Below are 269,401 nucleotides of genomic sequence, written 5' to 3'. Positions count from 1 at the left end.
CATCCCACCTTGCTATTAGATAGGGAAAGGCACCATCCACTGGAGTCAGTCCTGATTTTAGTCATGTCTGGCTTGCACTGGGGAGCCCAGAGCAGGACACAGCAGAAGGGAAGGACCACCTCCCTCCACCTGCTGCCAGGGCTTTCCCTACTGCAGCCCGGGATGCAGTTAAACTTCTTTGCCCTAAGGGCACTTTGTTGGCTCCAAATTGGTTACCTTGTGGTCCACCATGACTACAAGTTTCTGCACAGCTGCTTTCCAGCTGGGTGTCCCCCAGCATAGGAGGGCTCCTATCAAGCCCCTGAAAGCCCCCTCAATGGCTTGATCCTCCCCAGGTGCAGGACTTTGCTCTTCCCCTTGTTGACCTGCAGAAGTTCCTTTCAGCCACTTCTCCAGCCTGTTAAGGTCCCTCTGGTTGGCAGCACAATCCTCCATCGCATGAGCCTCTCCTCCCAGCTTTGTGCCATCTGCTAGCTGTCTGAGGATACACTCTGCTGCATCATCCAGATCACTGAATGTGAACAGGACCCACAGAGTGCAGCACAGGGGGTGCAGATGTGCACTTTGATATGACATAACTTGTGACAGAAGTTTCAGAAATTTAGGGAGAAAATCCATGTTATTTTTTTGCATTATATATACAGAACTTCCCCTTTTTACTCCTGCAAGCTATTAAAAGCTGTTCATACTTTCTTACTTTTCCTTTGAACATCACTTTTCTTCATAGTGCTTATGTCATGTGTAACTTCGCATCAGGTTGTACTCTCGCATAGATCATTAGATAGTACATAGCCTAGGTTATTAGATAGTAGATAGCAGATTATGTGCATTAATTGTGCTAACACCAGTGACAGGAGTTTGCATCTAGCTCTTGAGTCAACAGATAAAAACCAAAGGTGTTTATTGAACTTAGCGTACTATTGATCAGCAGCTTGAATTCACCATGTTCAAAAAAAGGTACCGGAGAAATGCATATTCTGTCTTGACTGCTACAATGCATGTTTTAGGAACTAGAAGATAAATCATCCATGCCCCTCCCCTTATCCCCTTCCTTAAAAAAAACAAAAAACAAACCACAAACACTAAAGAAAAACAATTCAACTTCTAGACCAATCGGGCTTTTAATAGCCAAGTCAATTTCTTTATATCATTCCCATTCAATGAGCAACTTTGTCTAACATTCTGCCTCTACTCGGGACCAACCTAAGACTCTTCCAGGAAAAATTAAGCAAAGAAAAACACTTGCACAGCCAGTTACCTGTGCTGTGGTACAGAAGATGTAGAATTCCTCTCTGATCCAGAACTTTCCACCTACAACCAAAACTATGGTGAAGTTTTCCTCCATCTTGACCACTCACTGGTGCCTCTTCCCCAGGGAAAGACTTTCTTCTGTCACGCTGTGGGCATAGCTCGGCACAGGTAATTAAAGCCCCAGGCCTCAGCCACTGTCTGAGGCCACCATCCTCCTTTAGCCATAAGCAAGATCTCAAACTCCTTTTCAGCTATAGGAGAAGGGTTGTTAATAGACATGGATGCACATGGCACAGTCTATTCCAGAAGAGCCACAGTTGCTAAAAGCTTTCTGTGTCCTGGATTGGTGGTTTCAGGACCAGCTCCTCGGTCCACTTGCACTGAGGCTAGCAATAACTGTATTTCAGGTAATTCAGGTTTCATCCTTTGTCCCATAACCATCCCCACAAGGCATTTGATCCTTTCAACATCCTGGAAAGTATCCAAAGGTCCCAATAACACCAGGGACTGTATTGCCTAATACAACCTACTCCAGCACTGCAAACTGAAATGCACAACCAGGATTTGCAGAACTTTGACATGAGTTTGGCATGTACCAGCCTGTGATGCCACCAGAACCTGGGATCAGGCTGATACTCTTGTCTTGTCTTGTTCAACTTCAGTTAAACAGGGAGGAAAGCAAACACTGCAGCACTGGTACAGTGACACATGTCAGACATCCCTCCAGAGACATGAATTTCCAAACCTGTGACACCCCTTGTCTTCAGTTCCTGAAGAAAAGCCATGAGAAATGGGGGGTGCAGCAGCATCCCTGCACAGTTAGGCAAGAGATGGCAGGCAGGCAGGGTAGGCAGGAGCTATGCCAATGGATCCACGGATATGCTTCTGAATACAGGTTGCCCAGCAGAAGTGGCCCAAATTTGGCTAAGTCCTGAGCCAGCTGATTTTTTCAGGAGCCCTTTGACCTTCTGGGCTTTGGTCCTTTAAAACAAGAAGGAGTAGCAATCACCACCAGTCCTGAGAGTCCAGGCTTCTTGCCCATCTACTGCAGTTTGCAAAAAAAAAACCTGCAAGAGGCAGGCAATACCCATGAGGTTAAATTTGGGCCAAGACTAGGTGCAGGAGTTACTGCCACTTCCCAGCCTAGCACAGGTACCGGGCACAAGGCTGCCTGTCCATTCAGTGATGCTTGGGGCAGGGGCGGGCCCTGGATGCTGAGGCAGGATGAGACAAGTGTAATGAGATGCTCCTGGTGGCAAAACTGCAGAGATGCAGAAACTCAGAGCAATTGTTCCCAAGCTCTCTTGGCTTACAGCTTGCTGCTGCTGCTCTAGGCCTGGGAAAGGCCAAACATGCATCCAACAGCTTGTCTGTCTCATCCCTATCAGCAGTCTACCAAAAGTTACTACATGACCTTCTGCCATGCCATCAAGGTGTTGTTGTGGCCACATACCACCTTTGAAACAAATAACACCAGTCAGCCTGCAATTCCCGCATACGCTTTCCAGGCAAAACTGGGCAGGGGCAGCTGTCTTCTCCCAGAGTTCCTCACGTGTGTCACTAACAAGCTATTTGGGTGCTCCTTCAGTATATACCTCTTTGCAAAAATTTTTGATGACTAAACTCCAGCCAGGTGCTGTTCTTTATAAGCACGAAGTCTCTCATGGTAATTGTTTCTTCTCCAGGAGCCCACCAGACTTGAGGTTCCCCAAGATTTAGGTCTTCTGTTCCATCCCAGCTCAAGTCCAGCAATGCAGCAAAGGCTAGTGGCTAGAAGAGACTTCCCAGCTGTGTGGATTGCCTGGGAGAGCTGCTCAGGCTGGCTCAGTGGAACCAAAGATGCTGAACACATTAGGGTGTGGGTGGAAGCCTCTTGCACACTGGTTTGCAGGTAGTCTGCGACACCTCCTAGGGCAAGGCTGCTCTTCTTGGGTTTGCATTGAAACCCATGCATGGGGCAAGCTGGCTGAACAGTGAATGGGGCAGGTCAGTGGCTTCTTTTCTAACCACACTTTTTAGATCCAAACCTTTGAGTCAGTGCAACAGCTAAAGCAGGTTCCCAGCTTTTCCTGGAAATGGGGCAGCCTTTGCAGTACTCTGACCCTATCTGCACCCAGTCGGTTGAGAAATGTGGAAACTCAGCCCTTCCAGAGGACTTCCACTGACAATTTGCTTAGAGAGATATCAAATCTACATAACCATATGAATACCAATTTACCTTTATTGCTCTGTTCATGTCTATTGATGAAAGAGGCTATGGAACAATACCAGGTAATGAACATATTGAACTAAGCAGTAGATATATTGGGAATGTATAACTAGATTCTGCTTTGACTGTTCCATTTTTCTGCACGAGTGTGGGAGTGTGGTATGCATTTACCATGTATAATAGAACTAATACCAAGAACTGTCTGCAACATTTGTTACCTCTGGAGAATTTAAAAATTGAGTGAAGGGAAATGTACCGTTGTTTGTAGAGTGTCATCTGAGTCCTTATGAATTTTGAAAGCTCAAACACAGGCAGGACCTGAAACATCAGCATCTCCTGCCTCCTTCTATACCTTGTTCCTTTCTTCAGAATACAGTTTCTTCTTTCTTCTTTTGTGGCTGTTGATTTCTTCCACTGTTGCTGATGTGAGTTGCATCAGCAAGAAAGCTTTGAATGCACCAGCATGGAGCTCGGATAGCCAAACTCAGACCATGACACCTGTAGGATATAAGCGCCTGGCAAGAAATACTTTGCTCCGTGCAAGTGTGCATCAACCATGATACCTTGTTTTCTTTGGTTTTGAGAGGTTACTTTTTTTAAATACAAGTTTCTTCACAATTTATTTTCTTTTGGACAAAAACAAATAATGTACTTTGGTTGTGAAAACAGAGTATTTCCTGAGCAGCTCCACTTAGCTGGAAAGCCATTTGCCACTGAGCAGTATTTAGATGGTCATATGTCCTACTCAGCCAGACAGCCCATGGCCTGGGTTTTTCCTGCTGTTCTTGGGTTACATGAGCCACTCAAGCACAGCAATACAGAAAGGGATCCATTTACTGCTACCTCTCATTGACCCCAGGAAGGAGGACAAACAGGGTCCACTTGCTCTGCCTTCCCTCCTGTGAGACCGAGGTGGGGAGAAGCATATTTGGGGAGGAGGACAAAGTAGTACTTCCCACCCTCCAGCCTGAGGAAGAGGAGGCTTTGTGGGCCATACTCACAGGAAGACAGATGGAAAAAAGGAGCGGAGATGAGTAGGACCAAGGGCACAGCCTGCACCCTGACCTTGGGACAAGCACCTCAGTGCCTTTAAAGACTCCAGAGAGCCTCAGTGAGTCTTGTATCAGTTTCACACTCTGGCCACCAACACAAAATGCAGTTGCCTCGATTTGGATGAGGCACTAACACATATCAGGCCATGCTGAGCGTGGCCAAAGCAAGCTCAGGCCTGCTGATAAAACCCCTGCATAGCAACCACTGCACTCTGGTTCAGCTCCCTTGCTTGCCTTTTGTGGCTCACCTTCATACTGTCAACCTCAAACCCAAAGATGGGTGCGCTGATGCACACCCACCTGTGAGAAACACATGCCAATCTAACAGAAATAAGAAACATCACTTTGCCTATGGGTTTGGATCTGGTCATTTAGGAATCCCAAGTTATCACTATTTAGGAAAAATAAACAAACAAATAAGGAAGCTCAAAACCAGCTATATAATAGTGGGGATCTGGGAATTTTGAGTAAACCATCTAGTATCAGACACATGGAGAGCTGTCTCCAGCCATCAGCTCTGTGGCAAAAACTGCAGGTACCTTCTGAGCACCCTTACATCCTGGATGCTGCAAATCCAAAGCTAAAACAGCCCACGCTTGCAGAGGACTTTGAAATGCTCATTTTTTATTTCCATGCACTTGTGCTAAGTGGTTTTACTCTTTAAGATAATGGCTATTCATCTGAATACTGTTTTGTAAAAATCCAGTCATAGGAAGCAATCTCCTTGTCTCCTAGGATACACAGGTTTTGTTTGAGTATAGTAAGACTACAGAGAAATTAATTTATTCTCTTGAAAAAGCCTCTTTTTCTGTGTATATATGTACATATATATGTATGTATTTCTAGCTAATGAAACCAAAAAATACAAAGTTAGTTTAAAAATCAGCTAAGAGTATTATACGGTTTTATGCAGAAAGAGAGCATTTCAGCTTTATTAGCTCCTGCTAATTAGCATATCTCTGACTCTGATGGAGCAGTGAAAACCTAGCCGAAAAAGTGGCATTTAATTTTCTAACTTAATTTCAAGCTACAAATGGGACTCTCTTGTTAGGTTATTTAATTTTATTATAAAATTATAAAGGAGTATTAAGGAGTTATGTTTTCCAAAATTCGTGGCTGCAAAAGTTCCTGAGATGAGGAGGTTTGGTTTTACCTTGATTCCTTCATGGTTTGAGTCTTAAAGGAAAAAAGGCAGACACAGGGAAATGAAGTTATTGAGGATAAAGCCTGAAGTGAAGATAAACAAGCAGCAAATGTCAAAGAAAATAAGCAGAGTATGGTAAAGGAACTGTCAAAGTTGCCTTCTATGGAACCTTTAAATTAAAAAAAAAAAAGAGGAGTTTTTGCATCCTTACCTATGTGGTGTTCCATTATTACCCATGGGTCCAAAATTTATACTTCTCAACAGCCTGCCAAAATAACTTATTTCCCTAACTTCGACCTGCTTTCTCCAAACCTTGGAGCTGCCAAGTAACTCTGTTCTATTAGATAAATCTTCAAAGTTTAGATACATGAAATCATACAGTTCACCATGATTTTGTTGCAAAACTTCAAACTGCATGAAAACCTGCAAAACCCTCTGTTAACTTCGACCAGAAGAGGGCGGTGTGGCCAGAAGCGCCCACGAAGATCTGAGTGCTTGGTGCTGTGTGTGTTTAGCAAAGACCGTATCTTCCTCTAAACAGACAGGAAAAGCATAGTAGTAATGAATCCAAGGATTTAATACCCCAGCATTGTAGACAGGGCTTGAAGGCACCAGCTGCAGGTACACTTTTCAGAAATACGAAGTTTGAAACTGAAGCCTCCTTCCCAACAGGAGGCTGATTCAAACAACACCCGATGACACCTCTGTTCCTGCAGTGAAGAGCAACCAGCTCTCTGATTGCTGTGGGGACTTACAGGTGCAGCTCCCTTCCCAGCAGTATTTTTAGCGCTTCATAAGCACGTTAGAGTCATAAGAAGTCCTTCAAAAGCCTACCTGGATAAGGTGCCCAGCTGGGCTGCAAACATTTTGCAGGCACTTCCAGAAGTGTGTAGTAGCCTCCTTTGACACTTAGACACCCCCAGGCTTTAGTGAGTCTCAGAAGCCTGGGAACTAGAGACTCCAAAGTCACTCAGACTTTCTTGTTTCTCAATATTGCTGCCAAGAAAACAAGCCAAACTGCGGTTGTATTGGTGAAACCATGCTTTTCTGATGCCAAGAGACACTGCAAATTAGCTAAGCCTCATTCAGAGGAAATTCATACCAATTTTACATCTCCAATGAGACCTGTGTGAGCAGTTCCAGCTACATGAAAAGGATGTTTGGCTGATAAATATTGTGAGAAGACAATGGCCAAATGGAGCTAGCTTGGGCACCAGGTGAGGTGGTGGGAATAACTTTGGTAACACATGCTAGCTGGAGTCCTGCCAAGCTTTCACCCTAGTTGTTACAGCTGCCATACATGAACACAGCAAGGAGCAGACCCTGTGTCAGAGTCACTAAAGCAGACAAAACATTTAAGAAAGAAGACGTTACCCACTGTGCTTTGGCAGCAGTGTAAAGAGCTGTGGCAGATAGAGGGGGAGGAGAGGGAGGTTCTCAAGCAAGGACAGTCTCCAGATTTGATCACACATGGTGGTAGATACAGTACAAATACTAAAGACATCTATATATCTGTATAGATGTGGACATCAACACAAAACACAGCTTGGCTGCTGCAGGCCTGTGGGCTAAGAGGAAAAGCTGTGTCCCCTGTGGTGGTGACCTGGCTCTGATGTACTTGGCCATCAAGGCTGGCTGAAGACAGGCATGAACCATTTGACAACATAGATGACCAGTGATTTGGAAAGAGTTGTAAAAAACAAGGTCAGTCGCGGAATTTTAATTCACCTGAAGCTCTATTACCTAAATTAGTCTTGGAGAAGGTGCCTAAAGTTGCAGTTACAGTATCCAAAAGATGAATGAACAGGGCTTCTGAGGTTGAAGTCAGGTGGTTTTGGAGGTGTTACCCACAAACATCAGTCTGTTCCTCTCCCTCCAGCTCTGCTCTTCCCATGGGGCAGATTTCTGCTGGGTGAGAGATCACAAGCCCTCCATGAGGCCAGAGAAAAAAGCTGGATGTAGATGGGTACATGACAGGGTTAACAGGGAGCCACTGCTGACCTGTGATTTTCAGTAATATCCACAAACAAGAATGAAAATGGGTTTTAAAGCCCTGGGCTGAGGTAGTGGCTTCAAACCACGGCAGTGCAGCTCCCGCAGGGGAGCACAGCTGGTCAAACACCTTGTGTCTCGGGGGCAGCTGACCCAGTTTCAGCTCTTCTTGGTGGCATGTTTTCCTCTCATGTGTCCTCTATTTTTGGCAGCTGCTGCCCAAATTATGGCATACAGGTCACTAAAACTGAGCTCAGCATCATCATTATACACTGCCTGACAGTAATTTAGGCCATATTCCTAAGTGGTGGAGAGCAATCCATCATAGTCAGGTTATGCCTCACTCTGCAGACAGGGTGTCCTCCACAGTCAAGTGCCTTTCCTCTCTTCCAGACTCTCCCTACACCCTGTGGGAAGCTTTGCTGCTTCTCAGCTCCTTGTGACATCTCCTGTTTGCTGAACAGATCAAACTGGGGAGGACTCTACGCTGACCTCCGTCACACCACATCCTGCTGCCTCTGACTGATGTAGGATAAGCCACACAGCACTCTCACCTGTGAGAAGAGGCAGCTGTGGGGCACAAACTCCTCTCATCCCTCCAAGCAGCATGGCTGAGGCCACTCACTGTATGAGACAGACCCTCTCCATCTAACATATTTCCACCTCTGTAAGTTGGATGGACCTCTTAGAAGGGGACTCCTCAGCATTCAGGTCCGACTCAGGCTACGTTATCAAGCTACATGTGATGTTGAATAGCAAAAGTGTTTGACTCCAGCGTGAACACCAGCCCCAGTCTCCAGCACTCTAATGTTTAATGTTGCCATCTAACGCATCCTTTACTGTGAGCTCTTCTCCTTCCCTAAGCTGTATATCTGGAAATTTTGGCAGTCCACTGGCAATGAGAAAGGGTTGTAACACAGAAGACCAGTCCAGTAAATAAGATGGGCAAAAACTGACCTCCATATGGCAAAAAGACCTGCACAGAGTATAAAGTTCATCCATGGGAGACAGACATCCTTGGTCAGTCTCTTCAGTGTATTTCCACCTCCTCCACAGCATCTTTTCCCCTCCCCTGCTTGAAAGATGGACATACCTATCCACCCTGCAGCCATTATACCTGGTCACTGGAGGCTGCAGGCAGTGACAACAAGGAGGGTGACAAGCTGCTCCACTGAAGCAGCTGTGCCTAGCATCAGTATCTGAGCTGCTGGATTCTAGCACATCAGCTTTCTTCATCTTTTTAAACACTGCCAGTACAATGAGGAAGGCAACCTCTCTGCTCAGCCCTGGGAGGTGTTATCCCAACACTGGCTTTCTGTGTAGCTTGGGGAGTAATCCAAAAGAAGAACATCACAAGTGGACAAAATAGCACTTTGGAATAGGTCAGGTTAACAAGAGATTTCCAGGGAAAGCTGGGGAAAAAGACACGGTCACAGGTGAAGTTAAAGAAGTCTACACAGTAACAGAGGCGTATGTAGACTCACCAAGCCTCCCTATACTGCTTATCAAAACTGTCTTGCATCAGACAAGTGGGCAGTCTGCATTGATCAAGGTATTACTTTTGAACACACTGTGATCTTCCCTGTGCTGTCTTATCATCCAGCAGGCAGGCAGGGAGCAGATTACCTGTGAGGCATTACAAAAGGTAATCTTTATTGACAGCTCTTAGAAGAAGGTATCTGTAAGGATGGCTTCCCACTGTCATTGCTAATGTGTTGGGCTTGGCTTTATTCTTAGCAGGTAACAAAGGAAAAGATGGCAAGAAGCTGTACTTAATGCCTTGGTTCCCATCAAAGTGAGCACCTTCATCTGAGTTTTTCTGGTTCACCCACTCAAGGAGACTAAGGACACCTATAAACTGAAGAGTAGTCGCATGAGTTGTCTATACTGCAGTACCCACCCATTACCCCCAGCCCAAAGGCCCTGGGTGCTCTGTGCTATAAACACACATCTCTGAACTTGCACTTCCCACAAAACAACTGGTTTCACTTTGGTTCCTTTCCATTTTTGGTGAGCATGAAGCATGACAACATGTCAGATCATGATTCCCGGGACTAGCTAAGCCAGTATGCTGACACGCCTGTTTGTCTTTTTGAGTGTCAGTTTGTAGGTTATGTGACAAAATGTTGCCTCCAGCTCACAGGAGAAGAGTGGTTGGTAAGGAACACTGAATTATACCCTGCTCCAGTTCCTCCCAGGGCTGTCACAGAGAGCGATCAGGTTCATGGGCCAGGAGGCAACCACCTCTGGCAGTCATAAAGGGGTTACTGCCTAGGGGATGCAGAGAAAGAGCATTACCTGCTCTGCCAACTGCCTCCTAGTGCCTTGGTGGGAGGTGTCCTGTGGGATGCTGGAAGGATGCTGTCCTTCAGGACCCATCACCTTTCCTAAGCTCCTTTGCCCTTCAAACCACCTCCCATGGGATCCCTTGCTCCCCTGCTCTGAGGCACAGCTGGGAGGCTGGTTTCTGAGAAATTACTACTTCTGTCTGCCCAGAGCAGCACAGCCCACCCAACAGTCTTGGAGGGTAATAACAACTTGCCAATGTTGCAAAAAGACAAGCAGAGTGAAAGGGATGTGTAACATCAATCCAGGACAATGTTGTAAAAATCCCCATACAGGACACATTCTCTTAAGAATTAAAGGAGGGAATACAAGACAAACCAACCTGTTTTTGTGGAATATAGGGCTTGTCAAACAAACCTGATTTTGCTCTGTGATGAGATTACAAATTTAGTTGATAAAGGGAACTGTCCAGATGTAATAGGCTTAGATCTTCGGAGGGCTTTTGACTTAGTATCAAATAGCAATTGTTTTTAAAAAATTTGTACTACATAGCATCAATAAAGCATGAACTAAACAGATTAAGAACTGCCTACCTGACAGATATCAAGCAGCAACCAGTCAGGGGAAACCAGCATTAAACAGGAGTGGCTCTAGTGAGGTGGCACAAGGAGCAGGACTATGACCAGAATGGTTTGCTCCTTTCAGCTGTGCTCTGGGAGTTGATGCAGATAAAATTTCCAAGTGACATAAATGCCAGCAGCTCAGCAGAGAATGATGAGGATGAGGCTGCCATACCAAGACACCTGGGTTACTGAGGGAGTAGGGACCGCTCACACAGATACAGCTTGAATATGCAAAAAGTCATGTGTCTAGCAAGGAGAAACAGAGAAAACAGGGACTGTACCCCGAAATGGGAGTTGCAACGGCCACAGGACTGAATGTGACCTCCCAGCATGAGGATTTGGAAAAGAGACATAATCCTTGTCTACCAAAAGACCACATGTGACTTTTCAGGCCGTGACAAGTAGATCAGTCCTGGCACATTTCTGGCTTCTGGAGATCAAGAAAGCATGGAAAGGTGAAAGACAATGAGGGAAAACCACTACCTAAACTATCTAGGGGCTGGGAGTTGGGGAGAAGAGTGCATTAGCAGAGAGGCTCAGGCAGCTGGAGCTGCTGAGAGTTTTGTGGCAGGCCCTCCCCCTCCCCCTACGCATTCTCGTTTCTTCTGAGCATTGTCCTTCAGCTTCAAGGACTCCTCTTTCTTCCTGATGGACAGCCAAGATGGTGAGCAAAGGCCATGTCCACCCATAGCCCAGCAGCTCTGGGCTGACACAGTCCTGTGACCATATGGAGTCTGCAGACCAGACCCAGCCTCTCACACACAGCTCCTCACTGCAGGTAGGGGAGATTGCTCAGAGTGTCTCGGTGATATTCAAGCCTCAGCAGTGCACTGTTTCACACAAGCAGGACTGGGAATAATGGGCTGTGCTACCTCTCTATAATTTGCAGCATCATAACCATTCTAATTTGCAATTTTCCCCAAATGAGACACTTGCATGTCAACTGTCTGCTACCAATTACAAGACGGGCAGTATATGCCTTGAAAAAGTAGCATCAGCCTCTATTGGGATCATTAAAAGATAGTGTTGTAATCTCAACCAGGCATTTTAGGTGCTTAACAAACCAAAAAAGGGCAGACTTTCCTTAAGAAAAGCAGCAAGAAGCTGCCAAATATGTCTTTTAACCGAGTGGAGCTTACCAAGGTGAGTTTAGCTTTGCTATCTTGAGACTACCAGACTAAGTCACTCTGAAGATTTTGTTGTTTATTTGCTTCTGTTGCTTTTTTAAGGAAAAGAAAGAAGACTAAAATAAAAGAAGAAATACAGTAAGGAAAGAGAAGGAAAATAGCAACCTATAGCCGTTCACTAAGAGAGCTGCAGCTCCTTCCTAAAAATGCAAGCAGGAAGCTTTCTCAAGGACACACAACGGTATCACAAGATTAAGCCCTGCAAATTGTTAAATGTCCCTTATCCCACTCCATCCTGCCATCCAGCTTCTTGGCTTCACTTCTCCAACACACACTTCATATCTATGTGCCCTTCAGGAAGTGTTTTCCCTGCCTCAAGGCCATGAGGAGAGTGGAAAAAGGACCTTCTTGCTGCAGGTAGCAGAACGGGCTGCGGAGCAGGCAGGATGGTGTGTGCTTGGGTCATCTTCCGACACAGAGCCTGCCTGCTTTGGTTGTTTGGGATGTTGTTGCCCCTTTCTGCTAGATGAAAACCCAGCTGTGAGGAAACATCCATCTTCCCACATGGATGGCCCTACTTGAGGAGCAGCCTTCTCTCCTTTTTCAACTGCCACAGAGAACAAGCCTTTAGGGTTCCCATGTGTGAGGTGGATCTTCCACTCCACTGGGCAGACCTCATGGATGCACTACACCACTCCTGGACCCTTGCCCTGCCAGAGGAGACAACATAAGGGAAATTATGACTTCTGTGCTCCTCTTTACAGAAGTGGGACACTTTATGGATAGAGAAGTTGGTTATCAGTGCACCTAAAAGGACAGGATGATTTTTCAGAGCATTACCATGCATGGTTGGAGCTCATCTCACCAAAGTCCTGGTCTGTGTGTCATTCCTGCTGGGCCAGCTGCTCCCCCAAGAACCTGCAAGGCAGCATGGCAATAACAGTACAGTTCTCCTTTTGGGCTCAACAGATGCAACACATATGCAGCAAAGAAAGCTGAACAAGCTCTCCAGCAGCTTGCACTTGCAATTACTGCTGCAAACTGGCCCCAAAAACCAAAATGACTTGGAGCAGCCCAAATGAGGTTGAAATAAAACCAGTGCAAATGAAAGAAAAAACAGGCACTACATAGCCAAGTGGCTTCTTCTTCAAATGTCTGAGAATTAACCTCCTTGTCATAGAGTTGCCAACGAAAAAGGTGAAAGAGCAGAGGAACTTTACCACCAAGACGACCGTGCCCATGTTACGGCAGCTCTTTTAATAGCAAGAAGACCAAGGTTCTTCAGGAAGTTTTCTTGTTTGGCCCTTCCTCATCAGCTGTATGTTTGGTACCAAACTGGTACCCATCCATATCTTTGTTGCGTTTCCCCCTCCAGCACCCACACTGCAGTGTGCTTTACTTATGCAGGCTGTGTTTTCCAGCAGACACCAACAACAGTTACTGTCTCAGCTAAATTGCAGTGGGATGTGTGGAAACAAACATGGTCACTGCCCCACAGTAAGTATCAGGCATCACATCTTCGTTATAATCAGGCCTTCATTGTTGGTGAACAATGAACTCATCACACTGGGGCATGTGTAGAAAATCTCTCTTCGTTATGTGGGAGATCAAGTAAGAGGCTTTATTAAAAAACATTAGAAAGATAAGAGTTGCCTTATGCCTGTCCACATGTCTCTCAGACTGGGATGCAACTGAGTCTTTCATCTGGCCAAGGCAAGTGAAGTTTGCCCCAGCATGCAAGGGCTGGAAGATTCAGGATGGAATTTCGTCAGGACTGGGAAGGTAACAGGGCTGTCTGTCAGGAGGTGACTGGTTGGGAGCTGCCAGAAATTAATCCTAAATCACATGGTGTGGAAAAGTTGTCTGTGGAGAGGGCCAGGATGTTTTTCCTGCATATGGGTCAGCAGGGTTGAAATGGCAGCTGTGTGCTGCAATGTGGCATGCTAGGCCTGCATGCTTGTAACCTGAAGCATCGCTTGGATTAAATCTTTCTTTTTTTTCCATACTCTCATGAGAACGAACAGCTGCACTATAGCCAACCCATGCACTTCTAAAACACATGGCAGAGATCTTTCCCCAGAAACCTAAAATGTACTGCTCACAACACTGAAACTAGATGTTGTCCCCTACTTTCAAAATTCTGATTATCACAACGTGAAAACTTTGAACATAACTATCACTGTAACCCAGGTCTCTTATTTTACTCATTTCTCCCTCAGTTTTAAATCTAGACAACAATATTCACGTTAGAAAAGCCCTTTAGAGCCATATTGGAAGTAAACATATTACATTTTAATAGGGGAAAAACAAGAGGAAATTGTTTTTTCTTTACTTCTTTCAGCCACCAATACCTGTGAAATCTATCATTCCTGAAAGCCTTAAATGACAGTATGGTTTAGTATACTTAACAGGCAGCAACAGTAGACTCTCCTGCAGGCTGGGATGTTTTTTTCAACATCTCAAAGAAAAAGAACCTGAAAACATGACAAATGCCTCTGAATTCCAATAGCCTTTTAATGTATGCTTCTCTTGCAAGTAGATTGCATTTTTTAAACATGAATAAATGAACATATCAAAAAACCTGCATACTTCAGTTATTGAGATTGAGCATGAGTACTTGTGAAAAGACCCCACAATTCTTCCTTGGATGTTTGTTGGTCAATTGGCCTGAGAAATAGCCCAAATTTCCAATTTGAAAGTGATTTATAGGATGCTCATAGAAGCTAAAGAAAGCAGAGTGCTAATTAAGTGTCTTTAACTGTCTGAACATCAGGTACAACTCAAAGTGACTGCACTGCAGACTTTTTCCCTGCAATGGCCCACTAACACCTCCTGAAGGCTCCAGATTCAGCCAAGCTGAAAAATATATTTCTGCCTTTTGTGCTGTTCTTAGCCGGCTGAGGTCGCAGGGGCTGTGCAAAACTGTGGCATGTATAAAACTGACTGATGCTCACCTACAAGCACAAAGGGCTACAATGGCTCCTGAGCCACTGCAGATAGATTTCCCCTGCCAGAAACAAATAGGATCTCTATAGGTCTGAATTGTTATTAATAATGCAGAGAAGTCTCATTGTACCCCATAAGGGCTCATTTGATCCTGATAAAGACAGTGATGAAAGGAAGCACAGAGGCTTCTGAGCTCAGTGTAAATGCTGCACTTTAAATCACTAGAACAAATTCAATTCTAAGAGAAAAATGCTATAAGGCACTTGGCCAGGGTGCCTGAGCTGGAGGGTTATTTACACAGTTTATTTCTTTCAACAAGTAAGTTTTCTGAGTGAAGTTAAGGCAAATATTCCCTGGAGAAACTAATTTGTAGTAGATCTTGAGCACTAAAAAAAAGAGATGCAGAGGCGATCAAACCTGCCAGAAATAGATAGCTTCATCCACGCGTAAATTATTGAACCACTTTCTCCTGAATAAGCTCTCAAGAAAAATGCACAGAAGTTCAAACCAGGAAATCCAGACAGGGAGGATGCATGCCCTTCATGCTGTACTCTATCCACAACCAACATGCTGCATTAGTGTATAGGAACTGAGGATTACATCCTGAATTGACCAAAATGGGTATAGATCTGTTAAAGTTAAGGGTAAGTCCAAATAAGCTTGAATTTGACCATCAAAGCAAAACTGAAACAAAATGCTTTTCAAAATGGAATAAATTACCCCCCACAAACAGGACTGCCATCTCATGACCAAATCTGTATTTGCTGGGTTGTTTGTTTTTTTTTAAATCCCATGTCCACTAAGTCCAAGATAATATTTTTCTGTTATTCTAGGTAAGAACCTAACTGCCATGGTGAACAAGCAACTTGAAAGATTGACCTGACAGACTCAAAAAAAGAAGAAATATTAGAAATTTAAACCTCAAGGTATGGGAACTGTTTAAGCTGACTGCTGTTCTTGAAGCTCAAGAGCTGTCCATCCCGACAACCAGAAAGTCAGGCAAAAATGCTAGGAGATCGGCACGGACAATCATGGAACTCCTGACCTCAAACATGAAAAGGAAGTATACCAAAAGTTGGAAGCAGGGACTGGTAATGTGGGAGGAATATAGGGACACTGTCCAAACACAGAATCATTAAGGTTGGAAAAGACCTCTAGGGTCATTAAGTCCAACCATCAAACCAACACTACCATGCTTCCTAAACCATGCCCTGAAGTGCTGTGTCTACACACCTTTTAAGTACCTCCAGGAATGGTGACTCCACCACTTCTCTGGGCAGCCTGTTCCAATGCCTGACCACTCTTGCAGTGAATATATTTTTCCTAATATGCACATGCAGAGATATGTTTAGGAAAGCCAAATACCACCTGGAATTGAACATGGCAAGGGGATGTTAGAGGCAACAAGAAGGACTTCTGTAAGTGTGTACATAGCAAAAGGAAGATGAGGGGAAATGTGGGCTTGTTGCTGAATGGGGCAGGGGATCTGGTGACACGACATAGAAAAGGGTGAGGTACTGAATGCCGCCTTCGCTTCAGCCTTTACTAGTTAAGATCAGCTTCAGAAATGCAGACCCTGGAGACCAAGGGGAAAGTCTGGAGCAAGGAAGACACGCCCTTGGTGGAAAAGGATCTGGTCAGGGAATACTTAATCAAACTGGATATACATAAGACCATGGGCCCTGATGGCATGCACCCATGAGTGCCAAGGGGGCTGGCTGATGTCATTTTGTGGTCAATCTCAATAATCTTTGAACAATCATGGTGATCAGAAGAGGTTCCTGAGGACTGGAAGAAAGCAAGTGTCACTCTTATCTTCAAGAAAGTCAAGAAGAATCCAGGGAACTAAAGGCTGGTCAGCCTCACCTCCAGAGTGCTCCAGGCACCAGAATGGATATTCCACTGTAGCCTGTGGAGAGGAAGAGGACTTTGGTGGAGTAGGTATTCCCTGCACCCTATGAAGAGGACCACGCTGGAGCAGATATCCACATTGCAGCCCATGGAGGACCCCATATTAGAGCAGGTAGATATCCCCTGAAGGAACTGCAGCATGTGGAGACCCCATGCTGGAGAAGGTTCTCCTGACAGGAACTGTGGCCCATGGAGAAGCCCACACTGGAGCAGATTTTTCCTGAAGAATTGCAACCCATGACCCATACAGGAGCAGCGTGAGGAGGAATGAGTGGCACAGAAGAGCTGTTATGACAACCCTCCCGATTCCCCATCCCCACTGCACTGCTCTGGGGAGGGTGGGGAAGAGGGGGAGGTAGAAAAGTCAGAAGTGGCAACAAATTAATTTTCACAAATTTGAGACTATTTTGCCAACAACTATAACTGGTAAGCAATCTCCCTGGTTTTATCTTGACCCATGAGCTTTCTTGTTCCCAGTTTGGGTTTTTTCTCCTATTGTCTCCCTCATCCTGCTGGGACTGGTGGGCAGTGAGCAGCTGGGTGGGAGTTAGGCTGGTAGACAAGGCTAACGCACCATTGCTTAGCTGATCTGAAAGAACAAAACTACCATTCCCTTCCTCACTTAAGAAAGAAGAGAATTAGCATACAAACACAATCTAAAACAGGACTGATTGCAGGCTGCCTCTGAGGAACAAAAAGGCAGGGGCAAACAAACAGCTTCCAACACACTCTTCTCAGGAGAAGCAATAAAAAAGACCAAGGGCTGGAGCCTGAACCGGTACACCCGCATAAAGCAGAGTGGCTCTGGATTTGAATGATCCAGGTCGAAAAGAAGGGAGGCCAACCTAGATCTCAAAGGTTCCTTCTGTTCCAGTGTTTGAGACAGTATTGGTTCAGGTCAAGCAGCACTGAGCACCTTGGTCTTTTTATCAGTTGGCATCGGGCAGGGCTCCACTCTGTAATTTATCTGTTTGTTTTTTAAATTGATCTTTATTGGTTTGCTAAGGCACTTGAACAAAATAAGTTGAAACTATTAAAAATGTCAGGCCAGTTGCTTAAGTGAATCTAGCAAATACAACTGCCAGAATAAAAACATACAAATGTGTTAAAATAACAAAACAGCCTCAAATGACTCATATTCATTGAATTTTAGAACAATTTCGGTTGGAAGGGACCTCTAGAGGTCTGCTAGCCCATCCATCTGCTCAAAACATGTCTAATCAGATCAAGGGATGCTTGTCAACTCCTCATGCATATGCATTAGAGTCTATGCTTTCTAAAGCCTTTTCCACCCTCTAATTTCTAAGTTCATTACCAAAGAGAAGACAGATACTATCCCTAATATTTACAAGAGGAAACTGAGGAAATTTGAAAGAAACACAGTGTGATCAGAGCTGTAAACTAAACATAGGATCTCCCCATGGTTTCATGGATCATCTTGATAGCAGGCTCTTCTGGATCAGCCTTCCAAGATGACTGGTGAACATAAGATGGAGCTCAACATGGAGTGGATACAATCACACTGGAGATACCTTCCAGTTCTACACCTTCTATGGCGCTATCATCAGGCCACAACATGACATCCAATACAAAGCCAAACACTCCTAGTGACCAGAGAAGATAAGGGAGAAGAAAAACCAGATGTAAGACCTATTTGATCAGACCACCTCTCTTAGTTACTGTTAACCACTAAATGGGGTCCCAGAGCACAAAGGAATGAGACAGGAACAACTAGTGCTGTGATCACATGCAGCAATTCAATCTCCATCTGCTCCAGAAGAACCCAAGGTCATTAGTTAGTGTTGTCAAGGTTGTTAATGAGCTATTTACTTTGGTTGGTAATATGCCAGCTCACCTCAAAGACAGACGGCAAAGTTAATGGATCAAGACAAGGAAAACAATCACCCAGATATTTCACTTTTCTAATAGATAGTGTCTTGCAAGCCATGACAGAAACAGAAACGCGATAGAGGACAACAAAGAGCTCACCAAAATATTTGTCTTCACAGAATTACAGTTTTCAGCAAAAACTTTGGCCGCCCTCAGATGAATTTCTGACTATAGAAGAGAAGAAATAAATCCAAAATTAAAGAAAAAGAAATCCTGCTACAAAAACTTCAGGCAAAATATTTCTTGTCCAGACATAGGGAATACCAAATATGAATAAAGCAGTGCTTTTAGATTGTAGCATATCCTGTATCTATGTTTCCAGATGGACGTTAAAGAAGAAAGAATAGTTCAAAAAAAGAGCAAAAAAAGCCCAGCAGAATTCTGGAAAAGATGTCTTATAAAGAAAAAAAGAAAAATATATTCCAAACCTCTTGCCTGTATTAAATTATTTCAATGTCGATTATAAAAGTTACTGAGAAGTATGAATTCTTCCATCTACAAAAAAAGCAAAATACAGTTCAACACTGAAAGCTGAACATATCTAACAATGAGGTAAATTAATCACTTGGCAAATTTCCTCAGGACACGGTAGAGCCACCATCACCTAAGGTCTACAGCCAGCTGGCTAACTAAATCAGGAGCTATGGGATACATATAGAAATTGCTGGGTAAAGTTTCAAGCCTTGAATTATTATACAAGGGCAAGATACAGATTTGTAATAACCCCATACAGCCTTAAGATCTATGAATACTGCAGTTACTTCTGCTTTCATTGTGGCAGCAGACATTGTCTTGGATGCAAGGCCCCAGAACTCCACTGCGTACAGTGGATCTCAGCTAAGTGAGGATACCAGCAGAGGATACAGCTTACAGGATGGAAATTTACAGAAATGAAACAAATTAACAGCTTCTCAAGCTCAGCAGTATTCATTTGACTCTTCTGCTCTGAGTGTGCTGAGAACATTTGCACTTTTATGGCTGTAATTATGCAGCCTTGTTCATTGCTTCACTGCCTAGCCCAAGGTTTATAGAGCAACACGAAATTTTTGGTTGTTAATCCTGGCTGTTAGTTACTGCTTTCATTTCATCTTATCACAATCACAACTGATGTTTATATTTACTACATGCTTTATGAGGGTTTCACAGTACTTTTTAGGCACAGTTTCAATCTCGCAGCATTGCAAGCAAACCTTCGGCCTTCCCACATGGTAGGATCCTTCATCTTGAAGACAGGTTTGGAATTGTGACTTGGGGAGATCAGCTCAGATTCCCCATTCCTCACGCCAGCCTTGCTGGGCAAGCAAAGGCAGTTCACCTTCTTTCACATTTTCCAGTGTCTCTGACACTTCCTTTGGATCTCACCGAGGGACCTTTTCCTTTCACCTAGCAGTTTTACAAGGTGATCTTCAAGGCACCCAGAACTGCTTCATCATTGCTTTGTAAATGGACACTTATCTTTTAATATCATATGGTGATTGTATTGCAAACATGCATTACTCTTACATTATCAGCGGCCTCTGATTTATTGCCACATTTATTGCAGATCCATAATGAACTCAGATTTATGCTTTCATTTATTTTTATGTCTTAAAGAGACCAGTGCAGGTTTCATTTTGCTCCTTTCCTGCTCTTCAGCTGAAAGGCACTTCTTTGCTGCCTTCTAACCAGAGTTCACTTCCAAACAATCAAAATCTCCCTTGCTACACAGGGAGAAACACATCAACTAACACTCTCAAACAAAATTTTGACTTTAATACCTACAGTATATGCCACAGATAATGATACTTTTCTACACTGAGCAAATACTTTTGCCAAGAGACAAAAAAAGGGAAAAAGGAAAAGAGAACTATTCAAAAAAGTAGAACTCCCAGTCGTCACCACTGTACAGGCCAACGTGCCTAAGATCACATTTAGGAGCCTTCACAATTAACCAGACTCTTAATAGTATTGATACCTCTAAATCAGCAGCTGTTTTTTCACACAGAAATCCCTACACCTTTAAATGTGACAAAAGAAGCCCAGCATTGAGCCAGGTAAGGGTTTCATAGCACATCATCTTTCATCGTCTCACATATCTCCTAGGCATGGATTGCACTGGGAACCTCTGCTTGTTCCGATATCCCCACAGTCACACCCAAAACATGATTTCAGCTAGGAATGCAAAAGAAAGCATAAAGCAACAGAGATGCAAGCCCTTTCCTGGATGAAGCAGAGCACTGCCAGGAAAGGAATATCTTAGTGCTGCATCTAAAAACACCATGCAATATCAGTTCAGGGAGAGACTGCAAAGTTATCCATCTCACACTTCTATAGCACAACTGACTGCCCTTGTTAAGCACAGGCTATGGTTAATAGACTCCTCTTTATTAAAGTATTGGAAATTTGTCTTCATTGCACTTCAAAATGGAGAATCCCTTGGTTTGAGTTTCTCCTCTAGCTTTAAACACTTCAGCATCTATTTTCAAGCACAGTTTGCTCCTTCTTTCCCTACTTATTTCTCACTTGAGAAACACTAAATGCCTCCCCATTCTGCTCCCTCCATCAGCTGAATCTTTTTTATATGAGCATCCATCATTTCTCCCATTTGCTAGATGGGTTCAAAGTCAAAAAGCTCACTGCCTGCTAGAGAATGGAACACGTTTGGTTTTTTGAGAAGCACCAGGGCAGCAGCACTAGGGCCCTGATTCAGCCCAGAATCCTGCTTGTCCAAGGTGCTGTACACGCTGTCCACTTGCACTGTTGGACAGTGACTCTGAACGCCACCACTGAGCTCCCCACATACGTGCAGATTTGTGTGCACCCATGGCTGCTAAACACAGAGAGAAGACAGCGATGTGTTTGGCCCATTCCTGGGCACCGGAAGAAAGGCAGCAGCAAAAGATGTCCTGATTTATGCTGGGCAATGCCAGATCACAAACACTGCTTTTAGCATAGAAAGCATCTCCAAATTCAATACTGTTTTGCATGGCTGTGCTCTAGGACCTATGAGCATTGCAATAAAATCAAGTATACCCTTGCACAACAGGCCTCACCTCCGCTGCAGGCTCAGTGGTAATACCCAGCTCTGAAAGCTAGTTTGGAAAATGTGTTTACATAGGCTCCCAGATTGGCCACAAGCCTCACCTCTGTGACAGGCTGTGCCCTGCTCTGGCAAAACTGACACATTTTGAACATTAAAAAAACCCCTTGCCACCGCAAGGGACTTCCAGACCATTGACACATCTACCATGTCCCACTTGGTTCATACCATTCACTACCACTCAAACTGGTACAATTAACCCCAGCTGGACACTGTGGGCCACAGCAAACATGACAACCCTTCTGACTGAGCTGGCAGTGGCCCAGGCCACACACAACATCACGGCCACAGGTCTTCTGCCTGTTCCCTGTTAATTAGCAGCTGGCCTGCTTTCCTGGAGCATGGGGTATTTGTAAGTCTGAGAAGGGAAGACTTCAGTGGCCTATCATTTTACACATCTGGGGCTCTGTAAAATTCTAGGCTGAAGGCTGATTGCCTCCAATCACCCTAGATGCCTATTATTGGTCCATAAAAACACACAGTGCACCGCCCCGGAGTTGCTAATAGCAGCTCAATTACGAAGGAATTTGCACTGGAAGCAGAGAATCAATCTCATTCTTATATGTGTCTCCACCCCAAAATTAAAGCACTTACTCGTGGATCCCAGAATACATTTTCTGAGGCAGTCTATTTATTGGCATCTTACGGAAAGATTGAGAAGTGGCCTCTTTTGGGTCTTTCACTTAACAAAGCATTCCCTTGCCCTTGCTTAAATGAAGCTGGGATATGGGGAGCAGTCACTTGAATTAGGATAGGGTTTAAGTACAACAGATGATGTAGGGCATTTTGTCCACCTACTGAGCTGTACAGTCCCAGCTGTAATGCACCGGGTGGAGGAAGCACATAACCAAGACGATAAGCTCTGCAGCTGCTGTGAAAGGCCGCCCTGAGACACAGCCAACTGCACCCAGTTTGGTTTCTGCTCTTCAACACCATTGCTGGGACTGGTGACAGAAAGAAGTGTGGGAAGAGGGCAGGGGGCAACCACAGGGCACAGGAAAGAAAAACTAGATAGAAATACCAGTGTGGCAAGGAAGAAGAAAACAGTGGCAATAAAGAGCAGGACAAAGAAGTTTCTCCTGGGGGCACAGCAAGGCAATACACTTTTTGAGTGGCCATCCATAAGGCACATTGACCAGCTCCCTCTCTGTAGTCCCTCTCCTCTGAAGCAACTAGAGCCAGGTAGGAAATTATTTTCATACTCTTCCCTCCATCAAAAAAAAAAAAAAAGTTTATACAACCCAACAGTATTCTTAGGGAAAGTGGCAGTTCTGAAAACACAACTGCCATGTGCCATTCCCACTCCTCCCCCTCCATCTTCTGCTTTCTGATTTGGGATTGTTTTGAAGTCAAAATGGATTAAGTCCCTTTTTTAATTAAGGGGGGAAAGATCAATAGCCAATTCCATAGCTAATTTATTTGGGGCGATTCAGACAACAGCTGCAAAAAAATCCTCCACATTTCACATTTTCATCAGCATACAGATTCTTCACATATTTTCACAAAACTTTTTCTCACCTTGTTTTATTTCCTACTTCTAAACAGAACTTGGATTACTTAAAATCAATAGCACAGAATTAATATTAAACGCTATCACCTTTCATCAGCTGGACTGAGCAATCCCTTGCCCTATTTCAAGGTGATGGGAAGTCCCCAGATAGCCCAGAGGGAGAGTGATGAGCACTTCATCTTCTGAAGTGCTCATGCATATACCTAACACTGTGCATAATAAACTGTTGGATTTTATAAACATTTGCATGGCATACTGCAGCAGACACACATAAGCTGTGCTTTAACAGGTAAGGATGTTGAAGCGTGCAATATTCCTTCAACTATCTTTTTATGTTCCCTGCTGCACAAAGCACAGAGCAGAGTCATGGCACCCATGCAGGGCTCATTACCTTCACTCAAAGCAGCTCTAGTATCAGTCCACTGGTCTCTCTTGCAGTGTCAGTTTATGGTGTAATGACAGTCTCTGTGCAGTATCCTGCCCTACAGCCTAGGAAATTTAACCTGTCTCTCAATGCTCCTGCATCTTCACTCCTCCCTGGCTCTCAAAAATGTGCACCTTCACATCTCTTTGCCTATACAAGCTGCCACCTCTCTCCTCCATCATCTGCTTGAGAAACCATTAGCACAGTTCTTCCTTATTTCTGTTTTGGGGTTGGGGGAGGAGATTTTTGCTACTTAACACCCACCGCACCCTTTTTTTTTTCTGTGTTTTGGTATTTGTTTGTTTGTCGCAATGTGTTTTGCACGTTGCTTGTGCAAGCCCAGATAAGCATTGTGACAAGACATGGCAGAGCTGGAAAATAATTGCCCATTGCACAGGAACGCTCTCACGAGCATGTATTTTACAGTGATTGCTATTTTTGATGAGTACAATTACGTCCTGGTAAAGCATAAGGCTTCCCTGGTTTCATAAGAAATTTGGAGGTGCTGAGTTTACTAACACAGGCTAATAGGAAGCTGGATTTTGATGAGACAACATCCTTCCCTGAAACAAAAACAGGGGATGATACAATACAACCCTGTTTACAGAAACCAGACTTCTATGAGGAAGGGAGCCTGCTTCTCAAAATGCCTTAGAGACAGCAAGGAACAATACTAATAGGGAGAAGGAAGGTCCAAATCCTCCTTGACCAGCAACAGATCCAAAGCACTGCAGGATGATTAGTGAAATGCGGCAGTCAGGAAAGGGTAGGAGAGCCCACCAGGCAAACGGGAAACGCTGCTGGGTTGTGCAGAGGGCTGGAAGTGTACCTGCCCCCATCTACTGGGACCCACTGCTGGAGGAGGATGAAGGGCTTCCATCTTCTGCTTCTTCTCCTCCCTTCCCTACATGCAAAATCTTGCCCCAGGTAATGGCTGATTAAACACTGCACACTGCATTATTTAAGACACTGTTGCTGTGATACAAAGCTAACTTCTTTCAGAGGCAATACCTGACAAAAACAACCATACAGAGGTAATTAGAGCTCATGGAGGAGGAATTTAAATTGGTCAGGAAGAGCCTCTGAAGAACAGAAATCAATGACAAAGTCCATTTTGAAAAGCAACTCCATGAAGACCTATGTTTTTCCTCACATGATGCTCTCCATTGGCCTAAAACACACTCAAATATGTATTTTATTGTTGTCAAGAAAAGCTAACTCAACAAAGCCCCTTTGTTTATAACCTTCTGGGTTTTCTGTAACTATCTAGAAATGAGGGAGGATACCCAAAAAAGGGACATATACCACTTTTTGTTTACTATGTCCACTTCATAATGACAGTACTTTGGAAAAAAATAACATAATAATCTTCTATGTATTAGATACTTCAAGGTGAACCAACTAAATAGGCTGCAAGGATTGCTGCAGAATTTATGATCCAAAATCCTTGAGGTAGTTGCCAGGTCTGAAGGATGAATTCTTCCCTGATGAATTAGGACAGGTCTATTTGCCTCTGTGTGACCCACAGCCAAAAGGCAAATGAAAATTTAGAAGGGACAGGCTCTGCTCAGGACAGGGTGAAGACAGGAAGCCTATATGGAGAAAAGGAGGGTAAGAGGGAAGATGGTATCCCATTTTTGTTGTGGGTATATTCTGCAAATCAAGATGTCTAAAGGTTTACTACCCACCATAGACAGCATGAGTAGCTGCAGCAAATTTCAGTTCTACCTTCTTGCAATCTCCCATCACTAGCAGGCTAGCAGTCCTGCTGGAGGAGTAATCACAGGAGACCAGCTTCTCAGGAATAGAGAATCTCAGCTGCACCTTTCCTCACCACAAGTTAGGAAAATACACTAGACTATTTAAATCATAAGCTTTCCTTGGGTAATGACTGTCCTATCCTGAGTACGCATAGCACTTATCACCCAGCTGCTAATTGCGAGTTTTGATTTGGATCCAATAGAAACAGTTTGGGGGGGAAAAAAGTATTGAGGAGAGAGTCACAGTAGATCAGTTAGGTCAGCCTCTGAGAAGGGGCTGTAGCTCTCTCTGCATGGGTAATCTTCCCTCCCTGAGCCCTCCCCCCCTCTCTCTTCTCCCTTTAACAGTTTTATTTTGTGGAGCTACAAGACTTTTTTTATCCTGCTGAGTGCTGGATTAACAAATGCAGGAGGCATATATTAACAGTATTCTTTGGAGACCACCTACATCAGTGGGATGAACAATGGGCCTCGAACCATTACTAATTTATAGCCCAGAAATATGGTGTATTAATATTTTTAAATGTAAAACCATTAGTCACACTTAATAGTTTATTTGAACTAAAACCATGCTATTATTCCCTCATTATTTTACCTGGTATATTTTAGACCACTTATCTCAGGGGTTGCCATAGGTACCTGCTGAGTGCCTTTGACTGGAGTGTTTGCAGTAATCAAAGTTAAAGACTACTTATAAAAAGAAGTATGCTCCGACTAAAGAGGAACCTGGGCAAAATTGCCCATAATTGTATTCTTCCACTCAGTGCTGCAGCTGTTGGGTGAGTGGTAGCTTGGTCCCCCTCATTGGTCCCTGAGGAAGTACCCTTAAGGTACAGTGCTTAGGCTCCACCATAAAATCACAGGAAAACGAAGGTTTGGAAGGGCCTCTGGAGGTCTCTAGTCCAACCTCCAGTTCAGAGTGGGTCCAGACAGGATCATGGCCTTGCCAGACAGGTGCTGGAGATCTCCAAGGACAGAGAGGGTATAAAGAAGCCGGAGCCCGGCTATTCTCAGTGGTGTCCAATGACAGGACAAGGGACAATGGGCACAAAATGAAATAACAGGAGGTTACATTTGAACATCAGGAAACACTTTTTCACTGTGAGGGTGGCCAAGCCCTGGCACAGGTTGCCCTGAGAGGTTGTTGAGTCTCCATCCTTGGGGGTATTCAAAAGTCACCGGGACAAGGTCCTATGGAACCAGCTCTAGGCGACCCTACTTGAACAAGAGGGCTGGATGGCTCCAGAGGACCCTTCAACCTCAACCATTACGAAATTCTGTGAGACTTTTCAGAAGCCAACAAGCCTATGTGAAGTTCTGCTCTGCCTTCTGAACTGAGACAAAAAAAACCACAGACATCTGATTCCCAGAAACACCTGCAGAGCAGTCTACACTCTCCAAACACATTCAGCCTCTCCCCACACCACCACATACACGAGGACACAGTGCAGGGCAATTCCCAGCAAGACTCTTTCCAAGCATCATATTCCTGTCCTGTAGTGCTAGAGCTGAATGTCTGGGAACCTTTGTCTTCCTCCAGGGAGACTTTGTGAAAGGAGCTTCATCACCATCAGGTTAGCACTTCAATATGCTGCACCGCCTGCTCAGGCCAATCCCTCTGAGCACCAGGACAGCCCAACCACTGTGGCTGACCCTGAGATGTGAAGGCACAGGTTGTTTCACGTGATAAGGAAAGGTGCACAGATCAAAGCACTGGGAACCAGGACTCCTAGGTTCTCTCTTTGCTGCTAGAGGATTTGTCTTGGTGGCTAAAGCAGGAGTAAGGAAGGCTGGGTCTCTTCCAAACCCGCCTCAGTGTCAGGGCACAGCAAGGGTGGCTGCTCCATGAGTAAACAGGAGCAGGAGTTGAGCAAGATCACTACTGAATTATCTCTGAACAGAGGCACCAGCCTCACCAACAAGGGTGCTGTCCCACATACACGAGTACGGCAGGTAGGACAGACCCAGTGAGACCTACAGATGAAAAACCAAATGCAGTCAAAGGCAGGAAGAGTCCCCACTGACCTTCTTAGCAGCACCTCCTCCAAAAGCTTTCTTAAAAGCTGAATGTCTACACCATACCTAAGTTGACTCTGAACCAGGCAACTAAACCCTCAGAAAGAGGGGGATGCACTTAAGCTCTGCCACTGCACCTCTGGGTGATACAAGGTAGGTCACAGCCCTTCTCTGTTCCTCTATTTCCCCATCTGGGTAGCAGAGTGGACACACCTCTGGTCACACAGCAAGCACTTGCGGGCACAGCGAGCAATCGCTCTTTGTGGCAAGGACTCCTGCTGGTGTCCTGCCAACTGCCAGCTGGAACCAGCACCCTTCTTCAGGTTTGGAGCAGAGGGTCAGAAGTTCCCAGCAACCCGCATCTCTTCTTGTCTTCCCCTGTCCCTTGGAGTGCTGGCTCTGGGAGAGCCCAGCCCAGGGGATGCGTACCACTCACTTTGCTAAAGTGCCGTCCCCTCTTTCTGCTCCCTTTGCTTCTGCCACTCCTGCCCTGACTGTCCCCTGTGCAACATGAGCAGATCACTTTCTCCTAGATAACTCCCTCTACACAGCGTGTTACCCATGCTGCGAAGTGCTGAAGCCCAGTATCACAAGTCAGGGGCCTGCAGATAGCAAACAATTGACCCCAAGTCCCCTAGGGCAGTAAGAAGTGAAGTACGTCAGCTCTTCAATCCATCCATTCCAGAGCAATGTTTTAGGATACCTCAGCAAGCATCTAAATATTTATAGTACTTATGCACAGAAGTGAGAGGAAGAAACTTAATACATTTGGAAAGAAACCAGTTTTAATGAGAGCTAGCAGGCACTACTGGAATCACCTAAATGAACTGCAAGCAATTAGACAATTAAAGTGAAGGTCACTAGAAGTACACACTAAGCAGCCATCCTGACAGAGTATTTAAGTACAGAAGAGCTAGATACTGCAATTAAAACAGTTTGCACAAACACAGCTCTGTTGGATTAGGGACTTACTTCTCTAAACCCTACAGGAACAAATCAACAAGGCAACAGGATTCACACTGGTCGTACTCAGAAGAAAGACTCCTTCCCCACTGAGGATAACAACAGGTCTAGGATTGGGTGGATTTGGGTGCCACCCGCTTCCTCCCCCCCGCCCCCATACCACACTCACAGCCCTAGTTCCTGCACAGCTGGAACATCATTTGCTATCTGAGAAACCTGCCGGAGCAAAAGGGATTTGTCCCTTCATAGTTAACCTGCCCTATTCTACCACATGGAAGAGCAGGGTGGCCTTTCAAAACAATGGAAGATTTGGGGTGTGGGGTGCAAATGTTTAATAGATGTTATATCTCACATTTCACAGCAGACACCACTTCCCCTGTTTGACCAGTGCACTTTTTCCCTTTTGGCATCAGGAGTTGGTAAGCCTCCAGAGTAACATGTAGAAAGACATGCAGAACGAAAAGTGTAAAATGACAGTCACTGTCTTCTGGACTGCCCTAATGTGGGACTGCTGACCCCTGGACCCAGGCATCCAAGTAGCAAAAACAGACTACCATCTTCTACAGATTCTCTTTATCCTGGCCTGCAAAGTCCTGACTAAACACCCTCCTTCACCCAATCACAGTGACAAAGGGCAGTCAAAGGACACTCCAGCTCCTGGTTTTGCTCAGCCACCCTGCTTGGAGCTGTGATATACCCCACAGAGACTCCATAGCTCCCAAAGACAGGCAGGCTTGCCAAAGAAGAAATAATGTCAACACTTCTATCATTTGCTTTTGCAAAACAGTTACTTTACACTATAAAGGTCCTGTTTTCACCATCACAGGTTATCAGAGGAAGCATTTGTCAGGAACCAGGATCTTACCACATGCAGGCCTCACAAAACAAGACACACAACTTGCCAGGATCCCCCTTGGACAAACACAACTGATATTCACACAAAGATTTCCATAGACTGCCTGGATCCATTCACCCAGCAAGATGTGGGGCTAGATTCTCCCCTTTCCCATCCAAACCAGCTTGCACAGACGTGCTCACAAAGCATGTCTGACATTCTCCTGCAGAAGCTGCAGAGCACTGCTGTTTCCGCCATCTAAACCACACCACCCCATCTCAACTTGAAATCTCTCTGCACATACTCACTCGCATCAAGGGAGCCAAAAGCACCTCCCCAGCTGGCAGATTCTCATTGCAAGAAAACAAAAAAAATCTTCATTGCTGGCTGTCTCCTTTCCATTCCCTGGTGAGAGGATTTTGAACAATCAGTGACCCAGGGTTCAAATTGGGTATATAGGTGAGGCCATGCTGCTAGATGTGCCTATGGCACTGTTTGGGCAGCTGGTGTCCCAGCACGGGGAAGGGAATGCAATCTGCATTTCCTCCCAGGAACTGCAAGATACATTTTGGATGGAGACCAAGTAAGAACCCAGAGGTCTCAGCTGGCCCATCCAGAGGAGCATGTCTGCCAGTGGTCAGGACATCCAGTCCCAGTTAACTTTGTATGTCTAGAAACTCTGTTAATCTCAGAGGCTGAAGAGTACAGGTAAGGATCTGCTCATCAGTGTGACTCACTCAGGGAACCTCTCCTTGTTGCTAGAAGTCCTGCTTGTCCATACATGCTAGGTGGCCTATTGATTTTAGCACATCTGAATGTAACTCCTGGAGAAGTGCAAGAACCTTTTGTACCCCCACATACCAGGCAGCACCTCAAAGGGAAGCCTGCATGGAGAGATAATGTTGATAAGTGTCCCTGCACAGGGGTCACCTTAGGGAGCCCTGGCCACTACAGAGGAGAAAGCAGGCTCCAGAAACATACCCTTATCCAGAGCAGGAGATATTAAAAGTTTCCTTTATTTTAGCAGGTAAAAAGCGTTATGCAAGCCATGACAAAGCAGCCAGCTAGCAACATGGGCAAGCAGGAAACAGTGACTCTCTTAGGGGAGAGCACTCCTGGCATGAAATACTCAACAGGTCCCTTGGCAGAGAACTGGACCCAGGACTACACAGCACTGCCTCTCTCTGCCTCTTTCTGGAAGGTCTACAGGAAGGGGTCATTTGTTCTTTATTTCCATTCAGCCTTTTGGAAATTTAAAAAAAAAACAAAAACACAACACCTCTGCAGATTGTGTAGTTATGGGGCCTGACACATTAATAAGGCAGAAAAACATTTTCTGCTCTAAAAGTCCAGAGCATATTTGTCTCCCACCCATATAACTTAACCAATGTACCAGAAACAAACCAACTCCTGAAAGTCATCCCCTCTGTGCCGGGGTTAGCACCCCCAGCCACCCTCCAGGACTGCAATCCCCTGCCATCCTGGTCTCTAGACTGCCTGAAACTCCACTTTCCTCAGCCCCCTTAGATTACTTGCTTTAAAATTAATCTGAAGAGCACTACAGTGAATTACTCCTTGAAATGAGCTTTTTTTGAAGCTAAATGTCAGCCTTTCCCAGTGCCAACTTCAGCACAGACTTTAGAAAGAGTTATTGTCTCCCCGTAGCAACGTAAAAAGCTAATAAACCTCATTAGTTTAACCCCTGCCATGTTGCCAGAGAGCCTGTTCAAGGGATTGTCCCAGTGAGGAAATCCTGGGACATTACCCAAGTCTTGTAGAGACCTATGTCCAAGGTACCTTTTTGTCCTAACAGCTGGACACATGCTCTCACCCTGGCTGCCATACAAGTCCAAGCCACACATGCAGCCCACGACAGAAGCTCCACTGCCATCCCATGCCTCTTGATCTGGGTGACCAAGGCACAAGCAGCCAAAGGCCCAGTGCTGCACACTTACAGGTTTACTAAAAGGACCCACTGACCTGTTTCTTTATTTTGCAGCCTATTTGCAAAAAGCTTGAATACCCCTTGCAGTCAGGGTAGAAGTAATCATTCACAGGTCTTTCCACTCCCTATTTGCCCAAAGAGCCCAGGGCCAGGCACTCATTAATTTGTCCTCTGCAGGGTCATGTCTAGACTTACACACCTGCTGTGTTTCACCTGTGACACACCAAGTCAACAGAGCCCAGCTTGCTGGAAAGGTCAACTCATGCCCTTCAGGACAAAGGAACTTGCATTTCTACCCTCTGACAGATCCCATCGAATAGGTGACAGATAGAAACTCCTGCTGAGCCTCCCAATGTGCACCACTGTGCTGTTAGAAACCACCCTGCTCTGTACCACAACAGTAACACCATGCTTAGCAAAGAAAACTGGGGTGTAGCCTGCTACAGGGCATTTCAACAACAAAAGCAAGGCACAGGAACCACAGCCAGCTTCTCCTTGTCTGGGATCTCTGAGCACCCCAGACTCATTTCTGCATGCCTGTGCCAGCTAAGGTGTAGGCAGACTCTAGCAGATGGGCTACTTAGCTTTGCTTGTGGTATCTCATATCTCACAGCCTCTGTTCTTTCCATCATCCCTTCCTACATCAAATCTTCCCCTTCTGCTCCAGACCCAGAAAGGTGTCAGCTGACAAATTCAGCACTGGCAGCCTGTTCTCCAGCACCCCTATGCTGCCCTGCACCACTCTGTAAAAGGCCTTTTTTACTGTACAACTGAAGTATGAAAAAAGGAGCTCTCCCAGCAGTGCAACGAGAATCTTTTCATTCAAGCTTTCTTCGTGAAACACCAAGCATAGCTCATGCTACTGTGTCTGGGTATGACAACAGAATCAGGTTAGGTTTTAAGCCTTTTCACCGAAGCAGTTTTTCCAGCATATACTCTATCATGAGCATTAGTATAAAAGCATGTCTGTTAAAAAGCTATCTTTAAAATCTGGGTGTCAAAAAAAATCCCCTGTATTTTTTCCTCCTTCCTCACCCCATGTTGCATTTCAGGCACCTTCCAAATTTTCTTTTTTGTTGTGTAGTCTTCTTTGCAGGTATGTAGTAACTGGAAGAGATGACAGTGTAAGGGGATTTCTGGGTAATTACAGCTTTGACAACACACTATGCAACCAAATACTGAGCTGCAGAAGAGAATAACAGACTAAAAATTAATGCATTCACTGAACCTCATGTAAAACTCAGTCGTTCAGTGGTCCGTGCACATGACAAGAGTACTTCATAAAAATAAATTAAACAAGAGTCAGTGGGAAAAACTACAGATTTGTTGCTCTCTCAAAAATATATACCTTGGATTCACAAATAAAAGTTCTCTTCACAGTTGAGAAATCACCCAGGCTAGCCTCAGGCACTGCGAGCACCAATCAAATTTTCTCCACTTCCAGGGCTTACACTCTTGAAATAGTTGGATCTAATGGCTAATCCTTAAAGCAACCTTATACATTTCTCTTAGGACACGTCATCACAAGTACTGAAAAAATGACTTTGGAGTGAAACAGAGAGCAACTAAAATAAGCAAAATCTGACTTTGGTAAACTGCCAAGTGGCATTACCATTACACTGATCTAGAGAACACTGGTTTCCAGCAGTACCACCAATGTAACCTCATCTTCATGTGTTTGGTTTGTTCCACTTGTCTTTCAAGGACAGCCACACATCAAAGTAACTCACAGACATGATGATGAAGGAAGAAATATTGAGCTACAAATAAGTGGTAGACAAGTATGTTTTTCTGGGATGCTTTCCCAGGAGCTAACACTGTTCAGCCCAATGGGCTTGGGATCTGACCCCAGTAAGCCTATGATCTGCAGTCCACATACTATACAGATGAGTTTCACAGCCTTGCTCATTCATTCCCACACTTCCAAAATTGCCCCTTGCACTACACTGGCTCCCAGTCTCTCCTTAGCCTTTTTACCTTACACACAACTGTGGGTTAGGCACTATGGAAATGGGCCCCTTCTTACCCTCAACGCAGCAAGGCAGCCACCCCCTGGGCTACGTGGAGGACCATGGCTTCAAACACACACCTACCCTGAGCTCCAGCTTTGAGGCTCCTGAAAAAGTCTTTTACCCTTGACTTCTAGAGGACACTGGGCACGAATCGTCCCTGCAGGAATCACCAAGGAGCACTTGCCGATGGAGAAGGATGAGTCCAGGATATGGCGTACATTTGTGCCTTTGCTTTCATGCTTACACAAGGTAGAGATAATGAAGTTGGTCTCCAACTCTGGAGAAGATCAGAGGAGAGGAATAATGTGATCATATATTCACAGAAGCATTGGTGCGAAGGACCTTTGCAGGTGTCTAGTCCATCATCTCTCTCAAAGCAGCACTAGCACCGAAACTAGACTGTATCTGTTACAGCTTTGTGCAGCAGAATCTTGAAAACCTCCAAGGAAGGAGACTCCACCCCCTCGCACCCAGCAACCTGCCCCAGGGGTACTTCTGAAACCAACTCAACCTCCCACACCTCAGCTTGTGGACATTGCATGTTTTTATGTTGCCTCGTGCTGCCTGAACATTTCAGCCCCATCATCCATGCCACTGCTATTCAAGTAGTTGGTGGGGGAAATAAGACAGCAGTCAGAAACTGATGTATATTAATAATCCTTATCACCATGAATAAACTATTCTTCACCTGTAACAGGTGAAAGTAGGACAGGGGTTCAGGAAAAAAAAATTAGTCTTTAGTGAGCAACAATTTAAAGTAGCTAAACATTGTGACAGGCAATCTGCATACACACAAAGCATTTTGTACGTATTCAAGCATCAGCTGTTGCAAAACAGCAAAGTTTTATTTTCTACACAGAAGAAAAGATAAACCTGTGTAGTCTGTTAAACACCTCCATTATAGCATGAAAACAGCACAGCAAGAGAGATTGCTTATTTAAAACAGCTTAACACCCAAATCTTTCTACTGATAATGGAAATGGTTTGGGCATGAATATCCATTTTAAACATGTTTATGTCACGCTTCACAGAAAGGTCAAAATTAACGTTATACCAAAATCATTTTTCAAAGTACAATTATCTTGACTCTTGGAGCAAAGAACATTCCTCTTACGTTTACCACCTGGGGCTTAAATTTCACATTTTTTGATACATCTTTTTTTTAAACTAGGTACCTCACAGATTATATTGGGAGCTCCATTAAAGAGATCCTATAGCTACTAGCTATAATGCCCAGTAGCTGCTCTTCCCCCACTAACCCACCAACCCTAATTCTCTGAGGGTTCACAAGTGATGTCTCCAAAGACTATGTGGAAGTTATTCTTTTGTCTGATTAGCTTGCTAGACTCATTGCCATATTTCTCTCAGTTTAATTCAAGGGCTCATGTCTCTCCTCCTGCAGGCACTTCCCCAGAGACACTGAGAACGGAGCAGATTAAAAAAACAGACTAACCAATCTCATGAACGCAACAATCACACAGAAAAATCATTTTCCTACACCCTGGAGCTATCTATTTCCCTCCTCATTTTCACAAGCTTCTCAAGCCTATTTGTTGACATTCTTACAGCAATCCAATGTGTCTCTGAGCAGATGCCATCAAGCTCGGAAATCTTACACATGCCATGTTACATTAAGCCCTGGCTGACTCAAAGCTATTCCCAGCTTGATATTATTGACTTTCTTGGAGTAAGCAGTAAACCCATCTTCGGAGTTTTTCAGGTTGTTGTATTAGCAAGAGCAAGCAAATGCATAAGCCAGATTTTCCTGGATGCTGATCTGTTTACAGAGTGTATCTCAACACCTTATCTCTTCAAAGTGTGCTTCAGAGAAAAAATGGATTACCTGCTAATTCCAAGCCTACTTTTCCATTCAGTCCTCTGCACAAAGAGTATGGTCGACATTCTCCTCTAGTTATTCCCAGAAGGATTCTTCCTTCCCTGTCCTCCACCTCTCTCCCCAGCCAAGTTTTCTCTTCTCTCCTTCCTCACCACAACACACACAGAGATCATCGTGACCTACTCAGTCCTCAGCTCGTACACATTCATCCAGCCTAGTGTTTGGGTAGTAGCCTTCACTCATCCAGCCATCACTGTGCACATTAGTATCAGCAAGGTCTATGTTTGCACATGAAGAAAGCTGTTCTAATTGGGACCCACCACAACAGAGATACCTGTAAAACAGGCTCAACAAGTAGCTAAGTTATTTTAGCACACCCTAGCCAGGAATGAGCCCATATATAGCAGGGAAACCCCTCCCTCTTTCTTCATCACAGCTCTGGATGGGAATGTTTCTTTCCTCATCAAACATCAGCTCAGATTTTGCACTTGCCTACATTTTTGCACAGGAGTCATCAAACGTGATGCTTTTAGGAGCCAGGCATGCTGGAAGAAGAAAACTACTCCAGTTCTCTGCCTTACTGCAGTTAGTGCCTTGCCACTGAAGCAGGTTATAACCATACTATGTTTGGCCTAATGAGCCCTGGCCAAGGTTTTATATGCCAGATAAGCGTCTAGGCCTGGGCTTTTATATAGAGGTATCCATATAGAGGTATCTGTGCAGACAGGAGGAAGTTGGGGAGAATGAACCTGTGCTTTGCAGGTGTGTCCTTTGAGTCTTCCTCCTGATCCATAATTTTCATGCTCCTGAACTTGGGAATAAGAAAGGCTTTTCATCTGCACCACTTGGAGTTTGCAGTGTGTCACACAGCACAAAAAAATCAGCCTGTGCTGCTGTAATAGAAGGTGCAAAGAGATGCACCAGTTTACACAGAAGAGCACACAGAAGGGAGCCAGAAATTCAGCTGATGGCAGTGTAGGTGTGCTCAGCATTGGTGGTGATGCACCACAGGGCACAGACCAACACTAACAGCAGCAACTAATCCTGGAACATCAGAAGCCTCAGCACAGACTGAGCTCCCAAGAAAGGATCACAGAATCACAGAATCATAGAATTATCAAGGTTGCAAAAGACCTCTAAGATCATCAAGTCCAAACACCAACCCAACACCCCCAGGCCTCCTAAACCATGGCCTGAAGTGCCGTGTCTACCCTTTTTTTTGACACCTCCAGGGATGGTGACTCCACCACCTGTCTGGGCAGCCTGTTCTAATGCCTGACCACTTTCAGTAAAGACATTTTTCCTAGTATCCAAGCTAAACCTCCCCTGATGCAGCTTGAGGCCATTTCCTCTCATTTTATTGCTAGTAACTTGGGAGAAGAGACCAACACCCGCCTCACTGCAATCTGCTTTCAGGTAGTTGTAGAGAGCAATAAGGTCTCCCCTCAGCCTCCTCTTCTCCAGGCTAAACAACCCCAGTTCCCTCAGCTGCTCCTCATAAGTCCTACTCTCCAGACCCTTCACCAGCTTTGTTGCCCTTTTCCTGCTCCAGCACCTCAACGTCCTTCTTGTACTGAGGGGCCCAAAACTGAACTCAGTACTGCAGGTGTAGCCTCACCAGTGCACCATCACTTCCCTGCTCTTGGTGGCCACAAGCAAGGATGCAAGCCAGCATGCTGTTGGCCTTCTTGGCCACCTGGGCACACTGCTGGCGCATGTTCGGGCGGCTGTCAACCAGCACCCCCAGGTCCTTCTCTGCCACGCAGCTTTCCAGCCGCTCTTCCCCAAGCCTGTAGTGTTGCATGGGGTTGTTGTGACCCAAGTGCAGGACCCAGCACCTGGCCTTGTTAAACCTCATACAAGTGACCTCAGCCCATCAATCTAGCCTGTCCAGGTCCCTCTGCAGAGCCTTCCTACCCTCGAGCAGATCAATGCTCCTACCCAATTTGCTGTTGTCTGCAAACTTACTGAGGGTGCATTCAGTCCCCTCATCCGGATCATTGATAAAGATGTTAAACAAGACTGGCCCCAACACTGAGCCCTGGGGAACACCCCTTGTTCCGCTTGGGGAACACAGCTGCCAACTGGATTTAGCTCCATTCACTCAGCAAAGAGTACACCTGTTCAAGCCATGAGCTGCCAGCTTCTCCAGGAAGGTGCTATGGGAGACAGTGTCAAAGGCTTTACTAAAGTCCACATAGACAACATCCACAGCCTGTCCATCATCCACTAGGCAGGTCACCTGGTCATAGAGGGAGATCAGGTTGGTGAAGCAGGACCTGCCTTTCATGAACCCATGTTGGATGGGCCTGATCCCCTGGTTGTCCTGCACATGCCTGATAAGCGCACTCAAGATAAAATGCTCCATAATCTTCCCCAGCACTGAGGTCAGGCTGACTGGCCTGTAGTTCCCCAGATCCTCCTTCTGGCCCTTCTTGTAGATGGGTGTCATATTGCCCCAGTCATCTGGGACCTCCCCTGTTAACCAGGACTGCTGATAAATGATGGCAAGCTCCTCTGCCAGCTCCCTCAGTACTTTTGGGTGGATCCCATCTAGCTCCATAGACTTGTGAGTGTCCAGGTGGCTCCTCAATGAAGCTGGGGCAGGGGAAATGGACTTCTTGCCTGCAGAAAGTGAGCGCTTGTTGATGAGCTGCAGGAGGAGTTGGAAAGTCTGCACAGCATTAGAGATTATGAAAAAGAGGACAGGATCTTCTCCAAGACCCTACAAGAGCCTGAACACCCAACTACACAGACGGAGGAACATTCAGAGTCTGTACTCATTAGGTTGGGAAAAGGAGAATCCCATGATAGAAAAGACTGAAAGCTGGTGACTTCTGGCACCAAGAGGAAGGCTGCTACTCCACCTGCAGATCAGCAACTACAGAAGAGATTTAGTGCTATGGTATCAGATGCGGGGCTAGGAGCTCTGTTCAGAGCAGCATTGGAGACAACTGCGCGTAAACCACATGGTAGCAGCAGGAGAAAATTATGAGTAACAGCAATAGGAGACTCCCTCCTGGGTGGAATAGAGGTGTCCATCTGCCAGCCTGACACTGCCTAGGGAGATTTGGTAGGATCCAGGACACTGATGATAGTCTGAAGGCCAGAAAAGCCTCAGAAGTCTATTATCCCCCTCTGCTCATCTATGTGGGCACCAACAAAATTGCCTTTGGAGACCTGGAAAGTATAAAGCAATACTACACAGATCTGGAGATGATGGCCAAGAACATGGGTGCTGAAGTGGCATTCTCCTCAGTCTTGCCTCTAAAAGGGAATGGGAAGGGGAAAAAAAGCTTGAGGAAGAGTGGATTGATCCTGTACATCCTCCGCTTCTTGCAAAGCTGGAGATGACAATCATGGACCCTCTCTGAGGATCAAGGGTTGCTTCAAGAGGTCCTAAGTGGAACCTAAGCATCCACCTAAGTGGAACAAAAGCATCTGTGCCAACAGGTTGGTAAGCTGGTGAGGAGAGCTTTAAACTAGGAAGGATTGGGGGAGCAGGAAGTGACAACCTGCAGCTAAGTGAGGAAGTGGTCTAGTAGGTTGACAGCAAAGCCTGCAGGGTTATATGGAGAAGAAAGACCTCATAATCAACAGTGCAGGGCTGAAGAGGGCTCAGCTCCAGAGTATGCACACAGTTAAGGAAGTTCCTACAGGACAGCACCATGGAAAAAGCTCTCACACATTCTTCTTTGAAATCAGCATGACTGGATGCTTCTCTGAAGTTCTTGAACACTAATCCATGCAGCATGGGGAACAAATAGGAGGAATTAGAAGTCCGTGTGCAATTACAGTGCTATGAGCTCATTTGGATCATGGAGATGTGGTGCCTCACATGGTGCCTCCAGGCTCAAAGGCCTGGAGGGCTGTGATGGTTGGTTACAGCTGTTTAGGCAGAACTGACCACAACAGCAAGGATGGGGAGTTGCCTTTTATATGAGAGAGAAGCAGGAATGTATGAAGCTTTGCTTGGGATGGATGATGAGTCAGCTAGGAGCTAATGGGTCAGGCCCTGAGCAACCTGCCCTAGCTGACACTGTTTTGGGACTTGGACTAGATAGTCTTCAGAGATGCCTTCTGTCACTCTGATCCATCAGCACTAATTCATGCATATTTGTCTAGGAGAAAGGCTGTACACATAAAACAAAACTTAGCTTCCCTCCAAATACAGCATATGTGAACCTTAACCTCCTTTCCTCCCCTTGTTCGTAGCCTTTTTCTTCTCTTTGACTCCTTTCCTCTAGGAAAGGAAGAAAATTAAAGAACATGCCCTATCTGCTGAGAGAGAGAACTCCAGGGGACTCAATAACCATCCAAACCTCAGCATATCATACAGAGTTCTGCAAATGATGAAGGACAGGATGTGTTCAATTAATTTGATCAGAATCTCAGAGAGTGTTCCTACAGGATCCAAAGGTAAGGCTGAACACGTCATTCTTAATGACCATGCCATGTGCAAACAATGCTGTCTATTAGTTACACAAATCACACACGCCAACAATTTTACAGAGAGTTTTCAGAAGTCATTTTTTTGTGGGGTTTTCTGAGAGATCTCTGTAAGTGTATCCTTTACGCAACAGGTGTTATTGTCTGGCTAATGGACTGTAAGAGTTATTTAAAGGTTGTTCTTTGTTACTTTGGCTTTTATGTGTACAGTATGTACCTAATTCCTATTGTGCATGAAGCATGTTACAGTAAAACTAACTCTTCTTGTCAATAACGAAGCAGAGGAGTCAGCTAACAAATCCTTCTCCAGAGGCATTCAACTAAATTTCTTTCACCTAATGACTTTTGGACAAAATAGACCAAAAAGAACAAAACCACCAACCCCCAGTTCAGATCCAGGAGCTTAACACAGGTGGATATTTTAAGGAAAGCTTTTAAGATTTGGGGTTCAGTGAAAAACAATGATGCAATATTTGCTGTTTAGACTGAACTGCTAGCCCAACACACAAACACACACACAAAATGGCAGTAATTCCACCTCACGTACATTGGCAGGGAATCTGCCCCTGAAAAAATGAACCAAGATGGACAGATGACCTTTGAATTCATGAGAGAGGCAGCGAAGGGGAATTACTCAGACTTTTTTAGCACACAAAGGTCTACAGTACTCACTATACTGGGAGAAGATAGGCTCATGAATGCCTCCCTGGTACAGCTGTACCTTCAGCCTCAACAGGTCCTACCCTAACTGCCAGAAGCTGAGAAGGACCTTCAAAGAGAAACAACTGTTTGTGCACCTCATTTCTTCTAGCCATTGTCAGGAAGACAAGACCTGGTCCACAAGAGCTCCCTTTCCTCAATATCCTTTTTTAACAACGAGGAGAGTCCCACAATACCTGAATGAAGAGAGCAGAGCAGGCCCAGTGAGAGCAACCATGGACACCAGTAATCACTAGACACATCTGTAGTGATAAGAGACGTTCAAGGTCAAGCAGGGAAGTGAAGTCAACACAATGAAGTCAGGATCAGCAAGGTACAGTACCAGCCATAGGCATACCTACAGCGCAGCTCAAGGAAAGGCCAAGGCAAACAACCTGAGCTTTAATATAACTGCTAGACCAAGGATGTTGTCCCAACAGCATGATCCCAGGTTGAAGCTGCACCATATTGGAGTTGCTCTTGAGAACAGGCAGTCACACTCCCAGGAGGGAGTGAAGAGTTTGCAGAGCCCATTTATGTTTGCTCAGCTCCTGACAGCACTAGAAGCAGAAGAAAGTAATGATACACATGTCGTTATGCAGTGACCAGGTAGGAGTCATTCTGCAGAGGTGAGAGTGAACCTATATCTCCTGAGTCCTGATCTTGTGCCTTGACCAGAGCCTCTGTCACAGTGCTATCTTAGCCAACTTTTACAGCTTAGAGACAAAAAATAATGGTTCTTAAGAGAAGGAAGTCTGGGAAAAAATTCACCTCACTTGTCCCACCTCTTCCCAAAGGGGTGAAGTTATCCTGCTTTGAATAGGGCAAATGATACTTTGAGGGTGTTTTGAGGTTCCTTTTATTTTTAATGTATCAAAAAGGAAGTGTGAGAACTTCAAAGAGAGAAAACTGCAGGGCTGAAGGGACTAATTAGAGACAGATGGTCAGACATAGGCTCTTAAATGCATGAAGATCAGCTAACAACATGTCACTTATCTGAAAATAGCCTTAAATACTGAAGGAGGGAAATCACATCTTGCACTGTTAGTTCCTTGAATCCAGCTGCAGTATCCAGTTGTAAAACCCAGCGCAGCCCAGTAAATATGAATTTGGTCATAACTAGGACAGGACCACAGACTTTGCTGACCTGCCAGTACAGGGTCTCAGCAAGAAACCCATGAAAGATTCAGCTGCTGATATTATTCCCTGCTTCACCCCACCACTGCCATTTTTGCCTGTATGCTCATAATACCCACCACCTAAGACTTCTTTCACTTTTCTTTCACAGTTAGCTTTTTGTCCTGATCTGTTCAAAATTACTTTAAAATGAACAAAAGCTGTCACCTTTCACCTCCTCTGAGCCAACTTACAGGGTGAGGGGAGCAGAGGATGGGGGGAGTCACCTGAAAAAGCAGCCAGCCATGAAGTAAGCCCCAGATGCCTTTCTCAGTGCACGGCAGCAAGGCTGCCTGCAGCATGGCTGCCTGCAGCATGACTCACAACACCCTTTGCACCGAATTTGGGTCTCCTCCAACCTGAAGTTAACTTAAGGGAACTTCTTCAGGCCTCACATTTTTCATTTGCTGTCACATGAGCTCACTCTCTCCCAGGGATCCCAAAAAATCTCCCACTTAAATAAAGGCAGACACAGCCTAAGGACATTGCACGGCTTTCTGGGTCTTGGAAATCACTTAAACACAACTCTCAATGCTGGCTTTTCATTTAGCTATAAATTCTCCGTGCACATAACCTTTCTTACTCTGCAATCCAGTGTGGCAGGTGCAACCCACCCTTCTAGAGACCAGGGCTTCCCAAAGCAGAGCAGCCACTGCTGCTTTTCGCAACCTTACTTTCACACCCTTGCCGCCTTGCCATGACTGCTGTCATGTGCACAGCTGCTGACAGACAGAGCCTGCAGGTAATAGGAAACGGCTGTGACATATATGACCACAGGTCAGATTCAACCAGGGTATAAACCGAGCCCTGCCAGGGGGGCCTACTGAGTCAGTCCTCCTTGGAGGAGCAGGTCTGCAGATGGGGACTCTCCCCTCTGGTCAGGACACCACCTAAGGTAACTCCTTGAGGTTGAGAGCCCTCATCTTCTTAGATGAGTGATTGCACATTTTGGATCCTCATCTAAAAACCTTAAGAATTCTTAAGTCAGCTGTGCAGTGATAGTTCCCACCTGGCATCCTGAACCTGTGATTAACTGATGTTCATTGGGGTGCTGAACCGAAATAAATTCTGTTGAAGTACAATATCTGACTAGTTCACATTGATAAACCTTCGCAACACCCAGTTAGTAAAAATACTTCAAGAGCATTTGGCATGAGCCCAAAAGCCTCATGTGAGATGTCCATGTGAAGTATTCAGCCACTGGTACTGCGGTGCTGAGCCTTTCAATCCTTGATGCTCTGTGCTTTCCCAGAGAGACCAACTCTGCAGCAGGTCACAGTTTTCTCTCTCTGTCTATACCTACTCCTCAGCAAAGATGCACCCTGATCTCCCCATCGCTACCACCCCTACTGCCTGATTCAAAGGGTCTGCACGACCTTTACCCATCTGCTCATTGGAGAAGGGGTGGCATGAGGCCAGTGTTGACTTACCATCCACTAGCCAAGGGAAGCACTTCCCAGATGGGTTAAGACCCAGCCTCATGGGCAACAGAGTGTGTGTGGAGGTTGTGATAGCACCCATTAGTGACCCCCGTAACCTTCCTGCCTGTTGATTAACTCTATCCCAGCTAAAAGCATGACACTGTGCCAGTCACCCTTCTGGTCCCAACCACAAGCAGTAGGGTAGTGCTGCATTGAGACAACTGCACAGTCTGGGACAAATGATATGGACTCATTCGTCCAGAGGAAGGTCTGGTCTGCCCTCTCCACTCAGCCTTGCTGCTGCTGCTCCATGCAGACAACACCCCTACAGAACTGGGATTGCACAGCTGCCTGCAAAGGAACCCAAAATGAATGATCCTCAATTGCAGTCAGTCACTGAGCCAGTGAGGAAGAGGGCTGCAAGTTTCCCAGCAGGCAGAAGAGGACATGTGTGGTTGCCCATGTCCCCAGCAGGATGCCCAGCTACAGAAGAGCAGGCTCTCTACCAGCACTGCCACGCAGGCATCTGCCTGACACCCCCACCTCAGCAGTAACCCCAGAGAGGGTAGACAATCACTGCTGCAAATGGCACTGATCTTTCATCCTGTGAATGGGTTAATGCGGCTGTTAAAGTAGCAGCCGTAACTCTGATGGAGCAGCACAGCTTGCATCCTGAAAGACTCACAGTGAGAATGTAGTTTCCCAGCTGCCACATTTAGGGGAACGAGCCCAGAGGACCCAGACAACTAGGCTATTATAGAAATCCTAAAACACAGCAGATAAGCTTTACCCTAGTATTCCTGCCCAATGTCCTGTTTTTTCCTCCACCTTATATTTCCTTGGCCTGTTCTGTACATATGCCCCATCCTTTCTTCTCCTGTGTTTATTACAAGGGGCTTGTAATCCATCCCAGAATTTCAGAAGCAGTATCTGTTAAGTTTGTAAGTCAGATCCATCCTGGTGGCAATCTAGCTCTGTGTGGCACATAAGACACACTGGAAAATCCTGTGCATTAAATGACTCTGGTTATTCCATAACTTAGGGAAGTGATGCTGACCCTTTGGAGCCAGGAGGGTGAAGACCCAAATATAAGAAACATCACTATCAGGCACAACACAGGCAGGGGATAAAGTCAAAGCAAAGGACATTTGGACACAGATACATCTGCTCTTTCTTGGTAGGGACACTGTGCCTGCCTGTTTGATGCTCATCTCTCTGCCATCCAACATTTCGCTCCCCTCTCTCTCCTTCTTCAAATTTTCCTTTTGTTTGAGACTTCCTGCCATCAGACTTCCAATAGCATGTATTTCTTCCTGAACACTGCTTGTCATGCTTCTTTTTGAAGCTCTGTTAAGAATGTGACACAGCTCTGAACTTCTTTTTTTCTTTTTGGGGTGGGGTTTAGTCATCAGATTTCAGATCTGTGCTATTAAAATTCATCAGACAACAAATGAATCTAGGTAATGAGAGAAGGCTGTCACTTTGTAGGAAATCATTGTCATGGTGTTTTAGAAGCAAAATCCATTTACAATTACATTACAAGAAAGAATGTATGTGGGCCACTTATTTCAGTGTTGGTAATGCAAAACATTGCCTTCCTGAGACACGCACCATCAAACACCAGGTATACAGCATGCGCAGAAGATGAATATGAGCACAAATTTTAGGTTTGGAAGATATTGTGCTAGACTGCAGTTCCCAAGATTTTTGGATGAAGTCTTCCTAATTTTTGTAGGTTACCAGTCACATTCAAAGTTTTAATTGGAAATGGTTGTCATGGTTTAACCCCAGCTGGCAACTAAGCACCACACAGCCGCTCACTCAGTCCCCTCCCCCCATGGGATGGGAGAAGAGAATCAGAAGAGTAAAAGTGAGAAAACTTGTGAGTTGAGATAAGAACAGTTTAATAATTGAAATAGAATAAAGGAAAGTAGTAGTAGTAGTAGTAATAGTAGTAATAAAATACAAAGCAAGTGATGCACGATACAGTTGCTCACCACCCGCCAACCTATGCCCAGCCCATCCCGAGCAGCGATTGCTGCCCCCCCAGCCAACTCCCCTCAGCTTATACACTGATCATGACATCATATGGTATGGAATACCCCTTTGGGCAGTCTGGGTCAGCTATCCCGGCTACACTCCCTCTCAGCTTGTTGTGCACCTGGCAGAGCACGGGAAGTTGAAAAGTCCTTGACTAGTGTAAGCACTACTTAGCAACAACTAAAACATCAGTGTGTTATCAACATTATTCTCATACTAAATCCAAAACACAGCACTATAACTCCAGCTACTAAGAGGAAAATTAACTTTATTCCAGCCAAAACCAGGACAATGGTCCATGTTTAGTCTGGTTCCCCAGGTCAGCTGTACTTGTTACCTTGTCCCATAACTACAGCAAGTTGCTGACTCCACCTTGGAAATGGCTGTTCTGCAGAAATGTGCAGTTCTTGCAACATATCCTCCATGAAAGCCATTATGGTATCAGGGTGAAATACATTCCCCTAGTGGGAACAGTATTTTCCAGAGCTGATTCTAAAAAGCATTGTGTTAGGAGAAGCTGAATCCGGTGGTTGTGAAGGTCCAAGGAGTTTCTCCTCACCAGTCTGTTTGCCACTTTTCCAATTTGTGGCTGTCTCCACACTGCAAAGCATATGTCCCAGAGATGCAGATGCACACAAACTGCAAGCAACTGGCCACACAGACCAACACGGACAAAGAACAGTGCCTTTACTGGCCCTCACAAAAACATCAGCAGTACTCTCATGAACACGAACAACATAAGCAGCCCCACTTGTTCCCCCTTCCCCTCCAGCTGATCAGGACTGAAGGTCACTGGTAGACACACAGAGAGCCTCACTCTCCTCATCCACAGGCACACATCCATCAGCGGAAACCTCCAACCTCAGCATTTACTCCACCCAGACTCCGTACCAAGATCATGAGTCACACTTACCCTGTGTCCAGCCTTGGGCTTTCACATTCTGGTCTTCTACTCACCAACCAGTTCAGCTTGAAGTTTTCCAGTGAAACATAAACATATTCACATGCACTAAGACAGAGAGAAAGAAATAAAAAGGCTATGAATCAGGTTTAATATGAGGCCAGGCTAAGCTGAAGTGCAGGCACAGGACCCAGAGAGAAAAGCACACTCATCAGCAGCCTGCTTACATGCAGCTGGACCCTTTTATCCGCTCTCCTACCCATTCTCCCATACTTGTTCCTCACCAGTTTGCTTTGATCCCTCCTTTCCCTGCCTCTGGCCCTTCCCTTAAACATCCCATGATGTTTTGGATGTTCTTACAATCCCCTTTAAACATCTGATAATACACTTTACACAATCCCACAAGTGTCCTGAAATGTCCCATCACAGGTTTGCTCCTTCCATGAGACCCATGATAATCTTCTTCCCCCTTTTTTTCAGTCACCAGGCTCATGACTGAGGATTAAGCACTAGGCTGGCCTTGGTCAAAGACCATATTCGGAATGTTAAAAATGTAATAGTAACAGTGATGGGGGAGTGCCTGGAAGCATTACCTTGTACCATTTCATTTATTACTCTGCCTATGTGGTCTCTGTGCCTACAGCAGTCTGGGAGTTTCTTCTCTCAGTCAAGCTGGGAGACAGCAGGTGTGGATGGCCACCAGAGAACTTCCCAGCACCACCAAGGGCAGCAGGTGTGTTCCTGTGTCACCATAAATCAGTGTAGCCCCACTGAAACCATGGAGCAGGCTCTGGAGCAAACTGGTGTGCCTTCAATAACCTTGACAGCATCTGGGCATCAAGCCCTCAGCTGCTCTGTGGCCCAGCTTGCCTTCCTGCCAAAGTTGCAGGGCAGAGGTACCCTGGGCAGTGATGGACACCCACATCCACCCACCTCACCTGCTCCTGCAGAAGGCCAAGGCATATTTTCCTGTGCCATCACCCACAAGGAGCAGAGTTCACAATCCCACAGTCAGTGAATGGTACAGCTCATTATTCCTAGGACACTCCACTTTTTCCCTGCAGCACAATCTTTCTGACCAGTATCACAATTTTGGCTGGAGTCCCCCATTGCAGATGCTGGTGCAAGACACTGTGCAATCTGGGATTCAAGAGGTGGTTGCAGACAGGCTGAGCAAAGGCAAAAGTGGTGGCTTTCAACTTGCTGGGCATCATCTGTCTCTGTCACCCAAACAGACACAGTGTGCCAAGCAGAAGAAGCATTTCTCTCCCTCCTGCCCTCATTCCCAAAAGTGACAACCATCTCAGGACATCCCTAGCTTCATGGCCCATGGGTGTCCATGGGTCGGCAAGCACAGCCCTCCAGAAAAGCTGCCTTGACCTCAGTAGAGACCATGGATAACATGAACCCCAAAGACACGCTTGGGGTGGGCAAAAGTCCCAAATGCTGTCCTGACAATAAACTGCAGTTCATCCACCAATCCAGCAGCTCGTCTTCCTTTTCCAACCTCACAGTACAGCCTGCTGTTTCCCGCATCCATCAGATTTAACTGCTTGAAATTCAGCCACAGTTGACAGGAGGACATGCTGTGCACATGGATCCCAGGCTTCCAGTTAATGGCATAAATTGTTGCCACCTCTGCCTCTTGCTGAGCAATCACAGTCAGAGAGCTATGAAAGGGATATAACCCTCAGCAGGCATACCCTTTGCAGAGCCTGGCATTTGGGTTGTCCTGTCACCTCCTAGCAATAGCAAAATAGTAGTAGATGGCTTAGATCCATGCCATATTATTTCCCCACTGTTTGCTTAGCTCCCTACCACCCATTTGCAGTCTACCTTGGTAGCATGGAGTTCATTCTTGTTTTGCTACAGAAGCAACCACAAAGAACCTTTGCAAGTCCAGAACAGGGGTCAGGGGCTTTTCTTCTTTTGGATTTTTTGTTGCTGCTGTTGTTGTTTTTCTTGGTTGTTGGTTTGGTTTGGGTTTTTTTTTCCCGAGGCAGCTATTCCCTAAGAGATGTTCTCAGTATCTTTTGTGGCAGCATGTGATTTTTGCAAGCCACCTTTAAAGTCATGTCTACTCTCCACCTGCCTTCAAACCTATAGCCAGGCTCACCAGATGGCCTGTGAAACGGGCTGCAAAGAAGTGCAAAAGCTTTGTTGGTTATTAGCCATGCTATTATGGGAGTCTAACAGCCTGGGTCAGGAACCGTTTGCCACTTCAGAGAGCAAACACAACATTATCACAACAGGGAGTAACTGCAGCAGCACTGAGCATGGAGCTGCCTGTTCCCTGCATGACTGCTGATGATGAGGGAAGCTGCAACTTGAGGCACTGATGCAGACAAAATCCCAGCAAATGGCAGGGTGCAGGGAAGCACCTCGTCTTTTCCTCAGCCTGATCTAGCATATGCTGCTGGGCTGAAGTCAGCAGGAAAGGATTGCTATTTCACAGCAGGGAAACTGAGGAAAGAAGAGGTGAGTCGGCCTCTCCCCCTCAAGGTATGCACGTGACTTTATCTTAGGACATATTCACCAAGCACCCAGTGTGTTCTCCCCAGCTGAGGTGACAGTGCATGGTGGGTGCAGGGCATCTGGGACCATCTGGGGTCTCTCCTGGATGAGAGTGGCCCTGCATGTTTGATATTTAAAACCAACTTCTTCCTGACAGTCCCAGTTACCTGGAGCCTCCTATTAAAGAGGCTTTGCTTTCAGCAGCTTTTGGAAAAGACCCTGTTGATTTGTTGTCTGTAAGCTACAGCCATCAGCTTCTTTAGCCAAAGACTGTATACTGTGTAACATGCAGAAGGACTATAAGTCAGTTCTTTCTTGTGCCACAATAGACTGATTGATTTAGTGTAAGCACTAAAAAATATAGCTACTTCTCAGCAGTGACATTTCGGACCCACGCTTTGGCTTAATCTCTTTGGAGAATGCACAGAATCCTTGAAAAAAACAGACACAAACCCCATGGCCAGTGCAAAGAGTTCAGTATCATTGATGTAGGACAAGCTCAAGGAAACTCTTTCCCTGATGAGACCTTCTGAGTGTCCTCTGCCCAGGCACAGACAGTATGTAAAGCCACATCATCAAAGTAGGTACGTGCATTAGAATAAAACTCAGGACAGAGTCCCAATCCTGTAAGTTGCCTCATATAGGTAGGCTGCTGTCCCTGTCCAGAGCCCATTGCAGGACCGGGACCCTCCTTGCACAGCAAGATGAACCAGTTCAGGGAGAAGACCCAGATTGGTTGTCACCATTCACATCACTGTTTGAGGACCCCAGAGGCAGTACGTTCTCCCTGTTCCAGCAAATTGCTCTCAACACCTACAGCCCATGTCCAGCACACTCCGTGTACCTTCTCAACCCCAAATGATGCTGTTTATTTTTCTAGCATTCATGGCCCTCACACTTCCTTTGCCCGGGGCTTTGCACTGCAGCTGAATTTAGATCAGCTGCCTGCCACAATCAATGAGCCAAACAAACCACCATTGTCCCCCTGGACTTCCCTGCTGTCAGCCTGCTGGCTGCAAGGGAGTCTCTTTGGGCCAGATGCTGATGTTTTTATTCACGGCCATTTCCTCTCCACACAGCTTGCTGCAGGCACAGTCTGATACCCACTTCTGCTTCTGCACCTCCAATAACATTTGACTTGCTTACAGCCCAAATGAAACCTTGGGGTCTGCTCATGCAGGAAAGTCCCCAAAAGCTGAGTAAAGCCCCAAACAGGCTCATGCATGCAAGCTACCGTCTTTCCAGAAGGTAACTTGTAAAGATAACAGGATTTGCGCCTCTCTGTGAAACAACCTCTGATCCCAGTGCTGAATCTACCTGTATTTAACTTCCCAGAACTGTGTCAGCATGCCCTCCATCATCAGAAGCAGTGCATTTGTCATCTGCAGATGCAGAACCATTAAGTTGCTAATGGAAGCAATTTCTGATTCCCTGATGCTGATGTTCATCCAGCCACGTGCAGCCTAAGGCTCTGACAAAGCAGTGCTCCTTCACGACTGCCCCAACGGAGCAGCACCCATGTGCACTGAAACACCCCCAGAAGTTTCCCAGCTAAATTTAATTAGTGCAGAGCAATGACCCAGAATTGCTTGCTGAGCTGAAGGTCTGCAGGGTCAGAGACCCATCCCCGTCTAAACAGACTACTGTGTTTGCAGCAGTGTCTCCATACTCAGCTCCAATCTGAACATTTCCTGTCCATCCTCTTTCACACCCCTCTGGGGTGTTGCCTGCGTGCATCCTAGCACTTGGTTTACCCCAGGAATGTCTAAATGAATAGCTCTGTGTCACCCATACCGTACCAATGAGACTTCCAAATGCAATGTGAAAGCTGGAGATGCTCAAGATGTGAGTCAGGAAGCTGGTTTACTTTTCCATGCTCTCTCCAGGGACAGAAAGGCAGGTACCTTTCAAGAAAAAGCCACAGGAAAAGCATGAGTCTGGAGGCACACACCCCCTCTCCCCTAGCGATAGCAGGATGCTCAGGGCAAGGCTTCACAAATAAGCACTGGAACAGGCATCAGCCACATCACTGGGGCTGTGGTCCCCTTCTGTTCCAAGAACTGTGTTTTTAGACCCACCATCCTAATGAGACAGAGTTGGCTAAGGGCAATCATTAGAAAAGCCAAGGGTGACAAAAGCTTAGATAAGGAGGTCGATAGTATATAGAGATGAATTGGTGCTTGGTATCATGATGTGTCCCCATTCCTGCCAAAAGACAATTATCACCCGTCTTTACCAAGGTGAACAGGCCACTTATACTTAACCCTGAAAAGGAACACTTTGTTCGATAACAAGCCAGTTTCTCAGCCAGTGGAAACAACAGCAATTCTCTATGTGCCCCACTTTACCCTTGCTAAAGGGCTCCTTTATGGCCCAGGTGAGTTGGAAGAGACTTCATATTCTCCTCCCCTTGATTAAGTACTCCTCCTGAAAAGCAGGGTTAAGTGTTTATGAGCAGCATAGGACTTAAACTATTTCTCACATTCTACTACACTTTATGGCTTCCTGGACAGAGCCAGAGGCAGCAATAAAAGCAAGGACCCTACAGGACGCATTCCTGCCAGCATCAGAGACCATACATAGAATATTGTGCACGGACTGACACACAAACACTCACGCAGAGTCCCACTGGTAAATTGCTAGTGCTGTTCCCATGCTTTGGCATGGGACAAGTGACAGACCCAGACAACCCATGGGGCTCACAGGACCCTGGGTGTCCCTCTGCAGAAACCACTGCCAGGGAACAGAGAGACAGAGGGAGGGGGGATGTGATTTGCAAAAAAACCCACCTCTGTGAATTTCAGTGACCCCAATATGTACCTAACCACTGACATTTTACGAGGCACGATATAACTAGTGAGTAAAAATAACTTTTTTTAGGTCTATTACCATGAAAAATGTGAAGGGACTTTGTTGATCGGTAATTAAAATCTTATCCCTTTTGGTAGCATATGGCAACCAAGGAACAGACATTTTTGTTAAGGGTATAGAAGCCAAACTGCACTAGCAATAACTGTGTTTTATCTTCCTGGGAATGGACAATAAAAGATTCAGATCTTATAGCTGAACTTTGCAAAAGGCACCAGTAATCAAAATTCAGCATGGAATCTTATCAAACATTAATTTTAAAGCTGCTAATATTTAAAGACCTGCTTTTGTGTCTGTCATTTTTATTCTGAGATGTTTTACTTGTCTCGTTTTAATGATCTGATGGTGAAATGGAGATGAAAATTACCCAGAGTTTCTCTTGAAGTTTGCTCAATGTGACTATCAAAAGATGCTCTGTGCTGCATGTGCATGTGGGTCAGAGTGGGTTTTGGGGATTTACTGTTCTCAGTGTGGATAGATCAAAAAGATGAGAAAGAAAACTGTGAAAGGGATGGAAAAATTACAATAATAACTAGTGTTCCCAGTGCCATGCCTAGTCTGAATCAGGAAACTGTAAATCACTAAGAGCCCACCCCAAAGGCCATCAGTAGGTATGCAAAGGCTCCCCCAGCATTGGAAGAGAAGGGGAAGGTCACAAATTGGGTTGGAGCCACTGCGTGTTCACAATGCTGAAACAGCCATGATGCTTAGCCTTTTGGGACCTGAGTCTGATTCTAGCTGTGCTTTTTAAGGAGTCATTCAGCTGACGAGATGTCCTAAAGCTTCACAGACAGAAGGGCTTCATCCTGCTCTTCATCCCGCCCTCCATCCCCTACATCCCCTCATGGCCTTGTTGGGGAATGAATTCTGCCATGTTCGGCGAAAAAGAGAGTTTTCTGCAGTTGTCTAATTTAAACCTTCCCAAATGCTTTTTTACTTTTATTAAGCAAGCCTTCCCTAAGACGCTGCCAGAAGAGTCTAGATCTTGCATTCATAAAGCTAAGATATTGCTACCAATAAAAATAAATACATGGCAATTACTAAGGAATTACATTTAGACCAAAACTGACTGAATTTATTATCCTCTGAATGTGTGCAGCATAAAATGCAGCAATACAGAAGTTTAAGGAGAAGAGGTGGGCAAAGAAACTACTCTTTCTTTTTAACGATGTAGCCAGGAAAAAGCCAAGTTCAAATAATAATTGAAATCTGAAGCCATAAGTGAAGAGTGCCTCTAAGTACAGAGCTCATGTACAGATAACAAACCAGTTCAGCAAGCAGTACAATGCAAATAGATCAGAGATGACTACGCATTAAATGAGGACACCCGGCTGGGAAAGATCCCGTTGGAGAGCTGCCTTCTGTTAAACTTTATGGTCTACAGCCAACAGGCTTTATCAAAAATCTACTGATGCTCTTTCCGCTGACGTACCCAGGCTTTGGCTACGAAGCCTTGTCACAGGTCAAAGCACTTTGCTTTGCCTGTTGAGCATAATTCATGTGGGACATCCTTGAAGGGTGGACAAGATTACCAAGCCCAGAAGTACTTCCAGGGGCATATGGGTCCCTCCACTTCAGGAGGCAAAATCAACTGTCCTACTGTAAAACCTCTCTTACACCTCTACTGCTGCTCCCACAATGTACAGCCCAGACCATTTCCAGATTAATAACACCAGCTTCTGAGACCACATGTGTTCTTTTAATACAACATTGCTAAAATACTGTAGAAATTTTTTAAAAAGCATCTAAAAGCTGGAAAAATTTAAATGTCAGTTCCCACAAGTTATCTCTGAATTTGAAAACCTCATCTGACTACTATGGAAATATGAGGTAAATATTTCTCTAAAATGAGAATTGTTTCCTGGTTAGCAGTGGCAGTGCAATAGTTTACAAAAAACACTCTGAAAGAGCTTCCACTATGAAGATGTTCTTGAAAAATGAAGAACTGTCCAAAAACAAAGATTGCACAGATTATCTTACATCTGCCCCTTTGACTGACCTTGTGTCTACCCACCCTATTCAATGGCTACATAATGGTCAATGGCCACATAATGGTCAATGGCCAAATGGCTATTTGATAGATAATGGTGACTTTCAATGAATCTAGCAAACTCTGGCTCAGGCCCCCAGCTGGAAGTAGGAAATTACTTTATCTCCACTGCTCAGCAGGTTCAGGAAAAGTTTCCATTTTGTCCAGAACGAGATCTATTTTCCTGAAATGTGGAGTTCAGGTGAGGAACTGGACAACCCGTTAGTCACACTGCTCTGCTAACTCTGCTGACAGCCTCCTCTGCCCTTGCTCCCACCCAGCACATCCAGGGATGTGGCCCTGGGGGAGCCTGGTGTGCAAGTCTTCGGTTGATTTGTTAAATGTCTGCTTTTCAGCTTCCTCACTTTCTTGGTCCTGCTGGTCCTTTCTCTTCCAGATATACCCAACCCAAGATGGGGTCTGTCCTAGGAGCACCCCTGAAAGGATGCAGCGCTCCCCATACATCCACACAGATTGCTTGGTCCCCTTATATAAAATGCCCTTGCATGAAGTCCCAAAATTGTCCTGCCATGGTGCCTGCTAGTTGTTAAAAACATGTCCACTTAATTTGAAGATTCACAGTGATGAAGAACCTAGTCCCTTGGCAATCTCTCTCAATGGCCGATTACTCTCATTCTTAAAAATCTACATTGTATTTCCAGGTTGATCTTTGCTGACTTCAGTTTCCAGACACTGGGTATGACATCTTTTCCTATCAAGAAACCCTCTAAAACCTCCTCTCCCTGACCAGTCATTTAATCAGACTTCTTTTTGACATAGTATATAGGCTTGCTGTCTTATTCATGCATCACAACACAGTGGGGGTCCAGTCCCGGCCCTGCTCCTCCTGCTCCTGTAGTTCTCCTTTAGCTCCAGGAAAATATCTAGCTCCCATTTGGCAAGGACTAGGGCAAAAAAGGCCATATGGAATACAAATTAACCACAAGAATATGCTTTGTAATCAGCCTGTTATTTCTCTAAAAGTGCCTATTCTTTATTGTGAGTTGTATAGGAATCATCCATAAGGGAACATCTTCCATGGTTGCAATGGGAACACAGTGGGATGGCCTGAAAGTCCCCTACTGGCCTTCTCAGAGAGTTTTGTGGGTTTGGGTTGGGTTGGGTTTTTTAAGAGGGAGAGACTTACATGTGTTTTGAACACGAGTCTGTTCAGCTGATACAGAAGGCATGTGAGAACCATGGTTTCCATGAAGGCAGCCTGTATTTCCATATGGATGCAGCTGAAGGTGACGCAACGGTGCTTGGGTATTTTCCCTCCAATCCCCCGGGCAGAACTGTGCATCTTGTCCTCCCACAGGCAGGACGTGACGTGTCCATCTGGGGGAACATTCATGCTCCTCCAACTACAACAGCACTAAGGTCCTGCACTGGGGGGCTTTGTTCTGACGTCTTGTACACAGCCAGAGCCTTGAAGAAACGCTTTCTTCAAGGACTGTGGGGCTCTGGAACTGGAAAGGTATGACAACTTTTTCACGTACCTAATGAGAAGTATATATTTGACTTAGGCAACCTACACACCAGCTTAACCTGCTTTCCCCAAAAGTGCTTCAAGCCACCTTCCTACCCTGACATCTCTATAAACCCAGCTATCTCTAGCTCTTCCTGGACTGGACAGCTTCAGACCCTGTTTAGAGTACTCCCCATCATACTGTGCTGAAGTGGGGTTTGAGGCCAGGGTCTGCAGCAGCGTGATCAGGATGTTCTTACAGGCAAGGACCAACACATGCGGCAAGTGAAAAATGCTTGCTAGGAACACCATGCCACGTTGATTCAACCTGCAGTGGTATTGCAGGCTCCAGATTTCCTTCCCTATGGGCTTATCTGCACAAACTGTATCCACATTCAGCCTCTCTGACTTTCCAAAGACTGTCAGAAAGACCTGTTGACCACATCCTGCAGGCCCAGGAGGATGGAAAGCACTATTAGAGACTTGCTTGCATGGGCTTTTATGGTGTCCCCACAGCCTGTGTCAGGGAGCAGCAAGAGTGGGACTGTTCCCTGAGGGAAGGGGATCTTGGACCCCAGAGTGACAGCAAGACAGGGCACTGTTCTCACCAACCAGGGTGCAGTCCCACAGTGCCTGAACACAGAGAGTAGAGCAGGTCCAGTGACATTACCCAAGGTAATGGCACAGTCTAGTGATTCCCAATCAGGTCCGTGATGAAGAGGCAGACTGATGGTCAAGCTGTGAAGCCACATCAGCAAAACAACACAAAGATCAGCAAGGTACAGGGCCAGGCACAGGCATAACTACAGCACAGGTCAGGCAAGGACTGGAGTCAAGGACCTGACTTTACGCAGGTCCACAGCCAAGGAGAAGAGATGCCAACAAGGCTCCTCACTGTTCTTTCTCACATGGCTCTTTCTTACATCCTACTTGTTTTTCCAGTCTGACCTCAGGTTGCAGCAGCACCAGACCACACCTGACCTTAAGCACGGCAGCCAGACCCCTTGGAGGGGCAGGAGATGAGGCTGCAGAGCCATGGCAAGGCCAAATGGCCAAATCCTGCTGAGACAGACAACACGCAGCTCCACTGCTCCCCCTTCAATAGACAAGTTTGCACACGAAACCTTTCAGGCCCTTTTTGCAGGAGTGCCAGACATACACACTTACCGGACACAGCATTTCTGTAACCTTTCCCTCGCTGCTCTCCAGTCATCCAGCAAGGCATTTTTAGGAGAGCTGGCCTCCTCCCAAGAACACCAAGCTCAGAAGGCCCCCAGATATGCTCCAGTTCTTCCTCCAGCAGTGACATCCTCTCTGCCCTGTGGATCCAACCTCCAATTTCTTCTCTAAACCATCATGCTCCCCCATTCCTACTCAGAGCTTCATGCAGATTTTCTCAAGGTTATTTTGCAGCTGGGCTTCGTGCAATCTGATCCTCTGCATGCAAAACTCCTTGCATACAAAACCATCCCTGCTTCCCCTGCTCTGCTGCAGTGGAACAGCTCACACCTCCACTCTCTGAAGAATCAGAGACTTGGAAAGAGGGGAAGCTGGGGAGAGCCCCTGGCTCTGAATTTCCTAGGGGAGAAAGAGCAGGCAGGAGACATGGGCATGGAAGACATTCATCCTGTTTGCTCAGAGCACTGGTGCAGGCATTGCTTTCAGACACAATTAGTCCTGGTTTGGTTTCCCAGCTGAGTGTGGAGAACTGCCTTTCCTCCTGCTTTTTTCTAGCAGTCAGACCACGTGGGCAGCACTTGCTGCCTGTCAGGGCATGCCCCGCCTCACTCCAGGGTCAGGCTGGCCCTAGTGCCACCTTTCCGGGGAAATCCGACACCCACCAGGTTTATAATTACTCCTAACTGGAGCCAGTGTTTGCCCAGCCTCTGTATTTCTCTAGGTCCCTTTTTTTCTTGCTTAGCCCTTGCTGGTGACAGTAACCTGTAGCTCTGCCCTCCCTGACTCAGGAGGACAGGCTCACTGTCAGTCTTCCCAACCTAAGTGGCTTGTCTTCCCCCCTTCTGAGTCAGGGATAGGGTTTACTGCCATCCCCCAGCACACATTTATGCCAGCCCAAGAGATATCCCTGACACACTGTCACATAGACATTTATATACTGCTTGGATATTGATTGGGAGAAGGTTTTCAAGCCTAATCTGGTGTCAGGGCAATCAGCAGTTGTTGATGTGTTAGCACTGCCTGCAACTGCTAATAACTGAGCTAGGGCCTCTGGACAGGGTTTTGTGTGTGATAGGACTGACACATAAAGCATCCCACTAGTTGGACAGCTGGCTGCTCAATTCTCAAAAGCTCCTCGTTAATAGCTGGCTTTCTGCATAAGAAAATGGAACAAATCAAAAACAAAGCAAAAAGACTTTCTATTCACACACGAGCTCTTCATGAACTCGCTTTCAGTAGTCAGTTGCCTCTCCCATTTAAACTGATCTACAGAAGACAGACAATAAAACAGAATTAAATAGGTGCTGACTTATAGGTCACAGGCCCTGTAAATGAAGAGAAAGCCCTCCTAGTTACTGACTCAGGCTTTCTTGCAGGTCTGCAGAGTTTAGCAGTGTGATCCCAGAGCTGAGGTCAGGCAGACACACCAAGCTATTGGAGATGATCTACCATTTGATGCTAATTAGATCTAAAGGAACCTCTGAGATTGAAACTGCATTTGTGTCAACAGGAGGTTCACATATGGCTCAGTACTGAGTACTTTTGTTAATGATGCAGTTTCCTTTCCATGCCTGGGAGTCTAGAGGGAGAGAAATTAACTCCTTTGCTTCTGGCTGAATCCCAAAAGGATCTAGCCTTCTGTGCCAAGCTCTGCCTGCACCAAGGTCATCACATGTCACCTTTTATCAGCTCCAAGAGGGACCCCTGTCCACAGCGTCCTGAACCCTCAACCCAGCAGGAGTGCAATTTTCTGACCCCGAGTTCAGCTCTGCTCCACCTTTTACTTCTTACACTGCTGTTTTACAAGGAAAAATGAATTCACACAGGGGAAAAAAGATAAATGTTCCCTGCTCTTCAGTGACACAACTGCTTCCCTTAGTTTTCATGCAAATGTCTTGGTTCCTTGGCTTTCTGAATGATGTATTCCTAAAAGTATGCAGCCCTTGACAAGAGAGCATGTGTTCGAGTTAACTGACGAGGGCTCTCATTAGGCAAAGCCATCCCTGCAGGATAAGGGTACGTATGCAAAAGACCTTTATATTTCTACAGGCTAAAGCTACTCTTGCCTAAGCCTCCTTAAAGCTTGTAAATCTACCCTGTAAATCTCCAAGTGTGCTTGTTTTCTCCAAGGTATTTCTGGACATATTGGTAGCTGCACCTTGCTGCCCTGCTAGGGGCAGATCCCTTATCATCTCTGCCGTCCCTCACCTTCACAGGGCATTCATGATGAAGTCGTCCCTTCCTCAGGATCTTCAGCTCAGGGCCCTTTCATCTAAGGGGTTGCTGATTGCATCATGAGACAACGTGAGTTCAGTGCCTCAAACCTGGCTGACACTCCCCTCACCGCTTATCTTCAGTGCCAGCAGCCAAAGACATGATGTTACCCTGACCCTGAGTTCCCTCTGGGCAGTGTAAGTCCCACTTGCTGCCCACCCACCCCTTCTGTCAGCTAAGCACTGCTGGCACAAGCATGGTGAGAAAGAGATGGGGGCCAAACCACTGGCATAACACCAAGAGAAACTGCTGACTGGTGGAATCATCCCATGGCTGTTGTCCCCACCTCTTCCTTTACACCCTGGGGTGGAGATGCTGGGCTGCCCAGCAGCAGGAAGGAGAACAGCAACCTCCCTGAGTATCCAGGGGATTTTTCTCTCACCTCAGCATTCACTTGAAATTCTCCAGCTCTTTCCATCTCGCACAGAAACTCTGCAGGGTCTCCACCTCATTTTGCCTCATTGCATTACTCATCCTGGCAATAGGTCTTCTCAGGCAGGTTGTGACAAAGTAATTATGTTCTGCGGGGAAAAGCTGGTTTTGACAAAGCCGCTCACTGATGTCTGCTGAAACTCTCTAAGCCTGACATCCCACTGTCTCAGAAAGGTCAGCAGTCAGAAGAAAGAAAAAGGTACGGGAAGACCTGATCACCACAGCTGCTTAGGAGGTTGGAGAGCATGAGCTTCAAGGAGGTGTGTTCCCCTCCTGCAGCTTTGCTCCCATTGCCAGAGATGGCTCCTCACTTTTTAGCACCTTTCACCCTCAGACACAGCCCAGAAAAGCCAGTTTGAAGGACCATAGGGAAACATAACCCACCACTGACACACAGATTCCCACCACATTGGTCTTGTACAGAAAAGACATCCTTGAGCCAGAGCAGGGGCTCTGGCCATGGGCCTGGGAGGAAGCAATGGAGCTTGGCTGCACCCAGGCACACACTGCAAAATGAGGTACCACTAGGTGAGCAGGGAAACTGGGACAGCCCCAGAGGGAGATCAAAGTTAATACGCAGCTTTACCCCTTCCCACCTGGGCTGCTTTTTCTCTGCTAGCCTGCACACAGCATATCTTATCACAGCTCCCTTGATGCACTGCAGCAGCCCCATTTAATGGCAGCACAATCAAAAGCACTCTGGTTTTCTCTAATTTTATATTTCTAGTAGAAAACAGAAAAAAGATGTTTAAGGTACCTGAAAGAGCTTATTTCACAGGAACATATTTTGCCATTGCAAAATAACACTTTCCACAGAAAATTCCCAACCAGTGTCTCCAGCATGGCTAAATTCATTCTGCCAGTCTACAATAGCAAGCAGCACTTGCTTCTTCCAGGATAAGTGCAGAAATCCCATAGGACCCAGATATGGGGTAACTAAGCATCACATTGTTTGCTGACCACTACTGCTCAGCTCACACGGTGCCCTGAAGCATGGAGGCCAGTGCAATTTCTGGATTCTTTTATGAAACTTAAACACAGCTATCCCAACATTGTTACTTACCTGGTTTGCTTCACAGGCACTAACGAAGCAAGTGCCATTCGTAACTGGCTTCCCAGGTGGAGATGTTTTTAAGAACACCCTGTTTTCTGCAGACAAGGGCCTTGAAGCTTTAGCTTAGTGCCAATGATCAAAAACTTCCTCAAACTCTTCTCTACCTCCTGCTTCTATAGACAGTGGAGAGCAGAGGCTGTATCAGGAGCCCCACAATGCTCTTTCCCAGGGAAAGATGTTAATGTTAATTCACACACGCCCCCCAGGCTCTCCTAACACCAACAGTTTCGCTATGTAAGTGAGCCACGCTTTCTTCTTTTTTTTTCCCCTCTCAAGGCAGACTTCCCTCCACTACAGCTCTGTTGTGTTGTAAGGACAAGCTTTTCTCTGTTAAGCTGATTATCTGCTATTCAAGGGAAAGAAGCTGAATGCAGGAAAATGCATTTGGGGTAGTGGAAGGGCAGGGATGCGAATTGCTGTAAAATTGCAAAAAAAAATTGCTCTTGTTGCATTCAGGAAAGATAATTAAGCCCTGATTGATTCTTCACTTTTGTTGCTATAGAACTGGCTTAATCACATTTTTCAGTGATGGATTTTTAGTAGATAACACTTGCTTTACGGGCCTTGGGTGGCAGTGTGGCTTTTTTTGCCACTGCCCAAACTGCAGGGAGATGCAGAGCTGCTAGGAAGGGAAAGGGACTTCATTTGCTGCCCTGAGCCTGGGCACCCACACTGTACCTCTCAAGGGAGAGGGACAGTGCAAAGCTATCCCTCTGCCTAGGGTATTGAGGTAACGGACTATACTCTGCTTGGTTTAGATTATATTCAGGACACACCAATTTTCTGTTCTCTGTGGGACAGCATCTCCGACACCATCCTTCTAGACCAGGAGCATTTTGCACATGGTGGTGTTGCTACCTGCATGTGAAATCATAGCTCAGCCCCACCTCAAATCAGCTTATGGTTGCTCCTCACGGATCTGAAGCACCGGGTAAGAGCTAGTGGTGGTGGTGAAAGGGAACACAGAACAGCAGAGGCAGACTGTCAGATCCAAGTCTTAGCAGTGCTGAGTACCTGAGTACCTGTCAGACAGAGAAGCTCCATGGAGTTGTGGATGGGATTTTTAAACACAGCTAGAGAGCAGAGATTTGTCTTCTTTCATACTGGGAAACCTGCAGCACATGCTGCATTGCAGACACAGGCTTACATTGCAGTACCAATACGCCTCGCTCTGTCTTGGACTTGCTTTTTCATGGCTTGCTCCAAGGCTGAACATGAATATAGAAAACAGCGTTTGTCTGAAAAGCAGTACTTGACAGCTGGCAGCCTGAGACAGCCTCTCACTGTGACCCCTACTTTGGCCACTGAATGGCTTTTTAGCAGCTCTGACCCCCTGCAGCTTCCTCCCTGTCTCCGTCCTTTCCCACAGGACACCATGGCAAATATTTTCAGTGTATCCAGAATCATGAAGTCAGTCAATTTTCCCCACAAAAGAGAAGTGATCATCTTATTTAAAAAGGTGTAGAGTGATTGCAGCACATCCTGGCTTTGGTGAACCCCTCTGCTCTAAGAGCAATTGTTCTTGCCAAGCATGTTTCTGAGTGGGGCAGACGACAGAGCACAGGGACCCTGTGTTTCAACATCACTTCCAGACACACTGTTATTAAACCAGAGCACGCTGTTCTCTTGTCAATAGTATCTGCCCTGTCTAGAGAAAACTGTTAAATATGAGGTGGGCAGTAAGGGTGCCAGCAGATGGAAAGTGAGTGCAAACAGAGCAGGGAACTCAGCAAAGGCCTGGACAAAGGACCAACAGGTCCTGAGTCCCCAAAACATGCTGCATCATTTCCTCAGGTCCAGTGCAGGCTGGGTGAACATAGGATGGATTCATTTGCAAGATATCTGGGAAGAAGAGAAATACCAAATCATCTGAAGCCACCCTTGCACCGTACCCCTAGAGGACAAGAAGGGGCTTTCAGAACCTCCCTCAGCCACTGCCTTAGCATAGGTTTAGGGGCAAGACACATTGAATCTGCATTTGTGCTTGTGTGCATTCCCACGCAGATGCACCTGGATGCAAAAACCAAGCAGACCATGTTTCCCCTTTTTTTCCAGCGTTACCAACCCCTGTAGAGCTCATCTGTCATCACACAACCTCCCCACTCCGCTGCTGAGACAGAGGAACAATGGCCCGCTTCCTCCAGGGTGACGCAAGGGGAGGAAAAGCAGCTGTCACAGCTGTCACCAGCAGCTGTGAGCGTTCACACCAGCGAACTAGAGACTTGCTAACTACTTTTAATTACCCACTGTGGTAGCTGGTGTCTAACAGGAATTCACAGGTTCATTTAGTGGGTGTTTTCCGTGGGCCACTTGCGCAATAGACCCTACTCCACAGCAGGGACCTCCAGCACTACTGAAACACAAGCAATTAGCAAGATTAAGTGTCTGCCTAAGGCTATGGCTCTGCCCAGGCACTTTCCAATGTGGTAAGAAAAAGATCTGTTTAACTAGATGGGTCTCCTTCAAACAGGCCCCCAGCTGGCCCTGCCCCCAGCTGGCCCTCGCTTCTCCCATCACCTCTCAATTCTTAATTCATTTGCTAACAGGTTTGCAGGGGCGTGCACAGTTGGCTGACTACACTCTGTTACCCCCTGGCATGGTGCTGAGTGGAGAGAGAAGGCACGGCACATGGACAGTCATTTCAGAAAGTAGGGTTCCACAGTGGCAAGAGCTAAACTGCTAGTGCTTCAGCATTACTCCTTTTATGTTATGATCTTGCCAAGTGGCTCTATCACAAAGTAGGATCTAGCTGGTGACAGGTGCTGTACACAGTCCTGACCAGAGAAGACCATTAGCAAAACATGCAAAATATAGAAAAGGTCAGTGGGGAAACTGAGGCAGGGGACATCTGCACGGTCACCAACATCTCCTGATCAGTAGTTCCCAGTGAAAACGTGGTCCCCAAATGGGATTGAGAACAAGCTGATTAACTGTATTTGAAATACTTTCAGGGTAGCTTAGGACACCATACTCCCTCCTCCAGGCTGTGTTCCAGGAGAAGGTTCAGGGCTAAAGGGACCTTTGCTCTGGGCATCTGTATATCATGTTCCTGTTAGAAATGGAGGATTTGTTCTTACTGAAGTAATCATGCTCTAGATGATTTTAAATTCAAGTAGCAAACCTTGGATGCTGCAGTGGGAACAGCACCAGGATCTTAGTGAAATGTGTGTCTCCTTTCTCATTGCAGTGGTTGTAGAGAGGAACAGGCTTGCCCTGGAAGTGACCTACTTCAAATCTTCAGATGGAGAGGGAGGGGATAGGAGGTTTGCTCATCTCAAAATGAATAGAACAACCCCAAGGTAAAATATGGAGGGAGTCTTTACGTACACTCATCCCTTATAAATACCCCATAGTGCAATCTGTAGGCATTCTCTGCGTACCAGCTGACAGTGCTGCTGGCAGATAGACTAGATAATGCCACAGTTGTTCTCTCCCTCACCTCAGCCCAGCCATTCATTTGGGTCTCCTCTCCTCTCCTCTCCTCTAGAAATGTATGGTAAACAGATTATCCTCAAGCCTTCCAGCCCACTTTCATATTTGATTGAAATTCATCAGTTCAAAAGTTGTTGCCAGTAGAAAAACAGATGCAACTGCATGAGCCTTGATCCCTTTGAAAAATCTGAGCAACTTCTGCAGTGGAGGCCCAGGTGGGATGTTGGTGAGCTACAGAGCACCTGGCAGAAGAGACAAGGGAGCATAAGGAGACAACCTACCATTGTCAAACCCCAATTTCTCATCTACATCCTATTGCTGCCAAGTGCACAGACACATAATCCTTATTATAGCCATCACTGCTGCTTTAATCCTACATAGGGTTATGTGCTCTGAGCCGTTCTCCTCCATCCCTTGTGCCTGACCAAACTTTCTCAGCCACATGTATGCTTATCAGTACCCTGTGGCTTGCCCAGATGACCCTGTACTTTAAAGCTGCTGCTATATGAGCTGTGTGGTTTTTCACTTACGAAAGACAGGCTGGTGGCGTGTTCCTGCTATAGGACAGCAAAGGAGCAGCTGAGTCCTCACCTGAATTATTCACCCTGGTCCTTCATTGGGCTGTCCTTTCTCTGCACTTCGACATATTTCAGCATCTGCAAAGTGCAGGTCTCCAGTGTGGAAGAAGTTCATCCTGTGAGTCCTGGGGGAGTTCCATGAGAATCATCATGTCCACCTCTTTCACTTTTAAGGCTTAAAGTCTGCCAAAGTAACACACATTTTCCCACATACTAGTCTACCAAAAGCTGAATTGTGGTGATTCCCCTCTTCCAGCTAAGAGACAAAAAAGCATCCTCTTGCTCAGATCCTTCATTAAAGCAAAGCCAACTAAAGTAGCTGCTCTGGGGATCAGATGAAGGCCTGGAAAATGTAAAAAAGATTAAAGGAAAAAAAACAACTGTTGACACTGGTAAATGTGTCTTAATTAAAACTTTTGAAAGCACAATTCAAACACACTCCAGCCATCCTCCAAGCCCCTGCAAAAGTTAATAATGAGATTAATTTTTCTTACAGTCCCCCATTGGTCTGTGAAGGGCAAATGAAATATTGTGGGTGCAAGGCTAGACGGTGATTGCATTTACAGGAGTGTAATTCCAACATGACCCCTTGCAGACCCCACTGGCATTATTCCAGGAAGCCATGGTGGCAACTACTGGGTTGTGCTCTGTGGCCAAAGCTGTGCCTTGAATTACAAAAGTAAAAAGCGATGCTGTAAAAGTCAGCCTCATGCACCAAATGTCATGAAAATTGAAATTCAGGTACTGTGGTTTTGCTTCTTCAGTGGAAAAGAAGGAGATGATTACATCTTTGATTTATGGATAATAGAAGTTGGGGGTTTCTTATTTTAATCAAAAAAATCCCCCACACACAGTTGCAGGCTATTTCCAAGCCTCTAATAACCCAGCACAACAGTGGGAGAATGAATGGACTCTGCAAACTTCCTTGCAGAAAAGAAAGTGCACTTGGTCTCCCAAAATTTGCAGTGAACATCCCCTACTTGCACAAAAACAAACACAAGGGTTCTTCAGGCATGCAAGTCTTTTAAGATCTATTTAACCCAGCTTAATGTAGACAGATCACAGGCTTCACGTAGAGTGGGCCAGGGCTAGCTGTTTGCTTAAAGCAAATGCTCTGTTTACCCTGGGATAACCAGCAAGCCTTTCCTTGCCCTCTTACTGTCATCTTCTCCCTGCTCAGGATTTCTGCTCACACAGGAACAGCCACAGAGTGGGAAATTTAGGGAGTAGAAACCACGCCGTGGAGTGTCCTACCATGCCCTGTGCTGAGCTGGAGGAGGTGGACTACATGTGCGTTCCAGGGAAAGTGGGCAAAATTCCCATCAGTGACCTTGAGGGAGCTTCAATGAGAAGAGGATCTGCCTCCTTTTCCTGGGTTGGATGTCAGATGAGACATCCACACTGTTCCACTCCTGCAGACACTGGGATTTGGGGCACAGAGCAGTGGCCCAGGACATGGCACCTGCTTGGAACGAAACATGGCAAAAGAACAACTGACCCAGTCTCCAGTCACAAGTTCCTTCAGGGCACAAAAATTCCCAGAGAAAAATCACAAGTATTTGCATATTGTGGGCTTGGAGTTAGCTGTTGTTTTTCAGTTATTGGGAGGGGGAGGTTTTTGGTGGGTTTGGGTTTGGTTTGGGGTTTTTTTGGGGGGGGTTGGTTTTTTTTTTCACATAATAATACCTAGCCCTTTTAATACTACTGCTTACTAGTGGGTACTCTGTTACTTCCTAAGAGAAAAGAACTGGAGAAACTTCCTCAGCAGAGTCATAAAAGGGTCATTAGGAAAAGGAAAAGTTGATCTGGAAGAGCTATAAATAAGCAATTTTATGGAAAGAAGGGGAGAGGGAAGAAGGCAGGAAAAATGTGCCCTCTGCAGACACAGGCTGCTTTCTTTAAGTCACTGTTTGGCATTATAAACCCTGTTAACAGTAAAACAGTGCTCTTCAGGAAAGAGCAGGTTTTAGAGCATGTCCTGAGCTCCCCAGGACAAAGTCTGTGGCAGCACAGATGTTACCACAGCAGATCAAGCCACATTTGCATCAGATCACGAGCAAGGGTGCCCTGACAGCCAGAGCACACTCTTCTCTGCTCTGGGCCACCAACCATCAGACACCCAAGAGGTGATCTGTCAAAGCCACAGGCAACCTTCCAGGCAAGGAGAGAGCCCAGGGCATTGCTAGTTTTGGAGGAGGCTGAAACAGGGCCACTGCCCCTGGGGTCTGTCCCTACTCCACTGGGGACAACTCTGCTCTGTGTGAGGTTTGCACTTGCCTTTGGTTTCTGTGCAGAGGAAGGAGCTCCACACAAGGGCACCCCAATCTCCTCAGCACTCAGGTCAGATCTAATGCAGCAGTGGCTGCTCGAGATGCCCTATGGGTGCCTGGACCAGGCAAGCTTGGGCTCCAGCACAGCGAATTACCTTCTGGTGCCCTCTAGTGCAAAGAGGAAAGCAAGGTGGCCTTGCACAGAACCGGCTGGGAGAAGGGCTGTGGGTGCTGGACTTGCATCTCAGCACTCTCTCTGTCTTTGTTAGTCATCGTCCCCACCCACACCAAATCTTGTCAAAGGGCTACTAGTGGTGTCCCATACCACTTGTTTTAAGCAAGGAAAAAACCTATGCTCTAGAAAGATCCCCTCAAATCCCTGAGCAGACCCTCACACTGAGCCCCTTTCGACTCAAAAGACTCTGAGCTCACCAGGAAGCAAAGAAAGCAGAGATGCAGGTCCTGCAGGAAGCCTGAACACCTCTCTGGTGCACAGTGTGGCAGGGTGACAAACAGGCTCTTGCAATACACAGGAGATGCGTTGGGATCCAGTGACGAAGGTCCCAACCACCCGACCACCCCCCTTGTTGCATGTTGCGGGTAGAACTATAGAGCACAGTTCTTGATGAGAAAGGGCGGGCTGAAGATACTAATTCAGCCATGCAGAGGAGTGAGGGCCACAGATGAGGGACAGGTCACTGTGTGAAGAAAACCAGGAGAGCCCCTCTCATGCTCTCTCAACATTTTCCACAGGCTTTGGGGTGATTCAGAAGCTCTATGCAAGTAGGACTGCCGATAAATGTGACTCACCATGCTTGCCCCATTCCTTCTTCATGGGATGTTTCAACAGAGGATTTACTTAATCCCTTCCTACAAGAAAACACTAAGATTATTTTCCTCCAGCTTCTTATGTACCACCTACACTGGCCTACATTAGGACTTTCCTTTGGGCAATAAGATGTCTTTGCTCAGAAAGGAGCACAGTTCATTGCTGGGGCAAGTTAAAGGCAACCACTATTTTCCTGCTCACCTGAAAAAACGCACACATGCGGTCCACCACACCCAGCCCTTCAGTTCATCTCCCAGTCTCCTGAATCTGACAGCTGGTGGTCCCAGGCGCATCACATCTGGCAACCAGCTCATTTTCCCAGACTTGTAAGCTGCTCAGCATGGACCAACGCTGCCAGGAGATGACCTCTCTGGAAACCAAGCACTGACCCTGGGGAATCCAAACCCAAACATGCCACAGAGAACCAAGCTACCCCTCTGCTCATGTTTATTTTGCTCTCTGGAGAGCACCTAGTGAAAAACCTCACCTCCTCTGAGCCTAATGCAGCCCTTTCCTGTTGCCAAAACACCTTTTGTAAATATGGGGCAAAGTGTTCTCTGCCACCAAAACCAAAAGCCTCTTCCTACTGGCTCTGCTTGACACAGCCCCTCAGGGACGTACCCCTAAAACTTGTCTCCCTCACTCAAACCCCACATCTCCACGTCAGGGGAAGCAAGACTCTAGGCCCATCTTCTCTGTCAGGCTTCTCCCCACGCAGACACCCATACATAAGTCAAGCACTACATTGCCAGGGCTTGCTGCCCATTTCTTAGGGATTAAATTTCCACATGAATCTTGAGCGTAACAGTCATGCGCTTTCTCACCCCCACACCACTTCCAAGTGTTACATCACACATGTCTGCCCATGCTTTTGCACAGGATCTGTAAGGATCTGTGAGGATCACGTAGCAAAAGTCCCTGTCTGATTGCAGGACTGGTGCTGCTATCACCAAGCCAGAGTTTTGTGGTGATGCTTTGAGATGTGCGGTCATCAGCAGGAGGCAAAGCCTGCATCAGAGCTGTGATGATTCAGGGGGTTTTAGGGTGATTTTTTTTCTTTCCTCCCAGCCAATAAGAGCACTCAAAGAGGTACATCTTCGCCTGCAGGAAGCAGGGTCACCACTCCTCTCACTGGCGGGCTTTTCTTCTGAACTGTTGGAGAATGGCAGTGAACTTCACCTGCAGCTTTGCCGCACTTTGCTGGTTAGCATTCTGGGGCTTCATCAGGACCTCAGATGGTAAGAGTGGAAAATAATTTCTGTTTTGCTTGTGCTTTAGGCCCTGTGAGTGCTGCTTTCTACTGCACTGATAAATAACAGCCCTTCTCCAACTGCTGCCCATGCTGGCTCAGCACTGCAGGGTTCAGACTGCAGCTGAAAATCCAACGGCTTAAAAGACTTTCTCCCCTTGTAGTGAACCATGTTATCCAGGGACATCATCTAAGGATTTTAAAGTCAACTTTTGGTTTTAGCTTATTTGTCAGTGTTTAAACTCTGCATGACCTTGATTATTAAATCTAAAGACTGTGGGTAACAATTTGAATGCTAACTACAGATGGGCACTTGAGTGCCGATTAGCTGACTTTAATGAAACATTACTCTGTATCATTTCTTTCTTTGCTGAGCAAGGAAACTCTCTTGATTGCAGCTGGCCTTAAATCTTTAGAACGGGAGCTGCAGACAGGAGTGTTTTCTCTCTGAAGGTTTTAGCTCTGCTTCAGTTTTACTTTGACTCCCATACACAGAAAGTACTAATGCACTCAGGGATGGTGTTTGGTTAGCCAGTAGCTTTTTGTTTCAGCTGTGGTTTCCTTTGGGGGTTGCAGAAGCATGCAGGAACTTTGCTGCATCTTAAATGTAAAGATAAAGCCTAAGCCTTGCTTAGTAATGGGGAGGAGGTTTTGAAAGCACCCCATTTAAAACAAACAAACAAACAAAAAAAACCCAACCTGTTGCAATCTGCCTGTTTGCTTCACTGCAGGCTGGGAGAGAATATCCAGAGGATTGTGCTCTCATACTGCAGAAACAGGGCCCCCAAATTATTCCACCATGAGGAAAGCACAAGAGACGGCCTCTTAATACAACATTCAACTCACCTCTGCAAGAACAGCACTTGCTTGCTTAATAACGGGCAGTTGCCTGTTAACTCAGAGCGAGAAAAGAGTCTGCCCGACTGCCATCCAACAGAAGGAAGAGGAGGGCAGCCACATTTTGCTCCTTCTCAATTCACATTTCCAAACCCAGAAGCAAGGGTGGGGTTTAAAATACAAATGCTCTGGCCCTAAGCATCTCCCTGTAGAGCGGTAAGAGCTGTTTTCCCAGGTTGTGAGATCACTTCCTCAGGGCCTCTGAGTATTGTAGGTGCCCTGCCAGGTCATGCAATGCCTCTGCTCCCACCCAGGACTGGACAAGTGTTTCACCAGTACTAGTGTGCCTAGAGCCCTGCACTGTTATCTGACCCTCTGAGCCATTCTGCTTTGCTCTTGGAGTCAGGCCATCACCTTATACATATTCAACTTTTTAAGGTAATGGCCCTCAAGGGCCAAGCTAGGGAAGAAGCTGTTAGGAAAGGTTGCAGTGGAGAAATTCAGAACTACAGGTGCCTCACACCACAGAATATCTGGGTGTTGGAAATACAGTGGTGGGAACTATTCCAAACAGCAAAAGTGATTTCCAACTAGTGTGTGTGCCATACAGTGACCACCTTGAATGAGAATCAAAGCACATCAAGAAAAACAAAATCCTAACCTTAAGGAATCTGGGTCGTCAGAGGAAAACAGGGGGGTAAAGTTCTCCCACAAGGGCTCAGTAGGTTTTATATTCACTTTGCTCTGGTATGAGTCATTCTCAACCCCAAAATGCAATGGGTGAAGGAGGTAAAATGCCCAGTACGCCTTGGTGAAAGCTGCGGCAAAAATGTACTTGCCTACCATCTGTCTACAACACATGGTATATTACCAGCCTGCTACCCGTCTACAACATATGGTCCAGCTTGCTAGACTGTGAGCCTACCTGTCCAGATGTCGCATTTCAGAGGCCTTGCCATGTGTGACACTACTGGACCTACCAGGCACCGGAGTCAGGAACAAGGGAACTTCAAACTCTGCCTCTTGCTTTGAGGCACACATTTCATCGTTTTCTTCCCAGACACACAGTGTGACTTCAGCCAGCCTCATTCAGCCTGCCACCCCATGCCTAAAAGACGTCATCATGACTCAAGAAGTGTTGAGGGCTATCAAGCCACAGGGGAACTTTGTACTAAAATTGAAAAAGCCTGCGGTTATCTCCTACTACAAAGGACAGTATCTGCTGTCAATGTCCCCACCACTGCCACATCTGACTTTCCAACAGGCATAACAGCATAGATTCAAGCAAGGTACTGAAAAGCAGCCAGATGAGCCCAAGCCAGTGACCTGCTCTCAGCCTGGCACCCTGTCTCAGTTGCTAGGTGAGCCCAGGAAAAAGCTTGTGCCTATAAGCTATTGAGTTGATATTGATGGTACAGGAGAAGGCATGGCATCCCTGAGGAAGATGACAGGTGGCCTTATGGGCAAGGCCCAAAACAAGGTGCTGCTCTGCCCCAAACTTCCTATCTGACTTCAGGCAGATCCTGCAACAGCCCTTTTGAATCACCTGCGGATCCAACCACCTTTACTCCCTGGCAAAGTCCCTGTTCAGCACAAGAGGACAAACAGATGCTTTGGAAAGTGTTGCCTATGAGCTGACCACTGGATAAGAAATGCTGCCTGAGAAATACCTTCAGTCCTAGGCTGCATGGTCATGAGTCTCTGTGGCTCTTGAATCCCACCCTTGCTGCAGTAGGAAAATATCATCTCATAGAGAATAGTCTCAGGACCTACAAGTGGATTCTGAGCTGTTATGTGAAAAAACCTGCCAGGTTGCTCAGCACTGGCTGCACACCCAGTCCCAACATACATCAGAGACCATGGGACAGGAAAGCTTGTCACCTCCACACCAGACACAAAGCCACTTGCAGAACCTCCACTCCTCTCAGACACATGGCCTGGGTCTCTCAGCTCCCACCTGCAAGAAAACATGGGGGTCATTAAGGTAGCTGGTGTATCAGCCAGGAAAAGACATGAATTTGGACATCCTTGGGTTGAGGAGGGGTGTGGAACTGAGTTTGTCCTTTGCACGTCAACACTCTAATCCCCAAGCAGTGTTACAAGTGGGTACAGCCATTACCACCTGCGGGGGAGGATGTACTAGTGTAACTAGGACATATGTAAGCAACATGAAAGCTGAATTTTTGCAGCCTCCTGTGCCAATGATGGCATGTAATGCTGGTTGGTTTTTTTTTTAAATAGACTCTGGGTCACCTGGTTATCCTTCTCTCTTCTACTCTTGAGTTTCTTAGTAGAAACTGGCTTACACAGTCTATTCTCTGTGCTTGGCTGTTAATGAAAAAAAGCTAGAGGTGATAAAAAGTTTGACTTTCACAGCAAATTTAGTACAAGCTCTGTATGCACATTTGTGGGCACATGCACACGCAGGCTGACTGCCTACACACACACACACATACACACAGAGCGTGAAGTCCAAGGGCCACCTCCTGCACTGGCAGGTCTTGGCATCAGCAGTGGCTGCACAGCAGCTTGTGCAGGTTGATCATTTCTTCCTCTTGTTTGTATTTCAGAACAGGGAAAATGGAGGGGAAGACAGGTGTAAAGGGGAGGAAATACTGATATTAAAGCCAAGCAGGGTACAAGGAAATTTGCTACACAACCAAGTAAGAATATATGGTAATAAGGGCTGTGTGAAGTGATCAAACTTGAAAGCTTGTGAGGGTGCCACTGCCCCCCCCCCCCCCCCCCATTTCCTACACACCTTGCTCCTCCACTTCTCAGCTCTGATAATAAGATGGTCCTTGGCATTTGAGTCAGGGTAACAGCACTTCAGTATCCAAAGCATCCCATTCTCCAGGACAGTGAGCAGCTAGCCCAAGTTCTGCCCTAGACCCTTCCCTGCTGAGCTGGAGAACAGGGATACCCCCTCCCTTGTCAGCATGTAGAAGGAGGGTATCTTCCCCCCACATTTATCACCACCTAAATCCCCCTAAAATAAAAACCTCAAGATGCCACCAAATGATTAATGGAGGGTGGAAAAGACGTATGTCTGCAAGTTAAACTTGTCATGCCAACTAAGTGCAGCAGGGTCTGCCAGACAACGATAAGTTATCAAAATTATACTGCACTCTGAGCAACATGATCTAGCTTTATAACTAGATTCAAAACTGGGCCTTCTATGAGCTGGCAGTTGTACCAGAGATGTTCTAAATAATATTAATGATACCCAGGCTTCTTCCAAGTTAGTTTGAGCTCTGCCACCATTTCTATCAGCATCTTTTTCTGACACTTCATTCCTCAGGATTGTTTCACTATTTCAAATATATAAAGGAAAATTACTTTGTAATGGATATGAGCAGAGTCCTTCTGAAGCATAAGTGCATGGGACAAGTAAGAAGGTTTAGCGTTGTTTCAGGGGGCTGAAGCTCCCACTATTTCAGGCACCTGATGTGTTTTGCACTCATGTTTTGTGTTGTTTCAGATACATATGTACCACCACCTAATTCAACCATGAAACCTGGCTTTCCTGTCCCAATGAACACCGACAATCCTGGTGTTCGCAAGGCGGCTCGCTTTGGGGTTTACAGATACAACAACAGTTCCAATGACCTCTTTCTGTTTAAGGAATCACAAATAAACAAAGCCATGGTACAGGTAAGAAAAGCCCAGACTTCTTGTGGTCCTCCAAACCATTTACTAATTGACCCTCCTACAGAGCACCATGGGAGCCCTGATGCTCCTCAGGACTGCTACGCATGCCTCAAGATAAACAGCATGTCCTTCTACTGCTCCATAGGGGGGGTTCTTGCTCCATGCCCACCACCACCCCCAGTAGTTCAACATAGCACGCTTCTATCCACACCGCATTTGAAGAATTTGATTCCTAGCTAAAATTTTGGCATCCCTTTCCCCTGCCCTTACTTCAAAGAAGGAAACTCCTTCCCCTAGATTGTCAGAGGACTGAAGTACATGCTCCACGTGGAAATTGGACGCACCGTGTGTGAGAAGAAGGAGCACTCCAGCCTGGACAACTGTCACTTCCAGAGGGAAAAAAAACTGCAACAGGTGTGTGTCCAGTTCCTTTGGAGTACCCAGTAACTGCAGAGAATTCTTTGCCATCTCTAGCTGTGTAGCCACCTTCAGACCAGCTCTGCCATGTCCCCACAGATATACAAGCCTTTGCAGAGCCCACTGGGGTGAGGCAGGGTTATCAGTATAAGCAACATAGTACCTCTCACGCGTCCAGGACCAGCTCCTGTCTGCAAGGAGTTGAACCAGATGCAGCCATTTAGCCCACATTCCCGGATAAATGAGTGAAATTTTGCAGAAATAGAGTGTGAGCTAAACAGAGATTTCCTGGGTGGGGGAAATCCTTACAGGGGCTTTCCCACTAAGATGTGATTACTTAGCAACCAGTACTTTTCCCAGGATAAAAGGGGCAGACAAGACGATGCTGTTCTCTCCTACCCCATCATGGCCCACAATGCTGAGAACAACCAGCAGCCACCTGAACTTCGTCACCAATTTGCTTTTTATTTGCAGATGCTGAAATGCTATTTTGAGGTCTGGATAACACCTTGGTTACATAAAGCATATGTCCCCACTGCTGCCTGTCACTGACTCACCTTTCTCCATGAGAGCCTGACTAACAGTGGATCTACCACCATGAGCTTTTCCTTGCCTGTTGAGTCCAAAACTGGAGTAGGAAACAGCTGTACAGAATCGCTACAGAGCTCTTCTCTCAAAGCACATGGTTGTTTTTCTCCCTTAGAAAGATGCTCAAAAATCTGAGTGACAAAGACCTGCCTCGACTGAATTTATTGCTATCCAGTTGTGTATCTGTTTTTCCAAAACTAAACTGCAGATGACACCATGTTGCCATTCATTCAGTAGAGAGCCAACCACCCTCTGGCTGAATTTCCAAGCAGTGTGAACACACCCAGGAAGCTCTGTTGGACTTGCTTTATTCTGTGATGAATCTTCATGCAGCTATGACGTAAACAAGGCTAAACCACAGCACATGTGATCGCTAAGGAAAGCTTTACAACAATGGGATATTTTGCCTGGGGACACATACACACACACACACAGACACACACACACAAAGTCTTATGAGTTTCCAGTGCTAGAGAAAAGATTAGACATATCTGTCAGGAATGTATGAGGTAGTGTTGTTTTTTCAAGATGAGAGTATGGATAAGGCTGTCTTGAAACACACCCACAGCCCTGAAATTATACAGTCTAACAAGTGCTTCTACTTTGATCAAAACCTAATCTATACTATGAAAGGCAATGATTGCAAATGCCAAGATGAATAAACCCAATCATATTCCCAAAGCATATTTTTGCTAAGGTTAAACAATGTACTTTCATTCAGTTTAATATAAAACATTCACTCTGTGGTTGACGACAGCTTATACTCAAGTTTAGTAGAATGATGGACTTCTCGAGGTGGGCACCTACCATTCCTTCAGCTTTCACTCTTCATGCATGGGCAGATTGTTGCTTATGCTGGACTAAGGCCCTCATTTGGAAGGATTTGGGTAACTGCTCCCTTAATACAGCAATAAAGTCTGGGCCCATGTTCAGTCATACACAGATCAGCAGTTATATATGGATAGGGCCCTGACCTAAGCTATGAAGAACACTTTCTTTCCACAAACACCCCTTCTCTTCTGATAGTTGTTGCCTTTCTGCAGCAATATTGCAGCTCCTATTAGCAGTGACACCTGCACTTTCAGCCTTTTAACAACCATTCATTCAGAAAGGCCAGCAAAGGGCTCCAGGCCAAGGTCCAGGGATCTTAAGGCAGATGGATCTATAAACAGCACAGCTGAGGTCTCTGCACCAAGTAATCCCTAAGCAAACCTTTGCAGGCTGAGCAAGTCTCAAGTTCTGCTTCAGAAACATCACTTGTGATGAGCAGGTGGCCCAGCAGCAGTTCAAATTCAGCATCCACTGCCAGAGAGACAGCTGTGCTGCATCTTATCTTTGGGGGTGGCGGTCTCTTAGCTGAAAAAGAAGAACTCAAAAGAAACCTTCAGAAGGACCATAGATGGACATAACATGGTGCTACATTTATCCATCACACAAACCACCATTGACAGCCTGATGCCAAAGACAAGGAAAAACAAAGCCAACTATGGTGGCTCAAGTTGTCCACAAAGCAGGAAAGCCAAGCCACAGCTAAGTTTGTAAGAGGGCAAGAGGAGCCAGGAGGACCTGCTCTCCAAACCTCAAAGGGATTAGCAATGGCCTCAATCCCTCTTCAACTTCATCTGGGTGATTCACACAATACCAAGGGCTTCCAACCAGGCCATCAGCTCCAGATAGCTTGGGCCCAGAACGGGCCAGACAGATCCTCATTTCTTCCTTCAGCCAGCAGGGCAGCCTGTTGCTCAGTAACAGATGTCATCAGCCTTTCCACGTGCCACAGTGGGGGCAAGAAGGCAGCATGCAATCAGCTTAGGTCCATGCAGAGACTCCTGCGGGTAGTAAGCACACCACAGAGCAGTCTCCTATATGTGACCCTTCAAGCCCCCTGCATAAAGAGCTTCATCTCAGTCTCCTCACAGAGTCAGTTCCCCATTTGTCAGAGAAATAAAAGTTAAAGCCAGGTGAACCTGGCGTCACGCAGGCTAACAAACCCAACATGCTCTTGCTGTTTTCTCAAGGAAAATGCATCCAGATGTTCGGACCTCTCTATCCAAACTGGCTTGTTTGGAAGCATGTTTTACATAAAACTGTTGCCAGCATTTACTGCACCACAGATGAGCTCATTGAAACCACCACAGTGGGAAAGGAGACAAGCACCTTCTGAGAAAGGCAGATTAGCCATATGTTTACACCTGCAGCAAAGTGCTTATTGTAACATTACAATAAGGCAGGCACACTGGAATAGCAGCATCCATCATCCCCCCAGGTAACAGTTATCACAAGCACCAAAGAAAGGAGCAGAGATAAAGTCAACTGAGTTCTTTGTACCACCCCAGAGCACTTTGTGCAGGAAGGATTTGGGCAATTAAAGAGTCTTTTATCAGGAGGAAGATGCATTTAATCGCAATGACATGCAGCAGTCAGAAGTCAATGTCTCTGCCCTCTGCATCTTTGCTGGCATTTACAACAAGGTTAACTGTTCACCTATACATTCTAGGGAGTCCATACCCTTGCAGAGCTTGCTGAGGCTCTGACATCCTGTCCTGGTTTTGGCTGTGATAGAGTTAATTTTCTTCAGAGTAGCTAGTATGGGGTTATGTTTTGGATTTGTGCTAAAAACAGTGGTGATAATGTGGAGATGTTTTAGTTGTTGCTAAATAGTGCTTACACTAGTCAAGGACTTTTTCAGGTCCCCATGCTCTGCCGGGTGCACAAGCTGGGAGGGGACACAGCCGGCACAGCTGACCCCAACTAACCAAAGGGATATTCCATACCATATTATGTCATGCCCAGTATATAAAGGAGGGGGGGAAGGGGGGGGGGGAAGGACAGACATTTGGAGTGATGGCATTTGTCTTCCCAAGTAACTGTTAATTCTTGATGGAGCCCTGCTTTCCTGGAGACGGCTGAACACCTGCCTGCCCATGGAAAGGAGTGAATGAATTTCTTGTTTTGCTTAGCTTGCATGCGCAGCTTTTGCTTTACCTATTAAACTGTCTTTATCTCAACCCATGAGTTTTTTTGCTTTTACTCTCCTGATTCTCTCCCCTGCCCCAGCAGGGGGGGAGCGAGCGAGCAGCTGTGTGGTGCTTGGTTGCTGACTGGAGCTAAACCGCGACACATTTATTCCAGGCTACAAAGGCAATTAAATAAAAAGAAATATTTCTAGTAAAGATTTAGGGCATAAGGAGAGAAGGCAAAGTTGTTCCTGCCAGCCCTGGATGCTGGATAAAAAGGAACAATCCCAGCATAGACATTAAGAGCTTCTGGGACAACCAAAGCTGGTGCTTCAGAGGTATGGGTGCTACAAACAAGCTGAAGGAGCAGCTGCCTTCAGCTTCAGATCTCTCTCCAGTATGCTGGAAGCACTGGGCTTGGTGCATGACATACTTTCTTGGCTCATCTGCTTATGAAGATACTTAGCCTCAGCTGAACAAGAGTTCCCTAACAGTCTGCCATGTGGGGGGACTGGCTGCACACTAAGGGGACCTCCATCCACACAGTGCTACTCAAACCCAGCTAGTCTGCGTTTCACCAGAGCTTCACAGTGCCCAGTGATCCTCAGACAGAGATCTGCATTTGCTCAAAAACTTTGCTATGCGAATATTTCCTCTCACACTCCTACTTTTTAAATTGCCTAGGAAACAAACTGCCTGTAACCAAAATATAAAGCACTGCTGACTGATGGACTTAGCATTCTCTTCACATCAGCAGCTCCACGTTAAGGAACTGGAAGGCCTTTCTATACCAGTTGCACCCAATTTCACAACCTGACTGACTTCCAGGACCCACTGACAGCTCTGGGAGTCATGCATGCAGCTGCGCAGAACCAAGACAAGGTTTAAATGGCAGCAGCTAGATAACAAGACGGCTTCTGGCTGGGAGGAAAAAAAATGTGTGGCCAACTACAATCACTTACTGCTAAATTTTTCGGTCCCTACCTCAAGCAGAGTAGCAAAATGAGCTGCCCCATGTGCTTATTCGTTTACAGCACTTTGTTTTCTAAGTGAACTAGATGAGAAGGTCCAAGTGTCAGCATCATCAGATCTCTATTGTGATCACTTAGCAGACAGACCCAGAAGCTTAGGAGGTCATTATCTCATCTGCAAAGGTTACTGCCACAAAGCAGACCCAGATTTAAAGGAATCAAATTTACGCCAAGGTTTTGCAATCACTTTCATCAGATCTTTATGCTGAGATACTAACGTCGCATGTAAGTGTCAGGGGCATACATGAGTTGCCTTCCAGTAGCTCTACTACAGGAAAAGTTTGCTCCAGAGAAGGGACAGGGCAATTAGCTGTGGAATAGCATTTTAAATAGCTTCAGCAATATCTTCTTGATATTTGTGCCCTGCAGAAACATCTGTTCAGCCAACAAGGCAAAACAAAACATACCTTTAAAATGCACAGCTGTGGTGTACTCCAGCTCAGTTCCTTTTCTTTAGGCTGTTTTACTGCAGGGCTTTAGACTAAAGCAAAGATTTCCCCAAGCCCTTCAGGAGACCCGGCACTGTTCTCCAATTCCACATCCCAAAGGCTGTCCCAAAAGAAGTTTTGGTAAGGCACAAGGAAGCACCCTCAGGCTCTTCTGGGAGTTGTGCACAGAGGGTTTCCTCCTTTCGTAGGGAGCCACAGCCCCTTTCTCCTGCCACCAGAAAACAATCTTGCCCTGACAGGATCTTTGGATACTGCTGTAAATGCTCTTGCTTCTTCCAGCGTGGGCAATGCCTCCACACTAGAGAAGAGCCAGCCTCAGAGGTACAAAGGTGTCATGTTCCTGTACTGATACCATCAAGTGAAAAGACAAAGCTGTTTTTTTCCAAGCCTGACTTGTTCCAGCTTTCCCACTCCTCAAGGCAGATGTGTTCCACCCATCTGAAACCGTAACATGCCATTGACTCACACTTCTGTGGAAGCAGAATGAGCTGGTAAAAGCAGTCTTCACAGGAGCACCCAGAGGACTTTATGCCAGTTTGTTAGTTCCCAATTACTCTGGGAAGTTTGCATTTGAAGAACCATTAAAAGCATCTGAGCTTCTATAAAAACACTGTTCTTAAGCATCCCCTATGCTTAGTAATGAAAGAACTGTGTCAGTCAACCTGTTTCATCTGGGTTCTACAGCAGACCACCCCACTTCTGCATATAAAGGATGGACTGTCAGGATCCAGCACAGCACCAGGAATGGGAGCCAACACCATCTGAGCTCAGGAAAGGCACTTTTTCAGCCTCTGCAAACTTTGCATCTCTTTGGACTGGAAGCATGCAGATCCTGCATTCAGATACCTGTCATAAGATCCTTAAACTGCATAGTGACACCTCTGCCTGGTAGTGTAGTTCCACCCTGCAGTGTTGCAGCCATCAAGACAGTAATTGGCCTCCTTTCAATTTTAGGGGCCATGGAGGCATCAGTAGTCTTGGGTGAGTCATCTCTCTCACCAGGAAGCGTCAAGCATACTGACTTTCCCTAGACCTTGGTGCCTCACATGCCATTATCCCACTCTGCTTCAGGCTGAGCTCTAACTTGCAGGGCCAAGCACAGCACTGAAAAACCTTGCAGACAAATTTCAGGACACAGGAGTCAGCCAGATCACCTCACTCTGAGAAAAAGACTGACCCATATTTATGTCCATAAAGCTCCAGCTAAAATGAAGCGTTAAGGTTCTTATGACAAATTAAATACCAATGACCTGGTTAAGCAGTCTGTCACAATGCAAGGTTTGTTGCTTAGAATGATATTAAGTTGTGCCACCTACCACAGTTTACACTGGGTGCTTTACAGACTTCAGTGGTCTTTTTTTTTTTTAAGGGAATGGCTGACTGACTGGACCTGTACCTGGTGAACACTATTTGCGGAGACTGGACTGACAGGCTTTATTCATTCTGAGAATTTAAATTGAGAAGAACTGCACACTCTGTCCAAAGGCTTAACCTTTAGACAAACTCATTTAGACTGACAGCTATTCAGCTACTTTCCAACAAAGCACAGTTAAGAACAACGAAAAATTTCTATTGCCCAGGATGGACGCAACAGGCAGGGCAAGACATCAGCCTTCACCATGACCAAGGTATCAGCTCAGCTTCCTCTGTGCTACAGCACTAGCCTTCACCACTGACTTGCCAGATTTTGTAGGCAAATTGGTCCACATAGGAAGACTCCTCTGCAGGCAGCTCCAATATCTTCATGGTGCCCAGCCTCCTTTCCTGACAGTGGGACTTGGCCGAACAACTCTCCCTACTAGCCTAGGGGTAAGAGAAGAGCTCAGAAGGCAACAGCCCCACTGAATAAGGGTATTAGCTATCTTCAGGTTAGGGGAAGCTGCTTCTGCGCTTCAGTTCTGCCATGATTAATCATTTCGAGTCTTCTTGCGCCTGCCCCCGAGATACTTACGCCTGGCCGCTATCTAACAGTTTGGACTGGTCCACTCAAAAGTCACACCAGACAAAGCCACACTCTGGTAGATACCACTCATATTTGGCATTTTCTTTTCCCCTTCCCCAAGAAAAGCAAGTTATTCACATGACCTCTGTGTCTGCTGTACTTGCTACAGAGCTCAGAGAACTAAAAACGACTCAAGAACTTTCTGGTGGGAACACAGGATCATCAGTGTATTAAGCTAGTCTCCAGCAGTGGCCAGGAAAGAGTGAGAGGGTGGAAGAATAGGAAAAGGATCAGAACCAAAAAACTCCCCAGAGACAACTCTTCATACGTCTTATCCCTCTTGAGCATCAGCAGCACTACAACTTCCTGTCTTCCCCACTTCCTAATTCCAGAGACAGTGTCTTAAAAGGGAATTAGTCACACAAAAGCCACCAGATTTGGCATGCCAAAACAGCCACGGTCTACTTCACTACAAAAGACAGCACAAGTTATTCAGATAGATACTTTGGCAAATGAATCACTAGAGGTAACTATGCAACAACAAGCAAAGCTGTGCTTGCCCCAAGGCTACCAGAGCACCAGCAAAAACCAAGCCCCACAACAAATTTGCTTTTACAATGCCAATTTAAGATACCATCAGGTTCAACTTTCATATCCTACCAGAATGGGACAAATAGCTGCAAGGGCTGGCAGAGCAATGCTAACCAGCTGCTCTTTAAACAGACTGCCCTGTGCTGCATTTCCCTAGAAAGAGATGTTGCAAGCATGTCCCATTCTCAGCCTTTCTTCAGAGTTCCCACAGCAAGAAGTCCGTCCCCCGCCCCAGGCGGGTCATACCTCTTCAGCCTTTCAGACTTACCATAGTATCACTCCATCTCTGTCCACAAACTATTAAGGGCTCTTTAAGGGCTATATAGGGCTCAGCTGGACGAAAGGTCAGAGCCTGCAGCAACTCATCTACTAGGCTTCTTTCGCCTCTTACTGAGCTCCCTCCCAAACCCAGTAACCACCAGGTCAAGCAAAACGGCTAGCAGCCCCAGGCCTGTACACAAGTCAGCCTGATCCAGCAACCATCAGCTACTTGCTACTACAGGACTGCTGCAGCCTAGTAGTAACATAGAACAAGGTGACAGAAGCACTGACAGAAAATCGTCACTTTCATTTGCATATCCCCCATTAATAAAGACAAGCGCAGAAGGCCAGTGAAAGCAGATGACATTTTTAAGATCAGTTTTCCCTTCTCTGGTGCTTTTCATTATGTACCAAGCAAATCTTGATTATTTCCTTTTCAAAGCTGAGGAAATTGAGGAATAGCGGAAGTTTATGTTTGACTATCACCCAGTGGCAGAAAAAGAGAGAGCAGCGAAATCTTCAATCCCAGGGCACAAATCAATCCACTAAATCACACAGCTTTTGAAGTAACCCCTTTAGTTCTTCAAGATGCAAAATCTCTTATTTAAAATGTAACAGTACAGCCTTTCCATTGTAGTAGCTGACAGAAAAGCATTCTCTGGATTTACCAAGCAGAATATCTGTTAACAGGGGAAGTAAACCATTTCCTCTGGAGATGCCAGAAAGCACCCATGAGCTACCACCACATTCCAAGATTTTCCACTAAACCCTTCCTCATCCGCTATTACTAGATTTTACAGGGGCCCTTTCAATCCACATCCATCTTCAGACACCAACCTTCCCAAAAACCTTTACCAGTTCTCCATAAAAAGAATGCTGAAGAAGATTCCTGCAGCTGGCCCTCTTCCCTCCCACATTTCTCAGGATCAGCCACTTACATAATGAACAGGAGACTTACATTGAACACAGAGGAAATACTACCAGTGACCTTTTTTAAACCTGCTGGAACTAGTCTTTAATTGCATAGAAAATGCAACTTTCATTCATCATCTAACTACAATGCTATAAAGAAACACAGGAATCCACTGATAATGATAAAATTTGATTCATCATGTTGATTAACGGTTAATTGTAGTGTCTGATGTTGATTACACAGGCTGTATTGAAGAAACCCAAATGGTGTAACTAGATTTCTAGGCATGTTCTGGATGTTGCTGCCCCTACCACAGCACCATGGTATGATATTAGAACATGCACTGTAATCACTCCTAAACAGGAGGTTCTAAAATGAAAATAAACACATGCAAGACATCCTCTTCAATCCAAATTATACACAATTAAATTCCATACATCACACATCCTTCCAGTGTAAGAAGACATACAGTTGCATTAAAGGTGACAGATGATGTCTATTTAAAACGACTCCAAACAGGGCTGGACATGGAAAAGCAGTGGATTTTCTTTAAGGAGCACATAACTGTAGGAAGATGCCCCACCATACTCCTCAGTTATTAATAATTATGCATGTAACTTCACAGCAAGGGCAGTCAAACCAAGGAAGAAGACAGGTACAGCAAGCTGTACATTGTCCTATGGCAACAGTATGGCGCTACTTCATGTTAACAGGCTGTCTTCCACTTTTTGTCCTTGGTCATGCACCACCTCAACCACATGCTTCCTTTGAACTTCTGGAGTATTAATAGGGCAGTGGCACTTCCTCATGGATGGACAGTTAAACATGCTGAAGATTAAGTCTGCAAATAAATGGAGACCGGAAGGAGCCCAGGTAAAGATATCCATTGTGCTCATGTGCTTCACTAACGTAAGCTACCGTTACCCCATTGGGATCATGAAAGCTTCTTCTGTAGGATCCTGTCTCACTAAGTTCAACAATAAGGCTATATTTGGGCACCAACTTTGTCACGGTTTCCTGACTCAGCAACTAAAAGAAAAGAAAAAAAGAAAATTAACAACAGAATATTTTTCTCTCCACAATTAGATCTCAGACACTTATACAGTCAAAACCATTCCATAGTCCTTGGAAAAAGCAGCGAAGAACATAAGCACACATTTAAAGATCTGCCTATGAAGAGGAAGGAAGAGGAAAAACATTTCTCACTTCCATTCCTATACTAAAGGTGATAATTTTTTTTTACCTTAAATATCATCCTTTTAATCCATGGTTTTTCAGACAAGAAATCCAACAAAGAAAATCCAGGATTAGGCCGGACAGCTGACATAGCTACCCAATATCCTCCAGAGCTGCTTAATCTGATATTATCTGGAAGACCAGGCATATTCTCAACAAACATATCTGCTCCACCCTTCATCAGCCCAGACACATAATACCTGAAAGTTACAATAGTAGGATTAGGACATCTTAACTCAAGCAGTCTAAGTAATAAATAAAAGTCCCAAAAGTAATTCACTTTAAAAAACCCTAATCTTTTTTTCCTTATTTTGGTATGGGGAAGTACAGCACAGCCACGTCAGCTTACTCTGTTATGCTCAAGGAGCCACTGACGGAAAGACTATGCAGTCCAGATATTTACAGTGAAAGAAAAAATTAAGCATTGAGGAAGGCCACCTTCTTTGCCATTGATATCTAAACATGAATAGAGTGTAGGGTTTCTTTTGTCATTCAACTCAGTTATTGAAGCAATCTCTAAACAGAGAGAGGTAATAATTTCAGCAAAGTCATACCCACCTCCTGATTCTAGCCAAGGTTGTCTCCTGCACCAGAACAAAGTCTTCTGCAGGAGAGAGCTGGACACCATTGGGAAACCTCAACCCCTTCATTAAGACTTTCACTTCTTTTGTTACTGTGTCATATTCAAGCAGGCTAAAAAGAAAGCATCATATTATGGTTTTGAGTGAAGAAAAATATTTATTCACCTTGGTTTCATCCTCCAGGCATTCAATCTTCTCTTACATGCATTTCACCTAAGTTAAAAAGGCAGAATAGCCAGGAAGCATTTTTGGCTTTTTATGAACACAGAAGAAATACTAAGCCACTTGAAACTGGCAGCATTCATGAAGGGTTTAGGCTGAACTTAATGCTAACACCTTCCTTTTTAAAATAGACGTTCCATGCAAGTCTTCTTGAAGGAAAAAGAAGAATCTAATTTATTTTGCTGCATGTCTCATTAGCAACATCCACACATCCTCTCACCCTCTCCTGGGCAGTGCAGTGTTTGCACAGTGGTTTATAAAGAGAAAAAACTTGAAGACCAAGGAAGCTGAGCTTACAATAAGTTAAATGCCTTGGGGAAGAGATACTTGCCGCCCATCATCTGTGCCTTCCATTAGCAAGAATAAGTAGTCTCGTCTTTGCCATTTGCTACTGGACTCAGTGAAGTAGATTTTCCTCCCATCCCGGGTCACTGTAAGATCATTCAGAAATGACAACTTCTGTCCTTCAATTAGTGCTTTGTTTGACACAAGCATTTTTGTATCACCTGGTTACAGAGAGAAGAAAAAAAACCCGAAAAGACAGAGAAGACAAGTTTTTGTATGTCCTGCCATGGAAATTAGTTAAGTACTAACATGAAATTAGCAGGCACTTCACATTTTTTCCATTCCTGCCTCTGTTAAGTAATAAGGTTATGGGTTGTAATGTAACAACTCAAGACCGAACATGAATGACCAGGAGAAAAAAAACCAGAAGAGTAGATGATGTTCCATATTGATAAGTGCCAGACTTTTCATGTTTCTGAAGCTCATATAAAACCAAGTGCAAACTCAGGTCCCAACCTTGTAGAAAGATGCAGGCAAACCAGTCACCACTCCCTCTTTCCCCATAAATCTGTAGGAACAGAGAGTAATACTTTCTAAACATTAAAACATCAGCAGGTTCACTAACATGCTCTGCTGCAGTCAGCTCTGCCACGTATTACCAGGCAAATTATTAAGGTCAAATATCTAAAATGAATCAAAATCTATTGAAGTAATCTTTGGCACAGGGTTTGGGTTGGTTTGTTTACTTGTTTTTGTCATGACTGAGCTAATATGGCAGCTGTCTGCCATCAAAAGGGGAGACCTTGATCAAAACCTCCCAGATCCACACAGTCTGAGCCCTATGGTTACACCTCATCTAGCAGTTGGCTAGCCTCCTTCTCCCCACCTGAAGCCAGTCTGGAAGTATACGGTGTGAGAAAATCATCCCCACACAAAAGCAACTATCGCTTTCTGAGAGCACAGCTGCTAAAGCTGAGATCTGGCTCAGAGACACATAAGAAAGGGCACGATGCAGAAGTGCCTTTCCAGCAGGGACAAGCCACTTGGTCTTCAGCCACACCAAAATACATTTCGCTTCACTTTCTACAGATTGGGGTTACAGGGAAGTTAAGAGCTCTTCACTACCATACAGCGAGATCAAGGCAGAAACAGAAGTACAGCAAACGTGACAAAAAGTTTATGTAACAGCAATATTTTTCCCCCATAATGAAAACAGAAACAATTACACAGAGCTTTATTCATGGATCCTGAGGTACCAATTTTGACAACCAAAAGCAGAAGATAAGCCACTGTTAATTCTGATCCAGACAGACAGATATAGAGAGGAAGTGATTGCTACAAGAAAATAAATATCACACAGCATATTTCATCCAGACAGCTCCAAACCCACTTTACAAAGAAGTCAAGCATCGTTTTGCCTCCAGTGTCTGGCAAAACTGCAAATGAAGGCCAGATTTGTCAGTGGAAGATAAGTTTTGAGCAGAAAAGTCATACCTGTACCAGGATTAACTTCATAGAGTCCATAATAAGCATCTGCCACAAAAAGGGTGTTATTTGGCCCCACTCTGATGCCAAGTGGTCTTCCACATGTTGGCTCATCTTCAGGAGTTCCTTAGGAAACAATTTTTAAATGTTTTTCCCAATAGAAATAAATACAAGGCATTCAGGCTACCTACGTAGGTCAAACTGTAACTTAATGAAACTCTATGGCCAGCACCACACACATCCATTAAAGAAATGATTCTTACTTTCCTAGGTGTGAGTGAAACAGATATCCCCATGTTTTCACCAGTCTAGAGAGAATCTCATAATTTGCCAGGCCAGTAGATAGCTAAGAGCTGCCCCAAGTAGGACTGAATGTAAGAAAATTGGATTTAATTAAACACTTCTCAGAAAGAATCAGTTTTACTACGGGTTTCTTTTTCTTTTCTAAATAAAAAAAAAAATTACATGCACATATTGGAACTTTCTTTTTCTGGAAAGCTCCCACACTGTCATGAAAGAGCTGGTTTCTCAAGACACAGACACTGAAGACTTCTAAGTGAGGAAGAAGGGGAATACTGCAAATCTGAAAAATGTGTCTACTTGAGTCCTGAAGAACTAAGAACTTCAGAATATCTGCAGTTTGAAAGATGAGTAAAAGAAACTTCTGGAGAAGGTAGTCAGCTACAGCCTTTCCACTTCCCTCCCCAACTCAGGCAGTACTGAGATGGCCAATGTTAAGCTTCCCCATAGAAATGGTTCTGTTAATAAACAAGCTACTACCAGTTTTTCTCACTCAGTTCCAGAAATCTCATTAAATGAATCAAATAAGTGGTTCAGAAAGAGGTGTGGAATTCAACAAGACATAACTGCAATTCAGTGGTGAGAAGACAGAAATATCATGACCAATGGAAGGTCTCTGCTAAAGCAGGTGCAGCCACCACAACCCCCCGCTGTACTTACAAACAGAGGAAGGGGAATTAGTACATGACATGCAAGGCAAAATTTTGTAGATGGGGAAGTGATATTTATTTTCAAAATCCTCTAAATAAGTTGATCTTTTCAACTCACACATTATCTCAGAGTTCATTCACTCACACTTGTTTAGGAGTCCTCAGTTTTTTATGGCCCTTCACCTCAATCTTGCCGACTTCAGCTTCCATAAATATTAGGCCAGGTTGCTGCCCATTTTTTTCTTGTTTAGGATACATGCTTTTTCTAGATGGACTAACAGGAAAAGGAATGTTTGTGATGCACTTCAACCTCATCTTCATCCTGGTGTTAAGATACAGGATCTTCTACTGACAAGTCACCCATGATCAGCATTACGAGACTGCAGGCCTTGTAGTTATGACATAAAAAACCCGCATTCCTAAATTTTACTGCTGGGAACAGTGTTCTTTGTTATCAAGAGCACCCATTCCCATCCATTTGGCCCTTTGTTCTGCTCTTCCTTCCAGGGCTTATATACATATTCCACTCGTACAAATATATTAATATTTCTGTTAAAAAAATGCTACAGAGGAAGATATGCACTTGCATGAGCAATCCAGACAGAACACCAGTTTAATGAACACAAGCCCTGACCCAGACATTTTCAGGTACATTATGTTCAGGAGCTGTCACTCACCACAAGGACCGTGGCCAATTCTAGCTATTGTTTGTATTTCCCCATCTTCAATTTTGATAATCTTCCCATCAGCTGTCCCAGTAAATAGCACATCTGCAAAAACAACTGGTGTGATTAGATTGATCACAAAACTGTAGTGGTGAACATCCTTTTACGTGATCCTTCTACTAGCATGAAGTAGAGTTGATGTTTAAGTTACAGTGAAGTAACAGTCTTCTTCAGACATAACAAAAGAATAAAGAGGGAAGGGGAAAGATGAAGGCAAATAAAAAGTATTTGGTTAGATTTCTTCCAACTCAAAAGGAAGAGGAAGGATTTAAGCCTTAGGAATTATGAATATGGGATACAAAGCTTTTCACCTGTAAGTGGTCCAAATCCTTGGTTAAAGGTGGACATAACAACTTAATGGCTAGTCACTGGATTGATCCCTCTGAACAAATTTCTATATCATAAAAGGTGATCAGGCTCTGCATCCATCTTGCCGCTCTTCAATGAGAGACTGACTAGATAAACCTTCTCATTCTGATACAGTCCACATAGGCTGCCGGACACCTGCCAGTGCTCATATTGTATCTGTTCTGGAGAAGACTTCCAAAAACTATAGCAATTGAACAACCACCCAAACCAAAACCTTTGCCAAATTACTGTATGCATGCTAAGCCATGTGATAGCATAAGACAGATTCACTGAACACAAACAACACACAAACTCTTCCATACAACCAAATTAAATGAAAGACCATTGGATTAGTAGAGCCCATTGCTTGGACTTCTCCATCTCCAGTTCAACTGAAGATTTAAGTTTGCTAATTACACTTTTAAAAGGGAATAAGAATACTTCAACATTTATTCATACAAAACTTATTCCCAATCAGGTTGATTATTTCACCCATAGGTCAGTTGTCCCTTGCAGGAAGGTTTCCTTAAAGAGTTTCCAATGAGACTGACGGAACTAGGTAACAGAAAAGAGCCAGTGGCTTCAGGTAATCACTTTAGCACATTGTTAACAGAGATGGGCAGAATAAGCATAGTCTGAGGAAGGAACTTAGATTAGTTTCTTGCTGGGTAAAATAATTTTTAATAATATTTTATTAGTTTATTAGAAGATATAGCAGAAGGAAAATAAATGATATGGCTACTGAGCACCTCTTGTACTGAAGGATGTTTCAGTAAGGGCCTTGCTTGCAACTCCCACACCCTTTCCTTTTCACACTGAAACAGTCAAGAACTCATATGTCAGGAGTAGTTTCTAGCTTTAACCCCCTTCAGGAGGCACAGGAAACAACCCCTGCACAAAGCTGGTTTCCTACTAAGTGGGTGTCCTGCTATTACAAGCCTAGTCACCTCATTAAGAAACTACTCAGAGGTTTGTGGTTTGGGGAGAATGCATTGTGTGGTAAGAGAGAGATATAGGATGGCACCTGTAATGCATGTAACAGCACTAAAATGTAAACATATAAGCAAAAATTAACATCACAAATCTCAGCTCCTCAGAGTCAATGAGCATTAAGAGAGTAGGTAGTATCTTGTAAATATTAATTCCCAGTTAAGAGTTAGACAAATGAAAAATGGGACCACTTCCTCCAAACAATCCTGGAAGACAGGGATTTTTAATCTGGCAACAAAACTTATTTTATACTGGGGAAAGAGGAGAAAAACAGTATATAGCCACCAGGTTTTGCTGCATAACACATTTTTTTTATTAAAAAAAAATACCTCGATATTCAAAATAACTTCCAGAGTTTGTTATCTAAGAACTATATGGCTGAACAAACCCTTACCAATACAGCAACATTCAAAGACCCTTCTTTAAAAACATATACTGTCAGTGCTTACCCCCAATATTGACAATGGACTCTGGTCCGACCAGCTGATTTTCCCATAACCGCTCAGCTTTGCGTAACTTGATATTGGGCTCTAGCGCACCTGTCAGGAGTGGAGGTTCCTTCAAACTGCAAAACAGAACACAGACCTCATAGTCCTTTGTACAAATCTGCAAACGCTCTTTAGCGACGTATTGGATCATTGTTTTTCTAGTTCGCCAACTCCTGCAAACCTGTCCTATGCTTTACATACAGCATATTTCAAAAAAGAAAACACAGCCGACAAGCTGAAAAACTGACTCTTGTTCATCAAGGACCATAATTTTCTGGTTCTGATGATAAGAAAAGTTGCATTTATGTATTCCTAAGACGTATCTGGAAATCTATACAGCTTCAAGTCCAACAACACGTTTCCAATTCATCTATCTTACACAAAGGCAAAGCATTTCTGCATTGCCACAACAGAAAAGAATAACTGCTTTCTTACTCAGCTGAATGAGTCGTTTGTACCAGAATTTTTCCTAAGCAGATATATGCAAATACCTAAGCAAAAAGATTTTTAAATTTAAAAGCCTGGCATTTTACAGAATCACAGAATGGCAGGGGTTGGAAGGGACCTCTGGAGATCATCTCGTCCAACCCCCCTGCTTGAGCAGGAACATCTAGAGCAGGGGGCACAGGAACGTGTCCAGGTGGGTTTTGAATGTCTCCAGGGAAGGAGACTCCACAGCCTCCCCGGGCAGCCTGTGCCACTGCTCTGTCACCCTCACAGTAAAGAAGTTTTTTCTCATGCTTAGCTGGAACTTCCTGTGTTCCAACTTGTTCCCATTGCCCCTTGTCCTGTCGTTGGGCACCACTGAAAAGAGGCCAGTCCCATCCTCTTGACACCTACCCTTTAGATATTTATAGGTATTGATAAGATCCCACCTCAGTCTTCTCTTCTCCAGGCTGAACAAACCCAAATCTCTCAGCCTTTCTTCATAAGAGAGATGCTCCAGTCCCTGATCATCTTGGTAGCTCTCGCTCTGCTGGACTTGCTCAAGCAGTTCCCTGTCCTTCTTAAACTGGGTGGACCGAAACTGGACGCCGTAATCCAAATGTGGTCTCACTAGAGCAGGGTAGAGGGGGAGGATAACCTCCGACAACCTGCTGGCCACACTCCTTTTTATGCACCCAGGATACCATTGGCCTTCTTGGCCACAAGGGCACGGTGCTGGTTCATGGTCAACTTGCTGTCCTCCAACACTCCAATACAGCGAGATCTGACACTGTATTGCATTTTCACCGGGGGGGGGGGGGGGGCGGGGGGGGTCGGGGGGGCAGAAGATTCATTACTAATTAGCATACAGCTAGGGAAAAAAGTGTGCTGGTAGATTGAGCACTGCAGCACACATGCTTTCATACCATATTGAAACACAGATTCTAGTTCATGACTTGAATGCATTCCCACAGAGAAAGACCAACTCAGAGGATTAAGTTGCACATAAACTTAAAGGGCATTGAACTGAACGTCAAAATGACAAAATAAGATCCAGTCTTGCAAGCCCTTATTCACTTAAATAGCCAGGTTCAAACCAACTGGAGTTCCAACCATTTACAGAAACGTGGAGGAGGGAAGCAGTAAGATGCCTACACAGCTTCAACTTAAATACCAGGCCCCAAAGCACTGTGCTTCAAAACCAGCCTTAACTGTGCTAACAAACATGTTTCAGCTTCTTAGGTTCTTAAAAACACACACATAAGCCACCTCAGTCTCAATGAGTTAAGGATTTCAAGTTATTACTCAAAGCTGCATACACGCCCAGGGTGGTAAGCCTATTAGGTGTTCATTCACATGAATATGCTAAAGCTCCCTAGGCCAGGTTTTGAAATAATTTTTCAAAAAAATTTTTTTAAATAACTCCTTATATGGCCATAAGCAAACACCTTCCACCTGTAGAATCTTAAAAAAAATGAGGTTTGACTCCAAAACTTGCCCAGTTTCACAGGATCCAGAACCTATTTGTCATTAACCACATTGCAACTCTGCTACTCATATGGTGAAAATCATTACAATTTCTAGAGCTTCAGTGACTGGGGGGAAAATGTCAACTGAAATTGCAAACTATAAAAGGTATGAAAATTGACAAAAACAGGTTCAGAACACAAATAATTCAAAAGGAGAGAAAAATACATACTTTTATCGGTCTGCTAACAGGCAGCAAACTTTTCTTTAAGTATGTATTACTGCAGTAGCAAAGCCAACCGAATTACTAGCTCCTGTCCACAGAAGATTTACAGCAGACATGTCTTCACAGTGCTAAAATAAATTTGTTTTCTGTCCCTTCTTCCAAGCATTAGAGAGTTTCAGATGAGGATAACAGGCTTCAGATAAGGAATTAATTTGCTGGGAGCTTTGGACAGTTGTGTTTGCAAGCAGAAAATCCTCCCTGGGATCACTGTTATCCAAGACAGGCTCACAGGTAAAGAACTTGAAATAAACCAGAGTTGCAGGAATTTGACATGGTGTTTCACAGATCACATCTGGTTTCTTCTCCCCCCCCCCTTATTCCTCATCATTTCCAGTGGCTTACAGGAATAACATCACTATTAGCAAATGCAATTTCTACATGTTCTTTTACTGAAGGGATTGAATCAGGCAGCACCTACCTCCTTGGGCTTTTTCAAAACATTTCATAAACGTCACACAGAATCATCCTATCTATTGTACAAACTGGAACCACTTCTGGCAATGAAGCTAAGAAGCTAATTAAGAACATATAGCAATATAAGCCAGTGATTTGGGCAGGACGAATAGTCTTGCAAAAGGGACTTAAAGTAAGAAATGTAAGCATGCAGAATACTGTTACCCTGGACTAGAATTAGACCAGGACTATGTAATAGGAAAAGCATTACAGACGTATTCTGTTGGCTTTCAGAATTACTGTTCAGTTGCAATGTACTTCAGGGAACTGGATTTTATTAAACCCAACCACAGCAGAAAGTATTTCATTATGCTTTGCAATGAGGCAGCTTATGTCTAATAGCCCATTGGCAAGACTTGTAAGTACTACCCTACCGCATTGTTTCTTTCGCCTCTAGAGATATTTACAGTATTGTTCCTTTTTGTTAATGAATTATCAAGTTGATCATAAATATTTAGCAGACTGAGCATTTTCACTTACTTCAAAATGCCAGGAGCACTAAACAGCGTGACTCCACCCTATGCTACCAGTCAGTGTGTTTCGCGCACTTCTCCCAACACAGGTCACGTCTTCTCAAGCTACACGTTTGATGCAGACCTCGATTCAGTTGTTTATAAATTCAGACAGGGCAGAAGTCACCTAGCTGCATAGCCTTCTGAGATCTGTATTTAAATATAACATCCCCATATGGTTCCACTTGTACAAAGCACCAAATCAACCCAGTCAGGTTATTCATTTCAATTTCCATCCTCAGATAAACAGTCTCTCTTTGACAGAACTATAATAGCAGAGGTACAGCTTGGTCCTTAGTGAAAATGAAGTTCTTGTTTCACAGAAGGCAAGAGTGCACCTAAGTAATCACAAGCTCCACTGACAGCTTGGACAGCAGAAAGTCACTTTCTAGATTAATGATCAAAGAAAGTAATTCAGCTTCTTCAATGATCAGTAGTGACACACAACTGCACAAGATGGCTCAGAAACAGACTGAGTATGCAAAGTAAGCTGTGGGAATGGATAATCACTCCCCAGTTTCTTAATCCAGTTAGAACCACTTTACACGGTTGACTCTTGTTTGCTAAAAAAATCCCCCCAAAAAACAACACAACACATACTAGAAGTTATGCTTCAATAACATTTATTTAAAAAAAAAAAAGCAACAATTTACCTTATAGGCTGAGGGTCTATAGGACAATCCAGTAGAACAGTTACTCCAAGCAGGGGCACAGTTAGAGATGCAGCCAAAGTCAAGAAGGTAACACGGAACACCTTGCTGCTGTAAGTACTGCCAAAACCAGACAGGAAATAGGATTAACATGTTAAGCTGTTTTAAGATACAATAGTCTTTAAAAATTCTTTCACGGCCTATTTTCTTCACAAAAGGAACCAGAAATACTTTTGCCCAACCACCATCCTGAATGACCTTTAAGGTCCATTTTGAACCCTTTAGGATAATAGAAAGGGATATTTATCCAGTCTCAGCATACTGGCATCATTTAAGGCAAAGTACTTTCATGTACAGATTTCATGCATGCTACAGGTTACAGCTGACTAAAAAAAAAAACCACCAAAAAACACAACAACAAAAAACACAAACAAACAAACAACAAAAAAAACCACAAGAAATGGAGGGAAGGTGATGTTGTTTCATTGGGGTTTCTTTAACTTGATCTTCAGTTTTGGCAATGGTTTTCATCCCAGCACAAATTCTGTATGAAAAGTTCAACTAAAACAGCAAACGTTAGAGGAAGTTAAATAAAAGCTTGTGTAACTTAGTGAACATTGGTTTGAAACTCAAGCCAAAGCACAACCAAGAGACATGTACTTGCAGTACTGATATCAGCATCAAGGTAACCTCTGGGATTATCAGCTGGAACAGCAAGTACAAAACTAGGCATGGATTTGCTCACCGCTTGCATGCACAATGTACAGAAGTCAGAATATTCATAATCTATCACAGCTCTTTCCTGATGGTACAACTGCTCCCAGCCCCTCTCTTCTGGCATCAGGTGTAGACGGTTAGGATGCAGGCCTGCCCCAGTTTCCCCAGCTCTGCACAGTACCCAACAGGCCATCACAAGCCATTGTGCAAATCACCAGGCTGTGCCAAGGTGACTGCTACAACAATGCTGACAGCCTGCCACAAGAGCTGCTGCTGCTGCTAGCCCAAAGTCAGTTCAGCCCACTCCAAGAAGTGTTAGCATTGCTGCTGTTGGTCACCAAACTTTCCCCAGCTCCCCCCAGGCACTCACCACCTCAGCCTAACTCCTTTCCACCAGCATGCCTAATTACTCCTGCTCTCAGATATAGCGAAAAATAAATTTTGTCGCTTGTACTCAAGAGCACAGCATTCCCATCATGAACTTCAGCAGTGTTACAGCACTAAGCTTGTCTCCATCTGAGCTGGACCAGGCTGTGAAAATGCTTCAGAACAAGCTTTCTCATCTGCACTTACACCTCTTCATACTTTCCAAGAGCCAGACTGCCCTTGTAATTAATTATAAGAACTCAGCACTTCCTGCTCTAACAGTAGATGTCTCGAGGAAGCAACAACCTCCCAATCTGTTTCCCCTTGGATCTGGAATTGAGAGTAGGTGGTAGAGATACAAGGCAATCCCCAAGTTCACACAAAGACAAAGACTTCAGCTGTCAGCCTTCTCCTTCCACTGTCCTTCAGAAGATGAAGGCTCAATACTTTAAGATTAAAAGTACTATCAGCAGACACCCAAGCATCTTTGTGACATCTGAGAACAGCTCACACAAAAGGAAGCAGCTAAAGATGGATGGGAACGCATCTGCCAAAGCCAACTTAATTAAAGCTCCTGAAAGCATGATTTAAGTAAAGGTCATATTTCTGATCCTCATTCAAACTAGCAAGGAACTGCCAATGAAGGAAAAAGGCAGGAACATTGAGGTGACAAACTCATACTTCAAGCCTGCAAACTGCAAGAACTACTTTAGACACTGCTGAAACCACAAGAATTTAAATAAAACCCCAAAACTTTTTTAAAAAAATTAAAACGTCAGCTGCTCAGCATCCTTATAAAAATAAACAAATAAAACTCACCCAATATAGAATACCAACAACTGTAAGTTACTGACTGGTTACTGGAAAGAACCACTGAAGTATTGGTTCACCAACACTGATAAGCAAAACAGAAATCCTTAGCTAATTGTGCCTCTGATAATTAATCCTACATGGACACCAGCCACAAATCTCAATAATTCAATTTACCAGGACTCCAGCTGTAATAACAACAATTTAGTTGCTACTAAGAACTAAAAAGAGAAGCCATTGCACAAACTCTTGAAGACAGACAGTGGGCTGGCAAGACGATACTGTAGGCCACCATAGCCAGGAGTCGAGGCTGCCTCATCCTCTTGGCAAAAGAGCTGTTGGGTGGCCAGAGGGAAAAGTAACTGCAATCAAGAGTTTCTGCCATGGCTCCCAGCCAGAAAAAGGGCAGACTCCAGAATTTCTTCAACTGGTTTCATGCAGGACAGCCTCATGAAAACAGGACCTGTGGATACTCTGGATCGTTGCTGGAGCCCTAGAAATTAAACTGATTTGAGCAAAGTTACCAAGAGCGGCTGAAGCCAGGAAGAGCAGCCTCTCAAGCTGAGAGATGCCGATGCTCTCCTTCAAAAACAGGGGCTACGCATGCAAGCCACCATATACAGTCTTTCATTCTGATGACCCTGAAGGGCAGAGATAAGAATCTGCAAGGTACTCAAACTGGAAGAGACACAACAGATGGTGAACCGAAGTATTATAAGTGATCAACTACTTCATTCAGCGGAAGGCAAAGCAAACACCACCACTTTCTTATTGCAGCTATTGCCTTTAGTTACACTGAAGCCAATTTTTTATAAAATTCCTAAACAGAAAATTGTAAATGGAACCTTCTTTAACTTAGCCACAAACAAATGGACTGTTTATAAGGTTATTGTATCTCAGACACGTATAGACTAGTCTTTGAACCGAGGATTACTCTGTAAACTATTGCCAAATATAAGCTGACTAACCAGAGTTATACAGGACTTAATCACGCCCACAATAAATCTGTGCAAGCTGCAATGGGATAATTGTTATTTCTTGACCAGCAAAAGTCCTCAAACAGACCCATTTTAAAAAATAGCCACGAATTTAACCTTTTTTTTTTGGTTAAGAACTCTTCCTGCAGTTTGGCAGAAGCAGGTGTGCAGGCCCTGCCCAAAACCCTCCTCCCTCCGTCAGCCACCTCCAGCAGAAGCAGGAGCACTGGGGAGAGAAGCACCCGCTGCGGAGCCGGGTCAGGCCAGGCCGAGCGGAGCCTCTCCGCGCCCAGCACATTTCCCGCAGGCCAGGCCTAATCACCGCCTTACAGCCCCGGGTCAGGCCGGGCCCCCCAGCCCGCCCGCCCGCCCATCGCGAACCCTCCGCCTGGGCTCCCCGGCCAGACCCAGCCCTTTCCCCGAGTCCGGCCGAGCACCACCACGCACCGGCCGGACCCGTGCCCTCAGCTTCCCCTGTCACGTCCCGGCCCTCCTCTCCCCTCAGCCTAGGCCTGCCCCGCCCCCACGGTCACGGAAGGCCCCCCTCCCCCGTGGGGCCGAGGAGGTCCCCACCTGCCCTCCTTGGCCTCCTGCGCCGGGCTGTCCTCGGTGATGACCTGCGAGCGGACGGACCGGCGCTGCCGCAGACCCTCCGCCTCATTCATGCTGCCGGTACCGGTGCCACCGGCGCTCCCGCCGCCCGCCCCGCCCTCTCACACACCCCCGCGGCCCCGCCCCCGCGGCCCCGCCCCCCAAACACCCCCGCGGCCCCGCCCCCACCCTCGTCAGGCGGCAGTCGTCCCCGCGCCGCGGCGGGCCAGAGTAGGCAGCCGTTCCTGTACGTTCGCCGCTGCTGGGTCCGGCCCCTCCGGAGGGCAGGGCGGAATAATAGCTACCCTGCCGCCACGGGGATCTCAGCGAGCTCCACCGCTGCCTCCCGGGCGGCCGGGGACCTCTGTGGGCAGGGCCAGGGCTGCAGGCGTCCCTCCCCCGGGCGCGGCGAGCCCGAGTCCCAGCGCCCGCAAGATGGCGCCAGGAAACCGCGAGGGGGGAACAGAGGGAGGGAGGGGGTAATGGTCTCCTGTGGGACGGCGGGGAGGCAGAGGACCGCCGGGGGACTCTGGGGCGTGGAGGGCTAATCCCTCCCCGGCTCCGGGAGCCAGTGGCGGGGGTTGGAGCTGGCAGAGCTGCCTGTCCCCCTCAACGACTTTGGTACCCTGGGTATGGCTTAATCCAGATGCAAGGGGTGACACCTGCTCCCCTGTCTTTGTCAGCCCACAGGCTCCCAGAACATCACCTTTTGCTCCTGTCTTGGCCTTTTGGGTAACACAACGTGCTGAGATTTCTTCCTGGCTTCTTTGCCTTGCTCAGGGGCAGCAGCATTACAGGAAGGACACTGGGTGCCAGGGCCAAGATCAGACTAAAAAACAGCATTTAGCAAGCGCAGCTCAATAGGCAAGGGCTGGAACAAAGAATTCCGAAGGAATGGGAAAGGCGTTTTGGCATCATGTAACAAAACGTGTGGGTTTTCCACAGGGAGGAGCTGTGGCCAGTAAAGGGAGGTGGGGGGTAGGCCTTTTTTCTGTTTGGGTTGAATTCAGGCAACAGGCCCAGCAGCTGCAAGAGAGCTTAGGAGCACTGTTCCCTAAAGTCACCCGCTTTCCTGAACAACCATCTCACCCCAGGGCCTTTTGAGTAGTATTCCACAAATTCTCCCAGCTCTGCTGTGAGGCTGCTGTCGTTCCTTGGGGGTGTAGAGGGCTGAGGCACAGAAGACTAAAACAGCATCCCCAAGGTCCAACAGGTAGAAAAAGACACTTAATTGAGTCTTCTGCAGTGCAGGATGAGCACTAAAAAATGCTAGGTTTCCACCCTCCCGGCTTCAACACACCCAAAAGCCAAAGTAAGCTTTGTCACTGCTGACACAGGGAGTCCAGGCAGATACATACCAGCTACAGAAGAATAGAAGCAAGACTGGAAAAGCTGCTGTGGCAGATCATTCATTACCAATGGTTGTAGGCTGGTAATTTTGCATAGCCATTTCCACCCCAAAAGGCAGTTACATTCCCAAATCCTTCTACCCAGGACAAAGCAGGGCTAGGCTCACTGCCATGAAAAACACACTGCACCTCTAGACTCAGGCAGCAGACAAGTCCCTGTCCAGAATTGTCTGTTTTCAAGCTGAGAAAGAATCATCTGTTCCTCCTCAGTTTAAAAACAGAAACTTGCTGCTGAAGTAAGTTTCTGTGACTTTAACTGGCCACAGAGACAGCCCCTGAATATAACTGTGCTAGGCTGGAAAAGCATCTCCATTTTACCAATAAATTCTCTGTAAATAAATCAGGGAAGCTGCAGTAGCAAAACACAAAGTGAGGAGATGGGCACCTGCCTTTCTCTCTAGCCCTTTCCGTGACTTGTCAGAGACACTTGCCAGAAGGTTGCCAGAGTGAAAGTGGCTTTGGAACCTTTCCAGAAGCAGCTGCTGGAGTGGCTAATGAGGGTATTTGCTGTCCATCCCTGCATTACAACTATAGTGTCATCCACGTGGTATGTAAAGGGTGAAACATTATCTTCCTCACTTCTTAATAGCCAAGGCAGCCTGCAGAGAATGTGTTCCTGACACTTACAAACGATCCATGGCACCCGGAAACAAATTTCTTCTCATCTGCTTGGCTCTAGGACTTTTCTTCTCATCTGCTTGGCTCTAGGATGGCTACACACCCACTTTCTACACAATGCTCTCTCATGTTCCCCACACACATCCCATTTTCACTCCTTTTCTACTTGTGCACGCTATGCACAACACGAGTAGCTGAACCGTCCTTATCAACTAATGGTAAGTAATTGTTCCCACTAATTGTTCTGTTTGCATCACACAGGAAAATGAGTGTAGAGCTGTGGGACCTTGTGATTTACAGGAGACATGCAGCTTACTGACATACAAATGCTAGTTCTTCAACTTTTTGAGTTGTTTTTCTGCGGCAGTTTTCTAGCAGCAACTCATTTCCTATGAGCTACTCCTTATAGAGAAAAGCAGCAAAGCAAATCAGCAATTTGGGCCACAGGATGACTCATCCTGATCTCAAACTCCTTTGCCCTTCTTTGTCCTATACAGGCAAACTAAAGTAATCAGGACAGGCAGAAGCCAAGTCCAAAGAACTGAAAAAGTCTGGGACCCTTTAGGGGACAGAGGGCCAGACACTATAAAGCAAAGCCAACCCATCACACATAGAAATGTTATTTTCTTTAATGAAAATATGAATGCAGAGATCATTGAAGAAGCTGATTTCAGTCAAGGACAATAAATGTGTCTAAAGCATGATTACAAGAAAACAAAATGACATTAAAGGCTTAACATTAGACTTTACACACACACCTCATCTCTAGAAAAACAGACTTTCCCTTCCTAAAATTAAGAAAATCATGGCCTGTGTCTCCAGCGGGGCAAAAGGCACCATGACCAGGTCTCACTGGCAAAACCAAGTGGGGAAAAAAAGCAAGCACATTTGCCCTTTGCAACAAATTGCAGCAGGTAAAAGTACTCTGGATCTTTTTTAATGAAGCTGTAAAGGCAATCTGGCAAATTACCCACATGTTACTCAAGGACACACAAACATTTAGAATTCAACAGTTCCACTTTTCTAAATGAAGCAATAACCCCCAAGTTTGCCCCATGACCCCACTGTAAAGTATTCCATATATCATTACCTCTTTCACTGCTTAGTGAAGATCAGCTCTTAAGACTGCAGGGCCACAGTTTTTCACAAGCAACCTCCTTCCTAGCGTCTCAGGAACTGAGGACATGAGTGCCAGTTCTGCAGGCTGAGCCCCTCCCTGAACCACAGGCTGGGTGGTGGGGTAAGGCTGCTGCATGCGAGGCAGTGCAGAAAGCTCTGTCGCCACGCACCAGCGTGGATGTTCGTGGTGTCCAGGGAATAATGAAAATGGAAAACGCAACTCATCACTGAAGATGCAACTACTTGCAGTTAGCAGAGATCATGGGGAAAAAGAAGGAAGGGGGACTTCTCTGGCTGGAAAATGTCATGTTTGGCAAAGCTTTCTATGAGTAGCCTACCCAGTGAAGCACAGTATTCTTTTTGTAAGAAGCATCAGTTCCAAGCCCTGCCGAGCTGTTTCTACCAGCCTCAGGATGCTATTAGATGAACTGTGCATGGGATATTAGCTCCAAGAGCTGATGCTGGTATACCAGGAGAGGTGGGGGCTGAGGCTGCCCAGCAGGAGCTGTGCCCACTGCAGAACTCCATGTGGGCAGCACAACAACACCACGTGATCTCTTTGAATAGCCTGAGGGGGCCTCTGAGCAAATGGACATACCAAGGACCACAGCTCAGCTGTGGAAACGTGCAAGGAAGAAGCAGAGTGGCTATCATGGTACTGGATGGCAGGCATGTAGCACTCTGTCTTGCACATGCTGGTGACACGATTTTAGCAAAGGTGTTTGTAAGGCTTCAGAAGTTCACAGTGTGAGGCTTGTTTGTAACTAGTCTGTCCACATCATAGCTGGCATGGCTGTGAATTTTTTGGGGTGCTGCAGCTACCTGGTCATTCTGTAACCTCACTGGCAGCTGTGGTCCCTAAGCCCACGCAGGTTGAGACAACAGGGATGCAGGTGAGGGAGTGTGCCTATCTCCCATTTTCCCTGAGAAGAGTATGACGAAGGTCTCAATGCACAAAAGCACACTGCTCCTCACACAGCTAGTCTTCGTGAGACAGTTCAGATTAATTGGACCATGTGTCTGTGACCACTGGGTCACACCTTAGCATGGAAATTTCAGGTCAACAGGACAAGGAAATTCTATATCCCTAATATAGGAAATGCTTTCTTGACTAAAGGGAAAGTGTGTAATATTGTTCAAGTCATTTTTCTTCCTCCACAGTGTATTTCAGACTGCATGGAGACAAGTAGTTTGAACAAGGGAGTCTACTTTTTCTGTCAAAAGCATTAACTCCTGGCTGCTTCCCACCTGAAAATCACTTAAGGAAAGGTTGTTGGGTTTGGGGGGGGGGTGGGGCTTGGTTTACTTTTTGGGGTTTTTGTTTGTTTGTTTGGGTTTTTTTTGCAATGGCAACAGAGGATATATGTAGTGGCTGTCTCCTAAAATACTAATATCCTGTCAACTCTATCAAACCTTCCCACAAAGTCCACAGGGTGTCTACTTACCTTAAGCAAAAATGGATTGCAGTCTGATATTCCCCACTGTATTACCCAGTCCCTAGAGAGGTTTAAAATAAATTTTAATAAAACAAACAAACTAAACAAAAAAAAAACCAGCAAATCAAGCTAGTGTACTCAGAGGAACTCTGGGATCTAAGACAACATGCCTGTCTTTTGAGAACACACCATACTGCGAGCAGGCTGCTTCCCCATTTGGTACTAGAATCTCTGATGGCCAAAAAACTCACCACTCCTCTCCCAGTCCTGCAGGATCATCTAGCCATTTCCTCCCTGCCTTTCCTGCCTCCAGTTAGGTGCACAGACTGTCTTTCTAGTACATATTCCTACTGGAAAAGCCAGTGCTGCTCCAGTTAAATTCAGCAATAAGTAACCCTTGTAAAACTACGACAAAAAAAATGGCGATTCTGCCAGTTACTCAGGGGCTTGGTGGGCCAAAGCACACAGCTCCATGAAACTAAGCAGACTGTCATCTGAGAAAGCCAGATGCAGAACTGCAAGGTTTGGTGGAATGACCCCAGCCACAGCACTGGAACTCTGGTTAGCAGTCACTTGGCTTAGGCAGGTTAAGATGAAGCAGCTATGCCTGAGCCCTTGTGGTACATGCTCCCAGAAGCAGCACTGACCATGCTACACTGGCGTATACCTTGAGCTTTTGCACCAAGGGAAAGGGGAGGGAGTCCCCTACTGTGCCTTCCTGGCATGCTCGTGGCCCATCCAACCACTCTGAACCCCGCAGCCAGCTTCAAGCAAATTTAGCAGTGGCAGAAGTCTCAAAGGCATTTGACACCTACAGGCTTTTCCATGACCTTCAGTGGCACAGTACAGGACAGGAGATCTACTAGCAAATTCTTCTGAACAGCCCAAATATAAAGAGTGCTTCAATCAAAATGTGTTCATCATAAAACGAGTCCAGAAATAAAACACTGAATGTATTAGCTGCAATTTTGAAAGCAGACGAAAGACAAAGGTTATTGTTCCCTGCTATTCTGAGGTTGCTGGTCTGGAATGCTAGCATAATTTTCCAGAAGGCATCTAAGAGGCACTTCCTTCTTCTTTGCGAATTAAGCAATTTGCAGTTACCCACTTGTCATTTAACTCTTTGGAAAATCAGCACGGCAGCATGCGGAAGGGGCAGACGTGGTAGGGCCCAACTTGAAACGATAAGCATTAAGTCATAACTTCTGACAGGAGAACCAACCTACCTCCAGGTAGGTGCCTGTCTTTGTTGGAGCAAACAAGATTAGAGGCCATTTGGGAGTGGGCTAAAATAACCATTCCTTGGCCAGAAATCACACAGCCCAGCAAGTCACAATGAACCCTCCAGCACATCTCTCAGCTTCAAACATCTCTTGACCACTTCAGGATTTTGTTTCCCAATGCTCTGCCAACAGATGGCAAGCAAACATCATCCCTTTCGTAGTGACTTCAAGAAACAAAGGCACCTACACAAATCACCAACTGGCAACAAAGATCTACCAGTTGTAGACCACCACTCCTACTATGCAGAAGCGAACCACCATGGACAACACTGATCAGTTGTCATCACCGATGAGGAAGAGGACAGTTACTTTAAAAACCCTGTTGGTAATCTCAGTTTCTCAAGGCAGAATAAAAACACATGGGACCAGACCCCTCCTATGCAACTGGCAATGCATTGAGGACACGTAGGGAGCCCAGCAGCAGGCTTTGTGGCTCAGTTGTGCATGTGGAAGTGCTTAGTGCTGGGTTGCCTGGGTGGGACATGAAGGGTGACAGGCTCACCATCTCTGGCAACTCCCAGGACATATAGTGGTAGGAACAAATCCTTATGAGGAAAGTCGAAGGGTAATGACTGGGTAAACACAAGAAAGAATTATCAGACTAGCAATGTCCTTCTTATTTCCCTAATAATACATGTGAATCGTCTACCCAGCATTGCTGAAAAGGCACCACAGTTGCAGTGAAATACAGCTACTTGAACTTGGACATCCAAGCTGAACAAAAAATTTATGAAGTTTATACCAGGGTTTCTTTCAAAACAGCAAAAGTATTGTATAAAAACATTTCCCTGTACAGAAGCATTAAACTGAAAAACATTAACATCTGCATCTTGCTTCAGCTAGTATTAAATTTCATCATAGCTGATGACATTTCAAACCACCAATGGCTGCTCTACATCAGCCCTAAAAGCAATGAAAGGGAGCTCACTGACTGTGCAAAACTGCAGATTGCTCCTAGCTCTGTGCATCTCAAAATATGTTGTGGAGTGGAAAATCTTGTTTCCCTACAGGGGAAACAGAGTTTTTAAACAAAACACCAAGAGAGAACTATGTCATTTGCCTGCTTATTTGAGACCTTCTGCAGTTCCAGAGGAGAATGGTTCCAGAGCTGCCTGCTATGAGGAAGTCTTCTCCTTGTATTTCTGGTAAGCATCCAGTATCTCCTTGACGACACTTGGATCATCAAGCGTGGTGACGTCTCCCATGTTTGATTGTTCAGTGACTACTTTCCTCAGCAGCCTTCTCATGATCTTCCCAGATCGGGTTTTAGGAAGACGTTTCACCACCTGCAAAGAAAGGAAAGGCACACCCATATTTGAACCTGTCCTGCTGGGAACCACAAGGAAAATTGGCTGAACTGTCCTAAGCCCGGCACACTGTCTCATGGCCACAGCTGCTCTGAGGCTCCTGGGAAATACTAAACCATTGAGCACATTGGTTTACACCCAAGGAAAGGAGTGTCACTAGCATCAATTCCTTGTGCTATAAATCTTATTCTTACCTAAGTGGACTTTGTTCCCCATTTACTCATTGCTGTGTATCTCCAGGCTGGGTGCTACAGGACACACAGCACTTTGGAGAATCAGGTCCTGAATAAGCTGTTAACTATTGAACTATAAAGTTAGTTACACTTGAAAACTCAGGCAGGATGATGACACAGATCAACACATTACCAGAACAGACATTCATATTCTCCTTTACAGGACAGGAATATAAAGTACGCAATACTGCACACCAACTACAGGGGCCTCCTCAAGGAATAACTTCCGTCTGCTGATGCTTCTCTCTGCCTGATTATATCTGTCAGCTTACACACCTTCCTTCATAACCATAAGTATGTTAAATGTCTTGGCTATGCTTCCTGCAAAGGACTCAGCAGCAGACTACCAGGCTTTGAGCCTGGTAAAGAGTTCTCGGGCACCAGAGATGCTAGCAGGTCTCGCATTTTGCTGCATGATCAGGCCAATAGGCTACAAAACTCCAAAGCATTAACTAACATCGAAGGAAAGAGTTGTAGCACTTCTCCACAGGACTACCCCAGAACGCAGGGAAATAGAGGTGTTTCCTTGCAAACCTGGAAGTTCTGGAGCAACTCCAATCCACTGAGGATGTCTTGGGCTGTTCCAGGTTGAATAAGCCACCCTTGCCTGCTCCTGTTGTATTCTGTAACCTGCGTCTTTGTGTCCCCCTTCCCTGCATGTGCCTAAAGCAGAGCCCCTCAAAGAGGTGGTCTGGTCACTGTCTCCAAGCAGAGAGTGAAATGGATGCAGACAGGCCCTGGGGAGCAGCTATGGGGCAGCTTTGTGCACTCTCCCAAAACACACAAAGGGAGCTGCTGAAAGGTGAGCAGGTTTGAAGCAGCACCTGGTGTTCATCAGTACTCCCAGGGTCAGGCTGAACAGCTGTCCGAGTAACACAATAGAGACAGCCAGTGCTCTGGGATCTGGAGCTGATGCTAATTAACAGTGCAAAATAGCTGGGCAGTGGAAAGTGTCACTCTGCCCCACAGTGACACTGAAGGTTGTGGTGTTTCTCTACAGTTCAGTGGGTGTTTATCTGATCCATTGCACAGGGCCACAGAGAGCAGCGCTGTGTTGCTTCAGCAAGGGGCTAGCTGAGGGCAAGAGCTATGTGGAGCAGTGATGATGCTGCACAGTGAAGAGGGACATCAAGTGCATCTTGAGGAACAGAGTGGGCCTAGAGTTCCCCTTTGCCAGAGCTCTTGCCAAGCCTGGTGCTCTCAACACTCTCTGTGCTTCCCATTTAAAGTACTGTTCAGCACTTGGCCCAAATGGAGCAGCCTCAAGGGTAGCTCTAAAACATGCCCCACCAAGAAGCTGCTCTGTAGGTTGAACCAGCTGTAATATCCGAGCCACTCTTGGGTCACTGCTGATCCTCAGGCACGGAGAATGAGCACATGCCCTCCCCTACCCTCCCCAGCTAGTTCTGCTTTTCTGCTTCTTCGTCCTGCCAGAGAGGGACAACAGCAGCACTGCAGGCAGGAAGGTGAGGCTTGCTCAATGTGACCACTCCTGCTCCTGGTCCCAGTTACAGTCTGCCACTTACCAGAATATGGTCAGGCACAGCATATTTTGCTATCTTGGAAGCCACTATGGTTTTGAGCTCTTCTTTGACACGGTCTATATGAGCTGTCCGCTCATTTAGCACTATGAAAGCAAAGGCACCTGGAAGACAAATGAGCAGAAGCCACATACCTCCTATTAGATCCTGGCTGGCAAGACCAGGGATGCTTATTCAAATGCCAAAGCAGGTTTCAAATCATTCCTACGAGCAATCTAGGGACTGCCAAGAAAACCATAGATCTTGTTTACAAAAGAGAGTCAGACTCCATCCCTGAAATGATGGCCGAGCCTTGTCTTGGCATCTGTGGACCAGACTGATCTCAGTGACAATGACAACTCAACATAAATTACCAAAGTGACAGTGGGATCAAAAGCTGGCCAATGCAAATCAGCTATTCCCAGTCTGTTCAAAGGACACGTCTGAGCGCAATCCTTTTTAAGGAAGCTCTACCATATATGTAAACACTATGTGTGAAAACAGTTTAGGGGAGTAATACCTGCACCCAGCTTAGGAACATGCAGTTATTTTCATGGCTGCCTCTGCCTCTTGGGGCTGCAACACAAGTCAACCTAAGGATAACTGCCCTCCAGTTCCCTAGACACCTCCTAACATGGAGCCCAGGTTGGAAATTAAGGAAAGTGTATGTAGGTATCATGTCAGGACAGTGCTTTTCACATACCTTCTCCTTTGACCTTGTGTGGATATCCAATCACAGCTGTCTCAGGGACCTCAGGGTGATCAGCCTTCACAAAATATGAAACAAAAACACACAGAGCATAACAACTGCTTCAAGCCCTGCAGAGTTTGCGCCTGTTGCTTTAGGAACAAAACACCTTGCCATATCTCACCCTCCCCTTCGCAGATCCTGCTGAAAGCACAACAGGAAAGCTGGATGCTGCCTTCCTACCACACAGTCAGCTGGTGGCCACAGCCATGGCCCCATCTCTGGGAGCAGCATTTATTCACTGGATTGACCATGCTTTTAAATACAAACATTAGTACTCTTACATACACTGCTAAGCCCACTGCACACTAAGCCGAATTTGCACCAGCTCAAAACCTGCTTTCTCTTTCTTTGGGCTCTTGTGTGTGCATGGCAAGGGTCCCAAGTGGTGACTGGCCGTGGCCAAATCACAAGCAAAACCAGTCCTGCATCGCTCTGTGCCACAGGGAACTGTCGCCAGCAGAGCAAATGTGAAGCTGCCAACATCACAGTCCACATTTGACTGGTGTTTATAAGTGCCCAAAGCACACCAGAAGGCAGAAAGAATCAGGCCTTTTCGTCTTCCCAGAAGGGGAGAAGGGTTGTTTTGCTGAATGCATATTTTTATTATTATGCTACACAACAGTGATTTATTGTGTCACACTTCAGAGTTTAATTTAACATTCTTCTGCAGTACAAAGACATTTTGTGTACAGACTAGAGGAAATCGCATATCTGAATCTCACACCAAAATCTGGATTATGCTTTCTTAAATTAGATTAAAATATGAAAGAAAACCTCACAAAGCAATCTAAGCATATAAATATATTTGCGTATACACATGCATACACATACACAGAGTAGGAGAGGAACTGGATCCTGTATCTATGATCAGAAACCCACACAGACAAAAAATTTACTCACAGAGGAGACAGTAGGATGCTGTGTGCCTTGTGAACACAGCGCAGGTTTATCAAATGTTACATTTAAGCGCCATTTGCAGGCAAGGCACATAATATAGAAATAAATATTCAGGTCAAGCTTTGAAGATAAATGCTCTGAGGACATCTTTTTTTCAATTCCCTGAGCTAATATTATTTTCTCTCAAAATGACAGGCTAGCTTTGCAGCTGACGTGAATCAATGTTGCTTCATATTTAACACTGCTGAATTCTCAGGCGTACACAGCTAGTTCAGACGAGCAAGAACCACAGATTTGGGAAGGAGAGGTTAGGCGTTAGCAGAGGAAAAGAGCAAACAGGAGAGACAACCCCTTATGGAGACTCCACCAGCATCAAAAATTACAACTGCAACAGTACAACATCACTGACAAGAAACACATCTCTGACAGTTTGACTGCCCAAGGTGTGACTGCTCTCTCACTTGCCCGTTCGTCATCTCCTTAATAAGGGTGCTGTTTCCTTTTGCACATTTGCTATTCATTATGTGTCAAGCTGCTGTGTGTATGCAGGGGCAGTGGTTTGAAGGCAACAGACCCTGTGCTTGTTGAAATTCATAAAGCTTCTTTTAAGGGGCCACTCTGCCCCACAGATACACCCTGTCAAAGGACCTCTACCTGCTCAGAACTTACCATTGCATCTTCTATCTCCGCCGTCCCGAGCCTGTGTCCGCTGATGTTAATGACGTCATCTATGCGTCCTGTAATCTGGTAATAGCCTTCCTTAGTCCTGTAAGCACCATCCCCTGTGAAGTAGTAACCTACAGCAAAGACACGTGGGTGGTCAGCAGCAGGAAGCATGCCAGCCTATGCTTTGGGGTCTCATGCAGAACAGACTACTCTAGGATGGTGAGTAGGGTAGCATCGATCAGGCAGCTCACAGCGACTCCTAAGCTTACAGCTGCATGACCTGCCACACACACCATTTCCCACTTGCTTCTGCCATCCCCAACCTTCCTGCTCTACCTGGGCTGTGCTGGCTCCTAGTAAGTCCCTGAGCAGCACTAAGACAGTGGAGGTCAGATCTTTTCCAAGATGGGCAAAATTACTGTAGGCAATTAGCAGCAAACAGTGGCTGATGTCCCCTGTAGTAAAAACAAGTCTGGCAACACAACACTGTGATACCTTCTGGGATTTACAAAACCAAGAGGGGCTCTCTGATCTCCCTAGGCTTTACATGCCTACAGCTGCACTGCAACTACATGCTCAGGCCTGGTGCATGCAGTTCTAAGACAAAACCACTTCAAATGCCACCTGCCATCATGCCATAGGCTATTGGTCAAACTTCAGTCTGCTGCTAGCTACACCTCAGTGCTCATGGAAAACTAAAACTGTTCAGCCAAAAGGGAGCAGTTCTATTATGTTCTGTACATGGGAACACTGCCAATTTTTTTAATCACTTACACTGGGACTGATGAAAAGTCATTTTCTCTCTGGATAACAAAGATTCAGATCCCAGATAACAGTCCCTCTCTAGCATATGAGCATGGCAGAAACACTGCTATCAGATTAGCTAGAAAAAAGCAAACACCCATGATAAGCATGGTGTTTGGAGAGTCTAAAACTTATGATGGAAACTGAAAAAGACCCAGTGGTCCCAGGAAACTCCAGTGTCACTGAGGTCACATCTGATGCCACAGATTCTGCATCTGAATTGTTCCTCTGGCACTTCTGAGCAGCAGCAGGCAGCTAGTGCTGCGAAATCTGAGATGGTTCTTGCCAGGACCCATTATTGGTCAATTCATGGACTTTCAGTCACGCCTCCTGCCCTTCCAAATCACTTAAACAACTACCAACTAAATACCAGCAAGATTTCAGATGCGAACATGTAGTGAGTAATAAGGGACTGTGGGCTCATTCAATTTCTTCTACCAGTTTCCCATTCTTATTTACCAACACTTTTTGTACAACTTACAGGATTGTCTCTCTAATTCTTGTCTACCTTGTAGCTTTCAAATACCTTTCAGTTGCTCCCAATTGTCTAATCTCCTACAAAAAATGTTTCCCTGCCACTTCTAATTACTTGCCAGACACAACTTGACCATGTTTTTAAAAGTGAAGCATGTAACTCAGCCTGTGATAGTGGTGCAATTCAAGTGATGGAGCAGGTACTTCATCACCCAACATGGCCCAAGAGAAAACATATTTGGATTTTAAAATTTGGGCATTAAAATTTTCTAAAAAACACATTCCCTTTTGACAGCTAGAAAGGTCAACACTATCTAAGACCATTAGTGCACACTTGCAACACGTGACACACGACCCCAAGGAATCAAGATCTGGCTAGTACAGAAATATCACAAAGTGCTGCTGGAAATATTCAGTGTGCTTATACTGCAGTGCAAACTGCCTTCCCTTGGCACTTTCCTTACCTGGGTAGGTTTTGAAATAGGCATCAACAAATCGCTGGTCATCTCCATAGATTGTTCTTGCCATGCCAGGCCATGGCTGGGCAATGCAGAGCGCACCAGACACTTCATTGCCCTCTATAACCTTTCCCTGCAGAGTCAAGCACAGGAAGAATGATCAGGTGAGCAAAATAGGAATAAGTAAGTGCTTCTGTGTCATTGATCTGACAAGAGCCACCCTGTTGCTCACTGCAGCCTGCCAGCAGAGGGCCACAGGTGGAGAAATTAATTCACTTATGGAGCTACTACGCACTGTCTATATCATGCCTTCCTCAACCCTTAAGGCCAGCAGCACAGCAGAGAACATAGTTGTAAGACTAAAAGAAAACTGAGTGCTGTGATTCTCCGGAGGGCAATGACAGCAAAGATGACAGCAAAGATGTGCCGAGCAGCCAGAGGATGTCTGGGGTGAGGCTGACAGGGAAATGACTGGACCCCTGCCTTCCACTTGCACTTTTGTTAACTGCAACATTCCCTTACCAAACTGTATATGGAGGAGATTACACGCTTTACTGTTCAACAGGGTACTAGAGTGCAGGTGGGGAGCACCTGGCACAGCTTCACACATCAGCACCAGTCTTCTCACAGAAATGTACAGTCACAGGGCCTCATGCCTTTCATTTCCCTTGGAAAACTCCACCAGTCCGGTTGGCTGCTCCAGTCTTGCCATGTGACTGGATGTTCCATGCACTGCTCCAACTGTTCAACCCTGGGTTCCCAGGAGCTGTGTGACTTCTGACTACTCTCATAAATGGAGGCAGCAGCTCTTAATCAGAAGTGGTAAAAGACTATAAAAGTGGTGCTGAAAATGCACACACTCTAGAGATTTGCAGACAGCTTGCAATGCCTGGTTGGCAATCTCTATGGACATTTGAGATATGTTCAATACATAAATTGCTCATCTATTCTACCATTTTAGCGTAGAAACAAACATCCTTCCAGATCCTGTTCCTCTGCCATCAGAAAGGTGGTTAAGGCAGAAACACACAGCAGCTTCTCTGTCGGGCACCCAGCACAGCCTCAACTCACATTCTCATCCATCAGCACAGGCACAATCCCAAAGAAAGGTCTCATAGCCATAGCCGGAACGATCTCAGCTTTCTCCTCTGAAGGCCGTGGGGCAATGCAGATGCCACCAGTTTCTGGAAGAATAATGAAAAACAAAATCTTTGGGGTCCATCCGATGCTGGATGAAAGCAAATGCCAGCTCTTCTTAGTTAAAGAAGATAATAGCCAAGCCACCTTGCAATAAAACGCCACTAGGAAGGAACTACACAACACCAAGTAGCACAGCTATCTGAAAGCAGCACAGACCTGATAAACCAAGAGCTCTTTCTGAATATAAGAAACGCCTAAACATAGAAAAATGTCTGGTAGGCAGGATGACACCACTAAGGCCTGTTCTATCTACAGGGGACACTGCAGCAGGTAGAGAACAGGGAGCTGCAGGCAGGTCCCCCCCTTGGTGAGCTTGGATCAAGAGCTGCTCCTACTCCCTTTTTGCGTGATGCATCATTCAGTGCTAGCTGCAGATTGCTGTCCCCTGTGTACATCAGTGACAAACCACAGAGTGTGACCAAGCAGCCACCTCAGGGTAAGAGCAGCTCCCCATGCCCCAGAGCATCAGGATCAGTGATGTCAGGCTTAGCTCTTCAGAGGCTCAGAGGAGAGCAGTACATGGGCTACCTCGGCTGGCTTGGCACCGGACAGACAGCCCATGGACCCTGCAGCCACGATGTGTGCATTCAAGAGCCTTCCCACAGTCCCATCCATGGCAAATCAATTGGGCACAGTAAAGACCCCAGTGATTCAGCCCACAAATACATACACATGAGTATGCACACATGAATAACCCCTACAGTTTCCCTAAGTCAGCTCACAGAAAAAACCATTCCTCCAGCTACCAACCAGCAACAAATACAACTCTAACGTGCACTTACACCCTTGCAGGCCCTTCTCACACTAACAGGGCGCCTGGTGGCAGGGACAGTACTCACCAGCCCCATTTCCTACCTTAGAAGTGATTTTACAGGGAAAGTATAAGCACATCAGGAGATTTATCTCCCGGTGCTGTTTCTACAGCTGTCTAAGGTTAGCATGAAAAGCACTTGATGATTCTGAATTACTATTATTACAGAGTATGAGGTTAGCCCACCCCTTACAGACAGGTTGAGCTTATCTTCTCTTCAAAATTGAACCTTTTAATCATCCTTTTTCATTCCTGCTGGGAGGAACATTAAATCAGATTCCAACCTTAATCAGATCTTTTCTAATCTAAAACTAATTCAGAAACACAACAGAGCAACAAAAACAAAGGGGTATTAGGCTTTTAGAAATACACTTTATGAATAAAGGTACGTTCTGCCACCTTGAGAGTGCATTCCTCTAACAGCTTTGCTGAGGTTGTGAAAACTGAAACCAGGGGTTGGAAAGGCTGAATTTGACCCTGAATTTGCATCCAGCTGCCCTGACATAGCTATGAGGAAGGGTCTTTTTGAGGAACCCTAAGCTTCAGACCTGCAGAAAACAGTTTCACACGTGGCTTACACATAAAATTATTCCACATTTCATTGATGGGCACGCATCTACTTCACGTGTTTCTGTTTATTTTGAAAGGGTCGTGTTGAATTTTTTCAGAAAAATAACAAAGCACGCCAGACACCTACTGTTCTCTATACGCACAGACAAAATCTGCATCAGAGCAGGGAGCTTGATTAAACTGATGGTTGCTCTTCCTAAGCCAGTACTCGTTTTGAATACAGCACTGGAAGCTATGTTTCAACATGGGTTTTGCCACATCCTACACATATTGCAGCCAGCTGCAAATAAGGCAGCAAAGTCACATTCCAGAAGGAGCTGCATGGTGGCAAGGGTGCTTTAAAAGTTATTTGCATGGTAAAGACCTGTTTTAAACTAGTTTAAAAGTACCTATTTTAGCCACTGCCAGATGACAGCTAGCAAGGCTTCTAGGCTCTACCCTGCCCTTATGAAGTCTGTCTCTTTAGAGGCAGAGCTGGCAGAATAAAAGCTTACTTCCATGTTATCTGTGCCCATGCCGTCACCATTGTGCAAATCCACCCAGACTTTAAGTAAAGACAGCAGAGTCTGAGCAGGGAGGGTGATGCATCGCAACCAGCTCCCCTCTGCCATAGGTAAATCACCTCTGGCAGCAGGGTGGAGCATGTACTCTGCCACCGTTGCCTTCACCACCACAGATAGATTGGACTGACTGCTTCGGGGGGAATCCATCTCAGAAACACTAGCCCAGTCTAAATTGCTGTAAGATGATGCCAACAACAAAAGCTTCCAGGGCCTATCCAGAGATGTCTTTCAAACCGGCTTTTGTTCACAGCTGCATATAACAGCTGTACTTTTTTATAAAACCAATGAAAAAGTAAAAATACCTACTGTCTCTTCTGCACTGTGAACTACACCTGAAACTCAAACACAGCTTTGATGCTATCAGTGTCAATCACAGCACAGCAGTACCTAATATTTTAACAGTACAAGCCACAGGAAATTTCCATCTCTCTCATCTGCACATACCACACTACTTCAATTGCTTCTTGTAATTGCTATCTCACTCATTTGCTCACCCAAAGACTTTCAAGTGGATTCTTAAATCACCATTTGCTGAACTTTATACCTACCAGGCTTTATTAGCTGGCAACGCATTTCTGCTTTGCAGAGCAACATACTGTAGAGAACACTGCATACAACGCTACAATTAACAAGCTATATTGAAATTGCCTACGAGAGGTGACACTGCAGGACCACAACCAGCATCCATCAAACTGTTTCTATGATCTCTTTCCACACTCCCTTTAAATTCAAATGCCCTATATAATGTTTCCAAGATTAATTTGGCTTCCTCCTTATTGGAAGCATCCAGTGTGGAGAAAGATTGAATCTCCTTTCTAACAAAACCAATTTCATGAATATTTATCATTATATTATGCTTCTAGGAGCTGGTAACTGTTTACCTGCAAACCTCTGCCTAGTTCAAGGTCAGATCAAGCACTCTGCCCTTACAAACTGTCCAGCAAATGTTCTTTAACCTGACAGTTGTTGCTCCAAAAACCCAGGAGAAATACGGTTTAATATAAGATCTAACCCTATACTTCAGAGGAAACAGGAGACACTGTATGTGCACTGCATGCACCAGCTAACTGCAGACAGACTAAAACAAAAAAAAAATGTTAGAGCAAAAAAAGATTCTTCTCAGCTCCATCACTGTACAGTAATCAACTGCTTCTCCATGGTGTTTTATTTCAGAGCAGTGACAAGGAAAGCATATAGCACTTAGCCAGTCAGCCTTCCTTCTGCTCAGCATGTGAGAACCCAGACAGTTCAAGAGATCAGTGATTGAAGTAGACAGTAGTTAACATAGCTGCTCTGAATTCTGAGGTTGTTTTATTTCAAATCTGAAAATAAAAAGAGTCTGCAAGTCTGGTCTGGATTAAATTGAACTTGGTTGTGTGCCAGAACCTAGTTCATCACATTGAGATGGGCCACAGGGATCCTGAAGAGAGAGCCTGCTAGCAGGAATAAGGATGAAATCAGGAGCAGCTTGACTGGAAAAGGAATGAATATTCTGCCCAATGGCCGCTAGAAATTTAAGAGTAGGGACAGCTTTTTTTCAGAAGAGGCAGAATGCCAGCAGCTGTACCGTGTCCTTTAAGTCCACAGCTCCATGGCAAACTGTGTGGTTCACATCTTAAGGACATACTGCAAGACGCCTCTAGCAACTCTTGAATGTTCAAAAGAGTGGACCAGATGCTGAGGTGGCTGGGAAGGAGCTGCAGGACTCCTTCAAGCACAGGGCCCCACCAGGCACCACAGCCCCAGCCAGAGTGCAATGCTGTGGCCTGCCCCTGCTGCTGGCCAGGGAGGGCAGGAGGCAGGGACCAGCTCTGCTCCAACTGGACAGGGATCTATGAGAGCCAGTCACTCTGTCCAGCAGGTTGTAAATGTAAAACAAGCCTTAACTGATACACACAGCTGGGCCAAGCATGTTGCCAAAACAGAAACGCACTCCTTTGTGAAGCTTCAAAGGTCCAGGGCGAAGACAACTACAGCATAGTACTTCTGGGAGAAGCTGCTCCCAGGCAGCCCTACTGGGTGACAGCCACTGCCCCCTACCCACCTGAGGCACAGCCAGTGAGCCTCTACTCACTCCCTTCTGATCGGCCAGAGCAGTTGCACTAGATGCCTTTGACTGCACAGCTCAGTTTTTCATCCTCCCCTCCTGATCATTCCCAGGAAGGGAAACACAGCATACTTAAGTGCAGATTGTGGCTGTACGGTGCTATAAACGCCTTTTTATGATAAGACCGTATCACGGTTAAGTACAGTTGGATAAAGAATTGAAAATGAAGTTTCCAATTCAAGCCGCCTGCTCCCAGCTTTGCCCAGAAATTCAATCTCTGCCTCCTGTTTCTAGAACCAATTGAGATTTTCCAGCATTCAAAATATGAAAGAACATTTAGAGGGGAAAAGAAAGAAAGGAAAAAAAACCACAACATTGCTTTTGTACACTATTACACTGCTATTATGTGCTGAGACTCCCCAGTGACTTTCAAAAGCTGATCAAAACACCAGGAGGGTTTTTTGACAGACTCATTGGATCGAATTGAAATGCATTCATTCTCTACCCACCAGCAACCTATCAAGGGTCAGGACCCTCCACGCTCCCCAAAGGATGCCTTTTACCTGTCTGCCACCATGTGTCCACAAGGGTGCAGCGCCCTTCTCCCACCACGTGGTAGAACCACTGCCAAGCTTCATGGTTGATGGGCTCTCCCACTAGACCAAAATAAGAAAGGAAGCAGCCTGTGACTCAGGGGGTTGCAGGCAGTTCATTCTTCCTTTTAGTGCACAACATGCTGAATGCATGATCTTCGAGCAGAACGCTTACAGCGTTTTTGCTGGGATGTGCAAAGGACTCTGATGCACTCATGTAACTGAGGACTGACTTTTCCAGAAAGACCAAAAGGCAAGCAATAAATATCACTGAAAGTAACTCATCAGTGCAGGTCATGTATAAGAACCTCTAGAATCCTAAATAATGTAGGAAAATGCTGCTTGGGTCTCCTAAGCCAGTAAAATTCAAAGTTATGTCATTTACCACTGGATAAATCTTTTTAGGACAGAATGCAACCCTGCAAAATAAGCTAGGAAACAGGCAATCACACTAAGGTTCAACGACCCCAACTTCAGTTTGTTTCTCCTTCTGCTGAGAAAATATCTGAAAAGCCAGACAGGGAGCCTGCTTTATAATCTACTTTTAACCACATCCCATCTGGTTAGCCGAGCTCCTCTGGTACCTTCATTTCGCCAGCTAGAACCCCCTGTCTTTTTCAAAAGATTACATGCCCCTTACCTGATCCCAAGGTCTTCAAGGAAGATCTGTCATATTTCTTCACCCACTCTTCTCCATAATTCAGCAGCAAGCGTATGGCCGTAGGTGCTCCATAAAACTGATTAATTTTCAACCGTTGCACCACTTCCCAGTAACGACCTGCAAGATCACAAACAGGCTTTTTATCTGTCTAGCACCGACATACCACCGCAAATGCTCAGCAGGAGGGTTAACACCCAAACATAAAGCTGTGACTACTGTGAGTACAAAGCAAGACCAATGGCAACTTTTTTTTTTTTCACCCTGGATGCACAAATGTTCCTGAATGTTGCAGACACGTGTTCCAAAGAAATGGAGCTTACCTACCCTGAGCAGGCATGCCACACCGGACAAGTTTCTAAATCTCCTTTGTCAGACTGCCATGTCTAGGCAAACCTTTGCCCACCACTTCCTCACCTGGGTCAGGGTACACTGGAGTGCTTTCAAACAGAACTGAGGTGGCTCCATTGCAGAGTGGTCCATACACAACATAGCTATGTCCCGTGATCCAGCCAATGTCAGCCACACAGCCAAAAACATCCCCTTGCTGGTAGTCAAATACATACTGCAAAGATAAATGTAAGGCCAGCTGACTTTCTGTTTGCAGGTGCAAAGAGCTGAAAGGTAAGGTGCTGGACTGGACATCCAAGTGGGAGCAAGAGAGCGCACAGTGCGAGTGGAGCCAGGCATGTAGGAAACAGCAACACAAAGGCAAGTCCAGCGTGAGGAAGCAAGTCAGAGGCACCGATACCAAGGCTTCCGGGCTCCTGACTGCTTTTGCAAACACAGGGAGCATGGGTACCAGCCGCTGCTAAGACTGGAGCAACAAAGCTTACAATCAAAGCCCAGAGTCCTGGATACCTAAGGTTGCCTACTCTAGGCAGTTCATGTGGGAGAGCTTACCGTGAACTTCAGGGGCCTCAGAGGCTCAGACCCCTCACAAATGTAAATAGGTTTCCATGAGAAATCAGAAGAAACTGATATATGCCCATGAAACATTTTCTGAGAAATGTTCTTAGCTGCGCAGCTTCTCTCTCAGTGTATTGCTTTCCAGATGCCTGCCTCTCCCTCATCAAATTCAAGATAAAAATCTTGGAGAATTCATCCTCTCATCTTAGTTATGGAAAATGCTTCCCACTGTAAACCTAACTCCTCTACCATACAGTGAAGAAGACCTGACTTATAAGGCTGAGTCAGCTTTATGTCTTAAATGAAAGAAAGTGGATCAGAACTAAAAGAAAACCCCATGAGCGTGTGACTAGAGTGTCACGTATGAATGTGCAAAGACCACAGAGGCCACACAGGTCAGCTGATCCCTCTGCCTAGGAGAGCCAATTCTCACCTTAGTTTTGCAAGTGCCTTTCCCTCTCAGGCTCTGAAGTACCTCTAAAGAGACTGCAGCTGCACACAGTGCCCGCCTGCATGTCTGTACCAGGGTGCAGAATCTACCTTCTGCACTAAGAAAGAAAAAGATGCCTTGGAGATTATGCTGTCACTTAGAAAAGCTGACGTAACGAATACCCTTCATGCAGAAAAGTCTGACACTTGCACATTCAAATCTTCTAAAAATTCAACTGTGTCAGCCTAAAGAAAGAAAACCTCTGCCTGAACTGTGCGTGATTACAAACAGGGTGATACCATGAAAGCCAGATGGAGATCTTTCAGCACAGTCCTCTCCACATTTCACTGTTACCTTTCCATACGCAGAGCTCAGACCAGAAGCTTCAAGGAGCAGTGCCTTGACTTTTTTTTTTTTCATGAGAAAGGAGGTTAAAACATTTAGCCTAGATCACACAGAAAAGCAGCACAAAGGAGCAACAGCAGAACATGAACATAATTCTTCATCTTCAGACAACAAGTGGTATGCAAAGAAGTTGTTTTAAGAGTCCAGATCCTCTCTGAAATAAAAAAGGCCAGCATCCCACTGCGAAATACTACAGTAATACCCACATTACCAATGCCAGTAAGATACTTACCAGAATCTCCTCAGCTGCATCACTTTAATGTCCACAAATTCTGGCCTGCCACACTATCACATTTTAAATGCAAAAGTAGCAGCACCGCAGTTTCCTTCCTTTCGTAACTCTAGGCTCTGGTTTGCATAGCACTATGTTACCCAGGAACAAATTCTCAAGATCAATTACATGTTCTCAGAGATTTTTCAGTCTGTATACACCCAATATGCCAATTGGGCAGCGAACGCAGAATACAGCTCCCCTCACCAGTCCAAGTCCCTCTCATTAGTACTGTCAGAAGGTAAGTGAACCCTTTCCAGCAGATGCAGCCGAGTTACCTTGTGCGTGAGAGCAGAGTACAGCAGGTATCCAGCCTGGGTGTGAACAATTCCTTTCGGTTTCCCAGTGCTGCCCGAGGTATACAGAATGAAAAGCATGTCTTCGCTGTCCATGCTCTCTGGAGTGCATACGGAAGCTGCCTTGGCCATCTCCTAAGGAAAAAAAAAAAAGTGGTAACAACAAAAAGACTTTGGCTATATGGAGCTAACCAGTACTCCATCTGTAAGCCTGTCAGCAGCATCCAGAGACAAGAACCACCGTTGGTGTTGCCCCCTCACAAACGTCCACGAATGTATCATAGTTATATGTGCTTACCTAGCAGAAAGGTTCCTGTGGATGCATAGCACCTAGCCTTTCCACCAATACCTCTGCTAGGTGCAGAAGTCAAGGGGAGTTGTCCAGATAAAATAACATTTCAGCAGAAAAATGGTAGCTCATGGCTTACATTTCAAGGCTTTGCAAGCTGCTGGTAGAAAACCAAAGTGTGACTGCAAACATGAACGACACTTGACAGCAGCAGAAAGGCTGACTAGATACTGTGTGGGACCTTCCTTCTCCTTTTAAAACTGCAATGCTACAGTTAAACTGGGCATTCATCTCCCTTCCCTGGCCCCAGCAGTGGGTTACTGTCCTGTCCATTTGATCCTGAAATTCTAATTGCTTCTACCCATGAGAAGGAGAGTGCTTTACTCTCCTGCCTCCATCACTTTCCTCATACTCTACTGTTTCGCCAGGTGGGTGAGAGCCTCTCCTCACCCCTACGGTCAGAACCATGGGAGGGAAGGATGCAATGCCCTGCTAGGTCAGAGCAAACTTTTGGTCCAGCTTGTGTGCCCAGACAGCAGGGGAAGAGGAAATAATGTGCTTTGAAAGAGATGCTTGTGGTCACTAAAACTTGTAACATCAGAGGGCTGTCTGCCCAGACTGAGATTTTTCAGGACAAGGTTAAAAATTTTTCTTATCCATGTACAAACTCACAATAATCACTGTGTGTTCCAGATGCTCAACATATGGCTGTAAAAAAAGCACCACTGGCCTGCTTCTCTCAAGCTCTCTACTGTCCTAGATGAATAATGATTCCTGCAAGGGTTATTACGTGGCTCTTTGAAGGAATTTCTAGGTACTGCCAAGTATACACTGAAAACACACTGTTCTTAAAAGTGAACACTACCGATGGCAGGTCCAAGTTGTTTTAAACTGTCTGACAAACAAAGCTTAATAAAATATGTAGAGTTGACAGGGTCGGATGTAATTCTCAGCCTCAGAGTTACAGCACTCCGGCTCATCTCAGGTATTTATTGTAATATTTCAGCACTGCCAATTCAGCCTGACTTGCCAGTTTTTCAAACTAAGATGGAATCCTCCATTACAACATGAGCTTAAATTTTGCAGAAAGCCATGGTGCAAGAGCTGGAAAGCACAACTGCTGTAAAGATCAGTAATGATAGAGTTAACAGAGTTAATGGTTTACTTCTTGTTATGTTTCAGACTAACAGTGGGCTGAGCTCATTTCTTGGACCACCAAAGCGCCTCAGGCTGTTTGCAGACTAAGGAAAACAGTCAGAATGCACTTTGTGGAGTAAGAAGGACCAAGACCTGCCTTCTCTTTTTAACTTACTCTAGTAGTTGCTCCTATCTCATGTGACCAGCACAGGACTACAGAGTAATTACCTTGGCTGCAGAGGGGTGATTTCCAGGCATTATTACAACGAGGAGTTTGTTTACTGCTGCCAGCAACTGATAAAACTACTTCTGCATTAGGCTGCAGTCCCCTGTGTACGAGTTAAACACATTAAAATGGCAGCTGTTTTTTCCCCCTGGAAGCACAGGTCCTAAATATTCCCAAGCCATCACTGTCCCTCCCATCATGGGGTAACCATGACCTGTCCATAGGCTATTTAAGCCTCTCCAGGAACTTGATTATTTCTGCACTGCCTTTCAACACTGTTCAGTCTAAGAGTGCATATGACAAACTATTAGAGAGTGTCTGAACACAGTACAACAGCGACAGCCACGGTTATCAGTGCACACTGGGTCTCAGGAAACATTCATTCCTTAAATCTCAGCACTGTTTGCAAGACTACTAAAACAGAGCAGCATGCTGAGATGAATCAGACATAGATTGAGCTGCTTCCACTCACAATCCTAGCAGACTGTAAATACAGGCAATCCATTTGTGGATGAAGATCCAGATGCCATAAGGGGCATCTCCTTTTCATCTGCACTACTCAAGTCCAAAAGCACAGATGGAGAGAAAGATGATCTAGCCGACACTCAGACCTAAAAGGAGTTATGCAGTGTGCCAGTGGGCATCTGCAGAGCTAGGTGACTGCAGGGACCTACAGATGCTGTCACTGCAACAAAGCTGTATCCATTAGCCCACCAGGGTACTGTGGCAGCACAGGAAGAGCAGCACACATGGAAAACCCGCTCCAGAGGCAGCATAAAAGCCAGTCATAGCTGGTAGGTCTGGTGCAGCTAAACTAGAGCGCCAAGCTGCAGTGCAGCAGCTGCTTTGTAGGCTTTTAGCTCAGCACACATACGCAAGGGAAGTACGGAGACTGCCTGATCTTCCTTGGCTGCTGATTCCCAGTGTAGACTACAGCAGGTCAAAGCCCAAAACCAAATACCAGAGTGTGGATGATGTACACATTCAGCAAGACTCTCAGGCACATGTTCTGAACAGCCTTGCATTGGGTCTCTCAGAAATGGCTGTGTTAGCTGGTCCCTAAATTAGTGCACCATATTTCTGTCCCCCAGCACAGTAAACATCACATACTTCAAGAAACATCAGGGGAAACAGGCAAGGTTTATGAATACCAACATACCTCCTCAAGGGGAATATCACGGTCACCCATCTGGACGTTGTTATCTGTCCTCTGAGCCACAAAGACGTGTTCAATGCTTGGACAGTTCTTAACAGCTTCATCCACAGTTGCCTTCAGCTGTATGATTCGGCCTCCCCTGACTCCCTGGTTGTAGGTGATAACTGCTTTGCATCCAGCTAAAAAGAGAAAGAATTAGCAGACATACCAGCCTGTCTCCCAGGCTAGTATGTGCACCTTGCTTTCATTACATTTGGGGATGAGGTATAGGACAACATGTGTGACAAATACTCAGAATTTCTATCAATCAAAATCAGTCAGTGTCACTGATGAAAACACTTTAAAACCTGAGACCCACAGAGACTAGGGGTAGCTGGAACTTCCATAGGTTACCTAGTCCCTCTTCCCCACTCCAAGGCAGGGTCCACTCCAGCTAAACCATTTCTGACAGCTGTCAGTCCAATCTTCATAAAACACTCCAATGGTAGCTATTTTACCCTCTCCCCACCAGTCGACTCCAATGCCTATCATGAGCATGAGAAAGTCTTTCCCAACATCTAGCCTCAGTATCACTCACTGCAATTTAAATGCCTCCATTCCTCCCTAGCAAAGCTGACATGCAGAACAGTTTCTTCCCAGTCACCTGTGTTATAGTGAATACTGCTGCTCTAGCCTAACAGCTTAGACACTGAAACCAGTGCAAGACTTCCTGAAACTCTAGTGAACAAGCACCTTTGCCCCTCTCATCGTCTCCCTGGGGCTGCATATAAGTGTCCATTGCAAACTGAAGTGAATGGCACCAAACTCAGCAGCCTCTCAGAGGCGTTACCCTGCTCTGAGACACCTGCAGCCTTCTGAAACTCACCCGTAGCTTGAAGGGAAACCTCCTGGAAGCCACAGCACACAGCAGGACTCTGGCAGAGCACTTCAAATGGTACCATATTATGTTATTACAGAGCTGTGGCTGCAGCGAAATGGCTCTTTAGCCCATCACCTACACACAAGTGGCCAAAACTGAAGGTTAACTAAAATGTGTACTTGCAGTCCATAGATTAACTCTACAAAAACAGAAAATAAGCATGAAAATTGCTGTAAGACTTACTCCCTCACACTAGCCATAAAGAAACTGATGTGACTGCTAGGACATGAGCCACTTGCTATTTTGTTCTTCTGCTGGTATTTTTAGCATTACTTTTTACCTAATCATACTACAAGTGCTCTGGGCTAAGAACAGCTCTATCTGTTGGTAAAATGGCTAACAAAGCAGGGGCAGGCTGCCAATACCTCCAGTGCTATACATAAATCACAGTATCACGATTGAGATTGCAGAATTAGCACTGTGCAGGAGTATCAAAGAAACACTGCAATTATACTGTGAAAGAACAAATCAGGCCCCGTTCCTAAGCTCTAGTTTTGCCTCCAGCTTCACTGCTGTCTGGCAGTAACCCGGTGCAGACTGAATGTTAAGCAATTTATAAAATATTTTAAAGCCAGAGGATACTGCGTCTGCCACTTGGGAAAAGGCTCTTCACAGTACTTTGCAAGGGAGAGTGAACTGTCCCGCCAGCTGAGAATGAACCATTTCTCTTTCTGCCAAGAAAACACAGAATTGGAATCTGTCTTGGAGCACTGTCCAGAGGTGTTTGTTCCCTGGTCTGCATCTACTTACAGTCCATAATCCTCCCAGCTAAGGACTCTGCACTGAATCCAGCGAAGACCACAGTGTGAACAGCACCAATCCTGGTGCAAGCCAGCATGGCTGCCACAGACAAGGGAGACACGGACATATAGATGGCCACCTTGTCCCCCTTCTGTATCCCATATTTCTTCAGGGTGTTGGCAAGACGGCAAGTCAGATCCAGAAGTTCCCTGTGGCACAGAAGCAACATTGTCATGTGACTGCGCAACCTGTTTTACATGGGGGAGCAGAAAAAGGATGAACTTGAACTGAGCGAGGCATCACGATCACCTCCTCTCAGCATTATAGGGCACGCCAGCTCTTGCATCTTAAAGAAGAGTGGCCTGGGGTGTGGTGAGAGCCAGAATGCTCCTGCCACTGGGGAGAGAAGAAAAGGGGGGCAGAGAGCCATGCTCACTGCAGAAGGACAAGCAAGTGAGAGCTGCAGGCGCTGCCCAGAGCTGCTGGGCTCTGGCGTGGGTAGAGCAGCCAGCAAGCCAGTGGCTGTCCTCTACATCCAGAAGTTGGTGCCCATTTTAGCCATCCTTGATGTCTTTTATACTGACAAGGCTCAGTCAGAAGCTACTGGGAACATGCGTGGGATAAACACAAGACAAAACGGAAGCCGTTGTCTAAAGACTCCCAGCAGTGTTTCTGTTCAGGAACTGCTGGAAGTGCTTCACAACTAGTAGTTTCTCTTTAAATTGCAAGGGTAAACAACATATTTGCATGCATAAGGAAGAAAAGGAGAATCGAAATTAAGTCCCCAGATACTTGTGTGAGTGGCAGATTTTACAAGACTCACATCAAAACCAGATCACCTTCAGCCCAAATTCCTCTGCTGTCACTTCACCTTGTCGCACGGCAGAGTGCAACAGCCTCACAGAATGGACACACGGCTCTCACCGGAGTAAAACTGCAGCCGCTCTCACACAGAGAAACATGGGAACACTGAGAACAGGAACAAAGGCTCTTTTCACAGGGCCTGCCCCTGCAACGTGCTGACTTAATAGCAAAAACATTCCTCTAAGGAACAAAAAAGCAGTTTGTGGGCAAGGACTTGCACATTCACTTTTTCTGATGCCCACATGGGGGATAACACAATTGCAGGCATGCCTGGGACCAAGATGCTGTCATGAATTGAACAGCTCTGTGTGCCTACAGTGAAAGGGCTCCAAGAAGACAGGTAACTGTGTCAGGTGAGGAGTGGTCTCACGCCAAATGAGGAGGTGACCCTCATGGGGGGCAGCAGAGCCTTCTGCTTTACTGGTGCCGACCATCAGCTTGGAGAAGACTCGCAGACTCCACCAGGAATGAAAATTGTCTTCTGGGTTCAGGAACTCGCTGAGTACTGAGGCCCAGAGGGGAGAAGTGTCTTCTACTCCCTAGCACACTCATCTTCAGCCTGTCCTCTGTGAATGCTTGGTGGTCTATAAGCTACACCACCAGGGATTCCAAAAACTGCTAACAAACAAATGAATTTTGGGGGTCTGCATACCATAGTAAGTTGTAAAGCAAGAATCTACCAACATATCCTTATCTCACAGAACTGGCCATAGCTGTGACAAACAAAACAAAATCAGTTTTCAGCTGCTGACTAAGCTGAAAATAAAATGAAACGTTGTTTCTGATCTGTCAAAAAATGTTGTTTCTTTTGTTAAACCAAAGCAAGTTGGAAACAGGCAAAGCCCAAGTGCTCCACTTTGGAAACGTCATAACAAAACCATGGGCTGAGAATAACTTTGCATCGTACTTCTTTAAGATAAAACTCCATCTGCACTGTGAGGGCAGTGAAGCAACACAGCCATAGAGAAAGTATAAAGACAGATACAGTGACGGCTGGAGGGATACCACTTCCTTGCTATGTTTTTGAAGATAAGGAAATAAGCCTCGAATCCCAGCCACAGCACTTTGTGTTATTTATTTTAAGACTATTCCTGCAGCATTAAGTAAACAGACCACTCCTGAAGCACAGGGACTCAGAGAGGTGGCCAGACATGCTCAGTGCCTGCTCTCTGGCAGCAGCTGGCAATGGCTGCCACTGCAGAGAGACCAGAACCCTGCAGAAAGCAGATACGTAGCAGCTTTACCCCAGACTGAATTTCCTCCTAATCCCTTACAGCCCGAGATCAGTGTAAACTCTAAAGCACAACTTCAACACCTCTTCTCAAGGACTTCACGACCATGCATATTCCTGCTATCTACAGCAGTGCACAGCCTGTTAGATGTACTATTTTCCTTACTTTTACTAAGTTCATGAACAGAGCGACTCTGTGCAGTAATGAATTCCCACCCAATGTTTGTTTTTGTGCCTTGTCCAGCGTCACATTCCCTGGTCCAGAATTCATCTGATGCTCTATTAGAGAAAAATCTCAATGTGAATAAAGATTAAAGAGACAAAACAAAACTAAGCTGCTCAACTGCAGAGCACAGGAAGTGAAACAAGCCCCAGGCAGGCAGTTGTGAGGAAACAAAATAAAAAACCACTTATATGCGATGGAAAATACCCAAGTGCTTTCAGAGCTGCAGCCTCTTTCTCCTGAACAGAAACGCCAGGAGAGCTCTGGCCAGGGCATCCTTTCTGAACAACTCCGTGGTTCGCTTTCTTTTTCAGGACTCAATGACCCTGATGGCAGACGCTCTCATTGGTCTTTTATGATTAACTCCAATTTAACATTTCCTTCATGACAGCATGTAAACAAGCTGACAGACAATAAGGACGGAGTCTTTACCCTGGATCTATTCACTTTGCAGCCTCCTTTGTGCTCTGAAAGCCCGAGATAGGAGAGCCTTGGAGGTCCCTTGGCAGCGCAGCACATGGGGGAACAGACACAAACGCAAAGAGGAAGTGAATCCAAGAACTCCAGCAAAGAAACCCACAAATCCCTGTGCATCAGGTGTGTCTTCTGGCTCCTGTAGCAGCAACTCAGGCTTCCCCTCCAGCTCAAGAAAGGGAGTTAGCAGAAATACTGTGTCAGGAATCCTTCCATTGACTCCCTCACTCCTTCACACACATTTTGCTGTCTAACAGGCAAGCAATTAGTACATGCCAGCAAGTTGCACATTTTCAGTACTTAGCCTAGGGGTTAAGTCTCAGGGTGGAACGAGCACCCTGCAGGATCTCTGACAGACAGAACTGGGTGGGACAGCCCTAACTGAACTGAACAGGAGGAAACCATGGCCATTACCCTCCCCACCTGCTACTGCTGCCAAGCTTGGCGTTGAGGTCCCTCCACCACACAAGGTCAGGAGAGGCAAGAGCAATCCTGGCCTCAAGCCCAGCACTGCCCCACCCTCGGCACAGAGGCAATGCCATCAAATGCCAGTGGGCTGCGCACAGGGAAGGATCTGCCTCCCCTCCACACCCAGGAGGTGTGTTGGTAGCAAAGCACATTTCCTGAAAACCTACATCAGATGCTGAACAGAGCTAGATTCTGTCACCGTGGGGCTGGTGAGACGGCGCAAAAGAAGGCATCTTCACTTAGCTTCTGCCTGCACTGAAACAGGAGTTGCAGAGGAAGGGTAGAGGAAGCAAAGGCTTAGAGTGAAAACATCTATCCTGAAAGGGCTCCGCCATTGGCAGTGAAGGACAGAGGGCAGCCAGAGGCTCGGAGCAGATGTGCACTGCTTCTGCAAGCCACAGGAAGAGGGAGAAAGGCAAAACTCGAAGTGATCCTCGCAGCATTGCCACCTGTCTGCACTCCAAAGGATTTCAGTGCAGCTGCCCAAGCAGACAGCGCGGAGCTCGGCACTACGCTCAGCAGAGGCAGGCGGGACAACCACCAGAGACGGACAAAGCCACAGGGCACACAGAGGGTCCCAGGGCACCTGGCTCCCTGCGTGCAAGTCAGGCAAACAAGAGGATCTCAGCAGAGCCACTGCAGGAGGAAATGTGCCTCAACAAAAGGAAGCGCCCAGCACCGCTGCACAGAGACAGCTGAGAAACTGCTAAGTCAGTTCATGGTGCAACAGTCTGCAGATCATCTGCAAAAGCAGATCCTAAGAACTGAGAGGAAACCAGGCAGCAGAATGCCATTCTGGTGGGTAAAGTATCAGGGTGGAGCTGAGAAATGGGGAAGCAGCAACCAGTTAGACGCAGGAGGGGAGGCCATTTGCACAGGAGAAAGAAGAGTATATATAGTATGTTCTTTTAAAACAAAGCAAGCCAGGGAGATGGTAGGTGTATTAATGAACATAGGCAGGGAAGGTGAAAAACTATGACACATGGAGGAGATTCTGGACTTGCTTTCAGAAAATGTTATCTTTCAACTGAAAATGCAGACAAGTCCAACCCATTCATTGTACTGCAGGTGTGTGGGTAGATAGCTGGGGAACATGGATTTCACATGAATTTACCCATCCCAACCCTGCACCTGCAAAACCAGAGGGAAGCACCATCTTACCCCAGTGACATGCCTGCTCAGGGTGCAGGTCACACACTGACAGGCTTTAAATACCATACACAAGACCCCTGTGGAGAGCCAGCTCTCTGCCTGTGCCAGTAGAAAGGTGAGCAGGGAGAGGCTGGGTTGCACATAAATCCCCCCCCTCCACATTCGTAATGACCACCCTGTCACAGAGCTGCTCTTGGTTTTGCTCTCCTGACCCAGAGCCTGCTGATTTCTGTCATCTCCTTTCAGAGACAGAGCAGTCTGCTCCTGTTGTCTCCCTGCAGCCGTGTAACACAGTACCGCTGTGGCAAGCAACATGCCACAGGCTTTGTACCAAGTTTGCAAGGTCTTGGGAACGCAGCTTGTGGTATTTGCTCTGAGTTCTTCCTGACCTACCTGCAAGCCTTGTTACACCTGGTTTAGCTGTAAAAGCAATTCTTCTAATTGACCAGGTAACCACAGCTAATATCTTTTTATGCTTCTTTATCTTTTTATGCTACCATCATGGTTTACAACCTTAACATGATGAGGTAGTATAAAGAAATATAGGCCTGGCGTGATAAGAGGCCTTGAGAAGTGAAGGCACAGGATGTGGTGTGACGAGAACAGGCATGGGGCAACAAGAGCTGGAGCATAGGCTGGCACTGTTCAGGCCAGTACTTCTGTTTAATCTAACAGATGCAGCACGTCTCTCCCCATCTTTACAACATCACTGTTCAGAAACTACCAGACCATATTTCTCCCAGATCCCTCCCCAGATACAGTGTTGCCTGTGTTTCCAAAGCCCATTGCCCAGTGTCTGGAACAACAACTCCTGTAAAACCCAGCATCAACACATGGCATTTCTCTGGCACATTTCAGGGAAACATTCTTCCAAGAAGTCTGATGCTATATTTTGCCGCAGCAAGACAGCCTGCAGCTTTCCAAATGAAGCCAGTTCTTTTTACATCCAAAAAAATCGCATCAAAGCGCTCTTTGGGAAACAACCTTTTGCAAAGCATTTCTACACCTTTTCCTGATATATTCAGTGCCCTATATGGGCTTTGACAATGCCTGTTTAGGAGGCTCAGCACAAGCCATGTTCTCTGTTGTCTCAAGCACTATAGCTGTGTTGAGTATTTCTTGCAGTGACCAGTTTATTTCCTGGGAACTGTAGTTTGGATCAGGCTGAAACTACTTGAAAATTAAGGTCAAACACCCCAAACAAGTTAGTGGAAAAAAAAAAACCCAAAACCCACAGATCTGGGCACCTCTCAGCCCACACCCTCATATCTCACCTCCTAGCCATTGCTCTACATTAATTACCGTGGAGCAGCAGAGTTCAAAGCCTGCCTCTGTATCTTACGATAACAGTGCCATGGGCACTGTTGTTTGAGATGTCGGTTCAAGTCACCTGGCACACAGTATGTCTCTACACCTACCCCTTCTTCCTGGGTCAATGTTCTGGCCACAAAGATAAAGCACAAACCTCTTCACCCCTCACTGCAGCTTCTGTGGCAGTGCCTCAGTTTAACCCTCTATTTCCCTCACTTTAGTGAGAATAACTGAAAAATACAAAGCTCAACATGGGGCTTTTTGGCTGTAGGTTTAATTGCTAAGCTGAGCAGTATTGTCCAGTCTTCTGGACTTGTCTGCAGACATCCTGAACCCAAGGCAAGGAAAACCCCATGTGACCTTTTTCAGGTGAGAAAGTGAAAAGTGCCTGAGCTGCCTTGGATGGGGAAAGCCTGGACAAGGTTTACTGGCAACTTCAACACTAGAAAGAAGGAAAAGAGTTTGCTGTCAACGAGGAACACCTTCCACATTGCACAGCCTGGTAAGTGTCCCCATGGCTTCCAGCTGCAGTCTTCACTGTGATCTCTAATACAATTTCAGCCATTTCAGCTCGGACTGAGGAACCACTATCTGTTGGCTTGTTAAAAGCATAGCTGTGATGTGGCTAACGAAGATGTCCAACCACTTCTCTCCCACCTACCTAGGACCTTACGAAAGCTACCTAGGGCCCTATTCCTGGCCCCTCAGCTTCAGCCTTCCTCTCCCTACTTTGTATTTTGCATTTTGAACTTTCCCTCTGCCCACATCATTTTCTGCACCGGAGCGAGTTCCTTTGTAAATTAAAACCCTTTCGCTGAGACCCAGCCTGCAACCCATTGCAAAAACAGGTTAGCTAACATGTACTGCTGCCCAGTTCTTCACACAGCTCCCTTTGGCAACATTCATAGAATTTTGCAGTGCTAAGAAACACTGGCTCACAAGTGGCTAAATTGTAGAGGCGGTGGTAAACAAGGGAATGCCAGAGAGAATAAATAACCCAATGTCGGACAGGGGGAGGTCTGACATAGCTTTAGCTGCTGTCTTTAACATTCCCTGTTGCTGAGCTCACAGAGGCTACAACCCAGCCAACTCTGCCTGCTTATATAAGGCAGTTGATAATACAGTGCCTTTTAAAACCCATGCTCAGCAACATGTTGGGGAAGTCCTTTGCAAGGTTTCAAAGCTCCGGGACCCTGACAACATCCACAGAGCAGGACAGAACATCCCCAGCGGGTTAGACCCTTCAGCCTATAAATTCAGCTGGCTGCTCACAGCAGCACACTCACAGAATCACAGGCTAGAAGGGACCTCAGGGGTCATCTAGTCCAACCTTTCTGGGAAGAGCAGAGTCTAAACAAGATGGCCCAGCACCCTGTCCAGAAGACTCTTAAAGGTATCCAACGTGACCAAGTCAACCACTTCCCTGGGGAGATTATTCCAATGGTTGACTGTAATTATTCCAATGGTTGACTGTTAACCCACTCCTGTGGGTTAACTGCTACTTCGCCAGTGCCCTATCAATGGTTTTATGGTGGTTCAGCCTCCAGAGAGCCAAATCTCTTGACAATAGATTGGCATGATCTGTCCCTGCTTTTCTGACTGCAGCCACCAAATCTCAGGAGGGTTGTGTGCCCTGTTGTCACAAAGCAGTAAAAAAACAAGTCTCCTGCCTTCTCATTCACAAGTGGAGATATTTTTAATTTCTAGATGATAAAAATGAAACCCAGAGGGATAAAAAAGCACAAGAGGGGCCAGGGGACTTTTTTTCCCAAAAGGCTGAATTGCACCAACTGGAGACACAGTACAAAACTCAGCAGTGAAAAAGATCATCACAAATGAGTTTGTAAGGGCAGCAACCATTGTTCAAGCAAAACTAAAATGTTTCACCCATGGCTTTGTGTGTCTTTGCCAGTGCGATGTTTGATTTCCCCTCCTAGCACAGAGCACTTGAACTTAGTTGCATAAACACAACCCACCTTGCTGACAAGCATACATAGGGATGTAGACTGACTTCTGGCACAGCCCCATCAGCTCTTTGCATAGCTGCAAGTTAGGCAGGTAGCAGGGCAGAAGAGGCAAACAGAGGCTCTTATTTCTCCCAAGGATGAGCAAGCTGGGACAGCACTTTCCAATGCAGCTGCATTTTGTTGCTAATGCATGGAGGAGTCCCCACTGACCGAGGTTTTCCCCTTCCTTGGGAAGGAGGAAGCCTGTTCCAGCCCTTTTCCTGCACAGCCTCCTGCTTCCTTTGCAGGATGTGATGGGAACAGGGCCAGCACTCAGCTGCTTTCTTGCCCCTGACAGCTCTCCAGAGGAGATGGGAGAGCACCCACACCAGCAGTCGTCTTTCCTTGTGCCATCCAGGGCTTGTCTATAAGAAGTTCATAGCAGCAAGCTCTGCAACAAACGGGCGCCTTGTACTTCTCTGCACATAAGCCCTGGACACCTCCCAGATGAGATTCCAGGACCTTCCCCAAAGCTGGTCCATGAGGCAATGGCCAAATTAAAGTCTTTACCTTCCTAGCGCATGACTTCAAGACTGCTGTGCCATTAACAGCAAATTCAGATGCTAAGGAAATAGGCACATCTCCTCTGCCACAGACACCAGAGTTTGTGTCCTCCTGATATCCAGCGTCCCTCTCATTCCCTCTTCACACTGAGGCTGGCATGCAGAGATCACCCTGCTACAGATTACCCAACCAGCATCACAGCTTCTGAGCCACTTCTTTTTCTGATATGCTTTCTGTCACAAAACTTCTAGCTAAAACAAGACACTACTGCAGAAAGTTTTCAACTAAACTCAGCCTCAAAGGGAGGTCAGTGCCAACACCCCTTGGAAAACCTTACTGCCCCATTTAAAACCTTTAAAAATGGTGTCCAAAGATCACAGAAAAGGCAAAACTTTTGATTCTGTCCTTGAGTACACACCCATATAATATTAGTTTTCAACAAAGCTATTCCTGACTTAATGATATAAGCAGAGAACCAAGTGACCAGTTTTACCACATCGCAGGACCAAAGGCCTCTTGAGAAACTGTCACTCGAATGCAGTCAAATCTCACCAAGAGTAACAAGCAGAAACAGGAACATGGCTCTCAAATACAAGCAGAAGTTTGAAAATAGAGGTTGCCAACTTGTCTTTCACTTGGATGGTCTTCTTCCTGGTTGCTAGCTGCTGTATCTTTGCAAGGCTGCACAAATACAGATTCAGTTTTCAGATGTGGGTTACTTACTTCAAGCCACAGCAAATCCACAGGCTGAAAATACACTTTCCTCCAAACACATTTTGTCATGGAAAAGAAAAAAAAAAGCAGTTCTGCTGCTATTCAGAAAGGCCTCCTTATTTCTCCAGAGATCCCAAGAAGATTGTTTAGGGTCTGGAGCAGCTCAGTACGTTTCAAGTAGCACAGCCTAAGGGGGAGGCTAGAGTTGCCTTGAATAAGGCTGCACTATCTGATGGGTGATCTCCTCCTCAGGTTATTCAGAGCACAATTCTCACCTCTGACCTACCCCGCTTTTCACACTTGGGGCATGAAGAGACCAGTAGAAGTACATACACCACCCCAAACTTTGGGAGAAACTTTTGATACCTTCTCCTTTTCTACCACCAGCGTGGCGAAAGCAAAACTCAAAGCATTTAGCCAAGCTACCCAGTTGGTTACAACACATTTACATCATAACACACCTACACAGCCCATCAAATAACGATACCAAGATTAAAACCAATCCACTCCTTCCACAGCTTTATATCAGACTACTTCTGTTCCATGGAGCACTAACATCTCAAAACTATTAGTACACCCACTCCTCCCTGCTGACCAGCTGCTTCACTCCAATGAATATTATTTTCAGGAGCTTTGATAAGTGCTGGAGGTGAGAACCAGACCACCAGAACCTATTCAGGCTCAAGAAGCTCCAGGAATCCCAACTATTAACAAGCTAAAGAAAACATTTTATAAAAGAGTCAGATGCCACGACTTCCTACGTCTCCTCTGCCTTCTGATCCAGTAGATAAAACATCTGGCTCCCTAAAACACACACTGAGGAATATACAAGTCTGGGAAACCTTTAACTCTTACTAGAGAGACAGACAATGTAAAAGGCATTTTTGCAGGCAGCCCTATCTCCTAAATGAGGGCACAGAGCAGGGAGAAGAGAAATATGCTCGAAAACTGTAGGGTTTGTTAGAATATGGCAATCTATAGCAGCAATTACAAGTTGGCATCACTCAGAGCACCCCAAGGTTGCTCTAAACTGCACTGAGGATGGGGAAGAGGAACAGAGGAGGCTTCAAATCCCTTCCAGCCAGGACTCGGTATCTGGCTATTGACCATCAACACAAGATGTTGTTTACACCAGGACTTTTGCTGCTGTACTGAAACCAAAAGCTGCTCACAGAAATTTTCCCATGAACACTCTAACGAGAAAAAAGAAAACTGGCAGATGGGAACATAAGCCAGGGAGAAAAAACAAGCTTTTCTCTTCTGAAAGCCCCTACTTAGAGAGAGGGAGTGTACAGGCAGGCTTGATTAATGCCATAACCAGAAGATGATGCCAGATCTGAATCTGAAATTTTCTGTAGCTGTCACTAACTTACATCCACTGTACCTCTCACCCTGTAATATGTTTATTATACAGGCGTCTGAGATCAGGGAGCCCTCTCCATGTAGAAGCCAAGGGAAAAATATAATTTTTCGGCAGAAACATGCCTCTGTTTTTCAGGAGCTATCTCATGATGACACCACAACCTAGGCACAGTTCTGCAGCTGCATGTCTTATGTGCTGGACTACCTTGGAAGAAAGCAGTTTCACAGAGGTCTGATTTCAGAGCAGCAGCTCTTCTCCCTGCCCCACCACATTGCCAGGCATCACAAAGCATTGTGAGAAGGTGCCATACCTGTATGTGACATGCACTGCAGTGCCAGGCTCATCTCTCTCCCAAATCAAAGCCACTCTGTTCGGAGACTTTTCAACATGTTTATCCAAGCAATTTACTGTAAAAAAAAAAAAAACACAAAACAAAAACAGAGGTGAAAAAACCAGGGGTAAAAAACCAAAGCCTGAGAGCAACGTGCTCTGGAAACCTAGCTTGGTCAAGTATAACAGCAAGCAAGCATAGGATGAAACATCATTTATTAGCCAGCTAGCCACACACTCATTTGTAACACTGGGAAGATGTCCTTTACAGTGATAGCAGTGTAGCACTGGTAAAGCTGCTGTTTGCCATATCTGCAGTATGCAAATACTGCAAATACTATACTTAACTGCTACAGCTCTCTTAAGAATGGCGTCCCCATGAGAGGCCTCGGGTGATTCAGCTCAGCTTAGCTCCACCGGCTAAGGTTAAACCAGCCCAAATCTCTCCCCTGCTCCCAGTAGCACAAAGACAAGACACTCTTTTGATGTTTTTGCTCCCCGGGGCAGGATTTCACTACATAGATCTGACAGACTGTCTTACCCAGCTTGCATTTTTAGCACTGCATCGTTTGAATTTTCTAATTGAAGCTCATGTGAAACATTTTTATTCCAGGGTATAATGGAAAAGCTGAATCTCAGCTAATTGAAAATATCTGAAACTTTAGTATATAGGGTACACTCACAGAGTACAGACATCTACACATTACCAGACATCTGGGAAAGATTAACAAGTCTCAAGCTGTGTGCTATACCTCCTAAAACTTGAAGGTATAAAAATACTTTCTGAAGGTTCATCTCTCCCCCCAGCAACTAGAGGTAGAGGAAACCCCAACAACTACATGAGATGCTCAAGTGGACTTAGGGAGAGCACCTCCCCAAAAGAAACTTAGACAGAATCCACCCCAGAAACCTGCCTCCATGTTCAGCAGCACCTTCCCTGATGGTTAGAGATTAACCTTGCAAGGTACGAATTCCAATCCTAAACTACGCTTATTTATTTCATTATAATCTTCCAAAGGAAGATACTTTATTTCACTATTATTAAAACCCAGTCAGGCACACTGCTGTATAACCCAGAGAAAAGCTGTAAAAAAATACTGAGTTTCAGATCATATTTCCTGGAAACATTAATACTGGTGGGGAAGGATTTAATTTTTCCAGATAAATTAAGTGCAATGAAAGCTGCCTATTGCTGTCACAATTTGTGAAGTTTAAGTAACCTGCAGCCCAGGAGTTGGCTTCTGCTGTTCTATGATCACAGCAGATTTACACCACCGCACGGATGGTGGGAATGTACCCCTAAAGGTGCACAGAGAGAGAAATCCCTCAGAATACAGCATATTTCATTACAAGAAAAACTGCCAATCTCAAAAATATGAAAAAGCACTCTTCAACCATTTAAAGGCTTTTATTTTTTAATGTAAATTCCTAAAACAATACTATAAAAATAAAAGAGAAAGCCATTTCTGAGGTCACCCTAATACAATAGGGGAGGACAAAAACGCTAATGGAGAATGCTTTAAGCAGTTATACACTGGTTTCCTCTGTCTGTCCACAGGTAATTGGATCTGCTGTGGCTTAGTCCGCGACCCTTAGCAACTCGCACCTCCAAGCCCATCGCAGCAACACCCTCACGTACAATAGCACCACACTACCAGTAAATCACATTAACAGCGATTCATTGCCCCAGCAGCACTTCTTACTCGTGAGCAGCCGTACTAGCCTTCAGAGGGAATTTCTGTTGCAGCAAGCCCCAGCTGAGTCAAGTGAGAGCTTTAGTTCTTCGCTCAGTAAGAACCGGCAGGTGAACCCAGGCAAAATGCTTATTATTTCCTTCCTTTATCTTAATCCTACAAGAGCCTTTTGCTCATTTTACAAAATAGAATTTAGTGACCTTCCCCTTACTGCTATACCCTAATGGTTTCTCCATATGTTTCCTTGCCTCCGCAACAACGCTTGGAAACAATTCATTTCGGTAAGACATGTTCCTGACAACGGGTGCCTTGGAAATGCAGTAGTTTGTCGGGGTATTTTTCTAGCCAGGAGTTATAGTGCAATAAACACAGAAGTACTGAAGCTCACAGGTCCCCCAAATTCTGTCACAAGGTCTCCCCAAACAAAAAGCAGCAGATGACTCAGTTGCCCACGATCCAGCTGTGTTGGGAGACAAGCACACAGAATACTCTGGATCAGGGACCTGAACTGTTGCCATATTTCTGCAACCAGTTCAAATCAAGAGATCAAGGTACAAAACCAGAGCCTCCTAGCAGAAAACTAGCTGCTCAGCTCTGGCCAAGTACCGTCTTCACTGTGCTTTAAAAGAAGAAAACCAGCAATAGCATAACTGTTTAATTCTGTGCAACTGTTTCAATGGTCTATGATTTTTTTTTTCATCTATGCAAAGAAAACTAAGCAGCATTTAGTGTCTGGAGAAGAACCAGTCCCAAGACATGATCTAAAATCAAGCCCAGCAATACCTGGATTTCAGACACCTGACCCACGTGGGATCCAGAAGGTGTGGATCCCACTCTACGGAGGAAAGAAACGGATCCCTGAAAGTCTCTGTGGTCAGCCAAGACCTTCATTTCAACAGCAGTCAATGAAAACAGAGGTCTGGCTAAAATCCCTCTGACTGCTGGGTGCTAGAAGCAGGTCTGTACACACACCTCCATCAACCTGGGATCCACTGCTGGGAATCATCTCTTGTGAGGAGATGCATCCCTGTGTTCTTTGCAAGACCGGAGGAGGGTTTGCTCTTCTGCTGTGAAAAAAGGTGGCCAGAAATGCTACAGTTCCTGCACTAATGAACCTCAGTATGGTGATTCAAGCACTCTCTCAGGATTGGGAAATGAAGCTATGAAATGAATGGCCCTGTTAACAGACTTCACCACTGAGTTGTACCCTAGATGGGGCTGGGGTTTACTCCCACTAAATGAAGCAGGGCCAAAGCACTGAAGAGCTTTCAAGGCAGATATGGGCAGGAAGAAACTCAGAGGTAGGTAGGACTATCATGGTAAATTTTTCTCGTCCTTCTTGTAAGCGGTGAAGTTGGAGGAAAAGACCCAGCTCCTTGTTTAAGAGAGAAAATCCTGGAGGTGTTCAAAAAAAGTATAGACACAGCACTTCAGGGCATGGTTTAGGAGACATGGTGGTGTTGGGTTGGTGGCTGGGCTTGATGATCCTAGAGGCCTTTTCCAACCTTAAGAATTCTATGACTCTAAAAGAGACTGCAGCTTCCCCATAAAAGGCTGGGATTCACACTGCCCCCCACCTTTGGTTCATCTTTGCCTCGGCACTGCAGAGCCCACCATGGACCAAGCAGCACCTTGCAGCTGGCGGCCGGGTTGATGGCAGCACAGCCGAGGTCAAGGCATCCCTGCCGGCATGGTGCCAGGGTTCACAGAATCATAGAACCATTTAGGCTGGAAGAGGCCTTTAAAATCATCAAACCCAACTGTTAACCTAACACTGCCAAGTCCAACTCTAAACCACGTCCCAAAGGCCTGCATTTATATATCTTTTAAATACCTCCAGGGATGGTGAGTCAACCACCTCTCTGGGCAGCCTGTTCCAATGCTTGATAGCTTTCAGCCAAGGCATTTTTCTTAACAAATTTTGCTGGAGCGTATCCAAAGCACACCGCATCCCAGCCCTTTGGAGGTCCTTCACTTGCCCTTCACCCCATGCACGCGGACCCAAAGAAGATGTTGGGGCTGTGGCAGGGATTCCGCAGAAGTGACGGGCGGCCGCTAGCGAAGCGACACCAGGGCAAGAGGCTCAGCCCGAGTTATCCCGGGCTTTGGATCTTCTCCCACTTCCCAACATTTCGCAACGCCCGGCAGATTTCCTCCGAGAAAACGCCGAAATCCCCGGGTTTTTCCCTGCAAAGAGGGGCTCTGGCGCAAATTGACCCGCTGGAAGCCTCGGCCCGAGGGCGGGAGCTGGCCAGGGGACGCCTTACCCGAGACGTTGAGGCGGCCGCCGAGGAACCATCGGGCGGCGCCGGCGGTCGGGCCGGCCCGGCAGGCCGTGTGGAAGGGGCTGTCCCACCGCAGAGCCCCCCGCGCCACCTCCGCCCAGAAACCGGCGGGGTCGCGGGTCGCCCACTCCTGCCACACCCCGTACCCGCCGAGCGGCAGCGGCGCGGGGCCCCCCGCATCGCTGCTGCTCCCGCTGCGGCGCCGGGCGGCGAGCGGCACCCGTCCCGGCGGGAGCGGGCGGCTGAGGGCGCGCAGCACCCGCACACGGGCGGCCGCCAGCGCCATGGAGCACAGCGCCACGGGGCGCGGCCCGGCCCCGACAGCCCCGGCCCCGACAGCCCCGGCCCCGCCCCCGGCGGCGGAACAGCACCCGCCCGCCACGGAGAGGCCGCCCGCGGGGAGGGGCCGCCCCCGACCGGGCGACCCCGGGAGCAACCTGCAGCCCTGCGGAGCCGGAGCGCTCTGCGCCCCGAGACCCCCCCACTGCACCCGCATGGTGGCGGGAGCACCCCAAGAGGCACCCCTGCAGCCACACGGCCCCTGCACCCAGGGACACCCCTGCACCCCTGGGAGCACCGCACACCCAGAGACCCCTGCACCCGTATGGCCCTGGGAGCACCCCAAGAGGTACAGAATCACAGAATGGCAGGGGTTGGAAGGGACCTCTGCAGATCATCTCATCCAACCCCCCTGCTTGAGCAGGTACACCCAGAGCAGGGGGCACAGGAACGCATCCAGGTGGGTTTTGAATGTCTCCAGGGATGGAGACTCCACAATGTCCCTGGGCAGCCTGTGCCACTGCTCTGCCACCCTCACAGTAAAGAAGCTTTTTCTCATGTTTAGCTGGAACTTCCTGTGTTCCAGCTTGTGCCCATTGCCCCTTGTCCCCTCTACCGTCCTGGGTAGAGGTACACTCTACCCGGAGAGACACCTACCCAAATGCACCCCTGTGCCCACACAGCCCTGGGAGCGATGCCCCTGCTCCACCAAAGACACCCACAGAGATGCACCCTGCACTAACACCACCCTGGCAACATCACCTGTGCAGGCGGAGGTGCACCCTTGCACACACCACAGGCACAGGTGTCCAGGTACAGCCGTGTACCTTAACACACACAGCAACACTCAGTGCATGCACACATTGTCCTATGAACAACAGCTGTATGCCACCACATGCCTGGACACCAGTCACGAAGTCAGCACAGCAGTGGCATGATCCTCAAACAGCATGCCCAGCCCTTGTGCCCAGACAGTGCTTGTGCATGTGGGTAGGTGGTGAAGATGTACCCTCACGTGCTGCCACGTGTCATACTCATCTTCTTTTTGCTCGAAACGAGTTACGTCTCTCTAAGAGAGAACACATCCAGTTTGCTTGGCAGCCCTGCGAGCATCGTCATTACCACAACGTGGAGCTCCTGGCTTTGGTATCACAATGCTTCTTCCTCTGTCTTAATTATCTCAGCACCAGATTTAGCCCTGACTTTATAGTGGAAACCCTCAACAATGAGCAGCGAGGTCTTACAGCGTGTAGCACAGAGCTTCTTCTCTGTGCATAGCAGGGACATCTTTGCTAGCACCAAGAAACTAATTGGTTTAGGCAGTTTGGTCCAGCCTACCAGCACAGAGTTTGAAAACCACCTGAGCTCACTCACAGACTTTGGGCGGAACCTACTTTTTATGCTAAGCTGAAGCTTGTCTGGCAGTAGTAGAGACAAGTAGTATTTTCTATCAGTTTTTCCTATCCTAGAAATACCACCAGACACTTTATCTAGGTAACTAATACAGATTTTGTCAGGATTTGGGTTTCTGGCACTTCTGACGTTTTCAGCTGCGTTTTATAGGTAATGTACAAGGAAAAATATACTCTTAACTTCCTTGTAAAGTTGTCATTACCGCACTCCTAATACAGTTGGGTATTCCGTTCCTTCGGTTTGCCCAAGTGCTAAGTTACAAACAGGGGTACGTGTGCCACCTGGTGCCAGACGGGAGTACGGAGAGCCCTTCGGCTTTCACTCGGTTTGCTTAAGGATTGCTCAGAAGTTTTCTATCAAATATTATTTATTTGCAAACCACTGCCCGCCTCCCCCCGCCCCCGGATTTCAGAAGAATGCTTTTCACAAAACAAGCAAAGGAGTTGTCAAAAAAACTGAGCATGAATTTAAATTCTTTGGCCTGAAAACCTAGCTGTTTCATTTGCAGACCGTGACATCTTCTGGGAATGGTGCCCTTCTCTGGTTTTCTTCCACATAAGGCTGATTTTCCTTTTCCAGCACTAAATTTTATTTTTCTCATGCTTCACCAGTCCACTCCCCACCCTGTCTTTTTCTTCAAAGAAAGCCATGACCATGATCAACCCAACTCAGATGTAATCCAGCCTGGAGGCCACCCGATCAACCCATTCAGCTGGGCTGCTGGCCAAGGCAAGCACAACCCCGCATCTCCTTTCTTGCCTCCAACAGAGCTGAGGAGAGGGGAGATGAGTCCCTGAGATTTTACAATGCCTACTTGTCCCAGCTATGACTTTCTAGTGGTGAAGGCTGGCATCAGGCTGCTGACTTTTGAAAGCCGAAGGCGGATTACAGAAATTCCCATTATTAAGTGCAGCACTTGAGTATGCCAGGAAAGGCTGATGCTGGATAAAAGACAGGTTATGGAATTGCTTCCTGCATTCATTGTGTCTCCTTTCATAAGATACTGCTGGTATTATGGAGTTCAAATAGCAATGCTTAGCTCTGGAGAAGTCCAGTTACTGTGATCTGCAAATGCCACCTCTCTAAAGCAGCTCCCAAGGGCTTGTGGCTACCAGAGTAGTAGTCATTCCCTGCTGCAGCCAAGTCTCCTCACACAGCTTCCCGGTCCAGCCAGGCAACCTCACTGCCCTGCAAGAGATTTTAGCAGCTAACAGGATCACCTGCTGGACAGCTGCAGCCCTTGGCATATATTACAGGTCTTCTGTAGTGATACCATGGTAGGCACTGATGAAGCAAGCCAGTAGTGCTTTGAGTAGTGGGTGAGTTTGGTTGCGGAAGTCGTTTGATAAGAGCTGTAGAAAAAAAAATATCAAAAACAAACAAAAAACCACCCCAATCTCCCTCACATCTTTGTACATATATTCCTTCTCCTACCAATAACGTCATTTATTGGCCTCATCTTTGATCCCTGCCAAGAGGTACAAGATCTTCTCAGTGCAGTGTGCAAGCCCTGAAAGTGTCAGCATAAAGCTGAACACAGGCAGAGGTGTTTGCAGGATTGGGACTTTCAACTGGAAACACTTGGGCACAGGATTTTCATACCTGCCAGGTTAAAGAGCACTTGGCATCCTAGCAAGCCTGGCTGGCTTTTCCACAGTAACTCTCCAGAGGCTCATTTTGCATTTACCCCACAGGCCGCCTCTTTCTGTGCCTGGTGAGCACCAGGCCTTCACTACTGGGGAGAGTGAGAATAGCAGGGGATTTCTGCTCGTGCCCCTCTCCCAGGCACATCTACCCTATGAGCATGCACATCGATACCCTCTGACTGCATTGCTTTGCCTATCTTTTCTATCAAAGCAGTTATCTGACATGCGTTATGTTTCCCCATTGCCCACCTCGCTGTTTTTCCCTTAACGCCCTAAAAAGGACAGTAAGAAGATGGTGAAATCCATGACTGCCACTCGGTTATCACTGTTCTGCTCCTAACCATACTTTCCAGTGGTCTTCCCACATGATGTGCACGCAGCTGCTATCTGGCCTCACAAAGAACGGCAGGGCTAGGCAAAAACATCGGAGCCATATACAGGGGACTGTGTTAGAAATCTTCCCAAGTCACAATTAACCCAGATTTTAATAACATCTTTTGCTCATTTTCAGCTACATTTGGGCCTGTAGATGAAATTGGACACGTTCCCAGGTGGCTGTTGCAGTGGGTTTGTGGGCCCTTTCAGCTCCATCGGCAGAGGAGAAGGCTCAGGGGGAGGTTTAGAGCAGGGATGAAATAAAGCTAAAATGCAGTTTAAAACGCAGGTACCACTTTAACTCAGTGGCACGGATCAGCACGGACCTTGGGTCCAAAGCAACAGGAACTACAGAGGGTTTGAAGGAGCAGAGTACTAATCGGAGATGTGAATCATTAGCTGATTTGCTCCCATCTAGCCACACCTGAAATAAAGGTCTAAGGGTGAAAATAGATTCATTGTTCTTCCATTTATGAATGTGTAATAAATGCCCAGTAAGTGACAAAGGAGAAAAACAATACTTAGAAATATCCAGATAACTAAAATGCTTTTAGACAGATGTAAAGAGACTAAAAAAGCACCTCTTACATTATAGCACTGTCTCACAAACATTTAGAGACTGCACATTATTTCCCTTAAATTGGCTGCAAGGTTTGCATTTGCTGTACACAGTACAAACAACATTTAGATGCGTTTAAAAAATCATGAACAAGAGTGCCTTTTCTCCCCCAAGAATGTTTCAAGAAGCATGATATAAATTCATTATAAGGCAGTTGGAGACCCAGTGCCCAGCTGAACACAAAGGCAGATACAGCGTGCGCTGCCGACCCAGGTGCAGCGTGCAGCACCAGGACCAAGAAGCAGAGCCCAGCCCTGCACGAAGAAGCTGGAGAGTGCAGACATCTGCCGTGCAAGGTCTGGCTGCAATGCACAGCGCAGCACAGGGCATGGCTGCCACACGCACGGTGGTGGTGCACAGTGCAGGAGCACCCCACAGGGAGTGGGCATGGGGGTGCCTGGTGCCCCTCCAGGCTGTCTGCCCAGAGTGCGTGGAGGGCACGCTGTGTTTGGCATCAGAGAGCCAATGCCTCAGTGGTACTGCTCAGAGCCTGGCATCTACTGCAGAGTCAGCTTCCTTCTTCTCTGGAGACTCCCTGCCACCACTGGTACAGTATCACACTGGGGCAATCAGCAGCGAAAGAGATCATTGCTCTTTCTGGGTATCCTTCCCTGCTAGTGCCCATACTCTCCTTTTCACTTGTCATTCGCCTGCCCAGGCCACCAGTTGTCCTATCCACAAGGGTTTCCTGCTCAAGGCTGGATTTCAAACCAAAGGGATTCAGTACTGTGTTGATACTGATTAACACTGAACTTTCCTTGCCATTTGACTCCTCTCCTGCACCACCAGTCTGCAGTGTTTTTGCTATGTGCTTTGTTCCAGAAAGTCCTTCCTGACGAACATCCCCATCATGCTGGCTTCTTCTAGAAGAAGCCCCCCTACCCTAAGGGGGGACTGACGGCTTCAGGACCAAACCCTTCCATCCCCTCCAGCTTGGTACTGATGCTTTAGCTTCGGTGTCCACATGTGGCAAAGGCCCACTCATGGGCATACAGTTGCCCTGGGGGAAAAAGAATGAGGAAGTTAAGAAGCCTCCAGCTCTCACTTGACTTCTACTTCAGCTCATCAAGTGGTATTGCTTTCTCCTTCCAATTAAGGTCAAAGAGACACAAGTTGCAACATAACTGTGATTGCATGAAAAACTGCTTTCCTGGGAGAGGGGTTGAGGAACCTAGAGAGGCTGTGGCCTCTCCATCCCTGGAGATCTCCCAAACTCGGCTGGACCAGTCTATGTTCTAATTCTGAAGTCAGTCCTGCCAGCAAGGCAAAGCCCTCCCCAGCCAGGGCCCAGTATTGCAGTACCCAGGCAAGATGGATGCAGCAGTGGTAGCCAGGTTCAACCAAGAACCCAAGTCCTCAGGCAAGTTTGCGGTGATGAGGCTTGTGGAGGGGGTCAAGCCAGTCAATCTACAGACCAGAATCAGGTCCAGTGATGGTAGCCTGGCTCAGACACTGTCCAGTGATTCCTGGGCAGGCCCACAGTGACAAGACAGCTTCAAGCTCAAGCGAGGAAGTCCATCCACAAGTCAGGGTCTATGGAAAGGTACAGCTGTGGCTGAGCTGGAGATCAGCACAGCATTGCTCAGGCAGGGACTGAAGACTAAGCTGAAATGGAGATCATGGGCCCATGGGCAGGGTGCGGGTAGAGCCTCAAGTGAGGCTGGTAAGGGCCATTAAGGCCTATTAGTACTCTCAGGACCATGACAGTCTCTTCCAACCCAACTCTGCGGCTGGGTCTCTGCTTGGCGCAGGACCCTGCCCGCAGCCACACGGGCTCCTTCCCCCCAGCAAGTGCCAATGTAGATGTTGGCAGCAGAACATGGCATGAAGGAGCTAGCATCTCTGGCTGGGAGCCCCTCCCCTGGTTGCATCCCTCCATGGGGAAAAGCTCTGCCAGGACCTTGGGCATATCTGAGAAGCAGCCTGGGAGAGCGGTCTACAGCAGAGACGTCTATGGGGCAGGTAGAGTGCTGAAAAAGAGGCCTGAATGGCACTGAGAAGCATGTGAGGGGGCCTTTGCAGGGGAAGAGAGTTCCCCCAACTTCTCCCTTTGCTTTGCCTGCTTCCCTTGAGCCTTCTCAAACCCAACACCAGGGGCCAGCACCCAGGGACACAAGTGATGGGGACTAGCCTTGCAGCACAGAAAGCGCATGCAGCAACTGTCAATCATAGACCTAGAATGACAAGGTCCAACTGCCTGTGAAGGGTTGTGTTACACCCTGGGACCTGGTGGATGAGCTGCTGCAGGGCTGGAGACTCCCTGGAGCCTCTGCAGGATGCTTCCACTGAGCAAGCCCTCAATGCAGTGGGAGCAGGGCCACTTCCAGCCAGTGGAGAAACATCACAGGGGCCTGGTAGCCCTGTTCCTCTGGCCTGAGTGGCTGGGGGTGGCCATGGCTATGGTGGATCTACCTTTCCATGTCAATCTTCATAACATATACCCTTCATTACCACCCTGGCCCCAAGGGGCTGCTTTGGGAGGGAAAGAGTCCTGGCTAGGAGGTATGTCCCACAAGGGACTGGGGAGCATCACAGCCCTGTGGAAGCTGGTGTGACCTCCCACACACGAGGTCAGCAGTGAACCTCCAGCTAGGGACCAACAACTGGTTGGGTCACTGATGGGGACAGGGAGAAGACATGGGTGCATTGCAAGTCTGCTGAGAGGGTCTGGGAGCAGCACTCTCTGCAGTGCGTTGCGTGAACGTCTATAGAGCACAGGACAGTGCACATCCACAGTTTGGGGCACAGGTACAAGTTACTGCTGGGGATATGGGCTATTTGCAGTGCACATCTGGGATGAAAGGGAACAAGAAAGCGTAACGACACACACTGCACAGCACATCCATGCTTATCTGCACTCCGAGTACAATGTGAGTAGCAGTGAGCTGGAGCATGGAGGACAGCATGTCCCTGGAGCACGGGCACAGCTGCGTACCTCAGGGTGGGGGAACAGGGAACTGCCTGGGGACAGGCGCAGTGCTCAGTGCACGCAGGGAGAGGCTCACTTGCGTGAGCCATTTCTGCATGTGGTGCAGTTCTGGTCAGCGCTGGTGCTCCGCCTAGCTGTGGACTGCAGAGCCTGTTCCCAGGCCTGGCAAGGCAGGACCCGGCCCTGTGCAGATGGGGATGGTGCTGGTCCTGGCGGTGCAGTGTCTGGCCCAACGCTGGTGGTGCTGGTCCCGGTTCCAGCCCAGACTGCGCTGGTGCAGCCACTGGCAGTGTAGTGTAGTGCACCAGTCCCTTGCTGGTGGTGCTAGAGCTGGTCCTGGCCCTAGGGCACTGGAGTAAAACACCCCCGGCCAGCACAGCTGCGGCTGCCTCCACTGCCAGCTGAGGGCAGTGCCAGCCCCACACTGATGGCACCGCCAGTCCCAGTGCAACACAACGCCCAGCCTGAGACACGTGTGCTGACTCTGGCCTTGGTCCCAACAGCACTACGCTGAAGGTGCTGGTGACAGTCCCAGGCCCAGTGGGACAGCCCTGGTGGGACAGTCCCAGACCCAGTTTGGTCCCAGTCAAAGCGCAGCACCTGGCCCTTTGCAGACGGTGCCAGCGCCGGTGCCAGTCCCCGGGCCGTGCAGCGCCCAGCCGCATGCTTGGAGATGCCAGTGCTGATCCCAGCAGCACAGAGACCGGCCTTGCAACACACCCCGTCCTGGCAACGCCTGTGCTCGTGCCGGCGGCGCTGGCGCCGGTGCCGGGGCGGGGCTACGCCGTGCCCACCCCCATGCCGCTGTGCTGCCCAGCGCTCCGTGTCCCGGCGCGCTGTAGTGCGCAGCCCCGTGTGCCAGCAGTCGCGGTAACCGGTGCCGGTGCGGCGCCCAGCCCCTCGCCGGGGTCGGTTGCCGGTTGCCGGTGGCAGCGGGGCGGGCCCGGGGCGGGCCTGGCCGGGCGGGGGCGGCCCGCGGGTGATGTCAGGCTGATGCTGTCTGTGCGGCGCGCGGTGCATTGTGGGCGAATCCCGCCGCCCGCCGCGGCTCCGAGGGGGAGGATGCGCCCGGGGCCGGCCCGCCCCATAGCCGCACTCGCAGCGCGCCGGGCAGGCGGCACCGAGCCCGGCGAGCCGCACTGAGGGGCGCGGGGCATGCGCTGCCCGCGCCGGCCGCAGCGGGAGGCGCCGGCGGCGGCGAGGCCAGGTGAGGCGGGCCGGGCCGGGCCGCAGCGGCCGTTGCGGTCATTGGCGGGGGATGGGGCGTCCCGCTGGCGGCGGGGGAGGTGTGGGGACGCGGGCCGGGCCGGGCCGGGCCGCTCCGGGGCTGTGCGCGGGGTACTGTGGGAACTGTAGTCCGGCCCTCCGCCCGGCGCCGGCTGCGGAAGAGGAATGGTCCCGCGCGGAGGACTCGGATTCCCAGCATGCCGACGGGGCTGGGCGGGCCTCAAGCGGAGTGACGGCCGGGTGCCGCCAATGAGAAGGCGGACCGGGGTGGGGCGAACCATCTGCCGAGAGGGGCGGTGGGGCGGGGGGGGCGGTGTGCCGGCAGCTGCAGTGCAGGGGCGGACGCGGCCACCTCCTCGGCGGGGGGAGGCGGGGCGGCCCGAGGTGAGGGGCAGGGCGGGGGGGGCTCGGCGCGGCGGCGGAGGCTCCCGTTCCCGGCTTTCCGGTCCCTGCCGTCGCCCCCTTCCCGGGCGGGCGGGTGCCGGGGCTCAGGGCGAGGCCCGGAGGGTCGCCCGCCGCGGGAGGGGAGAGGAGGAAAGGGGCGGGCGGTGGCCTCGCAGGGGCGCGGGCGCCGGCAGCGCGGTGCGGGGCGGCGGGCGGCCTGGGCGGGGGTACCCCCGGCCCCCCGCGCCGCCAAGGGCTCCGCAGTGGGGGGAATGGCCCCGCCGGGGCGTGCCGGGTGCCCCCGCCGCCCGCCCGGTGCCGGGGTGAGGGCAGAAGTGCGAAGGCAGCCGGCGGCCTTGTGCCGGGCGGCCGGGCCGGGCCTGGGGGGACCTGTCAGGGGAACCGGGGTGGGGGTGGGGTCAGGTATGTCGGTGAGGCCCCGCTGCCACCCGGGGCTCAGGGACGAGCACCCTTCCAGGGGTCACTAGGTGGTTGTTCAACCGAACGTTAGAAAGCCAGCCTGTTTCATAGGGGCTTTTGGGGAGGGAGCATTTTTGTTCTGTTATTTTGGGATAACTCTTCAGTCCTTGGGTTTGAGGCAGGAGGCTGAGAGTTTCTCCTCATGAGCTTTCACAGAATGGGAGATTTTACTCCTGTGTGCATTGCCGTGTCTTCTGCAGCTTTTTAGCTTGAAGTCTCCTGCCATTGTGTCTTCATTGCTTGTGGTGCCCAAGTTTGCACTGGTGACTGTAGTCACTGCGCTTTCCAGTATCCAGTAACCGGGGTCTGACCCACTGAGGACTTCCAACATGAACACCATGACCTTGAAGTGCATCGTGTATTTAGCGAGGAACCAGTATGCTATATGAAGCACTGGAGTGACACTGCCATTCCATCGGTGTTGCTGAACTACCTGCATGCCAAGTTCAAGACCCGCTGTGGTTTTTGTGGGGTGCGGATTTCAGTACCTGTTGGTGTCGTGTTTCTGAGCAGTCCAAACCAGCTGTATATTAAAATCTTCCTTCTATATTTTTGAATTTCCTTAGGCTTTCAAGGAGGAAGTATAGACAATTTGATTGATAAAAGGTTTCCTAATTTTACCACTGCACATGAATTTCTTTATATTGCTTGTACTATTGCTGAAAATGCTACCTTTTAGCAACAAGCTTCTCAGCGAGTCACAACAGAGGTTTTCAGCCTGAGAACTTCTTTGTATGAGTGAAATTTAACCTCATGTTGCATGTGAAATAGGGCATGCTAATGCTCCCTCAACACTAATGCTTGTAGGTGCTGTGCCTATACAGGGTGCTATGACTAAAGGGTGGTCTGCAGCAGTACTGTCTCACCAGTAGTTACCACATTTGAGCATATCAGCTTCTCTTGAGACTATCTCTTGGTAAAAGAGGGGCAAGTTAGGAATTATGTGTCAATGTTTTGTCTTTTTTTCCTTTGTGTGCCAGTGATCATCTAGCTCCTAACAAGCATTCTCATGCTAATGTATGTGGGATCAGAAACTGTCGACATGGGATGCTCGTGAATGGTGTATGCGTGTCCAGTGCTGTAACTTTTGTGTTCTGTGTGCTTTTGCATGCTTTATGATAATCTCATTCCTTCAGGAATGGTCAGAGTTCCTCTTTTCTGACTGACAAAAGAAAGACACTGGAATTATCATTGCCTTATGGGACAGTTTTATCAGGATCAGTCTTAGGGATACCTGCCTAACCATTTTTTGTTGGAGTAGTTAGCAAGAGGAAGGTCAGATTCCCATGAGTGCTCTTGGTCCTTCAGAAAGGAGTGTCTCTGGTGTTAGGAAATCTGTTTCGCCAGCTCTCAGGGTTGACGCTGATGAAGAGGCGCTCATGCACGTGTGGATTTCCTTCCCCTTCCCTCTCCATCCCAATCCCAGTGTTTGGTGGTGAAGGCAAGCGTATCTCTACGCTGCAACAGGCAGCGTGGAGCTGTCCTCCAATGGAAGCAGTTGGTACTTATTTGTTTTCAAAAGCAGGAGTGATCAGACAGATCCGAATCCGTCTTTCTTCCATATCTTTAGTGCTGGGATCCCTTCATGCTGTTTCTTGCCATCTCTTACAGAAAGATTGCCATATTACTTTATGGCTTATTAGGTATATAGCCCACTACTCTCTTGTGGGCCTTGTGGGCCCACCTCTTCAATTGTGTCCTGTCAGTTTTCTGCCTTGGTCTTATTTATGTATCTATCAATGTGCAGGGTCCAGATAAACTCTGCAGGAATGTCTCCCCATCCTGGGAAGGTCCTAGGTCAGATTCATTTGCCAGAGCTCCATAGTGACCTTCCAGTAACGTTGGTTCACGCTGAAAACAGAGAGGTGACTGAAAATAGAGCCTTTCAGAGGAATATGTCTCTATAAAGTCTTCAAGGGCTTTGTAAACTGTTCCCCCCTTTTTAAGGGTTTGTTGGCTTTGTTGGTATCTTCTCCTTTGAATGTTGCAAGGCACAGCCCGATTTTTGCTGGAGTGATTGTGGAAGCATTTACTAAAAGGGTGTTTAAGCTCTGCTAGTTTACTGAATAAGATACAGAATGGGCACAGCTAGTGCCTCCCTCCCCTTCTTCCATCAAAAATAACCAAAAAGCGGGTATTCCTCTGAAACATCCTGAAATTCCCTTAAATGTCATTATGGGACACCATCCAATGGAATAAAAGTTGAAATTACTTTGGGAGAGAGTAATAAGGAAGGCTAGCTATGAGGCCTCCCTCCCTAGGGCAGAGGGAAAATGAGAGAATTATTGAAGCATTAGGAAGGAGAGGTGGGAGGTGAGGGAGATGCTGTGATTTTTACACCATGCATATGAACCCAAATTGAGTGTCCCTTGCCTTCAGGAGTCTTATCAGCTACAAACTAGGCAATGGCAGTCCTCCATGTCACAAAAGACCAACTCTGGGTCTTCTCCACAACAGTGCCTGCATACAGCCTGTGTATCACACTGTAGAGACCCACGACAGTTATCCCAGAAAATATGGGAAATAATCTAGCAGTAGCAATGTGACTTGGAACTCAGTGTATCAAGTCTTTTTTCAGACTAACTCTTCAATTTTTTAGAGACCAGTAGATAAATCAATATATTAGGCTTGATGTGGGGGAAAAAAATATGCCACGCTAGCTTTTTTTATCAGACTCTTTGGTCTTGGACTCCCTTTTGGTCTTACCCAGTTCCACACTGTTTTCCATTAAGTCGTCTTCACTACTCAAGAGCCATTTACATGGTAAAGGGTTTTTTTTTTGAGTTGAGAAGGAAGATGTTGACAGCGTAATGGGCTGTAGATGTAATAAAATAAGACTCTTGGAAAGCCTTTCCTTTTGGTGTCAAGCTGTGTCATCTTTAATTTGGTGAACAATGTGAAAGGAACAAACTGCAGATCATGGGCTGGCTCCAGCTGTAAAGGCGCAACGGAGAGCAAAGAGAATGCTTGTGGGCGCGGATTTCCTCTTCTCTGGAGAAGTGGGGCAGCCTAGCGTTAAGAAAGAGACTGTGTCAGCCATGACAGATGGAAGCGGATTCCTCGCTGTCTGTGAGACAGTAAATGTTAGGAGGCTCACCGTCAGCCTGTGTAGAAAGCTTTGGTGGCCTACGAATCAGATATGAAGATTGCAAAAGGGATAAGGAGAAGTTGATGTCTAGTGAAAAGGTTTTGATTATAGGATTATAAACCCAACTGCTCAGGCCAAAACACTGTATTGCTCCAGTCCTTTTTTGAACAGTGACCAAAAGATGAAGCTTGAGGAAAGGCTAAGAGGACACAAATAACGTGCTTACCCTAGTTAAACCCTTCTTGGTGTTGCAGCCTTATTTGTTAGCCTGAATAATTTTGTATGTACACAAGGTGTGTCATTCCACTGTTAACAGCACTCTGTTGTGAAATCTAGCTATGCATTCCTGTGTGTTTTCCTCTCTCTTAGCCAGTTATTAGTTTTAGAGAAACTTTAGTTTTATCCTGGGACATCTTAATTTTTAAGGCCTTTGGTCTGATACCACACCAGAAGGTTTTGGCTGTCCAGAGACATGGTTATTAGTGAGACGGCCCTATCTGTGTGCTTGTTGAGTCTTCCTAAAGGCACCTAGCCTTTCCTAATAGGTCTATAAACCATGACTCCTCCCCCCACCTGCCAGTTAGTTTTCTTTTTAATTTTCAGTTTTCCAAACATGGCTGGTGCAGAAGTGAGACTCTGGTTTTCCAGATCCTCTGCAGAGCTCTTTAAAATAAACAACAACCAAAAAATCTTGGCATCTTTTTTCTTATATTTTCTTTATTCAGTCTTTCTATTTCTTCTCTGTCTGTCATCCAGCAGGCTGGTTGGCTGGCCTCTGGTCAGGTATATGTGGAAAATATGTGGTTTTTATCTGTAGAAATTTGTTTCATCTCTTTAAAATCATCAAGGAAAAAAAAATAATCATATTTAACCTGGAAGAATTTGTGCTGGTTTCTCCTTTTGCACAGATCTTCTATTTTTGAAAGACTTTACTGTCTTTAAAAGACTTTAAAGTTTGTACAATAAGTCCATTATAATTAAAATGAAGCAGTTTAAAGGACCAAGCAGAAGTTACAATGGCCAAATATTTTTTTAAGTGTGATATATTTCTCTGCTTACCCAACAGAGTTGAGTTACTGTTTAGTTATAAAATTACTATTTAAAATTTCATCTCGGTGACATGTCCTGACGTCCATGAGGAAACTGAAGTTCCCCATTGCTGCCTATTTTCTAAAGGCACAGCCCACCTCTTCTCCCATTGCAAGTCACCGTTGCTGCTTTATTCTGGTCTGATGGGGTAGTTTTACCACTACATTTTTTCCATATAGGCTTGATAGAATTCATTTATCTATATCCTTGTAGTCTATTTTTTTCTTTTCAGCATGTAGTACTGTTCCTCCCATTGAGTGACCTGGCCTCCTCCTGTGTACCTTGTTCCCTGGAGCGCCAGAGAATGCTGCCCTGTTAACAGGTTCCTGGGGTACATGTTACCTCCATGTTCTCCCTTGAATCCATGCATCCTACTTCCCCATCTTCTGAGACCTATTTCATCTCTTTGTTTTTTTGGGTCCCATTTAAATATCACATACCCCCGAAACTGCTCTTTGGCGACTGGGGGGTGGGGTGGGGAAGTGTGTTTCTTCTAAAATTCTGCCCATTTTTTCTGTACCCTGCATCAGAAGTTTCAGAACTTGGGATTTTATCCAGGCTATCGTTCTTGGCCTTTATACCATTGGAAGCCACATGAATCATGCTTGCCAGCTTCACCCTGGGGTGATATAGAAATGGCTGTTTTAGATTAGGCCAGGTGGCACGTTACCTGTGACCGTGACCAGCGCTGAATGCCCAGGGAGGAGCTGGAGGTTGGAGCTTGTGGGCAGTACCATTTTCCTGGAGTGCACTTCCAGTACTTAGTCACTTTCAGTTCAGCCATTGTTTTGGCAGAGTATTCAGTTGTCCAGGTTTCGGTCAGAGTATTTGGTCATTGCATTCAGTTGTCCTCCACTGGCTTATTTCGGGGGTTGCTTTGTTTTGTTTGTTTTTCTTAGTTGTTTTTTTTTTTTTCTGTGAATTTGTCCAGTTCTTTGGACTGACTGTAAATGCTGACCTCCACTGTGTCTTGCAGCAGGGCATTGTACAACTCCTCTGTGCTTTGCATTTGTTTCAAACCTGCCACATGCTAGAGTTGCCTGCTGCTGCTTCCTTAACACGCTGGAAAAAGCGGTGAACAGTCATTTCTTGTTCAACTTCTCCATGCAGAACCTGGCTGTGTAGACCTCAATCATACTGTGCCTCAACTTGTTGTTCTTTGTAAGAATCTGTCTCCCAGCACCTGGTGGGGCACTTTTGCACCAGACAGACAGCTGCCGCGCTGTCCTTTCACCTCACAAATTCAGCTCTTTGCTTGCCCAGTATCTGAGTTGCCTCTGTGGCCTTCCTTTTCCTTTGCCCAGCAGGTGGGTATTTCTGGTGCAAGAGGATGGGATACTGCCATCCGGTGAGGAGGTTTCACCAGCAGGGTGATTGCTAGTCACCCTAAAACCTATTTCCCCTCTCAGTAGGAGAATAGTCTGAAGGCAGGAACATATCTGAAGTTCTTTTCTTCCCCCTCCCCAACCCCAATTTGTGCAGTTCATCCATCCCTAAGCTGAAAAAGCAGTACGTTGCTTTTGAGGACCATGAGGTGTGCATACATCTGTTCAGAGGTAGGCAGCTGTAAATGCAGTGCTTGAAGCAGACCATAGTCCTCTCACCTTTCTGTTGCACTGCTGCCTTCTTCCCAGCTTCCAGCCTTCTTGGGGGTAGTGGACAGCAGTCAGTAGGTAGTTCTGTTGTTTCCCTCTTCTTTTTGCATAACTTTCTTTAAATTTTAATTCTACATTTAGGGACTAGGAACTTTGTAGTCTTCTTGACATATAGCTTAAGTTCTTGATACACGTTCTGCGCACTCAAACAAGGGGATGGTGTAGCTGTCTGATACTTTTACCTTCATACAGGCATCAGCGCAATGCTCCTTTTGACTGGACACTCCATTAAATTGTGTTTTGTTTCCCTCATTTCATGAAGAATAGAATAGAATTATTAAGGTTGGAAAATACCTCTAAGATCAAGTCCAACCGCCAGCCCAACACCATCATGCCTCCTAAACCACGTCCTGAAGTGCCACATCTAAATATTTGTTGAATGTCTCCAGGGATGGTGACTCCACCACCACTCTGGGCAGCCTGTTCCAGTGCCTGACCACTTTCAGTAAAGACATTTTTCCTAATATCCAATCTAAACCTCCCCTGACACAGCTTGAGGTGATTTCTTCTCATACTATCACTAGTAACTTGGGAGAAGAGACTAACACCCACCTCACTGCAACCTCCTTTCAGGTAGTTGTTGAAAGTGGTAAGTTCTCTCCTCAGCCTCCTCTTCTTCAGGCTAAACAACACCAGTTCCCTCAACCTCTCCTCATAAGACCTGCTCTCCAGACCCTTCTCCAACTTTGTTGCCCTTCTCTGGACATGCTCCAGCAACAAAATGTCCTTCTTGTACTGAGGGGCCCAAAACTGAACTAAGTATTTGAGGTGTAGCCGCACCAGTGCTGAGTACAGGGGCACAATCACTTCCCTCCTCCTGCTGGCCACACTATTGCTGATAAAAGCCAGGATGCTGTTGGTCTTCTTGGACACCCGGGCACACTGCTGGCGCATGTTCAGCTGGCTGACGACCAGCACCCCCAGGTCCTTCTCTGCCACGCAGCTTTCCAGCCACTCTTCCCCAAGCCTGTAGCGTTGCATGGGGTTGTTGTGACCCAAGTGCAGGACCCGGCACCTGGCCTTGTTAAACCTTGTACAACTGACGTTTGCCCATCAATCCAGCCTGTCCAGATCCCTCTGCAGAGCCCTCCTACCCTCAAGCTGATCAACACTCCCACCCAATTTTTTGCCATCTGCAAATTTACTGAGGGTGCACTTGATCCCCTCATCTGGATCATTGATGAAGATATTAAACAAGACTGGCCCCAAAACTGAGCCCTGGGGAGCACCGCTTGTGACCAGCTGCCAACTGGATTTGACTCCATTCACCACAACTCTCTGGGCTCAGCCATCCAGCCAGTTTTTTACCCTGCGAAGAGTACACCTGTCTAAACCATGAGCCTCCAGCTTCTCTAGGAGGATACTGTGGGAGACAGTATCAAAGGCTTTACTAAAGTCCAGGTAAACAACATCCATAGCCTTTCCCTCATCCACAAGGTGGGTTACTTGGTCATAGAAGGAGATCAGATTGGTCAGGCAGGACCTGCCTTTCACGACCCCATGCTGGCTGGGCCTGATCTCCTGGTTGACCTGCACATGCCTGGTGAGCTCACTCAAGATGTATCACTCCATAATCTTACCTGGTACTGAGGTCAGGCTGTCTGGCTTGTGGTTCCCCAGATCCTCCTGGCCCTTCTTGTAGATGGGTGTCACACTGGCAAGCCTCCAGTCACCTGGGACCTCTCCTGTTAACCAGGGCTGTTGATAAATGATGGAGAGTGGCTTGGCAAGCTCCTCCACCAGCTCCCTCAGTACTCAGAAAGTTGCTTGTTGAATGCTTGTTGAAGTACCTAAGTCAGAGACTAGAAGTCACCTTTGTGCTGACATTGTGTTAGGAGACCTAGAGCTTTGTGGTTTAATTTTATCTTGAATTATTTAAACAGAATCTAGCTGCATTCAACTCTAAAATTTACTAGTTTAGGGGTTGTGTAAGTAAGTTATCAAAGCTAACTGTTTTCTTTAAATTTTGCCTTCCTTGAAAAAAACCTTGGCCTCAGGCAGAGTTACTCCACTGCTTTTAAGCTGAAGTGGCTTATCACAGAATCCTGTGATCTCATGGAAGGCCAAGGGCTTCCTGCTGTGGAGACGACCAGGGAGCTCAGGTCGACTGAAGCTGAAATGGATCTGAGGTACCACTCCTCTACTGTGCCAGCCACTTGCATTTGACTGACCCTACAATGAACCAGTTCAAGGAGCTCTTAACCAAGCAAATCACCTTATTTATTAGGAAGAGGGATAGTTTTTATGCTGGTACAAGTCACTGAACTGGCCCATGGGGAATCCTACGTGCAGGAGTTCAGAGCTGACAGGACAGAGTGGAACTGTTTTGTCTTCATTGCAGGTAGGTTTTTAGATTGGCTAACCAGGAACTTGAAGCTGTGGATCCAGGATCAGCATTTGTTTGTAGGCTTTATGGAGGACGGAATGTAGGTAATGTGGTGTAACAGTGCTTCCACTGATTCTCAGCTTTCATTCATTAGTGTCTAAGCACGCAAAAATGTGAGTTTTGGTCTTGGTTTTTTTGTTTGTTTGTTTTTAGTAAAATTTGCAGTAGCTAAAGCATGCCTTTTTAAAGGTGCCAAGCCTTGATCAGGAAAGAGCATGCAGTGCCCAGCCTTGATCTGAAAAGAGCAAGAGATCTAGAATGCACCATCTCCCTTGTTGTAGGTCCTGTCTTTAAGGAAAACTCCCATGAACAACCAGTTTGCAGTTGTCAGGCTTCAGCTTCTGTCAGAAGATGAGCTGGTATGGGAGAGCCCCTCAGTTCCTTAAATTCTCATCATAGGGAGATACTTCCATGCTACATTAATTTGCTTTTCAGTGTGCCTTTTGGATAAGATACATGCATTTTAAAGAGTTTAGTTTTCAGGTAGCTGGAAGGCATCTTTCAGCCTTTTTTCAGCTCCAGCTTTTTTAGTGACCATGAGGTATGGATGCTGGCCCTTTATCAGACTCCACTGTCTCCACAGTTGTAGGCAAGAACGGAATTGCCTCCCTTTTTTTCTGCTTCTCTCTGTGGCAATGCTGTGCTCTGTATGTATGAGCTGTATGACTTATTCATAGGTGTCTGAGCATGAGTTTGGTTGTATTAAGAAACATTTAGTGGAAGACGTACTTTTTCTTTCTGCTGTTCTCCATGTCTAGAGAGGATCAGAGGTAGTTGTTTATCAAGCAGAGATGAGGCTTAAGGGGCTTTGTCCATTGAGCTGAGGGGAAGAAAACCCACAAATGTAAAAGGTGCAAATGCAAAGGGCAGGTGATCAAGTATTTTCTCAGTCTTGTGACAGTTGATGTGCGGGAAATGGCAGGAGGCATTTGGGTTCTAGGACTCAGGTCACGTAGGTCTCTGCAGCCTATTTTCAAGATTGATGACAACTCAGAAGCTGGTATTTTTAGTGTGGTCTTTGCTTCTTTTGCAAAACAGATTTTTTTTGACCTTGCTACCTGTGTTTGTGATTGTGATGAAATTATATACATTTTTCCCCCTCCAAACATCCTAGGCTGGACTTGAACCAGTAGTTGTTCTGTCTGTGGAGTATTATTAGAAGCGTTTGCTGGCAGCCAGCTTACTCTGGCAACCTGAGCACGGAATGCATAATTACACATTTCAGGTTGAGATCAGTTTGAAAAATTGTTATGAGCTTTGGCCAGCTCAGGTACAAAATTCAGTTTTCCATTACTTTATTACAGCTATGAATAGAATTAAGGTTATTTTTACATTCAACATATGACATAAGGTTTATGATGCCTTTTTTATAGAAACAAATTCTGACCATCTGTGTTCTGTAATAGGAAATTGTCAGGATCCAGTTACCTGGCATAGCACTGGCAAATTAAGGATCGAAGTAGAAATATGGTTTATTACAATGAATCTGCCCTGAAGAACACATTTTGAGAGGTTTTTTTTTCCCCCTGAAAATAATATTCAAGTGATTTTTCTGTCAAGCACAACAAGCTGGTGTAAGATCTGATAGCAGAATGAGAAGACACATGCCTAAGTCATACATCTGCCTAATTCAACAGATAGGAAAACTTACGGATAGGAAACGACTGTTTGTGTGGGCTGGCAGAATGCAAGCAGATACTGACAGTTGTGGACTAGATAGCATCATTGACACAAGTAGACACACATAGACACAATCCTGACCAGCTTGTAAAACTCTTTCATGATCTTAGTAACACAATTTCTCCTTGGAAACTGACTCACACAGCAGTGCAGAAAGAAATTAAACAGACCAATCTCGCATATACAAGAGTTTTCATATATCTTTCTAGGATGTTAAGGTATAGAGAGAAACAGGTGCAGGCAACAGATAATCTGCCCTGATGTTATTGTTTCCTTTGTTAATATTGTCTTTAGTTATTAACTACCAAGGAAGCAAATTCCTCTAGAACTGTAGATAATTCAGATAACAGTGAAATTTGAGCTTCTAATCTAAAACCAAGTTTTACACTTCTGGGGATTTTTGTCTTTGAGAAAAAGGCTCAGGGAACTATTGAATATGGTTGAGAAAGCTCTGGGATTTCCCAAGGGTAGAAGAAAAAGTGGGTCAGCCATGAGGACATCACCTTCGGGCAAGTCACCAGCTGTCTGCAAACTAAAAATTGGTGAGGCTGCAGATCAGAGAATGAAACTGTAGATTTGTAGGGACAGAGGAAGGTTGAGTATGCTCCCTGAGCATGCTGCAACTAGGGGCGAGAGTTCCTTACAAAAATGGGACAAATGGCTACAGAAGGGCTGGCTGTACAGAGATTATTTAAGTGACTAACAGTTGGCATGATAAAATGTTTTTGTCAGTCCCAGGAAATCTCTTCTGTGTAATTACAAACAGAATCTCTGCTGTTATCAGCAGTGGACTTGAAAACCACAAAACTTTTGTCCCATTTAGTCTCATTTAGTCTGACATGACGTATCAGTGCAGCAAGTGGCAGTTGCCCCACTTATGCTAATTTTTATTAAAATTCAGAAAGTGCTTGGCAATATGAAGCCTATCTGGCAAATCTATAAATATGTGATTTTCCCCTGCAAAATACTCAGTCTTCCAGAATTTGAATAAAAATATCAAATCTCTGATCAGGAACTTACTGTTACGTTCCTAACCTCTGAATAGTATTTTGACAAGTTTATTTAATCCTTAGTAATTATGGTGACTCTGTCTATTGTAAAATGATTTGAATGGGTAACATGAGCATCATTTCCCCTGGAATGGAGGTTTAAAATGATTGAACTGAGACTGTGGGCCTTTTAATAAGCTAACGTAATTGGTTATGCACAAGACCATTGAGCAACAGGTGTTAGTTTGCTGTATGGCCGAGTTGGTTATTCAAGGTGAAATACTGTTTTCCCAGAATAAGGACTCAAGGAAAGTACTGTTGACCACAGCTACAAAAAGCAACTTAGAGTGGCCATGTTTGAAGGAAGATGAGTAACAGGCTCCCCACAAAAGCATCTGCAGGGAGAAGGGAGAGGACTTGCTTAAGAGGGACACTTCATATTACTTAAGGATCAATTAAACAAACTGGTCCAGCATCAGGTGATGAAAACATACCTCTGTATGGTGTTTCTGGTGGTGTCAGGTGTAGTTATGCTATCAGACTCAGTCTATAACCTCTGCTTAGTTCTTGCTTTTATTCAGGTATATTTGTTTTGGCTACCCACAGACTACTCAAGGTTTGCAAGTAGTGATCTATATTGACTTTGCAGGTAGATACACTTAAGATGCAGTTAAATGTTTATTGTAAGCAGACCGTAATGTTTGCCTGTTAAATTAGTAGAGGTTAAGCTGGTTATGATATTAGAGGGATTTCCTGGTGTTGGATTTAATTTTCTGCTTGGATCAATAATTGGAGGGACTCTGTCAAGGAGATTGGTGGAAGGTAATGGATTTTTCTCTCAAACTCTCCTGATCCCTATTTTTTTTTTTTAGCTTTGCTGCTGAAATGTAGTTGAAGAGGATTAGGATCACATAAACTGCAGGCATGCTTATCTGGTGTGCTTTCCTAATGATTTGTTGTCATAATTAACTGTGCTGATTCTCCCTGTAGATAGGTGGTTTTGGCACAGAAATCACTGGTGTGTCTGCTCTGTAATATATGTGAATACAGCCTCTGGCAGTATGAAATTATGTGTTTGGGGGTTGTGTTTGTTTTGCTTAGGTCGTATGCTGTTACTCATAAGTCACTGTGCAAGCAATAATACATTCAGTTGGCTGTGCAGCCAGGTAGCCACAATAATGCTGTCAAGGTGCATCTGTTACCATACTTAAAATATTTATGTATGCTCTGTTCAATGCAGTCTTGTGTTAGCAGAGAATCCGGACCTGTCTGTCTTGATTGCAGCTTTTTTTGGGGTGGTTTGTTTGTTTGTTTTGGTTTTTTTTTGTTTTTACCAGTCATAGCTACGTGACTCCTTAATGATCATAAACCTTTCAAAGATGAAAAACAGTCCCAGTGTCTTCCAACCTCACCTTTAGATGTTTTGTTTTTTACAGAAATGAAATGCTGTGAATAGCAAATCCAGAATTTCTAAGGCTGATGCCCTTGCATGCCTATAAGAAGAGTATGTCACAGAGGAGACTTTAAGCCGCAACTGCTAGGAGTTGAGCCTGCTCTCTAAGCAGGGTTTGCTACAGCAGAGGCAGGCAATGAAGGAAGATATGTGTCTTCAAGGAACAATTCAGAACCTTTCGAGCTCCTGCTGTCAGACCTACCCTAACAGTGTATGACTTGTTTTTAATTGCTGTTTCAAGTTCAGCAGGAGGTATGACGTATTCCAGGGCTGAGGGCCTGTTAGTCCAGTGCATTCTATTTTTTTAAATCAACTTGTTTCCTGTACTGTCTTATGCATTTCTACCCTAATAACAAAAGGCTAGTGCATGGTACAACTTATTTATGCAAAGATTTAAGGGGGGGTTTGTTTGTTGTAATGTGAGGGTTTTAATTTTTATAATTGGAATTGTGCAGTGGAAGCAAGTGACGTTTGTAAAACCATGAGGGACACTGAGCACATGCAGTTAATGCTGCCATTAACTGTGCCCCAGTTCCGCTGCTCAGTTGCACTTGGAAGCTCCACTGTTTTTCTTTCTTCTAAGCACTGTTAATCCTACTTGTTATATTCTCCTCTTATTCCCCACCCCGTCTGTTTCATTTTGGCTTAATGCCAGTAAAGTTCATGCTGGGAACAGCTAAGTTATGCCAAAATTAAAAACTTATTTTTTATTTGTTCCTGCCATGCAAGTATTGGACAGGGAGATTGATCAGATTTCTAGACTGCAGTTTACTGGGTTTACTTCTTTTGTTTTTGCAGATGTCCAGCGTTGTCTCACCTAAAAAGCTGTAGTTTGCATCAGCTTTCTAAAGCACCATTGGGATCTGCTCTTAAGGTGGATCCCCTGTTCATGGTGGGGAATTTGATGAAGTAAAGAAGGACATGGGCTATAGCAGTCTAAATAAACCTTACTTTTTCCAATTGTTCTAATTTGTAGGCTTCCAGAGGTGAGGATGTGGCCTGAAATAAAGTGGGATATTGCAATGCCTCCACAGTGAGATTAAGACACTTAAGATTATCCAGGACCTTTAGTAAGATGGTGAGAGACAGACCTCCATAGCTTTGTTCTGCTGTTTAATAACCACCTTGTGTCTGATGAGTTTTCAACTTGATGTTTTTTTGAGTTTGGCTGTATTCTGAACACTGCTGCCACAGTATATTGAGACTGAAGTAAGCTAACATGGAAAAGACCTCATATATACATTAGGAATTTCCACAGGGAATGCTCCATATTTTTAAGTTTAATTTTAAGAATGCCATGATCCTGTAAAATTAGGAAATAACTTTCCCAGTAAAACTGTTCAAAATGTTGCTTGCATGAAAGAGAACATTGTAAGATAGGTAACTGGGTTGTGTATATGAGACTTTTTGATTGATTCTTTTTTTTTTGGTCTCTGACCTCCTTGAAGGGATAAAGGAGACATGTACCTATACATACATATATATATATACACACATATATATACACACACTAATTCATTTGAAAGTAACTGATAAAAACACAAGTCTGGTCATACTGAGTCATATCACAGGCCCATCTAGGCCAGTATCCCATCCTAAGTTGGCCAAGAGTGGATATCTAGGGTAGAGAATAAGAGCAGGGAAGGTATATAAAATGGCTCCACAGAATGCTCTTAGCACCTTCAGTGATTTGTAAATTGAAGGCTTCCTAAGCTAAAGATGGAATATTTGTATGTCACTGCTTAATGGATTTTTTATTATTATTATTTTTAGTGAATTTGTCAAGTCGCTTTTTGAATCTATGTAAGCTTTTAGCATTTGCAGCAAAGATTTCTTCAGCTTAACAACTTGTATGGAGTTACGTTTGCTTGGTCTAGTTTGTCTCATGATGAACACACATGTGAACAAGGCAGATGCATTTGATGTAAGACTCTGCCACGCTAATTGCAACATCAGGCCTTGCACTGAAATTCTTGCAGACTTTCCTCTGAAGTTTGTTACTGTTGCCTATCCCAGTCATGCTTCTCTGCCGACTCTTGATCTTCATGTCGGCTAAATAATTGCTGCTATAGTGCATCAGATTTTTGTAAGCTGCCTTAAAAATAAGGAGACCATTTACCCATGAGTGCTATTGACTGGAACTGTTTTGATTCCAAGTAGAAGGAACAGCTAGCAGAGCGCTGTGTCAGAATATATAGTGGGGCTTATTAGCCTGTTAAAGCATGGTTGTTTGGATTTCTTGTGGTTTTTTTAAAGGCCAAGACTAAATTTATAAAACTATATAGATTCCCCAGTATGGGCTGGAAGAGATAGCAGTGTGCAAGAGCTGGTTTCACACTTCTTCATGCTGAGTTGGCCAAGAGATGGGACTTGGTCCTCTTGTTGTCACTGTTGCTTTCATTTCTGCTTCACTCGCTACTTCTAGGAAGCCAGTTTTACAGTATCTTAGGATTGCTTGGCTTTCTTGCCTGTCTTCATGGGAGAGGGGTACAATAATTTCTTGACATCCTGTATATTTCCTATAGGAAAAGACAATCTGAAAGTCCTTGTCTTCTCAGTCACTATCTTCAAAATTATGTAACTTTACATTCTACAATCTGTACATTTTAAAGCTAAAAGTGATGCAGATGTGACAAAGTTCATACGCTTGGTCACCCTCTGAATCAGGAACAGCTTTACTGGAGTTCAAGAGAGATATAATGCCTCCATTTCTCCTCCTGTTTCCTGTAATGCCACTTAACATTTAACATGCAGAAATGATGTTCTCTGCTGCGTGTTGGGGAAGAGATGGTAGTGCCTTACCTTTCCCCCACTGACCATCCGTCGCCACCTCCCTTCTGTAGCTAAATTAGCAAATTCAGCTCGAGCAGGGGGCTGGCTGAAGGCCTTGATGCTAGTCAAACAATATTTATACTACATTTTGTTGGTTTAGAAGGAATTACAACAATGCATAAGTTAAAAGAATAATTTAAATGTGCTTACGTTTTCTGCACAAAGGCAACTTCACCCTTTCTTTTGCCCTTTTTTTGTGATGCTTCTGGAGATGTTAACTTAGATCTCCATTATTACGTGACTCCTTTAAATAACAAACATGTTATCTTTGTATACATGTATTATAATATTGATGAAGGAAAGTGCACGAGGGAAAGCAGTTCTACCTTGCCTAGCTTTGAGTGCTCATTTGTGCTCTGTTTCTCCTCTAAAATTATTCCTCGGGATTGCTTTCCATGACTTGTCACTAAACTGAAATCTTATTATGCACATGCATTGCTAATGCATACATCATGTACCATACTTTTTAGGTGTTTTGCCTCAAAGTGAAAAATAGTGCATGGCTGACTTTCTCTGGAAAACTAAACTTCTTTCTATGTATCTTGTTGCTACTGCCACCACACGTACTGGATCTCTAGCTGCCTTTGTATCCCCTGCAATCCAGACCTTGCATTGTGCTGTACTTGTCTTCATGAAGTGATGACAAGAGACTTTCAAGAGTAGGGAGGGGATACCTGCCTCCGTACCTGTGCGTTAATGTTGTGGGTTTTATATTTTTGTAATGCTGAGGGTTTGAGACAGTCTGTAATTAAATGACTGTACTTTAAATAAAATAAGAAAAGCCAGCCTTAGAAGAGATTTTTGCAGGGATTCTCTCTCCTATGCAGTCTGCGGTGATGTGGAGCAAGGCTTGGTGCAGAGCATATGCAAAGCTCACTGGTAGCTTAGGGGTGGTCATTTCAGATGTTCTGGTGACCATAGAAGAGCCTGGGAATGGCATTAGACTTGCTCATTAGGAAGAAGCTGCACAAATGTGCTGCCAAACACAGCAGGTACTTTCTCGCTGGAGAGCTTTCCAGGTTCTTACTTCAATACCTGGTGACTGAAAGGGCTGCTACTCCATACAGATGAAGGCTCTTTCCATGAGAATTCAGAGCATTTTGCAGCACCTTTCTTTGGAATTTCTTTAATATTCAGTTTCTTCTTATATCTCTTCTATCGGTTTGATTGTACTTTAGCAGATGTTGGATTGTGTGAACATTTCTCAGCAGCCTTCTTACTGCATTAGTCTGCTGCTCCTTTTTTCTATGTAGTTACCTTCTATATCTAGAATGCAATCTTTTGTGACGATCTTTTGCTCATGTTTTGTCTGATCATCCTCTATGTCTTGCACTTTTGATATACTCCTGTCTGCTGCGTCCTTGTGCGCACTCCATGCTGGTCACTTCCTATCCTTCCTTCCCAGTCCTTTTATTGCTAGGGAATGAGCTCTTTTCTCTACTTGAGCTCATAATTCACTGGTGACTTTTTCCCTTTTTTGGGGGCCTGGAGAAGTGTGATAGTTGAATGTCCAGCTCTAGTCTTTTTTTTCTAGTTTGGTATTTATGTTGTTAATCTTAAGTCTGCAGTCAGTGCTACAGTAACACCCATTTTTAGGAAGGAAAATATTTCATGTTTTGCAGGAGGACAATAGAGCTGCCAAGAAAGCTTAATAAAAGATCCAGCCTACTTCTAAAGCCAGAAAACTATCTTCCAGGAAGAGACGAAATGCATTAGGAAGATCTTTTATTTGTCCTGTTTCAATTAATTTTCTTCCAGGAAAGTAGAGTTAATGTGTATCTGCAAGTCATTATTGTAGAAGAATTATAAACAAAAAACCTCAAACCAAAATTAATTTTGGCAAAGGCTATCTGGAGCTCCCTATAAAAGCAGGAAAAAGGGGCGTGAGGTAGAATGTAAACACCATAGGAGCAAGATATCTCTCTGTATTTTAATTTGATCATTTTTAGCACTGTGTGTATGCTATGAGGAGGACTAATTTTTACATGGCTGAAGCCCTTTCTAACCATCCCCATCTTCTTTGCTTGGCTGTTCATCACAGTGATAGTGTCTGTAATCCTGGCTCTGTAAAGGCCCTTCTACCCTATTCAGATGCTTTTAGGCTTATTGAATGCAATACCTGGCAAACCTTTCTGATTTGTGTTGGATGTTGTCCAATGAAAACCATGAAAACTGCCTATTTAGCAGCTGCTCTGTTAAAGCAAGACCTTTTTGCCTGGTAACAATAACGGCTGTTGCAGAATTTGGCATTGGATTCTCTTTGACTTGTTGGCTGTCAGGCGCAAGAGCACTGGACTCCTGCATGGTATAGCCAGTAATTGTCACCCTTTTAGTTTGTGCTGCTGACTTGAAGCATGGTTGCGTCTGCCAAGTTTATGCATGGAGTGAGCTCAGGTGTTTGCAAGGTGAGTTTGCCTTCTTTCCTAAGAGACCGGTTCTGATTTAGTCCTAAGCAAAACCTGTGGAAATGTATCATATACTTCTGCTGTGACCTGTACTAATTTTGTCATTCCTTCCCCCTGCCCCTTTTTTCCCCAGATAAATGGCTCATTTAAATTGGGAGCTACTAAAATACTCTCTGGCTGGCAAATGCAGTGCCTAGCAGCAGTCATCAAGGACGAACCAAACATGAGTGGAGGAGGGGAGCAGGTCGACATTCTTCCGGCCAATTACGTGGTCAAAGATCGCTGGAAAGTGGTGAGTAGCTCTGGCTTTGTGCATCCTTTGGTGGCCCAGAAAGATTTCTTCCTCTTGTAGTAGTGTAGAAACTCGTCTAGTTAATCCCAGGCTCCAGCAAGCAACAGTGGAGTGGTGTGGTTTGACATGTTAGTAAGATACCGCAAGAAGATGGTTAGTATTGCTCTAGTGGTTTTTAGACTGTCTGGTATTTTTAGAAGACTAAACCTGCCATGGATTTTTAGGTAGGATTGAACTGTTGCAGCAGGTTTCGTAATCTTTTAGTTAGACGCTTAGATTTCAAGTTACTGTAGCAAAGAATACTACAGACATGCCTATAAATAAATTGCATTACAATAAAATAATGTAAAAGCAAATGTTTAAGGTTGGAATGTCAGCTACTTCAGAAGTCAGAAATTCCATAATTAGCTTGTTGGTACAACTTTTGTGTAAATGTATTAGGATACTTTTTAAAATTCTATCATCACCTGTTAGGAGTTTTAGCTCATCATGGGAAAACCGTCTCATCTGTTGTGCAAACTGGATGGGGTACACTGAATTAGTAGCCATTTCCTCTTCTATGCATTCATTGTATGGCTGCAGATCTCACTGTCCATTTAAATTCATGGCATGAGTTTGCCATTTCAACTCAGCTCTTTGTGTTTCTTATTGCTGTATTATCTGTGTCAAATATTTTTTTTTAAATTCGTGCTTTTACCAGGTGCTAGAAGAGAGAACTATTACCTTGCTTTTACAGATAGGGTTTCAAATTCAGTTAGATCTTGATTTTTATTATATTTTACAGACTGCTTAATATTTATGACCAAAGTACAATTCTGCTAGACATCATGGGTATCTAGGCATGCTCATCACTTCTGCAGATTGCACCTGGCCCACTTGCCTTACGCACTCAGCAGATGAGCATGTGATTAGTGATGGCTTGTGAGCAGAGACTTCAGCAGCTTGGCAGAATCACGCCAGAATGCTGTGGCAGAGACATGGGGAGAATCTCATCCACTAGACATGTGTTTCATTGCCACCAGACTTGTTTGGAGGATGCGGTTCCTCTTGTGTGTAAGGCTTTCTCTTTAGTCATAAAGTGAGGTCTCTGGGATGGTGGGGGAAGTAGCATTACATTATCACCTCAGTTAAAGACACTAGAATATAACACATGAAAGGATCAAGTGCCTTTATACTTCTTGAAATGCTGTATGTTTTTTCTGAGGGTTTTTGTTTTCTGGCTTTAAAAGCTTTGCTTTTAAAAAGCTGAAAATATGTTTAAATCCCATATGTGCTGTTGTGTCCATTTTTAACTTGGATTACCAGCAGTGTCTGAATCATTAAACTCACAGCAGAAGCCTCCCTAGTTTGAACTGCAACTAATTTGTAGTAGTAGCACTAAGTTGTTTCTCTGCTAACTAGCTGTGGTACAGCTGCCCTGTGCATTTTGCAGTGGGCTATGAAGACCAGAGGACTCTGAACTCGCTTCAGTTTCAGGCTGATAGGTTGGTTTTTTGGTGTTTGTTTTTTTTTTTCCTTTTTCAACAGCCCACTTCAGACAACATATTATCCTTTCATTAGACTTGCTATCACCCTGGGCAGTTCCATCTTGCTCTGTTCTTGCTACTCCCCCATTGCCGGCCTCTCTTCATCCTAGCACTTTGCTCCTGCTTTCTCCACAGCCTTCATTTTTCTGCCTGGCCTATCCCTAAACAGCCTATTTATATTTAAGCAATTCAAACTGTTCTTCATTCTCCATGCTTCCTGAGAGCAGATGGAGAATCTCAATTTTCTCTGTGATTAGATACCAAAACGGAGACAATCCCTATCCCCCTCCCAAAGCTTTCTGGCACAGTTGAAGGAAAGTCTTGCTGTGCTCTTGCAGCTCTGGGCTGGAGCGCTATCCTTGTTTTGGCAGGATGAGGCATGTGCAGGTTAACTGACGTATAGGACTTGAAACATGCTCTGTGCTTATGGACTTCTCAGGATATAACACTTGCAGCTTTTATCTGACCCTCCCTACACTAATGGAAATTTCCTCAGAGCCTACATTTGGTCAGATTGGTGCATGCTCTTTGCAAAGCTGAATTTAGACCCTCTCCTGATGCTAAGCCATTGCTTCAAGTGCATGGTTGCAAATAGTCATTCCTCTCCATTCTCCTTTACCCTAGCTAGCTTTGGCTTGTAGCATTCCTAATATTCATCAAACTTTGAGTTTCTCCTTCACAGACAGGAGTAGTAAAACTTCTGTAAATGATGGGAGTATATTTTTTTTAACACAGTCTAAACAAAGTAACTTTGTTCTTGGAAACAGCAGAACTCCAAAACTCCAAATAAAGCCTAAAATATGCTCAGTTATGCTCATAGGGGAACATTTCAAACTAATTTTAAATCTGGTAGAGGCACTAAATGTGGGATTCAGTGACTTCATTGTTGCATGAATCTGTGACTGGGGACTGCTAGAAGCTCTGCGCACTAACTCTGCCTTACAAATACAGAAGTGTGCAGCTATATTGTCAACAACAACTACCTCCAACTAGAGAAACAGCCTTTTATGTTTTCTAGTGTTGGCTTACAGTAGTCTTCAATACTGCAGTGAGGTCATTACCCCACTTGAAGGCCCTGAGAAATTACATGACTTGCCAAAGGGCATAAACAGCAATGAGAAAATCTTAATTTAACCTAGTGCTAGCTGTGAAGTGTGCTGTGAACCTTCATTGAACAGTCATATCTGCCCCCCAAAAAAGTGCACGCACTTTAGGCAGGCTTTCTGTGCTGTCCCCTTGGAGTGCTTGATGTTGGTGTGGGATCAGTCAGAGCTGCGAGCTGTATGGGGCTCAGAGTAGTCTGGGGAAAATATAAAAATACCTCTGTTGGCCCAAGGAAATGGATAGCATAGGATCAAGTGACAGATAAAAAGGCAGTGTACCTTAAAGTAAGCATACAGCTGTAACATCAGTAGCAGCATTTCTTTCTTTATCATAGACCTTTCTGAATCTAACCCATAGCATGCAAGCCAGACAGTCCAAGCTTTACTGTGAGTGATGGATCCTGCTCAAGCAGGTGTGTGGCATATTTATGTGATGCTGGGGTTCAGCTGCCAGAAGGTTTTTTGTGTAATTTGTCCTCCCATTGTGACTGTCTCTGGCTGGGCATCTGCTTGAACCTTGTAGTTCTTAGTGCTGGCATGCTTCCAGTATTGAGCCAATTTCTAATTTTGGATTGGTGTAATGTATTCCTTGAATTCCTTTCTTCCTCTCTCTTATATGCTGGCTGACAAAGTTCTGACAAATGAAAATGTTGATTCTCTGCAGTTAGCCCATAGGTAGTTCATTTTACTGTCGCTTCAAGTCAGTAAAGTTTGTCTGTCTGACAGCAATGATATTTTTGTTCTTATTTTTTGAGAAAGGCGTGGACAGGGAGTGGTTGTGCTTTTTATCAAAACTTGGACTTGAAGAAGCATTCGAGTCATCATTCTTTACTTGCAGATATTTTTGATGCTTTGATTGGATGCAGTTTGGGCAGTACTGGAACCATGTGGCTTTTACTGATACCCCAGAAGGGGAATTGATCCACACGTGCTCTGAATGTTGTGAACTGCTTTGTTCAGGAGAGGGAACAAAGTCAAACGTAACTTGTACTTGCTTTGAACTAGGTACAGATGTTAAGGCTGAATCGATATATCTCCTTACTTCACCTAAATGCTTTGTATTGGGGATTCACAGCTGAGGCTTATTAGCAAGACAGAGTTGGCAGCTCGTGCACTGCGCTTTGAATACAAGCGGTGACTTGTATACAGATGTATGCTCTTTCGTCAGGTGCAATCCATGCTTTGGTTTCTTCCAGGTTTCTGAGGTTCTCGAACTGACGTTTTGGTATACTTGTCCTTTTCCTGTTTACTTTGGAAACCTTTCTGGAAGCCCCACAAACTTTTGTGGACTCTTCACCCTGTCTTGGTCACAAAGGCCTTTTACTGTTCCAAGAGGGAACTTTGGACGAGGAAGGTGCTTTGTCAGTCTTAGGGCCTGTTTTGGTCTCACCCTGCAGAATTGCTTTATGTGGGCTTTGGCAGGTCTTCAGGTGATTTAGGATGTGGCTTGTTGACTTCTTGATTGGCCTCTCAGTTCATGCCTGTTCTATATGAGTTAGTTTTCCCTTGAGATCAGTATAAGTCCGGTCCTCGTAAGCAAGTTGAGTGGACTCTGAGAGTTTAGTGAATGTAGTTCCACTCTTCCTCACCTGTTGTTAAGTCAGATGAGGCCTGCTAGCTATTTCTGGATCAAGTAGCCCATTGAGTTGGGCTGCAGGAGTTGCAGGTTTGACTATACAAGTGGTCCTAAAAAGCAGTCACAGTAGTCACTGTTTGACCTTGTCAACGTTCAAAGCCTGTGGGTGATAACCTTTAGCCTAGCTGAGTTCACCATAGGTCGCTGGCACTCGGTTTGGTCCTTCGCTCTGGATTCAGAGCACATGTTCTTGTTCCTGACCTTGCCACCAGTCCTGAGACCGAACCACTTGTGCTTTAGTCCTGGAGCATTTTCCTGGGAAGGTCTAGTCTTTACATGATATCCTTGGAAGGCAGACTTTGTTTAGAGCAGTGGAGTCTTATACGCTTGCTGAATAAAAGATTAAATTTGTAATTGAAGGCTATTTTTGTTTGGGGGTGTGTGTGTTGCCTTGGTTTTTTGAAGTGATCAGTGAGTACTGATTTCTGCTTAGTGGGAAGGCTGTGTGGTGGGTTTTGTTTTGGTTTGGTTTTTTTAATAGGCTCTGGAGGATTGTGCTGCAAGAGTCTTTTCAGGATAAATCCAAAATATTTCAGGTTATTTAGAGGAGGCTTCAAAGGGAGCCATCTGTGATATACTGAAGAAAAGGAATTTTCTTCTAAGTAATAACAATGAACCACGTGAGCCTGGCAAAACAGAATTTGGTGGCCAGAGAAGAGAGCTGAGAGATAGAGAAGCATTTGTTTTACAACTATATCCTTGAAGAAGAACTGAGAGACTCATAAAAGGGAACATTCCACCTCAGAAGACACCGAAAGCTGGGTGATAAAGTATATGGTCAAGGAGAACAACTAATTGGGATGTTGATAAGAACTAAAACTAAGTGTCCTTTAGGTGAACTATCCTCATTATAATACTAAAGATCATGCTCATACGCCAGAAAAACCCCTCTCAAATAAGCCCCTTACTCTCTGAGCATGCGTGGCAAATTTAAAGGCAGCTGTATCTTTAAGGTGAAATGCAAAAGAAACTAACCAATTATTAGCTGAGGGACATGAATGTGAGCTGTTAGTGACACATTTAACTGTGTGAATACCTTGTAGTTTCTTGGTGTGGTGTGCTATCTTTGTGGAGCTACTACCTAGCACCCATCTTTGCGCAAACATGAATTTAATAAAATACCTCCTCTCTTTGTGTAGTTTGGCATTTTGCACAGAGGGTGAATGAACCCGCTTTTCAGGAAAACATCTGTGTCCTGTGTAACTACTGATATATCCAGAGGGGCTTTTGGGAGTGGCTTCCCACATCAGGACATGGATATTTTGTGTTGGTAGTCCTGAGGGACAGTCCAGTTTGGGGAATTCCTGGAACCCCCTAGTTGGAGACTGACACAGAGAGAGGTCGAGTAGAGTGACTTTTCGGTAACAGTTTACTCCAAGGGCCTAATGTGGTGTGAAACCTCTTAGAACATGGAAGAAGCACTGCAATGAGCTGTATGATACCAAGCTGGGAGGAGTGACTGATACGCTGGGAAGCTGTGCTGCTATCCAATGAGACCTGGACAGGCTGGAGAGCTGGTCCAAGGGGAACCTGATGAAATTCAGCAAGAGGAAGTGCAAGGACCTGCACCTGGGGAGGAACAACCTGCACCAGTACAGGCTGGGGCTGAACTACTGGAAAGCACCTCTGTTGAGAAGGACCTGGGAGTGCTGGTGGACAGCAAGCTGACCCTGAGCCAGCACCGTGCCCTTGTGGCCAAGGAGGCCAATGGTATCCTGGGGTGCATTAAAAGGAGTGTGGCCAGCAGGTTGTCGGAGGTTATCCTCCCCCTCTACTCTGCTCCAGTGAGACCATATTTGGAGTACGGCGTGCAGGTTTGGGCCCCCAGTTTAAGAAGGACAGGGAACTGCTTGAGCAAGTCCAGCAGAGAGTTACCAAGATGATCAGGGGACTGGAGCATCTCCCTTATGAGGAGAAGCTGAGAGACTTGGGTCTGTTTAGCCTGGAGAAGACTGTAAATACCTAAAGGGTAGGTGTCAAGAGGATGGGACTGGCCTCTTTTCAGTGGTGCCCAACGACAGGACAAGGGGCAATGGGAACAAGTTGGAACACAGGAAGTTCCAGCTAAGCATGAGAAAAAACTTCTTTACTGTGAGGGTGACAGAGCAGTGGCACAGGCTGCCCAGGGAGGCTGTGGAGTCTCCTTCCCTGGAGACATTCAAAACCACCTGGATGTGGTCCTGTGCACCCTGCTGTAGTTGTACCTGCTCAAGCAGGGGGGTTGGACAAGATGATCTCCAGAGGTCCCTTCCAGCCCCTACCATTCTGTGATTCGGTGGTTCTGTATGGTCGTGTGGCCATTAATGGGATGCTAAAAGGACTGAAATCATGCCTGAGATGCAGCTTACTTAATTTTAGTTGTCTGTGTGCAAGTCCAAATAGATACCTGTGTTTGATCAGATGAGTTGTTCACTTGACTCCACAGGCTGTGATGGAAACCTGGACATTCAGCTCACATACCTCTAGCCTCTAGCAGGAGGGTGATTGATATTGTGCATGACTAGACCTCCCTACAGATCCTTATAGTGCTGCTATCCTAATCATATTACGGTGTTGTTCCATTTATATTGTAGTAGCTTTGCATTTTTACAACTGTGTTGGACATGGGAGCTGTCCCTGTTAAGGCCAGTGAATGGAAAAGTATAATTGTATGCGTCTGTGCTGGCTCAGCAATATCTCTCCCCAGATCCATTTCTTGAATTTGCAACCCAGTGAGATTTTGGGTAGCCTGTGTTTCTTCTCCATCCCAGCTATGTTGTGCTATATTTATTACTGTTGAGTTTTCCTTGTTATGTTACCCATTTTCCCACAGAGACTTTTTTAATCTTCATCAAAGTCCTTCCAGATCCCAAATAAACTTTTTGCCTTCTGCAGCTTTTACTATCTCTTTCTCGTCTGTGTTGTTAATACATCAGGCAACAGAAGATCTTGTGTACTGAATCCTGAGGTGTTAGCTGGCATGTTGTTACTATGCTGAATGTAGCATTGTTTTGATAGAAAGATGTTTAATAGCCAGCCCACTTATTGTGAATTTCCAAGTAGAAGTAGGGCTGCACTGTAATAATTTATGAATAATATGTGGTGACCTAGTTCTTGGGCTGTTTACTGTACGAATATGCCTCTTAGCCCAGTGGAAGGTTGTGAGGAAAAATAACAAGTAAAAGGAGAAGAATAATGGTTCTGGACAGCAACTCTGAAAGGGTTATCAAGAAATAGCTTCAGAGGCAATAGTTGGGCTGTTAATATAGAAAGTACTACATTCTTCATGCAGATCTGTTTTTCTTGACCTGGGAGCCAGAAAAGCAAATAGGTTAGGTTGCTTTAAGAAGAAGAAAAAACTGCCCTTGAGAGGTAGGGCCCTTTGTTCAGTAAATTGGACAGATGCACAGGACAGGCCTTCTGTGGTGCAGAAGACACTCAATTACCATCAAAAGTCATTAAACATAGTGTAAGATACATATTTGGCTATCTGCCTGGTTCAAATTTCTTTTTCTCTTCAAGTGTTATTGCTGCTGTTGGAAAGAAGCAGTACTGAGGGCTTCCTGAGCAGTTGCAAACACAAAATGCTGAAGGGAAGGGCTGCAGCTAGGTTCAATGACCAAGTGCTAAGCAGATCAAAGGAGCTCTGATCTAGCTCTCCTGTAAACCTGAACTTGTTCCTGGGCAGCATAGTACGCTTTAAATATATCTAAGAGAAACAAATATAAAATCATTTTCCTGGCATAGACATTGACACTTGCAACACGTTAAGAGTCTGTCTTATACATGCATATGTATAACTATATGTGCATATGCTGTCAAGTCCCAGCAGAAGGAGAATCAAGGAATCACATTCCAGGAAAGGCAGAGGATCCCAGCTTGCTCTCTGAGTGGGTGGCTAGTCTAGAACACGTAGACGATCTATCTCTAGTAGGTACATATCAAATATGCTGAAATTTAGTCATCTTTAGGTTTGAGTTTATGTCGATTGAAATGGTTTTGATTTTTAAGTAGTGTTATCCTTCAGTTATGAAGCAGTCTTTAATTTTGCTCAGAGACACAAAAAGCATCATTTTGTGTGGTTTAAAATTAAAAAGAAAAAAAAAGAGAATGAGAAACAAAGGAGCTGTACTGGTGGCTTGTACATAACTGTTTTGACGTAATGCAGTTGGCAGTTCTCTGAAATGTAACACTTAACCTCACTAGCAGAGCAGCTCAAGCATCTTGTAAAATATTCCAGTGGATGTTTTGTTCTATCTTTAAAATCCTGTGAATGAGATGTAAACTTCATTTAACTTATTTCCTGAAAGCATTAGTTCCAACTACCACAGCTGTGGTAGTGGTTCTACTATCGCCTTGAAGGGTCTTTCCTTGAATTTTGGCAAGAATGTTACTGAGGTAATAAGCATTATCATTTGATTTTAAATGTATCACATGTCATCACTTGCTAGGCTTGTTCTTTGTTGTTGAAGCAAAGAATTTTATACATAGCACAGTCAAGTGGGTAGCTGGACATTTGCCTAGCTGTGCAGTGAAGGGATTCAGGCATAGCACAAATTGGGAGCTGAGTTTGTTCTCCCTATGCAGTAAAGAAGCTAATGCCTGGCTCTGTGAAAGCTAATCTGATGTTGTCTCTCTTGTACATTGTACCAAAACTCTTTGTACTTTTCTAGTTGAAGAAGATTGGTGGTGGTGGCTTTGGGGAGATCTATGAGGCAATGGATCTGCTGACCCGTGAGAATGTGGCCTTGAAGGTGGAATCAGCCCAGCAGCCCAAGCAAGTTCTCAAGATGGAAGTGGCTGTCCTGAAAAAGCTACAAGGTAAGGCAGAAAGCTCTTTGAAAGTGCTAAAGGTCGCTCTGTTAACAATTAGAATCCAAAGTTGCAAATGTTTTGTATGATTTTCTCTTCAGCTTCCATCTGTATGTGATGTTACATTAAGTCATTCAGCTCAGAAAGTTATTACATTCTGCAAAGCGTCCTACTCCAGTGAGTTCCAACTACAGGGCCTGTTTGTGTCCAGCAGGCTGTAAGAACAATAAGGATACTTAAACTGAACTATTGGTACACTGGTCTGTGTGGTCTAGTGATACTCATTAGATAATAAGGAATAGAGCAAGCAATGTCTGACTAAGAAATGAAATTAGCTGGTTGCCTCCCAGAGGACCAGAAAAATGTTTGTGACTATAGCACCGTGACCGTGACTGAGTGTCCAAGTAAGATGGTTGACTAGTAGATGAGTGCAAAAAGTGTATAATGTGAAGTATAGGCAAACTGGCAGTTAGTTAATTTTTCATGTACCTGACTGTCCTGAAGGGAAAGCGTGAAGTGATTTTTAGGTCTTCTAGTTTTGGGAGTGATGGTTTTGAATTATGTTGATTTGAATGATATGCCTATTCTTGATTTTCCCTAACACAGCTTTTTATTGGTTTGGGTGTGGAAGGTCAGCCCTGGGACCATCAATTCCTATAGTGGAATGTGGCAAAACTTATAAGCAGGTTTCAAACTGACTGGGAAGCAGCAAAATGGGAGCCTCCCTTGACGCATGTCCAACCCTGCTTCCACTTAAGAAATTACACTGAAGGGGGATTTGCCTTAAGCCAGGATGCTGTTTGTTCAGATGAAACTATAAATAAGGCTAAAAGTTAACACTTCCTGTGCTGATCTTTGAAGTCACAGTCATTCTCAGGAGCGAACTAGTAGAATAGGGTGAAAGAAGTCAACAAATATCCCAAACTGATCAGATACAGTTTAACACCAAAGGGTGCAAGATAGCAGTCTTTCTGCAGTTGTTCCTTGCTGAAGGAACAGTGAGGGGGCTTCTACTAAAAACTGATTGCTAGAGGAGGATGTAAACAAGGAATTTCCAAATTTGCCTTTGAGGAACCTAGAACTGCTGCTTTCTGAAGTGCATGGATTTCCTTGTGAAGGCAAGACCAGCTACTGACAGGTACAGTTTACTTGTTCTAGTATAATATACCTTTGAAGTGATGTTCCTTTTCGCAGGATTCCCACTTGGGCTGAGAAAACACCTTCCCATGAAGCAGTGAGTAGTATCCTTATCACCAGGGCTCATGCTTCAGAGGTATTGTTGTGGCCTTGTGTCTGTGTCTTTACCTCTGCCCTTGCCAAATCTCCAGAGAGATGATTGTATTAGAGGGTGAGACTGTTGCAGGTCTTGTGAAGGAGACCCAATGTTTGTGGCAGATCGCCTCTAGGTAAAAATCAGTGAATAATTTTTGAAGGTCAAATAGCTTTCCACAGTTCAGCTCTTCTAAGAGGAGGACTTACAAGGCCTTTTTTGAATACACTGTATTGTAATAGATTCAGCTGAGCTGAGTGAAGAGAATCAAATCAAAAGAGAAATCAGCGCAGGTCATTAGGAGGAAGTTTGCTGTTGATCTGTGAAAGGCCTGGATGCACAGAGCTCCCAGAGAAGAGCAGAGCAGGTGGCTAAGGTCTTAAGCAAGCAAGGCAGAAGTTTAGATCTTTGCATTTAGTTGTACACTTGGAACTACTACAAATTGAGTGAGGATGTGACTCTGTAGAATGGTGGATTATTAGAATACCAAGAGCCGATGCTGTCGTGCTGGCTAGTGTCAATATATGTTACATCCAGGGTAGGGAATGCTTGAAAAGCATGACTTGCAGTCACCAAATCAGAACTAGCATCAGAAAATGTGCAAGGAGTTGACTAACACTTGTGCTTTGTCATCAGTGTTTATTTCTGGAAAATAATTGAGAATACCAAATGCTTGAAAACACACCCACAGTTGGACACAGCATGATCCTGGTAATTGGGAGAGAGAGTGTTGGTGTGTGGAATTAGGAAAGTCCCTTGGCAAAGCAGTTAGCAAATATTAAGGGACAGAAAAGACAGAAGAAGCAGAATTGGCTCTGCATCAGCTAGCCTGCCTTTGAGAATGACAAATTATTTCAGTTGTATTTTTACAAATCAAGCTGTTCTGTGAAGAATTTAACTTTTTTGGTTCAAGGTTATGATAAAGTTAAAATAAGAAATAAGGTTGAGAGATTTGGGAATATGCATTGTGTATGTTTTCACTGTGAGCTGTTGTGAAGAGGTGAGAAACATTTCAGAAAGGGAGATGCTGACTTTATCCAAACAGGTGGTGGATGGAGAAAGTTGGTGTATTACCATAGGTGATAGTCGGTTCATGGTTTTCCAGGTAAAAAAGCAAGGGACCAGTGTTGTCTAAAATTCCTCTGTACTTTTCTGGTAGAACTGAACATTACAGTCGCTCTGAAATAGTACAGCTTTATTGTTTTCTATTTAGGTATTACACTAACATTAAAAGAGTAATGAGCTGCTGCTCTTTTCAGAGCTTGTGATCAGGGTCTTGCAAGTTGCTAAGAGCTTCACAGAGTTTGGGATAGAGAAGGCTAGCCATTAGCCCATACTGCAGACCTACTTCAGGACCTGATTTGGGTGCAGCCTGACCTCTCATTGCAGTAGCTCCTGATCAGTTTGGACTGCTGGCTGTTGCCAACAGTCAGACTTTCTGGGACACTTTCTGGAATAGCCACATAAGGAACACAGCTGCAGGTCCCACACAATGTCCTTTCTGCACTGGCAGTCCACAGAACACACTGGGGAACTAATGAGTTTATGACTCTCTAGAGAGTGTCTATACCTTCTAATAAACATTGTGTAGTTTTCTGCTGTGAGGGTGGTTACCTTCTGGTTTTTTGTTTGTTTCTTTTTACTGTGAGGGTGATCAGACACTGGCACAGGTTGCCCAGAGAGGTTGTGGAGTCTTCATCCTTGGAGACATTCAAAAACCAACTGGATGTGGCCCTGGACAACCTGCTTTAGCTGTCTCTGCTTGAGCAGGGTGGGTGGACTAGATGATCTCAAGAGGTCCCTTCCAACATAAATGATTCTGTGATACTTGTGCTTGGCTATGTGAGATCACTGCCACTTCAGTATCTCAACTGCTTTGTGGAGTCAATTGTTCTGCTCTTACTTGATTTGATTTTTCTAGATGTATAGGTCTTTTTCTTTATCTGTTTAGATATTAATGTCTTTGTCAAAGGCAAAGTTCTTTCTGACTTCTATTGTCACTTGCAAGGATTGTAGATCATCTTCTGACCAGCTTTCCAAATCATTATACTGTCCTGGGGCTGGGAAGCACTAGCAGTCGTGCCCTCTTAGGCTTTGGGTTTGTCCTGTTGTTGCACATTTACCCAAAAAATTGCCAGCAGAATTTCTGTCTTTTTCTTGCCTTCCATGGACTATTTTAGTGAAAATAAAAACCTCTTGGTCCCGCAGAGTTGCTGTAGAGTATTTCCTTGTGCAGGCTGGGCTTAGGATCAGGACATTCTGTCTGGGTGCTACTCTGTCTGGCCAATTTTAATCAGAGTACCACAAGGTAACCTTTTTCTCATCTTTGTCAAGCACTGTTTGGCTTACATGGTCCTGTTGCTCCCCTCTTCAGGCAGGGCCTTGGCACTGTTGGACCAAAGCCATTTTCTCAGTGTGTGTTGGTAAGCTTACCTGGGGAATAGGGAAGTTGCATTCTCTTTTTGGTACCATTAGGAATGTTGACCTCAGTATCACAAAGTGTATTACTGTCCTTGCTGCTCAAGTAGGCCTGCACCCTCCATAGTGCCTGATTGTACCCGTATCATTGCAGCATGAGCAGCTGGCATCCTCCATGATGCCAGGCCTCTTCCATGAGGAGTCACCATTTGAAAACAAGTCTTTCTTTCCAAATCCTCACTACGTGGAGGCATTCGGCCAACCATTATTTGTTGTAGAACCAGTGGCCACTGCAGATTATGACCTTGGACCTCTCTTTTACTTGAGATCATACCATGTGTTTACCCACTGTCTGCTGTAGGTAAAGTCCTCTGCAGTTTATCAGCACCAACCTGAGCAACCCTTTTGGCCTGACTACAGGAGTTGCTCACCACTCCTGTCGAGCTTGATTATCTCTGGCTTATCTGTCTTTTCCATGGATGAGGGAATATGCAGGACTAAGTTTACCTGGAGGATCTGAAAATTTTCCTTCCTTGAAGAAGGCTGCTGTGCAGTTCCCAGCTACTGGGTGTCATGGAGAGTCCAAGGAACCACATCAGAGAGTAGACTTTTGCAGTAATAGATTCTTATGTATGTATTTATATCTAAAATATGCAATAAGTAACAAGCAATATGGAAATGATGACAAATTAATGGTGGACAGCAATAAGAAATGTATGTATGTAGTTGGTAAGTATAGGGATAATAAAGTAATAGTATGAAAAAAGATAATAAAACTTATTTTATAGACAGCTAATAGAGAATTACCCTACTAGGGACAAAAATCTTACCTGTAACGAATTCAGAAACTGATTCAGGGATAGTTTGGCACATCTGCACAGGGAACTTCTGCACAAATACAGCTAGAAGAATACTATTTTAGTGCCAAGCCCTCATTTTATTACCTGAATCACTACTGTATAATTATCTTTAAGGAGATAATTGTATGTGATAGTACCATTTGCACATGATTTTAACCTATTGGGCTTTTCTACTTTGCAGTCAAGCATTTTGAAACGAAGCCTAAGCTGCATTGGTAAAATACCAGCAGATACAACTGGTCTGCAGCAGAGAAGGTGGCTGGTTTAGTTGTATCTGCAGGTGTTTTGCTGTGTAGATAAGCCTTTTGGTCACGTACGTTAAAAAGCGAATTGAAGTAAGGTCTGTATGGCTAAGTGAATTAGCAACTTGCTTATCCAGAGAGCAAGAAGGGCCTTTGGATTTTCCATGTTTCACCATCTTAAGCTATGTCTACATCAGTGAGCAGTACAGTACCAGCAGATCAGTGGATAGAAGCAGTTGCTCAGGCCTATGCATCTGCAGCATATATGACTTGGGGATTTTACACTATAAACAGCATGTGTTTGGGGTACTCTGCTTTAGATTAGTTTTAATCTGTTGCCCCTGTCTGAGGGACCAGTTGTTGGTTTGGTCTGTCTCCTTTAGGATTTGGGTACTACTTGCTGTGCACCTGGGATGGAGCTTCTGGGTCTGTTTGCTCAGAAAAGTTTACATGACCCAAAGCCACTCTGTGAACAACACTGACACATGGTAATTGCAATGATTTAAGGCAGTATGGGGGCTTGCTTTAAAACCTCTATTTATAGCAGTTAAGCCCTATTATTTATGTAGGATTTAGAGGACTCTTGTTCTTTGGAATCATGGGGAGAAAAAATGGGATGGTTTCCTCTCATTGAACACATGGAAGGAAGAGTCCTGTGACTTCTAGAAAAGCAGATGTTTTTCCATATCTTCAATGCTTTTCTAACCCTTTGGTGTAGAGATAGACAGAAACCTGCCTGCTCTTTCTGTTACTTTTTGCGCACCCTGGACTTGCTTTGGAGTAGCATTCAGGTGGCCAAGGAGCATCTGTGAAATACTATCCAGACTCTGTTTCCCACCTCTGAGGTCTTTGAGGTTAATCAAAACACAACGGCTCTACTAAAACAGCTCTTGCACAGCTTTTGAGGTGCTTGTCTTGGACTATCTTAGTGTCAGTCTGCCTTTCCAACAGCAGCCTTAATTGCAGAAATAGTAAACCAGTATCCCTGATTAAATCCAGTGGATTTTTTTCTAGCTTTTGAGCTGCTGCAGAGAGGAGTGTGGAAACCATCTTTACATGCCAAACCAGGCACTGTGTCTGCTCTAGATGCTCAACTGGGGCTGTGCAAGGCCCAGCGGCAGATGCTTTGAATTCAAAAGTGTTCTCCCTGTCCTTACCCACTTCTTGATAGGTCTCTCTGGGAGCACTCTGAGGGCTTGTGAGACTAGGATGGTGCAAAAGGGTGGCTCATGAGGCATGCGCTTCGGATGCCTTCTGGTCCACAGGCTCCGCAAGATATGGATGTGGCTGCAGCATTCAGTTTCCTTTGCTGGGATTCTCCTAACAGTCAGATTGTCAGTTAAAATGGCCAGATTATTCTGGTATTGAGCACTGTGTTCTGTTCATCTGCAGTGGCAATTTCGCCCTGGTGTGAGGCTAGAAGGCCCCAGGTACTTGCCTTTGACCTCACTCAGCAGCCAAATATTCCTAAGCTCTCTTCAGTGTGCCGTTTTCTTTGTAAATGCCTTCTTTTCAGTGTAACCAATCTCATTGTGTAGGACTCTGATTAATTTTATTCTGCAGTGCAGAGATCTTCTGCATATTGAGTAGTTGTGCAAGATGCAGCCTGGTCACAGGCATTCTAGTTTTTAAGCACCTGATTTTATTACAGTAGATAGTGAAGCAGGTCTGTGTTGCTTGTTCCCTGTTTACTGCCAGGGGTTGGACAGGTAAGGGCTTCCTAACAAAATAAGGGAATGAAAGGGATCTGTCTTGTTTCTGCTCTTTTGCCAGCCCTAGTCTTGTCTTTTTGCATATGTGAGTTTTTCATGTTAAAGTGGTGCCTTAATTCTCTGTGATTCAATTTCTCTAACTTTTGTGGACACATTTTGTATGTTTCTACAGTATTTTTATAGGCTGATGTAACCAAGCTATCTGTAAAGGCTGGAAAGCAGGGTAAATTACCCTTGGCAGGTTTTTAGGCTATAGCAGAGCGGCAGATTCAGACACTTGATGTAGTTCTAGCCTCTCTGCCCAGCACTGCATTTTTCCATGTGGAAGAGTCCTATGGTGTTTGAATGAACTGGCATTTATCTTTTACTGTTTGATTAGAAGATCATGACCAGCCTTTTGGTTTTATGTTCATTAATTCATTCATTTATTACAGAAGCACTAGCAAGATTAACCCAGCTGATTAAATCCTACTTGATTACTATTGGATAATGTGGTTATTTAAGCCTTACTTCAAGCACAGAATTTGTTTCCTTTCATGTTAAAAACTCCTTGTCTCCAGCTGAGTTGACAAGTCCCTGAAGTCAGCTAGTTTGTCTGGCCAGTGGTGAAACTCGCTAACTGCAAAGGAAAAAAAACTCTGCGCTAGTCAGCTTTGCCAAGCTACAGACAACATTTCCAAGTAAAGTTAGAAGATGACGAAAATAACTCTCACTTCATTTTCTAGTCCTGATGGGTCTTCCATTTCTTTAGAATATTGTTCAGAAATGAGTTCAATATTCCCACAACACAAAATCTGTGATAAGCTGATAAACCTGATACTGATGTTGACAGGTGAATAAAAAAGGATAGCTGTACAATGTATATTATATCTATAATGTAGAGTACGCAAAATAGCTGCAGTTTTCCAAATGCCAGTGAGAGCAATTGTATAGCTAGACAACCACAACTGTGCATATAAAGGAGACCCTGGCAGTGCCAAGTGCTCAAGCAAATTATGTCACTAAGCACTTGGGCTTTAGGGTTGAGCTGCTGGATGGCTGTGTCATGCTGGTTATTTTTGGCCAGCAGTATACCATTGGTTTTGATACTTCATGTATTACCTGAATAAAAAGAAACTTGGCTGATGATTCTGGGATTAAGCTGATTTTGTGATTAGAGAGGTCAGAGGTTGCTGCTGATGCGAGATGCGGGCTTTAAAGAAAAATGAGTGTTTGACACAGATAGATCCAGAGGATAATTCAGGCTGTTGGGGGTCACCTCTGGAGGTTTCTAGTACAACCTCCTGCTCCAAACAGAAATAAATAGATCAGGTTGCTCTGGGCTTTTTCCAGTGAAGTTTTGAATGATCTCCAAAGATGGAGATCCCAAAGCCTCTCTGGGCCCTAGTCCCAGGCTTTGGCCACGCTCGTGGTGAAAAGGAAATGACACCTAATGGGAATTTGCCATGTTGCTGTTCATGTCCAATGCCTCTCTGTGCACCCCTGAGAAAGGTCAGGCTCCAACTTCTCTTCTGTTGGGTGGCTCCAACCAGCAGTTAGATCCTCCTCTGCTGCCTTCCTAAGGCTGAACTCTGACACTTTCTTTGAATGTCACATTCTCCTTTTCCTGAAACCATCCTGGTGGCCATGCTGGACTCATGCTGTTATGTCAGCATTGGTCTTGTATTGCAGAGGAAATGCAAGAATTCTTAAGGCAACAGTTATAAGAGTAACAATACTTGCCATGAGATTTATGATAATCTATGCAGTAGAAGTTTCTTCAGTGTTTTGCGTGGACTGTTAGCAAAAAGACAGATCAGCTATGGAGATGAATCACAAAATAATTTTAGAAGATTAAATTCTTGAACTGCTCCTTTGGGGAGAGGACTCATTATTTGTTTTCTGCAGGTGAAAACACAGGAAATGTGGACTCAGTTACGGGGCGGGGGGGGAAGATACTTCAGGTTGCAACAATAATGTCACCTATTTATTTCTTACTAGTTATTTGATTAGTTTCATTGCTGTATTGAAAAATACATTAGGAATATTTAAGAACTTAAACATGTAGAAGATTGGAATGATTATTGGTTTCCTGCAGTTTGAAATTGATCTGTGTGGGAAAAATACACTCCAAAAAGGATCATCATTTAATTTTTTAAGTGCTGTGTAATGAAAGTTTTTCATCTAATGAAAGTTTTTAAGTATTAACGTGGGGTTTTGATCATATCTCTACAAGGTGATGGATATCTGTCCTAGGGTGGAAGGGTTTTCCAGGTACTTGTACTTATTTTTATACATGAGGACATGGTTATTGACTGTGATTTTTAAGTTCCTTCAGAAAAATATGGTGAAGACCATTTCAGTAACTGAAATTTTTGTATTTCTTACCCAGTATTATATGGGAGATTATTATGTTCATTTTCGTTTAAAGGCAGCAGTAGAAAGAATATTTTTGTATGGGTGAACATTAAAACATTGCCTTAATTAATTGCTTGGAAAAATGAATGCATGTGAAGCAAAATAAAACACGTTTGTGAAACTTTTCTCAGGCAGTGTTTATGAACATCAGGCTTACTTATTCTTCCAACCTATGTTAGTTAGTTAACAGGCCAAAACTCTTTATAATCTCTTGCTCTGTTCCTTTATTTTGTTGCAAGATAACTGCTATGTTTTAGTAATAAACTAATACAGATATAGGACTTATTTTCTAAAGTATAAGCTTGTGGTCTTCTGTAATATCAGAGTGGCTGTTCAGTGGAACAGTAGCAAAGAAGTGTGATCTGGCTGTTGGGGCAGTAAAATGGTTGTGAGGCTTCCCAGACTAAGTATATGTTGAAAAAAATCCTTTTTTTTTTTCTTTTCTTACTTTTCTGGGTTAAAATATTCTTTGCTGCTCTCTGTGCTATGATCTTCACTCTTGAGGAGGGTGTGTGTGAGGAAAAAGGGCTATTTCCTTCTGCCTTAAGAAAATATGACACTCCCGTCATCCTGGCTGCACAGGAGGTTATTAACATGATTGTTCTTGTGGGCTTCATAATTCTGATCAGTCTCAGGACTGATCTGCAGGAATCCCTAAGTCACACCTGACTGTCAGCCTCCATCTGCTACTTCAGCATGACATGAACTCCTCCAAGAGAGCAAACAGTTGTAACCTGGTGCCTCCTTCAGCTGAAGTAAGAGTAAAAGCCTTGGAAACACAGAGGGGCTGATGCTGCAAGGATTTATCCCATCTATATGACCAGCTGGCTGTACATACACCACCTCTAAATGTGGCCTGGTTTCTCTACAATCTGTTATATTCCTTTTGTTTCATGCAGGAATTCGTACAGTTTTCCCTCCCCCCTCTTTCTTCTTTTCCTGGTGTTGCTTGTGTTGCAGAATAGTGCATGGGAGAGCTGTTCCAGGGAGAGCCTAAATTCCCAAGACCAACAGGTCAGGTAGGAGCCCATTTTAGGCTGGAAAGGAGGATTCAATATGAAATTAAATCAGATTGAAGATGTAGGTCAGTCAGTAATCATTTTCAAAAATTACAGTAAGCAGAAACACGGTGTTGACCTAAACATGCGTACAATTATCAAAGATAATAAATTAAAAATTTAAATGCATTTTCTCTCTGTAAAATTTTGTGATTCAGAAAACAACAATGCTATGGAGGAAACTGGTGGGGGGTGAGAAGGAAGTTACCCTTTTTACCACACAGTAGCTCTCATTGCCAACAAAAACAGTCACTGTTTTGGCTGTTGCCTCAATATCCACCTCCAGGTGCTCTGAAAGGCAAAACAAAGCAAAGTGGGACTCTCAGTGTGTCTGTCAGTAAGCCAGGCTGGTCTGTGTGAATCTGTATGGGGCTTAAAGGAGTCTGGTCTGGGATGAGCGTGGACCTGTGCTGGCCTCTCCATCCTGTCTGAGACCTGTGTAGATTGCCAGTTTGCTGAAGCACACAGGTATCGTAAGCTCCTAAAGAAACATAACTGGTTCTTTCTGAGGTTATCCAGATATTAGACTGGCTATAAGGAAAAAATTTTTTACTGTGAGGGTGGTAAAACATTGACACAGGTTGTCCAGAGAGGCGGTAGATACCCTGTGTCTGGAAACATTCAAGGTTAGGTTGGACATGATTCTGAGCAACCTGATCTAGTTGAAGATGTCTATGCTCACTGCGGGGGGGTTGGACTAGTTGGCCTCAAAAGGCCAACCCAAACCGTTCTATGATTCTGTATGTTGACTTTGTAGCCACAAGTCTGGCTTTGAGGCTGCCTCACATCGGCAGGCAGCATAGCCATCTGTATTGGGACCCATGCCAGGAAGATGTGCAGGGCAGTTGAGGCATGCTGGCAGTCCCTGCTTGGTAATGCCCAGGCCAGGACACGTGCTACATCCAGATAGTGTCTCAAGGAGCTCCCTCAGAAAACCAAAAACCTGTATGTCAAAATCAATGCTGAATTTGCAGACAGCAGGAAATCAGTGGCACCCAGTACTCATGGGCACGCACAGGACATGGGCTGTGTATGTGAGGAAAAAGGACCACGGGAGAGCGTACAGGCTGCCCTGATGTATACCAAGGAGGGTGCTTTCCTGATCTCTGAATATCTTTTCCTGAAATATGGTGGCTTGTGACATTCCTTGATGATTTCAGCATGGTCGTGCACACCCTGGACAATGTCCTTAAGTCTGTGCCAGAGACAGGAAGCCACATAACCTTCCTGCTTATCTAACCAGATATAGGTGGATACTAGGATTGATTGATTGATTGATTTTAAGCCTGTTTCTCCAAAGGGAGGAAGGGGCAGCCAAGGCCTCTGTCCCTCCAGTTCTGGTTGCCAGCAGCTCTGCTATCTGCTTGTGGTAGGAGAGGGAGTGTGAATGTTCTGCTCTGGGATGCTGCTGGGCCCTGGAGGGGGAATGGAGCTCCATATTCCACAGCTGTATGCATTGCTCTAGTCAAAGCTCTGGTTCTCCAGTGAGAAAGCTGCTTCTTTATCTCCTGCTGCCCTCCAGGTCCCTATTCTGTCATGTCTTGCTGTCCCCAACATTTTTTGATGCCACAGGCCTATGGTGCACCCAATGAGAGCAATAGCAGGGTCCCAGGGGTGTTACAGGCAGTGCAATTACTGATTGCTGTATATGTTCATGTTCTTCCTTTTTTAATTTTAAAACTGGGAAGTATCAAACAATAAGCTTTGGTCTAAAAACTAATTAAAATCACTATTGCTCAAGTGCTACAAAGAAATACAGGGCAAAGCTATGCAATGATACTTGCCCTCTTCCCTGCTTAGAAACCCCACCAGGAACCAAATGTTCACCACTGTGGTGTGCATTAACCTTTACGCTGTTATCAGTATCCTGCTATTAGAGGGATGCATGCGTCATACTTCCTTTTTGCTAATACACCATCACAAGTCCATTACAGATTGGGATTTTTTTGTTGTTGTTCTGGTGGTTTTGGGGTTTGTTTTGTTCCTCTGTTTGGTTTTGGGTTTTGGTTTGGTTTTCTTTGAAGATAAGTCCTGCCTGGTACCACGGGATGAAATGTAGATGTTGCAGCATCACTTTTGTACCACAGAGAAGAACCTAGAGGACTAGCTAAGCATTGCAGAGTGGATGGTTGGTTTTGATTTTGCCTGAATAGATGTAATTTGTACTTCTAACACTGTGCCAGAACTCGACATGAAATTGCCCAGGTTTATTTCCTTCTTTTATTATGAAATTGCTTTAATGTTTCAATTGAGTTTTTCCATAAGCACCCTTCTTTTTCCAGATGTTTCTGGCTATTAAAATGGGTTTGTCCATGTTGAAGTAGCATAAGTTTAACTGTTTCAGGGTAAGTAATGCTAATAGGCAAGTGTAGTGGTGGTTTGTAGAAGTCGGCATTTACTGAGAAGTTAGTGTAATGACCTTAAGTGTGCTGCCAGCAAACCTGTGAAACCACGTGCTCATGTGTGCTCCCCATGGTTTAGTTCAGGGATGGTGGTGGCTGTGGTGGTGTTGCATGCCGATGGTGAGGGTATAAACTGCAGTTTGTCTCACTCTCACTTGTATCTCACTTGTACCCTCTGTCAGTTTGAGGATTTGAGGATCCCTGACACCGATTTCCACTCATGGCTATTTCACAGGCAGTTTTCTTGTTGAATGTCAGTACTCTCCTGAGTTACGAGACTGGGAAGTAGAAACAAAATCAGTCTGTTCTGCAAAACTCCCTGCCTGATGCCATTATTATTATACAAGCCCTTGATCAGAAACCATTTTTCTAAAAATCGGGATCACAGGGTTGTTATCTTATGTTCCATTCTGTATGTTTCTGTTTCTTTTCAGGGAAGGATCATGTTTGCAGATTTATTGGCTGTGGAAGGAATGAAAAATTTAATTATGTGGTCATGCAGCTTCAGGTGAGTTCTGTGCTTCCCCTTCCTGCCCCGTCCCATGGAGATGGCATCACAGGGAAGGATTTACAGTGAGAGAATAAGGCTGAGCACTGGTGTAGAGACTTTGTTGTACATGGAAAGTGGGTGGAATGGGAGACAGTGAGAAGGGTGGTGTTGCTGTGATATCCCTTGGGATAGCTCCAGTTGTCAAGATGTGCTAAGATATTTCATAGCTCTGCTTCTCTGTTTAAGATGGCTTTCTGTCAATTTTCTGGGGAAAGCACTCAATTTAGAATGCTCACAGGAGCTACGCACAATATCGTGCAGCAGTGGCAGCTGTTTGAAATATTGCCTGCTGAGCTCTGTGATGCAGCATTCAAAATATGTGTCTCGTATCAGAGCTCAGAGTGCAGTGGGAGCCAGCGGTGTCACACTAGCAGCACAGTCTTCTTTATGAAGGGGAGTGACCTCTGGCTCCCCCATCTCTACCAAGCTCAGCAGTAGCTTGGCTTGTGCTGTGAAAGTGTTTTCTCCTGTTTGAACACTGCTGATATTAAGTCAGTATGCGTAAATACTTGGGTAGCTAGCACATGGTAACTGTACTGCTAGACAGCCAGCTACTCCTATCAGAGTTAGCCAGCTGAAGTCTTACATGGGTCTCTACACAAGCCACAAAATAACAGCAGGAGTTGCAGGGACCTCTGCATGGTTCAGCATGAGAGTTCACCAAGAAAAAATATATAGTTAGATCTTCAAAGCCCAAATATGATGGTACTGTCATGAAAACAGCTTTCTTTTTCACAAAAGCAGCTTTCTTTTGCAGCATGCAGTCACAGGAGAAAGAGTTGGAGGGGAACAAGTGGGAAGAGGTGGCTGAGTCAAAAACACATGGAAGAAAGGCCTTTAAGGAGAGGGAGATTGTACGTGGTTTGAGGGGAATACTTTCAAACTGAAGGTGCTTCTTTCTGACACAGTTGCCTTGGAAGCTGGCCTGTTGCAGCATCTGACATAAAAGAGTTGACAGGGAGCTTGTCCTATCTCTCTTGCAGCTTGTATGATCAGGGCTTTGCTGTGCAAAGCACTGTATGATTATACAATGCAAGCCTACCCTTCCCCTGAAGAGTTTACAGCCCATGTCATGTTTCTTTATGTATAATTTGGGTGATAAAACAAGGAAAGTGAGAAGGTTGAAGCACTAAGTACTGAGAAGTAAGCTGCTACATAAACTGGGAGGTTATTTTTTAATGAGTGAATGGTGAATGAAGTAAAATAGACACCAGCAGACCCCAGTACGTCTTTAAAATAAACTTCTGATTCTTTTGAAGTGTAGTTCTACTTTGCAAGGTGGATGTATAAAACCAGTAAACTCTTGGTGCTTGGGCTTGCCTTTTATGCACCATTCGCATCCCAATCACTGTTACGGATAGAAAAAAACCTTTTGCTCTCTAACCAACCCTGGCTATTGCTGCTGCTGCTGCGGTGTGTGTGTGAATAAGGTTCTTGAAAGGGCTAATCTGGAGTTCATGGAATAACAAGGCTTCTAACTCCCCAGTCCTGTCCTTAACAAGCCTGACGAAGATGACTTCTGTGTAAAATCTCTTACTTTCTAGCCTGTTCTCGACTATGTAGCTGAGCTTGTAAAGTAGGCAGAGCTAAAAATAATTTCATTATTTGCAAATGATACTTAATGCATTAGCTAGCTTTGCACCATCATCTTCAGGCTAAAATTCTCCTTCAACTTAAAGGTCTGCTGAGACATGGTTTTTCATGTGTCCCTCTGACTGTTGTGTACTGCAATTCTCCCTTTTTCTTCAGTCACTGGGACTTGGGCTTCCACTCTAAGCTTTGCAACTCATTGCTCTGTTTCTTAGCCAGCCTGATGGTATTTATTTGGAAAATAATGTTCATTTTCTGTCTTTTCCTGGGGGCAGTATTGGACGTTCACATGCCTTGGGTTATTTCTGGAGAGCAGCTGTCTGAAACTGTCTTTCAAACCAGCTGGGGAAAATTATGGCATATTTCAGTGTGCAGCTCTGAAAAAAATTTGCCTTTCACCATTGGATGAGAGAGTTGGTGTCCAAGAAACTACTTTAGAGTGGAAAGAAAGATCTGCTGTCATTCAGTAACTCAGATCTTTCAGAATAGTGATGACAAATCTGTGTTCACTCTAGTGAACTGTTACAGAAATTAAAAAAGATAAGCACTAGAGAGGTAGTTCAGTCTCACTTTGTTCGTGCTAAGGAGCAAGCCTGGGACAGTTGCTGTGGCTTGGCTCTATCTATATTAGCTGACCTTTATCAAGTGTGGTTGTTCAAGTGACCAAAGCCCTGAAGTGAAACGTGGGTCAAACCAATTTGAGAGACTATTCATACACTAAAAGAACCAGTTGCAGTTGGCCCCTTAATGTCTGTAAATAACGTGAGAACTGGAAGCGGGTGGATGAATAGAAGGCATTTCACTGGTTTGGAGAACAATCTATGTTTTCTCATCAAATGTTTGGAATCTTTTATATATCTTCTGTTGTGAATTTTGTTTGAATATGTCTGGACTTGTATCATAAGCATGTATGTCTTTGCGGAAGCAAATAAAGAGATTCTGTAGTATAGTGATAATCAGCATGTCCCTCCAAGTTTTGTTCTTGATGCATGTTCTCTGAAACAGTGGACTCTTATTCCTGATGTTTTTGATCAGTTGATAAATGCATTAGTTCTGTAGACTAGAGGGCTACTCTACCATGGAATATACTCATTTTAACACCTTCTTTTTGCAAATCTGAAGAAGTATAGGTAAATCTGAGATGACAAAGATCAAAGAACACTGTGATTCTTCTGGTGTTTAGTCTGTCCTTCCCCACCCCTCCTCCAGATTGGCTTTATTTTAATGCACAGCTGGTAGGTTATTTTTCCCAGAAAGTTGATGAACTGGAGGTAAATTACAGATTTTTTTTTTAATAAGTATTTTTTAAGCCAGTGGAAAAGTCCTCCTCTCCTGATTTTGGGTATGATTCTCTCGATAAATAACTTTCCCCATTGTGGCGTTGCCACAACAATGCTGACTGGAGCTTGAGCCAGAGTTGTACACTAGGGAGTTTCTGATGAAACCGCTTCTATGAACTGTAATAGATAGTGGCTTTATGGCCTGCTTATCGTATTTGTACTGCCTTAATCTTTAGATGGCTCAGAGACCAGCCAAAGGTTGTTCTTAAATCAGCCTCTGTATTGTCTGGGTTTAACAGTAAGGAGATCCTGGGCTCATACAATCTGAGGCACTGCTGTCCATGCCATGCATATTTCCCAAACAGTACATCAGCTGACTTCCCAAGATAATGGTATGGTATCTTCTTACCAGCAAATACATCACTTAAAATGAAATACTGGAAGGTCATATACAAGAAATAAAGCAGACATAAGGTGAGCATCTGTCTGATTAGCATTTCTGCTTTTTTGGGGTGCATGTTAGAACTTGCAGCTATGAAATGTTATGCTTTAGTGTGATAATTTAAGTGTTATATTGATTGTTTCAGGGCCGAAATCTTGCAGATCTCAGGAGGAGTCAGCCGCGAGGGACTTTCACGCTGAGCACAACACTGCGATTAGGCAAACAGATTCTGGAATCAATAGAAGCCATTCACTCTGTGGGATTCCTACATCGTGACATCAAGCCTGTATGTTGTTTTGGAAATTCTTCTTTTGGTTGTATGTCTGTCTGTTCTCCTTGAGTCAATACAGACAGTCTGAATATGGGTCTCAGTGGGGGCATTTAGTCCTCCTTGTACACTCCTATTGTCTGACACATTGACTATTTTCTGTAAGTACAGAATAGTAATATAGTATTGTCATTCCTTTAAGTGCATAGCAAACTAGTTTTTATCAGCAGAGACTGCTCCATGGTGGGTTCGTAACTGTCAGTCACACTTGTACCAGTCAAGATCACATGACGAAGCAATCTAATTTTGAACAATCAATTGTAGTCCAACCAATTATTACTATAAAAAATGTCCAGAAAGGATGTCTTGCTCTATGACCCATCACTTGAATAAATGCTATTTCATATATTTAACTTAGTTAAATAACCCTCTTAATCTTTTCTGAGCAATTGACAAAAAAATTGGATCACAGTTTCCAGTGTTGGAAACACAGTCACAATAGGTGGCTATAGGTGAGGCACAATAATTCCAGTTCTCACTGTGGGAGCTAGTTTTGATTCCTGCAGCTTTTCACTACTTGACCTGAACACTTGTTGCTACATAGTCCTTGAGACCATCTTCCTTCCAGCAAAATAATTTGCTGCTCTTAAAATCAGCTGGGTTGGACTGGTCACATTCAGCTGAAAATCAGCCACTAATGTGACTGGCCACAAATCCCTTAGCAGCCATCCGTTGTGGTGAAGGATGTAACTTTAAGATAGGGGTTGATCAAGAGCTGCTCCATTTGCTTGTTGTCAGTTTATTTACTGAGAACCAAACCCAGTGTTTTTTAGATGTCTGAATGTTCAGATAAATTTAGGTAATACAGTACAGTGGATGGAGATTCTGGGAGTTAGGGCAGAATAATGCATGCTAGCAGCTCAACCATGAACAGAAGCATTTGTCCACAATAACTCCAGCTTGTTATGCAAGTTATGGAGCTCTCACTGCAGAGCTAGTGGTGTTAAATGTAGCTCTTTCTCATAGCAGCTGAAATTTAGCGAAGCTAATGTGAATTGTACTTATTTTGAGACACCACAGTCACTTTTCTGCAAAATGAACTTCTTAACATGGCAGTGATTCTCTAATCATGGTGATTAAGATGCATCTTAAAATTCTTTTCTTTGATGTATGTTTCCAGCAGAGGCATGTGGGGCTATATGACAAAGTTTTGTTAAAAAAATGGCCACTCCTACCCAAGTTGCTGGTATCAATTTGGTTTTTTTCTTTATTTCTTTCTTTGTCTAGTCCAATTTTGCCATGGGCCGCTTACCTTCAACATACAGGAAGTGCTACATGTTAGACTTTGGTCTGGCCCGTCAGTATACCAACACTACTGGTGAAGTCCGGCCAGTAAGTAAATTTCAAGTAGTTTTTTTTCCACTTCTGCAACTGCTTAGGCATGGAAAGGTTTTGTAATTTTGTTTGTTTGTGGTTGTTATGCTTGGTCATTATATTGGACTGCATTTCCTGCAAGGTGAGAAGCAGCAGATGACTTCAACTGAATCTAAGAAGGGATGCTTGCTTTTGTCTTACAGGGTGTGTGTCTTTTTTTTTTTTTTTTCCCTTTAGGATAGTCAAGTTTTCCACAGGCTTGGAATACTTACTGAGTACGTTATGGCCAAGCAAAGAGGGTGAGCCCAATGCTGGCCACCTAACTTCTGTAGTCCCAGAGGACTGGTCTAGTTCAGTTCTCTGCAATCTCGGAAACTAGGTCAGTGTGTTCTTAAAGCTTTTTATTAGAAAAATGCTAGAAGTTAGAGGTTGACCTGATCTCTGAGACTGAGCTTACCGTGAACTGCAACCTCTAATGCTGGTTGCACCCTTGCCTGGCTTTGTTTTGTGTATATTGCCCCCACCCAGATTTCTTAGCAGGAGTATTTCAGCGTGCCTGCATGGAGGGGAAGTAAGGGCAGGAGGCGTAACTTGTGCCACGTGACATGTGTTATCTTCAGTCCTTTTACTAGCACTGTGTTATCTGTGGTCACGCATAAGGATGCATGAAGCTTCAGATGTTCTAGGTATCAGTCAGAGCATTCCTAGGTTTATTTCAGAACACAGCACAAGCAGCGAGGGCTTAATCTCTCTGTTTATCATCCTAGGCTTATACCTTCTGGTCTGCACATCTTTTCTATCTGCAAGATAATTGTTGTTCTGGAAAACATTGACAATGTGAGAGCTAAATTCAGAGACTATGTAGTGCAGGATATGGTTGGGGAGTGGGCAGAAAGTAAAGATCAGTGAGCAGATTTTGTGTCTTTAGCAGATGAACATAGCTGGGGGATTTCTCTTCTATTTTTTCTTCTTTTCTCATAAGTCTTTTCAGTGGGACATGGCAAGCTTTTCTTTGTAGCTGTAGATGGGAGAAGTTCCAAAGGTTGTGCCTGCATCTTATTCATAAAAAGACACACACTATGTACTACTGGTCTTCCTTGTCAATGCTGTTTAGTTTGGGATAACCCTTCTCCATATTGCCCTTTTCAAAATGCGGCCCCACCCCTTTTCTCTTTCTGCAGTCAGAATTCAAGCCCATTATGGACTGAAACTGGCATTTGATTTTCTGCAAAATTTCTTCATTATTTCAGTGAAGCAACTATGTTTAAAGTCTGTATTGCAAGTCCCATTGTTCTTTCTCTACAATTAAAGAAATTTATTTTTTCTGATGTGTCTTCTTTTGGATCCTCTCTTTTCTTCCTTTATCCTACAACTTTAAAATTATGTTGATTTTATTTTGCTACATCCTTAGAGAATACTCACAGGCCCTGTTTTTTGAAACGGCACTACATCTGGCCTTGGCATTTTTCAGAGCAAAAAATTCTTCAGCTGTGTGTTGCAAGCTGTGTCCTGCATGGGTTGGTGTGGGTGAGGTCGGGCTGTGATAGGACGCAAGACTTTGAGAAGGTTGGCCTTAATTCTGGTCATTCTGGTGGTTGGTTGCTTGCTTGCCACAGATGGGTCTCATAGAAGGACTAATGACACATAATCTTTTCCTGAAAAAGACATGGGGGACCCCAAAGGGGTGGGATTATGCTCTGCTGAAAGTGGTAAAATGTCTCAGTTTGTCTGGGATGTGGGAGGATCATATGAGATAACCTCTCTGCACCTAATCTACCTATTCTCCCATGCCACACTTCAGGCGGTGAGTCTTTTTAACAAAAATTATACAATAAAATAAACATAAATGTTTACTTCAATCTCTTTTAACATTATATTGTAGTCACCGGGCTGTTCGATCCTTTTGTGTCTCTGCTGCCTGATAATACTGTCGAGTCCCCCCTACTGGACTGAGACACTTGCCTGGACAAGCATGGTGTGATTGCTGCCCAAATAATGCAGTGAGGATTAGGAAGGAGACTGGGATGAAGGGCAATATGAAGACAAGTGAAATTAAATTTTTTTGCAGGATTTTTCTTTTTTTATTTAAGAACTTCATATTTTATTTCACCAAAGAGATTATTTCAAGCCAGTAAGGTAGACTCTTCTTTCTCCATTCTCTTTCAGTTCCTGTGTCTGTGAAGAATACAATTCCCAGGTTTATAACATGATCATCCTGAGCATAGTTTTTTGTGGTTTGGTTCTGAGGTACAATACACAAGATAAGTAGGGGACAGAGCTCACTTTCTATTCTTCTGGAAGCATGTCTGAATTTTGCTTTCAGTCGTATTCATTTATTAACAAATGTTTTCTGCTCAAGTAGGTTCTGTGCATGTTCCTACAGTTTCAGAAGCATTGCTGTTTTCACATCCTCTGAAATTCATAACCTCAATCTTGCTTGTAAGCTTTTCAGAAAGACTTTGAATGACTTGCTAGTAATACAGATAATGGGCCTGGCCTTTAGGATGCTGTGGCTTTTCTTTAGTTTGGTTTGGTTTTAAGTTACCTTTTGCCTTCTTATTTTTGTTTCCTTTTCTATTTTGACAACACATTTGATTTTGAAAAAGGGAGAAGCCAGTGTTTCTGTGGAGCAAAATCCTCTAGAAACCTGTGTTGGCACTGATTTTATGGTGGGGTTTTTTTGTGTGCAATGCACTGATGCCAAACAATATCATTCTTTTTTATATGAAAAGGCAAGGAGCTCTTTAGTAGGCAGATAGCATAGGCTCTCACTAAAAAGGTCTCATTCTGATTTTCTAGAGATCGATTAAAGCTTCAAGGTGGGATCGTTTCTACTCTCCATGATATTCACTGAGTGTTAGTTCCTCTATCCTCAGCTGTTACCACTCTGGCTTTCCACACCTTCTTTCAAGGGATACTATGGTAGCTTTTACCTAGGGAGCTGTTACTCTGCTAAGCTTCTGATGACTACTGTGTATTTCATTCATATGTTTTTACAGAGGATACCTACTTGACAGTTCAACTTGATTGCGTAGCATTTATAAAGCTATGTGCCACTTGGCTTAACTAAATCCAAATTTATTCTGAATCTGAATTTATTCTGTGCTTCTAGGAAAACAAAACTGATCTACCTATGTGGGATGCTAATATTAGCACAAATGCTACTCTTTGGAGACAAGCCATTGTCACAAATTTGCTTTTATGGGAATGGCCTCACCCCTCTACCACTTGTCCCTTGCCAAATGTTGCAAAATTTCCTGGGTAGCAGTCTGTAGGAACTCATATTGCACTATAAAGACAGAAGATGTTTGAAGCTAGAAGGTGTGTAAGGAAGCATCAGCAACAATTTTTCCCTCTGTTAGCAGTCAGGAGAACTCAGCTGTTCCCAACAGTCTCATTACTTGTTATTTCTCTGAGAGTTGTAGAAGTCAATCTTTGATAGTTACTCCTTTGGACAGGTAGAGTAGATGTGGATCAGTCATGTAGCTATACGGTGTCCATTGTGTGTTGAGAACTGCTTAGGGCCTGGCTGAAGGCTGTTAACTTTGGCTACCATCAGCATTTCTGGCATTTGAGTCAGAGTCAACATCCTGGCTACCGGGAAGGACTGTGGCCATTATGATTAACAGGATGGACTGCTAGTGAAAAAAAAATATTTTCAGAGGTTTTTGTTTTCAAACACTTGAGAGGACAGGGAAATGGAGGAGAAGATGGGCAGCTTGACAAAACTGCTAAAGGAGACGCTGATTTCTTTACTGATCCTCCCTGCCCCTCCCCAAGCCCTACTTTTTCCTGTTTGAAAGGTGACAACTACTGGTTAAGATCTGTGATCTGTATTCAGTAGGGTATGTTTGACCAATGACTTCCTGCTTCTCAAGGGGGCACTGCCAGTGATAATTCACAAAGTATTCCTGGTCCATTACCCTTAGTAACATCTTTTGATGCTCAATACTTACATATTTACTGAAACAGAGAGTGGAAAAATTACTTAGTCACAGTAAACAGGGCTATTTCCAGGGCTGTGAGACTCCTGAGGTCCCTTTTCTAGGGAATATGTCTTAATTTTGTGCAAAGCTGTAAAGCTTCAATGAGAGATTGCAATACACCTGCTCCCATTCTGCCTGTGGCTTAAATACATGACATTTGTGGTACTCTGCTGACAGGTGAGAATGTAGGAACTCCTGTAGGAGATGTGGTTATTCAACCTGAGACTTCCAAACTTTCAGTGAATGATCTAATGCTGGAGAGAAGAAACTGTGCTCCTGTTCAGTGTTGTCCTTTTTTTGTGACTCTGAACCTTCATTTCTTGTTTTTCTGGTTCTGCTCAGTGCTCACCAGAAGACCCCTGGATTGCTTCACCCCACCGTATTGCCTCTCCAGGCAGGTACAAGAGTTATTGAAGCAGCCTAGGGGTACCAGGGCTTGCAATTGCAAGGCTTCCTCCAGTTGCCTAGAGAAGGCTTCATCTACTTTTTCTTCCTGATCAGGCTAATGTAGGTCAGGTTTTGGACAAGAACTCCTGGATTATTACTGGACTCTGTTGAGGTATGCTAGTTTTGTCACTAACATGCAGTACAGAAAGCATTATACTTTTTCCTCTGTATGTGACACCCTGCCTTCAGGAACATATTCCCTGTGGCTTCAGAAATATTAACTGGAAGTAGTCAAGGGTTTAGCAGCCTGGTCTTAATTATTTATTTGAAAATAGAGGAGAGACTATGTTTTTCCTGGAGTCTCTCTCCCGTTGCAGGATCTGATGCTGGGCTCTTATGCTAAGCAAGCATTTTTTTTAGCTTAGTCAGCTGCAGCCCATTGATTAGATCTCCATCTCCTCGTGGCTCAGACTGCACTGCAGTAGTTTGCAGTGCCTTGCTGAAGATACTGTACATGTGCAAGGGCGGCTCTGTGAGTCAGTGGGCAGAAAGAAGATGCTGTAGGCAGGGCAGTGCATAGCCTGTTTAGACGAGCATGATGAAGGCTGCAGAAATGTGTCAGCTAATTGAGAAAAGGTATTTATTTTCCAAATGCCTGTGCATAGTGTTAAAAATAAACTTCACTGCAGTGAACAAGGTATTAGAAAGAGGAGAGTATGGTATGTTTTTCTGCTAAGGAGTTTTTCCCCCACTGGAAAATGAGCTGTAAAAGAACATAAAGGATATTAACTCCTACATCTTAAGACCCCAAATATTCCAACATAGAACCCTAGGAGCTCTTATGCTTACTTTGTACTTGAAATATATGTAAAGCTGTAATGTTATGTAGGAGATGAACATTTTGCAGTCGAATAAACAGATTTGTAGAGCTGTAGTACTCAGAGTACTGTGTTAGTTTAGGAGGAGCTATAATTTTTGTCTTTAACTTTGTATTGTGAAAAGGTAATCGGAGAAAAGGCTGAAGCACAGCATAGTCACATTAGTTCACAGAGAGATGGGGAAAAGAAAAAAATGGACCTACATCTTTAAAAATATTGCACGTGTGATATATTTTAGAAATGCTGTTTCTGTGGGAATGGGTTAGTTATAAAACAGATTGTCATGAAAATTACATAATGGTTCTTGTTATTATTTTCTGTGTTGGAGTAGCAAATTTGGACTTGAGAAGGGAGTTCATGTTCTGGTTTAAAACGTTTACAACTACAGAAGGCTGGTGCAGTTGAAATTAAATGTATGAAAACCAGACTAGCTGATGGATTTGAAAATCTATTAGCAAGCAGGGACTCTTGTATCTTGTTATAACTAGCTGTTTCTCTGCCTTCCTCCCCTGGAAGCCCTGGTTCAGTACAGGTGACCTCAGATCATCTACATCAGGTTGTTGGTTGTTTTATTTTACATAGCAGTTCTCTGGTTAGAGCTCTTGTGCTACAGGGGTGAGGGAAAAGGAAGGACAGCTCAGGCTGAAATCCCATATATGCCTTCGGGGAACTGAGATCCCTTCTTCTATTTCTAAGTGCTTTTACTGCCAAACTGCAGGGGGGATACAATACGTCTGAATGTGTCATTCCTTCTGGTCGATGCTGTTCCACTTGAAGCTCTGATTATTCTTCCCACTGGACTACAGAGAGAGGAACAGAAAACTGTTACTGTGTGTGGTGGTGAGGGAGAAGGGGTTTCAATCCCTGGGCAAGTGAATGTTGAGTTGGATTGCAGGTCGTGTCTCTTCTCCATCAGGTAAGTGCATTTGCTGCCAGGTTACAGAGTGCCTGTCATACACTTTCTCTCTCTTGGTAATAAATATTCAACTATTCTGTGCAAAAGGGATTCTTTCCAACATGGGTGTTCTTAGACTTGCATCTCAAAGCACCCTGTGACTTAGGGGTGAGGGTGTACTCTGGAAGGAAGGAGGTGTGGCTTTCATGTCTGTCCAAGGGATGGAGAGATCTGAACTTAGCTCTGCTGCATCTCAGTGCTTGCCACGACTATCTTTTGTCTTCTTCCTTTTGCTAGAAAGGGACCATCTTCTCCATCTAACTCCAGGAAAGCATTATGAGCTGTAAATCCCAAACAAGATACGACTAACACTCCACAATGCTCTCCAAAACATTTCCATTTCAGTGGTTCCCCTGCTCTGTGTTACAGCGCATGAAAACTTCATCTTTCTTAGCACTCCCCATGCTTTCCATGGGAATATTCTGTGCTACATGTTCACCTATGGGACCAAGCATGTAAGAAACAAGTGCCGCTCTGAGGCCGAAATTCTCTTGTTAAAAGTCGAATGATAATTGAATAATAGGATTACAGCTGGAATATGCTTTTGATTAAAAAAATGCTCATTCTTAGCCCTGTTTCTAACGAGGGAAAGGCATCCTCATCTCCAGCACAAGTTCTGGTGCAGGAATTGCATGAGACAGTTGGCCCATGCTATTCAGAAAGACAAAATTATTACTTGGGTTCTTTTTATGATGTTAAAATTCATTGGAAATTTTGAATTCTCCTGAAGTAAAGAAGGAAAGGTGGTGTTTTAACTCATCTCCATTTGGTCTTTTGCTTTGGAAAGAATAGTAGGAGACTATTAAGTAGCTTTCTCAAAACTAAATTTTGTGCAAAATCTATGGTATTCTTAGAACTTGCACATTTTTAGGGAAGAGGCGTACTGAGACTTAAGTAAGAAACTCCATTGGGTTGATTGCTTTTGATTTAGTTGATTTCTGTTGGAATAAGTATCTCTCACTTGACACCTTTCCTCAGTTTACTGAATTAAGTTTTAAGGTTATATAATATATTATAATATTAGCTCTTGCCTCTGACCAGGGTGGCCTCATGTTTCCATACTGTGCCATTCACATCTTAAGATACAGTGGTTGCTCATGTAGCCTAAAAGCAGCACTGACATTCATTCATTTCACTCTTTTCCAAACCTCCATGCTGCATCCCACCACAGACAGCAGAGGCCCCGCTGTTTCTAGGCAAAGCACTGCAGCAGCCATCAGGGAAGGGGAAGATGCTTTAAGTTGGCAGCTGTGAAGCCTGTAAAGTTGGCACGGCAGTGATTGTATGGAGATTGCTGGTGAAAAAGCAAGGTGGTGGTTGCAGAAAAAGCCAAACATCTTAGGTGGGAAACCATAACAGTTCAAATGGGGAAGGGGACATCTCTATTTTTAGAAACTTATGAGCTAATGTTAGAACTTGCTCTGGGTGAAAAGGGCAAATGATGAGAAGCCAATCCCCTTGCTGGTTATTAGATCAGTTTGACTGGGGGAGGAGGGGAAGTCTAGGTATCAGATAACATTAGGAAGGAAAATAACAGTAGAACCATGCAACTGACCTGTGGTTAGGCTGTATGCATCTCTGCTCTCAACTTCAGTTTTTATGCTATTAGGTGTGATATATGAGCAAGGGGAAGTTAGTCTCTAGAGGGACCCCTCTCACCACTTTATAGAGCACTCACAAACCACACAGGCTCACTCAATGCTTTGTCTAAATGAAACTAAATACAGCATGGGCCAACAGCTCTGGGAAGGATGCTGGGAGATGGCAACAGCTAAACAAGAGACCCAGGTTTCTGGAGGGATACAATATTGAACTGGTTTTTAATTTATTTCTGTTTAATTTTTTTCTCATTTTGTTGTTTTTTATCATGTGTTTCTTTGGGTTTCTCTCTGTTTTACAGTTCTTTTGGGCTCTTCTTTTGAGGCTGTGTTTGATGCGTTGGCTTCCCATCCGCTGCTCGTAACCATCTCTGCTATGAGTTGTGAGTGAGCCATCACCATGCTTCTGGGTTTTCATTTTGTTTTGTGCTTTTGTTATATATGGAAGTCCGAATTACACCTGGTTTTCTTTTTTCCCTCATGATATGTTTGTTTTTCAGCAGGATCGTGACAGCTACCTAAATGTGATGGAGAGGCCTAGAACACTTGGGATTCTGCCTGAGGGGCTGGCAGACATTTGGGTGGTGCCAGAGACTGATTTTGTCACTTCTGTGGTTTCAGAGGCAAGGGAAGGGGAGTTCTCTCATCTTACATTTTTGGCCCCAGCTCTCTGTCCATTTCTGACTCCCCATTGGGATAATATATGCTGCTATCATTAATGATTCTATGAAGTGCTGCTGTTAAACTAGCAAGTCGAAATACATATAAGAGGTGCAGAATTTGTCTCACAGAAGAGGTGGAGATGCACATCCTTGCATCTCCCCCATGAGTCTAACTGATGGAAGCAGAAGATTCCTAGAAGTCACAGAGAGATTCCTTTTAGTCCAGTTAAAGCTTCCTTTCGCTTTTCCTTCTTACCTCAACTTTTCCAACAAGTCATTTCAATCCAAGATATATCTCCAAGTACTTCCAATGATCTGTGGCATTTCCTCTCTCCCCTTACCACCTTCTCTTCGATCCGCACTAACTTTCTTTTCATTTTCTTACTGCTGGAAATCCTTTTCCTGTTGCCAGGAGAGGTGGGTTAATGATCCTAGATGACAGCAGGCCTGCCAGGGGCAAAGGTGGTGGATCTCATGATGTGTTTGCACAGGCTTCCAGAAAGTTGGGGAGGAATGAGTGGTCATGTTCCATGAGAGTACCACAGGCATAAGAAACAGCAGGAGGAAAGTAGTGGCATCCAAATATAAGTTTTTAGGAAGGAAGCTGGAAATGGGGACATTCAAAATATCAGTCTAGGGACCAGTAAGGCAAGAGGAAAAGTTTTAATCTCTATGTGTGAACTTCATATTAAGGGAGACATTGTTGGCACTTAAAGAACAAATGATCATGAGTGTTTGAACTGGAGAATGATGAAAAGCTAATGGGTGCTAAAGAGCACAGTTTGGATCAATGCATCCACTTTGTACAGGATTTTGTTACCTAATTCTTTCTTTGTCTGTAAGGTTGTGTACATTGCTAGCATATTGAAAGGAACACAGAGTATAATTTTTGCTCTGTGGTAGTGATCTAACACATTCTCCCAAGCTAAAACTAATTTTAAACCAAGCTTCTAACACAATGCAATATATTTCATATCTCTGTCATCTCCCTGTGTAATAAATTACTTTAGCTTTGTGCTAGTCACAGTCTGAATGCAGGAAGATATATACTTTACCCTGAGTAACATTTTTGATAGTAATACTGATGTGGAAAAATTAAAAAATAGATAATGTATGGTTTAAAATTGTATTTCAGCTTGCTAGCTTATTACATTCTTATCATTTTGGGGATTCAAATCAGTTGTGTTATGTATGATTCCTCAGTCTGAAGCTCCTAACTGTTACAAATTCAGTTTTGTGTCAAATGTGGACTGGTCTGGACAGCAAGGATGCTTTATCCAGGCTCTTTTCCACGGCTGGGCATTGCAGTGGTGGGATGAAATTCATTAACTGGAAGAAATGAAGTGTGTAAAGAAATCATCTGGAAAACTAATGCTGATGAATTCAGAAGAAAAGTCAGTAACAGTTGGGCATACAGTATGTGCTACAATAAATGCTCAGGCAGAAGCTGTTTGTTTAGATGAAAAACAAGGTATCTCCACAGCCATGGAAATATTTGCTTGCAGGGATTAGTGACATGGTCAAAAGGCATGACTAATTGCCTTATGACTGACAGGGCAGTTAAATACAGTTAAAAGAAGTGAAACGTTTATGAGAAAAAGATGCTGTTAACACAGTTAGCATCTGCCTATTTTGTTCAAAGCTCTAGATGTCCTGTCAAAACAATTGCTAAGTCTTGCTCAGTTGCAGTGCTCTCCCTTCGCTGAGGCACAACGTGAGAGAGGATTGTAGAGAACGTCCTTTGTGTTCAGCTGCAGGACTGGCTTGGTGAACTGTTTCAAGTTGGCTGTGGGACAGATGCACAGTTAAAAGATGGCTGGGGTTTTGGTTTGTTTCTGAAAGAGGAGTGGAATACATTTGCAAACTGCCTGGGGTTGGTTTTAGAATAGATCTAATTAAAGACTGCAAAAATAGCCTGTCTGCCAGAAATAGTAAGTATTGATCTAAAAAGATTTTCAGAGACATTGCCAACCATACTGAAACCGGTATGTGTGGTACTTGCTTCAGTACATACACAGTTGATAAGTGAAGACACTGAAGTAGGGAAAGAACATGAAAGACAAACATCCATGGACTGCAAACATGGAACAATATTTGATCTGAAAACATTACGGGTTACACACTAGAATTGTTCACAATACACTCTTATTTTATGGCTCATGAAAAGTATCCAAACGCACTGGCTTCCACTCATAATGGAAAAGAGGAATGTCCTCTTGCTTTTGAATATGGAGAGGATATTTATGGTGATGGCTGATTCCAACAGGTGTGTTCCAGTGGCCAGTATTCTGCTTTTCAGGAACTCACATCAGTGAATGCTCTGGAATTCTGAAAAGTATTTTGCAGTCATTTGTCAGTGGGAATCCTAAATGTATGCTCTGGGAGGAATGAGGTACACGATCATGAATATAATATCTCAACTACTACCTGCTGCTAAATAAGTAGCTTATAGCTCAGGGTGGTGTACTGCAAGATTAGATGTTGCATTAAGTGCATGGTGTATGCATACGGGTTCTCCTTGTGGGCTATTTGATTAATGTAAAGGAGTTGTAAGATAGACTTGTAGGTTTTTTTGCTCGGAGTCACTATAACTTTACGAGCTGCATTATACGCCATTCAGGTGTGTGCTAGTGGCACGGTGTTGGTGAACTTCTTTAAAAACCATTTGAAGTTTGGGGTTTTTTTCTGAGAGTATCAAAAAGAGCAACTTCCCTGTACCCAAAAGGAAGCAACTGAATTGTAGGTATTTAAACTGGCAGAAGGGTGCCCTAAAACAAAAGTACAGAGTTTTAGGCTTAGTTCTGAAAGCACAGGCACAGCTGAAAGAACAAACATGAATTAACTGACCTAAGTGGGATAAGTTACCCAATTAGAGTTGTTATTAATGTGCTCAAATTTCTTCAAGAGTAGGATCTTAACAAGTATGTTTAGTTCTTTGCCCAAGCTTAGCCTTTTGATGGAAGATGTTTTTGCCACATGAATTTTGGAAGCACTGCTGTTAACTCTGGTGCTTCTAGCTAAGCTGAAAAGATTTGGTGGATGTCATTATTTAAAGGCAATTTTTTTCAGGACAGTGACATCTTCAGTAAGTGAATTCACACGGTCCAATGTTCTTGTGGGGGCAGCATTGGAAAGAGCTGGAAGGATTGCTCAGCTCCCAGAACAAAGAAAGCCTCCAGCTTGGAGGAATAGTCACAGGAGGCCTTCTTCCCGAGACCACTATATGAAGCCTTCACTTCCCAAGGATGCAAAGAACGAGAGAACCAGAGAAAGAGGAAATAAAGATACATAGTTTAGAATATCCTAGGAAGAATCTGGAACAAAGCAAGAACTCTGCAAGCCAGATGTTCTTAATTTGTTTAAATCTTACAGAGGATGTTGACAAGCAGTGTCAGGGTCATCTGACCTGTGTCAGAGTAGGGGATCCCCATTCTTGTCCTGACTGGGCTGCCCTAAGGCTTTGCTTATCTCATGTTATTCATGACTCAGTTTTGTACTTGCGCTTCTTTACTAGCTTTTCCCTTTACCTGGAGTTTAAAAAGGAAAATATGACCTTGGATGATGTTCTTAGCTCTATGCCTAGACTATTACTATTCTAACTTATCACTGTAAGCAGCTTGCTCTCTCTGTAAAATAAGGTTTTCTAGAAACGCAGAATTGGAGAATGCTGTCTGTTTAGCTGGCTGCTAGAGCCAATGAAAGCCGTAAGAGCTTTGTGTCCCTTGGGTACATATGAAATAACAATATAGACGAGAAGTTCTCAGGAGTTAGCTGCACAGGGGATTTAGTAATCTGCTCTGTCTCTGAGATTTTCTCTTATCTCCCTTCAGCCTCGCAATGTTGCTGGTTTTCGAGGAACAGTCCGCTACGCATCAGTGAATGCACACAAAAACCGAGTGAGTATTTTTGGGTTACAAGGAGTTAACAGCAAGGTTATTTCTCCTCAGAAACCTGTTTTCAGGAGCAGAGGAGTAAGAGGCATGAGTTCTGGATTGTTACCTATGGAAGTTAGAATATCAGATTAATTCCATTAGGTGGCCAAGGGTGCTGACTGTAAAATCAAAATTATGATTCAGTTATTGGATCCTCTGTAGTTGGCAGCCTTAATAATTGTACTTACTGCATTATCAGACACTTTTTAAGGGAAACACACACCCACACACAAAAGTAGAAATTAGGTTAAGTGCCAGGCTGCTTGCTGCAAGTTTCTTGCAGAAGTTGGCTGTGAATTACCAAGTTCCAGGTCCTCAAATCCATTCTCCACCTGGAATTTTTAATATTAACATCATGCTGTCAGGTGAAGAGCCACCTAGTGAAAGCTAGGTTTGTGTTTCCCTGAAAAGAGACATTATTTACATAGTGTCTCCCCTGTTTCATTCTAAATGCTTCCAGAAGTCTCATGCAATATTCTTCCCCAAACACTCATTTGTCCTATTTCAATAATGTTCCTGCGTAGACAGTAAACCCTAAGTCCTCTGGTTCTGCTGTTAAGTGCTTGCCAGATGGAAACTATCAGCCCTCCTGCATTACCTCCAGGTTTCTGGCCTTATGTGGGATGAGTCTGTAGAGTGACCTGTGACATGTGAGGAAGTTTCACGTTCTATTAGGGAAAGAAGTTATTGTCTGCAGATGGAAAGTGTGATGTGGAGAGGGCAGTTGAATGCCATCATGAATTCATTCTGTTTCCTGGGAGACACTGAGAAATCTGAGGTATAATTTTTGGAAGAGCTGGATAGTGCTAGCTGTAGCTGGCATCAGCTGAAGACACTGCTAAATTTTTATATTTAGCCACAAAAATTGCTGTATAATGCATGCTGTTCTGAGGAATCATGTTCTAGACATTGGACATTGAGCACCAAAAATGACTTTGTCATGTTCCTTGACAATTTCAGCCTTGATTCCCGTGTTTCAATTTCCCATTTGCTAGGCCAGGAAGAGAGTGATATGTGGAAACGTTATAAATCTGTAAGTTGTTGTGGTGCTTGATGATGAGTGTTTTGCAAAAGCCCTTGAGTAAATGCTGTCTTGTGAAAAGAGTTTGTATGATATTTAGCTTAAAAATAATAATAAAAGAGACTTTCTACACACAGTTTGGGTTTTTTTTCTTGATCTAGGTTATTCCATATGCCATTAATAACTCTTTCACTTCTGTATACTCAGTGAGGGAGAATCTTATGGAAAACTTGTGCTTTGTTGTACAGTTAAAAAACTCCTAATATATTCACAAAACGGAAAACAAATTAGGTTATTCAGGTGACTGTATTGACATTGCCAAGTTTAAATACCTGATTTTGCATCTTTAGTCTTTAGTCTGGCTTCTTTAATCATTGAATGGGAAGTATGACTTCTCTTCCTGCTTCTTAATATGAGGTAGCTCATCTGGAGAGCACACCTGGGCTACTGAACTTTGCTCCTCAGTCTTTGTCTCTCTTTCCTCTAGGAGATGGGTAGACATGATGATCTGTGGTCTCTCTTTTACATGTTGGTGGAGTTTGCGGTTGGTCAGCTTCCATGGCGAAAGATCAAAGATAAGGTGGGAAACCTAGTGTCTGTGCTTGTGCTTAAGATAGGGTGCTACATTTCTATTGTTATTACTCTTATTACTCCTCCTGCAGCTCAGTGCATCTTTTTGCTGAAGTAAAGCCAGAGCCTGCTTTTCATCAGATCTTGCTGCAAGATGCTAACCTGCTTTTGTGTTCTGGTGCACAGGGTGAAGCTCATCTTATTTGGAGTAGCTAGATGTTTTCTTATGCACATTGTTAATCATATTTGATCAAGCAACTTTGACTTTGTTCTTGCAAAGCAAACAACAAAAGTGGAAAGGCTGAGCTGTCCTTTTGACAAATAAACAGAGCCTTTAGAAAGGTAGGAGGATAATGCTTTGCCATGCCCAACAAGCCAAATGGGAATTGCAATTGGAAAGTTAAACAGAATAAAGCTAACTGTTCATGTTGTCTTGGAAATCCTTTGTGCTAGAGAATAAAATCTCTAGAAAGAAATAGGTCACCTGTGCAGAAGGCTCTGGTAAAGGGGCAGCTTCTGAAGAGAGTTTCTGACACAGGATTCCCCGTTGACCTTTGCCTGCAGTGATCAACCTCATTTTGCCATGGACACCAAACAGGAGAAGTGTATAGGCATAGTGCTGGGTCTAAGGAGGTCTGTGTTCCAGAAAAGATAAGACTAGATGGTATTCCAGGAATTATGATACTGTACAAATATAAAGCAATAGAAAAGGTTCTTGGGCTCTGAGATATTTTCTTTTTTCCAGGAGCAAGTTGGCATGATAAAAGAAAAGTATGAACACCGAATGCTGCTAAAACACATGCCTTCAGAGTTCCACCTTTTTCTGGATCATATTGCAAGCCTAGACTATTTCACCAAGCCAGACTATCAGGTAGGAGCCTCTCTTTGTTACCAGTCTGATGCATGGCGTTCTGGATTGGCATTCGGATTTTCTAACGCTTCCGTGCATGTGTTCATACCTGGCTGAGGAATACCTTTCCTTGAACCAGGAGAAAAAGGTTGGACTGTACAGTACTTCAACATCTCAAAAGTTTTTTCTTCTCTACCACCCTGTCCAAAATAATCCTGTACTCCAGACCAGAGAGCAATTCCCAAACAACGGAGGACTTTAGGTTTTCATTAAAACAAAAGTTTTGAGATACTCCAAATATCATGGAATTTTAGCACAACTTGCCAAGGTCTGCAAAGAGTTTATGCAAGCAGCTCAACAGTGCACACCAATCCCTTTGTTTTTTTTCCAGACTCACATGGGCTTTAGCTATTATTATCTCTTGCTTTAATATTCATCTTAAAATTTTTTTCCTCCCATTCACTGTTTACCATCAGCATATATGTGATCAGTTACAGTAGCTCCACTAACACAACATAACTGAGGCAACTTGATTCTGTGTTCCTTTTTTATCACAGTGGTTTTCTCTGTACATTAAAGCCAGAGTGATGAAAACAACATTTTATTAGCAGGTCTGTGCAGTCTTATGTGAATGCTTGCTCCTGTTGGTAGTGCATCAAGTGAGTGGGAAAATGGTAGGAGGGTGTTCTAGCAAATTCTCTCCAACAGTGCTTGTGTATTTAGCCATGTATGTGTTGCAGCATAGTAACCACAACTTCTTAAAAAAGAGAAAAAGGCAAATACGGTCTCAATAGTACAGTGGAAAACTAACGTTTCCCACTAAGATGGAGGGCTATAGAGGGGTGGAGGTGGACTGAGGACATGCTGAAGGAGCTGGATTTGTTTAGTCTGCAGAAGAATAGTCAAAGAGGGGATCTGATTGCTGTCTTCCACTGCCTCACAGATGGTTGTGGGGAGAATAGAGGCAGATCTTTCTCAGAAGCAGAAAGGAGTATTTTGACTAAATTGGGGGATGTGGGGGGGTGAATCAGACTGAGGGTTCTTAAGTCTGGAACAGGTACCTAGAAAAGCTGTGGAATTTCCATCCTTGGGGATTTCCAAAAGGTAACAGGATGAGGAACCTGACCTGACTTTGGAATTAGCCCTGTTTTGAGCAGATGGTTGGATTAGAGGTCTCCAGAGCTCCTTTTGAACCTACATCCTCCTGTATTCTATTCCAGTTTAAAATAATTTTGTCCTAATGCTTCTGAAAAGCCCTCCTTGAGATGGGAATGGAAGGAGGTGTTTCCAGGCAATTTTAGTGCAGTACAAATCATGAACAGGTCTTTCACAGTAGCAGATTTGTCTCAAGCTGTGAATTGGCTCTTTGCCTTCAGTTTCTTGCAGGTGCAGCTCTGGGAAGAAGCCTCCAAAAGGGAACTCCCCACAAAATTCTGTCAGCTGCAACTTCCCACCAAACACTGATTTTTCTGGCTTGACTTGGAGGCCTATTCCAGCCAACAAATCCTCCAAGCATCTCAGCTTTATATTGATTTATCTGGATTTATTACTGTGAAAGATTAAAAAGAATATCAGAAGGCATCTGAATTTGACACCAGTACCAGATCCTCAGGGAAGTTAAGGAAACTGGGGAAGTATGTCTACTGATTTATATAAAGTCATGCTTCATTTAAAAATTGGCAAGATTAGAAATAAGGAAACAGAATAAAAAATATATTAATATAATTTGAAATTACAGTTCACCATTTCCCTTAGCTCTTTAATATATTTCAATTTAACATGTATGCTGATCGCCAGGTGAGGATTATGACTCTGAATGCTTTTCTGTAGCTTTACTGGTTTGGTGTTTAATACAGCTATCCAGCTCTAGTCAATTTCAGAGTTCTCTTTGTGAGAAATTACAATGAAAGGGCAGCTTCACTGGGCTGGAGAAAGGTCTGTCTGGCCTAGTAGCATGTCTCCAACAGTGATGGCTGTGGAAAGATTATAAAGGAATGAGTATTCAGTGACACTTCCCCAGAAAACTCTCAGAGCTCCAGGATCAAGGATCCTAGAGGCTTAAGAATCTCCTAAACAAAAGATGTCTCTGTATCATAGCCCTCAATGTATTTGACTTCCATGAACTTGTCCAGTCTCCTCCTGAATTCCTGTAAACCTTCAGCATCCACCACGTGACAGGGGAGGCACCACAGCTTACGTGCTTGCTGTGAGAAGAACTTTCTTCTGTTTTTTCTAAACTTGCCACCTGCCGGCCTTATTTAATGCCCCTTACATCTTGGACATAACTGCGAACGCTGGTCCCTAGCCCAGCTTCCCAGCCACACAGAATCTTACAGACCACCATTGTATTGCTCTTCAGTTACTCTTTTGCCCAGACTGAAGGATCCTAGTCTATTTACATGCTTTTTGCCCAGAAGGAAACCTTTCCACACCTTTGGTTTGTGTCCTTCTCTGAACCTTGTCCAGCTGTACCTTTGTGAGGTGAGGACTTGCCAGCATTGCATGTTCAAGATATATGTAGTCCATGAAGTGACAAACTGCAGTTAACAATGTTCTGTTCCATTCCTAAGACTTTCTAATATTCTGTCTGTTTTATCCAGTGGCAATGCAGTTTTGATTGCTCCCGTCTCTGTCTACCAAGTAAAGCTTTGGCTTCTTCTACAGTAGCATGAAGTTTTGGTAAAATCCTTCCTCTCCCACCTCCATCATTTTGAAGTGGGGAATGATGCATAAACACTGCATGTGAGCATCCAATAATAAGAACATTCTGACTGCTCCCTCCTCCCTTACTGTATGAATTTTAATGTATTGTCTCTCTAACTTCTCCTGTTGTATGTCTTCTGGCTTTGCAGGATACCGGATATCATAGGATGCTTTTGGCTTTAGAAAGAAATTAATGTAGGAAGAGACATACTGGGTCAGCCCCTCCTTTCTTGCTCCTTAGTAAATGGGGAGAGACAATAGGGGACTGGCTGCTCCTGCTGTCCTCGTTGCTCCAAGTGGTCCATGCCCTGAAGTTTGCAGTCTTTTTCTTCATCTCTGCCATCAGCAGCATCTGGGATTGTTTGTCTAAATAGATATGCTAGTGTGAAGGATGGGAAAGGAAGAGGGGTAAAATGCATCTATAGCCCTCACCACCATTGTGCAGCACACCTTAACTGCTGCATGAAGGAAAAAGCAACTGCATCTGCTATCTTCAGACTTGTTTTATCGCTTTCACAGGAAAAAAGTTTTAGGGGTAGAAGGCAATGCAGATACTTCATCTCAGTGACCCCATGACTTCCCCACCCCCCCATCCTTCCCTCACTTTATTCTTGTTTAAAGAAAAACAACACAAAACAACCAAAACAACAAACCCCAACCAAATTAAACAAACCCATTCCTCTCCTACCACTCAGAGCCGTATCTATCTCTCTCTCTCTCCATCCACCCCCTAGCCTGGCTTATGTTTTTTTCTGCCGCTGTGTGAATTCTCTCCTCTCTGTCTCCTAGTTTTGCAATTCTCCTACTCACATGCTTGCCCCTATGTGATTGGTTTTTTCTTTTTTGCACTTGTTAGCTACCATGATTATCTCGTTTGCCTCAATTAAGTAATTACACTACTGTCATTTCCCCTACTAGCTCTGACTGGGAAGATCATAATCCTCCTTGACACATGAAAATAATATTGCTAACACTCAGGACTGCAGCTGACGCTCTGCAGCATCCAAGTAGTCACTTGCCTTGGGGGGGAAAAGGGGATTACTCCATCATGTGTCTGCAGCAGGTTCACTCTTACTTAGCCAGTGATCTTAGCTGGGACCAGAAGCTGATAGGATGGTCAACCTGTTCTTCCTGGACCTATTCCTCATGGCGGTGAAGGTTGCCGAGATCATACTTGGTCACAGACTGTGGCTCTAGGTCCAAGGGAAGTGTCTGGTTCTTAACTATTGACATCTATGCCCCAAGTCCAAGCCATCAAAATGTGTTTGTCAGTAGTCATCTGCCTTCCCTTGCCATTTTAGATCCTCGTAAGCATACTTCATGCTGAGTGGCGATTGTATCACAGTTCTGAGCCCCTGAGAACACGTCAGGAGAGAGGTACCAGGCTGTAACTGAAGGCTAAGTGTGACTGGAGACCTTTGTTGGATAGGTGGCACAAGCTTGGCCTAGGCATAGGTGAAGAGAATTATGGTACTATAAAATAAAGTTGAGCTGTCACCTGATGGATCTTACTTACGCCTTGTGGTTTTGCACTTCTTGGGCTCATGGCCTCTGACATCAGGCCTGTCCCTTTATTGGATTGTTGTCAGTATTGGTTCATGGTTAGGATCAAACTTTTAGCAATTTCGCAGCAGGAAGATGCAGGCATTGGAGCAACATTTTTGGGTTTTCTGGCTCATTCAACAGCAAGAGAGACATGCCTTTTCCCTGGCATACTGAAGACAAAATGTGTGAAAGGTGCATGAAAATCTTTACTACGGTTGCATGCTGGTCCAACTGGTAGAGGGATAGTTTCAGGTGTGGCTGGGGAGATGTCTGGCTTCTCTCCCCAAAGATCCATCTTTTTGCAATGAGTGTCAGAAAAGGAAAGACATTTGGCCCTGGAAGATTATAGAAATTGGCGTGCCTTTGCCTGGGAGCCCATCAGATTCCTTCACCTGGTGCACTGTGAATTGTATTTCACCCAACAAAAAGTGATCACATCACCTCTGCTTGTATAAGAGAATGGCTGTCTTGTGCACATCCAGAGCAGATGTGGGAAGGAAGAGCTTTGTGCATGGCCCTCTTCCTTTCAGATCAAGTCAATACCAGATATTGTCAGAGCGTTTGGGAAAGACTCCCTGTGGACAACCAGTGCCAGTTTGAACTCTCTCATGCTGGCCAAGTTATTGGAAGTCCTCTATCATATGCTTAGCGTTCTTTCGCCAGGCATTGCTCTGTGGCTTACAAACATGTATCAGGAGCATTCCCTTGTCAAAAGGAGACCACTGCCACTTATGAGGTGTGCCTAATATTTATTCTTTGATACTGTGTTGGGAATTACAGTGCAGATTAGAAACCTGAGCAAGAGCAACTTGCCATGCCTGAAGTTTGTGCTGAAAGATTCCATCTTCCTAGATGAGCCCCGAAGAATTTAAGGTTGGAGCCTATGGACAATCCATAACTGTTTTGGGATCTTTTTTATCTGATATTTTAGGACTGACTGTGGTTCTTTTCCTGAACCTTGGCCAGGAGAAGGCATTTGACAAGACATAGCATGACAGTTTAATGGGTTATTTCTGCACAATTGGCTGCTTCTCTTATTCTGTGAGGCATCAGCCCAAAACATCGTATGGTACTACAAAATGTGCAATTAAGCTTTATGTCCTCATGGACATTAACATCTTTAATAGAGAAACATGGTGGGTCTCTTCTTTATCCCACCAGTGGTTTTGATATTTGAAGAGTTGGAATTGCACATTGTCTTGTCGAAGTTGAAGTTTTCTGATGTGGCATGGTCTAGACCTGGCACATGGCCTGACAAGCTTTGCCTTCACCAGCCTACATCTACTGAGTCATGAGTTCTTGTCCAGTGCTAGGTGGGGAAAGGTACCACAGGGGTTTCATAGTTCCCATTGCTATGCCAGTTTGGTTTATCCAATGTATTTTCTTTACTGCTTATCCCTTTCTGTTGTTAAATCTGGCCCAGTAGGAAGCTCAGGATTCTGAACAGCTCTAAAGGGGCAAAGGTGATTCAGTCCATGCTCTGGATCAATAATATTCTGTCTCAATAACATTCTCCTGTGACTCTGCTCTGATTCCTCTGAACCTTCCAAGGGAATATTCTAAATTTCTTCTCACTGGGGTACTATGGATCTCTGCTTACCCTGTCGGTGAGGAAGAGGATCTGATCTGCATCTGATCCATTGCCTCCCTTCTCTTTCTGGACTCTGGAGAGGTGGAGTGATGCTGTACAATGCAGCTAGTCTGAATGAAATATACTGCCTTGTGCCTTTTCTGTTATTTCCTAGGGTTCCAGAATTACCAATATTTCCTTTGTATATCAGGAATTCCCAGTGAGACCTATCCAAACTGTTGGTATTCCACCACAACTTCCCTATGACTTGGAACATCTTTTCCAAGTAAGGCCAACTACAGGCGCTATGTTAACAGGTTGCTTTCATAGGTCTCTGTCTACATGTGGTGTAGACCTGTTGGGTGTATCAGAGGTTAGTCCTGTCTGGTAGCTTCATGATTTAAGCCTAATTTTTAGGTTACAGTTAGGTGTACATAACTTTTTTTTTACCTTGTCCATGGATGACATATATACATTATTTTCAATCAGTAGAAAGAAATTGGAATATCTTCCTGCATCAAGGTAGTCTTACTGAGAAGATGTTACTTAGTCATCTACTACCTTTTCCTATGTTCCCTCATCATCTGAGCCCAGCCTTCCCTGAAGTCTCTTCATCTAGCCTCAAACCCCATCAAATGGTTGCTCATAAAGTTTTTTGAATAGAACAATAATATTGTGCCTGTATGCACACACTTCATAACCACTTTCGTTGTTTTTGTGTTCTGTCCAGACACCAAAAGGCTAGGTCTGTTACTGCCAAAAAACTTTGGCAAGTCAGCTTCTATCTCCCCTTAGGTCCATGGTATATGAACTAAAAAATTCTTAATGGAGTGGTGTATACAGGGATAGCTATGGTGGGCGTTACATTCTTGCTGAAAAGGGACGCTCAGCTCATTATGAAATAACTACTTTTGGAAAGCATGTCTAGGCACATGAAAGATTAGAAGGGGACTGGGAAGAGCCAGCATACCTGACCAACCTGACCAGTCTTCTATGGATGCAGAGAGCAGTGAATGTTATTTACCTTGACTTTACACAGTCTCTCCTAATGTCTTCGTAGCCACATTTGAAAGAGATGGTTTGAATAAGTGGTCCAAAAGGTTGGTAGTAAATTGTCTGGATTGCTGGGTGTCAGAGGGTTGTGATCAGCAGCGCAAAGTTCACTTGGTGGCTAGCCACTAGTGGTAACTCTCAGGGAAGAGTCCTGGAGCTAACAGTGTTCAGTGTTTTCATTAAAGACCTGGATGATGGGACATGGGGACAGAGCACACTCTCAGGCAGTTCACAGAGGATACCAACTTGGGAGAAGCAGCTGATATGCTGAAGGTTAGTATTGATACTCGAAGAGACCTTGATGGGCTTACAGGAACCTCATGAGGTTCAGCAAAAGCAAGTACAAAGGCCTGCACTTGAAATGGAATGAACATTTGGAACAGTACAGGCTGGGGATCAACTGACTGGCTAGGGAGGAGCTCTGCTTCTGCAGACCTGTATGTCCTAGTGGTGACCATGAAGCAGTACTGTGTCCTGGTGACAAAGCAAGCTAACCACATGTTGGGCTGTATTAGGAAGAGCATAGCCAGCACTGTAAGGGAAGTTATTATTCCCTTCTGTTAGGCACTAGTTAAATCACATCGGGAAAGCTGTGTCCAGTACAAGAAAGACTGGAGTGAGCCCAGTGGAAGGCCACCAGGATGACTGGGAGCTAGAGCACATGCCGTAAGGGGAGAGGCTGAGGGAAGTGGGTTTCTTTGACCTTAGAAAGGGAAGGATCAAAGGAGATCCTGGTTTTGCCTTCTTCTACCTATAGGGAAGACTGAGTTTGACTCTTCTGAGGTGCCCAGTAAAAGGATGAGATGCAATTGATGCAATCCACAACAAAGGAAATTGCAATTAGCTATATGGGAAAAAGTTGTCATCAGGAGGATGTCAAACAGTAGTGGGATATTCATCCTTGGATATAGGCAGAACATTACTTGACAGGGCATTGAGCAAGCTGATCTGACTTTGAAACTGGATCTGACTTGAAAGTAAGCCCTGCTTTGAGTAAGGGGTGGACTAGGTGATTGCTTGAGTTCCCTTGCAACTTAAAGATCTTTTGAGTTCCAGCCCGATGCATCTGTAACGCCCTCCTGCCAAGGCTCTTGCTGTGCTCCATATCTGACATCCTGTCTAACTGAGGGATCTCTTGTCATTTTCCTCCTGGCTCTGCCAAGGTAGCTGTTCCTGGGACCAGCAGAAGGAAACTCAGTATGCGAGGCTTGCAGTGACTGTGGAAACCCTTCTGGTCCCTAATAATATTGTGTCTGCAGGCAAAGGATCCCTAAACAGGATCCAGTAACTATTTGCATGACTTCTGGGAGCAGTGTTTGTTGTGGGGACTGTTCTGTGCATTTTCCCACTCGACTTTTGTCCTTGTAAAGCTTTGACCTTTCATCAGAAGTATGAACAGTTCAGAGAAAGCTGAGAAGACTCAGTAAAACCATGGAATAGCTTGAGAATACTGGCAGCTGAGGACACTAGTACCCTTCAGCCTGCGAAAAAAGGCCATACAGGTAATACAATAGAGGTCTGTAAAATCCCAAATGGCCTGCAGTCAAATGCAAGCATTACAGAAGTTATAGCAGAAAGTTACAAAAGTTGTTTTGACTGAGTGGGTCCTTGACAGCATGAAGGATTGCTAAGAATAAGACAGCTGAACTTCTAATTTTAGCATGTGGTTTCTTACTTCAGACTGCTTCAGTATCAAAGGAATGGAAGGAGGCAGAAGCAGTACCAATTTTTCAATGGCTTCAGAAGATACCAGACCCTGACACTGACAAGTACATCACAAAGAATCAGAAACTGTGATAAAGACTGGGATTAGTGGACAGATGGGTGAGGATGATCTAATGAGCAGAAGTCAGTATGGCTTTTATAAGGGCATCTGTCTACAAATATATGGCGTTCTTGGAAGGAGGCTTTGAGGATGTGGGGATATTAATGTCTAAAAGACACTTAACAGTAATTCTTGCCAAAGTAGCAGTCAGAAAGCAAATATAATCCTAAGGATGATTGGAGTAGTATTAGAGGGTAAACAGAAAATACCCTTATACTACCATGTAAATCTGTGCAAAGCATACTCTTAAATACTGTGTGTCGTTCCATTCCTGCATCTCCGAAAGGATATCCTGAAATCAAAGAAGTTGTAGGGAAGGGTAACAAGGAGGCTAGAGAGAGTTTCACTTCCAGATACGGAAAGATGAGTTAGAGTAGGACAGTACACTCTGAAAAACAAAGAGAGGACTGATATGTACATGACATCTTTAAAATCAAAGGCAGAATGGCAAGAAGTGTGTGGAGAATGATTGTTTCTGCTTCTTCTAATATGAAAATGAGGAACTGCCAAATGAAATTAGCAGGTGGCAGGTCTGAATGAGCAAAGAAGACATTTCATATAATTGGTGCATTCTTTGCCATAAGACAGGTGTAGTCCAAAAGCTTATGTATTCAATAATTAGGCAAATCCATGAGAAAAGATCCGTCTAAGGTTACTAAATACCAGAAATGAATTTTCTAAAAGCAAGACCTTTTAGTTACTCACATTCAGTTTTGAGCAAGAAAATCCCTGCCAGCAGCAGGGAACAACTCCCATTCCCATCATAGGTGAAAGGGGGCATTTTGACATGAGACTAACAAGCAGAAACAGAATACTATCATATTAAACTATCACAACAGTAAAATCCCTTTCAAAGCAAAGAAGCTGTTACCACTGCTAGGTCACATCCACTCTCTGGAGAGGTCTCACCTGTTCCTTGATCTGACTGACAGTCATCTCTAGGAATTCTTTTAATCAAATGTAGTGCTACTGCAGGAGTGGAGCACCTAATTCTAGGATTCTAGGTCACAAAAAGGAGGAAAAAGATAGCTCAACTGAAAACTGCCAATTGGCATTTTACTGCAGTTTGGTGGAAGGTAGTAGGAAATGGCAGACTCTCCTAGCCTTCTGATTATGCTGATAAACAACTGGAATATAAATGCAAACAAATTTTGGAATTTTTTTGTTCATGGTAATTTTTATTCATAGCTTAGTGCTAATTCTATGCCATAAGCCAAATGTATTTGTCACCATATTCTCTCTCCATATAGACTGTAGGCTGAATCCCCACAGTTCTCCATTATTTAGCAGAATAATTTTATTAGAAATGCAGGACCTCACGTACAGCTGTGTTGGCCTATAGCATCCGGTTTCCCTTTGACAGCAGAACTTCAGATTTCTGTGGGTAATGCATTGATGCACTGAGCACTGCTGCCAGTAGTTTCATTCTCTCCTGAAGAATATCTGTTCTTAGAAAGCAACAAGCATAAACCATGTCAGTATGAGCATTTGTACCTGCCATCTTATGAAGAAAATTGTATCATCCCTTTTACAGTTCTATTTTCTTTCACAGTCAAATGTGGCAGGCCACATTGTGCCCAAGCATATCATAGGACTCCTGACCCAGCTGTATTTGAGCCAGACACTGCAACGAGTCTGCATCCTAAAACTGTGTTTTCTTGTTGTGTTTACATCTTCTGGCAGCCCTTGAACTTTACATATCAAATGTACTATTCTGCATATGTCTAATCTACAGGAAAGCTGAGCTGAAGTTAAGGCTTTAGAGTTACAGTAACAAGCCAACTGCAAGATTTCAGCAAATCAGCATCAAAATGTTGCATGTGCTTCTATGGTAGATTTAAATACATTTTAGTTCCCCAGCCAAAACCAGCCTGAGAAATAACTGATACAATTTTGTGATATTTGCTTTCATTTCTTGGTACCTTTCATAGGCAAGATGGAGATTATAAGCTGCACTTGGTCTTCATTCTCATACTTTGGATTTTTTGTGAAAGCCACCCTCAGCTACTTAACATAAATTGTTTTTGTAAATTTCTTCCAGCTAATCATGTCCGTTTTTGAGAACAGCATGAAAGAAAGAGGCATTACTGAAAATGAAGCCTTTGACTGGGAGAAGGCTGGTACAGATATCTTGTTGTCCACAAGCACCTCTACTCCACCACAGCAAAACACCAGGCAAACAGCAGCCATGTTTGGGTGAGTATTGCAGTTGCACCAGTCAGACTATGGACATCCTCAGTAACAAGTTCATTTTTGAAAGACTTTAAGGTCATTACGGTCCTGGGAAGTTGGAGCTGCGTGGCAGCCACCCCTTGATTTGACTTTATATATATTAACATACACCTCAGGTGGTGGAATCCAGTTTCAGACCCTTGTTCTCCTGAAAACACCTTTTCTACTGTGGATATGTGTGTGGGTTGAAGTCACATTAAGGCATGTCTGGAGACCTTTGGCTGGGATTGTTGGAGTCCATATGCTTGTATATTTTACATATTATATGGCACACATGGCTGGAGCTTCTGTGAGGCAGTTGTTGCCTTGCTGTGCGTGGGTTTGTAATTGATAGTGAGCTGAACACAGCAGAGAGCATGTACTGGTCACACAGCATCTTGACCTTTACAGGGTGTTTCATGTGCTGGTGCAAAGGTACACAGGATTTGGTGCTCAGAGGTGGAAATGAGTCCAAACAAAAGTTGATAAGGCTTAGTTCACTGGTCTGTCTTGGTGCTTTTGAGGGGGCTGACATTAAGGGATAACAGTAGTCCTTAGTAACATTATAGAAGATAAAAGCTTAATACTATAGAAGTTAAAAGTTATAAGGCCTATTAAGCCTCATTTGCTCATGCAAAGAGAGGAAGTCTCTTCTAAGCTAAATATTGTACAATGGACACTTCTGAAAGAAGTTTGCAGCCTGTGTATTGAGAGTAACAAGATGCTTTCACTGATCTATCCCACTGTCTATTCCACCTAACTATATGGTATAATGCCGGACTGCCTTTTTTTTCAACCTGGTAATACCATAAAAGCTGCTAAGGAATTTCTGTGGGGCAGTGTGATAGGCATCCTTCCTTAAGTACTAATAATTTTACCTTTCTTCGCATCTCCTCCATAGGGTGGTTAATGTCACTCCGGTACCTGGGGACTTGCTTCGTGAGAACACTGAGGATGTCCTACAGGGTGAACATCTGAGTGATCAAGAGAATGCTCCTCCCATCCTGTCAGGCCGGCCAGCAGAAGGTCTTGGTCAGGCTCCAAACACTGCTTTCAATGAGGCTGAAGTTTGGGAAGAGACAGATGTGAATCGCAACAAACTCAGGATCAGCATCAGCAAAGTAAAGAACGTTTATTTATCTCCTGTGGCAGCTGGATTTAGGGCAGTGGATTCATAGACTGCTAGAAGCTGCCCAGATCCGCTGATGTAGCATCCTATATAGTGCAGCCCAAAAAGCACTGTGGAATTTCCCTATGGAAATGGGAAATTGCAAACAATTTTTTCATAGAGTAAAAGCCATTGGTATTAATTTGGATCTTTATGCAAGTGAAATTTTGGGGACCAATAGTGCTAGAGTGAATCTTTTGTACAATCATTATATAATTATCTAGGATCTTGATACTTCACGCAGTGGAATTCTAGTCCTTGCGTAGCTGATACAATATCAGAAATGTCCCTGGTTTTAGCTTTTTAGCTTGCATAAAGGGTATATTTCAGCTGATTTTCTTCATAATCCCTAAGCTGTTTCTCAGTCCTTTCTTGTAAATGTTATCTCATTTCTTGGAGGCATCCCCACTAAATGATGATTCCACAGTAAATGTTAAGTATGAGAATCTACCTGTTAGTTTATTTATTAGATCAACTTATGTATTGTAAGTAAATTAGTATTTGTTGTGTTGATCTCAATTCTTATTTAAACATCAGAATGTCACATAGCATGACATCAGATACATACAGAATCTGTTACCAGAGAAACCTTCATCTAACAGACTTCAAATATCAGGGCATATTGGATTCACTTCACAAACCTGTCTTTGACATTTGTGGACTAGCATGCAAAAAATCTACGGGTTTTCTGGATCTGACCAGAATTCAATTCAGTCTCTACTGGCACGAAATTAGTCCTTCTTTCAGCCCTATATATATCTTCACTATCCTTAGTCTGATTAGAAAACATTATTCATGGACAAGAAATTGTCTCACTAACTTGCTTAAAATTCTCCGGTGCAAATAATTTGGATCACTGTGTTATCTGTATGGAACATTACCAGCAGCATTCCCCAATACTGAGAATTATAAACCAAGTTCAGATCACTTCTTGATCTCTCACTGGTAAACTTTGCATTCCTGGAAGTTCTCATTTGAAGGCACATGAAGAAAAGCCTGGTAGAGTGAGACAGTTTTGTTTCCACAACAAACAAGAAAAAGAGTATTACAGAAAAGTCCTGGTAGCGCATATGTGTTTTTCTGTTCCTTTGAATCACCAGGTGCCTTGATGCTCTTCAGTCAGATGTGCACAACAGAGTCCTAAATGTCATTTCTGCGTGCTGGTTGTACATCATGTCTTAGGTACCTAGCACTGTCATTCACAAGCCCTGTCATAACAGCAGTTAGAGGTAAGAGAGGTTTCTACAAGGTCCACAGCATGACCAGGTGTCTCTCCTGCCAATGGATATGCTATTTCTTGTCAGTTTACTGGCAAAGGAGTTTAGGGAATTAGTCAGTGCGGCAATGAGCACTTCAGTTCTGACAAGCTCAGTAGCTACGCAGCAGTCTATGAAACAGAGCCCGGGGCATCATGTTCTCCAAAGCTGAAGAAGTCTGTCCTTTCTCTCTGTGAGGGTTGTTATCTTTAGTCTGACTCTTGCCTGTCCTTTTGCTCTGCTAGGCTTATTATCTTTAGTCTGACTGTTCTATGAGAGAGAATCAGTTTTTATTTGTCACAATCACCACACGGAAGAAGAAAAAGGAGGCTGCAGATTTGATAGGTAAGGACACAGCTTCACCTCTGCTTGTAATCTTAGGCATCCCTTATGTCTTTCAGAGTTACAAGGGCAGCTGGTGTGTCAAACACCATTCTGCTATTCGCAGCTTCATCACCCTTCATCTTCCAGTCTTGTAGCACGAGAAGTAACTGGCTCTCCCTGTCTTGCTCTTTGTATTTAGGTGATGAGTAGATCTTGCCACGTTTTTTCTCCCCAGTACCTCTCTAAGGTCATCCTTATTTCTCTATTCACATAGTTCAGGTGTCCTTCTGTCCCACTTCTCCCATTTCTGTGCTAAGGACAGTTTCCTTGCTTACTGTCACTGACCTTTCTAACTCCTCCTTCTGGTTCTCTTTCCTCCACTGGATCTAAGTTCTCATTCTGTGTTTTTTTTCAGAAACCTCTGCCTTCCCTACCACACTCTTCCCCAATTCTCTGCTCTTGGATCTTATCAAGTTGCCTGTTACTCTACAGTTACATCAGCACTTTACTCCTTCAACAAACACATTTGACCTTCCTTTGTCACTGACCTTCTCCTGGCCTGAATGGATTACAGATTAAATCATTATCAGCTATTCTGCTTTTCCTCCACTCACCCTAGCTGCAAAGACTCCTTAGTTATGCATTCAAAACCCAGCCTGGATGGTTTAGATCTGCTAATTTACGGACACTGATTGACTTGCCCTATACACAGTACAGGCACAAAGGCAACTGTCTTGATCAGCAGCATTTTACTGAGAAGCCTGCTTACGTTCAGAGCCTCTGGCATTAATAGAGGACAAGAGAATGTAGGACATGCTGCAGAGAAGGGTAAACATCCTCCACACTAGGAACTTGCACTGTCACATCAGTGCGTGTCCCCACACAGAGGCAGTGTGTAGCAGCTGATGTTGCATGGCTGGCAGCCCAACAGGGTTGAATGCAAATCCTAGACTGCTGCTGTAGCCCTTGAACCATTCTGCCTCTATGCTTTTGCTTAAGCAGATCTTCTCTTCCAAGGGGAAGCAGCACAGTGGAAGGCGGAAGGCTGCTGTGTTACAGTCACCTACTTTTGCTCCTTTGTCTGCTGCTAAATAAAAAAAAAATCAAATTCACTAAGGCTATATAAAAACAGAAAATATGTACTGGTAGAGCATGAACACTCAATGCTCACAAGTGTCCATGAGCATGTTCAGGTCCCTGCATGACCTTGGGTCTGTGGAAAGCTCTTACAGATGCTGTAGTTGAATATATGTCCTGAAGGCCTTTGTTTAGAGGACCAAGTTTTAAAAAACAAAAAACACCCCAAAAAACCCAAACCACCCTGAGAATTAGGAGATGGCTTAGTCATATCAAGTTCATCAGAAGTAAAAGTATTTACATTGCAATATAATGTATGGACCCTGCATAGACAAATGTTGACAAACAAAGGCTCTTAGACATCTTGGATAAGCAGTTAGGGTTTGTGTATGCAGTAAGTTAGCCATTGATAACTCCCTAGGATCAATTATTCAGGGAAATTGAGATGCAAAGGCCACCTTGTAAAGATGTTTAAATATTTGAAATGATTTGAAATCCATACCTTGTTTTAATACTAGATACTTGCCAGGGCTTATGGGCCCTTGCATTCCTTCATATATTGCTTGTGTAGATTGTGAAAATGCAGCTGAAACTGTATCCTGGAAGAAAGCACAGAGCAGCAGTGAAGGATGGGAAATCAATGTCTTTGGTCAGGTTTTGAGGTTCTTTGTGTTTACCCCCTACAGACTCAGTGCATGGTGGAAGAGGAGCAGAGAAATGGTGTCTGCCCCAGTTCCCCTGTCCGAGTGCCTCCGGAGTCCCCTACTGCACAAGTGCGCTCCCTAAGATACCGCCGTGTGAACAGCCCTGAGTCAGAACGCCTCTCCACTGCTGATGGCAAAGCAGATCTACATGAAAGAAGGTTTGCTTACCCTTTGTAGCCTCCTACTGCTTTTAGCAGTTTCTTGAGGATTGACTGTTGAGACCAACTTAATCATTAGATCAGCAGGCACTGGAAGTTCATTTCTGGGTGGAGGTGTTCACAGGCTTAATGATCTTTCTGATGGGGCACTCATGTCTGTTAATAAGGAGAGTTAGCGCTAACGTCCCTGTCCCTGGATGGGAAAAGCTCCATAGGTGGAAGGAGGGACATTTGTCAGAGGGAAGGCAAAACATCAGATCAGAGATAATGTCACAAAGCTTTTGGCTGGCCTGAGGTGTGAGGGAAGAATGGATCTTGTTAGGACGCTTGTATTCTGGGAGCTAGCCGGCAGTTCCTGATCTGGTGGGTTTCATTATTTCATTATCTTTCCTTAGGAGTAGTAATAGTATTCATTTTTCAGCATATAGCATTGCACTTGTTCGCATGTGAGAAGTACACATTACACCCTGATTTTGAGGGTAATAGGAATACGTTTTCTCAGATCCACAGCAAAGCAATAAGCAAAGCAATAAGCAAAAACCCAACAATAACAAAAATAATTAAAAGAATCTTTTTAAACTATTGTGTGCTGGGAAACATGTGTTGCAAGACATAAGCCCTTGGTGCTGATAACCCCATAACCCCCTTCACATCCTATGTTATTCTGTGTTTCTCTTACCATTGAAAGTCAGGGCATGGACTGTGATTGGAGGACATACTTGTCAAATGGCCCCTCTAAAAGAGGTAGGGGAGAGACGGGCCTGCTTGTCGGAGAAAATCTGACAGACTTCAGCCAAGAGGAACAGTAACAAGGAGACAGTAGTTGGAAATGAAGGAGAATAAAAAAGAACTAGAGACAGGAGGGGCCCTTAGCACTACCCCCTGTTTGTTAGGTACTGGTTTATTCTGGGTGGCTGGGGGAAGCTGCAATGCTTCTCTGTAATTCAGGAAAGATTGTTTGTGTTGCTGTTAATAATTTAGGGTTTGAATAAGAATTCTTGGGTCTTGCTTCCTCTTTTTCTTGCTCAGAAGAAAGGCTCTTTAAAATAGGAAGGGAAAAAAAGCCATTTATACAGTCAGCAACTCTAGTCCTGTATATTCACTGAATGCTTTTAACTCCTTCCTTTATTTCTCCCACTATTCCTTGTCTAATCAGCGTCATGCTAACTTAATATAGAAAATGTGTATTATCCAAAACGCATCCCTTTATCCTGCCTGCTTCCCTCAGCTACTGTTTTTAAAATCAAGACCTTTTTTTCATCTTCCAAGTAGCCTGCACCAAGTACGGTGCAAATACAATCCCACTCTGCCACAAAGTCTTCTTTTTATTTTGTTTTCATCTATTCACAACACAGACCTGACTCCCAGCACAGGGAAATTCTTCTGGCTTTCTGGAATAAATTCTTCCGCTCCAGGAGTCTCTCCTCTGCTGGGGAATGGATGAAGACATTGGCTAAATCCAAAGTTTGTTTTATTTTTTTAGCAACAGCTCTTAAAATCTATTTCTTCTTCACACATACAGTTTAAGCCATTTTTTATTCTTACTTTGCGTACTTTGTGTTCCCTGTTCTCAATAATATATGTTTAAGACTTTAATAAATACAGCCTTGCTTCTTTTAGATCCATCAGATGGCTTTTGCTGAGATCTTTGTTTTTGCTCACAACTTCCTCAACATCAACATTTGGTTCACCTCCTTCCCTGATTCCCCTTTCTTCATTAAGCTTGTAATTCTTTCCATCTCAGCTCTGACCTGCCATTGTGTTATTAAAGATGCCCAGTTTTGCTTAGCAACCCTCACCCAATGGTCAGTCACTTCTCTGTTTCCCCTCATGCTTTCTCACACATGGAAGACTTTTCCCAGAAGAGTCTACAAGGCTCCTGTATGGTCCGTGTTGAAATCCTTTTGTAAAATACACTGCAGCTGACTTAGGATCCCTAACTTTAACCACAAACCTGGTGTATTTTTAATGGCTTCATGTTCTGTCTTTAGATCTCGAATGGATTTACCTGGCTCTCCATCACGGCTTGTATGCTCCTCCCAGCCAGCCCAGATGCTGTCCATTGATACTGGCCAGGCTGACCGGCAGGCAAGTGGTAGGATGGATGTGTCTGCTTCAGTGGAACATGAAGCCCTCAGCAATGCTTTCCGCTCAGTGCCGCTCGCGGAGGAGGAGGACTTTGATAGCAAGGAGTGGGTTATCATTGATAAGGAGACGGAGCTGAAGGACTTTCACCCAGGTGCTGAGCCAAGCACCTCTGGAACCACGGATGAGGAGCCTGAGGAACTAAGACCTATTGAAGAGGGTGAGGAGAGAAGGCGCTTGGGGGCAGATGCTGCAGTCAGGCCGAAGACACATGATGGGCGAAGTCGGGGTATGCAGCCTGTGACTGAGGAGGACAGTTCCCACAGACATGAAGGACCTTCTCAAACAGTATCTGACAGTAAACATGAACAGCAGACAGGAAGTCCAGCCCACTCCCCCCTACATTCAGCACCAGCTATCCGACAAAGGAGACGAGAATCTGAACCTACTGGTCCTCAGAGACAGGTAAGATCCCTTGGTCTGTATCTTGTTGCCTAGCATAGCATCATCTTAGGAAACTTCAGCTGTGCTGAAGAAGGCTGTGATTCCAAGCATGGATGCTCTTGTGAAACTCTTTCCAACAGTGCTTGCAAATGTTGTGAACACCTTGGAAGTGCTCCCTATAGCGAGTAACGTCCCCTACTAAGGACACACTGTTATCAAGATCTTTCAGCCATTATGGCACAGGGACAAGAGGAGAGCACAGTTGTGGTTGTGGGTATCTTTAATCAGTTCTCTTATTGCTCTCCCACGGTGTTTTGTTAATAACCACTTAGTTGTATGGAGGTGGCACTAGCAAATCTTCTCCACATAGCTTCTCAGCAGCAACAGCAGTGTATGGCAAGAGAATGCCCTTTAATCTAATCACACATCAGCACTGGACAGGCCTGCAGCAATGCAAATCATAAAATAACTCCCTGAAATTAAACTTTCTTCTAAATACCTAATAAAAAGGTCAGAGTAACCAGCACACACATCCCATCAACCTTACTTCAGTGACTGGCATCGTTGTTACCAGGTATTTGCTCACAGAAATGTTCTTTACCTACTGTGTTTTTTCTAGGTAGTTCTAGAGGGCTTTTTGCTTTTGCTTTTGCTTTTTCCTGTGGTCCTCTGAAGATATAAAGAAGTTCAGTTTTTAGTGGGAGCTAATTTATTAGATTACCTGGAAAAACATGATATGCTGTTAGGCTCAGAGTTCCTCTGTCATGTCTAATCTTCATTTCTCAGACATTCAGAAAAAGGCTGTCCCAGAGTGTTCACTGTAAGAGACAATAAAATTGTTCTCCGGAGGGTTTTTTGTATTTGTGTGTTAATGAAGATCTCTCATGCACGTGGGATCAGGCAAGTCATGCACACAATGACGCCCTTGTATGGCAGGCGTTCATGCAGCCGGCTTGTTCTAGAAGATGGTAACTCCATCTCCCATTCCCTCTTAAGCTTATTCTCTAAAGGAGTGTTCACTGGACTGGAGCATGTTAAAAGAGTATCCTTCCGTTCAGGCTTTGCCCAGATTCTTCTCTTCTCTGGATCCCAGAGAGGTACAATGAAAAAAAGACTGTTAATTTTGGCAACAAAACATGAGTGTTACAAGGTACTATATGAAAAGAATCAAACCAAATCCTTGCCTGCCAGGCAAGGTGTTCCTTGCTAAGGTGTATGAGGCTTCAGCATTTACAGGAAAGACAGAAATACTGACGGAAGGCACTAGTGGGACTGTCCTGCTGAGAATGGAATAATAGCAGTACATGTTTCTCGTGGAGACTGCGTCCAGGTGCAAGGTTCCTAGGTGGAGGTGTTTGTTGAATAAAGCCGATATGTTGGATGCCCCAGATATCTAGAGATTGCATAGGCAAGATTGGCAGAGTTGGAAGGGTCTGTGTCTGAATTTGGCTCTGTGTGCTTATTAGGCTGGTCAGTGCAAGATCTGCAAGATTCAATAAATATGGCAAGAGCCAGGTGGTAAGAACCAACCGTAAAAACAGGCAGGCACACTTCATTGATGTATTTAGCATAGCTAAAGAAGGCTGGAGGTACCTTCTTGGCCATAGCATGTAGTACTGCTATGTGAAATGGGTTGGGTATTATGCAGTATGAAGGCTGTTTGTCATTGCACAGTGATACCTAAAAAGCAGGCAAAAAAGGTAAATTAATGGGACTGTGGATGATCACTGCTGATATATTAGACAGCCTTGGTTCTCCAGCAAACTGCACATTTTTTTACTCCTATGTTCTGAAATACCCTGTAGTTACTCCTGGGCCTAGCTTTGTACATGCAGACCAACACTGGACTTCTTTGGCTGGCCAGGATTTAGCTGTGCTTCCTTTGATGTCTGGATCCTTCGGTCGCCCCTATACACACAGCTTTGCAGTGATATTCATATTTTTCCATTTTCTGTCAAAAACCAACTGCTAACTCTCAAAGGAAAAATGACTTGGTGCCTAAAGGAAGGCAGAAGCCTGTTCTCTTTAGGTACAGCAGACATGGAGGGACAGTTGGTTGGGACGCTAATAAGAAGTTGACCAAGGACTTAACTAATGAAAATACTGAAGGCCTCACTAGCAATGATAGATGTTTCCTGCAGCTCGGGCTTGACCTTCCTCTGCATTTGATTGAAACTGTGATTACATTGTGTGTGAGTGTGTGTATGAGTAAACCTTCCTTATCTTTCAATGTGAACTGAGCCTTTAAGGTACATTAAAATGTCACTAAATGCAGAACTACCATGACTAAGGTCATAGGCCTTGTTCTACCAATTTGGGATGTCATTCTGATCTCCCAAAAGCTGATGATCATCCACTGGTGTCAGTAGAGGACTAAATGAAAGGAAATGGGTAATCTCTGCTCTAATGCTTTCTTCTGTTCTCCATTCTCTAGCTTCAATGTATAAGCCATTACTCGTTACTGGCAAAAAGACAGTGACCGCTGGATTATCATAGAATCACAGCACGGTTGAGGTTGGAAGGGACCTCTGGAGATCATCTAGTCCCACCCTCTGCTCCAAGATGGATCAACTAGAGCAGGACAGTGTCCAATCAGAATATATCTGAGGGTGGAGATTCCACAACCTCTCTGGGCAACCTGTTCTGGTGTTCAGTCACTCTGGTAAAAAAACTACTTTTTCTTATGTCTAAATGGAATTTCCTGTATTTCGATTTCTGCCCATTTCTTCTTGTCCTGTCACTGGGCACCACTAGGAAGAGTCTGGATCCATCTTCTTTTTCCCATCAAGTATTTATAAATGTCGATAAGAAGCCCCCTGAGCCTTCTCTTCTCCAGACCAAACAGTCCATGCCCTCTCAACCTTTCCTCAAATGAGAGGTGCTCTAATCCCTTCATGAACTTTGTGACCCTTCGCTGCACTATGTCCAGTATATCCATGTCTCTCTTGTACAGTGCAGCCCAGAACTAGACCTGGCACTCCAGGTGTGGCCTTACCAGTGTTCAGCAGAGGTGAGAGACCACCTCCCTCAACCTGCTGGCAACAGTTCTCATCATGTAGCTCAGGAGGCTGTTGGTCCTTTTTGCCACAAAGGCACCTTGCTGACTCGTGTTCAGCTTAGTGTCCACCAGGACCCCCAGGTACTTCTCTGTCAAACTGCTTTCTAGACAGCTGGCCCCCAGCGTGTTCTGTTCCTTCCCAGGTGCAGGAGTTTGCACTTTCCTTTGTTGAATTTCATTAAATTCCCTTTTGCCCATTTCACCAGCCTATCCAGGCACCTCTCAATATATCAGCACAACCACCTGGTGTGTCAGCAACTCCTTCCAGTTTTGTATCATCCATGAACATGGTAAGGGTACACTCTGTCCCATCATCCAGGTCATTAATGAAGTTGTTAAACAGTAGTGGCCCCAGTGTCAACCCCTGGCAACACCACTAATGACTGGCCTCCAGTTTACTGGACTTCGTTTACCTAAGCATAACACTTTGAACCCAGCAGCTCAGATACCTCACTGTCTACTTATCTAGCCCATATTTTGTCATTTTGTGTATGAGGATGTTATGGGAGACAGTGTCAAAAACCTTACTAAAGTTAAGGTGAACAACCTCCCACCCAGTCATCTCATCACAGAATGCTTATCAGGTTCATCAGGCATGATTTCCCCTTCATATATCTGTGCTGACTGCTCTCAGTCACCACTTTCTCCTTCATATGTTTGGAAATCGTTTCCAGGAGGATTTGTTCCATGCCCTTCCCAGGCTGACCAGCCTGTACTTCGCTGAGTGATCCTCATTTAGAGCTGAGATGTTTGTTCAAATGTGTGAATCTGTTGGAATAAAGATACTGTAGTGCAAGTGTGAGGGATTGTGGTGTCTTCAGGACATCTTCAGGGATTCACTATCAGGAATACTGTGGCCACCAGGAGTAGAGAAGTGATCGTGCCCCTGTACTCGGCACTGGTGAGGCTGCACCTCAAATACTGAGTTCAGTTTTGGGCCCTTCAGTACAAGAAGGACACTGAGGTGCTGGAGCATGTCCAGAGGAGGGCAACCAAGCTGGTGAAGGGTCTGCAGAGCAGGTCTGATGGGAAGCAGCTGAAGGAACTGGGGTTGTTTAGCCTGGAGAAGAGGCTGAGGGGACACCTTATCGCTTTCTACAACTACCTGAAAGGAGGTTGTAGTGAGGTGGGTGTTGGTCTCTTCTCACAAATTAGTAGCAATAGAACAAGAGGAAATGGCCTCAAGTTGTGTCAGGGGAGGTTTAGATTGGATATTAGGAAAAATGTCTTTACTGAAAGAGTGGTCAGACATTGGAAGAGGCTGCCCAGAGAGGTGGTGGAGTCACCATCCCTGGAGGTGTTCAAAAAATGTTTAGATGTGGCGCTTCAGGGCATGGTTTAGGAGGCCTGGGGGTGTTGGGTTGACAGTTGGACTTGATCCTAGAGGTGTTTTCCAACCTTTATGATTCTATTACTCTATGATTCATGAAACTGTGTAGGTGTAAGAGGGAGCACAGTATGAACAGATGCTGCTGTGGGGAAAGTCAAGTAAAAAGGAGGCTGTAAATAGTCGGGGGGAATTTCTAACCCAAATATTCTCACATATTAGATATCTCCCAGGTTCAGCTGACAAGAAGACAGCTGCAGTGGAGCATAGGCCTCATGGGAAGTCCTGGTATAGAGGGAGAACAGGTCTTTCATGAAACTATGTCCTGTTCAAGCCCTTCTGTCTGTGCACCACTCAGTGCAGCACTGAGCACCCAGCAAGCTGTTTAACAGAGCTCTTAGGGTTTACTTTAATGTACGCACTTCAGGAATGTACTAATAAATCTCTGCTTATTTTTATGCACTATTGTGCAGATAAAGCTATAGAAATAGCTAAAAATGAGTGGGGGAAAAAATTTAACCTGCAATTCTGTTGACATATTAATCCTGACATAGGATTGCTGCTGTTGTTGGAAATCATTTATATCCACACCTAACAATATCATTTAAAAATCTGTCAAGTTCTTAAATATGCTGAGTAAATTCACTGACACTTGACAGAGGCGGCAACTTACTGCTGCCTTCTGCATTGGAAAGAAATACAAATGCTCATCTATTTATGAGTTTTAGCAATTACTCCTGACTGTCAGTCTGTGCGCATTGGTATTTCTTGTCTCTGCATCTGCCTTGCTGCTAGTGTAATTGGCATTGTACAAGATGTTTTGAGACTTGCCTGCCTAAAACATGCCTGTCCAAGTGATGTTGCATCTGAAAAACACAAGAAAAGTGTAGAAATAGTGGGAGATGGTACTAACTCTTCCTTACTTATTCTTGGATATATTCTGCAGAGTTCAGAGAGCATTTTGCTTGTGCTGTCTTACGGTCCTATCTCCCAGCGCCAAGAGTTCATGTTTCAGAGAAGGTCCCAGTGTGAAGAAGCACTGGTGTATTTCCTCACCAACTTAGCTGTGTAGTTAGAATCACTCTTAAAAAACATCTCCCTTGGTGCTATATTAGGCCTCTTTTCTCCCACATCCAGCCCTCCATAGCCAGGAGAATGCCACAAATGGATTTATTCAAAGTTGTCCGTGTCTTGACCCTGAGAGGGCAGCAGCTGTGTAGCTTATGAGCCCTTCCCAGCCATACCCCACCACTGGCATCTTTGCTGAGAGATCATACAAGGATGCTCAGCGTGACGACCTGTGTTGGTAATACCATGGGTAAGACAGGAGGCAGTCAGAAGCACATTGCAGAGGCTGCCTGGGCCAGCTTCACCTGGGAGTCCAACCTTACCTATAATCACTGGTTTTCTTCTGTAAAAAACCATCCTGAGACCCTCACTGAGACAAGAAGATATTCTCTGTTCTGGTGCTGAGCCCATGGGTGCCCCCATGTTCCTGAACTTCATCACTGCCGCATCTGAGGGATGCTGTAGTTGTGTCATTGCCTGATACCCTTGGGAGCACCACAGTTGTTCAGGCAACGACCACTTCAGCAACCTCAGTATGCTGTTATCTTCCTACATTGATTTGAGTTGGTGACGATTATTCCTCAGAAAGGGACACAGAGACACAGGAGAGAGCTTTCTCACAACAAGGCCAAGGCTCTAGTGTTTTGCATGATCTGTACTGCCTTTCTGGTTCATGTGGTCTCAAGCACTGAGTTGCCCCAGGTCTGTTACCTGCAGGAACTCGGGTTGATTTGCACTGAGGACTGAAAGCTGAGCAGGGCTTTCTCTGGGCTATATTTTGGGCCCGGTGGCCTCTGTGGCCCCAGACCATGTAGCAGTGATGAGGGAAATCCTTGTCACTCCCAGAATGCCTATAGACAGCAGGAGAACAGGACAGAAACTATGACTTCACTGGCTCTGAGGGAGAAAGAAAATAATCTGGGCTAAAATAATCGAGCAATGGGTAGAAGCAAAGCACTGCAGGCTTTCAGGTTTATAACCATGGGCAGAAGAGGTAGGCTGGGGGCAGAAGGCGTAGGCTGGGGGCAGAAGGCAGCAGGAAAAATGAGATAAGAAAAGGTGTTATGTGTCTTGGTTTCCTCTCCTGTCTACAGCATCGTCTGTGGGCTGCTCTGAGGGGACCTGAGGGACCATTTCTCAGTGGTGAGAAATGGGCATTTGCAGAAGAGGGGCAGACTCTCACTGTCCCTCATGCAGTGTAATTCCTGTTGAGCTGCTCTTGCTGTCTGTTGTAGATGATGCAATTCTTTGACATTCAGCTCCTCTGGCTTCCCTCTACATGAGAAGAGCTTGCCAGCTGATGGAGAAGGATGTATGTAGAGCTGGCCTCTGTCCCTTACGCTTTTCAGAGTCAGGGTCCCTGTCCATCAATGTGTTAGGAATAAAGGGCCAGCAAAAGGGTGATACTATAAGAGAAATAATGCTCACATATGCTCATTATATATATACAGGTCATAACAATCAAAACCTTAAGCTCAGTAGAAATTCCTAATTATATTTTATATCTTTAAAATATATTGAGGTCTATCAACACCACATTTTTCTGGGAATTCACATGAGAGATGTCATACTGCTCCTGTCCAAACAGACCAGAATAGGCATGATGGAAAGTGGTCCAGCCTTATTGCTGCCAAGAGCAAAGGGATAGAAGCGGGCAGCACCCCCAACATTGACTGGGTAATTTAAGCTCAGAGCATCAGTGAAGTGGTGTGTCTGTAACCTCATTTTCAGCCAGGAGGCAGCAATACCTAAGTGTGCTTGCTGGCAGGGTGTTGCAATTTCCCTCTTCATGGCCTGGGCAAGGCCCTTGGTCCTGTGCTGTAAAGGAGGTCCATCTGGGTAATTGGAGTGATCCTTTTTCATCTGAGGAGTCTTTACCATGTTAGGATGATATATACATCAGAAATCATACAATATGCTGAGCCCAAACATGGCACAAAAAGTAATAATAAGAATTCCAGTATACTTAGTTGTGCAGCCTACAAAGAGTACACCCAGGACTGAATTTCTACACCATCTATGCAAAGAAGAGATGGTTGTCTTTATGAGAAATTAGAGCTGCTGTCTAGAATTTCTTTGTCTCTCTCAAATTCTCTGTATGACAGCATTACATTGTTATTACCTGAGAGTCTGATCTATGCAGTGACATGCAGTACATTTAGGACTGTGAATAATTGCTTTTCACATTTAATGCCCACCGCAAGCTAAGTAGTTCTCAGATGCTTATGAAGATAAGATAGCTGCCTCAAAGCACTGCAAAGATATTGAAGGTGACAGGAAAGAGATGAGACTGGATGAAGTTCAGCTCTTTTTCTCATACTGTCTGCAAGGGCAATGTCTCTAGTAAGGTAAGGAGAGTGGTGTTGGCTTAAGAAAATACAATATTACCTTTTCACATTTCACAATTACATTTTGAAACCTGCAGAAGCTTTCTTGAAAAAAATGCAGCACAAGGAAAAGAATGGATTTGAAAGGAAAAATGTAATTCCAGGAGAAGTGGTCTGGTTTTGGAAATTGAGGTTGCTGACCCCTGTGAAAGCGTTAGTTTCACAGCAGAGGTACAAAGGGGAGGAAGGGCTTAGCATTTTCAGGGTCAAGAATCTGAAGTCATTCCCGTAATGCCTCTCTCTTCCATTCAGTGCGTAAAGGGAAGGTAGGGACTGCGTTCTCATCCTGGCACAAGCTCTCCTCTGTGAGTATACTTTCCTCCCTCTCCTGGTCATCCCAGGACCACAGAAGCAGGAAAGGGACCTAAGAGTACATCTTCTCCTCATGTCCTGCCGTGGCTCTGTGTTTTGAATTTCTCACTGAAAGGAGAATTATGTTCTGCCTGCCTTTCCAGCTGCTGCCTGTCCTCCACTTACCAAAACTGGAAGCATTAACACTCCCCCTGCAGGTACTCAATATAAAAGTGTATCGGGAGGCCAGCAGTGTGTGAGAAAAGGAGAGTCCTCTACCAGCCCCCAAAGTTGCCTTTGCAAATCCCTGGGGTGAGCTTTAATAAGACTCATTGAAAAAGCCCCTGAGAATCCCTCATTTTTAAATACATGTAATCATTTTAGCACCAGACGTTTCACCTTTTCTCGTACACATGGTTTCCAAGTGTGTTCAGAGTTTGACTGTTACCTATATGCAAGATTTATGAATAGCATAATGACATGTCAAGATGAGTGATGCCAGAGGAACAGAGAGGTGAGGCGTGTGGCCTGAAGAGCCAGAGGAGGGGACTGACGTAGCAGAGCCTGACACAGCTGGTGTCACTCATGTCCGCATGTGGCTGGGGAGAGCATGGCAGGCTCTGTGTAATGGCAGGCTCCCGTGGTGCCCATAGGACCCCTGGGAATTTATAGACGCAGAGCAGTAAGTAAGCACCACGTAGAGCAAAAGCATTTTTCATCCGCCGGCGAAGATGTCTGCAGCATGCGCATCACAAACCAGGGGCGAGTCAAGTCTTTGCCTGACACCTTTTCCTCCACTCTTCTTGGTCTTTTTCAGTTGGAGGAGGACAGGCCTTCTCAGCACTCCCTCCCGAGGTACAGCCCCCTGAGAAGACTGGCGTCCTCCGTTTTCTCCTCCTCAACCCTGGAGACAGAACACTACCCTCACGTTGGTGGCACTTTCATACAGCGCAGCCGTTCAGCGGAGAGCAGTCCCGTGCGCATGCCCCACCGCAGGCACATGCCCCTCACGGCAGGAAACCACAGACTCATGCCTTCCGTCCTCCGCATTTCGAGGTCCCAGCTCCAGCAGGTGTGGGCCCGCTTCACACACAAAACATAGCCTGTTCAGGGAAGCAGCAGCCTCCATAATGCAATAATAGATCCCACCTGCCCACAATGTGTCACCACTTAATGCAATATTGAATCCCAGACAACACTGGCCTAAGGTACTGTAACTTCCAAAGCCCCTGCAACGAGACCCCACAGAGACTGAAAACATCTGCCTTTCTAAACCTCCCAGCAACATGGGCAAGGGGCGGCAGCATGGCCGAAGATGAGAACACAGATGGTGAATGTGTGATGTGTGAAAAAGGTGGATGCCAGGGCTCATCTCAGAGACTCTCGCGCGTGTCCTGCAGCCTTGGGGTAGGAAGTGCAGGGCTGCCTCACTGAACACATGCAATCAAGCCACAAACATTGTCAAATTATGACTGGAATGGAAAGACCGTGGAGGTATCAGCAAGCGTTGCCTTCCCCAGGCAAATTGGTTCAAGCATCTTTGTTGGTATCTTACACTGGGCCAGATCTGTAGGTGGTTTTATTCCATCTAGATATAGGCAGACTCCCACTGGAAGCTCACCTGAGGCAGGACCTCAGGATTTGTCCCTCTTGTGGAGTTACGATCACGTATCTCTGCTGCTTTGGCTTTGGAAATCCCCTTGCTTTTGTTGCGTTTTGGTTGTTTCCATACAGTGACCGCATATTTCAGTTTCTCTGGCTTTGCCTTTGTTACATGGCAGTGGACCTGTTTGTCTGCTCTCCACTCCTAAGCTGCTCCAAATCTACCTGCCTTCCCCCAGAGGCGCTGACTGTCAAGAGCTGGATAGCAAGGATTTTCTTACTGATCCAGCTGTATATTACACTGTTTCTAAATTTCAGAAATTTTAGGCACCTGCAGCTTTTCAATGGCAGAGCAGCCCTGCTTCTTGCCCTTGCTTGGAAATGCCTGTGGTAACAGATCTCACTTGAGAAGTAAACTGACCTCAGTACTTGGTATACAGAGCCCCTGGAGCCCTTGTCTAAAACTGACTTGAATCTCAGAGGAAAAGGGAGATCAAAGCTAATTTAAATTGTCATAAGCATCCTTTTTTCCCCAGGTTGGCAGGAATATATTGCCCTTCTCAGTATAGCTACAGTGTAAAACACCAGGCTATATGAAGACCTTCTGTAGTTAAGTGAATGTAGTAACTGTCTTCAATTGAAATGAGCCTTTGGTCAGGTATTGTGAGAGAAGAGGCGGTATGGATGTTAAGGTTAAAGAAAAAGGGGTCATTGCTGGTGCTCAGGGCCTTAGGAAAGTGTGAGTCCAAAGTAAAATATTCTGCAGAAAGTATATAATCATAGGATACAGATAAGAAAACATACAGAAAGCTCAGGCAGATGTGAAAATGGCGTGGGTTAAATATGGGTGTTTGAAGAAAGTTGTGACATGGAGGTATTACTGCATAGGCAGGGTGTTTCCAGTGGAGTTACAATGAACACTTCCTTCCAAATACTGATTTCTGTATGTATATCTGCCCTGCCTGAGGCTCCCTTAATATCAGATTCACCCTTCTATAAGCAACGCCAGACAGTGCAAGCCCAGATGGGGTAGGTGGTACTTTCTGAAGCTTGTGGGTCCTGGCCCGGTGGATCTGCATGCCACAGGGCATGCTCAGGCATGCTAGGTGTGCATTGCCTCCTGCCTGCTCACAGAACATCCTGGTGGGTGCAGGGATGGAGATGGAGGGGGCAACACATCCTCCATGAGAAGGCTCAGTGTAGGTGTGACCAGCCTCTCTTCCCACAGTCATTCTTGAATCAGTGACATCAATTTCTTTTGATTTGCCCCAAGAACATGAGTGAACAGGACACTACTGCTCTGCCAAAATTTTTATCTGCAATTTGTTGATCAGTTTTTTTTTTTAAAAAAAAGGCACTGGGCATTGCCTGAAATACTTGAACTGAATTAACCAGTAGCCTAATCCTATTTGGCAGTTCTTCTCTTGTCAAGCACAGAAACCAGAAAGATCAAGGCTTTGCTTTTCTCAGTGACATGAGAAAGGATGATTTCTTTAAGTAGACTCTGCTATGATGTTATTTTTTTCCATGTTCAGTAGAGACTTTAAAAGAACAGCAGATTGCAGAAAAAATGGAATTTCTGAAAGAAGTAGATATAAAATCAACTCTTAATAATTTTTATTCAGAGTCTCCAAAACACTGATGTTCACATTTCAAGGTCAATTTTAGGAATGAAAGTTTCTATTGTTCTTTTTTTAAAAAACAATTTTTAGTTTCACCAGAAAAGGGAACAAACAGGATAACTGCGTGTTTATAAACTCTAACCTGCCTGTTTCAGAAAAAAACAACGATGAGCCGTTAAGTAGCTCCACACATAAAATTTAAAGGGCAGTAATCTATCTAATGCTACTCATCATGGTTGTATATAGAACTGTTCTTGCCAAGTAAACTATATACTCTTCTTCTTCTAAGTTCGAAAGTCTGATTGATAAAGAAGGTTGATTTATATAGACTTCAGTAAGACTTTCTTCTAGTTAAAATTATTAATAAATTGAAAAGCAACTAACCAAACAAAATATGTTTATATGTCGGTATGTCTTAAAAGTGAGGATGTTTCTTATTAGGACTCCTGATCTCCTGCCCTTAGCTCAGCACTATTCCATGCCTTTAGTTGCTGTCAAGAAGAAAAAAGAAATCCCTGAGGAGAAAGTTTGCAGTGACAGAAAGATGGATAGCTTGATAAAATAATACTGGTGGGCCAGCTCTGCAAAAAGGTCTGGATCTCTTGATAAGTTGCTTGCATTCAAACTAATTATTGCATTCAGCCAGGGACAAGGTCATGTTTCGAGTACAAAGGATATAGGTCACATGCACAGAGAGGGAGAAACTGCCCTGGGAGGTGCTGTCTCCCAAAATGAGGTGGGAGTTAGGGGAAATAATTAGCTGCATGTAAGTTCTCGTTATGCTGCTATAGCAAAAAAAAAATTCTTCTTTGATGTATCAGGAGGAGAATGAAGATGTGAGCAGATGAGAGATCTTTTGTACTGGTGAGATCATTACCAGGCATCATATCCAAGTCTTGAATGGAAATTTTTTTTAAAGATTTTCAAAACATGAAAAAGGAAGAGTGATACAAGAATTGTTTGATTCTGTAAAACGTGCCTTGTAGAATGAGCTTGAAGAAATGCCATCTGTCAATAAAGACAAAACAAAAAAGTGACACGATTGCTGTTAGTACCACCTGCCTGAAGAGAGCAAGACAGGTTTTTAATCTGCCAGGCAAAGATATGGGTCTAGGTGCTGGAAGGTAAAGTAACAAAGGTCAAACTAGAAGTAAGATGCTTATTTTAAAGACATAGGTGGGTGGTAAACCACTGAAATAGATTATTAATGGACACTGAGTTCTTCAATGTTCAGATTCTGTAAGGTGGGATATCAATTTCTAAACCAATCCTGTTAAACCATCAAATTTGGGCTTTCTACCAGAATAATTGGACATGTTGCTGTTGCCTGGGTTTTATGAGAAGTTTTATCTTATGATCAATATGGCTTTTACAATTTAATTCTGAACAAATTAATTGGTGCTAATGGCTGGAATCCTGATGTTACAGTAGTATGCAAAGAGTATTAAAAATAGTAAATTTTCAGATTTTCTAACATCTTAATCTAATGCTGTAATAATTACTATGGAATTCACATATTGTTGAGGAACAGTTGGCAAATTAAATGTGAAAATAGCTCTCTTTATATATATGGAAATGTAATAAATTAATATTAAAACTAGTTACAGTGCAATTCTAAAAAAGCTCTGTAGATTACATTTATATTGCATTTATTTATTGTGTTTCATTTACAATGACTGCAATTATAAATGTAAATATGTCCAAATATGTTGTCAAAAAAAACCCTCAACAACTAGAAAGCTCAAATGAAGTGGCAAACAGCCATTTCCCATAGAACGCTGCACTTTTGTGTCAAGTGAGGGGAACAGAAGTGTCGGTTCTCTAAGAGGTACCCTCCTACCCACACCCCATCTCATCCAGCCCTTTCCCCTGTGCCAGTGCCGATGTTCATGTGGCTGCATGGACCTGCACGGGGAGAAGGAAGGTTGTTTCCAGCTTTGTTTCATTTCCTGCGTTGGTTCCCTGTCCATTTGCACAACTGACAGCACTGGCAAGCCAGGGTCAGCAAGGAAAAAAACAACTGATGGAGGGCTGTTGGTAAGAAAAGTGGTCATGGGGCTATGGGCTGAAAAGTTAGTTGCCCTAGTTATTTTTCCTTTTATGTTTCATAAGTTTCCTTAAATTCTTCAGCTGGGGTAAGTCAATGTCAATCAATATTTGTGAAATAAAATTCCCTTTCAGCATCAGACTCTTAGGCAAATTGTGTTCATCAGAAGGGTCCAAGGACAGGGTTTGTGTCCTGAAAGAGATGTTCTTGGTTTTACTTCCCGTTGTACATAGCACTTGTTCTCCTCAGAATCCAAAATGAGGACTGAAATGAGCATTTGCTACTCCTTTACGATACAGAGATTGTTAGCATCAGAAGGACAGGTAGCTGTTGCTAGGATCTCATGCTCTACTTCAGTGAGCAAATGCACATCAATTGTATATACATACAAAAGTCATCTTTTTTATATCTTCGTCTCTTGGCTCCTTTTACTTTCTTTCTATGCAGAATGGGAGATGTTTCCAATTTATCGCTCTCTCCCCAGCCTCCTTCCCATAGGAAGGAGCTAAGGAGATGTAATTTCTGTGAAAACGTTACTGTAAATGCTTGGGTTAAGCTGGCATGAATTGGGTAAATGTAGTTATGCCAGCACACATTCACTTTCAGTGGATAAAGTTTTAGTGGGAGGGGGTTGGCTGAAAATAAGCTATACTGACAAAAGTGCAGTTTTGCAGATGCCAGTGCATCTGTATGAGGAGTATCCTGTTCATACTCCCTTGTTGACAAAGTCCCTGGTGTGAACCTGACTTTGTCTGTAATTCCCATATTTTTTGCCAGTGTTGAAGGGCAGGTAAGTGGAAGAGTTATGTTGCATCACCTCTTTCACTGTTTAAAGTCTCTTTTGTTACAGTGATGACAGAATGTAAGATAGAAATGCCCTGTAAGACAGCCATATGGGTGATATAACCCCATCCCTGTGCTACCTCTTCATGATGAAAAGTATCGTTTGCTCTTCCACTCCTTCTCTTTGTTGTGGATCTGAACCTGGACATTCCGGTGGTCAAGGCTGCTGCAAGACTGTTGCTTTGAAAGGGACAAACTGGTTCAAAGTTGTACTTGTTGGGCTAAGTGTCTTTGTGATTCCTAGAGACTTCCCACCTGGACTGATGCTTTCCTTTCTGCATGACAGATGTTGACTCCAAGACCTTTCCTTCAGCTCTTTTCCTGTAGTTCATGTGATGATTCTTTAAGGGTCCCCAAGGACCGAGGCAGATCAGCCCACCTCTCAAATCCTGTGTCCAAATGACTTTTGGGGAGTGTATAGGAAGCTGCTCTAGCTGCCTGTCAGTTACTAGGTACTCAGCTGAGGGTGAAAGTTTGAGCGCACCTTCTCCCTTCCAGTGCTGGGAGGCAGCAGGCACCACCTGAGCTATAAAGGATGTTGGCAGTTACCACCTCCCCAGCCCAGGATGAAGAAGCTGTACTTGGACAGCTGGCCTCCAGACTGGATTGAGAAAAGGCGCTGGCTGACGTTCTTCTCTGGGATCTCATCCATTGCTCCATAAGCAGATATTGCTGCTCAGCTGCCACCCAATTAGCGTATGTTTAGATCCAAATCTGGATGCAAGAACAGCAGCAGTCAGCTGTAGCGCTGAGCTGTTGGTAAGCTTCATGTACAATGTGATGAGGAAGCAGAACTCCCTCATCTTCACCTCGCTGCTTGAGAAGCTCTCTTAGATCTAGGTGCCTCTGTTCCCCTACGCCTATCCGACCTCTTCTACATATGACAAAACTCTTTGTGCTCCACCCTGGTTGCCATGCATGTCCCACTCCGCACATTCACCTTCCCCCGTGGTTTACCTTCATTGCCATTGATGATATGTCATCCCTCGCATCCTGATTTCGTCCTTGGGTACCTGCACTACCTCCTGCCTTTGCTGTTCCCAAGAATATGCGAGGCTTGCCTCCTGCATCAGTTTTCTACACGTTGCATATCTGATGTTGCACTGTACAGTCCCTGTAGCTCTTTGATCAGCCTCTTGCCTTCCCTCCCTCTAATTTCCTTGGAGGAAACAATGAAAAATGGCACATTTTGGCACTTGGAGCAGTCTCAGCTCTGCATGGAGTCTGTGTGAGGAACAGTGATCATGTTGTTTAAAGGCAGTTTGATTTCAATGATAATGGAAGATACCCTCCATTTTCAGAACAGTTTCAAGAGTTTCAAATCCTGGAATCCTTAGGACTTAGCAAACTCCCCAAAATTATTGTGTACATGAGCAGCTAAATTTAGAGAGCTGGCAAAGCTCTTTCCCTTAAGACACAGCTACCATCTGTGATTGCAAACTACGTAAATAGCTGGTTAAACACCACTTCTATTGTGAGCTTGTCTCAAAGTTCCATTTAAATTGGTGCCTGGTCTTTGTGAGTGAGAAAATGTCTCAACTCCAGTTGCAAATAGTACAAGGTCTTCCAACAGAACATTTTCTGTGCTGGCAAAAGTGGCCATCCCCATTCTCCAGCCTGGGAGTTGGGGTGGGATCCATATAAAAACAGAAATAAATAGTGTATTTCAAACAGCCAGGACAGGGCAATTTTAAGTGCAACAGAGCTGACACTTTGTTAATTAATTCTAAACTTTTAACTCGCTGCTGTTTCCTCTCGTGGCCTGTCTTATCTGGAGGTACCACAGAGTGGTAGATTTTTTCCTTGAGGATTGGTGTTCTTCACTTTGGCACATATAATGACAGTTCTTCCCTCATCTAGCCTGTGCCAGTGGCATTAGGCCATCAAAGTATCTTGTTGTTTTAAACAAGCTCCGTGTTTCTTATGCGATCCCATTTGGCAGCTAGCTCTCCCCAGCTGCTTCTGCGGCAGTCAAACCTGGGTGTTACATGAGAAGGCAGCATGCCTTTAAGAACCAGTCAACAATCTTTTTTCCTTTTTGAGGTGAAAAAAAATAATTTTTTTTTTTTTTTTTGGCATATAGGACTTCTGGAAAGAGGCCTATTGTTTCAAACTGATCTGCGATAATAAGCAAAGGTGTCCTCAGCAGCTTCCCTAGCCTACTCACAAGGCAGAGAGGTTGAGCTGACTCTTCAGCAGCTGGGCTGCATTTCTTTCCCAATGGTGACTCTAAAGCCAGTTAACACACGCCTTCTTTTCCAACTCCTCTAGGCCGTGAGCACTTTGAGATGAGAAACAAAACAAATGTTGTTTGGGACATTTCTCTGCTCCATGTTTCAAACATTTCTTCCAAAGGGTTCCCTTTGGAGTGTTTAACTACCTCATGTGTCTTTTGTTTCACTAGCATCACCAGGCTGTGGTACCATCTTTATCACTGGCTACACTGCCCCAGGGTATACGGCCTCTTCTGGAAGACTTGGTAATTTTGTAGTAGAAGCTTTCAGCAGTTGCATGGGAAACTGGGGAAAACATCTCAGTTTAACCTTCCCAAAGTTTATTCAGAACTAACACTAATAGTCATAGTACTTATACCTTCCTATGGCTTCTTAACCCAAAAGATCCCCAAGTGCTTTATTTTTCCTGTGAGTAACTTCCCTGCTGTTTGGCGTGGGGGACTGCCAGAGGAAGTCAGCAGCAAATAAAGCCTTTTCAGAACATGTCAGAATCAAGCCAGACATGAGAGTTTGATTGCACAGAGAGAATTTCAGGAGGCAGAATGTTATTTCATGATCTGGAGATTGTCAGGGCAGTGGGTGGGACCTATATACCAAATATAACAAATATCATTGAGGCATTTCTTTGCAAATCACTAGGAACTTCACTTGCTTTCTCATATAAAAATGCACTATTTGAATCTGGTGCTGTGATCCTATGTAAATAAATTAAGGCAGGAAAATATAACCATTGCTAGTTTAGTCCTGTGTTGTAAAATAGCTCAGCAATAGAGTGGACTGTGAGACTGAAGATCAGAAAGCATGGAAAGACGTGTTCAGTCCTTTTCCTGTTTTCTAATGTCCTTCCCTCTCACGCATCCATCAGTTAATCTTCCATGATGTGTGTATGTAGAACTTTTAAGTGCTTGGCAGTGGACAAGATTATTCTTGAAAATATAAGGAGATTTTTTACTGGTCATCTGGAGGGATTGGTGACAGATACCCACCGTGTTTGTCCAGTGGCTCTAGCATCTCTTATGCTACATGGAGTCTCTGTGGTATCCAGTCACATCCATATTACAGGCAGATAATACTGCGTCAATGACCTAACTGCTGAGTTAGATGAATGACACATTTTATTAATGGTTGTCGGTGGAGATTTATCCACACCACACTCAGAACTTTACCTGGAGCTGAGACCATTTTGTGACTTCCACACTGAATAAGAAAGGGCTCTTTTATCCCATTCTATTCAAAAGAGAAGCTTTTATTTTTATTTTTCCTTTTCTGTTTTTCATTTAGTGACTAATGGGAACGAACTATTTGGAGATATCTACCATTATATTTGTCTAGCTCTGCTTGGCAGTAACAGATGGGCTTCAAGAGGCTAGCTGAAGAAAATAAAATTGCATTTCCTAGCAGACAAGGTCTGAAGCCTGGAAAATCATGGATGATTTGCAAATCCCTAAACTCCTGTTAGTGTTCTTAGTGAATAAATTGCCCCAGATATTTCTCAGCTGGACAACATGAGGTGCTTTTCTTCTTGATCTGCTTCCCTTCTAGTGCTAGCCCTCCCCAGAGTGACTGGAGGAGATGATAGTTTCTGGAGAGACTGACCAAAGTAAGCCAGATGTGCTTCCTGATTTCACTCGTGTCCCCAGGGTGGTGTCAGGATGCTTTTTGCTGGAGCTTCCATTTCTGATTGTATGTATGTTTATGTGTTCATGACCCACATGTGGATTGTGAATGGCCAAGCATGGTCATGCCTTACAGAAGCGTTTCTGTGCCAGTGACGGGCCACTTTGCACACATCCAAGTGCTCAAAAAGCTGTTGCAAAGAATAATTCTTAATCAGTTACAGAAAGTATCCTTGTGTGGCCTGGTTCAGATGGCACACCTGGCCTCCTTTTCATGTTGCAGATCTGTTTTCGACAACCTGGCCCAGTCCAGTTTCTTAATTCAGTGTCTTGTAGCATACATATCCCTCCATTCACCATCAGCTGGTGGCAGAGAGTTCTGGCGATAGGAACAGTGCTGCCACTTGGGACATAAATTATTAGTATGCAACCACCTATTTTGGGTAATGTTAAAACATTAAATAAAATGTGTAAAGGCTGATCATTGTGGTACTGCCTTCCTTTTTGTTGCATTTTTATACCATGTGTTTCGGTCACTACAAAACACAGACCTGCATTTGCAGTTCTATGGGACAGCGCAAAGCTTAATTTCTGGGAATTGTTTCTAAGTATTACTTGATGTATTGCAACTCCTTTGTATTACACCTGCCATTGAAAAAAAAGATGTTACAATGAATGTACATTTTAAACAAGCTGCTAACCATGTAACCTGGGGATCGGAAGCAATCCCCATTTTACATTCACTTGCATGTCTTCTAGTGTTTGAAAAGAAAATTGCTTTATGTTTGGAGGTTTTATTTTTTCATATGCAAAGTGTTTCAAGTCGGTTACCTCATCTAGTGCACTTGCCTCGTAAGAATCCCCAGGGCTTCCTCCAACAATTCCAACAAGTTTCTCAGTTTAATTATGAGTGCAATTAACTGATCTGGCAACATGAAACACAGTAACGGCAAATTTCCTCTGAACAAGTCAGATAAGGAGGATTTCCGTGGGGCTCTTGCCCCTTCAGCTTGGTCCTTCCTAAAAAAAAGCCAGATCAGGTTCTTATTCAGCACTGCTGACATCTGGTTATTTTTATGACTAAGGAAGATATTTAGCTTTCAGAATCTCCTGCTTCTTCTTTCTTGCTGCTATTAAGTTGCCTTTACAATTAGGGACTAGAACAATTTTTGGATTATCATTTCCTTCCACTTTGCTTGCCGTTTCCTGAGTCTTTTCTGAGTGATAAAAATGAGGTGGTCCCCGTGTCTGCTCAGACAGGGAGCTCTGCGTCGACTCTTGCTGGAGACACTGGTGGGTGCAGAGGTGGGAAGCTAAGTGGCAGGCGTACCACCTTTACAGAGCTATTGCTTCCATCCAAGATGCTAGGAAAACTGGCACAAACCTAACAACATATGAAAGCACAAATAGGGAGGAGCAGAGCACTTATCCAGCATAGGACTGGACTGTCCTATTCACCTTGGTAAAAAAACAAAACTAAGAGAAAGGCTGTGGAGCATCTGATGGTAAGACGCTGGAAAGAAGAACATCTCTCCGACATCTATGGTGCTGATTCTTGGAACGCAGAGATCCTTCAAGCAAGCATGGCAGCTCTAGGACCCCTGCTACTTTTACCTCATCTGATGCTGGTTTGAAGAAAGAGCTGCTTCAGAAACTCAGATTCTAATTTTTTCCCACTCACTGTTGTCAATCCTGCCAGATCTCCCAGTCCCAAACAAGCTTAGTCTATGTTGGCAGAGGATAATGTCACTTCCAGGATATGCTAAGGTCCTGATAGTATCCAAATCGAAGCTGTTACAGGGAAGACTGGACTACGGCTCTTGCTGTCTGTGTGCCATCTGCATCTCTCAGGACTAAGGCCTCTTCCCATTCCCAATGGAACAATTAGTGTCATGCTGGGAACTTGATTTCTGCTTCTCGGACTTTCCAGCTCCCATGAAGAATCTCAGGGACCAGCATATCCTTCCTTTGCATTACCTTGTGTCACCTGTTAGACTTCTGTTGCTGCTAAACAGGAGAGAGTCCAAACCATATTTAACCAACTGCTATTCAAGTAGGAGGTGAATGTGGGTTTCTGTAGTCATTTCTACTGAGAGGAGACAAAAGCCGTAGGCAACCTGTTGTGCTTCCTGGTTTGCTTGAGAAACTTCATCTGCTGGGACTTTAGTTTGCTTGAAGCAGTGGATCTCAGGAAAGCCCCCTTCAAGCAGGTCTCTGGCATTAAGAGGCACAGCAGAAGGGCTTCCTCAAGCTGCCAGAAGTCCTCATCGATTGCCAGGGACAAAAGGTTTGAAGAAGCTGTGGAAGTTCGTCTCAGGGGGAGGGCAGCAGGGAGACGGAGGGGAAGCAGCCTGCTGTAGCTTTAAAGGCAGTACTGAGTAGGGAACCATTTGGAAGGACATAGTTGACTAAAGGGATCCAAAGCTTGTTTTCCTTGAGTCTTTTTATTCTTCCTGTATCTAATCCCTTTAGAGCCTAAGGTCAACCACTTTTTGTACTGCAATAACATTGTAATATATGCTTGCACTAATTCTTCTGGCACACCCAGCATGCAAGACCAATTTAAAGCTTTTTTTCAGAAGAAAAACACTGTATTATTGTGTATATAGAAATGCTGAGAGAGAATTTGAATTCTGTCTCCTGTATAAAAGCATGCATTGATTACCTGTATGTAGACCATGCTGTAAATGCTGCAGAGTACTGTAAAATCCTACACTTGAAACCACAATGAACAGGCAATGTCATCAAAAACAAACAAAACAGAAGCTGTGCAATGGATTTTGTGCCTTTTTTAAATCCATGTATGTTAATCCAGACAATCGGGAAAAAAAAAAAAAAAAAAGAAAGAAAAAGCTTGTATACTACCAAAACCTTATTAAAGAATCAAAGGCAGCACCTTGGTGATGGCTGGGTTTTTTGTTTGCTTTCTTGCTTTGTTTTTCTACACCCTTTGCTTTCCAGCTCCAGGAAGGTGTCCCCTGTTCATCCTTGGGTACATGGGAACACCAGGCAGGGAGATGAAGGAGCTCTGGTAGAACAGTGAGAGTTTAATTATCGTTTACTGATACGATCACTGAAAACTTGCAGTTAAGACAGAGCTGGGAATAGAAGCAAAGTTCTGTGACTGTTGGAGATGTGTTTCATGTACTTTGGGAAGGCCACACTGCGAGTGCCATTTACGTAAATTTAGGCTACTACCAATTTCACTGACTTGAATCCAATCATATCACAGCAGCAGGTTACAACCAGCCCCAACTTATGTAACTTTTTAGACCTCTGCCTTGATGGTTGCCAGCAGCAAAACTGACTAAACTTAAGCTAGTACAATTCAACACCTACGAACACAGCAGAAACAGTTTATCATGTCCCTCTTGGTTTCTTACACTGGGCATCTTCCCCTGGCTGGCAGCACAGTGTGCATAGCATGGGTGGGTGGCTGTCTTCCATCAGACATTTGACGAAGTGTTTAAGACCATCTGGTAAACTTCCAGCCACCTCACCCCAAAGACCCCAGGGAGATGGACGCAAAATTGTGGCTGTCCTGCAAGTAATGTATTCCTGCCTAGACTGCTCAGGGGATCCAGCCATGCTTGCCTTTCATTGTGAATCACATTCGAAAGCAGTCTCTGCTGTAGAGTGGCATGTGGTTCAACCCCAATTGCTGTTGGTCTGTCTGGGATCAGGCTGGAGGAGGAAACACGGTGATAGACCCTGTCTGCTTTGGTGTGAAGTGCACAGTTACTAATTCAGTGTTTTTCTGGAAGTGGCTGGAGAGGGAGGCTGCAGGCAGTAGGTACATGCAAAGGCTCTGGTACCTGTGGAAAGGGTGGTGGAAACTTTCACCCTTGCAGGAGAAACACAAGATGCCAACTCCTCAAAGGCAGAGAGCAGTTTGTGCAGGCAGGTGACAGTCTGGGAGGAAGAGCTCGCATTAGGCTGTGGTCTCTGACTTAAAGGGTTGTGCAGTGTGTGAGTCCCTTTTTTCCCCTGGGAATTGTATGGAGGGTCAGGATTCTTCTGAATCTGCCTCCAGGAGAGTCCAAAGCCCATCTGCTCCATGATGAACACCTCAAAGTGTGTTTTGGTTTGCCTCTGTATGGCTGTTGGTATGTGGCAGATGTGTACGTCTCTCAAACATTGCAGACGAGCACACTGATGCCGTAGTGGTAACCACGGCCTGAGACATGTTTTAGAGCATGGTCTGAAGCAGAACAGTAGATAGGAAAGATGCAGCATTTCCTGGTTTTATGTTAGGAAAATATTGTGATTTTTTTTTTCCTGTACCTGGTGTTTTTTTGGTTGGGTTTCTTTTCCACAAATGATTGCATTTAAAATGTTTAAAACTAAGAGATGGGAGAGGATAAAAAATCCCATATTCTCCAGTGTAAGGGAAAATTGATTATGCTCATGTGGGAGACTGTTCCCTTTCACCTGTGTTGGTGCAGCGCTGCTTGGTAGAGCAGGCTTTTATGGTGGACACTGGACCTGCTCTGTGCCATGCCACAGACTGCTCTGCTGTGGGGGCATAGGCGCAGGCAAGCTATGGGGTCTCTTCTCTTTGCCCTCATAAGTCGTGAGATCACCAGAAAGCCATACAGGCAGAGCAGGTACTGTCATCACTCTTCATTGCTGTAGGCACCTGGGCAGCATGTGCATGACTTGGCATGGGGCAGGACATGTATGAGCACGTTAATGAACTGGATTCCAGTACTGCTCCTGAATCCACCAGCGTGAGTCTGCTCCGTGCTGCTGTCTCAGAGGAACATATCTGGGTACATTCCTGCCTACAAGGGGATGTGGGAACTTCTAGTGTGTGGTTGTAAATGTGCTGTAGCAAAGTGGAGACTGCATCTTTGCTGATTTTTGCAGTATTTGCAGCATCACTGGGAGGTAGGAACTTTACTACTGCACATACTGGGTGAGTCTCCTCCAAGGGTGTCCTGGTGCCAATGATCCTGCTAATCTGAAACCCCACCAGTTTACAGTAAAGACAGACCCCCAGACTCCACTTAGCTGTTCATGAGCACAGGGGCAGTGATGGACTTGAAGGGGCTGGTTTCTGCTTCTGCCAAATATGAGCAGGTAGATCTTTTTCTCTCCTGACTCTCCTTCTCTATATTCTACCTCTGCCCTCTGTGCAAAGCAGGGGTATTTATTGCCTTCCAAATACATATTGTTACCCAAAGTATTTACTAGCCAAATTGAATTTAAATACAGTCAGTTTTTTTTTGAGAGACAGAGTGTTAAAGAGGTGAAATGCATGGGGAACCCACTGAGACACATATACTGCCATACGCATTCCTGGACAATTGACTGACAAGTCAAAAGAGAGTCAGGAGTGAAGATCTGAGCCCAAGCAGGTGGGAAAAAATGGTTCACTGTCCAAGAACAGGCAGTGTGTCTTCTGAGAAAGTGAGGAACATAGACAGAGATCAGATAAACAAGATACCTTGCTGGCGGTAAAGGAAGTCGTTTTGACACATATTCAGCCAGCTCCAGTGTAGCTCTGCTCACTGTCTTTGTAGGTTTTTAAAATGGGGATGGCTGTCTCAGCTCACAGCATAGCTCCTGCCCATAGTGGAGTGAGCCTGGCAGAGGGCCACCAAGATGATTAGGAACTAGAAACATCTGACATGAGGAGAGGCTGAAAGAGCTGGGTTTTTTCCACCTTAAAAAGAGAAGGATTGGGATGGGATCTTATATCTTCCTTGAAATACTTGATGGAAGAGTGATGCCAGACTCTTCTCAGAGGTGTACAGTGAAAGGATAAGATGTGATAGACACAAGCTGCATGAAAGGAAAATGTAGATATAAGAATTAGGCATAAAGAAAAATATTTTCACCGTGAAGAGCCTCAAACACTAGGTCAGGGTCCCAAAGAGGCTGTGGAATCTCCATCATTGGAGAATCTCAAAACTCAGCTGGACAGGGTCTGGAGCAGCCAGCTCTAACTTGGTCCTGCTTTGAGGGGTGGTTGGAGCAGAGACCCCAAGAGATTCCTTACACCTTTGTTATTCTACAATTTTGAGATACAGGCTAAGCCAGATCTTCTGGCATCTTCCCACAGTTCCTCCCCATTGGTACAGCAGAGCAGAAAAGTTCTTCTCCAGCCTTTGCGGAATAGTCCTAGATCAGCTGAGTGTGCTGTAGTACAAAAGGCACATGATGACAGTCAAAAGAGGACACACGCTTCTTTGGTGAGGGGTTCAAACTGGGAACACCTTGTTCAGCAGGTTGTCTGCTTGCAGACTTTCTCCATGGTGCATTTACAGGGGCAAAACAACCACAGTCTCAGGTTGCTTTAAGGAATGCAATCTGGCAATTTTGGGGTACTGCATGCAAGAGGTTAAGCAGTCCAAGTCTCCCAGAGGTAGGAAGAAGCCAAGCAATCATTGTTGTGCTTAGGGTGCAGTGTCCATGCAGGGAAATAGAAAACACATGGGGAAAATGAAATGACAGCCAGAAAGGCAGTCCATTTGCTAAATACTGCAAGGAATTTGTACAGCCAGAAATGGAAGTGCTTGGAGGTTGGAAAGGTATCTCTACAGCACAACTCAATGACAGCAAAGGGGGACCAGAGCAGAAGGAAAGAACCATTATTTTTATTACAGCAACATCATGCTGTCCAGCTCCACATCATACCTTATTGCTTAGTGCAATCTCATCTCAGAAGAATTTCTGATGTCTTGCAAGGGAAAGAACTGTTGAGGAAAGAGGGGTTGCTGGAGACAGGGCTGCTAGTGGGACAGATTGCAAGGCATGGAAATCATATCTCTGGCCTACACAGGATGTGCACTGCAGCACTGGATTCAGTTCTCCTTGACCAGAAAGCAGATGAGATAACACAAGCTCCTAGGAGCTGAGAGGAGATTTGAGGGTGTACATATGCAAAGAGAAACCAGCAACCCTCCAACTGTACCATCAACCACAGCATCTAGAAAACGGGGTGATATAGAGCAGCAGGTGAACTGTTGTTGGGGATGGGATACAAATCCAGCCAACAGGCAGAATCCACTCTTAGGCTGCTTGAATGGACTAATTTGCAAGAAATGCCTGAGGGAGGAAGCCAAGTGGGTAATTTCCTTTGCAAAGCGTGATAAGTCCCTCTTACCAGTCCAAGTTCCACATCTGTCATCCTAATACAAAAGGCACTGTACGTAGTGGGTCAGTGAGATCCCAAATCAGGCTCATACAGGGCCATCTTCAGGGTCAGGCTTCAGCTTTAATGAAAGAAGAGAATATTTGGACTCCAGAGGCATTGCCAAAACCAGCGTGTGTTTTAATTTATAAGATATAAAAAGAACTATTAAACAGATAACAACTTATCACCATGCATAACAGCTTGATGCCACCCACCAATCTATTTGAAATGTCCCTGTTATATGTGAGCATAAAGATCTTAGATTTTTCAGGCATACTAATAGGACTGTTGCTCTGCACAGAATAACATACAGATTTTCAGCACAACTTGAAATTGTGTTGTCGGACTGAAAAGATATTGAGGGCTTCCCCACACACCCCCCCCGAGACAAAAAGATCTGTTCCCACAGCCAGGTGAATGTTGGCAGCTAGCTGTTGCCAGCTCTGTGGCCCACATAGTTGAACGGGTGCTTGTTTAGTCAAGTAGCTTAAATATCCTCTGACACTGCTTGAAATGCTGCTTGTCAAATGCCGCTTGAAAACGCAGATGTTTGGAGCCCTTCTGTTCATGATTAGGACTTTTCAAGTGTAGCATGTGATGCATTATTGACTGGTTGAGTTTATGGGGAGGTTCATTTTCCAGCCCTCTTAATAGAGGGGTGACCTAAATGTTTTTTTTTTTAAATCCATTTTGCACAGTGGTGCTGCTACAGTTTTCATTTACAACAAATTGTTAGTTATGCCAAACTTTGATGGGCGTTTCCTATTTATTTAGCTCTTTTTTGCTTGTTTGGTCAAGTGTGTGCATGTGTGTGAGAGCTGCTGCTTTTCTGTTAGTATTATCTGCAATCATTTCACAGCCTACTCCTGGCACCTTACAGGCAGTCACCCCATCTCAGACTGCTGCTCGAGAAACACTGCCTCCACCAACTGTCCTGTCCTCCTGTTGCTTTTAATGGTTGGACGCCCCAGAGTGTAACAATACCTTATACATCAGCTTTCCTTACTTACTTGCTGATCATCTTAGTGAAAGGAAAAGCCTGTAGAAGACAGACTTAGGAGTTGTTGGAGAGAGGGAGCAGGAGGGAGGGAGGAATAGCACAGCAGGGGAACACAGGAGCACTCCAAGGGTTAGTGTATTCTTATGCAAGGATTACTGGCCCAGGGACAATGGGGGATGGTACTGGAAAGTGATCAGGAAATTTATCTAGCCCAGAGGGACCCCTTGAGTTCACTGTGGCCTGGGAATAAAAAAGAGTTGCTGAATGGTTCCGGTAAGGAAGGATTGAATGTGTAAATACATAAATACTGAAATAAATAGATAAATACTGAAGAAGATTGGCATACATGAAAAAATCCTGAGGAATTGCCTACAAACAGCTCTTCAAGGTCCAGGTTAAAGACTGCTAACAAAGGAACTCCTTTGGCACGTGTTTTTTGCCTTCATTGATAAGTATCTGTGAATCTCTCCTAAGGTTTGTACTAACCAAATGATCGAGTGATCACTGCTCAAGCATGTATTTTGGAAGCCTGATGGACTAAATGCTTTCCACTGCTGCTTCCCACTGCTGTTGATCCTGATGACTTCTGTGTCACTGCTATGTCTGAATACTAACCCTTTTCTTCTGTCACATCTGTCTTCTTGCAGGCATATATGCTGAAGTCGTTTGAAATGAATGGTCTGCCCAAGGCAGTGCCTTTAAGTTTGCCTTATCAAGACTTCAGGAAAGATGTGTCAGACTACTGGGAAAAACCTAAGGTATCCCAGCGGATAAAGAAAGTTGATTTCTCAAATATTGTCTTGACTGCTCCTTGCAAACCTCTGGAACCTTATCTGGAAATGAATGGAAAAGAGGAGGAGGAAGAAGATGAGGAAGAAGACGAGGAGGAGGAAGACGAGGAGGAGGAGGCGGAGGAGGAAGGAGATGAGATTGACATGCACAGTGGTTCCAGTAGCGACCTGAGTCAAAAAAGCACAGAGCGCAGCCAGGAGTGCGCACCATCCACGCTTCTGGCTGATGACCAGAAGGGATCCAAGGGTCGAGCGTCCACTGCTGATGGTGACCTGGAGCTGGAGGAAGGCTCAAAAACACTAGTGCTGTTTTCACCAGGTGATCTGAAAAAGTCTCCGGTGACCACAGACTTGGCTCCAGAAGTTGATCTGGGCACTCTTGCTGCACTGACACCTCAGAGCGAGCGGCCACAGCCTATGGGTAGCCAGCTGGATGTATCCGAGCCAGGGACCCTGTCTTCAGTCCTTAAATCTGAACCAAAGCCTCCTGTGGCAGTGGCTACAGCTTCCTCGCCCTTTACCAAAGTTGAGCGCACATTTGTTCATATTGCTGAAAAGACCCACTTAAATGTCATGTCTTCCAGCGGCCAGCTGATGAGGCATGAGGAATACTGCCCTCCGGGGCAGTTTGAGGAGGTCATTATCGAAGAAGAGCTGGAGGACAACCTGGTGCTGGTAGAGAATGGAAGCATACATTCAGGGCTAGAAGGGGCAGAGACGGAGAGCTGCGCACTTTCAGCTAATCACATTGAAACCACCTCAGAGACAGTGGGGGAGCAGCTGGCCATTCCCAATGGTGTAGCAAAGCCTCCCGAGGACAAGCCAGAGCTCTCCGACAAAGTGATGCTCTCACTGGATTTGGAAGAGCCTGGCAAGATGGTTACAAGGGAGCCTGACCTTGAGAAGTCAACATCGGTGGCAGAACACCTTAAGCGAGCAGAGACCCTCCTCAACACACCACAGCAGGGCCCCAGGAGACCTCTGGGCTCCAGGTATAGAAGTCGGATACCCATTTTGTTCTCTGAGGAGGACACTGGCTCAGACCTTTCAACTTCACTCTCAGCCAAAGAGAGGCTTTATAAGAGGGCAAAGCAACCTGACTTGGCTCGCTTAGTGATGGAGAAGAGGCAAAATCGCCTCCTTCGGCTGGCCTCAGGAGCCTCCTCCTCAGCGTCCTCCAGCGACGAGAGGCGGCGGGCCTCAGAAACCCTGTCAGCCACTGCTTCTGAGGAGGACACCCACGACTCTGATGACTCCATTCCAAGGAAGGCAGGGAAGGAGAAGGCTGCCCTCCTGGGGAAAGAAGAGAGACCCATAAGCACAAAGAGCAGAATTCCTCGGCCCATCACGCCAGTGAAAACACCACTAGAGGCGGCAAAGTCTGAGAGCTCCATGGCCATCACGATGGCAGTGCTATGTAGCTCCCCGCAGGATGCAGCTGTTGCCTACAGGTAAGACCAAAATGGTGAGGAATACAAAATGTTGGACTTGTTAAGGAGGTGCAGCCAGGGCTTTGCTCGCCTCCCACTGCTTTACCTTTAATTTGGCTTGAATGTGTAGTCCATCCCTGTTTCCTACAGTCATGTCAGCCTACCAGTGTGTGAAATTCCCACCTCTCTGCCTTCTTTGGCTCAGTCTGGCCAAAGGGCCAAGCCCCTCTTCACTTGCCCTGCATTTGAGGCCTTCTTCCCTTCCACAAACTCTTTCATTTTGTCTGATCCTGCTAATAGCAGATCCCTCCGGTTTGAGCTCTCAGTTTTGCAGCATGCTCAGCACAGCTGTGACTCCAGGCCGGGAGACCCGGCCTGGCTATTGTGATTTGAGCTGCATGGGCTGCAACATTGCCAGTTAAAATTGCCTCAGAAGATGGCCAGCATGCAAAGATAGGAGAGAGGGAGGTGCACACGCGTGGGCTTTGGCAGTGACCTGGAACAGCGTCGGCCACCTCCATGTGGTCTGAATTCCCTACACATCTCTGTGCCTTGATTTTTTTTGGAGGTACCTGGCTCTCTATCAAATACGCACAGAGATGTAAGTGGAGGTGTACCTTCTGAATTCACCAGTGTTTGGCTTTTCTGCCTGGCCTTGGGGCTGGAGGTCCAGCGCGCAAGCAGAGCTGCTGCTGTGGCTCTGTCACAGGTCCAGCAAATTCTGCTCTTTCAAGAGACGTGGGGTGAACAGAAAGGCATCCGTCTCCAATGTTTATCCTCCAGCACAGGCCAACTGGTGCAATCTGGCTCATGCCCATGTTCCCATATATCCTGCCTTGAAAGAGGTTGCTGCATCTATGCTGCAGTCTGCTGTTAAGAACAGATATTCTTAATATATATCTGTGATATTAATATATCACAGATATGTGCTATTGGCCAAACCATGCCTGCGCATTGTCCCAGAGGGTGCTGGAGGATCAGAGCAAACACTTACTAGTTAACAGCATCGAGAGTTACAAGATGGTGTTCAAACCAGTGCCCCATCTTGTTCACAGTGTAGCTCCTGTCATCCTGGTGCTGGAGACTGCTTGTAACTGCCCAGCAACATTAATCAAACCTACCAGGAGCCCAGGGCCCGTTGCAGAAATTCCCTTTCAACCTCCCTCTTCTCTTCCTCTGCAGGCTTCAGGCACAGAGACCAGCTGGAAGTGTCCCAAATGAGTGCCGAACAATGCAGATACAAAGTCGACTTCCTCCTTCACCCAGCTCCACTTCTCTTCCTCCACGGAGCAACTCACGGAGGTCCAGCTGTGCATCCCCTCGGAGCCCTGTCCTTCCTTCAAGAAACCCCAGTGCTTCCCCCAGAAGCCAGCTGCCACCTCGGAGGGAAAGTCCTTCTCCCTGCCGACAGCATAAGCCAGGGACTGCTCTTCAGCGAGTTCCTCCTTCTCCCCGACCTCAGCCCCCAGCTCAGGCCCTGGGGCCGACAGGAGATTCCCTGCCCTCTCCTGGTGTGGCCAAAAAACGACAAAGAGGAAAAACCCAGACTCAGAGTCCAGCAACCAAAGGAAAGCAGGTGTCCCTGGAAAGTAAGGCAGCTGCCAGATAATGACCTTCTTCTGCCAGCCCAACAGACTGGGTAACTTCTGCATATAGTATACACTTGAGATGCTGCAGCACAGCCTTCCATGCTGGACCCATGAGTGTATAGCAGTAGCTGTACTTCAATGCTTCACTCACACTCACCCCACACTGTCGCGATCAGCTCCCACAGGCCTGAGAGCCTCTGAGCCACGGAGCCTTCTTCAAGGGAGACTTCCAGCCCGCAGCTCACGCTTGCTAACGCACAGCACCAAGCAGTGACCCAGGCAGCCTGCCTAGTGCCTGACCCTCCTCCCTCCCCAGGCATTCCCCTCTCACTGTTAGCAATACCAGTCGCCAACACTGACCCTGGCTTTGGAAAGAGGAGCAGAGGTGACAAGAGCCAGGTCTGCTGGAGAGGAAGGCTCCTGTCCTGCAGGCAGCTCCGTCCTCTCTCCTTGCTGGGAAAACACCAGCCTTGGCCACCACCATTTACCTGAGTGTTGGCTTGCCTCCTGCCACCTGTATTAGCAAGGGATTGTCACCAGCTTAGCCAAGAGGCATGGATATGTCCTTGTGTGCTGAAATAAGAGCAGGGGCGGGGTGGGGTGGGGTGGGGGGGGTGTCTTTTCTGTCGTTTCCAGAGATGCCTCTGCAGGTGGGAATGGGAGATAGACAGATCTTGCTGGATGCTCCTACCTGCTCCAGTGTGTCCCACAGAGGCCGTCTGGCATTGCTGCTCAGCAACACTGCTGCTGTTTCAGCAGATGCCTGTGTGGTGGGTATTTAGCTGGAAGTAGGGATGTATTGGCAGCTTGCTGGGAAATCAAGAATGCTTGCTAATTGATGTAGAAGGGAGCACACTGCAGCCACTTCTGTCTGAAATACCGAACTGTGATCTGTGGAGACCACATCTCCCAACATGGGTGGTTCCTCTCAACCTGAGTGGTGTTGGTGCCACAGACCTGTAGTCCACCAAACACAGCTCCATCCTGAAGATGTGAATAGTCACTGGATGCCTTTAGCTTGGGTGCCCCTTGCACCTAAATTCCTTGTGCTTTATTGTCATGCTCTTGGTGTTTGTGAATTATGGCACTGTGGTTGAAAGTTCCCCTACACGGCAGGGTGGGAAATTATTATCCTGTAGTATACTCAAAAGCTGCTGCTTTGCAAGGAGAGGTTTGCTGGTACGCCGTGGGTACCTTGTGCATTTCTATCCGACAGTACAGTGGGTTGAGTTGTGGAGGTTGGGTTTATGTCTTTCTCTTTCTCCGTACTCAGCTCTTCCACACATTGCGTGAGAACTAACAACATGAACATAAAAGCAAGGGCTGTGCTCTTCAAGTAATATTATCAGAGCAGAAGCTTAGCACTCAGCTAGAACTAAATCAACCAACTTTTTAGCTCCCAGACTAATAAGGAAGGTTTAAAAATGAAAGCCAGGAGGACTGATACCTGTCTGAGCTTGATGAGATCTTGAAGTAGTCACAAAATTTTCCCCGCACCTCACAGGGGAAAACACTCCAGACCCAAATACTTTGGTCTTCATGCCATTGTCATGCCTAAAAAAGGCTTTGCATGAGGCAGAACAAAAATACAGCTGCTCTTTACAGCCATTCCTGCAGCTGCAACTAGCTGCAAATATTTACTATTTGCAGACAACAAAGCTTGATGGAGGAATCTGGATGGTAATAACCTTGATTCATTTGAACATAGGTACAAACAGTCACACTGATGGCCATTGAGTCCGAAGAACTCTGAAGTTGTTCACATCTACAGGAATTGTTCTGGAAAGGAGCATGAGAGCTGTGATGGGTTGGCTGGGAGCACAGGGTACTCCTTGGACATCTGAACAGGGAAATTTCTAGAAATAGGTGACAGGAATTACCTCTTTATATGACAGTCTCAGTGTTGCCAATGCTAAGAATTTATTTCACCTAGCTCAAAGTTTTTGCTGTTTTCCATTGACATTGTTCACCCTGGTAGAGTAAGAAGCGCAGCTTCTAGTCTAAGAACATGCTCTCATCTTTGCAGAGAAGCATTGGGAACTCCAAGGTCAGGTTGTGGTTTGAGGGACTGAGCCAATGTTGTCACCAAAAACAGTGGTTCCCGCAAGTTCCAGCTGCTTCGTTGCACCATCCCACCCCTTTACACTGGTGCAGCTGTTTGGTGAAGTGTCTGGAAATGCTGATCCTGCACGACACCAAGTGCTCTGGTTTGCTGGTTTGGTTTTCACCTGGTTCAGTTCATCCGTCTGGTCCAGCATTTGGTCACAAAACAGAAGTGGGGGAAGGAGAGGACAGAGAATGTGACCACTTCTGGTGGCACTATAACTTCGTGTGAGTTTGAAGTGAGGGTCAAACTACAACCTAAATATGCCCTGCATGTTTAGAAACTAGAAACAGAATAAACCCAAACACGGATTCTTTCCAGAAATATAAACTGTAATGGCACTCCTATTAATTTGTTGGGGGACTATTCATTTTAGAATGCTCAGATGGTAAGACTTTTGTCATGAAGCCTTTACCAGATGCTCCATCCAGGTCTTAGATGCACTTGCCAAAAATGACATTGAAAGAGCTTGGAAAAAGAGCTACAGGACTGTTAACAGGGTTGGCAAACCTGCCTTATCATGGGAGGCCAATAAAGCACAATCAACGTAGTTGTTCAAGAGAAAGTTTAAAGGAGAGTTTTCCATGGCCCAGCTATACCCATGTCAGGAAGGAAGCTCCAGGGCAGAGATCTTCTGTCTGGCACATGAAAGCAGGGAAGACAGAGTAGCCAAGAATGGCAGATGAAGAAATCAGGCAGGCTTTTAGTCATGAAGCAACTGTCCAGTGAGAACTTTCACAGGAATGTGGGGACTTTTTCTTATTAAAAGATTTTCTGAGAAACCTGTCTTCTAAGAGGTCTTCCTACCACAACCCAATCAAAAGTAGCAGGCAAGATGCTGGCAACACCAAGATATCATCTCTGTGGTGCAGTAGGTTCCTGGCCATGCCAAAGCTATCACATGTTGGAGAACCACCAGAGAGGTCCTGGAGGTTTCAGAAAGCCAGTGAAAGATTTCCTGCACAGAAAATAACAGCCATTCCCAGTGTTGTTTGACAGGGCTGGGCTGAGGGTGCAGCTGGGTCCACAGAGTTCTGGGACTGGCATGAGTTGTCTCTCCTTGTGGTTGTGCTACCAGCCTCCCTGCCCCGGCACAGCCCCAGTTCCCAGCTGTCCCTGGCGTGGAGCAGAGCAGGAGAGTGCCTCACCAGCACAGTGCTCCCCTAGTCATTTTGGATGAGAGAGGGCTGCACCATCAGGTGCGATGGCAGTGGAAGTTGGCTGACTGCAGCAATGCTTTCTCCCCAGACAGCCTGCGCAGGAGCTGCCAGGAGCTGTCACTGAAAGGTTTCTAAGGGTTGTTCCTGCAAGGCTTGACTGTCCCCATGTATCCCACAGGTTTGGGTCTCTGGGCCTGCTCCCCTTCCCAGTGGCAAGTGATGCTGTGATATTGGTTGAATGTCACATTGCCTCTTTCATGCTTTCACTGAAGTTATTTTTACAGGAGATTCAGTGCTGGGCTCTTCCAGCCAAGTGGATATCAAGAATTTGCTAACAAGAGGTGGTCCTCAGAGCTGCATTTTGCCAGCAGAGCCAGTCACAAGGTGCTGCCTGGCCCAGGCATACTCGTAAGCCCCCTGTGAGCAGCCCATGTGCTGCAGAAGATGATGCCTTGATCCCTCTTTCAGGTGTCAGCAGAGGGACTCGGGAAAGCCCCTGCCATGTGGGTGCTGCTCTGGTTCTCCTCCCTGTCTCTGATTTTCAAGGTTCTGCCCTTCAATTGCCATGGTGAGTGTGACCCCAGGGCCACAGGCGTGCTCAGCATAGCTCCATCTGCAGAGGTGTACACCCTGGTTGCAGAAGTTCCCATTCTTCTTGTGTGTCTCTCTGGAGGGGTTTTCTGGCATGTAGGTGAACCAACAGTGATGCTCTTTAGTGCTACTGTGACACAGATCTGCAAAAGGGTCAACAACTCCTCTGGGTCCTCTCATCCTCTCTTCTTCCTCTATCCTGCAGGGAAGCTGGAAGGGCACCTGCCATAGTTGGAGCAAATGGGAGATCATGTTTGGGGACAGGAGGGGATGAGGCCTGTGACATTAGGGAGAGGTTAGGTGGTTGAGGGATGCCAGATGATCCAGTCTGACATCGCAGGACATGGTGGGCTGCCACATCCCAGAAAGGCAGGAGAGGGAAGACCCTGCTGTTCTCTGCCATGAAACATTGTGTGCAAGCTCTGTCAAGCCTCAAGGACATACATGGCTGCTCAAACAGGTTGGTGTGTGGTTGCGTCCTTGCTTCACTGCAAAGAAGAGAAGATTGGAATGAGGACTGAGCTGAACAGAACAGAGGAAATGGCTAGGAAGAATAAAGGAAAACTGGGGCCAGGGGAGGAGAAGTAGGCTTCCTAGTGCTTTCCCACATTTGCAGGAATTTCTGGGAACAGCCTGACACTATGTGTCCTCATATATCCCCATGTATCCATCAGAATACATGTCCGCATTGGTGTCTTGGCTGCAGGGTCTGTCCTGGCCAGCTGCAGATAGTTGTGCCTCTGTGTATTTTGGGGGCACTCCTGGGACAGGCTGCCACCATGCCTGTGTCTGTGCATGCATGTGCATGGGTGGTAGGAACAGACGGGACTTTTTCAGGGGAGCATTGTGGTGTCCTGTGTGTGTTGGGAGCCTAAGTGTCTTTGGGACTGCCTGGTATCATGAGATGAAGCAAATACTTTGCTGAGCTTCTTCACTTTGCTGAGGTCTGTGAAGTTCCACCTGCTTCCTTATTTGCCAACTGAGAAGATGGCACTCTGGCTGTAAAAATGAGTCAATGGCTACTGTCTGGCCAGGAGATATTTGCAAAGAAACAGGGATATGGGGGGGATGTGCCAAGTGGCAAATCTGAAACACAGTTCTCAGTACTAAGCCAGTGTGACGACAGGTTTCTGCTCGTAGCAGAAAGCAAAAGGACCGATGGCACCAGTCAGACTAATGCCACGGAGGGGCTGGAACACATGGATGGAGCTGCTTAACTTATTCGTCTGGTTGGCAGCACAATACTTTTGCTTGTCTTAGTGCAAAAGGTGTTTCCATAGCAGACCTCTCTTGAGTCGTTGTGCTTGGAATCTGTGAGAGGCAGGAGAATTTTGCTTGCCCCTTCTAAGTAAAGAATATTATAATATATATAAAATTATAACAATATAATATAAGTAGTGCCCATTATATATAGTGGCTAAAGGTTGAAAAGGATCCTGCTACCTTCAAAGAAGTGCCCTGCTGCTATGTGACTTCTGATGTGTGCAGGACTGACTGCTGTGTGCAGTGGATGCAGATGGAGGAACAGGGTACCGCTCTACCAAAGCGCCTGTGAGCTGTGAGGCTCCACTCACCCGAGCATGAACCAGGGGCAAAACACCCCAGCTTGGACGGTTGGCAGCCGTCATGCTTGCCATCAGAGCTGTAATAGCTGGTGGACTGCCGCACATCTTTGTGTGGCATGGATCGGGGTCTGGAGAGTCCCTGTTCACATGGCTGCCCGTGACGAACACAAGCATGGTTTGTTTGCTAGTGAAATGCTTCATTCCAAAGCAAGTTGTGTTGGGGCAAGAAAATCTTTGATATTTCTGCTTTCCAATGAAGAGGTATTTTCTCAGTGTAGATCCTCTGTAAGAAGATGGCTAAGTATCTACTGATAGCCTGACTGGCTCCAGTAGCAGCGCGATGGTCCCTTAGCACACTTCTTTCTTCCCTGTATAGTTTACTGACCCATGGCATGATCCCACCACTATTCCCTGTGTGCAGACACCAATGCCCACCTAAGGCCTTGCCCCTCACATCAATCAACTGCAGTTAAATTAACTTTGTGAACACAGTAAAAGCCCCATTGTGTACATGAGTTTGGTTTCAAATGAATTTCTTCTGGCTTAACTGAAACATGCCCCTGCTCCAGCAGTGCTAGGCTGGTTTCACAAAGCACACAGGGACCACTTGGGAGTTTGCAACCACTTTTGATTCCATCTGTTTGCCAGCTACTCCGACATGTGCACGTGAGGGAGATAGCTTGAGCTCCTGTTCAGGCCGTCCCCTCTTGTGGTGTGTGCCTGTGCCACTGATACTGAGTGGGTGCCAATGGGCTCCCAAGGTCCTCTGCAGAACCCTGAATGGTTGTTTTGCTCTTCCTCAGCCTGTAGCTGCACTCCAAGGGGCTGGGACCGTAGTAACAGCAGAACCAGCTGACGTCAAGACAGGTTGGCAGCATCTCCATGAGCATCGGGGTTTGTATCTCTGTGAGGCCAGAGAATAGCCATGGTGAGCCATGATCCTAAGCTCATCCAGGGTCCCTTGAAATGACAGTGATTTGTATGCCATAACTCTCCTGTCCCCTCATTCCTAATATACCTCTTCTAGAAAATCTTGTCTTCAAAGTCACTGTGTATTCCCTGCAGGTCAGTCCCTCTCTGGCTGGGGGCTTGAAGCCCTCCTGGATTTCTGCAAAGCTTGAGGCAGACTTGGCCGCCAACCTATGCAGCAGGCCCTGCGCCATGCAGAATGGTGCTCTGGGTTATAAGGAGGAACATTATGCCATTTATTTCTGGAACTGCAAGTGTCTGGAAAGCAGGTTTGAAGTATGCTTGATGCCCTCTGTGCTAAAAGGAGGAAGGGAGCTACCACAGCAAATCCGGAGGTGGGTTCCTGGTAGGGACCAAGGTGAGAACTCCTCCTGCTCTTAGCTCCTAAACCAGAGGGGGCTGCAGGGGTGAGATCTCTGCTTTGGCAAGGGTACTGCTGGGCTGGTATCAGCATGGGGCTTGCCAGTAGCTGCTCTGCCTCTGGCTTGCCTCATATTGCCTCTGCCCTGAGTGCAAGGAGGTCTGACACAGGGTCGCTGGGGAGGCAGGGGCTGACATTCACTCAGCACTTGGGTAAATGGCTGCTGGGGTGCAAGGCACAGGCTCTCGGACCATCGCCTACGGATGGTGTGATGAGCTCTGCAGGACGTGGGGGTTTAGGCGAGGAGTCCAGGTGTAAAAGTGCATGTGAAAACCAGTGTCGGCGACACTGCTGTGTGATGGGACCTGGGCTGCTTCTTCTCCAGACAGGAATTGGAGCTGGAAACGTGGATAATTTTGTATATCTCCTTTTAACACAATAGCACGTGACTCTACACTCAGACATTGTATCTGGCGCACCGACATTGTTTTCTTTCGCCTCTGGCACAGTCTGACAGCGAAGTCTTTTGGCCTGGAGACAGGACTTCTGCTCCTTGGTACTGCCTACCTGGAAATGCGACTGCATCCCAAGGCTAAATCTCTCTACGTATCTTCTTTGCATTCTTTAGGAAAGCAGCTGGAGAATGTTTACACACTGCAAACAGAATGTATGACTCCGACTGAGGAACCACAATCCGGTTCAACTGCATGGCAAATTTCTTGGCCATAAAATCTGGCATGCATCACAGAGGCCCTGTCTGTGTACAGATCCACATGGCATTTGTCATAACTTCAGATCACATCTTTAAAAAAAATAAATTATGCCATTTCTTGTTCATATCAGACACAGTTGTCATTAGCTTTGTTATTAAAAGGGGATTCTTGATCATGCCATTAAAAGCCTGTCTACTTTTCATTGGTGTCTTCTCCCATTTATTGGTGTTGCCACATGTGAAGCAGAAACACCACCTGAACTGCTGGCAAGGGGCCTTGTCTACGATTATGCTTGGGTTTAATTCCAGCTGCGTGGCAGCTGTGGCCCCTGTTCCTCCTCTGAAACCTCCTGCAGAGCTGTGCCCCAGGTTGCCATAAAAACTCCCCACAAGGTGCATTATTTTTTCCCATATCATGACAACTCATTTGGCTGCAACCAACCCCAAAACACATGCTGGGAAGGACCAGGAGCATTCCCTTGTTTCAATATGAGCATCAACAATGCAGCTCCTGCCTTGTGCGTGTAAACAGGAATGCAAAAGCTCAGAGCTGTCTGATTTTCTGGTAGCCATTTCCTATGCCACAGTGGTAATGCTGGCTCTTCTCTTGTGGCTTGTGACTCAAGCAAGCACGCAAGGTCAGAGGAACAGCTTGGAAGAATGCACCAGAGCAGGGCTGTTGGTATTTCTGCAAGCGTTTCTGCATCATAAAGACGTTCCTTCACCATGAATCTTGTTCACAACCACACTGCAGGCAGCAGGCTTAGCTATCTGCTTCCAAAACACCATCTGTCAGAGAGCAAAGCCCACTTTTTTAACAAAAAAAAAGGTGCTTTTAGGGTAAAAGCCTAGATGCCACAGCTAAGTAACATTTGTGCAGTGGTTTGCAGGACCCACACCTGGCTGGTCCATGCAGTCCATCTGGGACCTGCCTGGGGGCAGGACTTCACCGAACTCCAGAGCTGGCCAGGGCCAGTGTTTTACACAACTGGATTCTTGCTCTTCTGCTTTAAATGATCTTCCCAATTCGGGCACCACTGGGATCATTACAATATTTCATTGGCCCCTCTGTGCTGAGACCAGCCAGCTGGTGCTGCAGTCGGACCTTCACGTTAATATGCTGGAAGTGGAGCAGAAGCAAACCAGTAGATTGGCACAGTTTGACTTTTAACACCCTCTGACAGTCTGATATTTAAGCTGAGGACAGCTCCTACAACACTCGTCTCACCATGTGCAAGTTGCCTAGTGGCTATTGTGCACCGACCACATCCAGGTATGTGTAGTACAGTTTCTTACCTAGGTTTGGGAAGGGGTGGTGGAAGAGGGAACAGGGCAGCTATGAAGGACCATTTTTATCAACTGGTAAGTTCATACCCCTTCACCACCTTCACTTGGGCACCTTTACTGAGCACTCTGCAGGCAGGATTAGACACAGCTTGCAAGCAGAGAGCTGTCCTTTGTAGCCTGATGCAGGCAGTACAGGGCTCAAACGTGTCAGTTGGCCAAACACTCATAAACTCACGGCCACCTTGCAGGTACACAGCAGATGTCTGTCTGGTGGCAAATGGGTGTCAGCTTCCGTGGTGCCCTGACGCAGGGTCATTCTCCTGTTGCTCAGTTGCCATCTCAGTTTCTCTACTGGTTTTTTTTGAGGGTTTTGTCTGTGAGTCCTTGTGCTGCTCAGTGTCACGATCTTAACAATTTTACTTTTGCTTGTCTTTTTAGTTTTCCTCTCTGGCACTTCTTTAGCTCATGGACTCTCTCACAATGGTCTTGCCCACAACCTAGAGATATTCTCATTAAACTCAAACCAGGGTTTGGCATCAAATCTGGTCCTTGGCTCCCAGAAGCCTGAACCCTGGACTGACGGGTTTGAGTTGAGCTAGCAAAAATCAGAGCTAATACACCAGTAAATACAAAGGCATTTACACATCCTGTCTCCACGGAATGGGACATGAATCTTGCTACAACCATCTGTTGAATTTCCTTTGAGCCACCTTGTGTCTGATTCAGATCACCTTGTGTGTAGCTGTGCCTGCGTCTCTATGCACGTGATCCTGTTAATGTGATCCAGACTAGCATACTTCACATGGAGCTTCACAGACTGGATTTCTCTGCTCAGCTGTGTAAAGTTCCCCGTCTTGTCTTAAATGTATTTACAGCTAACCGGACTAGAGTTTCAGAGGGATGGAAATCAAGGGATGGCACACAGTACGGGAAAGGACACAATCAGGCAAAGTTCAAATATTGACCATTTGGCCATTATCCAAGGATTTGGGAGGAAGTAGTGGTAAGAAAGAAGAATGCTTGGGAGAAATTCACAAATCCTGCTGGAGTAGGAGTAGGACCCAAATATTCTTGGATGTAACACCTGGTAGCTGTGATAGCATGGAGGTGATAATTTCCTGCAGGAAGAGGCATTGCTATTTCATGTGCTAGATTTAGACCAGTTGTTGTGATTCTGTCCCAAGAGTTTTACAATTCAGACTATATGTCAAAAGACAGGTTTTAATTCTAAGAACACAGTGAGTTCTTAGCATTGGTGAGTTTGAAGGGATTTAGAGCTGAAGAACTTAAGGATGGAATCACATGTAGTAGAGGAACAAAGACTATCAGGAGTTAATATTTGGAGATAAGAGAGAAATCGCCCCAGGCAAAGCTCCCTAGATGATTATATCTGAACATGATGCAAAGGACTTGAATGCTTTGAAGTGGATCTCTTGGTGCCTTTTCCCTCAGGTGACCAGGCCAACATGAAAAGGACTTTGCACCTCTAGAACATCATTGCACCCCGAAAAGGAACTAAAAGAAGGAAACTGAGAGCTGCCAGATAAGGAAGCATAACAGTTAAAGTGTTTATAAACAGCTTTCCATCCAGCTCACTGTGTGGTGAGGTCTTTCTTTTCATTGTCGCTGTCACCAGTATTTTCAAAGCGCTCCCTGGCTTGCAGCCAACTATCTACAGTACACCCAAGTCCTGTGAAAATGTCTCTTTAGGTCTCCTCTTGGATCCAGGAGCATGGCTGGTGTCTGCTCACTGATCTCTGCTGATGCTTCAGGCTCCAGCTGACAGGGACTCTCCCTCCCTGCCCACGCACCAGCACAGGTCACCCCCAGGCAGGCTCAGCTGCTCTTACAAACAGTGCTCCCAGGAAACTCTCTCCCCATAGAGTCCCACTTGGTGACCCCTGAGGCATAAGGAGTGAGAATGAGGCTGACAGCATGTGTCTTGGCAGTTGTGCCACGATTTCCGTTTCATTAACACGTATCATAAAAGACACGGTAAACGCAATCCAATAAATAAAGCAGATTTACTCATTGCTACAAAAAGTGAGAAATCAAGTCCATCAGCCACTGATACGGATTGCAGAGATCAAGTGGTGCAGAAATAAAGCAAGCAGAGTCAAAAGAATTGGATTTTGCAGAGAACAAATAGTAAAATTATATTCAGCTCCATGAATAAATAAAAAAGAGCAACAAAAAAAGAGGCCCAGGCAGGAATAAGTGTGGCTGCTAGCCAGTGAAGATTGTTAGGTATTAAAAATAATCTAAATGTGGTTCAAATCACTGGTTAAAATGGTGTTTATGATGCATTAATATGCCCAAGGCAGCAGCAAGAGGAGATGGGGAGGACACGAAATTAAAATTCACTTTGTCCTAATTTCATGACTGTGGTTGGGACTGAAATACCTTTCTGAAGCTTTTGAGTACATGTTAAAATATCTCAACTCACATCATCATGGCCTCACACACCAAATGAGTGCTTTGTCTGAGATTTCAGATGATAAAAACCCTGCAGGGTTAGAATATTATTTGTACCAGTCAATGTGATTTTCTGGAAGTTGGCTTTGTTAGGCAAACATGGTGGCTTCTTTTTTTTTTACATTGCATAGCTAATCATATACAGCATTTGACTAAACATCCCACAACACACTATGTCCACATTTATACATTGAGCTGCATAGTTCACAGGTGAGAGCTGCCAACCCCCCTGAGCCCCAGGACACAACTAAACCAAGCTGGGATAAAGTAGCCCATAGCAATCCAATTACGGAGCAACGAGGAGCAGCAGAAAGCTTAGTCTCCTTTGATTACACCAATCTGACAGGAGAACACTGTCAGCTCCTCTCAGCTTTAAAGAGCTGCAAAAAATTAGTGAGAGTGAAGAAAATAATAAAAAATAAGTGCTCCCTTGGAAAGATGTTCCTGTGATGGCAGATTTTATTCTTTCTCCTATAGCCACAAGAAAGCACAATTGACTCTAGTGCAGAATCTAAATCCATAGAAAGAAACACTGGGATATAAGAAGCTCCTTAAAGTCCGTGTCAGGAATAGGCAGATGAAAATTAAAGATGAGCAGCATCAGCTGGGAAATTAAGTATTTGAGAACCTCATGGACTAGCTGTTAGCAGGAGAGGTTTCATTACTCTCCCCTTGGTGGTGAAATGAGAGGTCCTGTGGAAGGTGTGTTTGTCAGATGCAAGGTGCTGGGTACAGTCTTGGCTCTCAGTGCTCTGCCTTTGTCAAATGAAAAAGCAAGTGGAGAAAGAAACTAAACCAGCTGCTCTTACTGAAACAGTTTCAGGAAATATGAAAAGACATGTTTGTAGGAGGAGGTGATATTTTTTCTTGCACCAACTGATACAGCTGGAAAAACCAAAGAGGCTTTTGGGCACAGAGATCTTTCTTCTGCAGACTGATGCAGCCACCTCGAGATATTTCAAGACAAGAAAAGCCCCAGTGCAGACAAGGCAAGCCACAGAAATGCCTCAGCACTGTAGGGGAAGCCTGCACTGCAAGGAACTGCAGCTCCTGCTTGTTATTCCTGGCCTTGCCTTCATCTACCTTCAAATGTCAGAGGGTAGCTGCAATGGACTCTAAACGGAGCTCTGGAGTTAACTAGACCCAAGGACCACTAACATGAGAAAGGGTCCTTCAAGCCTGTCGCTTCAAGGAAGCTGCTAAAATGTGTCTGGTTGGCACCTAGAGACTGGCAGACACTTACTGCATCTACACAGGTTTCATTACTTACAAAAAAGCTCAAAGAGAAAGAAAATAATGCAAATGAGTCCAGCTGTTTAAATGCACCAATTCATATTTAAAAGACAATGAGGTAAAGCCTCAGGTTTAAAATAACAGGCTAAACTAGTCCAATACCTTGTGGTATAATGTTCATAGGCTCGTAGGATAATTCAAGCTGGAAGAGACCTCAAGACGTCTCTAGTCCAAGCCCCTGCTCAGAGCAGGGTCAGTGCTGGGGTCCCACCAGGTTGCTCAGTGGACTGGGGGGAGGCTGCACGTGTGACTCCCAGCCTCTGAGGCTGGGGTGGAGATGCAGAGCACAACAGCGGCTGAGGAGTTCATCCTACACTGGAAGCAAACCAAACAAGCCAACCTGCCAGGGCCCGTCTCACAGCTGCCTGTGGGGAACGCTGACTGAAACGGAGCCATCGCTGCAGACCCAGATCCATCACCATGAGTCCTGTAAATGCATGGACTGATGAGGCTGAGGCAAGTTTTTCTTTGGTATCAAGAGGCCACCAAGCTCTAATTTCAGCAACAAATAGCAAAAAAAAAAAGATATCCCAGCTGCATGAGGTGCAGACCCAAGGCAACAACTCTCCACTCAGGTAAGGCTGTTGACAGGAAGGAGTCCAGCAAGAGCTGCCTGTTGGTGAGCACGCCTGCAACAGACAGGCTGGGCATGGTGCAGGCAGCTAACAATCTTCCCTGCTTCGCCGCCACCTCTGCAACCCCAGCGACTGCTTAAGGGGATGCCTTGTGAGCAGGCGGACACCTTGCTCGTGAGGGCAGGAAGAACATTTTGGAACAGCCAGCATTACCAAGGAAGGGCCACAGAGTGTCTTGCACCAGAGAGCTCCCTATAGCCACATTCTCTGACATACTCTCAATGCCATGTGCAGGACAGATGGACAGGCAGACTGACAGGGGATGTAAAGTTTTAATGCATGGCTCAGAAGATGCGGTGCAAAAAGAGACGAATTAAGGAACTTCAGAAATTTGTGTACTGGGATGAACCAATATAAAGACATGAATGGCATGGCAGCAATTACATACATGATATCACATGACATTACCCTCAGCAGTTACATACAGGACAATACAACCTGTCTGCAGGCATAAAAAATTACCTAAAACCAAAATTATTTTGGAATTTTAACCCAAACCATAGATGCAAATTGCAAGCTGTCAGTAAGCATCCAGTTTGGGACAATGCATCTAATAGGAGCAATAGGGCACAAAAAATGCATCCTCAAACAAGGAGCAGGTTGGAGGCAAGAAGACCATCTGGAAAGTAATTCTAGATAAATACCCTGTTTCTACACTCTTTCCCAGGCTCCTTGGTAATGTTGGAGGTGGAGTATTGGGTGAGTTTCTTATTGATTCAAGGGGTTGAAGCTTAAGTCAGTTCCTGTATTGCTGAAACTGCAAAGTGCGGAGGATCCCTACTCAAACACAGGGCAGAAAAACCAAAACTGAAGTCTTGATCACCAGAGATAGGAGCTAGGGGATGCTTAGGTTTAAATGAGAAAGTTGGTGGAAGGAAGGTAATTAGTGGAAGAAGGTGATCGGTCCAGGAAGGTGGAGCAGTTCCAATGCTGGAGGTCTGGTGCTGGTGAAAGCAGCTTCCCTGGACACTCTGCAGCTTTTCCTTAGTCCTTTTGGGGAGGAACCTGTTGGGAATGGCCTGGAAGCAGGAGGGAGAGCAGGACGGAGCTGTGGAGCTGCTGGGTTGTGATGAGCACACAGCCACGTGGGCAGAGAAATACCGACAGGGCGAGTGTTAGACCTCGCTTCACGCACTCAGTAATTACCTACAAATCACTCTCAGCATCCAGTCTCCCCATCTCCTTTTTCAGCGGAAGAAAGTGTGTGACTGTGTGTTCTTTTACTCCCACTCCTTTATTGTCTGCACAAGCTTTCTAGAAAGTGTTCCAGCCAGCGCTAAATCCTGCCCCAAGCTCCCCAGGCAGCATTGCATGACTTTTGGATGTAAAACTTCATTTAAGATACAGCATGTCAGGGCCTCAAGGGCACTAATGGGTGTTATCTGCCCTGCACCTGCCACCCATGCACCTTCTGCTTATGGCCCAGGACCTCATTTAAGCTCAGGCCTGGGTCTCCCATCCCTGTCTGAGCTGAACTAGATGTGTCCATGTGTCCTGCCCCGGCTGCTGCATGGACCTTGGACCTGCCTTGTAGCCTTGTCTCCTATCCTGTCTCCTGCTCCAGACCAGGCTCCCTGGGGGGGACCCTGGTCCTGGTTCTTTCCCTCGCTGTGTCTGGGGCTGTTGATGGACCACGTCCTGGGCTCTGTTAGCCATGCTGAGGCCCCATGGGGCTGTGCCCTGTTGGGGAGGGCATGGCCAGTGCTGGAGTCGCCCCCAGCTCCCAGCTCATCCCCTGCTTGTGCTGCTCCCTGAACCAGTGGGTGTGTGTCTTGAGCTCCCTGACAACGTTTTACTTCACAGCGGATTAGCCTCGGCAAGTGACAGTGATTTAATCAGACAGTATCTCACCCCAGAAAACATTTGATCCTGCCTGGACTTCCCATTCCTGCTGTGTCTTTCTTTCCCTGGCTAAAGGAGTAGTTTGGGTTTGTCCTTCCCTCAGTAAAACGCAGCCTAATAAGTTGGGCTGAATCTCTGCCTGGCTGCAGTTTCCCAACAGCACTGGTGAGATGAAAATGTGAAGAAAATAGTTCCATAAGATGACCGTAGGAAGGGGCACAAGACAGGTCTGCGGGGTCTGGCTAGGGAGCAGACAGGGTGTGAGCACTGGCTGTGGACCCATGATCTCACATGGCAGAAGACGTGGAAGTGGCCCACATCGTTTCACATTAAAGCAGGATCAATGTTCATATTTCTGATAGGCAAGAAAAGAAACTTAGGCCAGAACCAGTTAAGTTAAAAAATAGTTGTCATTTCTTTGTGTAACCAAGTAAAATGGCTGCACACAAGGCCAAGCAAGTAATGGAAAGTACAGGAGTCTTGTTAAAGTGGCACCAAGTCAGAATGG

The 269,401-nt window shown here is 45.0% G+C and overlaps 4 protein-coding genes across 10 annotated transcripts; 2 read left to right on the top strand and 2 right to left on the bottom strand.

Moving 5' to 3' along the window:
• Positions 1-67,570: 67,570 nt before the first annotated feature.
• On the top strand, positions 67,571-75,614 carry CST7 (cystatin F). The gene is made up of 4 exons (XM_075088578.1): positions 67,571-67,723; positions 72,053-72,225; positions 72,520-72,636; positions 73,114-75,614. The coding sequence occupies exons 1-4, from the start codon at positions 67,648-67,650 to the stop codon at positions 73,189-73,191; spliced, it is 444 nt and encodes a 147-aa protein (XP_074944679.1). The 5' UTR covers positions 67,571-67,647; the 3' UTR covers positions 73,192-75,614.
• Positions 75,615-81,458: 5,844 nt separating this feature from the next.
• On the bottom strand, positions 81,459-96,076 carry APMAP (adipocyte plasma membrane associated protein). Of its 3 annotated transcripts, none has more exons than XM_075088576.1 (9): positions 95,919-96,076; positions 92,479-92,595; positions 88,643-88,758; positions 86,808-86,900; positions 85,190-85,306; positions 83,742-83,916; positions 83,166-83,300; positions 82,615-82,807; positions 81,459-82,400 (listed from the first exon to the last, which is right to left on the bottom strand). In XM_075088576.1, the coding sequence occupies exons 1-9, from the start codon at positions 96,008-96,010 to the stop codon at positions 82,191-82,193; spliced, it is 1,248 nt and encodes a 415-aa protein (XP_074944677.1). In that variant the 5' UTR covers positions 96,011-96,076; the 3' UTR covers positions 81,459-82,190. The 3 variants fall into 3 exon arrangements, with proteins under 3 accessions (XP_074944677.1, XP_074944676.1, XP_074944678.1); XM_075088575.1 differs by having other exon boundaries at positions 86,808-86,912; positions 95,919-96,056; XM_075088577.1 differs by lacking the exon at positions 86,808-86,900 and having other exon boundaries at positions 95,919-96,056.
• A 4,419-nt stretch (positions 96,077-100,495) lies between these two features.
• ACSS1 (acyl-CoA synthetase short chain family member 1) lies at positions 100,496-137,065 on the bottom strand. Of its 3 annotated transcripts, XM_075088573.1 has the most exons (15): positions 136,734-137,065; positions 132,753-132,849; positions 122,142-122,341; positions 120,476-120,651; positions 117,647-117,799; positions 115,771-115,918; positions 115,336-115,473; positions 114,666-114,758; positions 109,983-110,095; positions 108,918-109,044; positions 107,179-107,306; positions 105,565-105,628; positions 104,868-104,986; positions 102,877-103,087; positions 100,496-100,579 (listed from the first exon to the last, which is right to left on the bottom strand). In XM_075088573.1, exons 1-14 carry the CDS (start codon positions 137,035-137,037, stop codon positions 102,917-102,919), a joined length of 2,031 nt encoding a protein of 676 aa, XP_074944674.1. In that variant the 5' UTR covers positions 137,038-137,065; the 3' UTR covers positions 100,496-100,579; positions 102,877-102,916. The 3 variants fall into 3 exon arrangements, with proteins under 3 accessions (XP_074944674.1, XP_074944673.1, XP_074944675.1); XM_075088572.1 differs by lacking the exon at positions 100,496-100,579 and having other exon boundaries at positions 102,395-103,087; XM_075088574.1 differs by lacking the exons at positions 100,496-100,579; positions 132,753-132,849 and having other exon boundaries at positions 102,395-103,087; positions 136,734-136,901.
• Positions 137,066-144,826: 7,761 nt separating this feature from the next.
• TTBK1 (tau tubulin kinase 1) lies at positions 144,827-261,564 on the top strand. Of its 3 annotated transcripts, none has more exons than XM_075088569.1 (15): positions 144,827-145,219; positions 163,814-163,972; positions 172,890-173,037; positions 185,822-185,895; positions 189,395-189,535; positions 190,805-190,909; positions 203,188-203,253; positions 204,798-204,890; positions 205,626-205,751; positions 216,468-216,622; positions 217,539-217,758; positions 221,149-221,324; positions 223,316-223,874; positions 250,737-252,331; positions 253,493-261,564. In XM_075088569.1, the coding sequence occupies exons 2-15, from the start codon at positions 163,865-163,867 to the stop codon at positions 253,917-253,919; spliced, it is 3,993 nt and encodes a 1,330-aa protein (XP_074944670.1). In that variant the 5' UTR covers positions 144,827-145,219; positions 163,814-163,864; the 3' UTR covers positions 253,920-261,564. The 3 variants fall into 3 exon arrangements, with proteins under 3 accessions (XP_074944670.1, XP_074944671.1, XP_074944672.1); XM_075088570.1 differs by lacking the exon at positions 144,827-145,219 and adding an exon at positions 145,572-145,623; XM_075088571.1 differs by lacking the exons at positions 144,827-145,219; positions 163,814-163,972; positions 172,890-173,037; ... (1 more) ...; positions 189,395-189,535; positions 190,805-190,909 and adding exons at positions 197,053-198,439; positions 198,998-199,078.
• Positions 261,565-269,401: the final 7,837 nt, after the last annotated feature.

The sequence above is a fragment of the Phalacrocorax aristotelis genome, chromosome 3 (assembly GCF_949628215.1).
Source record: "Phalacrocorax aristotelis chromosome 3, bGulAri2.1, whole genome shotgun sequence".
NCBI classification, from domain to species: domain Eukaryota; kingdom Metazoa; phylum Chordata; class Aves; order Suliformes; family Phalacrocoracidae; genus Phalacrocorax; species Phalacrocorax aristotelis.
This window is presented reverse-complemented; position numbering and strand designations above follow the sequence as displayed.

Excerpts from the sequence above, each read along its gene's own strand:
- CST7 (XM_075088578.1), top strand. The coding sequence starts at position 67,648 with ATGGCAGTGAACTTCACCTGCAGCTTTGCCGCACTTTGCTGGTTAGCA. Across the intron at positions 72,226-72,519 it reads TAAACAAAGCCATGGTACAG|ATTGTCAGAGGACTGAAGTA; the intron begins GTAAGAAAAGCC and ends TCCTTCCCCTAG. Across the intron at positions 72,637-73,113 it reads GGGAAAAAAAACTGCAACAG|ATGCTGAAATGCTATTTTGA; the intron begins GTGTGTGTCCAG and ends TTTTATTTGCAG.
- ACSS1 (XM_075088573.1), bottom strand. The coding sequence starts at position 137,037 with ATGGCGCTGGCGGCCGCCCGTGTGCGGGTGCTGCGCGCCCTCAGCCGC. Across the intron at positions 122,342-132,752 it reads GCAGTGCATGTCACATACAG|GGAACTTCTGGATCTGACTT; the intron begins GTATGGCACCTT and ends TCTGTGCCACAG. Across the intron at positions 105,629-107,178 it reads CGGAGATAGAAGATGCAATG|GCTGATCACCCTGAGGTCCC; the intron begins GTAAGTTCTGAG and ends TATTTTGTGAAG.
- APMAP (XM_075088575.1), bottom strand. The coding sequence starts at position 96,010 with ATGAATGAGGCGGAGGGTCTGCGGCAGCGCCGGTCCGTCCGCTCGCAG. Across the intron at positions 92,596-95,918 it reads CAGGAGGCCAAGGAGGGCAG|TACTTACAGCAGCAAGGTGT; the intron begins GTGGGGACCTCC and ends TGGTTTTGGCAG. Across the intron at positions 88,759-92,478 it reads ATAGACCCTCAGCCTATAAG|TTTGAAGGAACCTCCACTCC; the intron begins GTAAATTGTTGC and ends TCTGTTTTGCAG.
- TTBK1 (XM_075088569.1), top strand. The coding sequence starts at position 163,865 with ATGCAGTGCCTAGCAGCAGTCATCAAGGACGAACCAAACATGAGTGGA. Across the intron at positions 163,973-172,889 it reads TCAAAGATCGCTGGAAAGTG|TTGAAGAAGATTGGTGGTGG; the intron begins GTGAGTAGCTCT and ends GTACTTTTCTAG. Across the intron at positions 217,759-221,148 it reads TCAGGATCAGCATCAGCAAA|ACTCAGTGCATGGTGGAAGA; the intron begins GTAAAGAACGTT and ends TACCCCCTACAG.